Raw genomic sequence first — 251,509 nt, forward strand, 5'->3', positions numbered from 1 at the left:
AGGAGGCCCATTCAGTCCCTCGAGCCTGCTACACAGGAACAGGAGGAGGTCCATTCAGCCCCTCGAGTCTGTTACACAGGAACAGGAGGAGGCCCATTCAGCCCCTCGAGTCTGTTACACAGGAACAGGAGGAGGCCCATTCAGCCCCTTGAGCCTGTTACACAGGAACAAGAGAAGGCCCATTCAGCCCCTCGAGCCTGTTACACAGGAACAAGAGGAGGCCCATTCAGCCCCTCGAGCCTGTTACATAGGAACAGGAGGAGGCACATTCAGCCCCTCGAGCCTGTTACACAGGAACAGGAGGAGGCCCATTCAGCCTCTTGAGCCTGTTACACAGGAACAGGAGGAGGCCCATTCCGCCCCTCGAGCCTTTTACATAGGAACAGGAGGAGGCCCATTCAGCCCTCTCGAGCCTGTTACACAGGATCAGGAGGAGGCCCATTCAGCCCCTTCGAGCCTGTTACATAGGAACAGGAGGAGTCCCAATCAGCCCCTCGATCCTGTTACACAGGAACAGGAGGATGCCCATTTAGCCCCTCGAGCCTGTTACACAGGAACAGGCGTAGGCCCATTCAGCCCCTCGAGCCTGTTACACAGGAACAGGAGGAGGCCCATTCAGCCCCTCGTGCCTGTTACACAGGAACAGGAGGAGGCCCATTCAGCCCCTCGCGACTGTTACTTAGGAACAGGAGGAGGCCCATTCAGCCCCACGAGCCTGTTTCACAGGAACAGGAGGAGCCCATTCAGCCCCTCGAACCTGTTACATAGGAACAGAAAGAGGCGCAATCAGCCCCTCGAGCCTGTTACACAGGAACAGGAGGAGGCCCATTCAGCCCCTCGAGTCCATTACACAGGAACAGGAGGAGGCCCATTCAGCCCCTTCGAGCCTGTTACACAGGAACAGGAGGAGGCCCATTCAGCCCCTCGAGCCTGTTACACAGGAACAGGAGGAGGCCCATTCAGCCCCCTCGAGCCTGTTACACAGCAACAGGAGGAGGACCATTCAGCCCCTCGAGCCTGTTACACAGGATAAGGAGGAGGCCCATTCAGCCCCTCGAGCCTTTTACAGAGGAACAAGAGGAGGCCCATTCAGCCTCTCGAGCCTGTTATACAGGAACAGGAGGATGCCCATTCCGCCCCTCGAGCCTGTTACATAGGAACAGGAGGAGGCCCATTCAGCACCCTCGAGCCTGTTACCCTGGAACAGGAGGAGGTCCATTCAGCCGCCTCGAGCCTGTTACACAGGATCAGGAGGAGGCCCATTCAGCCCCTCGAGCCTGTTACACAGGAACAGGAGGAGGCCCATTCAACCCCTCGAGCCTGTTACACAGGAACAGGAGGAGGCCCATTCAGCCCCTCGTGCCTGTTACACAGGAACAGGAGAAGGCCTTTACAGCCCCTCGAGCCTGTTTCATAGGAACATGAGGAGGCCCATTCAGCCCCTCGAGACTGTTACATAGCAACAGGAGGAGGCCCATTCAGCCCATCGAGTCTATTACACAGGAACAGTAGGAGGCCCATTCAGCCCCACGAGCCTGCTACACAGGAACAGGAGTAGACCCATTCAGCCCCTCGAACCTGTTACATAGGAACAGGAAGAGGCGCAATCAGCCCCTCGAGCCTGTTACACACGAACAGGAGGGGGCCCATTCAGCCCCTCGAGCCTGTTACACAGGAACAGGAGGAGGCCCGTTCAGCCCCTCGAGCCTGTTACACAGGAACAAGAGGAGGTCCATTCAGCCCCTCGAGCCTGTTACACAGGAACAGGAGGAGGCCCATTTATCCCCTCGATCCTGTTACACAGGAACAGGAGGAGACCCATTCAGCCCCTCGAACCTGTTACACTGGAACAGGAGGCGGCCCATTCAGCCCCTCGAGCGTGTTACACAGGAACAGGAGTAGGCACATTCAGCCGCTCGAGCCTGTTAAACAGAAACAGGAGGAGGCTCATTAAGCCCACTTGAGCCTGTTACACAGGAACAGGAGGAGGCCCATTCAGCCCCTTGAGCCTTTGACACAGGAACAGGAGGATTCACATTCAGTCCATCGAGCCTGTTACACAGGAACAGGAGGAGGCCCATTCAGTCTCTCGAGCCTATTACACAGGAACAGGAGGAGGCCCATTCAGCCTTCGAGCCTGTTACACAGCAACAGGAGGAAGCCCATTCAGCCCCTCGAGCCTGTTACCCAGGAACAGGAGGAGGCCCATTCAGTACTGAGGGAGAGTTGCACTGTCGGAGGGGCAGTACTGAGCGAGCGCTGCACTGTTAGAGGGGCAGTAGTGAGTGATCGCCGCACTGTCGGAGGGGCAGTACTGAGGGAGCGCTGCACTGTTGAGGGGCAGTAATAAGGGAGTGCTGCTCTGTCGGAGGGGCAATTCTGAGGGAGCGCGGCACTTTCGGAGGGGCAATACTGAGGGAGCGCCGCACTGTCGGAGGCGAAGTACTGAGGGCGCACCGAACTGTCGGAGGGGCAGTACTGAGGGAGTGCCGCACTGTTGGAGGGGTAGAACGATGGAGCGCCACACTGTGGGAGGGGCAGTACTGAGGGAGCGCCGCACTGTCGGAGGGGCTGTACTGAGTGAGCGCCGCACTGTTGCAGGGTCGGTACTGAGGGAGCGCTGCACTGTCGGAGGGGCAGTACAGAGGGAGCGCCGCACTGTCGGAAGGCCAGTACCAAGGGAGCGCCGAACTGTGAGAGGGGCAGTACTGAGGGAGCGCCGGAATGTCGTAGGGGCAGCACTGAGGGAGCACTGCACTGTCAGAGGGGCGGTATTGAGGAGCACTACACTGTTGGTGGGTCAGTACTGAGAGCGCGCTGCAGTGTCGGAGGGGCGGTACTGAGGGAGCGCTGCACTGTCAGAGGGGCAGTACTGAGGGAGTGCCAACTATCGGAGGGGCAGTACTGAGGGAGCGCCGCACTGTCGGAGGAGCAGTACTGAAGTAGCGCCACACTGTCTGAGGGCAGTACTGATGGAGCGCTGCACTGTCGGAGGGGCAGTACTGAGGGAGCGCCGCACTGTCGGAGGGGCAGTACTGAGGGAGCACCGCACTGTCGGAGGGGTAGTACTGAGGGAGCACCGCACTGTCGGACGGGCAGTACTGAGGGAGCGCTGCACTGTCTGAGGGCAGTACTGAGGGAGCGCTGCACTGTCGGAGAGTCAGTACTGAGGGAGCAGCGCACCATTGGAGGGGCAGTACTGAGAGAGTGCCGCACTGTCAGAGGTGCCGTCTTTCAGATGAGACATTAAACCGAGGCCCCGTCTGCCCTCTCCGGTGGGCGTAGAAGATCTCAGGGCCACTGTTTTGAAGAAGAGCAGGAGGAGTTCTCCCGGGTGTCCTGGGTACAATATGTGTCCCTCAACCTGCATCACTCAAAAGTCTCTGAGCCCACAACCTTCTGATACAGAGGAGAGAGAGGGAGAGAGAGAGAGAGAGAAAGAGGGAGTGGGAGAGAGAGAGGGAGAGGGAGAGAGAGTGGGAGTGAAAGAGAGAGAGAGGGAGAGAGAGAAAGAGGGAGTGGCAGAGAGAAAGGGAGAGAGAGAGTGAAAGAGAGAGAGAGAGAGAGAGAGCTATACCCACTGAGCCCCGGTGGAAACTCCATGGCAACGGCAGCCCAGCTTTGAGCAGAAATATCTTCAGAGTGTCCGGACACAAAGGGTTAACAGTTTGCTTACAGGGCCGGACAAAGTGATGTTTTCTCACTGGTTCACAGCTTCCTGATTTAACTCACTGTGACACATCAACACTTCAAGTTGAATACACACAGGGTGCAGCACAGGAAGAGGTCATTCGGCCCAAGCAGTGAGTGTCGGCAACATCAAGAACAGACTGTCTGACCGTTTATCCCATCGCCATCTGTGGGATCTTGCTGTGTGCAATTTGGTTGCTGCGTTTCCTACATTACAACAGTGACTACACTGTAAGAAGTCCTTCATTGGCTGTGAGGCGCTTTGGGACGTCCTGAGGTGGTGAAAGGGGCTGGAGAAATGCAAGTATTCCTTTGTTTTTCTTTCTTGAAGCCTTGTAACTCACTGCAGAGCACCTATCATCCCACAGTGAGTCAAATTAGTCCGTGAAGACATTGTCTCAAAGCAGTTTTCACCTCTCGAGAGCTGTCGGGCAAGAGGTGAGGTCTCATTAACTCCTTTCTCTTTCAGACCTTGAGAGTGAGAAGTTGATGAAATATCTGGGAGCGGACAATGATCAGGAAATCTTACTTCCTCCTGTCAATTCTCCAAGGTAATATCATCGTCAGCTCGGACATATTTGTGTTTAATAGTCTTTGTGAAAGATAATTGTTATTGAGTGATGATTGGGGGCCAAATTCAGCAGTGACCCAGTGTCCTAACTCGCACCAAGTCCCGTTCACAGATCAACCCTGAGCTCGCTGATCTACATTGGCCCCCGGTCCGGCAACGGACCAAATTTAAAATCCTCATCCTCCTCTTCAAATCACTCCACGGGCTCACCCCCTGCCTCCCTATCTCTGTAACCTCCTCCAGCCCCCTACAACTCTCCCTATCTCTGTAACCTCCTCCAGCCCCTACAACCCTCCCTATCTCTGTAACCTCCTCCAGCCCCCTACAACTCTCCCTATCTCAGTAACCTCCTCCAGCCCCTACAACCCTCCCTATCTCTGTAACCTCCTCCAGCCCCTACACCCCTCCCTATCTCAGTAACCTCCTCCAGCCCCCTACAACACTCCCTATCTCTGTAACCTCCTCCAGCCCCAACAACCCTCCCTATCTCTGTAACCTTCTCCAGCCCCCTACAACCCTCCCTATCTCTGTAACCTTCTCCAGCCCCTACAACCCTCCCTATCTCTGTAACCTCCTCCAGCCCCCTACAACTCTCCCTATCTCAGTAACCTCCTCCAGCCCCTACAACCCTCCCTATCTCTGTAACCTCCTCCAGCCCCTACAACCCTCCCTATCTCTGTAACCTTCTCCAGCCCCTACAACCCTCCCTATCTCTGTAACCTCCTCCAGCCCCCTACAACTCTCCCTATCTCAGTAACCTCCTCCAGCCCCTACAACCCTCCCTATCTCTGTAACCTCCTCCAGCCCCTACAACTCTCCCTATCTCTGTAACCTCCTCCACACCCTACAACCCTCCCTATCTCTGTAACCTCCTCCAGCCCCTACAACCCTCCCTATCTCTGTAACCTCCTCCAGCCCCTACAACCCTCCCTATCTCTGTAACCTCCTCCAGCCCCTACAACCCTCCCTATCTCTGTAACCTCCTCCAGCCCCCTACAACCCTTCATATCTCTGTAACCTCCTCCAGCCCCTACAACCCTCCCTATCTCTGTAACCTCCTCCAGCCCCTACAACCCTCTCTATCTCTGTAACCTCCTCCAGCCCCCTACAACCCTCCCTATCTCTGTAACCTCCTCCAGCCCCTACAACCCTCCCTATCTCTGTAACCTCCTCCAGCCCCTACAACCCTCCCTATCCCTGTAACCTCCTCCAGCCCCCTACAACCCTCCCTATCTCTGTAACCTCCCCCAGCCCCTACAACCCTCCCTATCTCTGTAACCACCTCCAGCCCCATAGCCCTCCCTATCTCTGTAACCACCTCCAGCCCCTACAACCCTCCCTATCTCTGTAACCTCCTCAAGCCCCTACAACCCTCCCTATCTCTGTAACCTCCTCCAGCCCCTACAACCCTCCCTATCTCTGTAACCTCCTCCAGCCCCTACAACCCTCCCTATCTCTGTAACCTCCTCCAGCCCTGCAAGCCTCCGAGATCTCTGCGTTCCACCCATTCTGGCCTCTTGTGCCTCCCCGATTTCCATCGCTCCACCAATGGCGGCCGTGCTTTCAGCCGTCTAGACCCTAATCTCAGGAATTCCATCCCTAAAACTCGGGGATGGACAAGAGGCCAGAATTGGAGGAATACAGAGATCCATATTTTAGTGACAAGTCGCCATGATGACAACACAGCAGCACTTAGAATAGACAGGCAGTTCAGTCCTCACACTTACTGTCCATTCTCAGAATGATAGCAACCATGGTAAGGGTGTGAGATATGGTAAAGATAACAAGCAAACAAGAAAGGAAGTGTATAAAGGTGTCATATATACAGTTTCACTGTTTGCCTCTGATCTGCTGTGCAGTTACATTTCATAGCATCATAGAATGATGCAGCACAGAAGGAGGCCATTCTGCCCATCGTGCCTGTGCCGGCTCTTTGGTAGAGCTATCCAATTAATCCCACCCCCTGACTCTTTCCCCACAGCCCTGCTGAAACCATGAATATTTCAGATGGACATGGAACAAGAGGTGTTTGCCACCAACGTTTAGTGTGAGGCCCAGTTTAGTTTTAACAAACACGCAGCAAGACTGCGCGTAAAAGTCATGAACCCAATGCCCTGCCCCTCCAACACATTCAGAGCTCAGGCGAGAGGTGATTCGCTCCTGTGCTTCAAAGAGTTTGCTGGAATAGGGCCAATGCTGAGCTTGGGGACAAGTCAGTCTACAATGGTGTATCGGAATCACCCTACAGCAATATTGTTGGTCCTAAAATAATCCCTTAGACAATGAGGATCCAAAGAGATTCCTTAGACAATGAGAATCCAAAGAGATTCCTTAGACAATGAGGATCCAAAGAGATTCCTTAGACAATGAGGATCTACAGAGATTCCTTAGACAATGTGAATCTAAATTGATTCCTTAGACAATGAGGATCTAAAGTGATTCCTTAGACAATGAGGATCCAAAATTCCCCAAGTAGACTGAATCAGCTTAGCCAATCAGAAGGGCTGTAGAGCAAACATAATTTTCCAATCTTCCCTAGATGCGGCGAGGTGCCTGAGGATTGGAAAGTGGCAAATGTGACACCATTGTTCAAGAAAGGGTGTAAGGACAATCCTAGTAACTACAGGCCGGTCAGTTTAACATCGGTGGTAGGTAAAGTTTTAGAAACAATAATCAAGGAAAAAATTATCGGAATCTTGGAGAGGTTTAAGCTAATTAAAGAGAGCCAACATGGGTTTGTAAAAGGCAGATCGTGTTTGACTAACCTAATTGAATTTTTTGATGAAGTAAAAGGGAGGATTGATGAAGGGAATGCAATGGATGTTGTCTACATGGACTTTAGGAAGGCGTTTGACAAAGTACCACATAGAAGGCTGGTTAACAAAATTGATGCTCATGGAATAGGTGGGTCAGTGGCAGCTTGGATAAGGAATTGGCTTAAGGACAGAAAACAGTGAGTTGTGGTAAATGGCTGTTTTTCAGACTGGAGGATGGTAGACAGTGGTGTTCCCCAAGGGTCAGTGCTGGGGCCACTGCTTTTTTTGATACATATAAATGACCTGGATATTGGAATGGAGCGTAGAATTTCTAAATTTGCTGATGACACCAAACTTGGGGGTGTGGCAAACAGTGAGGATGATACCAATCGACTGCAACAGGACACAGAAAGGCTAGCAGAATGGGCAGACAAGTGGCAGATGGAATTTAATACAGAGAAGTGTGAGGTGATGCATTTTGGCAGAAGGAACAGGGAGAGGCAATATACACTTAATGGCACAGTTTTAAAGAGTGTGCAGGGACAGAGGGACCTGGGAGTTAATGTGCATAGGTCCCTGAAGGTAGCAGGACATATTGAGAGAGTGGTTAGCAAAGCATATGGGATCTTGGGCTTCATAAATAGAGGTATTGAGTACAGAAGTAGAGAAGTTATGCTGAACCTTTATAAAGCGCTGGTTAGGCCACAACTGGAGTATTGCGTCCAGTTCTGGTCACCACACTTTAGGAAGGATGTGAAGGCCCTTGAGAGGGTGCAGAGGAGATTTACCAGAATGGTTCCGGGGATGGGGATCTTAGCTACAAGGACAGGTTGGAGAAGCTGGATTTGTTTTCATTAGAGCAAAGGAGGTTGAGGGGTGATCTGATAGAGGTGTACAAGATTATGACGGGTTTGGATAGGCTAGATGGGGAAAGGCTGTTCCCACTAGTTGATGGTACAAGGACTAGGGGACACAGATTTAAGGTTTTGGGCTAGAGATACAGGGGGGGGACGTGAGGAAAAACTTTTTTACACAGCGAGCGGTGAGGACCTGGAACTCGCTGCCGACGGAAGTGGCGGAAGCGGAGACACTCGATGTTTTCAAGGGGAGACTGGATAGGTACTTGAGGGATATAAACTTGCAGGGCTACGGGGATAGAGCGGGGGAATGGGACTGACTGGATTGTTCTACAGAGAGCCGGCACGGACTCGATGGGCCGAATGGCCTCCTTCTGTGCCATTATGACTCTATGACTCTATGAGTCGGAGATTCGGCCCCTCGAGCCACCCAAGGCAATTCATGAGATCATGGCTGATCTGATCTTGGGCTCACCTCCATTTCCCTGCCCGCTCCCCATAACCCTTCACTCCCTTATTGTTCAAATATCTCTCTATCGCCGCCTTGAATATATTCAATGACCCAGCCTCCACAGCTCTCTGGGGCAGAGAATTCCACAGATTCACCACCCTCTCAGAGAAGAAATTCCTCCTCATCTCCGTCTTAAATGGGCGACCCCGTATTCTGAACCTTTGCCCCCGAGTTCTAGATTCCCCCACCAGGGGAAACATCCTCTCTGCATCTACCCTGTCGAGCCCCCTCAGAATCGTATATGTTTCAATAAGATCACCTCTCATTCTTCCAAACTCCAATGAAAGACTGCACACGGCCATTCAATGAGATCATGTCTGATCTGTGACCTAACTCCATCCGTCCACCTTTGCCCCGTATCCTTCAATAACTTTGGTTAACAGAAATCTATCAATCTCAGATTTAAAATTAACAATTGACCCAGCATTAATTGCTGTTTGTGGAAAAGAGTTCCAAAATACTACCACACTTTCTGATTATTGTTGGAATAAACGGGTCTTTTTCCAAATGGCAGGCAGTGACTAGTGGGTTACCACAGGGATCAGTCCTTGGACCCCAGCTATTCACAATATATATTAATGATCTAGACAAGGGAACTAGATGTAATATCTCCAAATTTGCAGACGACACAAAGCTGGGTGGGCATGTGTGCTGTGAGGAGGATGCCGAGAAACTCCAGGATGATTTGGACAGTTTGGGTGATTGGGCAGAAGCATGGCAGATGCAATATACCGTGGATAAATGTGAGGTTATCCACTTTGGTGGCAAAAACAGGAAGGCAGATTATTATCTGAATGGCAATAGATTGGGAGAAGGGGAAGTGCAGCGAGACCTGGGTGTCCTTGTGCACCAGTCGCTGAAGGTAAGCATGCAGGTGCAGCAGGCGGTTAAGAAGGCAAATGGTATGTTGGCCTTCATAGCGAGAGGGTTTGAGTACAGGAACAAGGATGTCTTGCTGCAGTTGTACAGGGCCTTGGTGAGACCACATCTTGAGTATTGTGTGCAGTTTTGGTCACCTTATCTGAGGAAGGATGTTCTTGCCATGGAAGGAGTTCAGCAAAGATTCACCAGGCTGATACCTGGGATGGCAGGAATGACGTATGAGGAGAGATTGGGACGATTGGGCTTGTACTCGCTGGAGTTTAGAAGAATGAGAGGGGATCTCTTTGAAACTTATAAAATTCTGACAGGACTGGACAGACTAGATGCAGGAAGGATGTTCCTGATGGTCGGGGAGTCCGGAACCAGGGGTCACAGTCTAAGGATAAGGGGTAGGCCATTTAGGACCGAGATGAGGAGGAATTTCTTCACCCAGAGAGTGGTGAACCTGTGGAATTCTCTACCACAGAAGGCAGTGGAGGCCAATTCATTAAATATATTCAAGAAGGAGTTGGATATATTTCTTAAGGCTAAAGGGATCAAGGGATATGGGGAGAAGGCAGGGACAGGGGACTGAACTTGGATGATCAGCCATGATCTCATTGAATGACGGTGCAGGCTCGAGGGGTCGAATGGCCGACTCCTGCTCCTATCTTCTATGTTTCTATGTTTCTATTGCACCTTTTTTACACTGTGAAAGATTGCAAGAAGCATATGGTTTATGTACAATATTAGTTATTAACACAAGGGATTAAAATGCTCAGACGGTTATGTGCAGGTATATCGATATTAAACATCTTACATCTGCCGACAATTCATGTCTCCAAACCGTTACTTCCTGTTGTCGTATTCCTCCCCTTGCATTATGTAAATTCCTGTGACCACATTTATAATGGAAACTTCCTATGTAAACATGTCAGATTGTAATTACACACTCCTACCAGTGGTGGCGCATTACTGTCACCATTTTGCTTCTCAGAGGAAATCTTCTGGCTGTGTTTACGATGTTGTTAAGACACAGGGGCCAGGGGGGAATCCTCCGGCTATGTTTACATTGTTGTTAAGACACAGGGGCCAGGGGGGTATCTTCTGGCTGTGTTTACGATGTTCTTAAGACACAGGGACCAGGGGGGGAATCCTCCGGCTGTGTTTACGACGTTGTTAAGACACATGGACCAGGGGGAATCTTCCGGCTGTGTTTACGATGTTGTTAAGACACAGGGACCAGGGGGAATCTTCCGGCTGTGTTTACAATGTTGTTAAGACACAGGGACCAGGGGGGAATAGTCCAGCTGTGTTTACGATGTTGTAAAGACACAGGGGCCAGGGGGGAATTTTCCGCCTGTGTTTACGATGTTAAGACAGAGCACTGAGGAAATTTTCAATCCCCTTCAACTTGAGGGCAGGTCCAAACCTGTCTGTGAGGCCCTCACGACTTCCCTCATCATTGCGATTCAGTTTACTTCAGCACCCAGGATAAATTGAACCCTACATTGGTAGCTGCTGGGCTTGTTCCAGTATCTGAGACACATTTAACCTCCTCATGGCTGTGGATGGTCTGGCTTGGGCACTTCTGGTGGTTTAGAGTTTCAACCAGACACTCCCTTTTTACCTCTTTATTACCATTCAGTCCCTCGAGTCTGTTACATTGGGAACAGGAGGAGGCCCATTCAGCCCCTTGAGCCTGTTACACTGGAACAGGAGGAGGCCCATTCAGCCCATCGAGCCTGTTACACAGGAACAGGAGGAGGCCCATTCAGCCACTCGAGCCTGTTACACAGGAACAGGAGGAGGCCCATTCGGCCCCTCGAGCCTGTTACACAGGGTCAGCAGGAGGCCAATTCAGCCCCTCGCGCCTGTTACACAGGAACAGGAGGAGGCCCATTCAGCCCCTCGAGCCTGTTACACAGGAACAGGAGGAGGCCCATTCAATCCCTCGAGTCCGATACACAACAACAGGAGGAGGCCCATTCAATCCCTCGAGCCTGTTACACAGGAACAGGAGGAGGCCCATTCCGTCCCTCGAGACTGTTACACAGGAACAGGAGGAGGCCCATTCAGCCCCTCGAGCCTGTTACACAGGAACAGGAGGAGGCCCATTCAGAGCCTCGAGAGTGTTACACAGGAACAGGAGGAGGCCCATTCAGCCCCTTGAGCCTGTTACACAGGAACAGGAGGAGGCCCATTCAGCCCCTCAAGTCTGTTGCACAGGAATAGGAGGCCATTCAGCCCCTCGAGCCTGTTACACAGGAACAGGAGGGGGCCCATTCAGCAACGTCGAGCCTGTTACACAGGAACAGGAGGAGGCTCATTAAGCCCCCTTGAGTCTGTTACACAGGAACAGGAGGAGGCCCATTCAGTCCCCCGAGCCAGTTACACAGGAACAGGAGGAGGCCCATTCAGCCCCTCAAGTCTGTTACACAGGAACAGGAGTAGGCACATTCAGCTGCTCGAGCCTGTTACACAGGAACAGGAGGAGGCCCATTCAGCCCCTCGAGTCCATTACACAGGAACAGGAGGAGGCCCATTCAGCCCCTCGAGCGTTGTAAACATGAACAGGAGGAGGCCCATTCCGCCCCACGAGCCTGTTACAAAGGAACAGGAGGAGGCCCATTCAGCCCCTCGAGCCTGTTACACAGGAACAGGAGGAGGCCCATTCCGCCCCACGAGCCTGTTACACAGGAACAGGAGGAGGCCCATTCAGCCCTTCGAGCCTGTTACACAGGAACAGGAGGAGTCCCATTCAGCCCATCGAGTCTATTGCACAGGAACAGTAGGAGGCCCATTCAGCCCCTCGAGCCTGCTACACTGGAACAGGAGAAGACCCATTCAGCCCCTCGAGTCCATTACACAGGAACAGGAGGAGGCCCATTCAGCCCCTGGAGCCTGTTACACTGGAACAGGAGGCGGCCCATTCAGCCCCTCGAGCCTGTTACACTGGAACAGGAGGAGGCCCATTCAGCACCTCGAGCCTGTTACACAGGAACAGGAGGAGGCCCATTCAGACCCTCGAGCCTGTTACACAAGAACAGGAGGAGGCCCATTCAGCCCCTCGAGCCTGTTACACAGGAACAGGAGGAGGCCCATTCAGCCCCTTGATCCTGTTGCACAGGAACAGGAGGAGGCCCATTCAGCCACCTCGAGCCTGTCATACAGGAACAGGAGGAGGCACATTCAGCCCCTCGAACCTGTTACACAGGAACAGGAGGAGGCTCATTCTGTCCCTCAAGCCTGTTACACAGGAACAGGAGGAGGCACATTCAGCCCCTCAAGCCTGTTACACAGGAACAGGAAGAGCCCATTCAGACCATCGACTCTGTTATACAGGAACAGGAGACGGCCCATTCAGCCCCTCGAGCCTGTTGCACAGGAACAGGAGGAGGCCCATTCAGCCCCCTCGAACCTGTTACACAGGAATAGGAGGATGCCCATTCAGCCCCTCGAGCCTGTTGCACAGGAACAGGAGGAGGCCTTTACAGCCCCTCGAGCCTCTTCCATAGGAACATGAGGAGGCCCATTCAGCCCCTCGAGACTGTTACATAGGAACAGGAGGAGATCAATTCAGCCCATCGAGTCTATTACACAGGAACAGTAGGAGGCCCATTCAGCCCCTCGAGCCTGTTACACAAGAACAGGAGGAGATCCATTCAGCCCCTCGAGCCTGTTACACAGGAACAGGTGGAGGCCCATTCAGCCCCTCGAGCCTGTAACACAGGAACAGGAGGAGGCCCATTCAGCCCCTCGAGCCTGTTACACAGGAACAGGAGGAGGCCCATTCGGCCCCTCGAGCCTCTTACACAGGGTCAGGAGGCGGCCCATTCAGTCCCCCGAGCCTGTTACACAGGAACCGGAGTAGGCATATTCAGCCGCTCGAACCTGTTAAACAGAAACAGGTGGAGGCTCATTCAATCCCTCGAGTCCGATACACAGCAACAGGAGGAGGCCCATTCAATCCCTCGAGTCCGATACACAGCAACAGGAGGAGACCCATTCAGCCCCTCGTGCCTGTTACACAGGAACAGGAGGAGGCCTTTACAGCCCCTCGAGCCTCTTCCATAGGAACATGAGGAGGCCCATTCAGACCCTCGAGCCTGTTACACAGGAACAGGAGGAGGCCCATTCAGCCCTTCGAGCCTGTTACACAGGAACAGGAGGAGTCCCATTCGGCCCCTCGAGCCTGCTACACAGGAACAGGAGAAGACCCATTCAGCCCCTCGAGTCCATTACACAGGAACAGGAGGTGGCCCATTCAGCGCCTCGTGAGTTGTACACATGAACAGGAGGAGGCAATTCAGTCCCTCGAACCTGTTACACAGGAACAGGAGGAGTCCCATTCAGGCCTCGAGCCTGTTACACTGGAACAGGAGGAGGCCCATTCAGCACCTCGAGCCTGTCACACAGGAACAGGAGGAGGCCCATTCAGCCCCTGGAGCCTGTTTCACTGGAACAGGAGGCGGCCCATTCAGCCCCTCGAGCCTGTTACACTGGAATAGGAGGAGGCCCATTCAGCACCTCGAGCCTGTTTCACAGGAACAAGAGGAGGCCCATTCAGTCCCTCGAGCCTGTAACACTGGAACAGGAGGAGTCCCATTCAGACCCTCGAGCCTGTTACACAGGAACAGGAGGAGGCCCATTCAGCCTCTCAAGCCTGTTACACAGGAACAGGAGGAGGCCCATTCAGTCCCTCGAGTCCGTTACATAGCAACAGTAGGTGGCCCATTCAGTCCCTCGTGCCTGTTACACAGGAACAGGAGGAGGCCCATTCCGTCCCTCAACCCTGTTACACAGGAACAGGAGGAGGCCCATTCAGCCCCCTCGAGCCTGTTACACAGGAATAGGAGGAGGCTCATTAAGTCCCCTCGAGCCTGTTGCACAGGAACAGGAGGAGGCCCATTCAGCCCCTTGAGCCTGTTGCACAGGAACAGGAGGAGGCCCATTCAGCCCCTTGAGCCTGTTGCACAGGAACAGGAGGAGGCCCATTCAGTCCCTCGAGCCTCCTACACAGGAACAGGAGGAGGCCCATTCAGACCCTCGATCTTGTTACACAGGAACAGGAGGAGGCCCATTCAGCAGCTCGAGTCTGTTACACAGGAACAGGAGGAGGCCCATTCAGCCCCTCGAGTCTATTACACAGGAACAGGAGGAGGGCCATTCAGCCCCTCGAGACTGTTACAAAGGAACAGGAGGAGGCCCATTCAGCCCCTCGAGCCTGTTACACAGGAACAGGAGGAGGGCCATTCAGCCCCTCGAGTCTATTACACAGGAACAGGAGGAGGCCCATTCAGCCCCTCGAGCATTGTACACATGAACTGGAGGAGGCAATTCAGCCCCTCGAACCTGTTACACAGGAACAGGAGGCGGCCCATTCAGCCCCTCCAGCCTGTTACACAGGAACAGGAGGAGGCCCATTCAGCCCCCTCGAGCCTGTTACACGGGAATAGGAGGAGGCCCATTGAACCCATCGAGCCTGTTACACAGGAACAGGACGGGGCCCATTCAGCCCCTCGAGCCTGTTACACAGGAACAGGAGGAGCCCATTCAGCACCTCGAGCCTGTTACACAGGAATAGGAGGAGGCCCATTCAGCCCCTCGAGCCTGTTACACAGCAACAGGAGGAGGGCCATTCAGCCCCTCAAGCCTGTTACACAGGAGCAGGAGGAGGCCCATTCAGCCCCTCGAGCCTGTTACACAGGAACAGGAGGAGGCCCATTCAGCCCCTTGTGCCTTTGACACAGGAACAGGAGGAGGCACATTCATTCCATCGAGCCTGTTACATAGGAACCGGAGGAGGCCCATTCAGTCTCTCGATCCTATTACACAGGAACAGGAGGAGGCCCATTCAGCCTTCGAACCTGTTACCCAGGAACAGGAGGAGACCCATTCAGTACTGATGGAGAGTTGCACTGTCGGAAGGGCAGTACTGAGCGAGCGCTGCACTGTCAGAGGGGCAGTAGTGAGTGATCGCCGCACTGACGGTGGGGCAGTGCTGAGGGAGCGCTGCACTGTTGGTGGGGCAATTCTGAGGGAGCGCGGCACTTTTGCAGGGTCAGTACTGAGGGAGCGCTGCACTGTTGGAGAGGCAGTACCGAGGGAGCGCCGCTCTGTGGGAGGGGCAGTACTGAGGGAGCACTGCACAGTTGGAGGGGCAGTACTGAGAGTGCGCCGCACTGTCGGAGGGGCTGTACTGAGTGAGCGCCGCACTGTCGGAGGGGCAATTCTGAGGGAGTGCGGCACTGTTGGAGGGTCAGTGCTGAGGGAGCGCTGCACTGTTGGAGGGGCAGTACCGAGGGAGCGCCGCACTGTCGGAGGGCCAGTACCAAGGGAGCGCCGAACTGTGAGAGGGGCAGTACTGAGGGAGCGCCGCAATGTCGTAGCGGCAGCACTGAGGGAGCACTGCACTGTCAGAGGGGCGGTATTGAGGAGCGCTACACTGTTGGTGGGTCAGTACTGAGAGAGCGCTGCAGTGTCGGAGGGGCAGTACTGAGTGAGCGCTGCACTGTCGGAGGGGCAGTACTGAGAGAGCGCTGCACTGTCAGAGGGGCAGTACTGAGGGAGTGCCGCACTTTTGGAGGGGCAGTACTGAGGGAGCGCCGCACTTTCGGAGGAGCAGTACTGAGGGAGCGCCACACTGTCTGAGGGCAGTACTGAGGGAGCGCTGCACTATCGGAGGGGCAGTACTGAGGGAGCACTGCACTGTCGGAGGGGCAGTACTGAGGGAGCACCGCACTGTCGGAGGGGTAGTACTGAGGGCGCACCGCACTGTCGGACGGGCAGTACTGAGCGAGTGCCGCACTGTCTGAGGGCAGTACTGAGGGAGCGCTGCACTGTCGGAGAGTCGGTACTGAGGGAGCAGCGCACTGTCGGAAGGGCAGTACTGAGGGAGCACCGCACTGTCGGAGGGGCAGTACTGAGGGAGTGCCGCACTGTCTGAGGGCAGTACTGAGGGAGCGCTGCAGTGTCGGACGGGCAGTACTGAGGGAGCACCGCACCGTTGGAGGGGCTGTACTGAGAGAGTGCCGCACTGTCAGAGGTGCCGTCTTTCAGATGAGACATTAAACCGAGGCCCCGTCTGCCCTCTCCGGTGGGCGTAGAAGATCTCAGGGCCACTGTTTTGAAGAAGAGCAGGAGGAGTTCTCCCGGGTGTCCTGGGTACAATATTTGTCCCTCAACCTGCATCACTCAAAAGTCTCTGAGCCCACAACCTTCTGATACAGAGGAGAGAGAGAGAGAGGGAGAGAGAGAAGAGGCGTCCGGCAGGGCTGCAATTTGAGTCTGACCCTGTTCAACATATACATAAATGAATTAGCAGACATGCTGGAGCAAAGCGAGTCACCTGGTCTCTGTCTCCTGGATGGAGAAGTGAAATCCCTGTTCTATGCAGACGACCTGGTTCTACTGTCTCCCACAGAACAGGGATTACAGCAACAACTAGACCTATTCGACAAATACTGCCAAAACTGGGCTCTAACAGTAAATCTAAAGAAAACCAACATCATGATTTTTCAAAAAAGGCCCAGGTGTCAGGAAAACAAATACCAGTTTACCCTCAGTGATACCATCATAGGACACACTATGAGCTACACCTACCTTTGTCTAACCATTACAGCATCAGGGAGCTTCAGCATAGCAGTGAATGCACTAAAAGAAAAAGCCCGAAGAGCCCTATATGCAATAAAAAGAAAATTCTACAACATCCAAATCCCAATCAAAATCTGGCTCAAAATATTTGACAGCGTAATCCTGCCCATTGCGCTGTACGGTAGTGAAGTATGGGGCCCGCTCAATCACCATAGCTACACTAAATGGGAAAAACACACAATAGAAGCCCTACATGCAGAATTTTGCCGAAGCATTCTTCGCACCCAAAGGAAAACACCAACAAATGCATGCAGAGCCGAACTAGGCAGATACCCACTGATAATAAACATCCAAAAACGAGCACTAAACTTCCTAAATCACCTCAAAACTAGCTCCCCAGACACCCTTCATTTTAAAGCCTTCCAGACCCAAGAGCTAAACCCAGAAAAGAGTCCCCTGAGTCAGCTGCTACTGAAACTAAGTACTCCTACTCAGCCGGACCCTGACCAGTCCCAGACCAACACAGTGAACCAAATCATTAAACAATGCAAAGAAACCTACCTGGAACATTGGAACAAAATAACCGAAAGCCAAAGCAGATTAGAATGTTACCGGGCCCTAAAAAGAGAATATAAACTGGCAGACTATCTCTCGACCATCAGAGACACAAAACAGAGACAGACCCTCACCAGGTACAGACTAAGCGACCACCAACTGGCAATTGAAAAAGGGAGATACAAGAAATCCTGGCAGCCCAGAGAGAATAGAATATGTGATCAATGTCTGACCGGCGAGGTTGAAACAGAAATGCATTTCCTCCTAAAATGCGAAAAATTCAACACATCAAGAAACATATTATTTAACAAGCTCAGCCAAACAACTCCAGATTTCAAGGATTTGGATGACCTGTCAAAATTAAGATTAGTCCTGGGTGAGGGAGACAGACCATACCTTAGTGCCAAATATGTAACAACATGTCACAACCTGAGGACTGTTTAAAATTAATACTGAATATACCCAATGATGTACAAAGACTGTTTAAATTAATATTGTTTAAAAGTAATATTGTATGTACCCAACAAGGGTCAAAATTGTTTGACACCTACAGAATGTTGGAAAACTGTACTTTTTGTTGTGTAAGCTTTGGCAATATGGTTCTCTGTAAACTTTCATGCCAATAAAGCATTTGAATTGAATTGAATTGAATTGAGAGAGAAAGAGGGAGTGGGAGAGAGAGAGGGAGAGAGAGAGTGAAAGAGAGAGAGAGATTACTTGATTTTCTTAACAAACATAATATCCTCAGAAAAAACCAAATAGGCTTTCTTCCAAAACACCGCACCGCCGACCATATCTATACCCTTCACACCCTCATTGAAAAACATATACACCAAACAAAAAATGGGAAAATATTCGCCTGTTTCATCGACTTCAAGAAAGCCTTTGACTCTATATGGCACGAAGGGCTCTATTATAAACTTCTTCAGTGTGGAATAGGGGGCAAAGTCTATGACCTTATTAAATCAATGTATCTGAAAAACAAATGCGGGGTCAAAATTGGAGACAAACGCACCGATTTCTTCACCCAGAGAAGAGGCGTCCGACAGGGCTGCAATTTGAGCCCGACCCTGTTCAACATATACATAAATGAACTAGCAGACATGCTGGAGCAAAGCGAGTCACCAGGTCTCCATCTCCTTGATGGAGAAGTGAAATCCCTGTTCTATGCGGACGACCTGGTTCTGCTGTCTCCCACAGAACAGGGATTACAGCAACAACTAGACCTACTCGACAAATACTGCCAAAATTGGGCTCTAACAGTAAATCTAAAGAAAACCAACATCATGATTTTTCAAAAAAGGCCCAGATGTCAGGAAAACAAATACCAGTTTACCCTCAGTGATACCACTATAGGACACACTATGAGCTACACCTACCTTGGTCTAACTATTACAGCATCAGGGAGCTTCAGCATAGCAGTGAATGCATTAAAAGAAAAAGCCCGAAGAGCCCTATATGCAATAAAAAGAAAATTCTACAACATCCAAATCCCAATCAAAATCTGGCTCAAAATATTTGACAGCATAATCCTGCCCATTGCACTGTACGGTAGTGAAGTATGGGGCCCGCTAAGTCACCAAAGCTACACTAAATGGGAAAAACACACAATAGAAGCCCTACATGCAGAATTCTGCCGAAGCATCCTTCGCACCCAAAGAAAAACGCCAACAAATGCATGCAGAGCCGAACTAGGCAGATACCCACTGATAATAAACATCCAAAAACGAGCACTAAACTTCCTAAATCACCTCAAATCTAGCTCCCCAGACACCCTTCATTTCAAAGCCTTTCAGACCCAAGAGCTAAACCCAGAAAAGAGTCCCCTGAGTCAGCTGCTACTGAAACTAAGAACTCAGCCGGACCCTGACCAGCCCCAGACCAACACAGCCGTCCAAACACCAATCCGAGTGAACCAAATCATTAAACAATGCAAAGAAACCTACCTGGAACATTGGAACAAAATAATCGAAAGCCAAAGCAGATTAGAATGTTACCGGGCCCTAAAAAGAGAATATAAACTGGCAGACTACCTCACGACCATCAGAGACACAAAACAGAGACAGACCCTCACCAGGTACAGACTAAGCGACCACCAACTGGAAATTGAAAAAGGCAGATACAAGAAATCCTGGCAGCCTAGAGAGAATAGAATATGCGATCAATGTCTGGCCGGCGAGGTTGAAACAGAGATGCATTTCCTCCTAAAATGCGAAAAATTCAACACATCAAGAAACATATTATTCAACAAGTTAAGCCAAACAACCCCAGATTTCAAGGAATTGGATGACCTGTCAAAATTGAGATTAGTCCTGGGAGAAGGAGACAGACCATACCTTGGGGCCAAATATGTAACAACATGTCACAACCTGAGGACTGTTTAAAAGTAAGACTGTTTAAAATTAATATTGAACGTACCAAATGAAGTAGAAAGACTGTTTAAAATTAATATTGTTTAAAAGTAATATTGTATGTACCCAACAAATGTCAAATCGATTGACACCTACAGAATGTTGGAAAACTGTACCTTTTTGCTATGTAAGCTTTGGCAATATGGTTCTCTGTAAACTTTCATGCCAATAAAGCATTTGAATTGGAATTGGAATTGGATAGTGGAGAGAGAGATAGTGGAGAGAGAGATAGTGGAGAGAGAGAGATAGTGCAGAGAGAGATAGTGGAGAGAGAGATAGTGGAGAGAGAGATAATGGAGAGAGAGATAGTGGAGAGAGAGACAAATGTCAAATCGATTGACACCTACAGAATGTTAGAAAACTGTACCTTTTTGCAATGTAAGCTTTGGCAATATGGTTCTCTGTAAACTTTCATGCCAATAAAGCATTTGAATTTGAATTTGAATTTGAATTTGAGAGAGAGCCACACCCACTGAGCCCCGGTGGAAACTCCATGGCAATGGCTGCCCAGCTTTGAGCAGAAATATCTTCAGAGTGTCCGGACACAAAGGGTTAACAGTTTGCTTACAGGGCCGGACTAAGTGATGTTTTCTCACTGGTACACAGCTTCCTGATTTAACTCACAGCGACACATCAACACGTCAAGTTGAATACACACAGGGTGCAACACAGGAAAAGGTCATTCGCCCCAAGCAGTGAGTGTCGGCAACATCAAGAACAGACTGACCGTTTATCCCATCGCCATCTGTGGGATCTTGCTGTGTGCAATTTGGTTGCTGCGTTTCCTACATTACAACAGTGACTACACTGTAAGAAGTCCTTCATTGGCTGTGAAGCGCTTTGGGACGTCCTGAGGTGGTGAAAGGGGCTGGAGAAATGCAAGTATTCCTTTGTTTTTCTTTCTTGAAGCCTTGTAACTCACTGCAGAGCACCTATCATCCCACAGTGAGTCAAATTAGTCCGTGAAGACATTGTCTCAAAGCAGTTTTGATCTCTCGAGAGCTGTCGGGCAAGAGGTGAGGTCTCATTAACTCCTTTCTCTTTCAGACCTTGAGAGTGAGAAGTTGATGAAATATCTGGGAGCGGACAATGATCAGGAAATCTTATTTCCTCCTGTCACTTCTCCAAGGTAATATCATCGTCAGCTCGGACATATTTGTGTTTAATAGTCTTTGCGAAAGATCATTCTTATTGAGCGATAATTGGGGGCCAAATTCAGCAGTGACCCAGTGTCCTAACTCGCACCAAGTCTCGTTCACAGATCAACCCTGCACTCGCTGATCTACATTGGCTCCCGGTCCGGCAACACCCCAAATTTAAAATCCTCATCCTCCTCTTCAAATCACTCCACGGGCTCACCCCCTGCCTCCCTATCTCTGTAACCTCCTCCAGCCCCCTACACCACTCCCTATCTCTGTAACCTCCTCCAGCCCCTACAACCCTCCCTATCTCTGTAACCTCCTCCAGCTCCTACAACCCTCCCTATCTCTGTAACCTCCTCCACCCCCTACAACCCTCCCTATATCTGTAACCTCCTCCAGCCCCTACAACCCTCCCTATCTCTGTAACCTCCTCCAGCCCCTACAACCCTCCCTATCTCTGTAACCTCCTCCAGCTCCCTACAACCCTCCCTATCTCTCTAACCTTCTCCAGCCCCTACAACCCTCCCTATCTCTGTAACCTCCTCCAGCCCCATAGCCCTCCCTATCTCTGTAACCACCTCCAGCCCCTACAACCCTCACTATCTCTGTAACCTCCTCCAGCCCCCTACAACCCTCCCTATCTCTGTAACCTCCTCCAGCCCCTACAACCCTCCCTATCTCTGTAACCTCCTCCAGCCCCTACAACCCTCCCTATCTCTGTAACCTCCTCCAGCCCCTACAACCCTCCCTATCTCTGTAACCTCCTCCAGCCCCCTACAACCCTCCATATCTCTGTAACCTCCTCCAGCCCCATAGCCCTCCCTATCTCTGTAATCACCTCCAGCCCCTACAACCCTCCCTATCTCTGTAACCTCCTCAAGCCCCTACAACCCTCCCTATCTCTGTAACCTCCTCCAGCCCCTACAACACTCCCTATCTCTGTAACCTCCTCCAGCCCCAGAAGCCTCCGAGATCTCTGCGTTCCACCCATTCTGGCCTCTTGTGCCTCCCCGATTTCCATCGCTCCACCAATGGCGGCCGTGCCTTCAGCCGTCCAGTCCCTTAGCTCAGGAATTCCATCCCTAAAACTCAGGGATGAACAAGAGGCCAGAATTGGAGGAATGCAGAGATCCAAATTTTAGTGACAAGTCGCCATGATGACAACACAGCAGCACTTAGAATAGACAGGCAGTTCAGTCCTCACACTTACTGTCCATTCTCAGAATGATAGCAACCATGGTAAGGGTGTGAGATATGGTAAAGGTAACAAGCAAACAAGAAAGGAAGTGTATAAAGGTGTCATATATACAGTTTCACTGTTTGCCTCTGATCTGCTGGGCAGTTACATTTCATAGCATCATAGAATGATGCAGCACAGAAGGAGGCCATTCTGCCCATCGTGCCTGTGCCGGCTCTTTGTTGGAGCTATCCAATTAATCCCACCCCCCGACTCTTTCCCCACAGCCCTGCTGAAACCATGAATATTTCAGATGGACACGGAACAAGAGGTGTTTGCCACCAATGTTTAGTGTGAGGCCCAGTTTAGTTTTAACAAACACGCAGCAAGACTGCGCGTAAAAGTCATGAACCCAATGCCCTGCACCTCCGACACATTCAGAGCTCAGGCGAGAGGTGATTCGCTCCTATGCTTCAAAGAGTCTGCTGGAATAGGGCCAATGCTGAGCTTGGGGACAAGTCAGTCTACAATGGTGTATCGGAATCACCCTACAGCAATATTGCTGGACCTAAAATAATCCCTTAGACAATGAGGATCCAGAGATTCCTTAGACAATGAGGATCCAAAGAGATTCCTTAGACAATGAGAATCCAAAGAGATTCCTTAGACAATGAGAATCTAAAGTGTTTCCTTAGACAATGAGGATCCAAAGAGATCCCATAGACAATGAGAATCTAAAGAGATTACTTAGACAATGAGGATCCAAAGAGATTCCTTAGACAATGAGAATCCAAAGAGATTCCTTAGACAATGAAGATCCAAAATTCCCCAAGTAGACTGAATCAGCTTAGCCAATCAGAAGGGCTGTAGAGCAAACAAGAAGATTCGGCTTGCTAAGGGAATTGTGGGAGGACATAGCGGAAGGGCTTGCCATAATTTTCCAATCTTCCCTAAATGCGGGGGAGGTGCCTGAGGATTGGAAATTGGCAAATGTGATACCATTGTTCAAGAAAGGGTGTAAGGACAATCCTAGTAACTACAGGCCGGTCAGTTTAACATCGGTGGTTGGCAAAGTTTTAGAAACAATAATCAAGGAAAAAATTATCGGACACTTGGAGAGGTTTAAGGTAATTAAAGAGATCCAACATGGGTTTGTAAAAGGCAGATCGTGTTTGACTAATCTAATTGAATTTTTTGATGAAGTAAAAGGGAGGATTGATCAAGGGAATGCAATGGACGTTGTCCACATGGACTTTAGGAAGGCGTTTGACAAAGTACCACATAGAAGGCTGGTTAACAAAATTGAGGCTCATGGAATAGGTGGGTCAGTGGCAGCTTAGATAAGGAATTGGCTTAAGGACAGAAAACAGCGAGTTGTGGTAAATGGCTGCTTTTCAGACTGGAGGATGGTAGACAGTGGTGTTCCCCAAGGGTCAGTGCTGGGGCCACTGCTTTTTTTGATATACATAAATGACCTGGATATTGGAATACAGAGTAGAATTTCTAAATTTGCTGATGACACCAAAGTTGGGGGTGTGGCAAACAGTGAGGATGATACCAATCGACTGCAACAGGACATAGAAAGGCTAGCAGAATGGGCAGACAAGTGGCAGATGGAATTTAATACACAGAAGTGTGAGGTGATGTACTTTGGCAGAAGGAACAGGGAGAGGCAATATACACTTAATGGGACAGTTTTAAAGAGTGTGCAGGGACAGAGGGACCTGGGAGTTAATGTGTATAGGTCCCTGAAGGTGGCAGGACATATTGAGAGAGTGGTTAACAAAACATATAGAAACATAGAAACATAGAAGATAGGAGCAGGAGTAGGCCATTCGGCCCCTCGATCATGGCTGATCATCCAAATTCAGTCCCCTGTCCCTGCTTTCTCTCCATATCCCTTGATCCCTTTAGCCTTAAGAAATATATCCAACTCCTTCTTGAATATATTTAATGAATTGTCCTCAACTGCCTTCTGTGGTAGAGAATTCCACAGATTCACCACTCTCTGGGTGAAGAAATTCCTCCTCATCTCTGTCCTAAATGGCTTACCCCTTATGCTTAGACTGTGACCCCTGGTTCTGGACTCCCCCGCCATCAGGAACATCCTTCCTGCTTCTAGTCTGTCTAGTCCTGTTAGAATTTTATAAGTTTCAATGAGATCCCCTCTCATTCTTCTAAACTCCAGCGAGTACAAGCCAAATCGACCCAATCTCTCCTCATACGTCATTCCTGCCATCCCAGGTATCAGCCTGTTGAATCTTCGCTGCACTCCTTCCATGGCAAGAACATCCTTCCTCAGATAAGGCGACCAAAACTGCACACAATACTCAAGGTGTGGTCTCACCAAGGTCCTGCCAACTGCAGCAAGACATCTTTGTTCCTGTACTCAAACCCTCTCGCTACGAAGGCCAACATACCATTTGCCTTCTTAACCGCCTGCTGCACCTGCATACTTACCTTCAGCGACTGGTGCACAAGGACACCCAGGTCTCGTTGCACTTCCCCTTCTCCAATCTATTGCCATTCAGATAATAATCTGCCTTCTTGTTTTTGACTCCAAAATGGATAACCTCACATTTATCCACATTATATTGCATCTGCCATGCTTCTGCCCAATCACCCAACCTGTCTAAATTATACTGTAGTTTTTCGGCATCCTCCTCACTGCACACACGCCCACCCAGCTTTGTGTCATCTGCAAACTTGGAGATATTACATCTAGTTCCCTCATCCAGATCATTAATATATATTGTGAATAGCTGGGGTCCAAGGACCAATCCCTGCGGTACCCCACTAGTCACTGCCTGCCTCTCGGAAAAAGAGCCGTTTATTCCAACTCTTTGCTTTCTGTCTGCCAACCAGTTCTCTATCCAAGTCAATACCTTGCCCCCAATCCCATGTGCCTTAACTTTACACGCTAATCTCTTATGCGGGACCTTATCAAAAGCCTTTTGAAAGTCCAAATACTCCACATCCACTGGTTCTCCCTTATCTATTTTACCAGTTACATCCTCAAAAAATTCCAGTAGATTAGTCAAGCACGATTTACCTTTTGTAAATCCATGTTGACTTTGTGCGATCCGGTCACTGTTTTCCAAGTGCTCTGCCATTACATCTTTTATAATGGACTCTAGCATTTTCCCCACTACCGATGTCAGGCTTACCGGTCTGTAATTCCCCGTTTTTTCTCTGCCACCTTTTTTGAATAGTGGGGTAACATTAGCTACCCGCCAATCCATAGGTACTGTTCCAGAGTCTATCGAATTTTGGAAGATGACCAGCAATGCATCCACTATTTCTAGGGCCACTTCCTTAAGTACCCTAGGATGTAGATTATCCGGCCCTGGGGATTTATTGGCCTTCAATCCCGTCAATTTCTCTAACAGCATTTCCCTACAAATACTGATTTCTATCAGTTCCTCCCTTTCATTCGACCTTATGTTCCCCAACATCTCTGGGAGATTATTTGTGTCCTCCTTTGTGAAGACAGAACCAAAGTATGTATTTAATTGGTCTGCCATTTCTTTGTTCCCCATTATAAATTCCCCTGATTCTGACTGCAAGGGACCGACACTTGACTTCACCTATCTTTTTCTCTTCACATATCTATAAAAGCTTTTACAGTCAGTTTTTATGTTCCCTGAACACTTACTCTCATAATCTATTTCCCCCTTCTTAATTAATCCCTTTGTCCTCCTTTGTTGAATCCTAAACTGCTCCCAATCCTCAGGTTTACTGCTTTTTCTGGCCAATTTATATGTCCTCTCCTTGGATCTTATGCTATCTCTAATTTCCCTTGTTAGCCATGGTTGAGTCACCTTTTTGTTTTAATTTTATGTGAAACTGGGAAGAACAAATTCTGTAGTTCATCCATGCGATCTTTGAATGTTTGCCATTACCTATTCACCGTCAACCCTTTGAGCGACATTCCCCAATCAATTCTACCCAACTCGCTCCTCAGACCATCGTAGTTTCCTTTATTTAAATTCAGGACCCTAGTCTCTGAGTCAACTACATCACTCTCCATCTTAATGAAGAATTCTGTCATATTAAGATCACTCCGACCCAAGGGGCCTCGCACATCAAGATTGCTAATTAATGCTTTCTCATTACATAATACCCAGTCTAAGATGGCCTGATCTCGAGTTGGTTCCTCGACATATTGGTCCAGGAAACCATCCCGTATACACTGCAGGAATTCCTCCTCCACAGTATTGTTACTAATTTGATTAGCCCAATCTATATGTAGAGTAAAGTCACCCATGATAACTGCTGTGCCCTTATTGCACGCTTCTCTAATTTCCCGTTTAATGCCATCCCCGACCTCCGCATTACTGTTTGGAGGTCTGTATACCACTCCCACTAACGTTTTCTGCCCTTGGTATTTCTCAGTTCTACCCATACAGATTCCACATCATCAGAGCTAATATCCTTCCTTACAATTGTGTTAATCCCCTCTTTAACCAGCAATGCTACCCCACCTCCCTTTCCTTTTTGCCTATCTTTCCTGAATATTGAATACCCCTGGATGTTGAGTTCCCAGCCTTGGCCACCCTGGAGCCATGTTTCTGTAATCCCAATCATATCATATTCATTTACCTCTATTTGCGCAGCTAATTCATCCACTTTATTCCGAATGCTCTTCGCATTAAGACACAAAACCTTCAGGCTTGTCTTTTTAATGCTCTTAGATCTTTTAGAATTATTATTTGCTGTGGCCATGTTTGATTTAAACCCTTGCTTTCTCTGTCTGCCACTTTTGTTTTTCTCCTTCCTGTCTTTTGCTTTTATCCTTGTTTCCCTTTCCTCTGTCTCCCCGCTCGGCTTCCCAACCCCCTGCCATTTTAGTTTAAACCCTCCCCCAGAGCACTAGCAAACACTCCCCCCAGGGCATCGGTCCCGGTCCTGCCCAGGTGCAAACCGTCTGTTTTGTACTGGTCCCACCTCCCCCAGAACCAGTTCCAATGTCCCAGGAATTTGAATCCCTCCCCCTGGCACCATTCCTCTAGCCATGTATTCATCTGAAATATCCTTCTATTTCTACTCTGACGAGCACGTGGCACTGGTAGCAATCCTGAGATTGCTACCTTTGAGGTCATATTTTTTAATTTACCTCCTAACTCCCTATATTCTGCTTTTAGGACCTCATCCCGCTTTTTACCTATATCGTTGGTACCTATATGCACCATGACAACTGGCTGTTCACCCTTCCGTTCCAAAATGTTCTGCAGCCGCTCTCAGACATCCTTGACCCTTGCACCAGGGAGGCAACACACCATCCTGGAGTCTCGTTTGCGGCCGCAGAAACGCCTATCTATTCCCCTTGCAATGGAATCCCCTATCACTATAGCTGTCAGGGTTGCTGTCACGGGGCCGTGTAGATACAGGGCCGTGCTGTCTGGGCAAGGCTGGTTCTGGACCCAAGTGCAGACAGAAGAGGCGAGAAGCAGATATGCAGTCTTAAATAACAGTACTTGACTAGAATCACACAGGTAAACAGTTACAAAACATAGGAGCGCTAGACAAGCAACCACTAAGGCAACCGGCTTGTCAAGGCAAGCTACCACATAGGCAAATGGCTTGTCAAGACCGAGCACCTTGTCAAGACTAATTCCCTTGTCAGGACTGAGCCCAGAGGGAAGAAACCACAGAACTTAAATACAAGCAAAAACAGGTGAAACCAATAAACCAGATGAAAGGCAGTTAAGTAATAAACAGGAGAAACAAGTAACAATGAACAAAGGGAAACAAACAAGTGAAGGTGCCATCTAGAGGTTACTGAAGGAACTGACCGGCACCCTCACAATAGCTCTACCCCTCTTTTTCCTCCCGTCCTGTGCAGCAGAACCACTCCTGGAGCCAGGAAGTTGGCTGCTGCTGCCTTCCCCTGGTAAGCCATCCCCCCCAACAGTACTCAAAGTGGTCTATCTGTTTGAGCGGGGATCTTGGGCTTCATAAATAGAGGTATTGAGTACAAAAGTAGAGAAGTTAGGCTGAACCTTTATAAAGCGCTGGTTGGGCCACAACTGGAGTATTATGTCCAGTTCTGGTCACCAATATAGAATGAACTTGTCCACTCCCGTGCCGAGGATTCCCTTCCATCCGTTGGGTTGATGGAGCCATCTGTTGAGTCAAGAATTGTCTTCACATACAGAAACATTGTGTGCTGAGGAAAAGGCACGAGGACAGGCGGGTGCGATGTCCATGGGCAAGGTGACTATGAGTCTGTCCGACATGTGGGTTCACTATAATGCTCCCCAGTCACAGAACACGGTGTGCAGTGTTTGATATTCATTCTTGGATTGTGTTGCCCAGTCGCTCTTGTCCTTCTGGGTGGTAGAGGTCACAGGGGAGGGCGATGCGGTCAACATAACCTTGGTGAGTTCCTTGTGTGACCTGTAGATGGTCCACACTGCAGACACTGAGCGCCAGTGACAGAGGGGGTGGATATCGAGTCCAGTGGAGCGACAAGCCATCCAGTGCTAAATATTGATATATCTCTCCCCAGCTGTATTGTCAGAGGAGTGGAAAGTCGAGACTCCACGAGAGGTGACAGCACAGGAAGGTTTGTGCGCACAGATTCCATGTCATTACACTTATCCATCGCGTCTGGCAAACCAACCGCGAGGTGGAGTCTGGTTTAATAATGAGGAAGGGAGATCATCGACTATAGCCTTTCACTCCAAGGATCACAATCATGAGTCAACACAGTTTCGCCTTCGGACCCGGCTGTCTGGAGACCTGAGAGATGGAGGCTGTTCCCTGATTATAAACAACATCACACAGCGAGACGCAGGATCTTATTATTTCAGAATAGAATTTCTCAACAGTGATCAGTGGAGTTACTACCCTGTAACACGGCTTCATGTTTCTGGTAAGTGCTGGGTTATAATTACTCAACAATTCACGTTCAACAGTCAATGGGAAATAACTTAACCTGTGGCGGTTACATATTAACACAAAACACAGCTTATTATAACACAGCGTCTGATTATCAATAACCTGGTGATACCGTCCAGTTCAGTCCTAAAGCAACCTCGAATACTCACTTTATTATCAATGATTGAATGTCTTGACTGTGTCCATCATTGTTATCAGGTTATCGACTCCCACCTATCTCTCTAATCGTGTTTAAAAGTCTTACATACAGACAAAAGACAGACTCCCATTTCTCCAGCCCCTTTCACCACCTCAGGACGTCCCAAAGCGCTTCACAGCCAATGAAGGACCTTTTTTGCAGTGTGGTCACTGTTGTAATGTAGGAAAAGCGGCAGCCAATTTGTGCACAGCAAGCTCCCACAAACAGCACTGGGATAATGACCAGATCATCTGGTTTAACACTTCAAAAGTACTTCATTGGCTGTGAAGCACTTCGGGTCGTCCTGAGATCATGAAATGCGCTGTAGGAATGCCAGTCTTTATTTTAAGTGTAGGTTGAGTGATAATTACAAATTGTTTCTGTCCTGCCGTGGAGAGGATTAAATTTAACGTTGGCAGAGATCTCTGAGCGACTGGCGAGCCAGTGTTCCTGGGGCTGTGACCAGGTCCTCCACCCCCAACAAGTATTGTCAATTCATGGGTCTCGCAGAGAAAGTGCATTAAGCTCAGTGACAGACACTCCGCCAACACTGGAAATAGGAAAAAATTTCTTCTTACAGATTCACACAGAGTTACATCGAGTCTACCGCACAGAAAGAGGTCATTCAGCACAACTGGTCCATCCCGGTGTTTATGCCCCACACTAGCCTCCTCCCACCACTCTTCATCTCACCCCATCCACACCAGCCTCCTCCCACCCCTCTTCATCTCACCCCATCCACACCAGCCTCCTCCCACCCCTCTTCATCTCACCCCATCAACACCAGCCTCCTCCCACCCCTCTTCCTCTCACCCCATCAACACCAGCCTCCTCCCACCCCTCTTCATCTCACCCCATCAACACCAGCCTCCTCCCACCCCTCTTCATCTCACCCCATCAACACCAGCCTCCTCCCACCCCTCTTCATCTCACCCCATCCACACCAGCCTCCTCCCACCCCTCTTCATCTCACCCCATCAACACCAGCCTCCTCCCACCCCTCTTCATCTCACCCCATCCACACCAGCCTCCTCCCACCCCTCTTCATCTCACCCCATCAACACCAGCCTCCTCCCACCCCTCCTCATCTCACCCCATCCACACCAGCCTCCTCCCACCCCTCTTCATCTCACCCCATCCACACCAGCCTCCTCCCACCCCTCTTCATCTCACCCCATCAACACCAGCCTCCTCCCACCCCTCTTCATCTCACCCCATCAACACCAGCCTCCTCCCACCCCTCTTCATCTCACCCCATCAACACCAGCCCCCTCCCACCCTTCTTCATCTCACCCCATCAACACCAGCCTCCTCCCACCCCTCTTCATCTCACCCCATCAACACCAGCCCCCTCCCACCACTCTTCATCTCACCCCATCAACACCAGCCTCCTCCCACCCCTCTTCATCTCACCCCATCAACACCAGCCTCCTCCCACCCCTCTTCATCTCACCCCATCAACACCAGTCCCCTCCCACCCTTCTTCATCTCACCCCATCAACACCAGCCTCCTCCCACCCCTCCTCATCTCACCCCATCAACACCAGCCTCCTCCCACCCCTCTTCATCTCACCCCATCAACACCAGCCTCCTCCCACCCCTCTTCATCTCACCTTATCAACACCAGCCTCCTCCCACCCCTCTTCATCGCACCCCATCAACACCAGTCCCCTCCCACCCTTCTTCATCTCACCCCATCAACACCAGCCTCCTCCCACCCCTCTTCATCTCACCCCATCAACACCAGCCTCCTCCCACCCCTCTTCATCTCACCCCATCAACACCAGCCTCCTCCCACCCCTCCTCATCTCACCCCATCAACACCAGCCTCCTCCCACCCCTCTTCATCTCACCCCATCAACAGCAGCCTCCTCCCACCGCTCTGCATCTCACCCCATCAACACCAGCCTCCTCCCACCCATCTTCATCTCACCCCATCAACACCAGCCTCCTCCCACCCCTCTTCATCTCACCCCATCCACACCAGCCTCCTCCCACCCCTCTTCATCTCACCCCATCACCATATCCTTCTATTCCTTTCTCCCTCGTGTGTTTATCCAGCTTCCCCTTAAATGTATCTCTGCTCTTCGCCTCGACCACTCCCTGTGGTAGCGAGTTCCCCATTCTCACCACTCTCTGGGGAAAGAAGTTTCTCCAGAATTCCCTATTGGATTTATCAGTGACTCTCTTATATTGATGGCCCCTAGTTCTGGTCTCCCCCACAAGTGGAAACATCTTCTCTACGTCTACCCTATCGAACCCCTTCATAATCTTAAAGACCTCTATCAGGTCACCCCTCCGCCTTCTGTTTTCTAGAGAAAAGAGCCCCCGCCTGTTCAGTCTTTCCTGATCGTTGTAACCTCTCAGTTCTGGTATTATCCGTGTAAAAGTACTTGTGATGAAATATTCCATTCATCACTGCCTGTGACTGTGGTCGGTTTCAGTTTCATTTCCCTTCCCCCAGTTCCGTTTCCTCACCATTGTATTGTATATTGGAATGTGTTGTGTGTAGGGCTCCGCCCATACCTGGCCCCTATGTAAGCAAGCTCAGTCTGGCCTCATATCCAGTACTGCAGCCCTCCGGATGGAAGATACCTCTCTCCACTACGTGTTACCTTCTAAGTTAATAAAAGCCTTGTTTTGTTTCGCTAACATCGAGTCTCGGAATTATTGAGGCACATCAATTTTATTAACTTATTTTTCAACACAATGGATCAACTCCTGAAACCCGAACGTTTGGATTTGGATCAGCATGCTCCAGACGCATCAGCACGCTTCGGACACTGGTTTATGTGTATGGAATTCTTCCTGGACAATTCCGCAGCCGTCAAAGACGCTACGGACGCTGCGAGTATGAAACTCGGAATTCTGCGGAATTGGGTAAGCCACCGGGTTTACCCCCTCATCCAAGACGCCGACACGTACCTGGCCGCCTGCGACATCTTAAAGGCGCATTACCAGCAGCCTACGAATGAGGTGTATGCTAGGCATCTGCTCGCTACTCGCGCACAGCGACCTGGGGAATCGGTGGAGGAGTTCCTAGGCACCCTGAAAATGCTTGGCAAAGACTGCAAGTGCCGAGATGTAAAAGCCACAGTGTACACTGACGAGCTTGTTCGCGATGCCTTTATCACAGGCCTCAGCTCCACTTACATCCGGCAAAGACTGCTGGAAAAAACGGGATTGGACCTGAAACAGGCTGCGGACACCGCGCGATCCCTGGATGTGGCCCAGAGAAACTCGGACGCCTACTCTACAGCCCGCGCCGTCCACGCCGCCACGTGTGCACCAAGGGCGCCGCCATCTTGGAAGGCATCTTCCCTGCCCGGCAGCCCGACACCGTCGGGGCCCCGCTCTCCCCCCAGAAGCCCTACGACAGCCGCGACGCGTCGGGGACCCAACTGCTACTTCTGCGGGCAGCCAAAGCACACCAGAAACCTGTGCCCGGTGAAAGGCACCACCTGCTTTAAGTGCGGTAAGAAGGGGCACTTCAGGAAGGTGTGCAGAGGGAACCCCGCCGGAAAGCCAACCGCCGGAAAACCCGCCACCGCCGCGTGCGCGCCGTGGGAGCAGCCATCTTGGACGCCATCTTGCCCGACCTCGTGGGGTCCGCCATCTTATGAGCAGACAGCGTGGACGCCATCTTGTCTCGATCAGGGCCCTACAGTGGCATCGGTCACAGTGGACCAGACCAGGCCGCACCCGCTATCCAAATCAATGGTGGACATCGAGGTAAACGGGTGCAGGGTTAAATGTTTAATTGACAGTGGAAGCACGGAGAGTTTTATCCACCCTGAACTGGCACAACAACTCTCCCTAAAGGTGGTCCCTACTCAGGGTACCATCTCTATGGCTGATAAAACCCAGACATCGACCATTCTCGGTTACTGCACGGTACAATTGTCCGTTAACGGAACTGTATATGATAATTTTAAAGTGTTAATCATGAAGAATCTATGTGCGAGCGTGATCTTGGGCCTGGATTTCCAGTGCAACCACCAAAGCATCACGCTCAAGTACGGTGGGTCCCAACCGCCCCTCACAGTGTGCGGTCTGGCTACCCTGAAGGTAAAGCCGCCTTCGCTATTCGCGAACCTTACCCCTAACTGCCGGCCAATAGCGACCAAAAGCAGGAGGTACAGCTGGGAGGACAGGCGGTTTATCGCGACCGAGGTAGACAGGCTCCTGAAAGAGCGCATTATTGAACGCAGCAACAGCCCGTGGCGCGCCCAAGTGGTAGTGGTAAGGGGTAGCGAGAGGAAACGGATGGTGATCGACTATAGCCAAACGATCAACAGGTACACCCAACTAGACGCCTACCCGCTACCCCGCATATCAGAAATGGTGAACCAAATCGCCCAATACCGGGTGTTCTCCACCATCGACCTCAAGTCAGCGTACCACCAGCTCCCTATCAGACCAGAGGACCGCCCGTACACCGCCTTCGAGGCGAACGGACGCCTCTACCAATTCCTCAGAGTTCCCTTTGGGGTGACGAATGGGGTCTCGGTCTTCCAGAGGGAGATGGTCCGCATGGTCGATGACCACCACTTGCAGGCAACCTTCCCCTACCTCGACAACGTCACCATCTGCGGTCACAACCAGCAGGATCACGACTCGAACCTCGAGAGGATCCTGGAAACCGCACAAAAACTCAACCTCACCTACAACGAGGACAAGTGTGTTTTCAACACCATGCGCCTCTGCATACTAGGCAGCGTGGTGGAGAATGGGGAAATCGGACCAGACCCCGACCGATTACGCCCCCTACGGGAGCTGCCCCTGCCCAACACTCCCAAAGCCCTGAAAAGGTGCCTGGGGTTATTTTCTTATTATTCCCAATGGGCCCCCAACTACTCCGACAAAGCCCGCCCCCTCTTGAAAGCATCCTCTTTTCCGCTCTCTGCTGAGGCCCACGCCGCCTTCAAAAGCATTAAGCAGGATATTGAGCGGGCCACGCTACAGGCAGTGGACGAGAACACTCCATTTCAAGTGGAAAGTGATGCGTCTGACTTCGCCTTGGCGGCCACCCTCAACCAGGCGGGGCGGCCCGTAGCTTTCTTCTCGAGGACCCTCCAAGGGCCCGAGATCAGACACTCCTCCGTGGAAAAGGAGGCCCAAGCCAACGTGGAGGCAGTGCGCCACTGGCGCCACTACCTAGCCGGCAAACGCTTCACCCTACTTACCGACCAGCGGTCGGTAGCGTTTATGTTCAATAATAAACAGAGGGGGAAGATTAAAAATGATAAGATTCTTAGGTGGCGGATCGAGCTCTCCACCTTCGAGTATGACATCATTTACCGGCCAGGGGCCCTTAACGAATCCCCTGACGCCCTCTCACGAGGGATGTGTGCCAGCGCCACCGGGGATCGGCTACAGACCCTCCACAACGACGACCTCTGCCACCCAGGGGTCACGCGGCTGTTCCACTTCATAAGGTCCCGTAACTTACCCTACTCGATTGAGGAAGTTCGGTCTCTGACCAGGAACTGCCGCACTTGCGCTGAGTGCAAGCCTCGGTTCTACCGCCCAGATAGAGCCCACTTAATCAAAGCTACACGGCCCTTTGAGCGGCTCAGCTTAGATTTCAAGGGCCCCCTCCTGTCCGTCGACCGCAATGTTTACTTCCTGAACATTGTGGACGAATACTCCCGGTTCCCATTCGCCTTCCCCTGCCCAGACATGACCAGCGCCACGGTCATTAAATGCCTCAACAGCCTGTTCTGCCTGTTCGGTATGCCGAGCTACATCCATACGGATAGGGGGGCGTCCTTCATGAGTGAAGAGCTACGCCAGTACATGCTGTCCAAGGGGATCGCCACGAGCCGTACCACCAGCTACAACCCCCGGGGTAACGGCCAAGTGGAGCGAGAGAACGGGACAGTATGGAAAGCAGTCACTCTAGCTCTAAGGACCAAGGGCCTCCCTATCTCCCGCTGGCAGGAAGTCCTCTCGGATGTGCTCCATTCGATACGGTCGCTATTGTGTACTGCCACTAATGCCACGCCTCATGAACGAATGTTTGTCTTTCCCCGGAAATCCACCTCAGGCGTATCCATGCCGTCATGGCTCTCCACCCCAGGTCCGGTATTCGTGCGAAGGCATGTGAGGGGCCACAAGACGGACCCTCTCGTGGAGCCAGTGTACCTACTCCACGCCAACCCCCAATATGCATAGGTCCGGCACGCCGACGGAAGGGAGGGCACCGTGTCCATAAAAGACGTTGCCCCAGCCGGTAACGACAACAACCACGGCGATAGCAGCGACAACGATCGCAGCAACTCTTACCCACCCACTACTCTTTCATCACCCCCGGAAGAACATCGACCAACGGCACCCCCACCAACTACCCCATCAACAACCCTGGCGGCACCCCCGGCAGAGACCCAGGAGGCTACCGGGGACACCCAGCCGACACCCGCGGCACCGCAACAGCCACGTCGGTCGCAGAGGACTATCAAAACCCCGAACAGACTAAATCTATAGAAGGGGTGAATGTGATGAAATATTCCATTCATCACTGCCTGTGACTGTGGTCGGTTTCAGTTTCATTTCCCTTCCCCCAGTTCCGTTTCCTCACCATTGTATTGTATATTGGAATGTGTTGTGTGTAGGGCTCCGCCCATACCTGGCCCCTATGTAAGCAAGCTCAGTCTGGCCTCATATCCAGTACTGCAGCCCTCCGGATGGAAGATACCTCTCTCCACTACGTGTTACCTTCTAAGTTAATAAAAGCCTTGTTTTGTTTCGCTAACATCGAGTCTCGGAATTATTGAGGCACATCAGTACTTTCTCCTGCGGGACTGTGATTTCTATTTGAACTGATGCCTCACGTTATATTTATCTAAAAGGATCCATTCTCTGTGTGTTAGATTTCACAGATAAACCCAGGATATTCCCTGCTGAAATGATTGCAGGAAAGCATGTGAACGTAAGCTGCACCTTCAACACCACGTGCACTGGAACAGCACCTGTCTTAACCTGGGTCCATCACACTGACGTACCCGGGTCAGTCTCAAACAGTGTACCTCAGCATGGCGTCACTCTGACATATACTTCAGTTCTGTCCCTGATCCCATCACACAAACACCACGGACAAACTCTCACCTGCAGAGTCAGATATCCATCTGTTTCATTGGCGCAGACCCTCGCACTCACTGTGCAATGTAAGTACAGACATCCTTAATTCTACATTACCCGAAAGTGCGGTGCTCCCTCGGTACTGCCCCTCCGACAATGCGGCGCTCCGCCAGTACTGACCCTCCGACAGTGCGGTGCTCCCTCAGTGCCGCCCCTCCGACAGTGCGGCGCTCCCTCTGCACTGCCGCTCCGACAGTGCGGCGCTCCACCAGTACTGACCCTCCGACAGTGCAGCGCTCCCTCAGTACTGAGCCTCCGAAAGTGCGGCGCTCCCTCAGTACTGCCCCTCCGACAGTGCGGCGCTCCCTCAGTACAGACCCTCCGACAGTGCAGCGCTCCCTCAGTACTGCCCCTCCGACAATGCGGCGCTCCGCCAGTACTGACCATCCGACAGTGTGGTGCTCCCTCAGTACTGAGCCTCCGAAAGTGCGGCGCTCCCTCAGTACTGCCCCTCCGAAAGTGCGGCACTCCCTCAGTACTGTTCCTCTGACAGTGCGGCGCTCCCTCAGTACTGACCCTCCGACAGTGCGGCGCTCCCTCTGCACAGCTCCACCGACAGTGCGGCGCTCCCTCAGTATTGCCCCTCCAACAGTGCAGCACTCCCTCAGTACTGTCCCTGCGACAGAGCGGCGCTGCCTCATTACTACAATTCCGACAATGCGGGACTCCCTCAGGACTGCCCCTCCGACAGTGCGGCGCTCCCATTGCACTGCCCCTCCGACAGTGCGGCGCTCCCTCAGTATTGCCCCTCCGACAGTGCGGCACTCCCTTAGTACTGCCCCTCCGAAAGTTCGGCGCTCCCTCAGTACTGACCCTCCGACAGTGCAGCGCTCCCTCATTACCGCCCCTCCGACAGTGCAGCGCTCCCTCAGTACTGCACCTCCGACAATGCAGCGCTCCCTCAGTACAGCCCCTCCGACAGTGCGGCGATCCCTCAGTACTGACCGTCTGACAGTGTGGCGCTCCCTCAGTACTGACCTGCCGACAGTGCGGTGCTCCCTCAGTGCTGCCCCTCTGACAGTGTGGCTCTCCCTCATTTCTGACCATCTGACAGAGCGGCGGCCAATCAGTACTGCCCCTCCGACTGTGCGGCGCTCCCTCAGTACTGCCCCTCCGACAGTTCGGCTCACCCTCTGTACTGCCCCTCCGACAGTGCATTGCTCCCTCAGTACTGCCCCTCCGACAGTGCGGCGCTCCCTCAGTACTGCCCCTCCGACAGTGCAGCGTTCCCTCAGTACTGCCCCTCCCGCAATCCAACAATCCCTCAGCACTGCCCCTCCGACAGTGCAGCGCTCCCTCAGTACTGACCCTCCGACAGTGCGGCACTCCCTCTGTACTGCCCCTCCCACAGTGCGGCACTCCCTCAGTACTGCCCTTCCGACAGTGTGGCGCTCCCTCAGTACTGCCCCTCCGACAGTGCGGCACTCCCTCAGTACTGCCCCTCCGACAGTGCGGCGCTCCCTCAGTTCCGACCCTCCAACATGGCGGCACACACTTAGTACTGCCCCTCCGACAGTGAGGCACTCCCTCAGTACTGCCCCTCCGACAGTGCGGCGCTCCCTCAATACTGCCCCTCGGACAGTGCAGCGCTCCCTCATTACCACCCCTCCGACAGTGCGGCGCTCCTTCAGTACTGCCCCTCCGACAATGCATCGCTCCCTCAGCACTGCCCCTCCAAAAGTGCGGTGCTCCCTCAGTACTGACCGTCTGACAGTATGGTGCTCCCTCAGTACTGCCCGTCCGACAGTGCGGCGCTCCCTCAGTGCTGCCCTTCTAACAGTGTGGCACTCCCTCATTACTGACCATCTGACAGAGCGGCGGCCCATCAGTTCTGCCCCTCCGACTGTGCAGCGCTCCCTCAGTGCTGCCCCTCCAACAGTGCGGCACTCCCTCAGTACTGCCCCTCCGACGGTATGGCATTCCCTCAGTACTGCCCCTCCGACAGTGCGGCACTCCCTCAGTACTGCCCCTCCCACCGTGCGGCACTCCCTCAGTACTGGACCTCCGACAGTGCGACGCTCCCTTAGTACTGCCCCTCCGACAGTGCGGCGCTCCCTCAGTACTGCCCCTCTGACAATGCGGCACTCCCTCAGTACTGACCCTCCCACAATGCGACGCTCCCTCAGTATGTCCCTCCAACAGTGCGGCGCTCCCTCAGTACTGCCCCGCCGACAATGCGACGCTCCTTCAGTATGTCCCTCTGACAGTGCGGCACTCCCTCAGTACTGCTCCTCCGAAAGTGCAGCGCTCCCTCAGTACTGCCCCTCCGACAGTGCGGCGCTCCCTCAGTACAGCCCCTCTGACAGTGCGGCGCTCTCTCAGTACTGTCCCTCCGACAGTGCGGCGCTCCCTCAGTACAGCCCCTCCGACAGTGCGGCGCTCCCTCAGTACAGCCCCTCCGACAGTGTAGCACTCCCTCAGTACTGCCCCTCCGACAGTGCGGCACTCCCTCAGTACTGCACTAAAGTGTCTGCTTGGATTACATGCTTTGTGATGAAGGAACTTGCTTTGAAATCACACCTTTGACATTCTCAGGGTCTCTCAAAGTGCTTCACAGCCAATGTACGTTAACTGATCTTAATTTGTCTTTAGACGCCCCGCGGAATCTCTCCATTACTTCTCGTGATACAATTAAAAATTCATCGATCAATATAAAAGAAGGGAGCTCTACAGCGATACTCTGCTCTGTCGCGAGCTTCCCGGCTTCTAACCTGACCTGGCGACATCATGGTGTCACAATGAACAGAACAAGTTCCAACAACGAGCTGGGGTTGGAGATTCCTCACGGTACACCCAGGGTCGCTGGAGACTATCAGTGTGTGGCAGAGAATGGACAAGGAGCAGTGGAGAGGACCATAACCATCACTGTGGAACGTGAGTCTACAGATACTTCCACACCTCTCTAAATACAAACTGGATGTTGTTTTCTGATACAAGACAGCTGTTTGTTGCATCAGGCAGAACGTCACAAACATTGTAGAATGGTCCCAGGGATGAGGGAATTCAGTGATGTGGAGAGACTGGAGAAGCTGGGATTGTTCTCCGTAGAGCAGAGAAGGTTAAGGTGGAGATTGACCAGAATGGTCCCAGGGATGAGGGAATTCAGTGATGCGGAGAGACTGGAGAAGCTGGGGTTGTTCTCCTTAGAGCAGAGAAGGTTAAGGTGGAGATTGACCAGAATGGTTCCAGGGATGAGGGAATTCAGTGATGTGGAGAGACTGGAGAAGCTGGGATTGTTCTCCTAAGAGCAGAGAAGGTTAAGGTGGAGATTGAGCTGAATGGTTCCAGGGATGAAGGACTTCAGTGATGTGGAGAGACTGGAGAAGCTGGGATTGTTATCCTTAGAGCAGAGAAGGTTAAAGGGAGATTGACCAGAATGGTCCCAGGGATGAGGGACTTCAGTGATGTGGAGAGACTGGAGAAGCTGGGGTTGTTATCTTTAGAGCAGAGAAGGTTAAAGGGAGATTGACCAGAATGGTCCCAGGGATGAGGGACTTCAGTGATGTGGAGAGACTGGAGAAGCTGCGGTTGTTATCCTTAGAGCAGAGAAGGTTAAGGGGAGATTGAGCTGAATGGTCCCATGGATGAGGGACTTCAGTGACGTGGAGAGACTGGAGAAGCTGGAGTTCTCCTTAGAGCAGAGAAGGTTAAGGGGAGATTGACCAGAATGGTCCCAGGGATGAGGGACTTCAGTGATGTGGCAAGACTGGAGAAGCTGGGGTTGTTCTCCTTAGAGCAGAGAAGGTTAAAGGGAGATTGACCAGAATGGTCCCAGGGATGAGGGACTTCAGTGATGTGGCGAGACTGGAGAAGCTGGGGTTGTTCTCCTTAGAGCAGAGAAGGTTAAGAGGAGTTTTACCAGAATGGTCCCAGGGATGAGGGACTTCAGTGATGTGGATAGACTGGAGAAGCTGGGGTTGTTCTCCTTAGAGCAGAGAACGTCAAGAGGAGATTGACCAGAATTGTCCCAGGGATGAGGGACATCAGTGATGTGGCGAGACTGGAGAAGCTGGGGTTGTTCTCCTTAGAGTAGAGAAGGTTAAGAAGAGTTTTACCAGAATGTTCCCAGGGATGAGGGACTTCAGTGATGTGGAGAGACTGGAGAAGCTGGGGTTGTTCTACTTAGAGCAGAGAAGGTTAAGAGGAGATTGACCAGAATGGTTCCAGGGATGAGGGACTTCAGTGATGTGGAGAGACTGGAGAAGCTGGGGTTGTTCTCCTTAGAGCAGAGAAGGTTCAGCGGAGATTGACCAGAATGGACCCAGGGATGAGGGACTTCAGTGATGTGGAGAGAGTGGAGAAGCTGGGGTTGTTCTCCTTAGAGCAGAGAAGATTCAGGGGAGATTGACCAGCATAGTTCCAGTGATGAGGGACTTTAGTGATGCGGATAGACTGGAGAAGCTGGGGTTGTTCTCCTTAGAGCAGAGAAGGTTAAGGGGAGATTGACCAGAATGGTCCCAGGGATGAGGGACTTCAGTGATGTGGAGAGACTGGAGGAGCTGGGGTTGTTCTCCTTAGAGCAGAGAAGGTTAAGGGGAGATTGACCAGAATGGTCCCAGGGATGAGGGACTACAGTGATGTGGAGAGACTGGAGAAGCTGGAGTTGTTCTCCTTAGAGCAGAAAAGGTTAAGGGGAGATTGACCAGAATGGTCCCAGGGATGAGGGACTTCAGTGATGTGGAGAGACTGGAGAAGCTGGGGTTGTTCTCCTTAAAGCAGAGAAGGTTAAGGGGAGATTAAGCAGAATGGTCCCAGGGATGAGGGACTACAGTGATGTGGAGAGACTGGAGAAGCTGGTGTTGTTCTCCTTAGAGCAGAGAAGGTTAAGGGGAGATTGACCAGCATAGTTCCAGGGATGAGGGACTTTAGTGATGTGGATAGACTGGAGAAGTTGGGGTTGTCCTCCTTAGAGCAGAGAAGATTACGGGGAGATTGACAGGAATGGTTCCAGGGATGACGGACTTCAGTGATGTGGAGAGACTGGAGAAGCTGGGGTTGTTCTCCTTAGAGCAGAGAAGGTTAAGTGGAGATTGACCAGAATGGTCCCAGGGATGAGGGACTTCAGTGATGTGGAGAGACTGGATAAGCTGGGGTTATTCTCACTGTCTGCCATCCCAAGATAGTTCAGTTTCACTCCAAACCTTCACTGATTGGCGTTCCTTCAGCATGACACGTTGATGTTCCTGTGAGGTGTGTGGGGGCGGGTAGGGGGCCGGACTTCCTCTTCACCCGGTGTTTCTCCTTCCTGTCCATGTGACCTTACAAACAAAGCACCATACTGACCACCAGACAAAGGAGTCCCTGCTGACCTCCGCCATTCTGCGTCTTCACAAGCACAGAACACATGCTGACCTCCTACTCTTTGAATCCGTCTGTAACCAATTCACGATTCATTCTGAACTCCGATCTCCACACGATAGCAATGGTTTCAGAATCTTACACCACCCACCACCACCTTCTCAAAGGGACAACTAGGCATGGCCTCGCCAGCGACGCTCGCATCCTGATAATGAATGGCCAACAACTAATTAATTCATGGCCGTTTATACAGGTGGCGACTGTAATGAATGGAGAGTAGGATTGCTCGCTGCTGGGATCACACTGAGCATCGCACTGGCTGGATTCGTGATCTTTGTGCGCGTGCGAACGTAAGTGCGAAAGTTTAATTTTATTTTTTATCAAAATCTTTAATCCAATCACCTCTCCTCGAGTCCGCGACTGTTTCCCATCGGGTTCGGCAGCAGACGTCGCTCCCCGTGAGCGATCCCTGCGTCCGCTATGTTCTGGAGTGCGCCTTTCACTGCCCAGTGTCCAGTTGTTGGGATCAGGAACGCGCTGCCTGAAAAGGTGATGGAAGCAGATTCAACAGCCACTTTCAAAAGGGGGGAATTGGATAAATACTTGAAGGGGTAAAATTCACAGGGCTGTGGGGGAAAGAGCGAGGGGGGGAGTGGGGCTAATTGGAGAGCTCGTTCAAAGAGCCAGCACAGGCACGATGGGCCGAATGGACTCCATCTGTGCTGCGTGATTCTATGTATGGGGACAGAAGCGATTTAAAGAGACAGCCCGAATTTGCGGTAACGTTACACGCTGAGATATTATAACCGCAGTGCGATATTCTGCTATTTCAGGAGAAAGGCAGCGACTGAGGGGAGAGTTTCAGAGCCCAGTGACATTGCAATGACCTCCAGTCCACTCTCCACCAAGCACCAGGTACAGGAGCTGTTTGCACTTAGTCTCAAGCCTCAATCACAGCGTGTAGACCACACGTGTTGGAGATTCCCAGTTGGATTGCCCACGAATTTCTGCCTGTGATGTCAGTCATGGCTCAGTGGGTTTACAAATCTCCCTCTCGACTCTGAGTCAGAAGGTCGTGGGTTCCAGTCCCCACTCCAGAGACTTGAGCCCATAATCCAGGCCGACACACCCCAGTATCAGTACTGAGGGAGCGCCGCACTGTCGGAGGGGCAGTACTGAGGGAGCGCCGCACTGTGGGAGGGGCAGTACTGAGGGAGCGCCGCACTGTGGGAGGGGCAGTACTGAGGGAGCGCCGCACTGTCGGAGGGGCAGTACTGAGGGAGCGCCGCACTGTCGGAGGGGCAGTACTGAGGGAGCGCCGCACTGTGGGAGGGGCAGTACTGAGGGAGCGCCGCACTGTGGGAGGGGCAGTACTGAGGGAGCGCCGCACTGTCGGAGGGGCAGTACTGAGGGAGCGCCGCACTGTGGGAGGGGCAGTACTGAGGGAGCGCCGCACTGTCGGAGGGGCAGTACTGAGGGAGCGCCGCACTGTCGGAGGGGCAGTACTGTGGGAGCGCCGCACTGTCGGATGGGCAGTACTGAGGGAGCGGTGCACTGTTGGAGGGGCAGTACTGAGGGAGCGCCGCACTGTCGGAGGGGCAGTGCTGAGGGAGCGCCGCACTGTCGGAGGGGCAGTACTGAGGGAGCGCCGCACTGTCGGAGGGGCAGTAATGAGGGAGCGCCGCACTGTCGGAGGGGCAGTAATGAGGGAGCGCCGTACTGTCAGAGGGGCAGTACTGAGGGAGCGCCGCACTGTCGGAGGGGCAGTACTGAGGGAGCACCGCACTGTGGGAGGGTCAGTACTGAGGGAGCACCGCACTGTCAGAGGGGCAGTACTGAGGGAGCGCCGCACTGTGGGAGGGTCAGTACTGAGGGAGCGCTGCACTGTCAGAGGGGCAGTACTGAGGGAGCGCCGTACTGTCAGAGGGGCAGTACTGAGGGAGCGCCGCACTGTGGGAGGGGCAGTACTGAGGGAGCACTGCACTGTCGGAGAGGCAGTACTGAGGGAGCACTGAACTGTCGGAGGGGCGGTACTGAGGGAGCGCTGCACTGTCGGAGGGGCGGTACTGAGGGAGCGCCACACTGTCGGAGAGGCAGTACTGAGGGAGCGCCGCACTGTCAGAGCGGCAGTTCTGAGGGAGGGCCGCACTGTCAGAGCGGCAGTTCTGAGGGAGCGCCGCACTGTTTGAGGGGCAGTACTGAGGGAGCGCCGCACTGTTGGAGGGGCAGTTCTGAGGAAAGGCTGCACTGTCGGAGGGGCTGTACTGAGGGAGCGCCACACTGTTGGAGGGGCAGTACTGAATGAGTGCTGCACTGTCGGAGGCTCATTACTGATGGAGCACCGCAATGTAGGAGGGTCACTACTGAGGGAGCGCCGCACTGTCGGAGGGTCAGTACTGAGGGAGCGTCGCACTGTCGGAGGGGTACTACTGCGAGAGCGCCGCACTGTCGGAGGGGCAGTTCTGAGGAAGGGCCGCACTGTTGGAGGGGCAGTACTGAGGGAGCGCCGCACTGTCAGAGGGGCAGTACTGAGTGCTGCACTGTCGGAGGGTCAGTACTGAGGGAGCGCCGCACTTAGGGAGGGGCAGTACTGAGGGAGAGCCACACTGTTGGAGGGGCAGTACTGAGGGAGCGCCGCACTGTTTGAGGGGCAGTACTGAGGGAGCACCGCACTGTTGGAGGGGCAGTTCTGAGGAAAGGCTGCACTGTCGGAGGGGCTGTACTGAGGGAGCGCCACACTGTCAGAGGGGCAGTACTGAGAAAGCGCCGCACTGTCGGAGGGGCAGTAATGAGTGCTGCGCTGTCGGAGGGGCAGTACTGAAGGAGTGCTGCACTGTCGGAGGCTCATTACTGATGGAGCACCGCAATGTAGGAGGGTCACTACTGAGGGAGCGCCGCAATGTCGGAGGGTCAGTACCGAGGGAGCGTCGCACTGTCGGAGGGGTACTACTGCGAGAGCGCCGCACTGTCGGAGGGGCAGTTCTGAGGAAGGGCCGCACTGTCGGAGGGGCAGTACTGAGGGAGCGCCGCACTGTCAGAGGGGCAGTACTGAGTGCTGCACTGTCGGAGGGTCAGTACTGAGGGAGCGCCGCACTTTCGGAGCTGCAGTGCTGAGGGAGAGCCACACTGTTGGAGGGGCAGTACTGAGGGAGCGCCGCACTGTCGGATGGGCATTTCTGAGGAAGAGCCGCACTGTTGGAGGGGAAGCACTGAGGGAGCGCCGCATTGTCAGAAGGGCAGTACTGAGGGAGCGCCGCACTGTCGGAGGGGCAGTACTGAGTGCTGCACTGTCGGAGGGGCAGTGCTGAGGGAGCGCAGCACTGTCAGAGGGGCAGTACTGAGGGAGTGCCGCACTGTTGGAGGGACAGTACTGAGGGAGTGCCACACTGTCGGAGGGGCAGTACTGAGGGAGCGCCGCACTTTTGGAGGGACAGTACTGAGCGAACGCCGCACTTTCGGAGGGGCAGTTCTGAGGGAGGGCCGCACTGTCGGAGGGGCAGTACTGAGAGTGCGCCGCACTGTCAGAGGGGCAGTACTGAGGGAGCGCTGCATTCTCGGATGGTCATTAATGAGGGAGCGTCGCACTGTCGGAGGTTCAGTTCTGAGGGATTGCCGTAATGTCGGAGGGTAGGTACTGAGGGAAAGCCACACTGTCGGAGGGGCAGTACTGAGGGAGCGCTGCACTGTCGGAGGGGCAGTACTGAGGGAGCGCCGCACTGTCGGATAGGCAGTACTGAGGGAGCGCCGCACTGTCGGAGGGGCAGTACTGAGGGAGCGCCGCACTGTTTGAGGGGCAGTACTGAGGGAGCACCGCACTGTTGGAGGGGCAGTTCTGAGGAAAGGCTGCACTGTCGGAGGGGCTGTACTGAGGGAGCGCCACACTGTCAGAGGGGCAGTACTGAGAAAGCGCCGCACTGTCGGAGGGGCAGTAATGAGTGCTGCGCTGTCGGAGGGGCAGTACTGAAGGAGTGCTGCACTGTCGGAGGCTCATTACTGATGGAGCACCGCAATGTAGGAGGGTCACTACTGAGGGAGCGCCGCACTGTCGGAGGGTCAGTACCGAGGGAGCGTCGCACTGTCGGAGGGGTACTACTGCGAGAGCGCCGCACTGTCGGAGGGGCAGTTCTGAGGAAGGGCCGCACTGTCGGAGGGGCAGTACTGAGGGAGCGCCGCACTGTCAGAGGGGCAGTACTGAGTGCTGCACTGTCGGAGGGTCAGTACTGAGGGAGCGCCGCACTTTCGGAGCTGCAGTGCTGAGGGAGAGCCACACTGTTGGAGGGGCAGTACTGAGGGAGCACCGCACTGTCGGATGGGCATTTCTGAGGAGGAGCCGCACTGTTGGAGGGGAAGCACTGAGGGAGCGCCGCATTGTCAGAAGGGCAGTACTGAGGGAGCGCCGCACTGTCGGAGGGGCAGTACTGAGTGCTGCACTGTCGGAGGGGCAGTGCTGAGGGAGCGCAGCACTGTCAGAGGGGCAGTACTGAGGGAGTGCCGCACTGTTGGAGGGACAGTACTGAGGGAGTGCCACACTGTCGGAGGGGCAGTACTGAGGGAGCGCCGCACTTTTGGAGGGACAGTACTGAGCGAACGCCGCACTTTCGGAGGGGCAGTACTGAGAGTGCGCCGCACTGTCAGAGGGGCAGTACTGAGGGAGCGCTGCATTCTCGGATGGTCATTAATGAGGGAGCGTCGCACTGTCGGAGGTTCAGTTCTGAGGGATTGCCGTAATGTCGGAGGGTAGGTACTGAGGGAAAGCCACACTGTCGGAGGGGCAGTACTGAGGGAGCGCCGCACTGTCGGAGGGGCAGTACTGAGGGAGCGCCGCACTGTCGGATAGGCAGTACTGAGGGAGCGCCGCACTGTCGGAGGGGCAGTACTGAGGGAGCGCCGCACTGTCGGAGGGGCAGTACTGCACTGTCGGAGGGGCGGTACTGAGTGAGCGCTGCACTGTCGGAGGGGCAGTATTGAGGGAGGGCCGCACTTTTGGAGGGGCAGCACTGAGTGAGTGCCGCACTGTCGGAGGGGCAGTACTGAGGGAGCGCCGCACTGTCGGAGGGGCAGTACTGAGGGAGCGCTGCACTGTCGTAGGGGCAGTACTGAGGGAGCGCCGCACTGTCGGAGGGGCAGTACTGAGGGAGCGCTGCACTTTCGAAGGGGCAGGTCTGAGGGAGCGCCGCACTTTCGGAGGGGCAGGACTGAGGGAGCGCCGCACTGTAGGTTGGGCAGTACTGAGGGAGCGCCGCACTGTCGGAGGGGCAGTACTGAGGGAGCACCACACTGTCGGAGGGACAGCACTGAGGGAGCGTCGCACTGTCGGAGGGGCAGTACTGAGGGAGCACCACACTGTCGGAGGAGCATTACTGAGGGAGCACCGCACTGTCGGAGGGGCAGTATTTCAGATGAGACGTTAAACCTGTAAGGTTGACATAGAAGATCCCATGGCTAATATTGCGAGGAGCAGGGGAAGTTCTCCCCGGAGTCAAGGTCCAATTTTTTTCCCTCAACCAACATCACGAAATATTTCATTGGCTATAAAGCATTTTGGGATGTCCTGAGCTTGTGAATTATGGGACTCAAGTCTCTGGAGCATGGAATCGAACTAACGGCCTTCTGACTCAGAGACGAGCGAGCGAGTGTGAAACCCCCTGAGCCACCACTTACACTGTTGAGTCTGTGCAATCTTTTCACCCTATCAGCCCCGGGAAATGACCTGAGAATGTCTTGTGCCTCCATTTGCTTTGTAGGGTTCGCAGTGCGGGACAGTTGCTGATGCCTGGAATGCAACCAGTGACGCAGCGAGCGAGGCGGAGACACCAGCTCCCCGGGGTCTCTCTGAAGGTCGGGCGGGAGGAGATGCTGGACATGGACAACCCGCCAAGAGCGAGGACCTTCTGTACGCCAGCATCAACTTCTTAAAGCTGCCCAACGGCGACGGGACTGGCGACAAGGACGAGGACACGGAATACGCAGCGATCAGGTTTCAGGCAAACTGAGCCTGAAACGGGGTGAGGGGTGAGTGGTGAGGAGGAGAGGGGTTAGGGGTGAGGGTGTGAGGGGTGAAGAAGTGAGGAGGTGAGGGGTGAGTAGGTGAGGAGTGAGGGGTGATGGGTGAGGAGGGCAGGAGGTGAGGGGTGAGGAGGTAAAGGGTGAGGGGTGAGGAGTTGAAGAGTGAGGGGTGAGGGGTGATGTGGTGAGGGGTGAGGAGGGGAGGCGTGAGGAGGTGAGGGGTGAGGAGTTGAGGAGGGAAGGAGTGAGGAGGTGAGTTTTGAGTTGAGGAGGGGAGGAGTGAGGAGTTGAGGGTTGAAGAATTGAGGGGTGAGGAGGTGATGGGTGAGGGGTGAGGAGTTGAGTGGTGAGGGATGAGGAGATGAGGGTGAGGAGGTGAGGGGTGAGGGATGATGAGGTGAGGAGTGAGGAGGTGAGGAGCGGCAGAGTGAGGAGGTGAGGGGAGAGGAGGTGAGGAGGGGAGGAGTGAGGAGGTGAGGGGGGAGGGTTGAGGTGTGAGGAGTGAGGAGGGGAGGAGTGAGGAGGTGAGGGGTGAGGAGGTGAGGAGGTGAGGGGTTGAGGAGGTGAGGAGGGGCGGAGTGAGTGATGAGGTGAGGAATGAGGAGGGGAGGATGTGAGGAATGAGGCGGGGAGGGCTGGGGTTGGTTTGAGATTCTGGGTAACAACAGACAATCTGCTGGGGGAGATGTTGTGAGGAGGGAAGGGGCGGAAAGGTTTTGCGCTTGGCGTGATTGGGATGAAATGGTTGACCAGGGACAATTTGATGCAGACCCCATTCGGTCCGTCTCCCCCTGTGCTTCCTCGTGTAAACTAGAAATTTTAATATTAAAGTACAATCTAGCAAAGCTTAATGCTGAAAATTAGCAAAAGGGATTTGTATTTGGTGATGTTTCAATGACGCACAAAGCTTTGCGCGTTCCCACAGATTTAGAAAGAGATAAAAGAGAAGCTGTAGGTGTCTCTGAGTCTCTCTTGTTCTTTCTCTCGCTTTTAAAGCAATGAGCGGTGTGTTTGTGCAATAATAAGGCCACTTGTGATGCCCCCCAGCACCTGCGGTCAGCAGACATTCCAAGGCAGTACGTTTTTGCAGAACTGTAGCTTTTAGAGAAAAGCTTAGGGTCATTTAACTCTTGCAATGCCTCAGAATGCCCTCAATAGCCCAGATTCTTACAGTCGCCATCTTATTTCTTATCCTTCTGTGGGAGGTCTACCAATTCAAAATTATTAACGCGTTGACCAAGTACATGCAGTGACTCCACTTCAAAAGTATTTCATTGGCTGTAAAGCGCTTGGAGACATCCGGTGGTCGTGAAAGGCGATGGAGAAATGCAAGTATTTCTTTATTTCAAGCAACAGATCATGATACAGAGAAAAAAAATCACAATACATTGTACAGAAAGCTACAGTTTACCAAATCGTCGATAAATCATGGACTTAAAATTTTCCCCAGCTTTCCCTTTACCCGTAACCATCTTGTGAATAATTCTTGCTGGGTATTATTTCTCCCTCGCCCTCAATTGTCCCGATGCAAATTCTATGTCGCTCTCCACTTCAACTTCAATTTCAATCCCTCTGACAGGTAGCAGTGGGCTTAACTCTATCCTGAGTGTTTCACCTATTAGATGGTCTCTCCATGGAGTATGTGTCAGTGCCCTGGTGATTTAATAAGTTGTCTCACTCTCTTGAGCCACATTAACCATTTTGATGTTGGTGTGTTGTCAGGTGAGTGAGCATGTCTGGGACTCGTTCTTCAGTGCAGATTCTCCATTTCCACATACTAGCTGCCTCACATCTACAGACTCACAATATCATGCCACACGTGACATCCGATACAAGCCATTGTTGGGCTTTCGGGTGATCTTACCAAAAGATCGCGGGGTGTCTGGAGATCTTTGCTCATCTCCCTCTGCATGGTCCGTACATCTCGGGTAGTGGCCAGGCTGTCAAATGCAGTTTTCTTAACAAGATCCTAGGCGAGGACACAAACATCTCCACAAGAAAGCTATCAATTTATAATTCTCGCCGACACTCTCTTGACTCTCCCCAGAATGTGCATTAATACCAGACCGATGTCTTTCGGTGAATTGCGACCAGGTGATTTATTCCAATTCACCGAAGAGAAGGATGTTAGAGAAATTCCCATTTGGTGTGATTTTCCTGTTTCTATCTTCCACCCTAAGTGGGGCCTCCCATTAATTACCCTTCTATCTCATACATGAGCCCTGGAGGAACTTTACTGTCCAATACAATATTACAATACAAAGCCTGTATAAAATGGCGAATGGGTAAGAAGTAAAGCCTGATGGTAAAACCTAATGGCCTAGAAATTCACTGGCGTCCCATTTGGGGCACCAGTCTCGTCAGGGCGCCAGAAGTACTGCCCCAGAAGGAGTCGCGAACGCCCGCCGGAAATTCAGTTTCAGCGCCCCAGAATGAAGCTCAGCGCTACTCGAGGAGCCCCGCATCCCTCTTGGGGCGCTGCAACAGAAAATCGCAGCGCAACGTGCCGCAGCGCCACACACTGCGGCATGGCGTGCTGCGGTACTGCAGGCCTTCCTCCCCTTCTTAAAGGGGAGGGGCCTGCTGCAGCGCGATCGGCAATCGCGAGTGCCGGCAAAAGAGCCTGGCACCGAGGAGAAGTGCCGAGCTCCTGGGACACAGCCGGCACAACGCGGGGGGCGGGGTGCTCAGGAGGCTGGGGACGGCAGCGCGGAGAGGTGCTGGCAGGCGGCCAGCAAAAAAATGGCCGCTCCGCAACTCAGCGCCTCTACCGCCGCAGGTAGGCCCCCCTGAAGCGGTCGCAGATTGTGACCGGCGTTAAAGCAGGGGGCGCTACCAAATTTTGCGATCGGGGCAGTAGTGGGGCGCTGCGCATGCCGATGACATCATCGGTAGCGGCGCAACGCTAACAGCCAGCGCCGCCATTAGTGTCCCGCTAAATTTAGCAGGAGGCATGGCCAGTGGCGTTAAACCCACTAAGTGCCCTCTTTGGGCGCTAACGGGTGGTGCAGCCCACTGAATTTCTAGGCCAATATCCCTTATCGGTGAAGTATCAGCCCAGGCTAGATAATGGGCTATGTGAGAGGCAACAGACCTCTGTGGGACTATAAAAGTTCTCATCGAAAAGCTCACGGCAGAAAAAGGGAGGAAATCAGAGACGGTACTTGTGAAGGTCAGAATGGTGAGATAGCCCAATCAGCTGCAAGTTGCTCTGTATTTTTGAAAGGGAAAAAAAACGTAGAAAGCAACAACTATTGAACACTGAAAGCAGCGCGAAACCAGTGGATGAGAAGCTTCAGTCAACAGAACACAGCAAGGGCTAAAGAGTCACTCGGAAGGAACGCTGGGGTTCAATGAACAGTCTGCGACTATCTTCTTGTTAAATATTACCTCTTTGTACCGGATGTTTAATGTTTCATAAACCTGTGTTACTGATACACAATATACCTGTACCCAGGGTGGTTCGTGCAGTCACGGACAAATTATTATAAAGAGCTTTTGAAAGCTACAGCGGGACTGCTGCTTGTCGGGTTTTAGTCCCGCCTCCTTCGACTTGTGGCCAACCCACGCTAGGTTCCCTTGGTTAACCTTGTTAAGCCCCGCCCAGCGGGTTTAGCCGGCCAATTAAGGGGAAGCCGGTTACAGAGAACGTCAGCGTATGACGTTTCATCTGTCAAAAATTTTAGACAGGTGAATTGTCACCGTTTGACAGCTCTGTGAAGCTGTCAATCACTGACATTCCCTGTTGTTTGATGAGTCCTTGTAGTCAAGACCTCATCAAACCTCTTTTGTCAGCTGAAATCAGATGGTTGTTGCGTCGGAGAATGCAGCGGCCATTCTGTCACCTCTGCCGGCGAGATGCGAGTCTCTCCGCATCCCCAACGGTTGGAGCCTGCAGGAAGAAACAAAGGTAAGTAAACATTTTCTATCCACCTCCTGGGAAGAAGGCACGGAGACGGGATGGGGCGCGATGGGGCGGGATGGGTACCCGCCCCCAGATTCTGCCATTTTCCCAGCAGTCCTGTCTCCAAACCCGCCTCGCCAGGGCTGGCAAAATCCAGCCCATTGTGTCTGTTTATTTTAGAGGATCTTTTAGTTCCCCCAAATAACCCGCTAGATTGTGCCTGTCTCCATCTTATCAGTTCAAAATGATCATAAACCCAAAGAGCAGTATTGTTGGACTGACAGGTTTTATCGATGTTCAATCTTATTTCCCCCAAACTTTTTTTCTTGACAACATCAATCGGCAGGACCACCTAGATTTCGTTCCACCAGATAATTTTAATAAAAAATTGATTTTCCCCTTAAATGCCAGGTAGATTTTCCCTTCTCGAGTGCTTGAACCTACACCTCATATCAATTTATCTTGATCAATTCCAATTTCAGAAACAAGTGATGCCGAGTATTGGTGGTTTTATATTAGGGACTGCAGCGCTTGCAATGGTATTGTCATTTAACTCTTGCAATGGTATTGTCGTTTAACTCTTGCAATGGTATTGTCATTTAACTCTTGCAATGGTATTGTCATTTAACTCTTGCAATGGTATTGTCATTTAACTCTTGCAATGGTATTGTCATTTAACTCTTGCAATGGTATTGTCATTTAACTCTTGCAATGGTATTGTCGTTTAACTCTTGCAATGGTATTGTCATTTAACTCTTGCAATGGTATTGTCATTTAACTCTTGCAATGGTATTGTCATTTAACTCTTGCAATGGTATTGTCATTTAACTCTTGCAATGGTATTGTCGTTTAACTCTTGCAATGGTATTGTCATTTAACTCTTGCAATGGTATTGTCATTTAACTCTTGCAATGGTATTGTCATTTAACTCTTGCAATGGTATTGTCATTTAACTCTTGCAATGGTACTGTCATTTAACTCTTGCAATGCCTAGTCCCTCAACATATCCTGAAAACCACAACAACTTATATTTGTATCGTGCCTTAAACGTAATAAACCATCCCGAGGCGCTTCACAGGAGCGTTATCAAACAAAAAACAAAATTTGACACTGAGGCATAAGACATAAGAAATAGGAGCAGGAGTCGGCCATTCGGCCCCTCGAGCCTGCTCCGCCATTCAATGAGATCATGGCTATTCTGATCTTGGCCTCAACTCCAGTTCCCTGCCCGCTCCCCATACCCCTCGACTCCCTTATCGTTCAAAAATCTGTCTATCTCCACCTTAAATATATTCAATGACTCCGCCTCCACAGCTCTCCGGGGTAGAGAATTCCACAGATTAACGACCCTCTGAGAGAAGAAATTCCTCCTCATCTCCATTTTAACTGGGCGACCCCTTATTCTGAGACTATGCCCCCTAGTTCTAGATTCCCCCACGAGGGGAAACATCCTCTCTGCATCTACCCTGTCGAGCCCCCTCAGAATCTTACATGTTTCAATAAGATCACCTCTCATTCTTCTAAACTCCAATGAGTATCGGCTCAACCTTTCCTCATAAGTGTGGAGATGCCGGAGTTGGACTGGGGTGGACAAATGTAAGAAGTCACACAACACCAGGTTATAGTCCAACAGCTTTATTTGAAATCACAAGCTTTCGGAGCGCTCAATGGCCTCAACCGAGATCTTGGGTTCATGTCACGCTACATGTAACCCCACCCGACGCAGGGTCATCCAGACTCGAGTCGACATTGGCTTGTTCTCTCCACACAGATGCGGCCGGACCTGCTGTGATTTCCAGCCAAAAAAAAAAAATGTTTTTTGTCTGTTTTTTTGTTTTTCATACAGACCCCAGCATCTGCAATATTTTACCCCTTGTGACCCCACCTCATTGTTCTTTGATGTAATGTTTCCCTGACTGACCGGTTTGGACACCATTCACACCTTTGACTGCTGTGATTATCTCTCTGCTGAGGTGTGATTAATGGCAGTTGGAAAGATTACCTGTAAAAATCTGACATGATTCTCTGACTATATAAGCTGTGTCTTTATGCATCTGTCCCCTTCACCTGAAGAAGGAGCAGCGCTCCGAAAGCTTGTGATTTCAAATAAAGCTGTTGGACTATAACCTAGTGTTGTGTGACTTCTTACATTTTTCCTCATAAGACAACCCCTTCATCCCAGGAATCAACCTCGTGAACCTTCTCTGAACTGCCTCCAATGCAATACATCCCTCCTTAAATAAGGAGACCAAAACTGTACGCAGTACTCCAGGTGTGGTCTCACCAACGCCCTGTACAGTTGTAGCAGGACTTCCCTGCTTTTATACAGCATACCCCTTTGCAATAAAGGCCAACATTCCATTTGCATTCCTAATTACTTGCTCTACCTGCATGCTAACTTTTTGTGAATCATGTATGAGAACCACCAGATCCCTCTGTACCGCAGCATTATGTAATATAAGGAGATATTAGGGCAGATGACCAAAAGCTTGGTCAAAAAGTTAGATTTTAAGGAGCGTCTTAAAGGAGGAGAAAGAGGCGGAGAGGTTTAAACACACGAGGGAGAAAGAAATAGAAGGATATGGTGATGGGGTGAGACGAAGAGGGGTGGGCGGAGGCTGGTGTTGATGGGGTGAGACGAAGAGGGGTGGGCGGAGGCTGGTGTGGATGGGGTGAGATGAAAAGGGGTGGGAGGAGGCAGGTGTTGATGGGGTGAGATGAAGAGGGGTGGGCGGAGGCTGGTGTGGATGGGGTGAGATGAAGAGGGGTGGGAGGAGGCTGGTGTTGATGGGGTGAGATGAAGAAGGGTGGGAAGAGGCTGGTGTTGATGGGGTGAGATGAAGAGGGGTGGGAGGAGGCTGGTGTTGATGGGGTGAGATGAAGAGGGGTGGGAGGAGGCTGGTGTTGATGGGGTGAGATGAAGAGGGGTGGGAGGAAGCTGGTGTTGATGGGGTGAGATGAAGAGGGGTGGGAGGAGGCTGGTGTTGAAGGGGTGAGATGAAGAGGGGTGGGAGGAGGCTGGTGTTGATGGGGTGAGATGAAGAGGGGTGGGAGGAGGCTGGTGTTGATGGGGTGAAATGAAGAGGGGTGGGAGGAGGCTGGTGTTGATGGGCTGAGATGAGGAGGGGTGGGAGGACCTGGTGTTGACGGGGTGAGATGAAGAGTGGAGGGAGGAAGCTGGTGTGGAGCATAAACACTGGCATGGAGCTGTGGGGCTGAATGGCCTGGCCCTATTATTTATTTGCTCCTTAATCTATCTAAGTTCCAGAACTTCACTTGATAGTTAAAAGTCCGAGGTGAGCTCGAATGTTCTGATGCTGTGTTTCTCTTCAAAGAGGTGAAGTGGATCCTGTGGAGGCTGGGGCTCGATTCTCTAGAAAAGAGAAGGCTGAGGGGTGACCTGATAGAGGTCTTTCAAATGATGAAAGGGGTTCGCTAGGATAGACATTCCGAGTGCAGTGCGGCTCACTTGCGGAGGGAAGAACAACAATTAAGCGACTCCCTTGCCGCGTTAGACCGTAAGGCTGAATCTAACGATGCATTGTGTTAGCAGACAACCTCCTCCCTGCCCTATCCACAACCAGATGTTTCAAGTGAGCACGGGACACTTCCTAGTGGAGTATGCGGAACAGACTTTATAGATGAGTGGATTAAGCGATGAGCTCAACCTCACACTTTATCTTCAAGTTGTCACTGGGGGTAGGCATGCAGGTGCAGCGGGCGGTTTGGGGGGGTGGATGGTATGTTGACCTTCGTAGCGAAAGAATTTGTGTGCAGTAACAAGGATGTCATGCTGCAGTTGTACAGGGCCTTGGTAAGAGCACACCTTGAGTATTGTGTGCAGTTTTGGACGCCTTATCTGAGGAAGGATATAATTGCCATGGAAGGAGGTCAGCGAAGATTCACCAGGCTGATACCTGGGATGGCAGGAATGACGTATGAGGAGAGGTTGGGTCGATTGGGCTTGTACTCGCTGGAGTTTAGAAGAATGCGAGGGGATCTCATTGAAGCTTAAATAATTCTAACAGGACTAGGCAGACTAGATGCAGGAAGGATGTTCCCGATGGTCGGGGAATCCAGAACCAGGGGTCACAGTCTAAGGATAAGGGGTAAGCCATTTAGGACAGAACTGAGGAGGAGTTTCATCACCCAGAGAGTGGTGAACCTGTGGAATTCTCTACGACAGAAAGCGGTGGAGGCCAGTTCATTAAATATATTCAAGAAGGATTTGGATATATTTCTTAAGGCTAAAGGGATCAAGGGATATGGGGAGAAGGCAGGGACCGGGTACTGAACTTGGATAATCAGCCACGATCGCATTGAAAGGCGGAGCAGGCTAGAGGGGCCGAATGGCCTACTCCTGGCTCCTGTCTTCTATGTTTCTATGTTTCTATGTAACATTCGAGCTGTCTGAAGAGCTGCTGAAAACCAGGCTCCTCGATCCACCATATTCTCCCTGCATCAAAGTCACGTGTCACAGATAAGACTGCATGATGGATCTATTCCCGAATCCTTCACACAGGAACAGGAGGAGGCCATTCAACCCCTCAAGCCTCTTCCGCCATTCAATGATGTTGTATCCGTGTGTTAATAGAGACACGGAAGGCAGGAGTTGGTTTCACAGGTGTTTACTGAACAAAGTCTGGAGGTGAACTAACAGATACAACACAATATACAGGCTTATATAGCCCGAGTGGCCATTACCGGCATTACAGTACACAGGGGGCTCTTAAAGGCACATACACCACAATTCCTCCCCTTTTAGACAACCAGTACATAATATTTTAAGTAATCATTAATTAACATGTTACAAGAACAATAATCTACACATTTGCGGCAGTTAATCAATTATAAGTCAGTCTCTCTGGAGGCTTCCTGACTCGGTCCGGATAACGCCTCGGTGGTGTAGTAGTTTCTGGTGGTGTAGTAGGTTCTTTTGGCAGGGCTGATTCGGCTTGAATGCCAGTGTCGGGTTCATCTGGTTCCAGTATCACCGGATCGGAGGTAGATACTATGGGTATCTCTACTTCATCATTAGGCGTATAGAGTTGTGGGGTAGGTTGTCCCTTTTCGGATGACTCTATGATCTGGTCAGCATGGCGCCTTATTATGCTTTCTCCAATGTCCACGGTATACATCAGCGGTCCTAGTCGTGTGCAAATAGTTCCAGGCTGCCATTTCTCGGTACGGTAGTCCCGGGCCAAAACTTGTTGACCTATCTGGAAGGTTCTAGTTGGCCTTTCATTCATGCCTTGAAATTGCCGGTTCTCCACGTCCCTTCTGGTGTTTGGCTTGACCAAATCCAGCCGGCATCTTAGGCTTCTATTGAAGAACATCATGGCAGGAGTTTGGTTTGTAACCACATGTGTTGCATTCCTGTATGCAAACAAGAAGTTATCTACCTTATGCTGAAGTTTTATGTCTTCATTACCCATGGCCTTTATGGCCTTCTTGAAGGTCTGGACAAACCTTTCAGCCAATCCATTGGTGGCGGGATGGTATGGGGCGGACGTGTAGTGCTTAACCCCATTGTTTTTTAAGAACTTCCTGAATTCTTCGGACACAAATTGAACAGATCAGATCTGTTCAGGCAGCCCATTCCTGGCAAATATGGTCCTTAATACTGTGATGGTTTTTTCCGTGGTGGTGGAGGACATCTTTATTACCTCCGGCCACTTGGAGTGTGCATCAACCGCGATTAAGAACATTGAGCCCATAAATGGACCAGCAAATTCGATGTGTACCCTTTGCCATGGAGATGAGGGCCACTCCCATGGATGTAGAGGGGCTTGTGGTGGGGCGTTTTGGACCTTCTGGCATCCTAGGCAGCTCCTGATCATTTCTTCGATGTCTCCATCGATACCTGGCCACCACACAAACGCTCTGGCTAGGTTCTTCATTTTCACTCCACCCAGATGCCCCTCGTGAAGCTCCTTTTGCACTTTATCCTGGAGTTTGGGTGGAATCACCACTCTGGATCCACACATCAAGGTTCCTCGGCACACTGACAGCTGTTCTCTTCTTTGCGAGAATGCTGGCAACAGTGGTTTGCCATGTGCTGGCCATCCCTTCACCGTTAAATCGTAGACTCGTGAGAGAGTCGGGTCATTTCTCGTTTCCCTTTCAATGGCAGAATTTGTTACTGGTAGACATTCCACTATGGTAGAGTGGAACATCTCCACTGGGTCTACTGTAGGTGCCTCTTCTACCGTTGTCAACGGTAGGCGCGATAAACCGTCAGCATTCCCATGCTGTTTTGATCCTTTGTATTCTATGTCATATTGGTGTGCCCCTAGGAAAAGGGACCACCTCTGTAGCCTTTGCGCTGTCATAATGGGAACACCCTTTTTAGGATTGAATATGGAGACGAGGGGTTGATGGTCAGTCAACAAGGTAAATTTTTGTCCGTGTAGGTAATGGTTGAATTTCGTCACCCCCCACACCAGGCTGAGTGCTTCCCTGTCGATCTGGGCATAGTTACGCTCAGCTGAGTTCAATGAGCGTGACGCAAAAGCTATTGGCCACTCCGAGCCATCAGGGAATCTATGCGATAATACCGCTCCTACGCCGTAAGGGGATGCATCGCACGCCAGTCTGATTGGCAGTGATGGGTTGTAATGAGCCAAAACTTCCTTGGACGTGATCAAGCCTTTGCATTTATGGAAGGCACGTTTACAGTCTTCGCTCCATTTCCAAATTACTCCCGTTTGTAGCAGTTCGTTAAGAGGGTGCAGAACAGTTGACAAGTTCGGTAAAAATTTATGATAGTAATTTATCAATCCCAGGAACGACCTTAATTGTGAGACATTTTCAGGTGCTGGGGCTTTTATGACCGCTTCAATTTTTTCAGGTGACTTACGCAACACTTCCTCGTTAATTATGTGGCCACAATATGATATTTGTTTCTGGAAAAATTTGCACTTGGGGCGATTTGCTCGTAGGCCCCGTTCTCTCAGCCTAGTGAGCACCTGCTCCAAATTGGCAAGGTGCTCGTTGTCGTTTTCTCCTGTTACAAGGATGTCGTCCAAGTAGCATTGAGTCCCCGGAATCCCTTGGAGGACTTGCTCCACAGCTCTTTGCCAGATAGCTAGAGCTGATGCTACTCCAAAAACCAGTCGATTGTACTGGTACAGGCCTTTGTGTGGATTTATCGTGAGATACTTTTTAGAGGCCTCTTCAACCTCCATCTGTAGATATGCTTGTGCCAAGTCAATTTTGGTGAATCGTTTCCCTCCGGATAGTGAGGTGAAAATATCTTCTATCCTTGGAAGAGGATACTGTACCGTGTGAAGGACCAGGTTTACAGTCACCTTGAAGTCCCCACAGATGCGAATTTTTCTCTGTTCTTCAGATTTATCATTATTCATCGTTTTCTTCATGACCGGGACGATGGGTGTTGCCCACTCGCTCCAATCTATGTTGGATAATACGCCTGCCTTTTCCAAATTCTCCAGCTCTGCCTCGACTGCTGGAGGAATTGCGTATGGCACCGGCCTTGCCTTAAAAAACTTGGGAATTGCCGCATCTTCCACTTTTATTGAGGCGGTGGCGCCTTTCAAGGTTCCTAGTTTCTGTTGAAACACTTCAAATCAAATCAAATCAATCAAATCAAATCAACTTTTATTGTCATTGTTAGTGCACAAGTGCAGTACAACGAAATGTAGGCTTGCGGCTCCCGAGAGTGTACAATTTGGATTAGGACACTTAAACATTTCAACATACATTTGTACATATATATTAGCATAAATATGACCATAATAAAGTGCATCGGCAGATGTGCAGGCTTTTGTGTTTATTTGTGGAGTTCAGTAGGATGACAGCCCTGGGAAAGAAGCTGTTCCTAAATCTGGTCGTACGGGTGCAAATGCATCTGTAGCGTCTTCCAGATGGTAGGAGGGCGAACAGACTGTGGCTGGGGTGGGTCGGGTCTTTGATGATGGACCGTGCCCTCCATAGGCAGCGTTTCTGATATATATGTTCTATGGTCGGTAGCCGGGTGCCGGTAATGCGTTGGGCAGTTTTGACTACCCGCTGCAGGGCTTTCCGGTCATGGGAGCTACAGCTGCCGTACCATACCGTGATACAGTTTGTCAGGATGCTCTCTATAGTGCAGCGGTAGAAGTTAGAGAGGATCAGGGGTGACAGATTACATCCCTTCAGCCTCCTCAAGAAATATAGGCGCTGCTGGGCCTTCTTCACCAGAGAGGAGGTGTTGAGGGACCAGGAGAGGTCTTCCGTGATGTGGACTCCGAGGAACTTAAAGCTGGCCACCCTTTCCACCTCCGCCCCATTGATGTGGATGGGGGTGTGACTTCCGCCTTTGGAGTTGGCCAAGATGTCTTTTAATCGTTCAGGTATGACGTCATCATCATTTTTTTTCTTACTGGTCACCGTCAGTGCCTGAATGGAGTGCCAGTCTAAACGTATCTTCCTGATCCATTCACGTCCCAACAGCGGTGGACCACCATCTTGCAGAACGTATAAATACAACTTCTGTATTTCCTTGCCATTGTATACAACAGGCACCCTTATTTTCCCTCTGGTGTATACTTTCTGCCCCGTATATGTTTTCAAGATAATGGATGTGTCTTTCAAAGGTATATGCGGAAATAGCCGCTCGTAATCCCATCGATTTATGATGGTCAGAGCTGATCCTGTATCTAGCTCCATTTTAACTGGGGACCCAGCTATCATGAGGGTAACCCAAATGGTCTGGCAATCTTCTTTGGCAATTACATTATGTAATTTGAGACAGCTTAGTCTCTTGTTTCCGGAGTCGCTATCACTCTTCTGGTCTTCGGAGCTACTGTCCATCATCATTTGTACCTTTCTGTACTTTTCCTTATTGATTTTTTTCCTGTCCGTGGATTTTTTGTGTCCAGATCGGCATACACGTGCAATGTGTCAAATCTTTCCGCATTGCCTGCATGCTTTTTCATTGAACCAGCAGTCCTTCTGGTCATGGGTGGATCTGCCGCAGCAATAACATCTCTCGAAAGCCTGTGTCATTTCATGGGTGCCGAAGTCCTGTGTCTTTTGCTGTATCTCTGCAGCTCCTCTTGCGGCTGCTTCGTATGATACAGCCATACTGAAAGCCTTGTCCAGTGTCAAATCTTTCTCAGAATGTAGCCTTTTCTGTGTTCCTTCACTTAGGAGATCGCAGACGAATTTGTCTCGAAGAGAATCTGCCAGTCCTGCCCCAAATTGGCAGTGCTTTGATAGGTTCCTTAATTCGGTGAGGTAATCAGCGTTACTTTCATTCTTGTACTGATTCCTCTTGAAGAATTTGAATCGTTCAGCTATCAGCAGCGGTGTTGGGTTTAAGAGCTCCTGTAGGGTATCAACAATCTCCTTAAAATTCTTGTCCATCGGTTTGGCTGGAGTGATTAAGTTTCGTAACAGCCCGTATGTCCTTGCGCCCATTAGATTTAGAAGTACTGATGCCTTTTTATCATCCTCTATTTCATTTGCTGTGCAATATACCTCCACTCTTTCCACATATGTGGTCCAATCCTCTATATCATTATCGAAAGCATTAATATTGCCAGCCTTAGGCATCCTGAAAAAAAATGCTTTCTTCCCTGCAGAAAAAAAATGGCACTCCCCGCGCTTTCCCGCCGCTGCTGCTGACAACGCTGTTTTCCACGGTTTTTATTTACAGGTGGAGACTCGTTCCCGCCGGACACTCTGGGACTTTTCCTTCCCTCTGCTTGGTCCGAACGCCGACCTGCTTTGCAGCGCCGGCCGTCTCCCGAGTGCTCCCTCCCCTTCTGTCTCTGTTTGCCTCCGCCTTCGCTGCTCAGCCCCGCTGCAGAGCCAGCCGATGGAGCCCCAGCCCGCCGCCCAGGAAGGATTATTGCAGTACCTGACACCAGCTCGGCTAGCTGGTGAAACAACAGTTTTTTTTTTTTTCTTTCTTGCTTTTCTTCGACTTTCGTCTGAGGAATCGATCTCTTTGAGGTGCTGCCGAATTGCAGGTAAGTCCGTTTCCAATTCGTCGCCACTGTTGTATCCGTGTGTTAATAGAGACACTGAAGGCAGGAGTTGGTTTCACAGGTGTTTACTGAAGAAAGTCTGGAGGTGAACTAACAGATACATGACAATATACTGGCTTATATAGCCCGAGTGGCCATTACCGGCATTACAGTACACAGGGGGCTCTTAAAGGCACATACACCACAATTGAGACCATGGCTGGTCAGTGACCTAACTCTATCTACCCGCCTTTGGCCCATATCCCTTCAAACCACCACCCCAGCCGACAACACAATCCAGACCCTGCCTACACTCTGGGACAAGACAAACCGCCCAACACCCAGTCCATTCCTGCATCTTGTGGGGTTTAAACCCTACAGGGAGAGCAGGTGCAGCTTTCAATGAGTAATAGATTGGCTTGTAAAATGTAAACCATTTTAAAGTCATATTTTATTTCCAATTAAATCTGTCCCAAACTGGGGAGTAGAATTGGTTGAAGCCTAGCACAGGCTGAGGAGCTGGGAGACGCAAGGATTGAATGCTACAACGCCACCACTGGTGGCAGGGTGTAATTACAGCATGACGTTTACATAGGCAGTGTCCATTGGTGATGTGGACACTGGACTTAATGGGAAATTGGACACTGTACAGGTGACGACAGGATGTACGCTGTTCACAGACAGGAAGTGCCTGAGTTTTAATAAGAGACGGATAGAGGAAAGTACTTACATTCCACACACAGTTGTACAATGGTGGACCTGCCCATCCCCAATGGGTTCCTCGCTGTGCAGTAGAACACGCCATCATCCTCTCGTGTTACGTGTCTGAAGTAGATGGACCGAGCACTTGTGTCTAACTGGGTGATCGTGTCTCCGTCGATCCTGAACCAGGTGTAACTCGATGCCGGGGGGACGCTCTTGCTGGAGCAGGTTAACGTGATGTTGCTTCCCTCTCGTATTCCGCCCGTGGCTCCGCTGATGGCCACTGTCGTCTCCTTGGGTGGATCTGGAACAAGAGCAGAGGCGAGTCAGCGGGTAATTCCAACGCTCTCACGGCCGAGGCTCCCGGCTTCCACCCTCAGTATCTTCAGCTCCTCCGGAAACTGCTGCCGCGTGTCCCACTCACCCATCACCCCTCTGCTGATCGCTGACCTTCATTGGCTCACGGTCCAGCAACGCCTTGAATATAAGACTCTCATCCCCATGTCCCAATCTCTCCATGGCCCTCGCCCCTCTCCCTATCGATGTAACCTCCTCCAGCCCCACAACCCTCCCTATCTCTGTAACCTCCTCCAGCCCCCTACAACCCTCCCTATCTCTGTAACCTCCTCCAGCCCCTACAACCCTCCCTATCTCTGTAACCTCCTCCAGCCCCACAACCCTCCCTATCTCTGGAACTTCCTCCAGCCCCTACAACCCTCCCTATCTCTGTAACCTCCTCCAGCCCCACAACCCTCCCTATCTCTGTAACCTCCCCCAGCCACTACAACCCTCCCTATCTCTGTAACCACCTCCAGCCCCTACAACCCTCCCTATCTCTGTAACCTCCTCCAGCCCCTACAACCCTCCCTATCTCTGTAACCTCCTCCAGCCCCGACAACCCTCCCTATCTCTGTAACCTCCTCCAGCCACTACAACCCTCCCTATCTCTGTAACCTCCTCCAGCCCCCTACAACCCTCCCTATCTCTGTAACCTCCTCCAGCCCCACAACCCTCCCTATCTCTGTAACCTCCTCCAGCCCCTACAACCCTCCCTATCTCTGTAACCTCCTCCAGCCCCTACAACCTCCCTATCTCTGTAACCTCCTCCAGCCCCTACAACCCTCCCTATCTCTGTAATCTCCTCCAGCCCCACAACCCTCCCTATCTCTGCAACCTCCTCCAGCCCCACAACCCTCCCTATCTCTGTAAACTCCTCCAGCCCCTACAACCCTCCCTATCTCTGTAACATCCTCCTGCCCCTACAACCCTCCCTATCTCTGTAACCTCCTGCAGCCCCTACAACCCTCCCTATCTCTGTAACCTCCTACAGCCCCTACACCCCTCCCGATCTCTGTCACCTCCTCCAGCCCCCTATAACCCTCCCTATCTCTGTAACCTCCTCCAGCCCCTACAACCCTCCCTATCTCTGTAACCTCCTCCAGCCCCACAACCCTCCCTATCTCTGTAACCTCCTCCAGCCCCACAACCCTCCCTATCTCTGGAACCTCCTCCAGCCCCACAACCCTCCCTATCTCTGTAACCTCCTCCAGCCCCCTACAACCCTCCCTATCTCTGTAACCTCCTCCAGCCCCTACAACCCTCCCTATCTCTGTAACATCCTCCAGCCCCTACAACCCTCCCTATCTCTGTAACCTCCTCCAGCCCCCTACCACCCTCCCTATCTCTGTAACCTCCTCCAGCCCCCTACGATACCTCCCTATCTCTGTATCTTGTCCAGCCCCTACAACACTCCCTATCTCTGTAACATCCTCCAGCCCCTACAACCCTCCCTGTCTCTGTAACCTCCTCCAGCCCCCTGCAACCCGCCCTATCTCTGTAACCTCCTCCAGCCCCCTACAACCCTCCCTATTTCTGTAACCTCCTCCAGCCCCACAACCCTCCCTCTCTCTGTAACATCCTCCAGCCCCCTACAATCCTCCCTATCTCTGTAACCTCCTCCAGCCCCACAACACTCCCAGATTTCTAATTCCTCCAATTCTGGCCTCTTGGGGCAGTACTGCGGGAGTCCTGCACTGTTGGAGGGGCAGTACTGAGGGAGCGCCGCACTGTCGGAGGGGCAGTACTGAGGGAGCGCCGCACTGTCGAAGGAGCAGTACTGAGCGAGCGCCGCACTGTCGGAGGGGCAGTACTGAGGGAGCGCCGCACTGTCGGAGGGGCAATACTAAGGGAACGCCGCACTGTCGGAGGGGCAGTACTGAGGGAGCGCCGCACTGTCGGAGGGGCAATACTGAGGGAACGCCACACTGTCGGAGGGGCAGTACTGAGGGAGCGCCGCACTGTCGGAGGGGCAATACTGAGGGAACGCCGCACTGTCGGAGGGGCAATACTGAGGGAACGCCGCACTGTCGGAGGGGCAGTAATGAGGGAGCGCCGCACTGTCGGAGGGGCAATACTGAGGGAACGCCGCAATGTCGGAGGGGCAGTACTGAGGGAGCGCCGCACTGTCGGAGGTGCCGCCTTTTGGATGAGACATTAAAACGAGGCCCCGTCTATCCTCTCAGGTGGAAGTCGAAGATCCCAGGGCCACTATTTTGAAGAAGAGCAGGAGGAGTTCTCCCCGGTGTCCTGGGGACAATATTTGTCCCTCAACCAGCATCACTCAAATGACTCTGAGCCCAGAACCTTCTGATTCAGAGGAGAGAGAGGGAGAGGGAGAGGGAGCGGGAGTGAAAGAGAGGGAGAGAGAGAGAGAGAGAGAGAGAGCTAAACCCACTGAGCCCTGGTGGAAACTCCATGACAACGGCTGCCCAGCTTTGAGCAGAAATATGTTCAGAGTGTCCAGACACAAAGGGTTAACAGTTTGCTTATTGGGCCGGACAAAGTGAGGTTTTCTCACTTGTTGCCCGCTTCCTGATTTAACTCACAGCGACACATCAACCCTTTCTAATTTAATACACACATGGTGCACCACAGGAAGCGGTCATTCGGCCCAAGCAGTGAGTGTCAGCAACATCAAGAACATAAGAACACAAGTGTAGTGTATGTACCCGTCTACCTTTAAGAGAACTATTGTATGTAACCGTCCACCTTTAAGAGAACTATTGTATGTAACCGTCCACCTTTAAGAGAACTATTGTATGTAACCGTCCACCTTTAAGAGAACTATTGTATGTAACCGTCCACCTTTAAGAGAACTACTTTAGGTGTTGCACTACTTTGTTGGCTTCTGTATACTGTAATACCGACGGTGACCACACCGGTATATAAGTGCTGTGTCAGGATTTATTGGGCAGATTCGCCCTGACCTTCGAATAGTAAAGTCCTGTTTTAAGTTACTCTTGTAGTCTGTGTATTAATTTACTGAACAGCCCACAGACTTTACAGTGGCGACGAGTCCGATCGTACCCTGCGGCAACAATACTTCCGAAGCAACTAACGAGCGTCGAAAAGAGGCAACCGCCCTCGTCGTTCTGCTGGGAGAAAACTCGAGGCTGCAGCAATAGAAAGGAGGAAGAATTTAGCGACAAAAACTTCCATCAGCAACAGGCACTGACTGTCCCTTCTGCCACGGTGAGGATTGAGCCGATCAGCAAGAGAAGCAAGGCGGCCACGGTGACTGTGAGTAAGGGAAAGTGAAAAGAATAACCGGAGGAAAAGGGCTGTGCACTCGACCACGGTCGAGGGGGAAAGGAGCCGGACAAAAGTCGGGTCCCGAGGCGCTGAGACTGGGGCAGCGTGGAGCAAGGAAGCCGCGGTACTAATAGGCTGGGGGACGCAACGGCGTCGTGAGACAGCTAGGCTGCGACCGGCGGGAAAAGCCGGGCAGCGACCGAGGCCACGAAGCGCTGCGACCGGGAGCGTAGGCGCGGGAAGAGATAAACTCAGCCGCAGCCGGGGAGGGAAGCACCGGACTGCGAGAGGGCTGGGAGGCGCGATTGGGAGCCGAGCGAGCGGGAGAGGCAGAGCCGACCAAGGGAGACTGCGCGAGAGCCAGTCCAGCGGCTGAAACTGTTCTCCGTCAACGGGGTGTACCCAGCGCTGGTAGAGCCGAGCGAGCGGGAGAGAGACAGAGCCCGAGCAAGGGGAACTGTGCGAGAGCCAGCCCAGCGGCTGAAACTGTTTGCCATCAACGGGGTGTACCCAGCGCCGGTTGCCCTGCCGAGAAAAGGGGAAAGCCCTGAAGCCGACGCGCAGGCTGTGAACCTGGAAGCCAGTGGCCGTCGCCCGTGGGGAAAGAGTACCCCTCCCGCCAGGGAAGAAACGCGGGAAGCCGCCATTAGGCGGGGAAGAAGACAGAAGCGGGAAACCGCCATTGAAGTGGGCGGGGAGAGAAGATAAGCGCGGGAAACCGCCATTTTCGCGGGAAAACCACCATCTTAGAAAAAAAATAATAATAATAATTTAAAGAAATACCTGTGCTGTTCCCAAGGAGAGTGTGAAGATGCCTAAGAGTAGTAATATCAACGGGTTCGATACCGATGTGGAGGATTGGGCCACGTATGTAGAACGCATCGAGATACATTGTAAGGCTAATAAAATAGCAAATGATGAAAAATCTCTAACCTTAACACAATGGGTGCGAAGACATACGGGTTATTGAAGCATTTTCTATCACCAGCTAAACCGGCGGATCAGTCTTTCACGAATATTGTTGCTGTCCTGAAGGATCATTTTAACCCCGCACCACTGATGTTAGTGGAAGGATCAAAATTTTACGCGAGAACGCAACGGAAAGAGGAAAGCAACGCGGAGTACCTGATTGAACTGCGTAGGCTAGCGAAATACTGTCAGTTTAGGGACAATCTGGCAGAGGCACTGAGAGACAAATTCGTGTGCGGAATGTTGAATGAAGAAACACAAAAGCGACTGCTCGAAGAGAACGATCTTACACTTGATAAGGCTGTCCTTATTGCTGCATCGAACGAAGCCGCAGCGAAAGGAACTGCGGAAATGCAGCTAAAGGCAGCGGCACTCAGGGTGCAGCAAATTACTTCGGGTACAACGAAATGCTATCGTTGTGGGAAGACAACACACGACCAGAACCAATGCTGGTTTAAAAACCAGGAATGTAGGAAATGTGGCAAGCTCGGTCACATAGCTAAGGTATGCCGGTCAGGAAAGAAGACCAACAATAATGAGTCACCACAAAAGAGGTACAGAAAGGTACATGAGGTGACTAGGAAGAGTCCGGAGGAACAGAATTCGGACTCACACTCCAACTGCAAGGGACTGGATAGTCTGAGAATTCACAATGTGAGTAATGAAGCTGACCGACAAGCTATCTGGATCACACTACAGATTGCAAAAGTCCAAGTGAAAATGGAAGTGGACACCGGATCGGCGTTGACGGTCATGAATAAGCATGACTATAAAAAGTTATTCAAGCATATTCCCCTACGGGATACGGAACTAGTATTGCAGACATACACGGGGCACAAAGTATACCCCATCGGAAAGATAGAAGTCAAGGTGAGATACAAGGATAAAGATCACCAAAGGATGGACCTGTATGTGTTGCCTGAGGGAGGTCCACCACTTCTGGGACGGGAGTGGATCAGGAAAATAAAGATAGACTGGCATTCACTAAACACCATGACGGTGGATTCCGGAAAGGAAGATGTCAAACCTGAACGGTTGTCCAGAATATTGGACGAAGCTAAAGAGGTATTCCAGCAAGGACTGGGAACACTGCGAGGAATTAAAGCAAAGGTTAAGATTGCAGAACATGCAAGCCCAAAATTTTTCAAAGCCAGATCGGTACCTTACGCGATACGACCTGCTGTGGAGGCAGAACTGGAAGAACTTGAACGATCAGGGGTACTGTCAAAAGTGGACTGGAGTGAGTGGGCCACGCCCATTGTTCCCGTCATGAAGTCTTCACCAAGTAACAAGCCAGGGGGACCGGGGAAGGGCCGCATCTGCGGAGACTTCAAGATCACAGTGAATCCGGTGCTTCACACGGTACAATACCCGCTTCTGCGGATTGAAGATATCTTTGCTTCGTTGGCTGGAGGGAAACACTTCACCAAGATAGACCTGGCACAGGCATACTTACAAATGGAAGTCGAGGAAGAGTCGCGCCAGTACCTCACCATCAACACACACAGAGGCTTGTATCGTTATAATAGACTGGTTTTTGGGGTAGCTTCGGCTCCAGCAATTTGGCAGAGGGCCATGGAGCAGGTATTACAAGGAATTCCAAGCACGCAGTGTAACTTAGACGATATCCTGATTACGGGAGAAGACGAGGAAGAACACCTCACAAATTTGAAACTGGTGCTCACCAGGTTGAGGGAATATGGCCTTCGAGTTAATCGCAAGAAATGTGAGTTCTTCCAAAAACGGATCTCGTACTGCGGTCATGTCATTGACCGAGAGGGGCTGCACAAGTCACCTGACAAGATAGAAGCTGTCGTGAAGGCCCCCGCTCCGGAAAACGTATCACAGTTAAGATCATTCTTGGGGTTGATTAATTATTATCACAAGTTTCTGCCAAATCTATCCACGGTGCTGCATCCGCTGAATGCTCTGTTGCGGAAAGAAATACCATGGAAGTGGAGTGAGGAATGTAAAAAGGCTTTTCGCAGAAGCAAGGAGTTGATTACCTCTGAAGAAGTGTTGGCTCATTTCAACCCAACGTTACCTCTTCGTCTGGCTTGTGATGCTTCCCCTTATGGAATTGGAGCAGTACTTTCACACAAGTTACCAAATGGCTCGGAAAGGCCAGTGGCATTCGCGTCCCGATCATTGACCTCCGCGGAGCGAAATTATGCTCAAATAGATAGGGAGGCCCTCAGCCTTGTGTGGGGCATGAAGAAATTCAATCATTACCTGCAAGGCAAGAAGTTCACATTACTGACAGACCACCAGCCGTTGGTGTCCATATTCAACCCAAACAAGGCCGTTTCCACCATGACAGCACAAAGCTTACAAAGGTGGTCCGTGTTACTTGGGGCACACCAATGTGACATCGAATACAAAAGGTCCAAACAGCATGGAAATGCTGATGGGTTATCGCGCTTGCCATTGCCGATAGTAGAAGAAGCGACTACAGTGGACCCGGTAGAGATGTTCCACTCATCCATAGTGGAGTGTCTACCAGTAACAAATTCGATGATCGAAAACGAAACAAGAAATGACCCGACTCTCTCACGAGTCTATGATTTAACGGTGGAGGGATGGCCAGCACAGGGCGAACCAACGCTGCAAGCATTTTCACAGAGAAAAGAACAGCTGTCAGTGTGTCGAGGAACCCTGATGTGTGGATCTAGAGTGGTGATTCCACCCAAACTTCAACAGAAGGTGTTAAAGGAGCTGCACGAGGGACATCTGGGTGGAGTGAAAATGAAGAACCTAGCAAGAGCGTTTGTGTGGTGGCCAGGCATTGATGGGGACATCGAAGAAATCACTAAGAGCTGTCTAGGATGTCAGAAGGTTCAGAACGCGCCACCACAGGCTCCTCTGCATCCATGGGAGTGGCCCTCATCTCCTTGGCAAAGGGTACACATCGACTTTGCTGGTCCATTTATGGACTCAATGTTTCTAATAGCGGTGGATGCACACTCCAAGTGGCTAGAGATGATAAAGATGACCACCACCACCACGGAAAGAACCATCACAGTGTTAAGGACTATGTTTGCTAGGAATGGCCTGCCGGAACAGATCTGTTCTGATAATGGACCGCAATTTGTGTCCGAAGAATTCAAGAAATTCTTAAAGAGCAATGGGGTTAAGCACTACACGTCAGCCCCATACCATCCCGCCTCCAATGGATTGGCTGAAAGGTTTGTCCAGACCTTCAAGAAGGCCATAAAGGCCATGGGTAATGAAGCCATTAACTTACAACATAAGGTGGATAGCTTCTTGTTGGCGTACAGGAATGCAACACATGCGGTCACAAATCAAACTCCCGCCATGATGTTTTTTAATAGACGACTAAGATGCCGGCTGGATTTGCTTAAGCCAAACGTCAGAAGGGACGTAGAGAACCGGCAATTCCAGGGCATGAATGAAAGGCCCACTAGATCTTTTCAGATAGGTCAACAAGTTTTGGCCCGGGACTACCGTACCGAGAAATGGCAGCCTGGAACTATTGGAAAAAGGCTAGGGCCGTTGATGTATACGGTGGACATTGGGGACAGTATAATAAGGCGCCATGTTGACCAGATCATAGGGTCAGCCACAAATGGCCAACCTACTCCACCACCTTACACGGTTAATGTTGAGACAGAGATACCCAGAACACCTACCTCCGATCTGGTAATACTGGAATCAGATGAACCTGACACTGTCCTTCAAGCCGAATCGACTTTGCCAGAAGCACCTACTACCCCGCCGGGAGTTACGACACCACCGAGGCGTTATCCGGACAGAGTCCGGAAACCTCCAGAGAGACTGAATCTGTGAACTGTCTTGCATAAAGTTGTATATATGTTATAATGTATGTTTAATGGGGAATCAGTATGTTGTAAGCTAAAAAGGGAGGATTGTAGTGTATGTACCCGTCTACCTTTAACAGAACTATTGTATGTAACCGTCCACCTTTAAGAGAACTACTTTAGGTGTTGCACTACTTTGTTGGCTTCTGTATACTGTAATACCGACGGTGACCACACCGGTATATAAGTGCTGTGTCAGGATTTATTGGGCAGATTCGCCCTGACCTTCGAATAGTAAAGTCCTGTTTTAAGTTACTCTTGTAGTCTGTGTATTAATTAACTGAACAACCCACAGACTTTACAATAAGAACATAAGAAGTTGGAGCAGGAGTAGGCCAATCGGCCCCTCGAGCCTGCTCCGCCATTCAATAAGATCATGGCTGATCTGATCCTAACCGCCAATCCACTATCACAGAACCATCTCCTGAATCTAACAGAATTAGACACACGAAATAGGAGCAGGATCAGGCTACACGGCCCCTGGGCCCGCTCCGCTACCCACAGGGCCATGACCGATCCGAACCTAGACTCATGTCCAAATTCCTGCCCGCTCCCCGTAACCCTTTATTCCCTTTACTTCTAGGAAACTGTCTATTTCTGTTTTAAATTTATGTAATGATGTAGCTTCTACAGCTTTTTGGGGCAGCATATTCCATGGACCTACCACCCTCTGAGTGAAGTAGTTCCTCCTCATCTCAGTTTTGAAAGAGCAGCCCCTTATTCTAAGATTATGCCCCCTAGTTCTAGTTTCACCCATCATCGGGAACATCCTCCCCGCATCCACCCGATCCAACCCCTTCACAATCTTATATGTTTCAATAAGATCGCCTCTCATTCTTCTGTACTCCAATGAGTAGAGTCCCAATCTACTCAACCTCTCCTCATATGTCCATCCCCTCATCCCCGGGATTAACCGAGTGAACCTTCTTTGTACTGACTCGAGAGCAAGTATGTCTTTTCTTAAGTATGGACACCAAAACTGTATGCAGTATTCCAGGTGCGGTCTCACCAATACCTTGTACAACTGAAGCAATACCTCCCTATTTTTATATTCTATCCCCCTAACAATGAAAGCCAACATTCCATTGGCCTTCTTAATCACTTGCTGCACCTGCATACTAACCTTTTGAGTTTCGTGCACCAGGACCCCCAGATCCCTTTGTACTTCAGTACTTTCCAGTTTCTTGCCATTAAGATAATAACTTGCTCTACGATTTTTCCTGCCAAAGTGCATAACCTCACACTTTCCAGTATTGTATTCCATCTGCCAAATCTCTGCCCACTTACTTAGCCTGTCTATGTCCCCTTGCAGGTTTTTTATGTCCTCCTCACTCACTACTTTCCCTCCCATCTTAGTATCATCTGCAAACTTTGATATGTTACACTCGGTCCCCTCCTCCAAATCGTTAATATAGATTGTAAAGAGTTGGGGACCCAACACTGACCCCTGCGGAACACCACTAGTTACTGATTGCCAGTCTGAGAATGAACCATTTATCCCAACTCTCTGCCTTCTGTTAGATAGCCAATCCTCTATCCATGCCAGAATATTACCCCCAATCCCGTGATTTTTTATCTTAAGCAATAATCTTTTGTGTGGCACCTTGTCAAATGCCTTTTGGAAGTCTAAATACACTACGTCCACTGGATCCCCTTTATCCACCCTATATGTTACTTCCTCAAAGAACTCCAGCAAATTTGTCAAACATGACTTCCCCTTCATAAAACCATGCTGACTTTGTCCTATTAAATTATGATTATCCAAATGTCCTGTTACTGTCTCCTTAATAATAGACTCCAATATTTTACCTACCACAGATGTTAGGCTAACCGGTCTATCGTTTTCAGCCTTCTGTCTACTGCCCTTTTTAAATAAGGGCGTTACATTAGCAGTTTTCCAGTCTGTCGGGACCTTTGCTGATTCCAGGGAATTTTGGAAAATTATTACCAATGCATCCACAATCCCTACCGCCACTTCCCTCAAGACCCTAGGATGTAAGCCATCAGGTCCAGGTGATTTATTCGCCTTGAGTCCCATTATTTTACCGAGTACCACTTCCTTAGTGATTTTGATCGTGTTTAGCTTCTCCCCGCCTATAGCCCCCTGTTTGTCCAGTGTTGGGATATTCTTAGTGTCTTCTACTGTAAAGACCGATACAAAATATTCATTCAGTGTTTTTGCCATCTCCATGTTTCCCACCATTAATTTCCCAGTCTCATCCTCTAAGGGACCAACATTTACTTTAGCCACCCTTTTTCTTTTTATATAACTATAAAAACTCTTACTATCTGTTTTCATATTTTTTGCTAATTTACTTTCATAATCTATCTTCCCTTTCTTAATCAATCTTTTTGTTACTTTTTGCTGTCTTTTAAAGTTTTCCCAATCCTCTATCCTCCCACTAGATTTGGCTACCTTATATGCCCTTGTTTTTAGTCGAATACTATCCTTAATTTCTTTACTTAGCCATGGATGGCTGTCTTTTCTTTTACACCCTTATCTTCTCAGTGGAATATATATTTTTTGGTAGTTGTAAAATAACTCCTTAAATGTACACCACTGATCATGTATCGTCTTACCCTTTAATCTATTTTCCCAATCCACTCTACTCAATTCCACTCTCATACCTTCATAGTCTCCTTTATTCAAGCTTAGCACGCTTGTTTGAGATCCAACCCTCTCACCCTCTAATTGAATATGGAATTCAACCATGTTATGGTCACTCATTCCAAGGGGATCCTTTACTAGGACATTTTTAATTAATCCTGTCTCGTTACACAGGACCAGATCTAAGATTGCTTGCCCCCTGGTCGGTTCAGTTACATACTGCTCAAGAAACCCATCCCTAATACACTCAATGAACTCATCCTCAAGGCAGCCCTGCCCAATTTGATTTGTCCAATTAATATGATAGTTAAAATCCCCCATAATTATAGATGTTCCCTTATTACAAGCCTCAACTATTTCCTGATTGATACTCCGTCCAACCGAGTTGCAACTGTTCGGAGGCCTATAGACTACGCCCACTAGTGTTTTTTTCCCCTTATTATTCCTTACCTCCAACCAAACTGTTTCATTATCCTGATCTTTTGACCCAATGTCATTTCTCTGTATTACAGCGATTCCTTCCTTTATTAACATAGCCACCCCACCTCCCCTTCCTTCCTGCCTGTCCTTCCTGATCGTTAAATAACCTGGTATGTTTAATTCCCAGGCATTGTCACCCTGCAGCCATGTTTCTGTAATGGCCACAAGATCATACCCATATGTAGTTATTTGTGCCATTAACTCATCTATTTTGTTACGAATGCTACGTGCATTCAGAGAGAGCACTTTCAAATATGTTTTGTGACACTTAGTTCCTGCTTTTGCCCTTTTTATTACTTTACCTTTTACTCCATACCTTCTGTCCCTTCCTGACATGCTCTGGTTTTTAATTTCCCCACTGCTACCTAAGTCTATAACCTTCTCTGTTGTCATTTTTATTATTTGCGCTCTAGGAACCTTCCCCCCACTAGTTAGTTTAAAGACCTCTCTACAGCCCTAGTTATATGATCCGCCAGGACTCTAGTCCCAGCACTGGCCAAGTGAAGCCCGTCCCAACGGAACAGCTCCCTCCTGCCCCAGTACTGGTGCCAGTGTCCCAGGAAGCAAAACCCATTTCTCCCACACCAGTCTTTGAGCCACGCATTTAACTCTCTAATTTTATTTGTCCTAGCCAAATTCGCTCATGGCTCAGGTACCTTAAGGTTCTGTTTTTAATTTGACCCCTAGCTGCTCATACTCCTTTAACAGAACCGGCTTCCTAGTCCTATCTACATCGTTTGTACCAACATGGACCACGACAACTGGATCCACCCCCTCCCACAGGCTGTCTGACCGTTTATCCCATCACCGTCTGTGGGATCTTGCTGTGTGCAATTTGGCTGCCGCGTTTCCTACATTACAACAGTGACTACACTGTAAGAAGTCCTTCATTGGCTGTGAAGCGCTTTGGGGCATCCTGAGGTGGTGAAAGGGGCTGTAGAAATGCAAGTATTCCTTTGTGTTTCTTTCTTGAAGCCTTGTAACTCACTGCAGAGCACCTATCATCCCACAGTGAGTCAAATTAGTCCGTGAAGACATTGTCTCAAAGCAGTTTTCACCTCTCGAGAGCTGTCGGGCAAGAGGTGAGGTCTCATTAACTCCTTTCTCTTTCAGACCTTGAGAGTGAGAAGTTGATGAAATATCTGGGAGCGGACAAGGATCAGGAAATCTTACTTCCTCCTGTCATATCAGGAGAAAGGTAATATCATCGTCCGCTCAGACATATTTGTGGTTAATAGTCTTTGTGAAAGATCATTCTTATTGAGCTATTATTGGGGGCCAAATTCAGCAGTGGCCCAGTGTCCTAACTCGCACCAAGTCCCGTTCACAGATCAACCCTGCGCTCGCTGATCTACATTGGCTTCCGGTCCGGCAACACCCCAAATTTAAAATCCTCATCCTCCTCTTCAAATCAATCCACGGGCTCCCCCCCTGCCTCCCTATCTCTGTAACCTCCTCCAGCCCCCTACAACCCTCCCTATCTGTAACCTCCTCCAGCCCCTACAGCCCTCCCTATCTCTGTAACCTCCTCCAGCCCCCGACAACCCTCCCTATTTCTGTAACCTCCTCCAGCCCCTACAATCCTCCCTATCTCTGTAACCTCTCCAGCCCCTACAACCCTCCCTATCTCTGTAACCTCCTCCAGCCCCTACAATGCTCCCTATCTCTGTAACCTCCTCCAGCCCCCTACAATCCTCCCTATCTCTGTAACCTCCTCCAGCCCCCTACAACCCTCCCTATCTCTGTAACCTCCTACAGCCCTCCCTATCTCTGTAATTTCCCCCAGCCCCTACAACCCTCCCTATCTCTGTAACTTCCTCCAACCCCTACAACCCTCCCTATCTCTGTAACCTCCTCCAGCCCTGTAACCCTCCCTATCTCTGTAACCTCCTCCAGCCCCTACAACCCTCCCTATCTCTGTAACCTCCTCCAGCCCCTACAACCCTCCCTATCTCTGTAACCTCCTCCAGCCCCTGCAACCCTCCCTATCTCTGTAACCTCCTCCAGCCCCTACAACCCTCCCTATCTCTGTAACCTCCTCCAGCCCCTACAACCCTCCCTATCTCTGTAACCTCCTCCAGCCCCTACAACCCTCCCTATCTCTGTAACCTCCTCCAGCCCCTACAACCCTCCCTATCTCTGTAACCTCCTCCAGCCCCTACAACCCTCTCTATCTCTGTAACCTCCTCCAGCCCCTACAACCCTCCCTATCTCTGTAACCTCCTCTAGCCCTGCACCCTCCGAGATCTCTGCGTTCCACCCATTCTGGCCTCTTGTGCCTCCCCGATTTCCATCGCTCCACCAATGGCGGCCGTGCTTTCAGCCGTCTAGACCATAATCTCAGGAATTCCCTCCCTAAAACTCGGGGATGGACAAGAGGCCAGAATTGGAGGAACACAGAGATCCAAATTTTAGTGACAAGTCGCCATGACGACAATACAGCAGCGCTTAGAATAGACAGGCAGTTCAGTCCTCACACTTACTGTCCATTCTCAGGATGATAGCAACCATGGTAAAAGTGCGAGATGTGGTAAAGGTAACAAGCGAACAAGACAGGAAGTGTATAACGGTGTCATATATACAGTTTCACTGTTTGCCTCTGATCTGCTGTGCAGTTACATTTCATAGAATCATAGAATGATACAGCACAGAAGGAGGCCATTCTGCCCATCGTGCCTGTGCCAGCTCTTTGGTCGAGCTATCCAATTAATCGCACTCCCCGACTCTTTCCCCACAGTCCTGCTGAAACCATGAATATTTCAGACGGACACGGAACAAGAGGTGTTTGCCACCAACGTTTAGTGTGAGGCTCAGTTCAGTTTTAACAAACACGCAGCAAGACTGCGCGTAAAAGTCATGAACCCAATGCCCTGCCCCTCCAACACATTCAGAGCTCAGGCGAGAGGTGATTCGCTCCTGTGCTTCAAAAAGTCTGCTGGAATAGGGCCAATGATGAGCTTGGGGACAAGTCAGTCTACAATGGTGTATCGGAATCCCCCTACAGCAATATTGTTGGACATAAAATAATCCCTTAGACAATGAGGATCCAAAGAGATTCCTTAGACAATGAGAATCCAAAGAGATTCCTTAGACAATGAGGATCCAAAGAGATTCCTTAGACAATGAGGATCTACAGAGATTCCTTAGACAATGTGAATCTAAATTGATTCCTTAGACAATGAGGATCTAAAGTGATTCCTTAGACAATGAGGATCCAAAATTCCCCAAGTAGACTGAATCAGCTTAGCCAATCAGAAGGGCTGTAGAGCAAACATAATTTTCCAATCTTCCCTAGATGCGGCGAGGTGCCTGAGGATTGGAAAGTGGCAAATGTGACACCATTGTTCAAGAAAGGGTGTAAGGACAATCCTAGTAACTACAGGCCGGTCAGTTTAACATCGGTGGTAGGTAAAGTTTTAGAAACAATAATCAAGGAAAAAATTATCGGAATCTTGGAGAGGTTTAAGCTAATTAAAGAGAGCCAACATGGGTTTGTAAAAGGCAGATCGTGTTTGACTAACCTAATTGAATTTTTTGATGAAGTAAAAGGGAGGATTGATGAAGGGAATGCAATGGATGTTGTCTACATGGACTTTAGGAAGGCGTTTGACAAAGTACCACATAGAAGGCTGGTTAACAAAATTGATGCTCATGGAATAGGTGGGTCAGTGGCAGCTTGGATAAGGAATTGGCTTAAGGACAGAAAACAGTGAGTTGTGGTAAATGGCTGTTTTTCAGACTGGAGGATGGTAGACAGTGGTGTTCCCCAAGGGTCAGTGCTGGGGCCACTGCTTTTTTTGATACATATAAATGACCTGGATATTGGAATGGAGCGTAGAATTTCTAAATTTGCTGATGACACCAAACTTGGGGGTGTGGCAAACAGTGAGGATGATACCAATCGACTGCAACAGGACACAGAAAGGCTAGCAGAATGGGCAGACAAGTGGCAGATGGAATTTAATACAGAGAAGTGTGAGGTGATGCATTTTGGCAGAAGGAACAGGGAGAGGCAATATACACTTAATGGCACAGTTTTAAAGAGTGTGCAGGGACAGAGGGACCTGGGAGTTAATGTGCATAGGTCCCTGAAGGTGGCAGGACATATTGAGAGAGTGGTTAGCAAAGCATATGGGATCTTGGGCTTCATAAATAGAGGTATTGAGTACAGAAGTAGAGAAGTTATGCTGAACCTTTATAAAGCGCTGGTTAGGCCACAACTGGAGTATTGCGTCCAGTTCTGGTCACCACACTTTAGGAAGGATGTGAAGGCCCTTGAGAGGGTGCAGAGGAGATTTACCAGAATGGTTCCGGGGATGGGGATCTTAGCTACAAGGACAGGTTGGAGAAGCTGGATTTGTTTTCATTAGAGCAAAGGAGGTTGAGGGGTGATCTGATAGAGGTGTACAAGATTATGACGGGTTTGGATAGGCTAGATGGGGAAAGGCTGTTCCCACTAGTTGATGGTACAAGGACTAGGGGACACAGATTTAAGGTTTTGGGCTAGAGATACAGGGGGGGGACGTGAGGAAAAACTTTTTTACACAGCGAGCGGTGAGGACCTGGAACTCGCTGCCGACGGAAGTGGCGGAAGCGGAGACACTCGATGTTTTCAAGGGGAGACTGGATAGACACTTGAGGGAAATAAACTTGCAGGGCTACGGGGATAGAGCGGGGGAATGGGACTGACTGGATTGCTCTACAGAGAGCCGGCACGGACTCGAGGGGCCGAATGGCCTCCTTCTGTGCTGTTATGACTCTATGACTCTATGAGTCGGAGATTCGGCCCCTCGAGCCACCCAAGGCAATTCATGAGATCATGGCTGATCTGATCTTGGGCTCACCTCCATTTCCCTGCCCGCTCCCCATAACCCTTCACTCCCTTATTGTTCAAATATCTCTCTATCGCCGCCTTGAATATATTCAATGACCCAGCCTCCACAGCTCTCTGGGGCAGAGAATTCCACAGATTCACCACCCTCTCAGAGAAGAAATTCCTCCTCATCTCCGTCTTAAATGGGCGACCCCGTATTCTGAACCTTTGCCCCCGAGTTCTAGATTCCCCCACCAGGGGAAACATCCTCTCTGCATCTACCCTGTCGAGCCCCCTCAGAATCGTATATGTTTCAATAAGATCACCTCTCATTCTTCCAAACTCCAATGAAAGACTGCACACGGCCATTCAATGAGATCGTGTCTGATCTGTGACCTCACTCCATCCACCCGCCTTTGCCCCGTATCCTTCAATAACTTTGGTTAACAGAAATCTATCAATCTCAGATTTAAATTAACAATTGATCCAGCATTAATTGCTGTTTGTGGAAGAGAGTTCCAATTCCCATTCTTACATGGCTTCGTATGGCAGCAGACTCGTCCGTCAGAGGACAGCCTGCTCACGGCAACAGGAGGAAGAATGAGAGACCCCTGAAGGGTAAATAAAAACAAAGAAAGAGAGACCCACATCTCTCCAGCGCCTTTAACGACCACCGGATGTCTCAAAGCGCTTCACAGCCTATGTAGCACTTTTTTTTAAGTGTGGTCACTGTTGTAATGTAGGAAACGCAGCAGACAATTTGTGCACAGCAAGCTCCCACAAACAGCAATGTGAGAATGACCCAGATCATCTGTTTTTAGTGATGTTGGTTGAGGGATAAATATTGGCCCCAGGACACCGGGGAGAACTCCCCCTGCTCTTCTTCCAATAATGGCCATGGGATCTTTACATCCAACCGAGGGGGCAGACGGGACCTCGGTTTAACGTCTCATCTGAAAGACAGCAACTCCGACAGTGCGGCACCCCTCAGCGCTGACCCTCGGACAGTGCAGCACTCCCTCAGTACTGCCCCTCCGACAGTGCAGTGCTCCCTCAGTACTGCCCCTCCGACAGTGCCGTGCTCCCTCAGTACTGCCCCTCCGACACTCCCTCAGTACTGCCCCTCCGACAGTGCGGTGCTCCCTCAGTACTGCCCCTCCGACAGTGCGGCGCTCCCTCAGTACTGCCCCTCTGACAGTGCGTCGCTCTCTCAGAACAGCCCCTCCGACAGTGCGGCACTCCCTCAGTACTGCCCCTCCAACAGTGCAGCACTCTCTCAGTACTGCCCCCGACAGTGCGGCGCTCCCTCTGTACTGCCCCTCCGACAGTGCAGCACTCCCTCAGTACTGCTCTCCGACAGTGCAGCACTCCCTCAGTACTGCCCCTCCGACAGTGCAGCACTCTCTCAGTACTGCCCCCGACAGTGCGGCGCTCCCTCAGTACTGCTCGCCGACAGTGCGGCGCTCCCTCAGTACTGCCCCTCTGACAGTATGGCACTCCCTCAGTACTGACCTTCCGACAGTGCGGCGCTCCCTCAGTACAGCCCCTCCGACAGTGCGGCACTCCGTCAGGACTGCCCCTCCGACAGTGCGGCGCTCCCTCAGTACTGACCTTCCGACAGTGCGGCGCTCCCTCAGTACAGCCCCTCCGACAGTGCGGCACTCCGTCAGGACTGCCCCTCCGACAGTGCGGCGCTCCCTCAGTACTGCTCTCCGACAGTGCGGCGCTGCCTCAGTACTGCCCCTCCGACAGTGCGGCGCTCCCTCAGTACTGCCCCTCCGACAGTGCGGCGCTCCCTCAGCGCTGCCCCTCAGACAGTGCAGCACTCCCTCAGTACTGCCCCTCCGACAGTGCGGTGCTCCTTCAGTACTGCCCCTCGGACAGTGCGGCGCTCCCTCAGTACTACTCTCCGACAGTGCGGCGCTCCCTCAGTACTGCCCCTCCGAAAGTACGACACTCCCTCATTACTGCCCCTCCGACAGTGCAGCGCTCCCTCAGTACTGCTCTCTGACAGTGCGGCGCTCCCTCAGTACTGCCCGTTCAACAGTGTGGCGCTCCCTCAGTACTGCCCCTCCGACAGTGCGGCGCTCCCTCAGTACTGCCCCTCCGACAGCACGGCGCTGCCTCAGTACTGCCCCTCCGACAGCGCGGCGCACCCTCAGTACTGCCCCTCCGACAGCGCGGCGCTCCCTCAGTACTGCTTTCCGACAGTGCGGCGCTCCCTCAGTACTGCCCCTCCGACAGTGCAGCGCTGCCTCAGTACTGCTCTCCGACAGTGCGGCGCTCCCTCAGTACTGCCCCTCCGACAGTGCAGCGCTCTCTCAGTACTGCCCCTCCGACAGTACAGTGCTCTCACAGTACTACTCTCCGACAGTGCGGCGCTCCCTCAGTACTGCCACTCCGAAAGTGCGGCGCTCCCTCAGTAGTGCCCCTCCGAAAGTGCGGCGCTCCCTCAGTACTGCCCCTCTGACAGTGCGGCGCTCCCTCAGTACTGCTCATCCGACAGTGCGGCGCTCCCTCAGTACTGCCCCTCTAATATTGCGGCGCTCCCTCAGTACTGCCCCTTCGACAGTGCAGCACTCCCTCAGTACTGCCCCTCTGACAGTGCGGCGCTCCCTCAGTACTGGCCCTCCGACTGTGCGGCGCTCCCTCAGTACTGGCCCTCCGACAGTGCGGCGCTACCTCAGTACTGGCCATCCGACAGTGCGGCACACTCTCAGTACTGCCCCTCCGACAGTGCAGCGCTCCCTAGTACTGCCCCTCCGGCAGTGCGGCGCTCCCTCAGTACTGGCCCTCCGACAGTGCGGCACACTCTCAGTATTGCCCCTCCGACAGTGCTGCGCTCCCTCAGTACTGCCCCGCCGACAGTGCGGCGCTCCCTCAGTACTGCCCCTCCGACAGTGCGGCGCTCCCTCAGTACTGTCCCTCCGACAGTGCAGCACTCTCTCAGTACTGCCCCTCCGGCAGTGCGGCGCTCCCTCAGTACTGCCCCTCCGACAGTGCAGCGCTCCCTCAGTACTGCCCCTCCGACAGTGCAGCGCTCCCTCAGTACTGCTCTCCGACAGTGCAGCGCTCCCTCAGTACTGCCCCTCCGACAGTGCGGTGCTCCCTCAGTACTGCCCCTCCGACAGTGCAGCACTCCCTCGGTACTGCTCTCCGACAGTGCGGTGCTCCCTCAGTACTGCCCCTCCGACAGTGCGGTGCTCCCTCAGTACTGCCCCTCCGACAGTGCGGTGCTCCCTCAGTACTGCTCTCTGACAGTGTGGCGCTCCCTCAGTACTGCCCCTCCGACAGTGCGGCGCTCCCTCAGTACTGCCCCTCCGAAAGTGCGGCACTCCCTCAGTACTGCCCCTCCGACAGTGCGGCGCTCCCTCAGTACTGCCCCTCCGGCAGTGCAGCACTCCCACAGACTCGCTTTTTATGCTCAAGTCTCGGGAGTGGGACTAGAATTCATAGGTGAGAGTGCTGCCCAGTGAGCCACAGCCGATACACAGTAACGTTCAGAGACACTGACAATCACATTAATACAGCCACACCTCCAACTTTATCCTGTATACTTTAGTTGTCCTTGACCTCTGAACCTGGAGAGCCCTCTGACCTCATTCCCACTGGTCATGTCCAGAACTGACTGGGGCTTCGGAAGATGAAGATGTAACGATATCGTGGAACAATAACGAGGCGTGCAGCCAACCCAGTCAGCTCCCTCCACAGACATAGGAACACAGGAACAGGAGGAGGCCATTCAGCCCCTCGAGCCTGTTACACAAGAACAGGAGGAGGCCCATTCAGCCCCTCGAGCCTGTTACACAAGAACAGGAGGAGGCCCATTCAGCCCCCTCGAGCCTGTTACACAGGAACAGGAGGAAGCCCATTCAGCCCCTCGAGCCTGTTACACAGGACCAGGAGGAGGCCCATTCAGACCCTCGAGCCTGTTACACAGGAAACGGCGGAGGCCCATTCAGCCCCTCGAGCCTGTTACACAGGAACAGGAGGAGGCCCATTCAGCCCCTCGAGCCTGTTACACAGGAACAGGAGGAGGCCCATTCAGCCCTTCGAGTCTGTTACACAGGAACAGGAGGGGACAATTCAGCCCCTCGAGTTTGTTACGTCGGAACAGGAGGAGGCCCATTCAGCCCCTCGAGCCTGTTACACAGGAACAGGAGGAGGCCCATTCAGCACTTCGAGCCTGTTACACAGGAACATGAGGAGGCCCATTCAGCCCCTCGAGCCTGTTACACAGGAACAGGAGGAGGCCCATTCAGCCCCTCGAGCCTGTTACACTGGAACAGGAGGAGGCCCATTTAGCCCCTCGAGCCTGTTACACAGGAACAGGAGGAGGCCCATTCAGCCCCTCGCGCCTGTTACACGGGAACAGGAGGAGGCCCATTCAGCCCCTCGAGCCTGTAACACAGGAACTGTAGGAGGCCCATTCAGCCCCTCGAGCCTGTTACACAGGAACAGGAGGAGGCCCATTCAGCCTCTCGAGCCTGTTACACAGGAACAGGAGAGGCCCATTCAGCCCCTCGAGCCTATTACATAGGAACAGGAGTGTTGTGTATGTAATATGTGTGCTACTTTGAACCTATGGACAGGACTGCACTACTTGTAGGGCGTAGTGATACGCAGTACCACTCCTGGCCATAGGGGTATAAATAGTACATAGTAACATAGAGATAGGAACAGGAGTAGGCCATTCGGCCCTTCGAGCCTGCTCCGCCATTCAATGAGATCATGGCTGATCTTCGTCTGAGATCATAGCTGATCTTACCAGTTCAGTACCCCGTCCCCGCCTTTTCTCCGTAACCCTTAATCCCCTTAGCCTTCAGAAATATATCCAATTCTCTCTTGAAAATATTTATTGAATTAGCCTTCACAGCCCTCTGTGGCAGGGAATTCCACAGGCTCACCACTCTTTGAGTGAAGAAATTCTTCCTCATCTCTGTTTTAAATGATTTGCCCGCTATTTTTAGACTGTGGCCCCTGGTTCTGTGCTCCCCGGCCATTGGAAACATTCTCTCTGAATTCAGCCTGTCCAGGCCTGCCATAATTTTATATGTTTCGATGAGATCCCCTCTCAATCTTCTAAACTCCAGTGAGTACAAGCCCAAACTATTTAATCTCTCTTCGTAGGTCATTCCCGCCATTCCAGGTATCAGCCTGGTGAATCGCCGTTGCACTCTTTGCATGGCAAGAACATCCTTCCGCAGATGGGGCGACCAAAACTGTACACAATACTCCAGATGCGGTCTCACCAGCACCTTGTACAGCTGTAGTAAGGTATCCCTATTCCTATACTCGAACCCCCTTGATATGAAGGCCAACATACCATTTGCCTTCTTAATCGCCTGTTGCACCTGCATGCTCTCCTTCAGTGACTGGTGCACAAGAACACCCAGGTCCCTCTGCACTTCCCCATCTCCCAATCTATTGCCATTTAGATAATAATCTACCCTCCTGTTTTTACCCCCAAAGTGGATAACCTCGCATTTATCCACATTATAGTGCATCTGCCACGTATCCGCCCATTCCCCCAACCTGTCCAAATCGCACTGTAGCCTCCTGACATCCTCATCAGAGCCCACCCCTCCTCCTAGTTTGGTGTCGTCAGCGAATTTGGAAATATTGCATCCAATTCCCTGATCCAGATCATTTATATATATTGTGAACAGCTGGGGTCCCAGGACAGATCCTTGCGGCACCCCGCTGGTCACTGCCTGCCACTCCGAAAACGAGCCGTTTATTCCAACTCTCTGTTTTCTATCCGCCAGCCAGTTCTCTATCCACGTTAATACTTTGCCCCCAATCCCATGAGCCTTAATTTTGCATGATAATCTTTTGTGTGGAACCTTATCGAAGGCTTTCTGGAAGTCAAGGTACACCACATCCACTGGCTCTCCCCCATCTATTTTACCAGTTACTTCCTCAAAAAATTCCAGCAGATTAGTCAAACACGATTTACCCTTTGTAAATCCATGTTGACTCTGTCCGATCCTTTCCCCATTTGTCAAGTGCTCCGCTATTTTATCCTTAATAATGGACTCTAGCATTTTGCCCACAACCGATGTAAGGCTTACTGGTCTATAATTCCCTGCTTTCTCTCTACCCCCCTTTTTAAATATTGGGGTAACATTAGCTACCCTCCAATCCACGGGTACTGTTCCCGAGTCAATGGAGTTCCGGAAGATGATCCTTAGAGCATCTGCTATCTCCAGGGCCACCTCCTTAAGTACCCTAGGATGTAGTTTATCAGGCCCCGGGGATTTGTCGGCCTTCAGTCCCCTCAACTTACCCAACACCATATCCCTAGAGATACTAATTTCTGTCAGCTCCTCCCTCTCATTAGTCCCTATGTTTGCCGATATTCCTGGGAGGTTATTTGTGTCCTCCTTTGTGAATACAGAACCAAAGTATGAGTTTAATTGGTCTGCCATTTCCTTATTCTCCATTATATATTCTCCCGAATCGGACTGCAAGGGACCGACTTGGGATTTTACCAGTCTTTTCCTCCTGATATACCGATAAAAGCTTTTGCAGTCTGTCTTTATGTTTGCTGCAAGTTTACTTTCGTATTCTATTTTCCCCTTCCTGATTAATCCCTTTGTCCTCTTTTGCTGTATCCTGTACTGCCCCCAATCTTCCGGTCTGGTGCTTTTTTTTGCCAGTTGATATGCCCTTTTTTTTGATTTTATGCTGTCCCTAATTTCCCTCGTTATCCACGGTTGAGTCACCTTTTTAGGTTTATTTTTATGCCAAACCGGTATAAACATGTTCTGGAATTCTTCCATTCTATCTTTGAATGCTTGCCATTGTCTATCCACTGTCAATCCCCCCAGAAACACCACCCAATCAATCTTACCCAATTCCCGTTTCATACCCTCGTAATTCCCTTTATTTAAGTTCTGGACCTTAGTCTCTGATTCAATTTCCTCACTCTCCATCTCGACTGAGAGCTCGATCATATTATGATCGCTCTGACCCAAGGGGCCTCATACAAGAAGATTGCTGATAAGTCCCTTCTCATTGCACAATACCCAGTCTAAAATGGCCTGATCTCGAGTCGGCTCCTCGACATATTGGTCCAGATAACCGTCCCGAAAACATTCCAGGAATTCCTGCGGGTACTGATCTCCCCTCAGTTCCCGCCTGTGGGCATGAAGTAAAGACCTACGTGCAGTCCCTACCTCCAACCAGTAAAGACGTTTGAGTTATACATTTAAGTCTTTGTGTTAATTGTTCAATACAATACACATACTTAACACTGGCGACGAGTCGGTTCGAACCCTGCGGCAGTTATTTCACGGCGGCTTCGTCCAAAGACAGGACGTTGAAGAGAGGTTTCAATCCTCAACACCCCACTCAAAACTGAAGGGCAGCAGAAATCCTGACAACTCCAGCGACTGGAAGCGACAGGCATTAGGACCCTGAAGCCTCCATAACCTCGTGGGTAAGCCAGAGCCCGGGAGGGAGCGAGCAAGAGCCGCGCGAGCGGGTGAGCCAGAGGCCGGGAGCCGCTTCAAGTGCGAGGCGCAGCGCGGGCCAGCGATCGGGACCAAAGATAAGGGCCGCACTCGGACTGAAAGGCGCGGCGGCTGCAGAAGCTCAAGGTGCGAGAGCCGCGGTGCACAGCACGGGCTATCGATCGCGGCGAAGATAAGGGCCGCACTCGGGGGCTGAAGGGAGACGGCGTCGGGGGACGGGTGAAGACCGCCAAGCGCGGGAAAACCGCCATTTTGTGGGCGGAGGACGACGGCAAGAGCGGGAAGCCGCCATCTTTGATAACAAGTAAAGAAAATAAAATCTGAGAAATTGCAAATGTACAATGCCTAAACACGGGAATATTAGCACCTTTGATAGTGACCTCGAAGATTGGGCCATATATGTTGAAAGAGTAAAAAATTATTGTAAGGCCAATAAAATTCGTGACCAAGATAAAGCTCTAACATTATTAAATTTAATGGGTGCGAAGACATACAGGCAATTGAAACACCTGTTATCACCAGATGAACCGGCGGATAAGACGTTCGATGAGATTGTTACTGTCCTGAAAGATCATCTAAACCCCACGCCGCTGATGCTAGCGGAACGATTAAAATTTTACGACAGAAGGCAGCTACAGCATGAAAGCAATGCTGAATATTTGCTGGAATTGCGTAAATTAGCGAAATATTGCCAGTTTGGAACGGGACTGACAGATGCACTACGAGACAAATTTGTGTGTGGTTTATTTAAACAGGATACACAAAAGCGACTGCTCGAGGAGAATGAGCTGACGCTTGAGAAGGTGGTCACTATGGCAGCAGCACACGAAGCCGCAGCGAGAGGCACGGCAGTAATGCAGCTACGGTCACCGGAGCTCAGTGCAAACAAATTGGGTGTGAGTTCTGGCAAATGTTATCGTTGTGGAAAGACAACGCATGATCAGAACCAGTGTTGCTTTAAAAACCAAGAATGTAGAACTTGTGGTAGGCTTGGACATATAGCTAGAGTATGCAGGTCAGGGAAGAAGACCAGCAACAAGAAGTCACCGCAAGGAAAATACGCAAAGGTACACAAGGTGACCGAACAGGAGTCCGATTCAGACGCTAGCAGTAATGAACTGGCTAGCTTAAGCTGTAATGAACTGGCTAGCTTAAGAGTACTCAACGCTGGTAAGGGTGCAGACCTCCAGACAATTTGGGTCACTCTTCAGATAGAAGGAGTCCAAGTAAAACTGGAATTGGACACTGGATCGGCATTGACGGTCATAAATAAGAAAGATTACGGAAAGTTATTCCAACATATTCCCCTACAGGATACGGGGATTATATTGAAAACATACACGGGGCAAAGAGTGTACCCCATCGGGAAAATAGAGGTTGCAGTGGTCCACAAGGGCGAAGACAGTCAAATAATGGACTTATATGTGATATCTGAAGGAGGTCCTCCACTACTAGGACGGGAGTGGATTAGGAAAATGAATATGGACTGGCATTTCCTACAAACAATAACGAGTGAGAACTCGGTGAATATAGTCGGCCCAGACTCTGGAACGGATGATGGTAAGCCCAACTCAGGTGCAAAAGACAAAGTTTCAGCACAGAATTCCACTGAGCAACAACAACATAGTTTAACTGTGGATTCTGAGTCTGGCAAGTCTACTGATGTGCCCATTTCTGAGGGACACCGGGCTCGAACTCAACTCCATTTCAAACTACAACAGCAATTAGAACAAATGCTTCGCCGTTTTGAGCAAGAGTTGAATGCAACGAAAGAGTTCTTCGATATAGAGTTGGAGAATCTGGAAAGACAACAGAAGCAGCTGATGGAGAAAATGGAGCAGGAGCACACAAAACGTCTGATGTCAGAGGAGTTAACGGTCAGCCAACTCCTGCATATGCTGAAGGACAGGACTCTGAAATGGGAAAAACTTGAACACGAACTTCAATATTCAAACGAAAGGGGTTCGGAGCTCTCAAAGGTTATTGGAAGAGCTGAGGTGGCAACACAGACTGAGATGACTGCAACAGAGCAGCCCTTGGATGCCAAAAGTACGCTGACTCACGTCAACGTAGAACAACAGACCGCTGAAACAGCTGCTCCGGTAGAGGGATTGAATAGTCCGATCAATCAATCTCCAAAAGAAGTTGAAGTAGTAAAATCTCAAATGAGGTCATTAGTAAACGACTTGCTGAAAGCCCAGAAAAAGTTGGATGAAGAGGTACGCATGAAGAAGTCTCTTCAGGAAAGATGTCTGGACTTGGAACAAAAGCTGGCTAACGCCCAGCTGGGTATGGAGGAAATAGAAGACCCTCTCGCTGGCCTAGATCAGGACGACACCGAATATTACTATGTCCTGTCCTGCCCAACTTGTAACTTCGACTCCCACCATACAGAAATCATGGAGGAGCACCGAAAGTCTACGGAACATCGGGAGAAGGTGGCTCTACTACGGAAAAAGGAGGAAGAGAAGGAGGAACTGCGCATGCAGCTGGCAGCTGACAGTGGAGCCCAGAGAGTCTCCAAGAAGCAGAAAAGGAAAAGTCGAAACAGAAGATGATCCATCTGAACCATTATTACCTCTACCAGATCACACACGTGGTCCCTCCGAACGGAGCCAATTCAGTTCGGAAGTTCAAACTGTTAAATCCATGGAAGGACTATTGAATGAGTCACTCCAGCAACGTGAACCGACTACACCACAGAGATTGAATCTGTGAACTGTTTTCCACAGAGACTGAATCTGTGATCTGTTTTGACATGAAGTTATCTATGTATCTATGTTATTCTGTTATGTAAACCTGAAGTTATATATGTATATATGTCATTACGTTATGTTAAATGGGGAGATGACTGTAAAGCTAAGAAGGGAGGAATGTTGTGTATGTAATATGTGTGCTACTTTGAACCTATGGACAGGACTGCACTACTTGTAGGGCGTAGTGATACGCAGTACCACTCCTGGCCATAGGGGTATAAATAGTACTGTGGGTACTGATCTCCCCTCAGTTCCCGCCTGTGGGCATGAAGTAAAGACCTACGTGCAGTCCCTACCTCCAACCAGTAAAGACGTTTGAGTTATACGTTTAAGTCTTTGTGTTAATTGTTCAATACAATACACATACTTAACAAGGAGGAGGCCATTCAGCCCCGCAAGCCTGTTACTCTGGAAAATGAGGAGGCCCATTCAGCCCCTCGAGCCTGTTACAAAGGGACAGGTGGATGCCCATTCCGCTCCTTGAGCCTGTTACAAAGGAACAGGAGGAGGCAAATTCAGCCCCTCAAGCCTGTTACGTAGTATCAGGAGGTGGCCATTCAGCCTCTCGAAACTGTTACATAGTAACAGGAGGAGGCCATTCAGCCCCTCGAGCCTGTTACACAGGAACAGGAGGAGGCCATTCAGCCCCTCGAGCCTGTTACAGAGGTACAGGAGGAGGCACATTCAGCCCTCTCGAGCCTGTTACACAGGAACAGGAGGAGGCCCATTCAGCCCCTCGAGCCTGTTACACAGGAACAGGAGGAGGCCCATTCAGCCTCTCGAGCCTGTTACACAGGAACAGGAGGAGGCCCATTCAGCCCCTCGAGCCTGTTACACAGGAACAGGAGGAGGCCCATTCAGCCCCTCGAGCCTGTTACACAGGAACAGGAGGAGGCCCATTCAGCCCCTCGAGCCTGTTACACAGGAACAGGAGGAGGCCCATTCAGCCCCTCGAGCCTGTTGCACAGGAACAGGAGGAGGCCCATTCAGCCCCTCGAGCCTGTTGCACAGGAACAGGAGGAGGCCCATTCAGCCTCTCGAGCCTGTTACACAGGAACAGGAGGAGGCCCATTCAGCCCCTCAAGCCTGTTACACAGGAACAGGTGGAGGCCCATTCAGCCCCTCGAGCCTGTGACACAGGAACAGGAGGAGGCCCATTCAGCCCCTCGAGCCTGTTACACAGGAACAGGAGGAGGCCCATTCAGCCCCTCGAGTCTGTTATACAGGAACAGGAGGAGGCCCATTCAGCCCCCTCGAGCCTGTTACACCGGAACATGAGGAGGCCCATTGAGCCCCTCGAGCCTGTTACACAGGAACAGGAGGAGCCCCATTCAGCCCCTCGAGCCTGTTACACAGGAACAGGAGGAGGCCCATTCAGCCCTTCGAGCCTGTTACACAGGAACAGGAGGAGGCCCATTCAGCCCCTCGAGCCTGTTGCACCGGAACAGGAGGAGGCCCATTGAGCCCCTCGAGCCTGTTACACAGGAACAGGAGGAGCCCCATTCAGCCCCTCGAGCCTGTTACACAGGAACAGGAGGAGGCCCATTCAGCCCTTCGAGCCTGTTACACAGGAACAGGAGGAGGCCCATTCAGCCCCCTCGAGCCTGTTACACCGGAACATGAGGAGGCCCATTGAGCCCCTCGAGCCTGTTACACAGGAACAGGAGGAGCCCCATTCAGCCCCTCGAGCCTGTTACACAGGAACAGGAGGAGGCCCATTCAGCCCTTCGAGCCTGTTACACAGGAACAGGAGGAGGCCCATTCAGCCCCTCGAGCCTGTTGCACCGGAACAGGAGGAGGCCCATTGAGCCCCTCGAGCCTGTTACACAGGAACAGGAGGAGCCCCATTCAGCCCCTCGAGCCTGTTACACAGGAACAGGAGGAGGCCCATTCAGCCCTTCGAGCCTGTTACACAGGAACAGGAGGAGGCCATTGAGCCCCTCGAGCCTGTTACACAGGAACAGTAGGAGGCACAGTCAGCCCCTCGATTCTGTTACACAGGAACAGGAGGAGGCCCATTCAGCCCCTCGAGCCTGTTACACAGGAACAGGAGGAGGCCATTCAGTCCCTCGAGCCTGTTACACAGGAACAGGAGGAGGACCATTCAGCCCCTCGAGCCTGTTACACAGGAACGGGAGGAGGCCCATTCAGTCCCTCGAGACGGTTACACAGGAACAGGAGGAGGCCCATTGACACCCTCGAGCCTGTTACACAGGAACAGGAGGAGCCCCTTTAGCCCCTCGAGCCTGTTACACAGGAACTGGAGGAGGCCCATTCAGCCCCTCGAGCCTGTTACACAGGAACAGGAGGAGGCCCATTCAGCCTTTTTGGGGGAGAGAGTTCCCGATTTCCACCCCCCTTTGTGTGAAGAAGTGCTTCCTGACATCACCCCTGAACGGCCTGGCTCTAATTGTAAGGTTCTGCCCCCTTGTTCCGGACACCATTGTTAGAGATTACGATTGAGAAATAGGAAAGAAGTAAATTTAACACAACATGATGACACATGCTATATTCCATTTGAGATTATTCCTCCTTCGAACAATAAACAATTATTGACAGATTTCCCTTTATCAACTCAAGGCCAGACTCGGTTCTCTGTTCCGAACACAATCCTCAATCTATCCTGCGGCAGTTGTAGCTCAGTGGGTTCAGCGCTCTCGCTCTCTCACTCTCGCCTCTGAGTCAGACGGTTGTGGGTTCAAGGCCTCACTCCAGAGACCTGAACACATAATCCAGGCCTAGACGCATGGTGCCAGTACTGAGGGAGCGCCGCACTGTCGGAGGGACAGTACTGAGGGAGCGCCGCACTGTCGGAGGGGCAGTACTGAGGGAGCGTCGCACTGTCGGAGGGGCGGTACTGAGGGAGCGCCGCACTGTCGGAGGGGCAGTACTGAGGGAGGGCCGCACTGTCGGAGGGGCGGTACTGAGGGAGCGCCGCACTGTCGGAGGGGCAGTACTGAGGGAGGGCCGCACTGTCGGAAGGCAGTACTGAGGGAGCGCTGCACTGTGGGAGGGGCAGTAGTGAGGGAGCGCTGCACTGTTGGAGGGGCAGTACTGAGGGAGAGCTGCGCTGTTGGAGGGGCAGTACTGAGGGAGCGCTGCACTGTCGGAGGGGCAGTACTGAGGGAGCGCCGCACTGTCGGAGCTGCGGTACTGAGGGAGCGCCGCACTGTCGGAAGGCAGTACTGAGGGAGCTTCGCACTGTCGGAGGGGCGGTACTGAGGGAGCACCGCACTGTCGGAGGGGCGGTACTGAGGGAGCGCCGCACTGTCGGAGGGGCGGTACTGAGGGAGCGGCGCACTGTCGGAGGGTCAGTACTGAGGGAGCGCCGCACTGTCGGAGGGGGGGTACTGAGGGAGAGCCGCACTGTCGGAGCAGCAGTACCGAGGGAGCGCCGCCTTGTCGGAGGGGCAGTACTGAGGGAGCGCTGCACTGTCGGAGGAGCGGTATTGGGGGAGCGCCGCACTGTCGGAGGGGCAGTACTGAGGGAGCGCCGCACTATCGGAGGGGCAGTACTGAGGGAGCGCCGCACTGTCGGAGGGGCAGTACTGAGGGAGCGCTGCACTGTCGGAGGAGCGGTATTGGGGGAGCGCCGCACTGTCGGAGGGGCAGTACTGAGGGAGCGCCGCACTATCGGAGGGGCAGTACTGAGGGAGCGCCGCACTGTTGGAGGGGCAGTACTGAGGGAGTGCCATAATGTCGGAGGGGCAGTACTGAGGGAGCGCCGCACTGCCGGTGGGGCAGCACTGAGGGAGCGCTGCACTGTCGGAGGTGCCGTCTTTTAGATGAGACATTAAACCGAGGCCCCGTCTGTCCTCTCAGGTGGATGTCAAAGATCCCAGGTCCACTATTTCGAAGAAGAGCAGGAGGAGTTCTCCCCGGTGTCCTGGGTACAATATTTTTCCCTCAACCAGCATCACTCAAAAGTCTCTGAAACCACAACTTTCTGACACAGAGGAGAGAGAGGGAGAGAGAGAGGGAGAGGGGCGGCACGGTGGCATAGTGGTTAGCACTGTTGCCTCACAGCGCCAGGGACCCGGGTTCAAATCCGGCCTCGGGTGACTGTCTGTGTGGAGTTTGCACATTCTCCCCATGTTTGCGTGGGTTTCCTCCCACAGTCCAAAGATGTGCGGGTTAGGTTGATTGGCCATGACAAAAATTGGCCCTTAGTGTTAGGGGGGATTAAATACGTGGGGTTACGGGGTTACGGGGATAGGACTTGAGTGGGATGGCTGTCGGTGTAGGGACCGGGTGCTAGGGTTTGGATGATCAGCCATGATCTCGTTGAATGGCGGAGCAGGCTCGAAGGGCCGAATGGCCTACTCCTGCTCCTATCTTCTATGTTTCTATGAAAGAGAGAGAGAGAGAGGGAGAGGGAGAGAGAGAGGGAGTGAAAGAGAGAGAGGGAGAGGGAGAGAGAGAGAGCGAGAGAAAGGGAGAGGGAGGGAGAGAGAGGTCAACCCACTTAGCCCCAGTGGAAACAGCATGGCAACGGCTGCCCAGCTTTGAGCAGAAATATCTTCAGAGTGTCAGGACACAAAGGGTTAACAGTTTGCTTACAGGGCTGGACAAAGTGATGTTTTCTCACTTGTTGCCTGCTTCCTGATTTAACTCACAGCGACACATCAACCCTTTCTATTTGAATACACAGAGGGTGCAGCACAGGAAGAGGTCATTCGCCCCAAGCAGTGAGTGTCGGCAACATCAAGAACAGACTGTCCGACCGTTTATCCCATTGCCGTCTGTGGGATCTTGCTGTGTGCAAATTGGCTGCTGCGTTTCCTACATTACAACAGTGACTACACTGTAAGAAGTCCTTCACTGGCTGTGAAGCTCTTTGGGATGTCCTGAGGTGGTGAAAGGGGCTGGAGAAATGCAAGTATTCCTTTGTTTTTCTTTCTTGAAGCCTTGTAACTCACTGCAGAGCACCTATCATCCCACAGTGAGTCAAATTAGTCCGTGAAGACATTGTCTCAAAGCAGTTTTGATCTCTCGAGAGCTGTCGGGCAAGAGGTGAGGTCTCATTAACTCCTTTCTCTTTCAGACCTTGAGAGCGAGAAGTTGATGAAATATCTGGGAGCGGACAATGATCAGGAAATCTTACTTCCTCCTGTCAATTCTCCAAGGTAATTTCATCGCCAGCTCGGACATATTTGTGATTAATAGTCTTTGCGAAAGATCATTCTTATTGAGCTATGATTGGGGGCCAAATTCAGCAGTGACCCAGTGTCCTAACTCGCACTAAGTCCCGTTCACAGATCAACCCTGCGCTCGCTGATCTACATTGGCCCCCGGTCCGGCAACTCCCCAAATTTAAAATCCTCATCCTCCTCTTCAAATCACTCCACGGGCTCACCCCCCTGCCTCCCTATCTCTGTAACCTCCTCCAGCCCCCTACACCACTCCCTATCTCTGTAACCTCCTCCAGCCCTACAACCCTCCCTATCTCTGTAACCTCCTCCAGCCCCTACAACCCTCCCTATCTCTGTAACCTCCTCCAGCCCCTACAACCCTCCCTATCTCTGTAACCTCCTCCAGCCCCCTACAACCCACCCTATCTCTGTAACCTCCTCCAGCCCCGACAACACTCCCTATCTCTGTAACCTCCTCCAGCCCCCTACAACCCTCCCTATCTCTGTAACCTCATCCAGCCCCCTACAACCCTCCCTATCTCTGTAACCTCCTCCAGCCCCTACAACCCTCCCTATCTCTGTAACCTCCTCCAGCCCCTACAACCCTCCCTATCTCTGTAACCTCCTCCAGCCCCCTACAAACCTCCCTATCTCTGTAACCTCCTCCAGCCCCGACAACACTCCCTATCACTGTAACCTCCTCCAGCCCCCTACAACCCTCCCTGTCTCTGTAAAATTGAGCAGTATGTAACTGAACCAACCAGGGGGCAAGCAACCTTAGATCTGGTCCTGTGTAATGAGACAGGATTAATTAAGAATGTCCTAGTAAAGGATCCCCTTGGAATGAGTGACCATAACATGGTTGAATTCCACATTCAATTAGAGGGTGAGAAGGTTGGATCTCAAACAAGCGTGCTAAGCTTGAATAAAGGAGATTTTGAAGGTATGAGAGCGGAATTGATTAGAGTGGATTGGGAAAATCGATTAAAGGGTAAGACGATACATGATTAGTGGTGTACATTTAAGGAGTTATTTTACAACTTCCAAAAAATATATATTCCACTGAGAAGAAAAGGGTGTAAAAGAAAAGACAGCCATCCGTGGCTAAATAAAGTGATTAAGGATAGTATTCGACTAAAAACAAGGGCATATAAGGTAGCCAAATCTAGTGGGAGGATAGAGGATTGGGAAAACTTTAAAAGACAGCAAAAAGTAACAAAAAGATTGATTAAGAAAGGGAAGATAGATTATAAAAGTAAATTAGCAAAAAATATAAAAACAGATAGTAAGAGTTTTATAGTTATATAAAAAGATAAAGGGTGGCTAAAGTAAAAGTTGGTCCCTTAGAGGATGAGACCGGGAAATTAATGCTGGGAAATATGGAGATGGCGAAAACACAGAATAAATATTTTGTATCAGTCTTTACAGTAGAAGACACTAAGAATATCCCAACACTGGACAAACAGGGGGCTATAGGGGGGGAGGAGCTAAACACGATCAAAATCACTGAGGAAGTGGTACTCGGTAAAATAATGGGACTCAAGGCGGATAAATCACCTGGACCTGATGGCTTACATCCTAGGGTCTTGAGGGAAGTGGCGGTAGGGATTGTGGATGCATTAGTAATAATTTTCCAAAACTCCCTGGACTCAGCAAAGGTCCCGGCAGACTGGAAAACTGCTAATGTAACGCCCTTATTTAAAAAGGGCAGTAGACAGAAGGCTGGAAACTATAGACTGGTTAGCCTAACATCTGTGGTATGTAAAATATTGGAGTCCATTATTAAGGAGACAGTAACAGGACATTTGGATAACCATAATTTAATAGGACAAAGTCAGCATGGTTTTATGAAGGGGAAGTCATGTTTGACAAATTTGCTGGAGTTCTTTGAGGAAGTAACATATAGGGTGGATAAAGGGGAACCAGTGGGCGTAGTGTATTTAGACTTCCAAAAGGCATTTGACAAGGTGCCACACAAAAGATTATTGCTTAAGATAAAAAATCACGGGATTGGGTTAATATTCTGGCATGGATAGAGGATTGGCTATCTAACAGAAGGCAGAGAGTTGGGATAAATGGTTCATTCTCAGACTGGCAATCAGTAACTAGTGGTGTTCCGCAGGGGTCAGTGCTGGGTCCCCAACTCTTTACAATCTATATTAACGATTTGGAGGAGGGGACCGAGTGTAACATATCAAAGTTTGCAGATGATAGTAAGATGGTAGGGAAAGTAGTGAGTGAGGAGGACATAAAAAACCTGCAAGGGGACATAGACAGGCTAAGTAAGTGGGCAGAGATTTGGCAGATGGAATACAATATTGGAAAGTGTGAGGTTATGTACTTTGGCAGGAAAAATCAGAGAGCAAGTTATTATCTTAATGGCAAGAAACTTGAAAGTACTGAAGTACAAAGGGATCTGGGGGTCCTGGTGCACGAAACTCAAAAGGTTAGTATGCAGGTGCAGCAAGTGATTAAGAAGGCCAATGGAATGTTGGCTTTCATTGCTAGGGGGGTAGAATATAAAAATAGGGAGGTATTGCTTCAGTTGTACAAGGTATTGGTGAGACCGCACCTGGAATACTGCATACAGTTTTGGTGTCCATACTTAAGAAAAGACATACTTGCTCTCGAGTCAGTACAAAGAAGGTTCACTCGGTTAATCCCGGGGATGAGGGGATGGACATATGAGGAGAGTTGTGTAGATTGGGACTCTACTCATTGGAGTTCAGAAGAATGAGAGGCGATCTTATTGAAACATATAAGATTGTGAAGGGGTTGGATCGAGTGGATGCGGGGAGGATGTTCCCGATGATGGGTGAAACTAGAACTAGGGGGCATAGTCTTAGAATAAGGGGCTGCTCTTTCAAAACTGAGATGAGGAGGAACTACTTCACTCAGAGGGTGGTAGGTCCATGGAATATGCTGCCCCAAAAAGCTGTAGAAGCTACATTATTACATAAATTTAAAACAGAAATAGGCAGTTTCCTAGAAGGAAAGGGAATTAAGGGTTACGGGGAGCGGGCAGGAATTTGGACATGAGTCTAGGTTCGGATCGGACATGGCCCTGTGGGTAGCGGAGCGGACCCAGGGGCCTTGTAGCCTGATCCTGCTCCTATTTCGTGTGTCTAATTCTGTTAGATTCAGGAGATGGTTCTGTGATAGTGGATTGGCGGTTAGGATCAGATCAGCCATGATCTTATTGAATGGCGGAGCAGGCTCGAGGGGCCGATTGGCCTACTCCTGCTCCTATTTCTTATGTTCTTATGTTCTTAACCTCCTCCAGCCCTACAACCCTCCCTATCTCAGTAACCTCCTTCAGCCCCTACAACCCTCCCTATCTCTGTAACCTCTTCCAGCCCCTACAACCCTCCCTATCTCTGTAACCTCCTCCAGCCCCTACAACCCCCCCTTATCTCTGTAACCTCCTCCAGCCCCTACAACCCTCCCTATCTCTGTAACCTGCTCCAGCCCCTTACAACCCTCCCTATCTCTGTAACCTCCTGCAGCCCCTACAAACCTCCCTATCTCTGTAACCTCCTCCAGTCCCCGAAAACCCTCCCTATTTCTGTAACATCCTCCAGCCCCTACAACCCCCCCATCTCTGTAACCTCCTCCAGCCCCTACCACCCTCCGTACCTCTGTAACCTCCTCCAGCCCCTACAACCCCCCCTATCTCTGTAACCTCCTCCAGCCCCTACAACCCCACCATCTCTGTAACCTCCTCCAGCTCCTACAACCCTCCCTATCACTGTAACCTCCTCCAGCCCCCTACAACCCTCCCTATCTCTGTAACCTCCTCCAGCCCCTACAACCCTCCCTATCTCTGTAACCTCCTCCAGCCCCTACCACCCTCCCTATCACTGTAACCTCCTCCAGCCCCTACAACCCCCCCTATCTCTGTAACCTCCTCCAGCCCCGACAACCCTCCCTATTTCTGTAACCTCCTCCAGCCCCTACAACCCCCCTATCTCTGTAACCTCCTCCAGCCCCTACAACCCTCCCTATTTCTGTAACCTCCTCCAGCCCCCTACAACCCCCCCATCTCTGTAACCTCCTCCAGCCTGAACAACCCTCCCTATCTCTGCAACCTCCTCCAGCCCCTACAACCACCCCTATCTCCATAACCTCCTCCAGCCCCTACAACCCTCCCTGTCTCTGTAACCTCCTCCAGCCCCTACAACCCTCCCTATCTCTGTAACCTCCTGCAGCCCATACAACCCTCCCTATTTCTGTAACCTCCTCCAGTCCCCGACAACACTCCCTATTTCTGTAACCTCCTCCAGCCCCTACAACCCTCCCTATCTCTGTAACCTCCTCCAGCCCTTACAACCCTCCCTATCTCTGTAACCTCCTCCAGCCCACTACAACACTCCCTATCTCTGTAACCTCCTCCAGCCCCTACAACCCTCCCTATCTCTGTAACCTCCTCCAGCCCACTACAACACTCCCTATCTCTGTAACCTCCTCCAGTCCCCTACAACCCTCCCTATCTCTGTAACCTCCTCCCGCCCCTGCAACCCTCCCTATCTCTGTAACCACCTCCAGCCCCTACAACCCTCCATATCTCTGTAACCTCCTCCAGCTCACTACAACACTCCCTATCTCTGTAACCTCCTCCAGCCTCTACAACCCTCCCTATCTCTGTAACCCCCTCCAGCCCCTACAAACCTCCCTATCTCTGTAACCTCCTCCAGCCCCTACAACTCACCCTATCTCTGTAACCTCCTCCAAGCCCCTACAATCCTCCCTATCTCTGTAACCTCCTGCAGCCCCTAAAACCCTCCCTATCTCTGTAACCTCCTCCAATCCCCGACAAACCTCCCTATTTCTGTAACCTCCTCTAGCCACTACAACCCTCCCTATCTCTGTAACCTTCTCCAGCCCTTACAACCCTCCCTATCTCTGTAACCTCCTCCAGTCCCCTACAACCCTCCCTATCTCTGTAACCTCCTCCAGCCCCTGCAACCCTCCGTATTTCTGTAACCTCCTCCAGCCCCTACAACCCTCCCTATCTCTGTAACCTCCTCCAGCCCACTACAACACTCCCTATCTCTGTAAACGCCTCCAGCCCCTACAACCCTCCCTATCTCTGTAACTTCCTCCAGCCCCTACAACCCTCCCTATCTCTGTAACCCCCTCCAGACCTACAACCCTCCCTATCTCTGGAACCTCCTCCAGCCCCTACAACCCTCCCTATCTCTGTAACCTCCTCCAGCCCCTACCACCTTCCCTATCTCTGTATCCTCCACCAGCCCCTACAACCATCCCTATCTCTGTAACCCCCTCCAGCTCCTACAACCCTCCCTATGTCTGCAACCTCCTCCAGCCCCATACAACCCACCCCACCTCTGTAACCACATCCAGCCCCTACATCCCTCCCTATCTCTGTAACCTCCTCCAGCCCCCTACAACCCTCCCTGTCTCTGTAACCACCTCCAGCCCCTACAACCCTCCCTATCTCTGTAATGTCCTCCAGCCCCCCTACAACACTCCCTATCTCTGTAACCTCCTCCAGCCCCTACATACATCCCAATCTCTGTAACCTCCTCCAGCCCCTTCAACCCTCCCTATCTCTGTAACTTCCTCCAGCCCTTTCAACCCTCCCTATCTCTGTAACCTCCTCCAGCCCCCTCCAACCCTCGCTATTTCTGTAACCTCCTCCAGCCCCTACAACCCTCCCTATCTCTGTAACCTCCTCCAGCCCCTACAACCCTCCCTATCTCTGTAACCTCCTCCAGCCCCTACCACCCTCCCTATCTCTGTATCCTCCACCAGCCCCTACAACCATCCCTATCTCTGTAACCCCCTCCAGCTCCTACAACCCTCCCTATGTCTGCAACCTCCTCCAGCCCCTACAACCCTCCCTATCTCTGTAACCTCCTCCAGCCCCATACAACCCTCCCCACCTCTGTAACCACATCCAGCCCCTACATCCCTCCCTACCTCTGTAACCTCCTCCAGCCCCCTACAACCCTCCCTGTCTCTGTAACCACCTCCAGCCCCTACAACCCTCCCTATCTCTGTAATGTCCTCCAGCCCCCCTACAACACTCCCTATCTCTGTAACCTCCTCCAGCCCCTACATACATCCCAATCTCTGTAACCTCCTCCAGCCCCTTCAACCCTTTCTATCTCTGTAACTTCCTCCAGCCCTTACAACCCTCCCTATCTCTGTAACCTCCTCCAGCCCCCTCCAACCCTCGCTATCTCTGTAACCTCCTCCAGCCCCTACAACCCTCCCTATCTCTGTAACCTCCTCCAGCCCCTACAACCCTCCCTATCTCTACAACCTCCTCCAGCCCCTACCACCCTCCCTATGTCTGTAACCTCCTCTGGCCCCTACACCCCTCCCTATCTCTGTAACCTCCTCCAGCCCCCTCCAACCCTCGCTATCTCTGTAACCACCTCCAGCCCGTACAACCCTTCCTATCTCTGTAACCACCTCCAGCCCCTACAACCCTCCCTATCTCTGTAACCTCCTCCAGCCCCTACCACCCTCCCTATGTCTGTAACCTCCTCCGGCCCCTACAACCATCCCTATCTCTGAAACCTCATCCAGCCCCTACTGTAAAGTCCGCATCTCAATAATACACGGATTTCGGGAGAACAGTTTAACAGGTTCTTTTCTGAACAAGAGGCAGCTTGAAACTGAAACTACAGAAGCCTGCTAGGGCCTTTTATACAGGGGTGGTCACTGCCGGTACTGCAGTCTAAGACCAGTTAGTCCCTTAAAGGTACATACACATCAATTCCTCCCCTTTTAGATAAACAGTACATTGTAATGTATGTACCTTTAAGAGGAACTATGTTTTTGAAGCCCCTGTGTACTGTAGTACCAGTAGTGACCACTCGGGTATATAAGCCTGCATAGCGTCTTGTGTAGTTAGTTCACCTCCAGACTTTGTTCAGTAAACACTTGTTAAATCAACTCCTGCATTCTGTGTCTCCATTAACACACGGATCCAACAGTGGAGACGAGTTAGAAACGAACTTACCTGCAATTCGGCAGCACCTCAAGGAGATCGATTCCTCAGACGAAGGTCGAAGCAAGAAAAAAAAACTGTGGTTTCACCAGCTAAACGGGCTGGTGGCAGGTAGTGCACTGATCCTTCCTGGGCTGCGGTGGGCTGGGGCTCGATCGGGTGTCTCTGCAGTGGGGCCGGACAGCGAGTCGGAAAGCAGAAGCAAAGAGAGACAGAGGGTGGAACACTCAGGAGGCAGCCAGTGCTGCAAAGCAGGTCGGCGTTCGGACCGGGCAGAGGGAGGAGAAAGTCCCAGAGGGTCCGCTCCACGACGGGAACGGTTCTCCAAGTAATGGAGAAACTATTTAAAAGATATATTAAAAAAAAAAATAGAAATACCGCGAAAAGCTGCAGGTCGCAACGGGAACAGCGGAGTACAGAGTTGGCAGCAGCGGCAGCGGCGGGAAAGTGCGGGAGGCGCCATCTTGACTCGGCAGGGAAGAAGGAAAAGTGCGGGAGGCGCCATTTTTGATTTTCAGGATGCCGAAGACTGGCAATATTACTGCTTTTGATAGTGATATGGGGGATTGGACCAAATATGTGGAAAGAGTGGAGGTATATTGCAAGGCGAATGAAGTAGCGGATGATAAAAAGGCATCAGTACTTCTAATTCTGATGGGCGCAAGGACATACGGGCTGTTCCGAAACTTGATCACTCCAGCCAAACCGATGGACAAGAATTTTAAGGAGATTGTTGATACCCTACAGGAGCACTTAAACCCAACACTGCTGCTGATAGCGGAACGATTCAAATTCGTCAGGAGGAATCAGCATAGTGGTTAGCACTGTTGCCTCACAGCGCCAGAAACCCGGGTTCGAACCCGGCCTCGGGCGACTGTCTGTGTGGAGTTTGCACATTCTCCCGTGTTTGCGTGGGTTTTCTCCGGGTGCTCCGGTTTCCTCCCACAGTCCAAAGATGTGCGGGTTAGGTTGATTGGCTATGATAAATTGACCCTTAGTGCTAGGGGGATTAAATACGTGGGGTTACAGGGATAGGGTGGGATATGTGTTGGTGTAGGGGTTACGGGGATCGGGTGGGATATGTGTCGGTGCAGGCTCGATGGGCCGAAATGGCCTCTATCTGCACTGTGGGGTTTCTGTGATTCTGTGATTCTGTGAACGCTGATGACCTCACCGAATTACAAAAGCTGTCAAAGCACTGCCAATTCAGGGCAGGACTGGTAGATTCTCTACGAGACAAATTCGTCTGCAGTCTCCTAAGTGAAGGAACACAGAAAAGACTACTTTCTGAGAAAGATTTGACACTGGACAAGGCTTTCAGTGTGGCTGCATCATACGAAGCAGCAGCAAGAGGAGCTGCAGAGATACAGCAAAAGCCACAGGACTTCAGCACCCATGAAATGACACGGGGTTTCGAGAGATGTTATCGCTGCGGCAGATCCACCCATGACCACAAGGACTGCTGGTTCAAGGACAAAGCATGCAGGCAATGCAGAAAGATGGGACACATTGCACGTGTATGCAGATCTGGAAAAAAATCCGCTGACAGTAAAAAGGCCAATAAGGAAAAGTACAGAAAGGTACAAATGATGACGGACAGTAGCTCCGAAGACCAGAAGAGCGATAGCGACTCCGGAAACAAGAGACTAAGCTGTCTCAAATTACATAATGTAATTGCCAAAGAAGATTACCAGACCATTTGGGTTACCCTCACGATAGTGGGGTCCCCAGTCAAAATGGAGCTAGATACAGGATCAGATCTGACCGTCATAAGTCGACGGGATTACGAGCGGCTATTTCCGCATATACCTTTGAAAGACACATCCATTATCTTGAAGACATATACGGGGCAGAAAGTATACCCCAGAGGGAAAATAAGGGTGCCTGTTGTATACAACGGCAAGGAAATACAGAAGTTGTATTTATATGTTCTGCAAGATGGTGGTCCACCGTTGTTGGGATGTGAATGGATCAGAAAGATACGTTAAGACTGGCACTCCATTCAGGCACTGACGGTGACCAGTAAGAAAAAAAATGATGATGACGTCATACCTGGACGATTAAATGAAATCTTGGCTAACGCCAAAGAAGTGTTTCAACAGGAACTAGGAACCCTGAAAGGCGCCACCGCCTCAATAAAAGTGGAAGATGCGGCAAATCCCAAGTTTTTTAAGGCAAGGCCGGTGCCATACGCAATTCGTCCAGCCGTCGAGGCAGAGCTGGAGAATTTGGAAAAAGCAGGCGTGTTATCCAAGGTAGGTTGGAGCGAGTGGGCAACACCCATCGTTCCGGTCATGAAGAAAACGTTGAATAATGATAAATCTGAAGAACAGAGAAAAATTTGCATCTGTGGGGACTTCAAGGTGACTGTAAACCCGATCCTTCACACGGTACAGTATCCTCTTCCGAGGATAGAAGATATTTGCGCCTCACTATCCGGAGGGAAACGTTTCACCAAAATTGACTTAGAACAGGCATATCTACAGATGGAGGTTGAGGAGGCCTCTAAAAATTATCTCACGATAAACACACAAAGGCCTGTACCAGTACAATCGACTGGTTTTCGGAGTGGCATCAGCTCCGGCTATCTGGCAAAGAGCTATGGAGCAAGTCCTGCAAGGGATTCCGGGGACTCAATGCTAAATAGACGACATCCTTGTAACAGGAGAAAACGACAACGAGCACCTTGCCAACTTGGAGCAGGTGCTCACGAGGCTGAGAGAACGGGGCCTACGAGCAAATCGCCCCAAGTGCGAATTTTTCCAGAAACAAATATCATATTGTGGCCATGTCATTAACGAAGAAGGGTTGCATAAGTCACCTGAAAATAATTGAAGCAGTCGTAAAAGCCCCCGCGCCTGAAAATGTCTCACAATTAAGGTAGTTCCTGGGATTAATAAATTACTATCATAAATTTTTACCGAACTTGTCAACAGTTCTGCACCCTCTTAACACACTGCTACAAACGGGAGTAATTTGGAAATGGAGCGAAGACTGTAAACGTGCCTTCCATAAATGCAAAGGCTTGATCACGTCCAGGGAAGTGTTGGCTCATTACAACCCATCACTGCTAATCAGAATGGCGTGCGATGCATCCCCTTACAGCGTGGGAGCGGTATTATCGCATAGATTCCCTGATGGCTCGGAGCGGCCGATAGCTTTTGCGTCACGCTCATTGAACTCAGCTGAGCGTAACTATGCCCAGATCGACAGGGAGGCACTCAGCCTGGTGTGGGGGGTGAAGATATTCAACCATTACCTACACGGACAAAAATTTACCTTGTTGACTGACCATCAACCCCTCGTCTCCATATTCAACCCTAAAAAGGGCGTTCCCATTATGACAGCACAAAGGCTACAGAGGTGGTCCCTTTTCCTAGGGGCACACCAATATGACATAGAATACAAAGGAACAAAACAGCATGGGAATGCTGACAGGTTATCGCGCCTACCGTTGCCAACGGTAGAAGAGGCGCCTACAGTGGACCCAATGGAGATGTTCCACTCGACCATAGTGGAATGTCTACCGGTGACAAATTCTACCATTGAAAAGGAAACGAGAAACGACCCGACTCTCTCACGAGTCTACGATTTAACGGTGAAGGGATGGCCAGCACATGGCGAACCATTGTTGCCAGCATTCTCGCAAAGAAGAGAACAGCTGTCAGTGTGCTGAGGAACCTTGATGTGTGGATCCAGAATGGTGATTCCACCCAAACTCCAGGATAAAGTGCTAAAGGAGCTTCACGAGCGCCATCTGGGTGGAGTGAAAATGAAGAACTTAGCCAGAGCGTTTGTGTGGTGGCCAGGTATCGATGGAGACATCGAAGAAATGACCAAGAGCTGTCTAGGATGCCAGAAGGTCCAAAGCGCCCCACCACAAGCCCCTCTACATCCATGGGAGTGGCCCTCATCTCCATGGCAAAGGGTACATATCGACTTTGCTGGTCCATTTATGGACACAATGTTCTTAATCGCAGTGGATGCACACTCCAAGTGGCCAGATGTAATAAAGATGTCCTCCACCACCACGGAAAAAAACTTCACAGTATTAAGGACCATATTCGCCAGGAATGGGCTGCCTGAACAGATCTGCACTGATAATGGACCGCAATTTGTATCCGAAGAATTCAGGAAGTTCTTAAAAAACAATGGGGTTAAGCACTACACGTCCGCCCCATACCATCCTGCCACCAATGGATTAGCTGAAAGGTTTGTCCAGACCTTCAAGAAGGCCATAAAGGCCATGGGTAATGAAGACATAAATCTACAACATAAGGTAGATAACTTCTTGTTTGCGTACAGGAATGCAACACATGTGGTTACAAACCAAACCCCGCCATGATGTTTTTCAATAGAAGACTAAGATGCCGGCTGGATTTGGTCAAGCCAAACGTCAGAAGGGACGTAGAGAACCGTAAATTTCAAAGCATGAATGAAAGGCCAACTAGAACCTTCCAGATAGGTCAACCAGTTTTGGCCCGGGACTACTGTACCGAGAAGTGGCAGCCTGGAACAATTTGCACACGACTAGGACCGCTGATGTATACCGTGAACATTGGAGAAAGCATAATAAGGTGCCATGCTGACCAGATCATAGAGTCATCCGAAAAAGGACAACCTAGACCACAACTCTATACGCCTAGTGATGAAGCAGAGATACCCATAGTATCTACCTCCGATCCGGTGATACTGGAACCAGATGAACCCGACACTGGCATTGAAGCCGAATCGACCTTGCCAAAAGAACCTACTACACCACCGAGGCGTTATCCGGACCGAATCAGGAAGCCTCCAGAGAGACTGAATTTGTGATTGATTAACTTCAGCAAATGTGTAGATTATTGTTCTTGTAAAAATGTTATTTAATGATTACTTAAAATGTTATGTACTATTTATCTAAAAAGGGAGGAATTGTAGTGTATGTACCTTTAAGAGGAACTATGCTTTTGAAGCCCCTGTGTACTGTAGTACCAGTAGTGACCACTCGGGTATATAAGCCTGTATAGCGTCTTGTGTCATTAGTTCACCTCCAGACTTTGTTCAATAAACACTTAGTAAATCAACTCCTGCATTCCGTGTCTCCATTAACACACGGACCCAACAACATCCATTGCATTCCCTTCATCAATCCTCCTTTTTACTTCATCAAAAAATTCAATTAGATTAGTCAAACACGATCTGCCTTTTACAAATCCGTGTTGACTCTCCTTAATTAGCTTAAACCTCTCCAAGAATCCGATAATTTTTTCCTTGATTATTGTGTCTAAAACTTTACCCACCACTGATGTTAAACTGACCGGCCTGTAGTTACTAGGATTTTCCTTACACCCTTTCTTGAACAATGGTGTCACATTTGCCAATTTCCAATCCTCAGGCACCACCCCCGCATCTAGGGAAGATTGGAAAATTATGGAAAGCCCTTCCGCTATCTCCTCCCCCAATTCCCTTAGCAAACCAAACCCTCTTGTTTGCTCTACAGCCCTTCTGATTGGCTAAGCTGATTCAGTCAACTTGGGGAATTTTGGATCCTCATTGTCTGAGGAATCTCTTTGGATTCTCATTGTCTAAGGAATCTCTTTGGATTCTCCTTGTCTGAGGAATCTCTTTGGAACCTTATTGTCTGAGGAATATCGTTGGTTCTTCATTGTCTAAGGAATCTCTTTGGATTCTCATTGTCTAAGGAATCTCTTTGGATCCTCATTGTCTAAGGAATCTCTTTGGAACTTCATTGTCTAAGGAATCTCTTTGGATCCTCATTGTCTAAGGAACCTCTTTGGATCTTCATTGTCTAAGGAATCTCTTTGGATCTTCATTGTCTAAGGAATCTCTTTGGATCCTCATTGTCTAAGGAATCTCTTTGGTTCCTCATTGTCTAAGGAATCTCTTTGGATTCTCATTGTCTAAGGAATCTCTTTGGATTCTCATTGTCTAAGGAATCTCTTTTGTTCCTCATTGTTTGAGAAATCTCTTTGGATTCCCATTGTCTAAGGAATCTCTTTGGATCCACATTGTCTAAGGAATCTCTTTGGATCCTCATTGTCTAAGGAATCTCTTTGGATTCTCATTGTCTAAGGGATTATTTTTGGTCCAACAATATTGCTGTAAGGTGATTCTGACACAGCATTGTCGACTGACTTGTCCCCAAGCTCAGCACTGGCCCTATTCCAGCAGACTCTTTGAAGCACAGGAGAGAATCGCCTCTCGCCTGAGCTCTGAATGTGTCGGAGGGGCAGGGCGTTGGGTTCATTACTTTTACAGGCGGTCTCGCTGCATGTTTGTTAAACCTGAACTGGGCCTCACACTAAAAGTCGTTGGCAAACACCTCTTGTTCTTTGTTCGTCTAAAATATTCATGGTTTCAGCAGGGCTATGGGGATAGAGCGGGGGAGTGGGATTAATTGGATAGCTCTCCCAAAGAGCCAGCACTGGCACAATAGGCCAAATGACGTCCTTCTGTGGTGCATCATTCTATGATTCTATGAAATGCAACTGCACAGCAGATCAGAGGCAAACAGAGAAACTGTATATATGACACCTTTATACACTTCCTTTCTTGTTTGCTTGTTATCTTTGCCACATCTTGCACCCTTACCATAGTTGCTATCATCCTAAGAATGGACAGTAAGTGTGAGGGCTGAACTGCCTATAAGAACATAAGGACATAAGAAATTGTAGCAGGAGTAGGCCAATCGGCCCCTCGAGCCTGCTCCACCATTCAATAAGATCATGGCTGATCTGATCCTAACCTCAAATCTTCTATCACTCTCCATCCCACCCAAACCCATGTGATCTCCAGGGAGAGGCGAAAAACCAGATTAAAATAAACAATGGCCAATTTGGGAGAAAAAATGTGGGAAATTACTCTCCGACCCATCTAGGCGATCGAAACTCGTCCAGGAGATCACTCTGTCCCTACATTTTCTACAGTACTTACCTTCTGTAAAGGCGATCTCCACCCCAGCCAGGAACAGGAATAAAACCATCTCCTGAAATCTAACACAGAATTAGAACACAAGAAGTAGGAGCAGAACCAGGCTACAAGGCCCCTGGGCCCACTCCACTACCCACAGGGCCACGACCATTCCGAACATAGACTCATGTCCAATTTCCTACCCGCTCCCCGTAACCCTTAATTCCCTTTACTTCTAGGAAACTATCTATTTCTGTTTTAAATTTATTTAATGATGTAGCTTCCACAGCTTTCTGGGGCAGCAAATTCCACAAACCTACCACCCTCTGAGTGAAGAAGTTTCTCCTCATCTCAGTTTTGAAAGAGCAGCCCCTTATTCTAAGATTATGCACCCTAGTTCTAGTTTCACCCATCATTGGGAACATCCTCCCCGCATCCACCCGATCCAACCCCTTCACAATCTTATATGTTTCAATAAGATCGCCTCTCATTCTTCTGAACTCCAATGAGTAGAGTCCCAATCTACTCAACCTCTCCTCATATGACCACCCCCTCATCCCCGGGATTAACTGAGTGAACCTTCTTTGTACTGACTCGAGAGCAAGTATTTCTTTTCTTAAGTATGGACACCAAAACTGTATGCAGTATTCCAGGTGCGGTCTCACCAATACCTTGTACAACTGCAGCAATACCTCCCTGTTTTTATATTCTATCCCCCTTTCAATAAAAGCCAACATTGGCCTTCTTGATCACTTGCTGCACCTGCACACTAACTTTTTGAGTTTCGTGCACCAGGACCCACAGACCCCTTTGTACTAATGTACTTTCCAGTTTCTTGCCATTAAGATAATAACTTGCTCTATGATTTTTCCTGCCAAAGTGCATAACTTCACACTTTCCAGTATTGTATTCCATCTGCCAAATCTCTGCCCACTTACTTAGCCTGTCTATGTCCCTTTTCTAAGCATTGCTCTTTTGTCCTCATGGCGACTTGCAACTAAAATTTGCATCTCTGTGCTCCTCCAATTCTGGCCTCTTGTCCATCCCCGAGTTGTAGGGAGGGCATTACTGAGCTTATGGTTTAGATGGCTGAAGGCACGGCACCATTGGTGGAGCGATAGAAATCGGGGAGGCACAAGAGGCCTGAATGGGTGGAACACAGATGTCTCGGAGGCTTGCAGGGCTGGAGGAGGTTACAGAGATTGGGAAGGTTGTAGGGGGCTGGAGGAGGTTACAGAGAAAGGGAAGGTTGTAGGGGCTGGAGGAGGTTACAGAGATAGGGAGGGTTGTTGGGGCTGGAGGAGGTTACAGAGATAGGGAGGGTTGTAGGTGCTGGAGGAGGTTACAGAGATAGGGAGGATTGTAGCTATGCAGGAGGTTACAGAGATAGGGAGGGTTGTAGGGGGCTGGAGGAAGTTACAGAGATAGGGAGGGTTGTAGGGGCTGGAGGAGGTTATGGAGATAGGGAGGGTTGTAGGGGCTGGAGGTGGTTACAGAGATAGGGAGGGTTGTAGGGGCTGGAGTAGGTTACAGAGATAGGGAGGGTTGTAAGGGCTGGAGGTGGTTACAGAGATAGGGAGGGTTGTAGGTGTTGGAGGAGGTTACAGAGATAGGGAGATTTGTAGGCGGCTGGAGGAGGTTACAGAGATAGGGAGGGTTGTAGGGGCTGGAGGAGGTTACATAGATAGGGAGAGGGAGGGACAAGGGGATTACAGAGATAAGGAGGGTTGTCGGGCTGCAGGAGGTTACAGAGATAGGGAGATTTGTAGGCGGCTGGAGGAGGTTACTGAGATAGGGAGGGTTGTAGGGACTGGCAGAGGATACAGAGATAGGGAGGGCTGTAGTTGCTGGAGGAGTTTACAGAGATAGGGAGGGTTGTAGGGGCTGGAGGAGGTGACAGAGATAGGGAGGGTTGTAGGTGCTGGAGGAGGTTACAGAGATAGGGAGGGTTGTAGGGCTGCAGGAGTTTACAGAGATAGGAAGGGTTGTAGGTGCTGGAGGAGGTTGCAGTGATAGGGATGGTTGTAGGGGCTGGAGGAGGTAACAGAGATAGGGAGGGTTGTAGGGGCTGGAGGTGGTAACAGAGATAGGGAGGGTTGCAGGGGCCTGGAGGAGGTTACAGCGATATGGAGGGTTGCAGGGGCTGGAGGATGGTACAGAGATAGGGAGGGTTGTAGGGGCTGGAGGAGGTACAGATATAGGGAGAGAGGGGGCTGGAGGAGGTTACAGAGATAGGGAAGGTTGTAGGCGGCTGGAGGAGGTTACAGAGATAGGGAGGGGGTGGGATGAGGAGATTACAGAGACAGTGAGGTTTGTAGGGGCTGCAGGAGGTTACAGAGATAGGGAGGTTTGTAGGTGGCTGGAGGAGGTTACAGAGATAGGGAGGGTTGTAGGGGCTGGAGGAGGTTACAGAGATAGGGAGCGCTATAGTGGCTGGAGGAGTTTACAGAGATAGGGAGGGTTGTTGGAGCTGGAGGAGTTTACAGAAATAGGGAGGGTTGAAGGGGCTGGAGCAGGTAACAGCGATTGGGGGTGTTGTAGGTTCTGGAGGAGTTTACAGAGATAGGGTGGTTTGTAGGGGCTGGAGGAGGTTACAGAGATAGGGATGGTTGGTGGGGGGCTGGAGGACAATACAGAGATAGGGAGGGTTGTAAGGGCTGTAGGAGGTTACAGAGATAGGGAGGGTTGTAGGGGCTGGAGGAGGTTACAGAGATATGGAGTGTGGTAGGGGCTGGAGGGGGTTACTGAGATAGGAAGGGATGAATGGGCTTGAGGAGATTACAGAGATAGATTAGTTTGTAGGAGCTGGAGGAGCTTACAGAGATAGGGAAGGTTGTAGGGGCTGGAGGAGGTTACAGAGATAGGAAGGGTTGTAGAGGCTGGAGGAGGTTATCCAGATAGGGAGTGTTTTAGGGGCTTGAGGAGGTGACAGAGATAGTGAGGGTTGTAGGGCTGGAGGTGTTTACAGGAATAGGGTGGGTTGGAGGTGCTGGAGGAGGTTACAGAGGTAGGGAGGGTTGTAGGTGCTGCAGGAGTTTACAGTGATAGGGAGGGTTATGGGTGCTGGAGGAGGTTATAGGGGTAGGGAGGGTTTTAGGGGGCTTGAGGAGGTTACAGAGATAGGGAGGGTTGTAGGGGCTGGAGGAGGTTACAGAGATAGGGAGGGTTGTAGGGGACTGGAGGAGGTTACAGAGATAGGGAGGGTTGTGGGTGCTGGAGGAGGTTACAGAGATAGGGAGGGTTGTAGGGCTGCAGGAAGTTACAGAGATAGGGAGGGTTGTAAGGGGTTGGAGGACTTTACAGAGATAGGGAGGGTTGTAGGGACTGAAGGAGGTTACAGAGAAAAGGAAGGTTGTAGGGGCTGGAGGAGTTTACAGAGATAGGGAGGGTTGTAGAGGCTGGAGGAGGTTACGGAGATAGGGAGGGTTGTAGGGGCTGGAGGAGATTACAGAGATAGGGAGGGTTGTAGGGGCTGGAGGAGGTTACAGAGATAGGGAGGGTAGGAGAGGCTGGAGGAGGTTACAGAAATAGGGAGGGTTGTAGAGACTGGAGGAGGTTATACAGATAGGGAGTGTTTTAGCGGCTTGAGGAGGTGAAAGAGATAGTGAGGTTTGTAGGGCTGGAGGTTTTTACTGGAATAGAGAGGGTTGGAGGGGCTGGAGGAGGTTACAGAGATAGGGAGGGTTGTATGAGCTGGAGGAGGTTACAGAGATATGGAGGGTTGTAGTGCTGGAGGAGGTTGCAGAGGTAGGGAGGGTTGTAGCGCTGGAGGAGGTTACAGAGATAGGGAGGGTTCTTGGGGCTGGAGGAGGTTACAACGATATGGAGGTTTGTAGGTGCTGGAGGAGGTTACAGTGATTGGAATGGTTGTAGGGGCTGGAGGAGGTTACAGAGATAGGGAGGTCTGTTGGGGCTGGAGGAGTTTACAGAGATAGGGAGGTTTGTAGGGGCTGGAGGAGGTTACCGAGATAGGGAGGGGTGTAGGGGGCTGGAGGAGGTTACAGAGATAGGGAGGGTTGTAGGGGCTGGAGGAGATTACAGAGATAGGGAGGGTTGTAGAGGCTGGAGGAGGTTACGGAGATAGGGAGGGTTGTAGGGGCTGGAGGAGATTACAGAGATAGGGAGGATTGTAGGGCCTGGAGGAGGTTACAGAGATAGGGAGGGTTGTAGGGGCTGGAGGAGGTTACAGAAATAGGGAGGGTTGTAGAGACTGGAGGAGGTTATACAGATAGGGAGTGTTTTAGCGGCTTGAGGAGGTGAAAGAGATAGTGAGGTTTGTAGGGCTGGAGGTTTTTACTGGAATAGAGAGGGTTGGAGGAGCTGGAGGAGGTTACAGAGATAGGGAGGGTTGTATGAGCTGGAGGAGGTTACAGAGATATGGAGGGTTGTAGTGCTGGAGGAGGTTGCAGAGGTAGGGAGGGTTGTAGCGCTGGAGGAGGTTACAGAGATAGGGAGGGTAGTAGGGGCTGGAGGAGGTTACAGAGATAGGGAGGGTTCTTGGGGCTGGAGGAGGTTACAACGATATGGAGGTTTGTAGGTGCTGGAGGAGGTTACAGAGATAAGGAGGGGTGTAGGGGGCTGGAGGAGTTTACAGAGATAGGGAGGTTTGTAGGGGCTGGAGGAGGTTACCGAGATAGGGAGGGGTGTAGGGGGCTGGAGGAGGTTACAGAGATAGGGAGTGTTGTAGGGGCTGTAGGATTTTACAGAGATAGGGAAGTTTGTAGGGGCTGGAGGAGGTTACAGAGATAGGGAGTGTTTTAGGGGCTTAAGGAGATTACAGAGATAGGGAGGGTTGTGGGGCTGGAGGCGGTTACAGAGATAGGGAGGGTTGTAGGGGCTGGAGGAGGTTACAGAGCTAGGGATGGTTGCAGGGGCTGGAGGAGGTTACAGAGATAGGGATGGTTGTAGGGCTGGAGGATGTTACAGATATAGGGAAGGTTTTAGTGGCTGGAGGCAATTACAGAGACTGGGAGGGTTGTAGGGGCTGGTGGAGTTTACAGAGATAGGGAAGGTTGCAGTAGCTGGAGGAGGTTACAGAGATTGGGAGGGTTGTAGGGGGCTGGTGGGGGTTACAGAGATAGGGAGGGTTGTATTTGCTGGAGGAGATTTCAGAGATAATGAGGGTTGTATGGCTGCAGGAGGTTACAGAGATAGGAAGTTTTGTCGGGGCTGGAGGAGGTTGCAGTGATAGGGAGGGTTGTAGGGGCTGGAGGAGGTAACCGAGATAGGGAGGGTTGTCGGGGGCTGGAGGAGGTTACAGAGATAGGGAGGGTTGTAGGGCTGGAGGATGTTACAGAGGTAGGGCGGGTTGTAGGGGCTGGAGGAGGTTACAGAGATAGGGAGGGTTGTAGGAGCTGGAGGAGGTTACAGAGTTAGGGAGGGTTGTAGAGGCTGGAGGAGGTTACCGAGATAGGGAGGGTTGTAGGAGCTGGAGGAAGTTACAGAGATAGGGAAGGTTGTAGTTGCTGAAGGAGCTAACAGAGATACGAAACATTGTACGGGCTGCAGGAGGTTACAGAGATAGAGAGAATTGTATGGGCTGGAGAAGTTTACAGAGATAGCGAGAGTTGTATGGGGCTGGAATAGGATACCGAGATAGGGAGAGTTGTATTTGCTGGAGGAGGTTACAGAGATAACGAGGGTTGTACGGCTGCAGGAGGTTACAGAGATAGGATGGTTTGTAGGGGCTGAAGGAGGTTGCAGTGTTAGGGAGGGTTGTAGGGGCTTGTTCTGCCCTCGCAACGCGCTTCTATGCAGAGCTAGACAGATAGCGAACAACTCGATATCTTCCAATAAAATCACAAGGCTTGACTTTTCTTGTAACGCTTTACTGAACGATTCTAATTGTAAAACTGAAATACAACACAGAAATGGAAGGACACATTAGTATACAGACGCATAATTGATATGTATACACAAATTTAGGTACGCCTGGGCAACACGGTACATCTGGCAACGAATTACATTTAGCAAGCTGGAAGGCATTCTCTTTAAATTAGCCCTGTACATAGTGTATCAAATACGGCTGCTAGTTAACCAGCTAGACAGAGAAAGTTACAACTAAACATTTTCTACAACATGCAGTGTACGCTAATCGTCTATAGCATTCTAAGTACTCACAGACAAACAATTTCCAAAACTGAAGCGTGGGGACAATACAACCGAGGAGCACCGTGGCGCAGGTCTTGTTCCGGCGGCAGCTCCACGAGGAATGAACTCGCAGTGCCGTGGGGAGCGTGGTGACCTCATCACGCTCGGGGTCGTGACGTCGTCGCGTTTGCCGGTAGTTGCGTCGCTGGCCGTTGGGGCCTAGGTCGGGAGCAGGAGCTGGAGGCCAGGCTGGGCCGGTGCTTGCCGCGGGAGCGGAGGATAGCGGCGCTCCCGGCGGCTGATCGATGCGGCCGAAGACGCTGGGCCGGGCTGTGCCGGCAGCCTTTCTGGAGAGCCGAGTCGGGCCGGCAGCCGCCTCACGCACGTACGTCACGTCGTACGTGACGTGACGTCAGCACGCTAAGGCGCGTCTTAAAGGGGCAATGGCCCTAAACGGTGAGTTAAAGGGGCAACGGCCCTAACAGGTAAGTTATACATATTTAAGTAGGTTATGTACATACAGTAAGGTTAAGTTAGAGGGAGAGGCAGCACAGGGCTGGAGGAGGTTACAGAGATAGGGAGGGTTGTAGCGCCCGGAGGACGTTTCAGAGATAGGGAGGGGGTCGGACGAGGAGATTACAGAGATAGGGAGGGTTGCATGGGCTGGAGGAGGTTACAGAGATAGGGAGGGTTGTACGGCTGCAGGAGGTTACAGAGATAGGAAGGTTTGTAGGGCCTGGAGGAGGTTACAGCGACAGGGAGCGTTGTAGGTGCTGCAGGAGGTTACAGAGATAGGGAGGGTTGTAGGGGGCTGGAGGAGCTTACAGAGATAGGGAGGGTTGTAGGTGCTGGAGGAGGTTACAGATATAGGGAGGGTTGTAGGGCTGCAGCACTTTACAGAGATGGGGAGGGTTGTAGGTGCTGGAGGAGGTTACAGAGATAGGGAGGGCTGTAGGGCTGCAGGAGGTTACAGAGATAGGAGGGTTGTAGGGGGCTGGAGGAGGTTAGAGAGATAGGGAGGGTTGTAGGGGCCGGAGGTGGTTACAGAGATAGGAAGGGTTGTAGGTGCTGGAGGAGGTTACAGAGATAGGGAAGGTTGTAGGGACTGAAGGAGGTTACAGAGAAAGGTAAGGTTTTAGGGGCTGGAGGAGGTTACAGAGATAGGGAGGGTTGTAGGGGCTGGAGGAGGTTACAGTGATAGGGAGGGTTGTAGGGGCTGGAGGAGGTTACAGAGATAGGGAGGGTTGTAGAGGCTGGAGGAGGTTATACAGATAGGGAGTGTTTTAGGGGCTTGAGGAGGTGAAAGAGATAGTGAGGTTTGTAGGGCTGTAGGTGTTTACAGGAATAGAGAGGGTTGGAGGGGCTGGAGGAGGTTACAGAGATAGGGAGGGTTGTATGAGCTGGAGGAGGTTACAGAGATAGGGAGGGTTGTCGTGCTGGAGGAGGTTGCAGAGGTAGGGAGGGTTGTAGCGCTGGAGGAGGTTACAGAGATAGGGAGGGTAGTAGGGGCTGGAGGAGGTTACAGAGATAGGGAGGGTTCTTGGGGCTGGAGGAGGTTACAAAGATATGGAGGTTTGTAGGTGCTGGAGGAGGTTACAGTGATAGGAAGGGTTGTAGGGGCTGGAGGAGGTTACCGAGATAGGAGGGGTGTAGGGGGCTGGAGGAGGTTACAGAGATAGGGAGGTTTGTAGGGGCTGGAGGCAGTTAATGAGATAGGTAGGGAGGGGGTTTAATGAGGTTAGAGATAGGTTACAGAGATAGGGAGGGTTTTAGGGGCCGGAGGAGGTTAGAGCTAGGGAGGGTTGGAGGAGCTGGAGGAGGTTACAGAGATAGGGATGGTTGTAGGGCTGGATGATGTTACAGATATAGGGAAGGTTTTAGTGGCTGGAGGCAATTACAGAGACTGGGAGGGTTGTAGGGGCTGGCGGAGTTTACAGAGATAGGGAAGGTTGCAGTAGCTGGAGGAGGTTACAGAGATTGGGAGGGTTGTAGGGGGCTGGTGGGGATTACAGAGATGGGGAGGGCTTTAGGGGGCTGGAGGAGGTTACAGAGATAGGGAGTTTTGTAGGGGCTGGAGGAGGTTACATAGATTGGGAGGGTTGTAGGGGGCTGGTGGGGTTACACAGGTAGGGAGGGCTTTAGGGGGCTGGAGGCTGGAGGAGGTTACAGAGATAGGGAGGGTTGTAGGGCCTGGAGGAGTTTCCAGATTTAGTGAATATTGTAGGGGCTGGAGGAGGTTACAGAGATGGGGAGGGTTGTATTTGCTGGAGGAGGTTTCAGAGATAATGAGGGTTGTATGGCTGCAGGAGGTTACAGAGATAGGAAGTTTTGTCGGTGCTGGAGGAGTTTACAGAGATAGGGAGGTTTGTAGCGCCCGGAGGACGTTTCAGAGATAGGGAGGGGGTCGGACGAGGAGATTACAGAGATAGGGAGGGTTGCATGGGCTGGAGGAGGTTACCGAGATAGGGAGGGTTGTACGGCTGCAGGAGGTTACAGAGATAGGAAGGTTTGTTGGGGCTGGAGGAGGTTAAAGCGACAGGGAGCGTTGTAGGTGCTGCAGGAGGTTACAGAGATAGGGAGGGTTGTAGGGGGCTGGAGGAGCTTACAGAGTTAGGGAGGGTTGTAGGTGCTGGAGGAGGTTACAGATATAGGGAGGGTTGTAGGGCTGCAGGAGGTTACAGAGATAGGGAGGGTTGTAGGTGCTGGAGGAGGTTACAGAGATAGGGAGGGCTGTAGGGCTGCAGGAGGTTACAGAGATAGGAGGGTTGTAGGGGGCTGGAGGAGGTTGGAGAGATAGGGAGGGTTGTAGGGGCCGGAGGTGGTTACAGAGATAGGAAGGGTTGTAGGTGCTGGAGGAGGTTACAGAGATAGGGAGGGTTGTAGGTGCTGGAGGAGGTTACAGAGATAGGGAGGGTTGTAGGGGCTGGAGGAGGTTACAGAGATAGGGAGGGTTGTAGGGGCTGGAGGAGGTTACGGAGATAGGGAGGGTTGTAGTGGCTGGAGGAGGTTACAGAGATAGGGAGGGTTGTAGGGGGCTGGAGGAGGTTACAGAGATAGGGAGGGTTGTAGGGGCTGGAGGAGGTTACGGAGATAGGGAGGGTTGTAGTGGCTGGATGAGGTTACAGAGATAGGGAGGGTTGTAGGGGCTGGTGTAGGTTACAGTGATAGGGAGGGTTGTAGGGGCTGGAGGAGGTTACAGAGTTAGGGAGGGTTGTAGAGGCTGGAGGAGGTTATACAGATAGGGAGTGTTTTAGGGGCTTGAGGAGGTGAAAGAGACAGTGAGGTTTGTAGGGCTGGAGGTGTTTACAGGAATAGAGAGGGTTGGAGGGGCTGGAGGAGGTTACAGAGATACGGAGGGTTGTATGAGCTGGAGGAGGTTGCAGAGGTAGGGAGGGTTGTAGCGCTGGAGGAGGTTACAGAGATAGGGAGGGTAGTAGGGGCTGGAGGAGGTTCAGAGATAGGGAGGTTTCTTGGGGCTGGAGGAGGTTACAAAAATATGGAGGTTTGTAGTTGCTGGAGGAGGTTACAGTGATAGGAAGGGTTGTAGGGGCTGGAGGAGGTTACCGAGATAGGGAGGGGTGTAGGGGGCTGGAGGAGGTTACAGAGATAGGGAGGTTTGTTGGGGCTGGAGGAGTTTACAGAGGTAGGGAGGTTTGTAGGGGCTGGAGGCTGTTAATGAGATAGGTAGGGAGGGGGTTTAATGGGGTTAGAGATAGGGAGGTTTGTAGGGACTGGAGGAGGTTACAGAGATAGGGAGTGTTTTCGGGGCATAAGGAGATTACAGAGATAGGGAGGGTTGTAGGGCTGGAGGCGGTTACAGAGATAGCGAGGGTTGTAGGGGCCGGAGGAGGTTACAGAGCTAGGGAGGGTTGGAGGGGCTGGAGGAGGTTACAGAGATAGGGATGGTTGTAGGGCTGGAGGATGTTACAGATATAGGGAAGGTTTTAGTGGCTGGAGGCAATTACAGAGACTGGGAGGGTTGTCGGGGCTGGCGGAGGTTACAGAGATAGGGAGGGTTGCAGTAGCTGGAGGAGGTTACCGAGATTGGGAGGGTTGTAGGGGGCTGGTGGGGGTTACAGAGATAGGGAGGGCTTTAGGGGGCTGGAGGAGGTTACAGAGATAGGGAGTATTGTAGGGGCTGGAGGAGGTTACATAGATTGGGAGGGTTGTAGGGGGCTGGTGGGGGTTACAGAGGTAGGGAGGGCTTTATGGGGCTGGAGGCTGGAGGAGGTTACAGAGATAGGGAGGGTTGTATGGCCTGGAGGAGGTTCCAGATTTAGTGAATATTGTAGGGGCTGGAGGAGGTTACAGAGATAGGGAGGGCTATAGTGGCTGGAGGAGTTTACAGAGATAGGGAGGGTTGGTGGGGTGCTGGAGGACAATACAGAGATAGGGAGGGTTGTAGGGGCTGGAGGAGGTTACAGAGATAGGGAGTGTTGTAGGGGCTGGAGGAGGTTACAGAGATATGGAGTGTGGTAGGGGCTGGAGGGGGTTACTGAGATAGGGAGGGATGTATGGGTTGGAGGAGTTTACAGAGATAGATAGGTTTGTAGGAGCTGGAGGAGCTTACAGAGATAGGGAAGGTTGTAGCGGCTGGAGGAGGTTACAGAGATAGGAAGGGTTGTAGAGGCTGGAGGAGGTTATACAGACAGGGAGTGTTTTAGGGGCTTGAGGAGGTGACAGAGATAGTGAGGGCTTTAGGGCTGGATGTGTTTACAGGAATAGGGTGGGTTGGAGGGGCTGGAGGAGGTTACAGAGATAGGGAGGGTTGTATGAGCTGGAGGAGGTTACAGAGATAGGGAGGGTTGTAGGGCTGGAAGAGGTTACAGAGGTAGGGAGGGTTGTAGCGCTGGAGGAGGTTACAGAGATAGGGAGAGTAGTAGGGGCTGGAGGAGGTTACAGAGATAGAGAGGGTCCTTGGGGCTGGAGGAGGTTACAGAGATAGGGAGGGTTATGGGGGCTGGAGGAGGTTATAGGGATAGGGAGAGTTGTAGGGGACTGGAGGAGGTTACAGAGATAGGGAGGGTTGTAGGGGCTGGAGGAGGTTACAGAGATAGGGAGGGTTGTAGGGGACTGGAGGAGGTTACAGAGATAGGGAGTGTTGTAGGGGCTGGAGGAGGTTACAGAGATAGGGAGGGTTGTAGGGGACTGGAGGAGGTTACAGAGATAGGGAGGGTTGTAGGTGCTGGAGGAGGTTACAGTGATAGGGAGGGTTATGGGGGCTGGAGGAGGTTATAGGGATAGGGAGGGTTGTAGGGGACTGGAGGAGGTTACAGAGATAGGGAGGGTTGTAGGGGCTGGAGGAGGTTACAGAGATAGGGAGGGTTGTAGGGGACTGGAGGAGGTTACAGAGATAGAGAGGGTTGTAGGTGCTGGAGGAGGTTACAGAGATAGGGAGGGTTGTATTGCTGGAGGAGGTTTCAGAGATAGGAATGTTTGTAGGGGCTGGAGGAGGTTGCAGTGATAGGGAGGGTTGTAGGGGCTGGAGGAGGTTACAGAGATAGGAAGGGTTGTAGGGGCTGGAGGAGGTTACCGAGATAGGGAGGGGTATAGGGCGCTGGAGGAGGTTACAGAGAAAGGGAGGGTTATAGGGGCTGGAGTAGTTTACAGAGATAGAGAGGTTTGTTTGGGCTGCAGTAGGTTACAGAGATAGGGAGTGTTGTAGGGGCTGGAGGAGGTTACAGAGATAGGGAAGGTTGCAGGGGCTGGAGGAGGTTACAGAGATAGGGAGGGTTGTTGGGCTGGAGGCGGTTACTGAGATCGGGATGGTTGTAGGGGCTGGAGGAGGTTACAGAGATATGGATGGTTATAGGGCTGGAGGATGTTACAGAGATAGGGCGGGTTGTAGGGGCTGGAGGAGGTTACAGAGATAGGGAGGGTTGTAGGGGCTGGAGGAGGTTACAGAGATAGGGAGGGTTGTAGGGGCTGGAGGATGTTACAGAGATAGGGCGGGTTGTAGGGGCTGGAGGAGGTTACAGATATAGGGTGGTTTGTAGCGGCTAGAGGAGGTTACAGAGATAGGGAGGGTTGTCGGAGCTGGAGGAAGTTACAGAGGTAGGGAAGGTTGTAGTTGCTGAAGGAGGTTACAAAGATAGGAAACGTTGTACGGGCTGCAGGAGGTTACAGAAATAGCGAGAGTTGTAGGGGCCTGGAGTAGGTTACCGAGATAGGGAGGGTTGTATTTGCTGGAGGAGGTTACAGAGAGAACGAGAGTTGTACGGCTGCAGGAGGTTACAGAGATAGGACGGTTTGTAGGGTGTGATGAAATATTCCATTCATTACTCATCAGTATTTCTCTGCCTGTGACTGGTTGGTTTCAGTTTCATTTCCATTGTATTGTACTGTGTGTAGGGCTCCGCCCATACCTGGCTCCTATGTAAGCTGGCCCAGCCTGCAGCACATCCAGTACGGCAGACCTCTGGATGGAAGATACATTCTCCTCTGTGTGTTACCTTCTAAGTCAATAAAAGCCTTGTTTTGTTTCGCTAACATCGAGTCTCGGATTTATTGAGGCACATCATAGGGGCTGAAGGAGGTTGCAGTGTTAGGGAGGGTTGTAGGGGCTGGAGGAGGTTACAGAGATAGGAAGGGTTGTAGGGGCTGGAGGAGGTTACAGAGATAGGGAGGGTTCTCGGGGCTGGAGGAGGTTACAGAGATAGGGACTGTTCTCTGGGCTTGGTGGAGGTTACAGATATAGGGAGTGTTGTTGGGGCTGGAGGATGTTACACAGATAGGGTGGATTGCAGGGGCTGGAGGAGGTTACCGAGTTAGAGAGGGTTGTCGCGGCTGGAGGAGGTTACAGAGATAGGGTGGGTTGCAGGGGCTAGAGGAGGTTACAGAGATAGGGTGGGCTGTAGGGGCTGGAGGAGGATACAGAGTTAGGGAGGGTTGTAGTGGTTGGAGGATGTTGCAGAGAATGGAAGGGTTGTAGGGGCTGGAGGAGTTTAAAGAGATAGGGAGGGTTGTAGGGGCAGGAGGAGGTTACAGAGATAGGGAGGGTTGTAGGGGTTGGAGCATGTTACAGAGATAGGGAGGGTTGTAGGGGCTGGAGGAGTTTAAAGAGATAGGGAGGGTTGTAGGGGCTGGAGGTGGTTACAGAGATAGGGAGGGTTGTAGGGGCTGGAGGAGGTTGCAGAGATAGGAAGGGTTGTAGGGGCTGGAGGAGGTTACAAAGATCGGGAGGGTTGTCAGGGCTGGAGAAGGTTACAGAGATAGGGAGGTTTGTCGGGTCTGGAGTTGGTTATAGAGATAGGGAGGCCTAGAAATTCAGTTGGGCGCGCCAGCCGTTAGCGCCTTAGGGGGAGTAGATCTCAAGCGCTAGGCGCTTATCGCCCGGGCGCAGTGCGATCTGCGCCTCTCCCCAACTTCAGGACACATTTTGCGCCGGCGCAAAGTCTTAGCGCGCGCCCTGCTGCGCGCGCAGATCATGACGTCATTTAATTGTGCAACGCCCTTTGTGCGCCCCAAACCGGAACTTCACTCGCGCCGGCCCATTGTGTGCCGGGCGTCCCGAGCGACTGTGAAGTGGAATGGTACACAGGCCAGCCGGGCCGGGGGGAGCGCTAATTAAAGGGCACTTACCCAGCAGTATAAAGGCCAGCCATTTTGCAGCATTCACTCTTGTGCAACGGTTTTTTGGACAGAGACCAAGGAGGAGAGTTTACTGCTTTGGACCAACACTTGGACAGGTATTTTTGGCTCAGGCCAGAGCTTACCAATTATCTTTGCCTTCATTCAGAGCTCAGTGTTTGCCAGCATATAATGGGGGCTGCATTGGGTGGCAACGCTGAATTTCAGCCTTATGCCAGAAGGGCTTACAGACGCCGTGAGAGAGTGGCAGCCCTGGCTAGACGCAGAGGGGGCAACAGGCGTCGCCAACTGAGGCCTTACCCACGCAGGGTATACCGCCAGCAGACCTCCTATCTGACCATGTCTGCCGCGATGTGTGTTAGGAGGCTGCGATTCCGAAGGGAGGTGGTTACAGAGATCTGCCGGCTGCTTCAGAGAGATCTGCAGCCACAGCTGATGCGCAGGACGTCTCTGTCGGTGGCAGTGAAGGTGATGGTGGCTCTCAACTTCTATGCCTCCGGCTCCTTCCAATCCGCTACTGGGGACATCGCTAACATCTCCCAGTTCGCCGTGTATTGCTGCATCCGCCAGGTGACCGAAGCCCTTTTCAGAAGGAGACATCAATTCATCTTCTTCCCCATGACCCTGGACAAGCAGCAGCAGCGTGCAGTGGGATTTGCAAGAATAGCGGGCTTCCCCATGGTGCAGGGCGCCATTGACTGCACGCATGTGGCTTTGCGGGCACCTCTTGAGCATGCCGAGGATTACCGCAACCGGAAGGGCTACCATTCCCTCAATGTACAGCTGGTGTGTGACCACAGGCAGCGCATCCTAGCTGTCAATGCCCGCTTTCCAGGCAGCAGCCACGATGCCTTTATCCTGCGACAGACAACTGTGGCTGACATGTTCCAGGCACAGCCTCCCCCAAGAGGATGGCTTATCGGGGACAAAGGCTATCCTTTGTGTACCTGGCTCATGACCCCGCTCCGCGTGCCCACCACCCCTGCTGAAGAGGCATACAATGAGAGCCATCAAGCGACGAGGAACCTCATAGAACAAACAATCGGCGTGCTCAAGCAACGGTTCCGCTGTCTCGACCGCTCCGGGGGAGCCCTCCAGTATTCGCAGGATCGAGTCTCCCAATTCGTCGTCGTTTGCTGCATGCTGCACAACCTGGCTATCCGCAGGACTCAGGCACTGCCACCTCACGTTGGACCACCACCTCAGGAGGAGGAGCAGGAGGAGCATGAGGACGACGAGGATGAGGAGTACCAGCCCAGGAGGGACGCACAAGGTCCAAGGGCCGCCCGTCGTCGGCTTATTGAAAGTCACTTCTAGGCCCCCTGTCAGGGAATGGCTTGTGCCAATGATAGAACATGATTGCAGCCGCTCCGCAAGCCCTCAGCCGGTTAAGGCAACAAACACTTCAAAGATCAAACATGGACAATGTGAATAAATAAAATGCTTTATTGTACAAACTCTGGGCCCTTCCCACATGAAAACCAAAAACAGAGGAAACCCCCAAAAAACACTCAAACACATTACTCGCTCCCACAACCTGGAGAGGATTAACAAAATAGGACAACTAAAATGGCCATCATTCTCGGCCTTCGTCCAAAACAAACATCACATCATCGGCCTTCAAAAAACAAACATCCAATTCTCGGCCTCAAGAAACAAACACAAATGGCCACACATTCGACTATTTGGCCCGCTAGGGCGATGCCTTGGCCATCTTTGGGTGGCCCCTGCCCGCCCTGCTGCTCCGCCTCAAAGTAAGGCCATTGACTGCTGCAAGGCTGGGGGCAGGCTCCTGAGGGGCACATGTCGTGACGGCAGATGCCCTTGGGGGTCGGCCTAGTCGAGGTCTGGGCGTCGAGCGGCCGGCTGGTGATTGCTGCAGCTGTGGCTGGCCAGCATCAGTCGCTGCAGCAGCTCCTGGCAGCTCCACTGGGGGAGTGGCAGTGGCGGCTGGAGGAATGGCGGCAAGCTGGCGGATGGCAGGCGCTCGCTGGTCGCCTGAGACACTGGCACTCGCCCGGGCCAGCACTGCAGCATGCGCACCAATCTGCCGAGGGACAGACCGATGTGCTGCTGCAGCGCGCCGGGTGCCCTGGTGATGCCTGGCTGACACAGCGAGTGTGGCAGCAGTGAGTGCCCGTGTTGACCTGTTCACTGCCCGCAGCAGAGCAGCCAGTGACTGGACGGCACCAATAATCACCTGGCCAGTCGCTGAAAGATCTGCCCGGTATTCCGCCCGACTGGTGGCCTCTAAGGGCCCGAACTCGGCCACACTCCGAGAGAGGGAATCGATGGACTCAGGCAACCGTGCCACTGCCGCCATGAGCTCCGTGTGCCGGCGCTCCGAGTCCGCGGACAAGTCTTCGAGGCGCTCCATCTCCTCGGCGAAGAGCATCTCCTGACTGGAGGACGGACTCTCCCTCTGGGGAGAAGGCCGCCGAGCTGGCCGACCCTTCCTGCGTTGCTGGAGGCCGCTGGGCCCAGCAATTGGACTCCGCTCCGACGCATCCCCCCTCTGGGGAGAAGGCCGCCGAGCTTCCACCCACCTCCCGCCTTTCTGCAGCACGCAGGTCCCAGGAGCTCCCCTCCCCTTCGACACTTCCGCCACGCTGCCCTCCAGGGAAGACGTGTCCCCTACATTGGCCTGGGTGGCCGCGGCTGAGGGTTCCCCTGATGGGCCGCCTTCCTCTTGCTCCTCCTCCTGCTCCTCCTCGGAGGGTCTGTCACTGACAAATTGAGGGACCTCCTCTTGACCATCTGAAAGCAGGAAGGCACAAGAGTAGCTTTAGAGTGAGGAGAGGACGTCAGTGCAGGATGCATGAGTGGTGGCATTCAGTGCATTGGTCGGACAGTGGCAAAGGATGTAGATCTGATGCGCAAGTGGGATGAGAGAGGTGCAAAAGGTGATGTCCTTACCATTGCTTCCCAGAACAGGGTTGGCATCTCCACATACAACGGGCCCAATCACCCGACGACACATGAGGCGCTCCACGCGATGTTGCAGGTCGGTGAGTGGCTGGATGTGGGGTCGTCCTCCCCCGGTCACAGTCCGGCTCCTGCGATTATTCGCCAGCTTGGCCTGCAAGAGAAAGGATGGCCTCTAAGTACAGTGTGTCGCCATGATCTGCTGTGCACTGCCTCCCATGGTGGAATAGCCTGGCCAGTGTGTCGCCATGATCTGCTGTGCACTGCCTCCCATGGTGGAATAGCCTGGCCAGTGTGTCGCCATGATCTGCTGTGCACTGCCTCCCATGGTGGAATAGCCTGGCCAGTGTGTCGCCATGATCTGGTGTGCACTGCCTCCCATGGTGGAATAGCCTGGCCAGTGTGTCACCATGATCTGGTGTGCACTGCCTCCCATGGTGGAATAGCTTGGCCAGTGTGTTCAGTGCAGAATGTGCAATTGATGCTCATGCCTGTGCCCTAGCTGCTGGATGAAGGCTGGCCATTAGAGCTTTCAGGTCCCTTTGCCCATAATGTGAGGTGCACATGCAAGGATGAGGAGGTCACTGGAAAGGGTACTCACCCTGAAAATGCGTGTGAGGTCATTTATCTTTTTGCGGCATTGGGCACCGGTCCTGGGGACGTTGCTGTTGGCTGACAGCTTGCTGGCGACATGCCTCCAGGCTCTCCTGCAGACGCGGACCGTCGCCTTCTTGCCATTGTCCGGGTACAAAACATGGCGCCTCTTCTCCACAGCAGCAAGCAGCATACTCAGATCACGCTCTGAGAAGCGCTGCGCACGTTCACGGGCCTTCTCCATGTCTTCAGGCGCTATTTGGGTCCAGCAGCAGTGTTCAGGCCTAGCTGGAGGGCTCCACTATCCAGGGCGTGGCAGCAGACACAGTCGACCCTTCCCCCTTAAGAGCTGGCCGGCGCCAGGGTGTCTGCTGTCAGTCACGAGATGGCCGCACCTGCGCTGCGCCCAGCCTCGGCACTATCGATCACCACCTCCGGCTTAGCGCCCAAAGAGAGGCGTCCAGCAGCAGTTTTAGCGCTCGCCCGAACTAGTAAGATGAAGCTAATGAATATCGGAGAAGTGGCCTAGATTTGGCGGCGGCCGCTAACTTTAGCGGACGCCCCACTTTAGCGCCCCAAAAGTGGCATCAATGAATTTCTAGGCCGGAGTGTTTTAGGGGCTTGAGGAGGTTACAGAGATAGGGAGGTTTGTAGGGCTGGAGGACGTTACAAGGATATGGAGGCTTAGAGGGGCTGGAGGAGGTTAGAGAAACAGGGAGGGTTGTAGGGGCTGGGATACGTTACAGAGATAAGGAGGGTTGTAGGGGCTGGAGGTGGTTACAGAGATAGGGAGGGTTATAGGGGCTGGAAGAGGTTACAGAGATAGGGAGGTTGTAGGGGCTGGTGGAGTTTACAGAGATAGGCAGGTTTGTAGGTGCTGGAGGAGTTTTCAGAGATAGGGAGGGTTGTAGCGTCCGGAGGAGGTTACAGAGATAGGGAGGGAGTGGGATGAGGAGATTACAGAGATAGGGAGGGGTGCATGGGCTGGAGGAGGTTACAGAGATAGGGAGGGTTGTAGGGGCTGGAGGAGGTTACAGAGATAGGAAAGGTTGTAGGGCAGCAGGAGGTTACAGAGATAGGAAAGGTTGTCGGGGCTGGAGGAGGTTACAGAGATAGGGAGGATTGTACGGCTGCAGGAGGTTACAGACATAGAAAGGTTTGTAGGGCCTGGAGGAGGTTGCAGTGATAGGGAGGGTTGTAGGGGCTGGAGGAGGTTACAGAGATAGGAAGGGTTGTAGGGGCTGGAGGAGGTTACAGAGATAGGAAGGGTTGTAGGGGCCGGAGGAGGTTACAGAGATAGCGACTGTTCTTTGGGCCTGGAGGAGGTTTCAGATATAGGGAGTGTTGTAGGGGCTGGAGGAGGTTACAGAGTTAGGGTGGATTGCAGGGGATGGAGGAGGTTGCCGAGTTAGGGAGGGTTGTAGCGGCTGGAGGAGGTTACAGAGATAGGAAGGGTTGTAGGGCTGCAGGAGGTTACAGAGACAGGAAAGTTTGTCGGGACTGGAGGAGGTTACAGAGATAGTGAGGGTTGTAGGTGCTGGTGGAGGTTACAGAGATAGGGAGGGTTGTAGGGCAGCAGGAGGTTACAGAGATAGGAAAGTTTGTCGGGGCTGGAGGAGGTTACAGAGATAGGCACTGTTCTTTGGGCTTGGAGGAGGTTACAGAGATAGGGCGGTCTGTAGGGGCTGGAGGAGGTTACAGAGATAGGGAGGGTTGTAGGGGCTGGAGGAGGTTACAGAGATAGGAAGTGTTGTAGGGGCTGGAGGAGGTTCCAGATATAGGGAGGGTTGTAGGGGCTGGAGGAGGTTACAGAGATAGGAAGGGTTGTAGTGGCTGGAGGAGGTTACAGAGATAGGGAGGGTTGTAGGGGCCTGGAGGAGGTTACAGAGATAGGGAGGGTTGTCGGGGCTGGAGGAGGTTACAGAGATAGGAAGGGTTGTAGTGGCTGGAGGAGGTTACAGAGATAGGGACGGTTGTAGGGGCCTGGAGGAGGTTACAGAGATAGGGAGGGTTGTCGGGGCTGGAGGAGGTTACAGAGATAGGGAGGGTTTTAGGGGGCTGGAGGAGGTTACAGAGATAGGGAGGGTTGTAGGGTCTGGGGGAGGTTACAGAGATAGGGAGGGTTGTAGGGGGGCTGGAGGAGGTTACAGAGATAGGGAGGGTTGTAGGGGCTGGAGGAGGTTACAGAGATAGGGAGGGTTTTAGGGGCTGGAGAATGGTACAGAGATAGGGAGGGATGTAGGGGGCTGGAGTAAGTTACAGAGATAGGGAGTGTTAAGGGGGCTGGAGGAGGATACAGAGATAGGGAGGGCTGTAGGGGGCTGGAGTAAGTTACAGAGATAGGGAGGGTTGTAGGGGCTGGAGGAGGATACAGAGATAGGGAGGGTTGTAGGGGCTGGAGGAGGTTACAGAGATAGGGAGTGTTAAGGGGGCTGGAGGAGGATACAGAGATAGAGAGAGTTGTAACAGCTGGAGGAGGATACAAAGATAGGGATGGGAAGGTGGGGGGCGGCGAGGAGGCCACGGAGGGATTTGCAACCAAGAAGGAGAATTTTTTTTATATGCAGTCATTATCACACGGCTGTTTGTGGGAGCTTGCTGTGTGAATATTGGCTGCCACGTTTCCGACGTTACAACAGTGAACGCACTTCCAAAGAGGTACCTCGTCGGCTGTGAATCGCTCTGGGATGTCCCGAGCTCGTGACAGGCTTTGGAGAACGGCACGTTCTTTATTTCTTGATGAGATCTCAGTTAGCGAGACGGAGCAGATATGAATTGTTCCCTTTCTCTCTGTGGACGTTCTGCCTCGACTCGCATGGAGACGACATCGTTCTTGTGACCCAGAACGGTCGTACCATTTCCTGAATGTTGTAACACAGAGAGGCGAAGCTTTTCCATTCCCCCTTTTATCAACTAGTGCGGGAGTTGAGGCATCAGCCTTTAGTCTTGATGAGACAACAGCTCCCATTTATACCACGGGTTTAACGTAGTAAAACATCCCGAACTGCTTCACAGGAGCGTAATTCAGACAAAACTTGACACCGAGCCACATCAGGAGATATTGGGATGGGCGACCAAAAGCTGGGTCAAAGAGGTGGGTTTTAAGCAGCGTCTTAAAGGACGAGAGAGTGGCCGGAGAGGTTCAGGGAGGGAATTCCAGAGCTCGGGGCCCAGGCGGCTGAAGGCACGGCCGCCAATGGTGGAGCGATGAAAATCGGGGGATGCTCAAGAGGCCGGAATTGGAGGAGCGCAGAGATCAGCCATCGATCTAATTGAAAGGTGGAGCAACACTGAGGGGCTGAATAGCCCAGATGTTGCTGCTCCTAATGTTACTAGGTAGCCGGTGATGTGTGCGGGGTTAGAAAACACTTTCACAGATTGATAATAAATGTCTTCAGCTAAATGTGGAATGGATAATATGAGATACCACCAGAATAGCAAAGCGATTCTGGTCAATCTGGCTGCTCTCTCGGCTTCTTCCTGTGGGTCGGTGAGAGGGACTGCCTCTTTCCGATGATGGAGAGATATTTGAATTCGCCTGTCCCCCCTGCCCCTCCCTCCCCAGTGAAGCTCCTTCACACAAGAGCTGAAGTTCAGCTCTTGGCAGGACTTTGCACCGATCGAAGTGAATCCAGGTTCCTGCTCGGGGTTCAGTATCACCTTGACCGCGGGGAGGGTCCGCATCTCCCGCCCGCCAGTGAAGATGTCCTCATCGCCCGGAATTCCAAGGTAGGGCACGAATAGAGGGGCGGGAAATCACGCGAGAGTTCTGATGGAGTAAATAAGGAGAAACTGTTTCCAGTGGCAGGAGGGTCGGTAACCAGAGGACACAGATTGAAGATAATCGGTAAAAGAACCAGAGGGGGAGATGAGGAGAATTGTTTTTACGCAGCGAGTTGTTGTGATCTGGAACGCGCTGCCTGAAAGGGCGGTGGAAGCAGATTCAATAGTAACTTTCAAAAGGGGGAATTGGAGAAATACTTGAAGGGGAAAAATTCTCAGGGCTGTGGGGAAAGGGCAGGGGGGAGTGGGGACTAATTGGAGAGCTCGTTCAAAGAGCTGGCACAGGCACGATGGGCCGAATGGCTTCCTTCTGCGCTGTGTGATTCGATGGTTCTATAACTAAAGTTAATTATCAGCAAAACTTGGACTGCGGTGTTGCTATTTTCGACAGCTTAGCCACAGCACTGCCTGTTTCCTGACAGAGGAACTGATCTTTCTGACTGGACTATACTGCTGCACAATGCTAGTCCACTATACTGTCACACAATAAACAGCCCTCTGAGGTAGAGAATTCCAAAGATTCACCGCCATCTGAGAGAAGAAATTCCTCCTCATCTCAGTCCTAAATGGACGACCCCTTATTCTGAGACTGTGACCCCTAGTTCTAGACTCTCCAGCCAGGGGGAAACAGCCCCTCAGCATCGACCCTGTCAATGCCCCTCACAATCTTGTATGTTTCAATGAGATCACCTCTCATTCTTCTAAACTCCAGAGAGTATAGCTCTTATCCGTATGAAAGTGGATGTGGGATATTTAGAGGGTACTTCATATATGGACGATGTGAGATTCAAGGAGAAAGGAATTTCCAACACTTGCTGAGCAAAGTTTTCCATTAATTGTTTCCATTTTCTTTCAGTACTTTCCAAATGATGTCCTTAAGTATCTTCTTCCTGCTCCTGTCTGTCCCGCAGGGTAGGTACCTTAACAATTGCATATTAACAGCAATTATATAAAGCGGCCCTTCTGTAGAGAGACATTTCTAGGCAATTCACAGGGGAGAAGAGGAGGTGAGGGAGAGTGAGGAGAGATTAGTCCCAAAGGGGGTTTTTCAAGGTGGGCAGCAAGGTAGAGATGTTTGGGATGGAGAGAACGAGAGTGGGATTAGACTGGGTGGGATATTAAATGGTACAGGGAGTGAGGGGGAGAGTGGGATTAGACTGGGTGGGATATTAAAGGGTGTGGGGAGTGAGGGGAGGGTGTGATAAGACTGGATGGGATATTAAAGGGTACGGGGAGTGAGGGGGAGAGTGGGATTAGATTGGTTGGGATATTAAATGGTACAGGGAGTGAGGGGGAGAGTGGGATTAGACTGGGTGGGATATTAAAGGGTGTGGGGAGTGAGGGGGAGAGTGGGATTAGACTGGGTGGGATATTAAAGGGTGTGGGGAGTGAGGGGCGAGTGAGATTAGACTGGGTGGGATATTAAAGGGTACGGGGAGTGAGGGGGAGAGTGGGATTAGACAGGGTGGGATATTAAAGGGTGTGGGGAGTGAGGGGGTGAGTGGGATTAGACTGGGTGGGATATTAAAGTTTACGGGGAGTGAGGGGGAGAGTGGGATTAAACTGGGTGGGATATTAAAGGGTGCGGGGAGTGAGGGGAGAGTGAGATTAGACTGGGTGGGATATTAAAGGGTACGGGGAGTGAGGGGGACAGTGGGATTAGACTGGGTGGGATATTAAAGTTTACGGGGAGTGAGGGGGAGAGTGGGATTAGATTGGGTGGGATATTAAAGGGTGTGGGGAGTGAGGGGGAGAGTGGGATTAGACTGGCTGCGATATTAATATGTGTGGGGAGTGAGGGGGAGAGTGGGATTAGACTGGCTGTGATATTAATATGTGTGGGGAGTGAGGGGGAGAGTGGGATTAGACTGGGTGGGATATTAAAGGGTGCGGGGAGTGAGGGGGAGAGTGGGATTAGATTGGTTGGGATATTAAATGGTACAGGGAGTGAGGGGGAGAGTGGGATTAGACTGGGTGGGATATTAAAGGGTGTGGGGAGTGAGGGGGAGAGTGGGATTAGACTGGGTGGGATATTAAAGGGTGTGGGGAGTGAGGGGCGAGTGAGATTAGACTGGGTGGGATATTAAAGGGTACGGGGAGTGAGGGGGAGAGTGGGATTAGACAGGGTGGGATATTAAAGGGTGTGGGGAGTGAGGGGGTGAGTGGGATTAGACTGGGTGGGATATTAAAGTTTACGGGGAGTGAGGGGGAGAGTGGGATTAAACTGGGTGGGATATTAAAGGGTACGGGGAGTGAGGGGGACAGTGGGATTAGATTGGGTGGGATATTAAAGTTTACGGGGAGTGAGGGGGAGAGTGTGATTAGACTGGGTGGGATATTAAAGGGTGCGGGGAGTGAGGGGGAGAGTGGGATTAGACTGGGTGGGATATTAAAGGGTGCGGGGAGTGAGGGGGAGAGTGGGATTAGATGGTGGGATATTAAAGGGTGCGGGGAGTGAGGGGGAGAGTGGGATTAGACGGTGGGATATTAAAGGGTGCGGGGAGTGAGAGGAGAGTGAGAATAGACTGGGTGGGATATTTAAGGGTACAGGGAGTGAGGGGGAGAGTGGGAATAGACTGGGTGGGATATTAAATTTTACGGGGAGTGAGGGGGAGAGTGAGATTAGACTGGGTGGGAAATTAAAATTTAAGGGGAGTGAGGGGGGTGAATGGGATTAGACTGGGTGGGATATTAAAGGGTGTGGAGAGTGAGGGGGAGAGTGAGGTTAGACTGGGTGGGATATTAAAGGTGCGGGGAGTGAGGGGGAGAGTGAGGTTAGACTGGGTGGGATATTAAAGGGTGCGGGGAGTGAGGGGGAGAGTGGGATTAGACTGGGTGGGGTATTAAAGGGTACGGGGAGTGAGGGGGAGAGTGGGATTAGACTGGGTGGGATATTAAAGGGTGCGGGAGTGAGGGGGAGAGTGGGATTAGACTGGGTGGGATATTAACAAGGGTGTGGGGAGTGAGGGGGAGAGTGGGATTAGACTGGGTGGGATATTAAAGGGTGCGGGGAGTGAGGGGGGAGAGTGGGATTAGACTGGGTGGGATATTAAAGGGTGCGGGGAGTGAGGGGGAGAGTGGGATTAGACTGGGTGGGATATTAAAATGGGTGTGGGGAGTGAGGGGGAGAGTGGGATTCAACTGGGTGGGATATTAAAAGTCATGGTGAGTGAGGGGGAGAGTGGGATTAGACTGGGTGGGATATTAAAGTGTGTGGGGAGTGAGGGGGAGAGTGGGATTAGACTGGGTGGGATATTAAATGGTACGGGGAGTGAGGGGTTGAGTGGGATTAGACTGGGTGGGATATTAAAGGGTGCAGGGAGTGAGGTGGAGAGTGAGGTAAGACTGGGTGGGATATTAAAGGGTGCGGGGAGTGAGGGGGAGAGGGGGATTAGACTGGGTGGGGTATTAAAGGGTACGGGGAGTGAGGGGGAGAGTGGGATTAGACTGGGTGGGATATTAAAGGGTGCAGGGAGTGAGGGGGAGAGTGAGGTTAGACTGGGTGGGATATTAAAGGGTGCTGGGAGTGAGGGGGAGAGTGGGATTAGACTGGGTGGGATATTAAAATGGGTGTGGGGAGTGAGGGGGAGAGTGGGATTCAACTGGGTGGGATATTAAAAGTCATGGTGAGTGAGGGGGAGAGTGGGATTAGACTGGGTGGGATATTAAAGTGTGTAGGGAGTGAGGGGGAGAGTGGGATTAGACTGGGTGGGATATTAAATGGTACGGGGAGTGAGGGGTTGAGTGGGATTAGACTGGGTGGGATATTAAATGGTACGGAAAGTGAGGGGGAGAGTGGAATTAGATTGGTGGGATATTAAAGGGTGTGGGGAGTGAGAGGGAGAGTGGGAGTAGACTGGGTGGGATATAAAAGTGTGCGGGGAGTGAGGGGGAGAGTGGGATTAGACTGGGTGGGATATTAAAGTGTGCGGGGAGTGAGGGGGAGAGTGGGATTAGACTGCGTGGGATATTAAAGGGTGCGGGGAGTGAGGGGGAGAGTGGGATTAGACTGGGTGGGATATTAAAGGGTGTGGGGAGTGAGGGGAGAGTGAGATTAGACTGGCTGCGATATTAAAGAGTGTGGGGAGTGAGGGGGAGAGTGGGAATAGACTGGGGGGGATATTAAAGGGTGCGGGGAGTGAGAGGGAGAGTGGGATTAGACGGTGGGATATTAAAGGGTGCGGGGAGTGAGAGTGAGAGTGGGATTAGACAGGGTGGGATATTACAGGGTGTGGGGAGTGAGGGGGTGAGTGGGATTAGACTGGGTGGGATATCAAAGTTTACGGGGAGTGAGGGGGAGAGTGGGATTAGACTGGGTGGGATATTAAAGGGTGTGGGGAGTGAGGGGGAGAGTGGGATTAGACAGGGTGGGATATTAAAGGGTGTGGGGAGTGAGGGGCTGAGCGGGATTAGACTGGGTGGGATATTAAAGTTTACGGGGAGTGAGGGGGAGAATGGGATTAGACTGGGTGGGATATTAAAGGTTGCGGGGAGTGAGGGGAGAGTGAGAATAGACTGGGTGGGATATTGAAGGGTACAGGGAGTGAGGGGGAGAGTGGGAATAGACTGGGTGGGATATTAAAGTTTACGGGGAGTGAGGGGGAGAGTGAGATTAGACTGGGTGGGAAATTAAAGTTTAAGGGGAGTGAGGGGCGTGAATGGGATTAGAGTGGGTGGGATATTAAAGGGTGTGGAGAGTGAGGGGTAGAGTGGGATTAGACTGGGTGGGATATTAAAGGGTGTGGGGAGGAAGGGGGAGAGTGGGATTAGACTGGGTGGGATATTAAAGGGTGCAGGGAGTGAGGGGGAGAGTGAGGTTAGACTGGGTGGGGTACTAAAGGGTACGGGGAGTGAGGGGGAGAGTGGGATTAAACTGGGTGGGATATTAAAGGGTGCGGGGAGTGAGGGGGAGAGTGGGATTAGACTGGGTGGGATATTAACAAGGGTGTGGGGAGTGAGGGGGAGAGTGGGATTAAACTGGGTGGGATATTAAAGGGTGTGGGGAGGAAGGGGGAGAGTGGGATTAGACTGGGTGGGATATTAAAGGGTGCGGGGAGTGAGGGGGAGAGTGAGGTTAGACTGGGTGGGGTAATAAATGGTACGGGGAGTGAGGGGGAGAGTGGGATTAGACTGGGTGGGATATTAAATGGTGCGGGGAGTGAGGGGGAGAGTGGGATTAGACTGGGTGGGATATTAAAATGGGTGTGGGGAGTGAGGGGGAGAGTGGGATTAGACTGGGTGGGGTAATAAATGGTACGGGGAGTGAGGGGGAGAGTGGGATTAGACTGGGTGGGATATTAAATGGTGCGGGGAGTGAGGGGGAGAGTGGGATTAGACTGGGTGTGATATTAAAATGCATGGTGAGTGAGGGGGAGAGTGGCATTAGACTGGGTTGGATATTAAAGTGTGTGGGGAGTGAGGGGGAGAGTGGGATTAGACTGGGTGGGATATTAAATGTTACGGGGAGTAAGGGGGACAGTGGGAATAGACTGTGTGGGATATTAAATGGTACGGAGAGTGAGGGGGTGAGTGGAATTAGATTGGTGGGATATTAAAGGGTGTGAGGAGTGAGAGGGAGAGTGGGATTAGACTGGGTGGGATATAAAAGTGTGCGGGGAGTGGGGGGGAGAGTGGGATTAGACTTTGTGGGATATTAAAGGGTGCGGGGAGTGAGGGGGAGAGTGGGATTAGACTGCGTGGGATATTAAAGTGTGTGCGGAGTGAGGGGGAGAGTGGGATTAGACTGGGTGGGATATTAAAGGGTGCGGGGAGTGAGGGGGAGAGTGGGATTAGACTGGGTGGGATATAAAATGGTGCGGGGAGTGAGGGGGAGAGTGTGATTAGACTGGGTGGGATATTAAAGAATACGGGAAGTGAGGGGGTGTGGGATTTGACTGGGTGGGATATTAAAGGGTGTGGGGAGTGAGGGGGGAGAGTGGGATTAGACTGGGTGGGATATTAATGGTACGGGAATTGAGCAGGAGAGTGGGATTAGAACGGCTGGGATATTAAATGGTACGGGGAGTGAGGGGAAAGTGTAATTAGACTGGCTGGGATGATAAATGGTACGGGGAGTGATGGGGAGAGTGGGATTAGACTGGGTGGGATATTAAAGTGTACGGGGAGTGAGTGGGAGATTTGGATTAGAATGGGTGGAATATTAAAGGGTGCAGGGAGTGAGGGGGAGAGTGGGATTAGACTGGGTGGGATATTAAATGGTAAGGGGAGTGAGGGGGAGAGTGGGATTAGACTGGGTGGGATATTAAATGTTACGGCGAGTGAGGGGGTGAGTGGGATTAGACTGGGTGGGATATTAAAGGATACGGGGAGTAAGGGGGACAGTGGGAATAGACTGTGTGGGATATTAAATGGTACGGAGAGTGAGGGGGAGAGTGGAATTATATTGGTGGGATATTAAAGGGTGTGAGGAGTGAGAGGGAGAGTGGGATTAGACTGGGTGGGATATAAAAGTGTGCGGGGAGTGGGGGGGAGAGTGGGATTAGACTTCGTGGGATATTAAAGGGTGCGGGGAGTGAGGGGGAGAGTGGGATTAGACTGCGTGGGATATTAAAGTGTGTGCGGAGTGAGGGGGAGAGTGGGATTAGACTGGGTGGGATATTAAAGGGTGCGGGGAGTGAGGGGGAGAGTGGGATTAGACTGGGTGGGATATAAAATGTTACGGCGAGTGAGGGGGTGAGTGGGATTAGACTGGGTGGGATATTAAAGGATACGGGGAGTAAGGGGGACAGTGGGAATAGACTGTGTGGGATATTAAATGGTACGGAGAGTGAGGGGGAGAGTGGAATTAGATTGGTGGGATATTAAAGGGTGTGAGGAGTGAGAGGGAGAGTGGGATTAGACTGGGTGGGATATAAAAGTGTGCGGGGAGTGGGGGGGAGAGTGGGATTAGACTTCGTGGGATATTAAAGGGTGCGGGGAGTGAGGGGGAGAGTGGGATTAGACTGCGTGGGATATTAAAGTGTGTGCGGAGTGAGGGGGAGAGTGGGATTAGACTGGGTGGGATATTAAAGGGTGCGGGGAGTGAGGGGGAGAGTGGGATTAGACTGGGTGGGATATAAAATGGTGCGGGGAGTGAGGGGGAGAGTGTGATTAGACTGGGTGGGATATTAAAGAATACGGGAAGTGAGGGGGTGTGGAATTTGACTGGGTGGGATATTAAAGGGTGTGGGGAGTGAGGGGGGAGAGTGGGATTAGACTGGGTGGGATATTAATGGTACGGGAATTGAGCAGGAGAGTGGGATTAGAACGGCTGGGATATTAAATGGTACGGGGAGTGAGGGGAAAGTGTAATTAGACTGGCTGGGATGTTAAATGGTACGGGGAGTGATGGGGAGAGTGGGATTAGACTGGGTGGGATATTAAAGTGTACGGGGAGTGAGTGGGAGATTTGGATTAGAATGGGTGGAATTTTAAAGGGTGCAGGGAGTGAGGGGGAGAGTGAGATAGGACTGGGTGGGATATTAAAGGGTGCGGGCAGTGAGTGGGAGATTTGGATTAGAATGGGTGGAATATTAAAGGGTGCAGGGAGTGAGGGGGAGAGTGGGATTAGACTGGGTGGGATATTAAATGGTAAGGGGAGTGAGGGGCAGAGTGGGATTAGACTGGGTGGAATATTAAAAGGCATGGTGAGTGAGGGGGAGAGTTGCATTAGGCTAGGTTGGATATTTAAGTTTGCGGGGAGTGAGGGGGAGAGTGGGATTAGACTGGGTGGGATATTTAATGGTACGGGAATTGAGCGGGAGAGTGGGATTCGACTGGGTGGGATGTTAAAGAGCATGGGGAGTGAGGGGGAGTGTGGGATTAGACTGGGTGGGAGATTAAAGGGTGTGGGGAGTGAGGGGGAGAGTGGGATTAGACTGGTTGGGATATTAAAGGGTGTGGGCAGTGAGTGGGAGAATTGGATTAGACTGGGTGGGATATTAAAGTGTGTGGTGAGTGAGGGGGAGAGTGGGATTATACTGGGTGGGATATTAAAGAGCATGGGGAGTGAGGGGGAGTGTGGGATTAGACTGGCTGGGATTTTAAATGGTATGGGGAGTGAGCGGGAGAGTGGGATTAGACTGGGTGGGATATTAAATGGTACGGGGAGTGAGGGGGAGAGTGGGATTAGATTGGTGGGATATTAAAGGGTGTGGGGAGTGAGGGCGAGAGTGGGGTTAGACTGGGTGGAATATAAAATGGTGCGGGGAGTGAGGGGGAGAGTGTGATTAGACTGGGTGGGATATTAAAGAGTACGGGGAGTGAGGGGGAGAGTGGGATTAGACTGGGTGGGATATTAAAGGGCATGGTGAGTGATGGCGAGAGTGGGATTAGACTGGGTGGGATATTAAATGGTACGGGAAGTGAGGGGGAGAGTGGGATTAGACTGGGTGGGATAATAAAGGGTGTGGGGAGTGAGGGGGAGAGTGGGATTAGACTGGGTAGGATATTAAAGGGTGTGGGGAGTGAGGGGGAGAGTGGGATTAGACTGGGTGGGATAATAAAGGGTGCGGGGAGTGAGGGGGAGAGTGGGATTAGACTGGATAGGATATTAAAAGGTACGGGGTGTGAGGGGAGAGTGGGATTAGACTGGGTGGGATATTAAATGTTGTGGGGATTGAGGGGGAGAGTGGGATTAGACTGGATAGGATATTAAAAGGTACGGGGTGTGAGGGGAGAGTGGGATTAGACTGGGTGGGATATTAAATGTTGTGGGGATTGAGGGGAGAGTGGGATTAGACTGGGTGGGATATTAAAGGTGTGGGGAGTGAGGGGGAGAGTGGGATTAGACTGGGTGGGATAATAAATCCTGTGGGGAGTGAGGGGAGAGTGGGATTAGACTGGATGGGATATTAAAGGGTGCGGGGAGTGAGGGGGAGGGTGGGATAAGATTGGATGGGATATTAAATGGTGTGGGGATTGAGGGGGAGAATGGGATCAGACTGGCTGGGATAATAAATATCACGGGGAGTGAGGGGGAGAGTGGGATTAGACTGGGTGGGATATTAAAGGGTGTTGGGAGTGAGGGGAGAGTGGGATTAGACTGGGTGGGATATTAAAGGGTGCGGGGAGTGAGGGGGAGAGTGGGATTAGACTGGGTGGGATATTAATGGGTGTGGGGAGTGAGGGGAGAGTGGGATTAGACTGGGTGGGTTATTAAATGGTGTGGGGATTGAGGGGGAGAGTTAGATTAGACTGGGTCAGAAATTAAAAGTTGAGGGGAGTGAGGGGTTGAGTGGGATTAGACTGGGTGGGAGATTAAAAGGAGTGGGGAGTGAGGGGAGAGTGGGATTAGACTGGGTGGGATATTAAATGGTGTTGGGAGTGAGGGGGAGAGTGGGATTAGAATGGGTGGGATATTAAATGGGGTGGGGATTGAGGGAGAGAATGGGATCAGACTGGCTGGGTTAATAAATGGTATGGGGAGTGAGGGGGAGAGTGGGATTAGACTGGGTGGGATATTAAAGGGTGCGGGGAGTGAGGGGGAGTGTGGGATTACACTGGATGGGATAATAAAGTGTGTGAGGAGCGAGGCGGGAGTGTGATTAGACTGGGTGGGATATTAAAGGGTGTGGGAGTGAGGGGGAGAGTGGGATTAGACTTAGTGGGATATGAAAGTGTACGGGGGTGAGGGGTAGAGTGGGATTAGACTAGGTGGGATATTAAAGGGTTTGGGGAGTGAGGGGGAGAGTCGGATTAGAATGGTTGGGATATTAAAGGGTGTGTGGAATGAGGGGGAGAGTGGGATTAGACTGGGTGGGATATTAATGGTACGGGTATTGAGCGGGAGAGAGGGATTAGACTGGGGGGATATTAAAGAGCATGGGGAGTGAGGGGAAGTGTGGGATTAGTCTGGGTGGGATATTAAAGTGTGTGAGGAATGAGGGGGAGAGAGGGATTAGACTGGCTGGGATATTAAATGGTACGGGGAGTGAGGGGAAAGTGGGATTAGACTGGGTGTGCTATGAAAGGGTACGGGGAGTGAGGAGGTAGTGGCATTGGACTGGGTGGGATATTAAAGCATGTGGGGAGTGAGCAGGAGAGTGGGATTCGACTGGGTGGGATATTAAAGGATGCGGGGAGTGAGTGGGAGAATTGGATTGGACTGGGTGGGATATTAAAGGGTGTGGGGAGTGAGGGGGAGAGTGGGATTAGACTGGGTGGGGTATTAAATGGTACGGGGAGTGAGCGGGAGTGTGAGATTAGACTGGCAGGGATATTAAAGGGCATGGGGAGTGAGGGGGAGAAGGGGATTGGACTGCGTGGAATATAAAAGGGTACGGGGAGTGAGGGGGAGAGTGAGATTAGACTGAGTGGGATATTAAAGGGTTTGGGAAGTGAGGTGAGTTTGGCATTATACTGGGTGGGATACAAAAGTGTGTGGATTGAGGGGGAGAATGGGATTAGCCTGGGTGGGATATTAAAGTGTACGGGGAGTGAGGGGGAGAGTGGGATTAGACTGGATGGGATATTAAAGGGTGTGATGTGTGAGGGGCAGAGTGGGATTAGACTGGGTGGAATATTTAAGGGTGCGGGGAGTGAGGGGGAGAGTGGGATTAGACCAGGTGGGGTATTAAAGGGTGTTGGGAGTGAGGGGGAGAGTGGTATTAGACTGGGTGGGATATTAAAGGGTACGGGGAGTGAGGGGGAGAGTGGGATTAGATTCAGTTTAATAGAAGGGTGTGGGGATTGAGGGGGAGAATGGGATCAGACTGGCTGGGATAATAAATGGTACGGGGAGTGAGGGGGAGAGTGGGATTAGACTGGGTGGGATATAAAACGGTGCGGGGAGTGAGGGGTAGAGTGGGATTAGACTGGGTGGGATATTAAAGGGTGCGGGGACTGAGGGGGAGAGTGGGATTAGACTGGGTGGGATAGAAAAGGAGTGGGGATTGAGGGGGAGAATGGGATTAGACTGGGCGTAATATTAAAGGGTACGAGGTATGAGGGGGAGAGTGGGATCAGATTGGGTGGGCTATTAAAAGGTGTGGGGAGTGAGGGGTAGAGTGGGATTAGACTGGGTGGGATATTAAAGGGTGTGGGGAGTGAGGGGAGAGTGGGATTAGACTGGGTGGGATATTAAAGGGTGCGGGGAGTGAGGGGAGAGTGGGATTAGACTGGGTGGGATATTAAAGGGTGTGGGGAATGAGGGGAGAGTGGGATTAGACTGTGTGGGATATTAAATGGTGTAGGGAGTGATGGGGTGAGTGCGATTAGACTGGGTGGCATAAAAGGGTGTGGGGAGAGAGGGGGAGAGTGGGATTAGACTGGGTGGGGTATTAAATGGTGAGGGGAGTGAGGGGGAGTGTGGCATTAGACTGGGTGGGATATTAAAGGATGTGGGGAGTGAGGGGTAGAGTGGAATTAGTCTGGGTGGGATATTAAAGGGTGTGGGGAGTGAGGGGAGAGTGAAATTAGACTGGGTGGGATATTAAAGGGTGTGCAGAGTGAGGGGAGAATGGGAGTAGACTGGGTGGGATATTAAAGTGTGTAGGGAGTGAAGGGGAGAGTGGGATTAGACTGGGTGGGATATTAAAAGGTGTGGGAAATGAGAGGGAGAGTGGGATTAGACTGGGTGGGATAAATGGCTGTGGGGAGTGAGGGGGAGAGTGGGATTAGACTGGGTGGGATATTAAATGGTGTGGGGATTGAGGGGGAGAGTCGGATTAGACTGGTTGGGATATTAAAGGGTGTGTGGAATGAGGGGGAGAGTGGGATTAGACTGGTTGGGATATTAATGGTACGGGTATTGAGCGGGAGAGAGGGATTAGACTGGGGGGATATTAAAGAGCATCGGGAGTGAGGGGGAGTGTGGGATTAGTCTGGGTGGGATATTAAAGTGTGTGAGGAATGAGGGGGAGAGAGTGATTAGACTGGCTGGGATATTAAATGGTACGGGGAGTGAGGGGAAAGTGGGATTAGACTGGGTGTGCTATTAAAGGGTACGGGGAGTGAGGAGGTAGTGGCATTGGACTGGGTGGGATATTAAAGCATGTGGGGAGTGAGCAGGAGAGTGGGATTGGACTGGGTGGAATATTAAAGGGTGCGGGCAGTGAGCGGGAGAGTGGGATCAGATTGGGTGGGCTCTTAAAAGGTGTGGGGAGTGAGGGGTAGAGTGGGATTAGACTGGGTGGGATATTAAAGGGTACGGGGAGTGATGGGGAGTGTGGGATTAGACTAGGTGGGACATTAAAGGGTACGGGGAGTGAGGGGTAGAGTGGGATTAGATTGGTGGGATATTAAAGGGTGTGGGGAGTGAGGGGGCGAGTGGGATTAGACTGGGTGGGATATTAAAGGGTGCGGGGAGTGAGGGGGAGAGTGGGATTATATTGGGTGGGATATTAAAGGGTGCGGGGTGTGAGGGGGAGAGTGGGATTAGACTGGGTGGGATATTAAAGGGTGCGGGGAGTGAGGGGGAGAGTGGGATTAGACTGGGTGGGATAGAAAAGATGTGGGGATTGAGGGGGAGAATGGGATTAGACTGGGCGGAATATTAAAGGGTATGAGGAATGAGGGGGAGTGTGGGATTAGACTGGGTGGGATATTCAAGGGTGCGGGCAGTGAGCGGGAGAGTGGGATCAGATTGGGTGGGCAATTAAAAGGTGTGGGGAGTGAGGGGTAGAGTGGGATTAGACTGGGTGGGATATTAAAAGGTGTGGGGAGTGAGGGGAGAGTGGGATTAGACTGTGTGGGATATTAAAGGGTACGGGGAGTGATGGGGAGTGTGGGATTAGACTGGGTGGGACATTAAAGGGTACGGGGAGTGAGGGGTAGAGTGGGATTAGACTGGGTGGGATATTAAAGGGTGTGGGGAGAGAGGGGGAGAGTGGGATTAGACTGGGTGGGATATTAAAGGCTGCGGGGAGTGAGGGGGAGAGTGGGCTTAGACTGGGTGGGATATTAAAGGGTGTGGGGAGTGAGGGGGAGAGTGGGATTAGACTGGGTGGGATATTAAAGGGTACGGGGATTGAGGGGTAGAGTGGGATTAGACTCAATGGGATATTACAGTGTGTGGGGAGTGAGGGGAGAGTGGGATAAGACTGTGTGGGATATTAAAGGGTTTGGGGAGTGAGGGGAGAGTGGGATTAGACTGCGTGGGATATTAAAGGGTGTGGGGAGTGAGGGGAGAGTGGGATAAGACTGTGTGGGATATTAAAGGGTTTGGGGAGTGAGGGGAGAGTGGGATTAGACTGGGTGGGATATTAAAGGGTGTGGGGAGTGAGGGGAGAGTGGGATTAGACTGTGTGGGATATTTAATGGTGTATGGAGTGATGGGGTGAGTGGGATTAGACAGGGTGGAATATTAAAAGCTGTGGGGAGTGAGAGGGAGAGTGGGATTAGACTGGGTGGCATAAAGGGTGTGGGGAGTGAGGGGGAGAGTGGTATTAGACTGGGTGGGATATTAAAAGGTGTGGGGAGTGAGAGGGAGAGTGGGATTAGATTGTCTGGGATAGAAAGGGTGTGGGGATTGAGGGGGAGAATGGGATTAGACTGGGCAGAATATTAAAGGGTACGAGGTATGAGGGGGAGAGTGAGATTAGACTGGGTGGAATATTCAAGGGTGCGGGGAGTGAGGGGGAGAGTGGGATTGGACTGGGTGGGATATTAAAGGGTGTGGGGAGTGAGGGGAGAGTGGAATTAGACTGGGTGGGATATTAAAGGGTGTGGGGAGTGAGAGGGAGAGTGGGATTAGACTGGGTGGGATATTAAAAGGTGTGGGGAGTGAGAGGGAGAGTGGGATTAGACTGGGTGGGATAAAAGGGTGTGGGGAGTGAGGGGGAGAGTGGGATTAGACTGGGTGGGATATTAAATGGTGTGGGGATTGAGGGGGAGAATGGGATCAGACTGGCTGGGATAATAAATGGTATGGGGAGTGAGAGGGAGAGTGGGATTAGACTGGGTGGGATATTAAAGGGTGTGGGGAGTGAGAGGGAGAGTGGGATTAGACTGGGTGGGATATTAAAAGGTGTGGGGAGTGAGAGGGAGAGTGGGATTAGACTGGGTGGGATATTAAAAGGTGTGGGGAGTGAGAGGGAGAGTGGGATTAGACTGGGTGGGATAAAAGGGTGTGGGGAGTGAGGGGGAGAGTGGGATTAGACTGGGTGGGATATTAAATGGTGTGGGGATTGAGGGGGAGAATGGGATCAGACTGGCTGGGATAATAAATGGTATGGGGAGTGAGAGGGAGAGTGGGATTAGACTGGGTGGGATATTAAAGGGTGCGGGGAGTGAGGGGGAGTGTGGGATTACACTGGATGGGATAAAAAAGTGTGTGAGGAGCGAGGCGGGAGTGTGATTAGATTGGGTGCGATATTAAAGGGTTTGGGAGTGAGGGGGAGAGTCGGATTAGACTGGTTGGGATATTAAAGGGTGTGTGGAATGAGGGGGAGAGTGGGATTAGACTGGGTGGGATATTAATGGTACGGGTATTGAGCGGGAGAGAGGGATTAGACTGGGGGGATATTAAAGAGCATCGAGAGTGAGGGGGAGTGTGGGATTAGTCTGGGTGGGATATTAAAGTGTGTGAGGAATGAGGGGGAGAGAGGGATTAGACTGGCTGGGATATTAAATGGTACGGGGAGTGAGGGGAAAGTGGGATTAGACTGGGTGTGCTATTAAAGCGTTCGGGGAGTGAGGAGGTAGTGGCATTGGACTGGGTGGGATATTAAAGCATGTGGGGAGTGAGCAGGAGAGTGGGATTGGACTGGGTGGGATATTAAAGGGTGCGGGCAGTGAGCGGGAGAGTGGGATCAGATTGGGTGGGCTCTTAAAAGGTGTGGGGAGTGAGGGGTAGAGTGGGATTAGACTGGGTGGGATATTAAAGGGTGTGGGGAGTGAGAGGAGAGTGGGATTAGACTGTGTGGGATATTAAAGGGTACGGGGAGTGATGGGGATTGTGGGATTAGACTAGGTGGGACATTAAAGGGTACGGGGAGTGAGGGGTAGAGTGGGATTAGATTGGTGGGATATTAAAGGGTGTGGGGAGTGTGGGGGCGAGTGGGATTAGACTGGGTGGGATATTAAAGGGTGCGGGGAGTGAGGGGGAGGGTGGGATTAGACTGGGTGGGATATTAAAGGGTGCGGGGTGTGAGGGGGAGAGTGGGATTAGACTGGTTGGGATATTAAATGGTGCCGGGAGTGAGGGGGAGATTGGGATTAGGCTGGGTGGGATATTAAAGGGTGCGGAGTGTGAGGGGGAGAGTGGGATTAGACTGGGTGGTATATTAAAGTGTACGGGGAGTGAGGGGGAGAGTGGCATTAGGGTGGGAGGGATATTAAAGGGTGCGGAAAATGAGGGGGAGAGTGGGATTAGAATGGGCGAGATATTAAAGGGTGCGGGGACTGAGGGGGAGAGTGGGATTAGACTGGGTGGGATAGAAAAGGAGTGGGGATTGAGGGGGAGAATGGGATTAGACTGGGCGTAATATTAAAGGGTATGAGGTATGAGGGGAAGAGTGGGATTAGACTGGGTGGGATATTCAAGGGTGCGGGCAATGAGCGGGAGAGTGGGATCAGATTGGGTGGGCTATTAAAAGGTGTGGGGAGTGAGGGGTAGAGTGGGATTAGACAGGGTGGGATACTAAAAGCTGTGAGGAGTGAGAGGGAGAGTGCGATTAGACTGGGTGGCATAAAAGGGTGTGGGGAGTGAGGGGGAGAGTGGTATTAGACTGGGTGGGATATTAAATGGTGAGGGGATTGAGGGGGAGAATGGCATTAGACTGGGTGGGATATTAAATGGTACGGGGAGTGAGGGGGAGTGTGGTATTAGACTGGGTGGGATATTAAAGGGTGTGGGGTGTGAGGGGGAGAGTGGGATTTGACTTGGTTTGAGATTAAAGGATGTGGGGAGTGAGGGGTAGAGTGGGATTAGTCTGGGTGGGATATTAAAGGGTGTGGGGAGTGAGGGGAGAGTGAAATTAGACTGGGTGGGATATTAAAGCGTGTGGGGAGTGAGGGGAGAGTGGGAGAATACTGGGTGGGATATTAAAGTGTGTAGGGAGTGATGGGGAGAGTGGGATTAGACTTGGTGGGATATTAAAAGGTGTGGGAAATGAGAGGGAGAGTGGGATTAGGCTGGGTGGGATAAATGGGTGTGGGGAGTGAGGGGGAGAGTGCGATTAGACTGGATGGGATATTAAATGGTGTGGGGATTGAGGGGGAGAATGGGATCAGACTGGCTGGGATAATAAATGGTACGGGGAGTGAGGGGGAGAGTGGGATTAGACTGGGTGGGATATTAAAGGGTGCGGGGAGTGAGGGGGAGAGTGGGATTAGACTGGGTGGGATATTAAAGGGTGCGGGGAGTGAGGGGGAGAGTGGGATTAGACTGGGTGGGATAGAAAAGCTGTGGGGCTTGAGGGGGAGAATGGGATTAGCCTGGGTGGGATATTAAAGTGTACGGGAGTGAGGGGGAGAGTGGGATTAGACTGGGTGGGATATTAAAGGGTGTGATGTGTGAGGGGCAGAGTGGGATTAGACTGGGTGGAATATTAAAGGATGCAGGGAGTGAGGTTTAGAGTGGGATTAGACCAGGTGGGGTATTAAAGGGTGTTGGGAGTGAGGGGGAGAGTGGTATTAGACTGGGTGGGATATTAAAGGGTGCGGGGAGTGAGGGGGAGAGTGGGATTAGACTGGGTGGGATATTAAAGGGTGCGGGGAGTGAGGGGGAGAGTGGGATTAGACTGGGCGGAATATTAAATGGTATGAGGTATGAGGGGGAGAGTGGGATTAGACTGGGTGCGATATTCAAGGGTGCGGGCAGTGAGCGGGAGAGTGGGATCAGATTGGGTGGGCTATTAAAAGGTGTGGGGAGTGAGGGGTAGAGTGGGATTAGACTGGGTGGGATATTAAAGGGTGTGGGGAGTGGGGAGAGTGGGATTAGACTGTGTGGGATATTAAAGGGTACGGGGAGTGATGGGGAGTGTGGGATTAGACTGGGTGGGACATTAAAGGGTACGGGGAGTGAGGGGTAGAGTGGGATTAGATTGGTGGGATATTAAAGAGTGTGGGGAGTGAGGGGGAGAGTCGGATTAGACTGGGTGGGATATTAAAGGGTGCGGGGAGTGAGGGGGAGAGTGGGATTGGACTGGGTGGGATATTAAAGGGTGTGGGGAGTGAGGGGAGAGTGGAATTAGACTGGGTGGGATATTAAAGGGTGTGGGGAGTGAGAGGGAGAGTGGGATTAGACTGGGTGGGATATTAAAAGGTGTGGGGAGTGAGAGGGAGAGTGGGATTAGACTGGGTGGGATAAAAGGGTGTGGGGAGTGAGGGGGAGAGTGGGATTAGACTGGGTGGGATATTAAATGGTGTGGGGATTGAGGGGGAGAATGGGATCAGACTGGCTGGGATAATAAATGGTATGGGGAGTGAGAGGGAGAGTGGGATTAGACTGGGTGGGATATTAAAGGGTGTGGGGAGTGAGAGGGAGAGTGGGATTAGACTGGGTGGGATATTAAAAGGTGTGGGGAGTGAGAGGGAGAGTGGGATTAGACTGGGTGGGATATTAAAAGGTGTGGGGAGTGAGAGGGAGAGTGGGATTAGACTGGGTGGGATAAAAGGGTGTGGGGAGTGAGGGGGAGAGTGGGATTAGACTGGGTGGGATATTAAATGGTGTGGGGATTGAGGGGGAGAATGGGATCAGACTGGCTGGGATAATAAATGGTATGGGGAGTGAGAGGGAGAGTGGGATTAGACTGGGTGGGATATTAAAGGGTGCGGGGAGTGAGGGGGAGTGTGGGATTACACTGGATGGGATAAAAAAGTGTGTGAGGAGCGAGGCGGGAGTGTGATTAGATTGGGTGCGATATTAAAGGGTTTGGGAGTGAGGGGGAGAGTCGGATTAGACTGGTTGGGATATTAAAGGGTGTGTGGAATGAGGGGGAGAGTGGGATTAGACTGGGTGGGATATTAATGGTACGGGTATTGAGCGGGAGAGAGGGATTAGACTGGGGGGATATTAAAGAGCATCGAGAGTGAGGGGGAGTGTGGGATTAGTCTGGGTGGGATATTAAAGTGTGTGAGGAATGAGGGGGAGAGAGGGATTAGACTGGCTGGGATATTAAATGGTACGGGGAGTGAGGGGAAAGTGGGATTAGACTGGGTGTGCTATTAAAGCGTTCGGGGAGTGAGGAGGTAGTGGCATTGGACTGGGTGGGATATTAAAGCATGTGGGGAGTGAGCAGGAGAGTGGGATTGGACTGGGTGGGATATTAAAGGGTGCGGGCAGTGAGCGGGAGAGTGGGATCAGATTGGGTGGGCTCTTAAAAGGTGTGGGGAGTGAGGGGTAGAGTGGGATTAGACTGGGTGGGATATTAAAGGGTGTGGGGAGTGAGAGGAGAGTGGGATTAGACTGTGTGGGATATTAAAGGGTACGGGGAGTGATGGGGATTGTGGGATTAGACTAGGTGGGACATTAAAGGGTACGGGGAGTGAGGGGTAGAGTGGGATTAGATTGGTGGGATATTAAAGGGTGTGGGGAGTGTGGGGGCGAGTGGGATTAGACTGGGTGGGATATTAAAGGGTGCGGGGAGTGAGGGGGAGGGTGGGATTAGACTGGGTGGGATATTAAAGGGTGCGGGGTGTGAGGGGGAGAGTGGGATTAGACTGGTTGGGATATTAAATGGTGCCGGGAGTGAGGGGGAGATTGGGATTAGGCTGGGTGGGATATTAAAGGGTGCGGAGTGTGAGGGGGAGAGTGGGATTAGACTGGGTGGTATATTAAAGTGTACGGGGAGTGAGGGGGAGAGTGGCATTAGGGTGGGAGGGATATTAAAGGGTGCGGAAAATGAGGGGGAGAGTGGGATTAGAATGGGCGAGATATTAAAGGGTGCGGGGACTGAGGGGGAGAGTGGGATTAGACTGGGTGGGATAGAAAAGGAGTGGGGATTGAGGGGGAGAATGGGATTAGACTGGGCGTAATATTAAAGGGTATGAGGTATGAGGGGAAGAGTGGGATTAGACTGGGTGGGATATTCAAGGGTGCGGGCAATGAGCGGGAGAGTGGGATCAGATTGGGTGGGCTATTAAAAGGTGTGGGGAGTGAGGGGTAGAGTGGGATTAGACAGGGTGGGATACTAAAAGCTGTGAGGAGTGAGAGGGAGAGTGCGATTAGACTGGGTGGCATAAAAGGGTGTGGGGAGTGAGGGGGAGAGTGGTATTAGACTGGGTGGGATATTAAATGGTGAGGGGATTGAGGGGGAGAATGGCATTAGACTGGGTGGGATATTAAATGGTACGGGGAGTGAGGGGGAGTGTGGTATTAGACTGGGTGGGATATTAAAGGGTGTGGGGTGTGAGGGGGAGAGTGGGATTTGACTTGGTTTGAGATTAAAGGATGTGGGGAGTGAGGGGTAGAGTGGGATTAGTCTGGGTGGGATATTAAAGGGTGTGGGGAGTGAGGGGAGAGTGAAATTAGACTGGGTGGGATATTAAAGCGTGTGGGGAGTGAGGGGAGAGTGGGAGAATACTGGGTGGGATATTAAAGTGTGTAGGGAGTGATGGGGAGAGTGGGATTAGACTTGGTGGGATATTAAAAGGTGTGGGAAATGAGAGGGAGAGTGGGATTAGGCTGGGTGGGATAAATGGGTGTGGGGAGTGAGGGGGAGAGTGCGATTAGACTGGATGGGATATTAAATGGTGTGGGGATTGAGGGGGAGAATGGGATCAGACTGGCTGGGATAATAAATGGTACGGGGAGTGAGGGGGAGAGTGGGATTAGACTGGGTGGGATATTAAAGGGTGCGGGGAGTGAGGGGGAGAGTGGGATTAGACTGGGTGGGATATTAAAGGGTGCGGGGAGTGAGGGGGAGAGTGGGATTAGACTGGGTGGGATAGAAAAGCTGTGGGGCTTGAGGGGGAGAATGGGATTAGCCTGGGTGGGATATTAAAGTGTACGGGAGTGAGGGGGAGAGTGGGATTAGACTGGGTGGGATATTAAAGGGTGTGATGTGTGAGGGGCAGAGTGGGATTAGACTGGGTGGAATATTAAAGGATGCAGGGAGTGAGGTTTAGAGTGGGATTAGACCAGGTGGGGTATTAAAGGGTGTTGGGAGTGAGGGGGAGAGTGGTATTAGACTGGGTGGGATATTAAAGGGTGCGGGGAGTGAGGGGGAGAGTGGGATTAGACTGGGTGGGATATTAAAGGGTGCGGGGAGTGAGGGGGAGAGTGGGATTAGACTGGGCGGAATATTAAATGGTATGAGGTATGAGGGGGAGAGTGGGATTAGACTGGGTGCGATATTCAAGGGTGCGGGCAGTGAGCGGGAGAGTGGGATCAGATTGGGTGGGCTATTAAAAGGTGTGGGGAGTGAGGGGTAGAGTGGGATTAGACTGGGTGGGATATTAAAGGGTGTGGGGAGTGGGGAGAGTGGGATTAGACTGTGTGGGATATTAAAGGGTACGGGGAGTGATGGGGAGTGTGGGATTAGACTGGGTGGGACATTAAAGGGTACGGGGAGTGAGGGGTAGAGTGGGATTAGATTGGTGGGATATTAAAGAGTGTGGGGAGTGAGGGGGAGAGTCGGATTAGACTGGGTGGGATATTAAAGGGTGCGGGGAGTGAGGGGGAGAGTGGGATTAGACTGGGTGGGATATTAAAGGGTGTGGGGAGTGAGGGGAGAGTGGGATAAGACTGTGTGGGATATTAAAGTGTTTGGGGAGTGAGGGGAGAGTGGGATTAGACTGGGTGGGATATTAAAGGGTGTGGGGAGTGAGGGGAGAGTGGGATTAGACTTTGTGGGATATTAAATGGTGTATGGAGTGATGGGGTGAGTGGGATTAGACAGGGTGGGATATTAAAAGCTGTGGGGAGTGAGAGGGAGAGTGGGATTAGACTGGATGGCATAAAGGGTGTGGGGAGTGAGGGGGAGAGTGGGATTAGGCTAGGTGGGGTATTAAAGGGTGTTGGGAGTGAGGGGGAGAGTGGTATTAGACTGGGTGGGATATTAAATGGTACGGGGTGTGAGGGGGACAGTGGGATTAGATTGTCTGGGATAGAAAGGGTGTGGGGATTGAGGGGGAGAATGGGATTAGACTGGGCAGAATATTAAAGGGTACGAGGTATGAGGGGGAGAGTGAGATTAGACTGGGTGGGATATTCAAGGGTGCGGGGAGTGAGGGGGAGAGTGGGATTGGACTGGGTGTGATATTAAAGGGTGTGGGGAGTGAGGGGAGAGTGGAATTAGACTGGGTGGGATATTAAAGGGTGTGGGGAGTGAGGGGAGAGTGGGAGTAGACTGGGTGGGATATTAAAAGGTGTGGGGAGTGAGGGGGAGAGTGGGATTAGACTGGGTTGGATATTAAATGGTGTGAGGATTGAGGGGGAGAATGGGATCAGACTGGCTGGGATAATAAATGGTATGGGGAGTGAGGGGGAGAGTGGGATTAGACTTGGTGGGATATTAAAGGGTGCGGGGAGTGAGGGGGAGTTTGGGATTACACTGGATGGGATAATAAAGTGTGTGAGGAGCGAGGCGGGAGTGTGATTAGACTGGGTGGGATATTAAAGGGTGTGGGAGTGAGGGGGAGAGTCGGATTAGACTGGTTGGGATATTAAAGGGTGTGTGGAATGAGGGGGAGAGTGGGATTAGACTGGGTGGGATATTAATGGTACGGGTATTGAGCGGGAGAGAGGGATTAGACTGGGGGGATATCAAAGAGCATGGGGTGTGAGGGGGAGTGTGGGATTAGTCTGGGTGGGATATTAAAGTGTGTGAGGAATGAGGGGGAGAGAGGGATTAGACTGGCTGGGATATTAAATGGTACGGGGAGTGAGGGGAAAGTGGGATTAGACTGGGTGTGCTATTAAAGGGTACGGGGAGTGAGGAGGTTGTGGCATTGGACTGGGTGGGATATTAAAGCATGTGGGGAGTGAGCAGGAGAGTGGGATTGGACTGGGTGGGATATTAAATGGTGCGGGCAGTGAGTGGGAGAATTGGATTAGACTGGGTGGGATATTAAAGGGTGTGGGGAGTGAGGGGGAGAGTGGGATTAGACTGGGTGGGATATTAAATGGTACGGGGAGTGAGCAGGAGTGTGAGATTAGAATGGCAGGGATATTAAAGGGCATGGGGAGTGAGGGGGAGAGGGGGATTGGACTGGGTGGAATATAAAAGGGTACGGGGAGTGAGGGGGAGAGTGAGATTAGACTGAGTGGGATATTAAAGGGTTTGGGAAGTGAGGTGAGTGTGGCATTATACTGGGTGGGATACAAAAGTGTGTGGATTGAGGGGGAGAATGGGATTAGCCTGGGCGGGATATTAAAGTGTACGGGGAGTGAGGGGGAGAGTGGGATTCGACTGGGTGGGATATTAAAGGGTGTGATGTGTGAGGGGCAGAGTGGGATTAGACTGGGTGGAATATTAAAGGATGCAGGGAGTGAGGGGTAGAGTGGGATTAGACCAGGTGGGGTATTAAAGGGTGTTGGGAGTGAGGGGGAGAGTGGTATTAGACTGTGTGGGATATTAAAGGGTATGGGGCGTGAGGGGGAGAGTGGGATTAGATTGAGTTTAATAGAAAGGGTGTGGGGATTGAGGGGGAGAATGGGATCAGACTGGCTGGGATAATAAATGGTACGGGGAGTGAGGGGGAGAGTGGAATTAGACTGGGTGGGATATAAAACGGTGCGGGGAGTGAGGGGGAGAGTGGGATTAGACTGGGTGGGATATTAAAGGGTGCAGGGACTGAGGGGGAGAGTGGGATTAGACTGGGTGGGATAGAAAAGGAGTGGGGATTGAGGGGGAGAATGGGATTAGACTGGGCGTAATATTAAAGGGTACGAGGTATGAGGGGGAGAGTGGGATTAGACTGGGTGGGTTATTCAAGGGTGCGGGCAGTGAGCGGGAGAGTGGGATCTGATTGGGTGGGCTATTAAAAGGTGTGGGGAGTGAGGGGTAGAGTGGGATTAGACTGGGTGGGATATTAAAGGGTGTGGGGAGTGAGGGGGAGAGTGGGATTAGACTGGGTGGGATATTAAAGGGTGTGGGGAGTGAGGGGGAGAGTGGGATTAGACAGGGTGGGATATTAAAAGCTGTGGGGAGTGAGAGGGAGAGTGGGATTAGACTGGGTGGCATAAAGGGTGTGGGGAGTGAGGGGGAGAGTGGGATTAGGCTAGGTGGGGTATTAAAGGGTGTTGGGAGTGAGGGGGAGAGTGGTATTAGACTGGGTGGGATATGAATGGTACGGGGAGTGAGGGGGACAGTGGGATTAGATTGTCTGGGATAGAAAGGGTGTGGGGATTGAGGGGGAGAATGGGATTAGACTGGGCAGAATATTAAAGGGTACGAGGTATGAGGGGGAGAGTGAGATTAGACTGGGTGGGATATTCAAGGGTGCGGGGAGTGAGGGGGAGAGTGGGATTGGACTGGGTGTGATATTAAAGGGTGTGGGGAGTGAGGGGAGAGTGGAATTAGACTGGGTGGGATATTAAAGGGTGTGGGGAGTGAGGGGAGAGTGGGAGTAGACTGGGTGGGATATTAAAATGTGTGGGGAGTGAGAGGGAGAGTGGGATTAGACTGGGTGGGATAAAAGGGTGTGGGGAGTGAGGGGGGGAGTGGGATTAGACTGGGTTGGATATTAAATGGTGTGGGGATTGAGGGGGAGAATGGGATCAGACTGGCTGGGATAATAAATGGTATGGGGAGTGAGGGGGAGAGTGGGATTAGACTGGGTGGGATATTAAAGGGTGCGGGGAGTGAGGGGGTGTTTGGGATTACACTGGATGGGATAATGAAGTGTGTGAGGAGCGAGGCGGGAGTGTGATTAGACTGGGTGGGATATTAAAGGGTGTGGGAGTGAGGGGGAGAGTCGGATTAGACTGGTTGGGATATTAAAGGGTGTGTGGAATGAGGGGGAGAGTGGGATTAGACTGGGTGGGATATTAATGGTACGGGTATTGAGCGGGAGAGAGGGATTAGACTGGGGGGATATCAAAGAGCATGGGGAGTGAGGGGGAGTGTGGGATTAGTCTGGGCGGGATATTAAAGTGTGTGAGGAATGAGGGGGAGAGAGGGATTAGACTGGCTGGGATATTAAATGGTACGGGGAATGAGGGGAAATTGGGATTAGACTGGGTGTGCTATTAAAGGGTACGGGGAGTGAGGAGGTCGTGGCATTGGACTGGGTGGGATATTAAAGCATGTGGGGAGTGAGCAGGAGAGTGGGATTGGACTGGGTGGGATATTAAAGGGTGCGGGCAGTGAGTGGGAGAATTGGATTAGATTGGGTGGGATATTAAAGGGTGTGGGGAGTGAGGGGGAGAGTGGGATTAGACTGGGTGGGATATTAAATGGTACGGGGAGTGAGCGGGAGTGTGAGATTAGACTGGCAGGGATATTAAAGGGCATGGCGAGTGAGGGGGAGAGGGGGATTGGACAGGGTGGAATATAAAAGGGTACGGGGAGTGAGGGGGAGAGTGAGATTAGACTGAGTGGGATATTAAAGGGTTTGGGAAGTGAGGTGAGTGTGGCATTATACTGGGTGGGATACAAAAGTGTGTGGATTGAGGGGGAGAATGGGATTAGCCTGGGTGGGATATTAAAGTGTACGGGGAGTGAGGGGGAGAGTGGGATTCGACTGGGTGGGATATTAAAGGGTGTGATGTGTGAGGGGCAGAGTGGGATTAGACTGGGTGGAATATTAAAGGATGCAGGGAGTGAGGGGTAGAGTGGGATTAGACCAGGTGGGGTATTAAAGGGTGTTGGGAGTGAGGGGGAGAGTGGTATTAGACTGTGTGGGATATTAAAGGGTACGGGGCGTGAGGGGGAGAGTGGGATTAGATTGAGTTTAATAGAAAGGGTGTGGGGATTGAGGGGGAGAATGGGATCAGACTGGCTGGGATAATAAATGGTACGGGGAGTGAGGGGGAGAGTGGAATTAGACTGGGTGGGATATAAAACGGTGCGGGGAGTGAGGGGGAGAGTGGGATTAGACTGGGTGGGATATTAAAGGGTGCGGGGACTGAGGGGGAGAGTGGGATTAGACTGGGTGGGATAGAAAAGGAGTGGGGATTGAGGGGGAGAATGGGATTAGACTGGGCGTAATATTAAAGGGTACGAGGTATGAGGGGGAGAGTGGGATTAGACTGGGTGGGTTATTCAAGGGTGCGGGCAGTGAGCGGGAGATTGGGATCTGATTGGGTGGGCTATTAAAAGGTGTGGGGAGTGAGGGGTAGAGTGGGATTAGACTGGGTGGGATATTAAAGGGTGTGGGGAGTGAGGGGAGAGTGGGATTAGACTGGGTGGGATATTAAATGGTGTAGGGAGTGATGGGGTGAGTGGGATTAGACAGGGTGGGATACTAAAAGCTGTGAGGAGTGAGAGGGAGAGTGCGATTAGACTGGGTGGCATAAAAGGGTGCGGGGAGTGAGGGGGAGAGTGGGATTAGACTGGGTGGGATATTAAATGGTGCGGGGAGTGAGGGGGAGAGTGGGATTAGACTGGGTGGGAGATTAAAGGATGTGGGGAGTGAGGGGTAGAGTGGGATTAGTCTGGGTGGGATATTAAATGGTGTGGGGATTGAGGGGAGAGTGAAATTAGACTGGGTGGGATATTAAAGGGTGTGGGGAGTGAGGGGAGAGTGGGAGTAGACTGGGTGGGATATTAAAGTGTGTAGGGAGTGATGGGGAGAGTGGGATTAGACTGGGTGGGATATTAAAAGGTGTGGGAAATGAGAGGGAGAGTGTGATTAGACTGGGAGGGATAAATGGGTGTGGGGAGTGAGGGGGAGAGTGCGATTAGACTGGGTGGGATATTAAATGGTGTGGGGATTGAGGGGGAGAATGGGATCAGACTGGCTGGGATAATAAATGGTACGGGGAGTGAGGGGGAGAGTGGGATTAGACTGGGTGGGATATTAAAGGGTGCGGGGAGTGAGGGGGAGAGTGGGATTAGACTGGGTGGGATAGAAAAGCTGTGGGGATTGAGGGGGAGAATGGGATTAGACTGGGCGGAATATTAAAGGGTATGAGGTTTGAGGGGGAGAGTGGGATTAGACTGGGTGGGATATTCAAGGGTGCGGGCAGTGAGCGGGAGAGTGGGATCAGATTGGGTGGGCTATTAAAAGGTGTGGGGAGTGAGAGGTAGAGTGGGATTCGACTGGGTGGGATATTAAAGGGTGTGGGGAGTGCGGGGAGAGTGGGATTAGACTGCATGGGAAATTAAAGGGTACGGGGAGTTATGGGGAGTGAGGGATTAGACTGGGTGGGACATTAAAGGGTACGGGGAGTGAGGGGTAGAGTGGGATTAGACTGGGTGGTATATTAAAGCGTGTGGGGAGTGAGGGGGAGAGTGGGATGAGACTGGGTGGGATATTAAAGGGTGCGGGGAGTGAGGGGGAGAGTGGGATTAGACTGGGTGGGATATTAAAGGGTGTGGTGAGTGAGGGGGAGAGTGGGATTAGACTGGGTGGGATATTAAAGGGTACGGGAATTGAGGGGTAGAGTGGGATTAGACTCGATGGGATATTACAGTGTGTGGGGAGTGAGGGGAGAGTGGGATTAGACAGGGTGGGATATTAAAAGCTGTGGGGAGTGAGAGGGAGAGTGGGATTAGACTGGGTGGCATAAAGGGTGTGGGGAGTGAGGTGGAGAGTGGGATTAGACCAGGTGGGGTATTAAAGGGTGTTGGGAGTGAGGGGGAGAGTGGTATTAGACTGGGTGGGATATTAAATGGTACGGGGAGTGAGGGGGACAGTGGGATTAGATTGTCTGGGATAGAAAGGGTGTGGGGATTGAGGGGGAGAATGGGATTAGACTGGGCGGAATATTAAAGGGTACGAGGTATGAGGGGGAGAGTGAGATTAGACTGGGTGGGATAAATGGGTGTGGGGAGTGAGGGGGAGAGTGCGATTAGACTGGGTGGGATATTAAAGGGTGCGGGGAGTGAGGGGGAGAGTGGGATTAGACTGGGTTGGATATTAAAGGGTGCGGGGAGTGAGGGGGAGAGTGGGATTAGACTGGGTTGGATATTAAAGGGTGCGGGGAGTGAGGGGGAGAGTGGGATTAGACTGGGTGGGATAGAAAAGCTGTGGGGATTGAGGGGGAGAATGGGATTAGACTGGGCGGAATATTCAAGGGTATGAGGTTTGAGGGGGAGAGTGGGATTAGACTGGGTGGGATATTCAAGGGTGCGGGCAGTGAGCGGGAGAGTGGGATCAGATTGGGTGGGCTATTAAAAGGTGTGGGGAGTGAGGGGTAGAGTGGGATTAGACTGGGTGGGATATTAAAGGGTGTGGGGAGTGCGGGGAGAGTGGGATTAGACTGTATGGGATATTAAAGGGTACGGGGAGTGATGGGGAGTGAGGGATTAGACTGGGTGGGACATTAAAGGGTACGGGGAGTGAGGGGTAGAGTGGGATTAGACTGGGTGGTATATTAAAGCGTGTGGGGAGTGAGGGGGAGAGTGGGATTAGACTGGGTGGGATATTAAAGGGTGCGGGGAGTGAGGTGTAGAGTGGGATTAGACTCGATGGGATATTACAGTGTGTGGGGAGTGAGGGGAGAGTGGGATAAGACTGTGTGGGATATTAAAGGGTTTGGGGAGTGAGGGGAGGGTGGGATTAAACTGGGTGGGATATTAAAGGGTGTGGGGAGTGAGGGGAGAGTGGGATTAGACTGTGTGGGATATTAAATGGTGTATGGAGTGATGGGGTGAGTGGGATTAGACAGGGTGGGATATTAAAAGCTGTGGGGAGTGAGAGGGAGAGTGGGATTAGACTGTGAGGCATAAAGGGTGTGGGGAGTGAGGTGGAGAGTGGGATTAGACCAGGTGGGGTATTAAAGGGTGTTGGGAGTGAGGGGGAGAGTGGTATTAGACTGGGTGGGATATTAAATGGTACGGGGAGTGAGGGGGACAGTGGGATTAGATTGTCTGGGATAGAAAGGGTGTGGGGATTGAGGGGGAGAATGGGATTAGACTGGGCGGAATATTAAAGGGTGTGGGGAGTGAGGGGAGAGTGGGATTAGACTGGGTGGAATATTAAAGGATGCAGGAAGTGAGGGGTAGAGTGTGATTAGACCAGGTGGGGTATTAAAGGGTGTTGGGAGTGAGGGGGAGAGTGGTATTAGACTGGGTGGGATATTAAAGGGTACGGGGAGTGAGGGGGAGAGTGGGATTAGATTGAGTTTAATAGAAAGGGTGTGGGGATTGAGGGGGAGAATGGGATCAGACTGGCTGGGATAATAAATGGTACGGGGAGTGAGGGGGAGAGTGGGATTAGACTGGGTGGGGTATAAAACGGTGCGGGGAGTGAGGGGGAGCGTGGGATTAGACTGGGTGGGATAGAAAAGGAGTGGGGATTGAGGGGGAGAATGGGATTAGACTGGGCGTAATATTAAAGGGTACGAGGCATGAGGGGGAGAGTGGGATTAGACTGGGTGGGATATTCAAGGGTGCGGGCAGTGAGCGGGAGAGTGGGATCAGATTGGATGGGTTATTAAAAGTGTAGGGAGTGAGGGGTAGAGTGGGATTAGACTGGGTGGGATATTAAAGGGTGTGGGGAGTGAGGGGAGAGTGGGATTAGACTGTGTGGGATATTAAATGGTGTAGGGAGTAATGGGGTGAGTGGGATTAGACAGGGTGGGATATTAAAAGCTGTGAGGAGTGAGAGGGAGAGTGCGATTAGACTGGGTGGCATAAAAGGGTGTGGGGAGTGAGGGGGAGAGTGGGATTAGACTGGATGGGGTATTAAATGGTGAGGGGATTGAGGGGGAGAATGGGATTAGACTGGGTGGGATATTAAATGGTACGGGGAGTGAGGAGGAGAGTGGGATTAGACTGGGTGGGATATTTAAGGGTGTGGGAAGTGAGGGGCAGAGTTGGATTAGACTGGGTGGGATATTAAAGAGTGTGGGGTGTGAGGTGGAGAGTGGGATTAGACTGGGAGGGATATTAAAGGTTGTGGGGATTGAGGGGGAGAATGGGATTAGACTGGGTGGGATATTAAAGGGTGTGGGGAGTGAGGGGGAGAGTGGGATTAGACTGGGTGGGATATTAAATGGGTGGGGTGTGATGGGGAGAGTGGGATTAGACTGGGTGGGATATTAAATGATGCGGGAGTGAGGGGGAAGTGGTATTAGACTGGGTGGGTTATAAAGGGTGTGGGGATTGGGGGGGAGAATGGGATTAGACTGGGAGGGATATTAAAGGGTACGAGGTATGAGGGGAGAGTGGGATTAGACTGGCTGGGATATTAAAGGGTGTGGCTAGAGAGGGGGAGAGTGGGATTAGATTGGATAAGATAATAAAGTGTGTGGGGAGTGAGGGGGAGAGTGGGATTAGACTGGGTGGGATATTAAATGGTGTGGGGAGTGAGGGGCAGAGTTGGATTAGACCGGGTGGGATATTAAAGAGTGTGGGGTGTGAGGGGGAGAGTGGGATTAGACTGGGTGGGATATTAAAAGGTGTGGGGATTGAGGGGGAGAATGGGATTAGACTGGGTGGGATAATAAAGGGTGTGGGGAGTGAGGGGGAAAGTGGGAATAGACAGGGTGGGATATTAAAGGGTGTAGGGAGTTAGGGGAGAGTGGGATTAGATTGGGGGGGTATTAAAGGGTGCGGGGAGTGAGGGGGAGAGTGGGATTAGACTGGGTGGGATATTAAAGGGTGTGGGGAGTGAGGGGAGAGTGGGATTAGACTGGGTGGGATATTAAAGGGTGTAGGGAGTTAGGGGAGAGTGGGATTAGATTGGGGGGGTATTAAAGGGTGCGGGGAGTGAGGGGGAGAGTGGGATTAGACTGGGTGGGATATTAAAGGGTGTAGGGAGTTAGGGGAGTGTGGGATTAGATTGGGGGTGTATTAAGGGGTGCGGGGAGTGAGGGGGAGAGTGGGATTAGACTGGGTGGGATATTAAAGGGTGTAGGGAGTTAGGGGAGAGTGGGATTAGATTGGGGGGTATTAAAGGGTGCGGGGAGTGAGGCGGAGATTGGGATTAGACTGAGTGGATATTAAAGGGTGTGGGGAGTGAGGGGATACTGGGATTAGACCGGGTGTGATATTAAAGAGTGTGGGGAGTGAGGGGGTGAGTGGGATTAGATTGGGTGGGATATTAAATTGTGTGGGGATTGAGGGGGAGAGTGGGTTTAGACTGTGTGGAATATTAAAGGGTGTGGGGAGTGAGGGGGAGAGTGGGATTAGACTTGGTGGGATGTTAAAGGGTACGGGGAGTGAGGGGGAGAGTGGGATAAGATTGGGTGGGATATTAAAGGGCACGGGGAGTGAGGGCGAAAGTGGGATTAGACTGGGTGGGATATTAAATGGTGTGGGGATTGAGGGGGAGAATGGGATTAGATTGGGTGGGATATTAAAGGGTGTGGGGAGTGAGGAGAGAGTGGGATGAGACTGGGTGGGATATTAATGTGTGTGGGTTGTGAGTGGGAGAGTGTGATTAGACTGGGTGGGATATTAAAGGGTGTGGGGAGTGAGGGGGATAGTGGGATTAGACTGGGTGGGATATTAAAGGGTACGGGGAGTGAGGGGGAGAGTGGGATTAGACTGGGTGTGATATTAAATGATGCGGGGCATGAGGGGGAGAGTGGGATTAGACTGGGTGGGATATTAAAGGGGGTGGGGTGTGATGGGGAGAGCGGGATTAGACTGGGTGGGATATTAAATGATGCGGAATTGAGGGGGAAAGTGGGATTAGACTGGGTGGGTTATAATGGGTGTGGGGATTGGGGGGGAGAAAGTGATTAGACTGGGTGGGATATTAAAGGGTGTGGGGTGTGAGGGGTAGAGTGAGATTAGACTGGTTGTGATATTAAAGTGTAATGGAAGTGAGGGGGAGAATGCGATTAGACTGGGTGGAATATTAAAGGGTACGAGGTGTGAGGGGAGAGTGGGATTAGACTGGGTGGGATATTAAAGGGTGTGGGGAGAGAGGAGGAGAGTGGGATTAGACTGGATAAGAAAATAAAGTGTGTGGGGAGTGAGGGGGAGAGTGTGATTAGACTGGGTGGGATATTAAATGGTTCGGGGAGTGAGGGGGACAGTGGAATTAGACTGGGTGGGATATTAAATTGAGTGGGGAGTGAGGGGAGAGTGGGATTAGACTGGGTGGGACATTAAAGAGTGTGGGAGTGAGGGGGGAGTGGGATTAGACTGGGTGGGATATGAAAGAGTATGGGAGTGAGGGGGAGAGTGGGATTAGACTGGGTGGGATGTTAAAAGGTTTGGGGAGTGAGGGGGAGAGTGGGATTAGACGGGGTGGGATATTAAAGGGTGCGGGGAGTGAGGGGGAGAGTGGGATTAGACTGGGTGGGATAGAAAAGGTGTGGGGATTGAGGGGGAGAATGGGTTTAGAACAGACGGAATATTAAAGGGTACGAGGTATGAGGAGGAGAGAGGGATGAGACTGGGTGGGATATTCAAGGGTGCGGGGAGTGATGGGTAGAGTGGGATTAGACTGGGTGGGATATTAAAAGGTGCGGGGAGTGAGGGGACAGTCGGATTAGATTGGGTGGGATATTAAAGGGTTTGGGGAGTGAGGGGAGAGTGGGATTAGACTGGGTGGGATATTAAAGGGTTTGGGGAGTGAGGGGAGAGTGGGAGTAGACTGGGTGGGACATTAAAGAGTGTGGGAGTGAGGGGGAGAGTGGGATTAGACTGGGTGGGATATTAAAGAGTGTGGGAGTGAGGGGCAGAGTGGGATTAGACTGGGTGGGATATTAAAAGCTGTGGGGAGTGAGAGGGAGAGTGGGATTTGTCTGGGTGGCATAAAAGGATGTGGGTTGTGAGGGGGATAGTGGGATTAGACTGGGTGGGATATTAAAGGTTCTGAGGATTGAGGGGGAGAATGGGATTAGACTGGGTGGGACATTAAAGGGTGTGGGGAGTGAGGGGGAAAGTGGGATTAGACTGGGTGGGATATTAAAGGGTGTCGGGAGTGAGGGGAGAGTGGGATGAGACTGGGTGGGATATTAAAGGGCGCGGGGTGTGAGTGGGAAAGTGGGATTAGATTGGCTGGGATCTTAAAGGTTGCGGGGAGTGAGGGGGAGATTGGGATAAGAGTTGGTGGGATATTAAAAGGCACGGGGAGTGAGGCGGAAAGTGGGATTTGACTGGGTGTGATAAAAGGGTGTGGGGATTGAGGGGCGAGTGGAATAAGACTGGGTGGGGTATTAAAAGGTTAGGGGAGTGAGGGGGAAAGTGGGATTAGACTGGATGGGATATTAAAGGTTACGTGGAGTGAGGGAGAGAGTGGGATTAGACTGGTTGGGATATTAAAGGGTGTGGGGAATGAGGGGAAGAGTGGCATTAGGCTGGGTGGGATATTAAAGGGTGCAGGGAGTGAGGGGGAGAGTGGGATTAGACTGGGTAGGATATTAAATGGTGCAGGGAGAGAGGGGGAGAGTGGGATTAGGCTGGGTGGGATATTAAAGTGTACGGGGAGTGAGGGGGAGAGTGGCATTAGGCTGGGTGGGATATTAAAGGGTGCGGGGAGTGAGGGGGAGAGTGGGATTAGGCTGGGTGGGATGTTAAAGGGTACGGGGAGTGAGGGGGAGAGTGGGATTAGGCTGGGTGGGATATTAAAGGGTGCGGGGAGTGAGGGGCAGAGTGGGATTAGGCTGGGTGGGGTGTTAAAGTGTACGGGGAGTGAGGGGGAGACTGGGATTAGACTGGGTGGGATATTAAAGGATGTGGGGAGTGAAGGGGAGAGTGGGATTAGACTGGGTGGGACATTAAAGTGCGTGGGGAGTGAGGGGGAAAGTGGGATTAGAATGGGTGGGATATTAAAAGGTGTTGGGAGTGAGGGGGAGAGTGGCATTAGACTGGGTGGGATATGAAAAGGTGTGGGGAGTGAGGGGGAGAGTGGGATTAGACTGGGTGGGATATTAAAGGGGACGGAGAGTGAGGGGGAGAGTGGGATTAGACTGGGTGGGATATTAAAGGGTGTGGGGAGTGAGGGGGAGAGTGGGATTAGACTGGGTGGGATATTAAAGGGTGGGGGTGTGAGGGGGAGAGTGGGATGAGACTGGTTGGGATATTAAAGGGTGTGGGGAATGAGGGGAAGAGTGGCATTAGGCTGGGTGGGATATTAAAGGGTGCAGGGAGTGAGGGGGAGAGTGGGATTAGACTGGGTGGGATATTAAAGGGTGTGGGGAGTGAGGGGGAGAGTGGAATTAGACTGGGTGGGATATTGAAGGGTGTGGGGACTGAGGGGGAGAGTGGGATTAGGCTGGGTGGGATATTAAAGGGTGCGGGGTGTGAGGGGGAGAGTGTGATTAGACTGGGAGGGATATTAAAGGGTGTGGGGAGTGAGGGGGAGAGTGGGATTAGACAGGGTGGGATATTAAATTGAGTGGGGAGTGAGGGGGAGAGTGGAATTAGACTGGGTGGTATATTAAAGGGTGTGGGGGAGTGAGGGGAGAGTGGGATTAGACTGGGTGGGATATTAAAGAGCATTGGGAGTGAGGGGGAGAGTGGGATTAGGCTGGGTGGGATATTAAAGGGTGTGGGGAGTGAGGGGAGAGTGGGATTAGACTGGGTGGGATATTAAAGGGTGCGGGGAGTGAGGGGGAGAGTGGGATTAGGCTGGGTGGAATATTAAAGGGAGCGGGGAGTGAGGTGGAGAGTGGGATTAGTCTTGATGGGATATTAAAGGGTGTAGGGAGTGAGGGGGAGAGTGGGATTAGACAGGGTGGGATATTAAATTGTGTGGGGAGTGAGGGGGAGAGTGGAATTAGACCTACTGGGATATTAAATTGAGTGGGGAGTGAGGGGAGAGGAGGATTAGACTGGGTGGGATATTAAAGGTTGCGGGGAGTGAGTTCGAGAGTGGGGTTAGACTGGGTGGGATATTAAAGGGTGTGGGGAGTGAGGGGGAGAGTGGGATTAGACTGGGTTGGATATTAATGCATGTGGGGAGTGAGTGGGAGAGTGGGATTAGACTGGGTGGGATATTAAAGGGTGTGGGGAGTGAGGGGGAGAGTGGGAATAGCTGGGTGGTAAAATAAATTGTGCGGGGGAGTGAGGGGGAGAGTGGGATTAGACTCGGTGGGATATTAAAGGGTGCGGGGAGTGAGGGGGAGAGTGGGATTAGACTGGGTAGGATATTAAATGGTGCAGGGAGAGAGGGGGAGAGTGGGATTAGGCTGGGTGGGATATTAAAGTGTACGGGGAGTGAGGGGGAGAGTGGCATTAGGCTGGGTGGGATATTAAAGGGTGCGGGGAGTGAGGGGGGAGAGTGGGATTAGGCTGGGTGGGATGTTAAAGGGTACGGGGAGTGAGGGGGAGAGTGGGATTAGGCTGGGTGGGATGTTAAAGGGTACGGGGAGTGAGGGGGAGAGTGGGATTAGGCTGGGTGGGATATTAAAGTGTACGGGGAGTGAGGGGGGAGACTGGGATTAGACTGGGTGGGATATTAAAGGATGTGGGGGAGTGAAGGGGAGAGTGGGATTAGACTGGGTGGGACATTAAAGTGCGTGGGGAGTGAGGGGGAAAGTGGGATTAGAATGGGTGGGATATTAAAAGGTGTTGGGAGTGAGGGGGAGAGTGGCATTAGACTGGGTGGGATATGAAAAGGTGTGGGGAGTGAGGGGGAGAGTGGGATTAGACTGGGTGGGATATTAAAGGGGACGGAGAGTGAGGGGGAGAGTGGGATTAGACTGGGTGGGATATTAAAGGGTGTGGGGAGTGAGGGGGAGTGTGGGATTAGACTGGGTGGGATATTAAAGGGTGCGGGGAGTGAGGGGGGAGAGTGGGATTAGATTGGGTGGGATATTAAAGGGTGTGGGGAGTGAGGGAGAGAGTGGAATTAGACTGGGTGGGATAATAAAGGGTGTGGGGAATGAGGGGGAGAGTGGGCTTTGGCTGCGTGGAATATTAAAGGGTGTGGGGAGTGAGGGGAGAGTGGGATTAGGACTGGGTGGGATATTAAAGGGTGTAGGGAGTGAGGGGGAGAGTGGGATTAGACTGGGTGGGACATTAAATTGTGTGGGGAGTGAGGGGGAGAGTGGGATTAGACTGGGTGGGATATTAAAGGGTGCGGGGAGTGAGGGGGGTGGGATTGGACTGGGTGGGATATTAAAGGTTGCGGGGAGTGAGGGGGAGAGTGGGGTTAGACTGGGTGGGATATTAAAGGGTGTGGGGAGTGAGGGGGAGAGTGGGATTAGACTGGGTGGGATATTAAAGGGTGCGGGGAGTGAGGGGGAGAGTGGGATTAGACTGGGTGGGATATTAAATGGTGCGGGGAGTGAGGGGGAGAGTGGGATTAGACTGGGTGGGATATTAAAAGGTGCGGGGAGTGAGGGGGAGAGTGGGATTAGGCTGGGTGGGATATTAAAGTGTACGGGGAGTGAGGGGGAGAGTGGGATTACACTGGGTGGGATATTAAAGGGTGTGGGGAGTGAGGGGGAGAGTGGCATTATGCTGGGTGGGATATTAAAGGGTGTCCGGAGTGAGGGGGGAGAGTGGGATTAGGCTGGGTGGGATGTTAAAGGGTACGGGGAGTGAGGGGGAGAGTGGGCTTACACTGGGTGGGATATTAAAGGGTGTGGGGAGTGAGGGGGAGAGTGGGATTAGACTGGGTGAGATATTAAAGGCTGCGGGGATTGAGGGGGAGAGTGGTATTACACTGGGTGGGATATTAAAGGGTGTGGGGAGTGAGGGGGAGAGTGGCATTACGCTGGGTGGGATATTAAAGGGTGTCCGGAGTGAGGGGGGAGAGTGGGATTAGGCTGGGTGGGATGTTAAAGGGTACGGGGAGTGAGGGGGAGAGTGGGATTAGGCTGGGTGCGATATTAAAGGGTGTGGGGAGTGAGGGGGTTAGTGGGATTAGACTGGGTGGGATATTAAATGGTACGGGGAGTGAGGGGGAGAGTGGGCTTACACTGGGTGGGATATTAAAGGGTGTGGGGAGTGAGGGGGAGAGTGGGATTAGGCTGGGTGGGCTGTTAAAGGGTGTGGGGAGTGAGGGGGAGAGTGGGATTAGACTGTGTGGGATATTAAAGGGTGTGGGGAGTGAGGGGGAGAGTGGGATTAGACTGGGTGAGATATTAAAGGTTGTGGGGAGTGAGGGGGATCGTGGGATTAGACTGGGTGGGATATTAAAAGGTTTGGGGAGTGAAGGGGAGTGTGGGATTAGATAGGGTGGGATATTAAAAGGTGCTGGGAATGAGGGAGAGAGTGGCATTAGAATGGGTGAGATATTAAAGGGCGCGGGGAGTGAGGGGGAGAGTGGGATTAGACTGGGTGGGATATTAAAGGTTGCGGGGAGTGAGGGGGAGATTGGGGTTAGACTGGGTGGGATATTAAAGGGTGTGGGGAGTGAGGGGGAGAGTGGGATTAGACTGGGTGGGATATTAAAGGGTGTGGGGAGTGAGTGGGAGAGTGGGATTAGACTGGGTGGGATATTAAAGGGTGTGGGGTGTGAGGGGGAGAGTGGAATTAGACTGGGTGGGATATCAAAGGGTGTAGGGAGTGAGGGGGAGCGTGGGATTAGACTGGGTGTGATATTAAATAGAGTGGGGAGTGAGTGGGAGAGTGGAATTAGACTGGGTGGGATATTAAATTGAGTGGGGAGTGAGGGGGGAGTAGGATTAGACTGGGTGGGATAGTAAAGGGTGCGGGGAGTGAGGGGGAGAGTGGGATTAGACTGGGTGGGATATTAAAGGTTGCGGGGAGTGAGGGGGATAGTGGGGTTAGACTGGGTGGGATATTAAAGGGTGTGGGGAGTGAGGAGGAGATTGGGATTAGACTGGTTGGGATATTAAAGCGTGTGGGGAGTGAGTGGGTGAGTGGGATTAGACTGGGTGGGATATTAAAGGGTGTGGGGAGCGAGGGGGAGAGTGGGATTAGACTGGGTGGGATATTAAAGGGTGCGGGGAGTGAGTGGGAGAGTGGGATTAGGCTGGGTGGGATGTTAAAGGGTACGGGGAGTGAGGGGGAGAGTGGGATTAGGCTGGGTGGGATATTAAAGGGTGCGGGGAGTGAGGGGCAGAGTGGGATTAGGCTGGGTGGGGTGTTAAAGGGTACGGGGAGAGAGGGGGAGAGTGGGATTAGATTGGGTGGGATATTAAAGGATGTGGGGAGTGAAGGGGAGAGTGGGATTAGACTGGGTGGGACATTAAAGTGCGTGGGGAGTGAGGGGGAAAGTGTGATTAGAATGGGTGGGATATTAAAAGGTGTTGGGAGTGAGGGGGAGAGTGGCATGAGACTGGGTGGGATATGAAAAGGCGTGGGGAGTGAGGGGGAGAGTGGAATTAGACTGGGTGGGATATTAAAGGGGACGGAGAGTGAGGGGGAGAGTGGGATTAGACTGGGTGGGATATTAAAGGGTGTGGGGAGTGAGGGGGAGAGTGGGATTAGACTGGGTGGGATATTAAAGGGTGTGGGGTGTGAGGGGGAGAGTGGAATTAGACTGGGTGGGATAATAAAGGGTGTGGGGAATGGGGGGAGAGTGGGATTAGACTGGGTGGGATATTAAAGGGTGTAGGGAGTGAGGGGGAGAGTGGGATTAGACAGGGTGGGATATTAAATTGTGTGGGGAGTGAGGGGGAGAGTGGGATTAGACTGGGTGGGATATTAAATTGTGTGGGGAGTGAGGGGGAGAGTGGAATTAGACCTACTGGGATATAAAATTGAGTGGGGAGTGAGGGGAGAGTAGGATTAGACTGGGTGGGATATTAAAGGGTGCGGTGAGTGAGGGGGGTGGGATTGGACTGGGTGGGATATTAAAGGTTGCGGGGAGTGAGGGGGAGAGTGGGGTTAGACTGGGTGGGATATTAAAGGGTGTGGGGAGTGAGGGGGAGAGTGGGATTAGACTGGGTGGGATATTAAAGGGTGCGGGGAGTGAGGGGGAGAGTGGGATTAGACTGGGTGGGATATTCAATGGTGCGGGGAGTGAGGGGGAGAGTGGGATTAGACTGGGTGGGATATTAAAGGGTGTCCGGAGTGAGGGGGGAGAGTGGGATTAGGCTGGGTGGGATGTTAAAGGGTACGGGGAGTGAGGGGGAGAGTGGCATTACGCTGGGTGGGATATTAAAGTGTGTCCGGAGTGAGGGGGGAGAGTGGGATTAGGTTGGGTGGGATGTTAAAGTGTACGGGGAGTGAGGGGGAGAGTGGCATTACGCTGGGTGGGATATTAAAGGGTGTCCGGAGTGAGGGGGAGAGTGGGATTAGGCTGGGTGGGATGTTAAATGGTACGGGGAGTGAGGGGGAGAGTGGGATTAGGCTGGGTGGGATGTTAAAGGGTACGGGGAGTGAGGGGGAGAGTGGGATTAGGCTGGGTGCGATATTAAAGGGTGTGGGGAGTGAGGGGGATAGTGGGATTAGGCTGGGTGGGATGTTAAATGGTACGGGGAGTGAGGGGGAGAGTGGGCTTACACTGGGTGGGATATTAAAGGGTGTGGGGAGTGAGGGGGAGAGTGGGATTAGGCTGGGTGGGCTGTTAAAGGGTATGGGGAGTGAGGGGGATAGTGGGATTAGATTGGGTGGGATATTAAATGGTGTGGGGAGTGAGGGGGAGAGTGGGATTAGACTGTGTGGGATATTAAAGGGTGTGGGGAGTGAGGGGGAGAGTGGGATTAGACTGGGTGAGATATTAAAGGGTGTGGTGAGTGAGGGAGATCGTGGGATTAGACTGGGTGGGATATTAAAGGTTTGGGGAGTGAGGGGGAGTGTGGGATTCGACTGGGTGGGATATTAAAAGGTGCTGGGAATGAGGGAGAGAGTGGGATTAGAATGGGTGAGATATTAAAGGGCGCGGGGAGTGAGGCGGAGAGTGGGATTAGACTGGGTGGGATATTAAAGGTTGCGGGGAGTGAGGGGGAGAGTGGGGTTAGACTGGGTGGGATATTAAAGGGTGTGGGGAGTGAGGGGGAGAGTGGGATTAGACTGGGTGGGATATTAAAGGGTGTGGGGAGTGAGTGGGAGAGTGGGATTAGACTGGGTGGGATATTAAAGGGTGTGGGGTGTGAGGGGGAGAGTGGAATTAGATGGGTGGGATATCAAAGGGTGTAGGGAATGAGGGGGAGCGTGGGATTAGACTGGGTGGGATATTAAATGGAGTGGGGAGTGAGGGGGAGAGTGGAATTAGACTGGGTGGGATATTAAATTGAGTGGGGAGTGAGGGGAGAGTAGGATTAGACTGGGTGGGATATTAAAGGGTGCGGGGAGTGAGGGGGAGAGTGGGATTAGACTGGGTGGGATATTAAAGGTTGCGGGGAGTGAGGGGGATAGTGGGGTTAGACTGGGTGGGATATTAAAGGGTGTGGGGAGTGAGGAGGAGAGTGGGATTAGACTGGTTGGGATATTAAAGCATGTGGGGAGTGAGTGGGTGAGTGGGATTAGACTGGGTGGGATATTAAAGGGTGTGGGGAGCGAGGGGGAGAGTGGGATTAGACTGGGTGGGATATTAAAGGGTGCGGGGAGTGAGTTGAAGAGTGTGATTAGACTGGGTGGGATATTAAAGGGTGCGGGGTGTGAGGGGGAGAGTGGGATTAGACTGGGTGGGATATCAAATGGTGCAGGGTGTGAGGGGGAGAGTGGGATTAGGCTGGGTGGGATATTAAATGGTGCGGGGAGTGAGGGGGAGTGTGGGATCGGGCTGGGTGGGATATTAAATGGAGCGGGGAGTGAGGGGAGAGTGGGATTAGACTGGGTGGGATATTAAAGGGTGCGGGGAGTGAGGGGGAGAGTGGGATTAGACTGGGTGGGATATTAAAGGGTGCGGGGAGTGAGGGGGAGAGTGGGATTAGACTGGGTGGGATATTAAATGGTGCGGGGAGTGAGGGGGAGAGTGGGATTAGGCTGGGTGGGATATTAAAGGGTGCGGGGAGTGAGGGGGAGAGTGGGATTAGAATGGGTGGGATGTTAAAGGGTACGGGGAGTGAGGGGGAGAGTGGGATTAGGTTGGGTGGGATATTAAAGGGTGCGGGGAGTGAGGGGGAGAGTGGGATTAGACTGGGTGGGATATTCAAGGGTGTGGGGAGTGAGGGGGAGTGTGGGATTAGACTGGGTGGGATATTCAAGGGTGTGGGGAGTGAGGGGGAGAGTGGGATTAGACTGGGTGGGATATTAAAGGGAGCGGGGAGTGAGTGGGAGATTGGGATAAGAGTTGGTGGGATATTAAAAGGCACGGGGAGTGAGGCGGAAAGTGGGATTTGACTGGGTGGAATAAAAGGGTGTGGGGAGTGAGGGGGAGAGTGGGATTAGGCTGGGTGGGATATTAAAGGGTACGGGGATTGAGGGACGAGTGGAATTAGACTGGATGGGATATTAAATGGATTGGGGAGTGAGGGGGAAAGTGGGATTAGACCGGATGGGATATTAAAGTTTACGTGGAGTGCGGCAGAGAGTGGGATTAGACTGGGTGGGATATTAAAAGGTGCTGGGAATGAGGGAGAGAGTGGGATTAGAATGGGTGAGATATTAAAGGGCGCGGGGAGTGAGGCGGAGAGTGGGATTAGACTGGGTGGGATATTAAAGGTTGCGGGGAGTGAGGGGGAGAGTGGGGTTAGACTGGGTGGGATATTAAAGGGTGTGGGGAGTGAGGGGGAGAGTGGGATTAGACTGGGTGGGATATTAAAGGGTGTGGGGAGTGAGTGGGAGAGTGGGATTAGACTGGGTGGGATATTAAAGGGTGTGGGGTGTGAGGGGGAGAGTGGAATTAGATGGGTGGGATATCAAAGGGTGTAGGGAATGAGGGGGAGCGTGGGATTAGACTGGGTGGGATATTAAATGGAGTGGGGAGTGAGGGGGAGAGTGGAATTAGACTGGGTGGGATATTAAATTGAGTGGGGAGTGAGGGGAGAGTAGGATTAGACTGGGTGGGATATTAAAGGGTGTGGGGAGTGAGGGGGAGAGTGGGATTAGACTGGGTGGGATATTAAAGGGTGTGGGGAATGAGGGGGAGAGTGGGATTAGACTGGGTGGGATATTAAAAGGTGTGGGGAGTGAGGGGGAGAGTGGAATTAGACTGGGTGGGATATTAAAGGGTGTGGGGAGTGAGGGGGAGAGTGGGATTAGACGGGGTGGGATATTAAATTGAGTGGGGAGTGAGGGGGAGAGTGGAATTAGACTGGGTGGGATATTAAAGGGTGTGGGGAGTGAGGGGAGAGTGGGATTAGACTGGGTGGGATATTAAAGATCATGGGGAGTGAGTGGGAGAGTGGGATTAGGCTGGGTGGGATATTAAAGGGTGTGGGGAGTGAGGGGAGAGTGGGATTAGACTGGTTGGGATATTAAAGGGTGCGGGGAGTGAGGGGGAGAGTGGGATTAGACTGGGTGGGATATTAAAGGGAGCGGGGAGTGAGGTGGAGAGTGGGATTAGTCTGGATGGGTTATTAAGGGATTTAGGGAGTGAGGGGGAGAGTGGGATTAGACTGGGTGGGATATTAAATTGTGTGGGGAGTGAGGGGGAGAGTGGAATTAGACCTAGTGGGATATTAAATTGTGTGGGGAGTGAGGGGAGAGTAGGATTAGACTGGGTGGGATATTAAAGGTTGCGGGGAGTGAGGTCGAGAGTGGGGTTAGACTGGGTGGGATATTAAAGGGTGTGGGGAGTGAGGGGGAGAGTGGGATTAGACTGGGTTGGATATTAATGCATGTGGGGAGTGAGTGGGAGAGTGGGATTAGACTGGGTGGGATATTAAAGTGTGTGGGGGGTGAGGGGGAGAGTGGGATTAGATGGGTGGTAAAATAAATTGTGCGGGGAGTGAGTGGGAGAGTGCGATTAGACTGGGTGGGATATTAAAGGGTGCGGGGAGTGAGGGGGAGAGTGGGATTAGGCTGGGTGGGATATTAAAGGGTGTGGGGAGTGAGGGGAGAGTGGGATTAGACTGGGTGGGATATTAAAGGGAGCGGGGAGTGAGGGGGAGAGTGGGATTAGGCTGGGTGGGATATTAAAGGGTGTGGGGAGTGAGGTCGAGAATGGGTTTAGACTGGGTGGGATATTAAAGGGTGTGGGGAGTGAGGGGGAGAGTGGGATTAGACTGGGTTGGATATTAATGCATGTGGGGAGTGAGTGGGAGAGTGGGATTAGACTGGGTGGGATATTAAAGGGTGTGGGAAGTGAGGGGGAGAGTGGGATTAGCTGGGTGGTAAAATAAATTGTGCGGGGAGTGAGGGGGAGAGTGGGATTAGACTGGGTGGGATATTAAAGGGTGCGGGGAGTGAGGGGGAGAGTGGGATTAGATTGGGTGGGATATTAAATGGTGCAGGGAGAGAGGGGGAGAGTGGGATTAGGCTGGGTGGGATATTAAAGGGTGCGGGGAGTGAGGGGGAGAGTGGGATTAGACTGGGTGGGATATTAAAGGGTGCGGGGAGTGAGGGGGAGAGTGGGATTAGGCTGGGTGGGATGTTAAAGGGTACGGGGAGTGAGGGGGAGAGTGGGCTTAGGCTGGGTGGGATATTAAAGGGTGCGGGGAGTGAGGGGCAGAGTGGGATTAGGCTGGGTGGGGTGTTAAAGGGTACGGGGAGTGAGGGGGAGAGTGGGATTAGACAGGGTGGGATATTAAAGGATGTGGGGAGTGAAGGGAGAGTGGGATTAGACTGGGTGGGACATTAAAGTGCGTGGGGAGTGAGGGGGAAAGTGGGATTAGAATGGGTGGAATATTAAAAGGTGTTGGGAGTGAGGGGGAGAGTGGCATTAGACTGGGTGGGATATGAAAAGGTGTGGGGAGTGAGGGGGAGAGTGGGATTAGACTGGGTGGGATATTAAAGGGGATGGAGAGTGAGGGGGAGAGTGGGATTAGACTGGGTGGGATATTAAAGGGTGTGGGAAGTGAGGGGAAGAGTGGGATTAGACTGGGTGGGATATTAAAGGGTGCGGGGAGTGAGGGGGAGAGTGGGATTAGATTGGATGGGATATAAAAGGGTGTGGGGAGTGAGGGGGAGAGTGGAATTAGACTGGGTGGGATAATAAAGGGTGTGGGGAATGAGGGGGAGAGTGGGATTAGGCTGGGTGGAATATTAAAGGGTGTGGGGAGTGAGGGGAGAGTGGGATTAGACTGGGTGGGATATTAAAGGGTGCAGGGAGTGAGGGGGAGAGTGGGATTAGACTGGGTGGGATATTAAATTGTGTGGGGAGTGAGGGGGAGAGTGGAATTAGACCTAGTGGGATATAAAATTGAGTGGGGAGTGAGGGGAGAGTAGGATTAGACTGGGTGGGATATTAAAGGGTGCGGGGAGTGAGGGGGAGAGTGGGGTTAGACTGGGTGGGGTATTAAAGGGTGTGGGGAGTGAGGGGGAGAGTGGGATTAGACTGGGTGGGATATTAAAGGGTATGGGGAGTGAGGGGAGAGTGGGATTAGACTGGGTGGGATATTAAAGGGTGCGGGGAGTGAGGGGGAGAGTGGGATTAGACTGGGTGGGATATTAAATGGTGCGGGGAGTGAGGGGGAGAGTGGGATTAGGCTGGGTGGGATATTAAAGTGTACGGGGAGTGAGGGGGAGAGTGGCATTACGCTGGGTGGGATATTAAAGCGTGTCCGGAGTGAGGGGGAGAGTGGGATTAGGCTGGGTGGGACGTTAAATGGTACGGGGAGTGAGGGGGAGAGTGGGCTTACACTGGGTGGGATATTAAAGGGTGTGGGGAGTGAGGGGGAGAGTGGGATTAGGCTGGGTGGGCTGTTAAAGGGTATGGGGAGTGAGGGGGATAGTGGGATTAGCCTGGGTGGGATATTAAATGGTGTGGGGAGTGAGGGGGAGAGTGGGATTAGACTGTGTGGGATATTAAAGGGTGTGGGGAGTGAGGGGGAGAGTGGGATTAAACTGGGTGATATATTAAAGGGTGTGGGGAGTGAGGGGGATCGTGGGATTAGACTGGGTGGGATATTAAAAGGTTTGGGGAGTGAGGGGGAGTGTGGGATTCGACTGGGTGGGATATTAAAAGGTGCTGGGAATGAGGGAGAGAGTGGGATTAGAATGGGTGAGATATTAAAGGGCGCGGGGAGTGAGGGGGAGAGTGGGATTAGACTGGGTGGGATATTAAAGGTTGCGGGGAGTGAGGGGGAGAGTGGGGTTAGACTGGGTGGGATATTAAAGGGAGTGGGGAGTGAGGGGGAGAGTGGGATTAGACTGGGTGGGATATTAAAGGGTGTGGGGAGTGAGTGGGAGAGTGGGATTAGACTGGGTGGGATATTAAAGGGTGCGGGGAGTGAGGGGGAGAGTGGAATTAGACTGGGTGGGATATTAAAGAGTGTGGGGAGTGAGAGGGAGAGTGGGATTAGACTGGGTGGGATATTAAAGGGTGTGGGGTGTGAGGGGGAGAGTGGAATTAGACTGGGTGGGATATCAAAGGGTGTAGGGAGTGAGGGGGAGCGTGGGATTAGACTGGGTGGGATATAAAATTGAGTGGGGAGTGAGGGGAGAGTAGGATTAGACTGGGTGGGATATTAAAGGGTGCGGGGAGTGAGGGGGAGAGTGGGATTAGACTGGGTGGGATATTAAAGGTTGCGGGGAGTGAGGGGGATAGTGGGGTTAGACTGGGTGGGATATTAAAAGGTGTGGGGAGTGAGGAGGAGAGTGGGATTAGACTGGTTGGGATATTAAAGCGTGTGGGGAGTGAGTGGGTGAGTGGGATTAGACTGGGTGGGATATTAAAGGGGGTGGGGAGCGAGGGGGAGAGTGGGATTAGACTGGGTGGGATATTAAAGGGAGCGGGGAGTGAGTGGGAGAGTGGGATTAGACTGGGTGGGATATTAAAGGGTGCGGGGTGTGAGGGGGAGAGTGGGATTAGACTGGGTGGGATATCAAATGGTGCAGGGTGTGAGGGGGAGAGTGGGATTAGACTGGGTGGGATATTAAATGGTGCGGGGAGTGAGGGGGAGAGTGGGATCGGGCTGGGTGGGATATTAAAAGGTGCGGGGAGTGAGGGGGAGAGTGGGATTAGACTGGGTGGGATATTAAAGGGTGCGGGAAGTGAGGGGGAGAGTGGGATTAGAATGGGTGGGATATTAAATGGTGCGGGGAGTGAGGGGGAGAGTGGGATTAGGCTGGGTGGGATATTAAAGGGTGTGGGGAGTGAGGGGGAGAGTGGGATTAGGCTGGGTGGGATATTAAAGGGTGTGGGGAGTGAGGGGAGAGTGGGATGAGACTGGGTGGGATATTAAAGGGAGCGGGGAGTGAGTGGGAGAGTGGGATTACACTGGGTGGGATATTAAAGGGAGCGGGTAGTGAGTGGGAGAGTGGGATTAGACTGGGTGGGATATTAAAGGGTGCGGGGTGTGAGAGGGAGAGTGGGATTAGACTGGGTGGGATATCAAATGGTGCGGGGAGTGAGGGGGAGAGTGGGATTAGGCTGGGTGGGATATTAAAGAGTGTGGGGAGTGAGGGGGAGAGTGGGATTAGGCTGGGTGGGATATTAAAGGGTGTGGGGAGTGAGGGGGAGAGTGGGATTAGACTGGGTGGGATATTAAATGGTGCGGGGAGTCAGGGGGAGAGTGGGATTAGACTGGGTGGGATATTAAAGGGTGCGGGAAGTGAGGGGGAGAGTGGGATTAGACTGGATGGGATATTAAAGAGGACGGGGAGTGAGGGGGAGAGCGGGATTAGAATGGGTGGGATATTAAAGGGTGCGGGGAGTGAGGGGGAGAGTGGGATTACACTGGGTGGGATGTTAAAGGGTACGGGGAGTGAGGGGGAGAGTGGGATTAGACTGGGTGGGATATTAAAGGGTACGGGGAGTGAGGGGGAGAGTGGGATTAGGCTGGGTGGGATATTAAAGGGTGCGGGGAGTGAGGGGGAGAGTGGGATTACACTGGGTGGGATGTTAAAGGGTACGGGGAGTGAGGGGGAGAGTGGGATTAGGCTGGGTGGGACGTTAAATGGTACGGGGAGTGAGGGGGAGAGTGGGCATACACTGGGTGGGATATTAAAGGGTGTGGGGAGTGAGGGGGAGAGTGGGATTAGGCTGGGTGGGCTGTTAAAGGGTATGGGGAGTGAGGGGGATAGTGGGATTAGACTGGGTGGGATATTAAATGGTGTGGGGAGTGAGGGGGAGAGTGGGATTAGACTGTGTGGGATATTAAAGGGTGTGGGGAGTGAGGGGGAGAGTGGGATTAAACTGGGTGATATATTAAAGGGTGTGGGGAGTGAGGGGGATCGTGGGATTAGACTGGGTGGGATATTAAAAGGTTTGGGGAGTGAGGGGGAGTGTGGGATTCGACTGGGTGGGCTATTAAAAGGTGCTGGGAATGAGGGAGAGAGTGGGATTAGAATGGGTGAGATATTAAAGGGCGCGGGGATTGAGGGGGAGAGTGGGATTAGACTGGGTGGGATATTAAAGGTTGCTGGGAGTGAGGGGGAGAGTGGGGTTAGACTGGGTGGGATATTAAAGGGTGTGGGGAGTGAGGGGGAGAGTGGGATTAGACTGGGTGGGATATTAAAGGGTGTGGGGAGTGAGTGGGAGAGTGGGATTAGACTGGGTGGGATATTAAAGGGTGCGGGGAGTGAGGGGGAGAGTGGAATTAGACTGGGTGGGATATTAAAGAGTGTGGGTAGTGAGAGGGAGAGTGGGATTAGACTGGGTGGGATATTAAAGGGTGTGGGGTGTGAGGGGGAGAGTGGAATTAGACTGGGTGGGATATCAAAGGGTGTAGGGAGTGAGGGGGAGCGTGGGATTAGACTGGGTGGGATATAAAATTGAGTGGGGAGTGAGGGGAGAGTAGGATTAGACTGGGTGGGATATTAAAGGGTGCGGGGAGTGAGGGGGAGAGTGGGATTAGACTGGGTGGGATATTAAAGGTTGCGGGGAGTGAGGGGGATAGTGGGGTTAGACTGGGTGGGATATTAAAAGGTGTGGGGAGTGAGGAGGAGAGTGGGATTAGACTGGTTGGGATATTAAAGCGTGTGGGGAGTGAGTGGGTGAGTGGGATTAGACTGGGTGGGATATTAAAGGGGGTGGGGAGCGAGGGGGAGAGTGGGATTAGACTGGGTGGGATATTAAAGGGAGCGGGGAGTGAGTGGGAGAGTGGGATTAGACTGGGTGGGATATTAAAGGGTGCGGGGTGTGAGGGGGAGAGTGGGATTAGACTGGGTGGGATATCAAATGGTGCAGGGTGTGAGGGGGAGAGTGGGATTAGACTGGGTGGGATATTAAAAGGTTTGGGGAGTGAGGGGGAGTGTGGGATTCGACTGGGTGGGCTATTAAAAGGTGCTGGGAATGAGGGAGAGAGTGGGATTAGAATGGGTGAGATATTAAAGGGCGCGGGGATTGAGGGGGAGAGTGGGATTAGACTGGGTGGGATATTAAAGGTTGCTGGGAGTGAGGGGGAGAGTGGGGTTAGACTGGGTGGGATATTAAAGGGTGTGGGGAGTGAGGGGGAGAGTGGGATTAGACTGGGTGGGATATTAAAGGGTGTGGGGAGTGAGTGGGAGAGTGGGATTAGACTGGGTGGGATATTAAAGGGTGCGGGGAGTGAGGGGGAGAGTGGAATTAGACTGGGTGGGATATTAAAGAGTGTGGGTAGTGAGAGGGAGAGTGGGATTAGACTGGGTGGGATATTAAAGGGTGTGGGGTGTGAGGGGGAGAGTGGAATTAGACTGGGTGGGATATCAAAGGGTGTAGGGAGTGAGGGGGAGCGTGGGATTAGACTGGGTGGGATATAAAATTGAGTGGGGAGTGAGGGGAGAGTAGGATTAGACTGGGTGGGATATTAAAGGGTGCGGGGAGTGAGGGGGAGAGTGGGATTAGACTGGGTGGGATATTAAAGGTTGCGGGGAGTGAGGGGGATAGTGGGGTTAGACTGGGTGGGATATTAAAAGGTGTGGGGAGTGAGGAGGAGAGTGGGATTAGACTGGTTGGGATATTAAAGCGTGTGGGGAGTGAGTGGGTGAGTGGGATTAGACTGGGTGGGATATTAAAGGGGGTGGGGAGCGAGGGGGAGAGTGGGATTAGACTGGGTGGGATATTAAAGGGAGCGGGGAGTGAGTGGGAGAGTGGGATTAGACTGGGTGGGATATTAAAGGGTGCGGGGTGTGAGGGGGAGAGTGGGATTAGACTGGGTGGGATATCAAATGGTGCAGGGTGTGAGGGGGAGAGTGGGATTAGACTGGGTGGGATATTAAATGGTGCGGGGAGTGAGGGGGAGAGTGGGATCGGGCTGGGTGGGATATTAAAAGGTGCGGGGAGTGAGGGGGAGAGTGGGATTAGACTGGGTGGGATATTAAAGGGTGCGGGAAGTGAGGGGGAGAGTGGGATTAGAATGGGTGGGATATTAAATGGTGCGGGGAGTGAGGGGGAGAGTGGGATTAGGCTGGGTGGGATATTAAAGGGTGTGGGGAGTGAGGGGGAGAGTGGGATTAGGCTGGGTGGGATATTAAAGGGTGTGGGGAGTGAGGGGAGAGTGGGATGAGACTGGGTGGGATATTAAAGGGAGCGGGGAGTGAGTGGGAGAGTGGGATTACACTGGGTGGGATATTAAAGGGAGCGGGGAGTGAGTGGGAGAGTGGGATTAGATTGGGTGGGATATTAAAGGGTGCGGGGTGTGAGAGGGAGAGTGGGATTAGACTGGGTGGGATATCAAATGGTGCGGGGAGTGAGGGGGAGAGTGGGATTAGGCTGGGTGGGATATTAAAGGGTGTGGGGAGTGAGGGGGAGAGTGGGATTAGGCTGGGTGGGATATTAAAGGGTGTGGGGAGTGAGGGGGAGAGTGGGATTAGACTGGGTGGGATATTAAATGGTGCGGGGAGTGAGGGGGAGAGTGGGATTAGACTGGGTGGGATATTAAAGGGTGCGGGAAGTGAGGGGGAGAGTGGGATTAGACTGGATGGGATATTAAAGAGGACGGGGAGTGAGGGGGAGAGCGGGATTAGAATGGGTGGGATATTAAAGGGTGCGGGGAGTGAGGGGGAGAGTGGGATTACACTGGGTGGGATGTTAAAGGGTACGGGGAGTGAGGGGGAGAGTGGGATTAGACTGGGTGGGATATTAAAGGGTACGGGGAGTGAGGGGGAGAGTGGGATTAGGCTGGGTGGGATATTAAAGGGTGCGGGGAGTGAGGGGGAGAGTGGGATTACACTGGGTGGGATGTTAAAGGGTACGGGGAGTGAGGGGGAGAGTGGGATTAGACTGGGTGGGATATTAAATGGTGTGGGGAGTGAGGGGGAGTGTGGGATTAGACTGGGTGGGATATTAAAGGGTGTGGGGAGTGAGGGGGAAAGTGGGATTAGACTGGGTGAGATATTAAAGGGTGTCGGGAGTGAGGGGAGAGTGGGATGAGACTGGGTGGGATATTAAAGGGAGCGGGGAGTGAGTGGGAGAGTGGGATTACACTGGGTGGGATATTAAAGGGAGCGGGGAGTGAGTGGGAGAGTGGGATTAGACAGGGTGGGATATTAAAGGGTGCGGGGTGTGAGGGGGAGAGTGGGATTAGACTGGGTGGGATATCAAATGGTGCAGGGTGTGAGGGGGAGAGTGGGATTAGACTGGGTGGGATATTAAATGGTGCGGGGAGTGAGGGGGAGAGTGGGATCGGGCTGGGTGGGATATTAAAAGGTGCGGGGAGTGAGGGGCAGAGTGGGATTAGACTGGGTGGGATATTAAATGGTGCGGGGAGTGAGGGGGAGAGTGGGATTAGACTGGATGGGATATTAAAGGGTGTGGGGAGTGAGGGGGAGAGTGGGATTAGACTGGGTGGGATATTAAATGGTGCGGGGAGTGAGGGGGAGAGTGGGATTAGACTGGGTGGGATATTAAAGGGTGCGGGAAGTGAGGGGGAGAGTGGGATTAGAATGGGTGGGATGTTAAAGGGTACGGGGAGTGAGGGGGAGAGTGGGATTAGGCTGGGTGGGATATTAAAGTGTGCGGGGAGTGAGGGGGAGAGTGGGATTACGCTGGGTGGGATGTTAAAGGGTACGGGGAGTGAGGGGGAGAGTGGGATTAGACTGGGTGGGATATTAAATGGTGTGGGGAGTGAGGGGGAGTGTGGGATTAGACTGGGTGGGATATTAAAGGGTGTGGGGAGTGAGGGGGAAAGTGGGATTAGACTGGGTGAGATATTAAAGGGTGTCGGGAGTGAGGGGAGAGTGGGATGAGACTGGGTGGGATATTAAAGGGCGCGGGGAGTGAGTGGGAAAGTGGGATTAGAATGGGTGGGATCTTAAAGGTTGCGGGGAGTGAGGGGGAGATTGGGATAAGAGTTGGTGGGATATTAAAAGGCACGGGGAGTGAGGCGGAAAGTGGGATTTGACTGGGTGGAATAAAAGGGTGTGGGGATTGAGGGACGAGTGGAATTAGATTGGGTGGGATATTAAGTGGTTTGGGGAGTGAGGGGGAAAGTGGTATTAGACCGGATGGGATATTAAAGGTTACGTGGAGTGAGGCAGAGAGTGGGATTAGACTGGGTGGGATATTAAAGGGTGTGGGGAATGAGGGGGAGAGTGGGATTAGGCTGGGTGGGATATGAAAGGGAGCGGGGAGTGAGGGGGAGAGTGGGATTAGACTGGGTGGGATATTAAAGGGTGTGGGGAGTGAGGGGGAGAGTGGAATTAGACTGGGTGGGATATTGAAGGGTGTGGGGAGTGAGGGGGAGAGTGGGATTAGACTGGGTGGGATATTAAAGGGTATGGGGAGCGAGGGGAGAGTGGGATTAGACTGGGTGGGATATTAAAGGGTGTGGGGAGTGAGGGGGAGAGTGGGATTAGACGGGGTGGGATATTAAATTGAGTGGGGAGTGAGGGGGAGCGTGGAATTAGACTGGGTGGGATATTAAAGGGTGTGGGGAGTGAGGGGAGAGTGGGATTAGACTGGGTGGGATATTAAAGATCATGGGGAGTGAGTGGGAGAGTGGGATTAGGCTGGGTGGGATATTAAAGGGTGTGGGGAGTGAGGGGAGAGTGGGATTAGACTGGTTGGGATATTAAAGGGTGCGGGGAGTGAGGGGGAGAGTGGGATTAGACTGGGTGGGATATTAAAGGGAGCGGGGAGTGAGGTGGAGAGTGGGATTAGTCTGGATGGGATATTAAGGGGTTTAGGGAGTGAGGGGGAGAGTGGGATTAGACTGGGTTGGATATTAATGCATGTGGGGAGTGAGTGGGAGAGTGGGATTAGACTGGGTGGGATATTAAAGTGTGTGGGGAGTGAGGGGGAGAGTGGGATTAGATGGGTGGTAAAATAAATTGTGCGGGGAGTGAGTGGGAGAGTGGGATTAGACTGGGTGGGATATTAAAGGGTGCGGGGAGTGAGGGGGAGAGTGGGATTAGACTGGGTGGGATATTAAATGGTGCGGGGATTGAGGGGGAGAGTGGGATTAGGCTGGGTGGGATATTAAAGGGAGCGGGGAGTGAGGGGGAGAGTTGGATTAGACTGGGTGGGATATTAAAGTGTACAGGGAGTGAGGGGGAGAGTGGCATTAGGCTGGGTGGGATATTAAAGGCTGCGGGGAGTGAGGGGGAGAGTGGGATTAGGCTGGGTGGGATGTTAAAGGGTACGGGGAGTGAGGGGGAGAGTGGGATTAGGCTGGGTGGGATATTAAAGGGTGCGGGGAGTGAGGGGCAGAGTGGGATTAGGCTGGGTGGGATGTTAAAGGGTACAGGGAGTGAGGGGGAGAGTGGGCTTACACTGGGTGGGATATTAAAGGGTGTGGGGAGTGAGGGGGAGAGTGGGATTAGACTGGGTGGGATGTTAAAGGGTACGGGGAGTGAGGGGGAGAGTGGGATTAGACTGGGTGGGATATTAAATGGTGTGGGGAGTGAGGGGGAGAGTGGGATTAGACTGGGTGGGATATTAAAGGGTGTGGGGAGTGAGGGGGAGAGTGGGATTAGACTGGGTGAGATATTAAAGGGTGTGGGGAGTGAGGGGGAGAGTGGGATTAGACTGGGTGGGATATTAAAGGGTGTGGGGAGTGAGGGGGAGAGTGGGATTAGACTGGGTGAGATATTAAAGGGTGTGGGGAGTGAGGGGGAGAGTGGGATTAGACTGGGTGAGATATTAAAGGGTGTGGGGAGTGAGGGGGAGAGTGGGATTAGACTGGGTGAGATATTAAAGGGTGTGGGGAGTGAGGGGGAGAGTGGGATTAGACTGGGTGGGATATTAAAGGGTGTGGGGAGTGAGGGGGAGAGTGGGATTAGACTGGGTGAGATATTAAAGGGTGTGGGGAGTGAGGGGGAGAGTGGGATTAGACTGGGTGAGATATTAAAGGGTGTGGGGAGTGAGGGGGAGAGCGGGATTAGACTGGGTGAGGTATTAAAGGGTGTGGGGAGTGAGGGGGAGAGTGGGATTAGACTGGGTGAGATATTAAAGGGTACGGGGAGTGAGGGGGAGAGTGGGATTAGACTGGGTGGGATATAAAAAGGTGCTGGGAATGAGGGAGAGAGTGGGATTAGACTGGGTGAGATATTAAAGGGTGTGGGGAGTGAAGGGGAGAGTGGGATCAGACTGGGTGGGATATTAAAGGGTGCGGGGAGTGAGAGGGAGAGTGGGATTAGACTGGGTGGGTTATTAAAGGGTGTGGGGAGTGAGGGGGAGAGTGGGATTAGACTCGGTGGGATATTAAAGGGTGTGGGGAGTGAGGGGGAGAGTGGGATTAGCTGGGTGGGATACTAAAGAGTGTGGGGAGTGAGGGGGAGAGTGGGATTAGACTGGGTGGGATATTAAAGGGTGTAGGGAGTGAGGGGGAGAGTGGGATTAGACTGGGTGGGATATTAAATTGAGTGGGGAGTGAGGGGAGAGTAGGATTAGACTGGGTGGGATATTAAAGGGTGCGGGTGTGAGGGGGAGAGTGGGATTAGACTGTGGGGGATATTAAAGGGTGTGGGGAGTGAGGGGGAGAGTGGGACTAGACTGGGTGGGATATTAAAGGGTGCAGGGTGTGAGGGGGAGAGTGGGATTAGACTGGGTGGGATATTAAAGGGTGTGGGGAGTGAGGGGGAGAGTGGGACTAGACTGGGTGGGATATTAAAAGGTGCGGGGAGTGAGGGGGAGAGTGGGATTAGACTGGGTGGGATATTAAAGGGTACGGGGAGTGAGGGGTATAGTGGGATTAGACTGGGTGGGATATTTAAGGTGCGGGATGTGAGGGGGAGAGTGCGATTAGACCGTGTGGGATATTAAAGAGTGTGGGCTGTGAGGGGGAGAATGGGTTTAGACTGGATGGGATATTAAATGGTGCGGCGATTGAGCAGGAGAGTGGGATTCGACTGGGTGGGATATTAAATGGTACGGGGAGTGAGGGGAGCGTGGGATTAGACTGGGTGGGATATTAAATGGTGCGGGGAGTGAGGGGGAGAGTGGGATTAGACTGGGTGGGATATTAAAGGGTACGGGGAGTGAGGGGGAGAGTGGGATTAGCCTGGGTGGGATATTAAAGGGTACGGGGTGTAAGGGGGAGAGTGTGATTAGACTGGGTGGGATATTAAAGGGTGCGGGGAGTGAGGGGGAGAGTGGGATTAGACGAGGTGGGATATTAAAGGGTGTGGGGAGTGAGGGGGAGATTGGGATTAGACGAGTTGGGATATTAAAGAATGTGGGGAGTGAGGGGGAGAGTGGGATTAGACTGGGTGGGATATTAAAGGATGTGGGGAGTGAAGGGGAGAGTGGGATTAGACTGGGTGGGATATTAAAGTGCGTGGGGAGTGAGGGGGAAAGTGGAATTTGAATGGGTGGGATATTAAATGGTGTTGGGAGTGAGGGGGAGAGTGGCATTAGACTGGGTGGGATATGAAAAGGTGTGGGGAGTGAGGGGGAGAGTGGGATTAGACTGGGTGGGATATTAAAGGGGACAGGGAGTGAGGGGAAGAGTGGGATTAGACTGGGTGGGATATTAAAGGGTGTGGGGAGTGAGGGGGAGAGTTGGATTAGACTGGGTGGGATATTAAAGGGTGCGGGGAGTGAGGGGGAGAGTGGGATTAGGCTGGGTGGGATATTAAAGGGTGCGGGGAGTGAGGGGGAGAGTTGGATTAGACTGGGTGGGATATTAAAGAGTACGGGGTGTGAGGGGGAGAGTGGCATTAGGCTGGGTGGGATATTAAAGGGGGCGGGGAGTGAGGGGGAGAGTGGGATTAGGCTGGGTGGGATGTTAAAGGGTACGGGGAGTGAGGGGGAGAGTGGGATTAGGCTGGGTGGGTTATTAAAAGGTGCGGGGAGTGAGGGGCAGAGTGGGATTGGGCTGGGTGGGATGTTAAAGGGTACGGGGAGTGAGGGGGAGAGTAGGCTTACACTGGGTGGGATATTAAAGGGTGTGGGGAGTGAGGGGGAGAGTGGGATTAGGCTCGGTGGGATGTTAAAGGGTACGGGGAGTGAGGGGGAGAGTGGGATTAGACTGGGTGGGATATTAAAGGGTGTGGTGAGTGAGGGGGAGAGTGGGATTAGACTGGGTGAGGTATTAAAGGGTGTGGGGAGTGAGGGGGAGAGTGGGATTAGACTGGGTGGGATATTAAAGGGTGTAGGGAGTGAGGGGGAGAGTGGGATTAGACTGGGTGGGATATTAAATTGAGTGGGGAGTGAGGGGGAGAATGGAATTAGACTGGGTGGGATATTAAATTGAGTGGGGAGTGAGGGGAGAGTAGGATTAGACTGGATGGGATATTAAAGGGTGCGGGGAGTGAGGGGAGAGTGGGATTAGACTGGGTGGGATATTAAAGGGTGTGGGGTGTGAGGGGGAGAGTGGGATTAGACTGGGTGGGATATTAAAGGGTGTGGGGAGTGATGGGGAGAGTGGGATTAGACTGGGTGGGATATTAAAGGGTGTGGGGAGTGAGGGGGAGAGTGGGATTAGACTGGGTGGGATATTAAAGGGTGCGGGGAGTGAGGGGAAGACCGGGATTAGACTGGGTGGGATATTAAAGTGTACGGGGAGTGAGGGGGAGAGTGGGATTAGACTGGGTGGGATATTAAAGGGTACGGGGAGTGAGGGGGAGAGTGGATTAGCCTGGGTGGGATATTAAAGGGTACGGGGAGTAAGGGGGAGAGTGTGATTAGACTGGGTGGGATATTAAAGGGTGCGGGGAGTGAGGGGGAGAGTGGGATTAGACGAGGTGGGATATTAAAGGGTGTGGGGAGTGAGGGGGGAGATTGGGATTAGACGAGTTGGGATATTATAGAATGTGGGGAGTGAGGGGGGAGAGTGGGATTAGACTGGGTGGGATATTAAAGGATGTGGGGAGTGAAGGGGAGAGTGGGATTAGACTGGGTGGGATATTAAAGTGCGTGGGGAGTGTGGGGCAAAGTGGGATTAGAATGAGTGGGATATTAAAAGGTTTTGGGAGTGAGGGGGAGAGTGGCATTAGACTGGGTGGAAAATGAAAAGGTGTGGGGAGTGAGGGGGAGAGTGGGATTAGACTGGGTGGGATATTAAAGGGTGCGGGGGAGTGAGGGGGAGAGTGGGATTAGATTGGGTGGGATATTAAAGGGTGTGGGGACTGAGGGGGAGAGTGGAATTAGACTGGGTGGGATATTAAAGGGTGTGGAGAAGGAGGGGGAGAGTGGGATTAGACTGGGTGGAATATTAAAGGGTGTGGGGAGTGAGGGAGGGGGAGAGTGGAATTAGACTGGGTGGGATATTGAAAGGTGTGGGGAGTGAGGGGAACAGTGGGATTAGGCTGGGTGGGATATTAAAGGGTGTGGGGAGTGAGGGGAGAGTGGGATTAGACTGGGTGGGATATTAAAGTGTGTAGGGAGTGAGGGGGAGAGTGGGATTAGACTGGGTGGGACATTAAATTGTGTGGGAGTGAGGGGGAGAGTGGAATTAGACCTAATGGATATTAAATTGAGTGGGGAGTGAGGGGAGAGTAGGATTATGCTGGGTGGGATATTAAAGGTTGCGGGGAGTGAGGGGGAGAGTGGGGTTAGACTGGGTGGATATTAAAGGGTGTGGGGAGTGAGGGGAGTGTGGATTAGACTGGGTGGGATATTAAAAGGTGCTGGGAATGAGGGAGAGAGTGGGATTAGACTGGGTGAGATATTAAAGGTTGCGGGGAGTGAGGGGGAGAGTGGGGTTCGACTGGGTGGGATATTAAAGGGTGTGGGGAGTGAGTGGGAGAGTGGGATTAGACTGGGTGGGATATTAAAGGGTGCGGGGCAGTGAAGGGGATAGTGGATTAGACTGGGTGGGATATTAAAGGGTGTGGGGTGTGAGGGGAGAGTGGAATTAGACTGGGTGGGATATTAAATGGTGTGGGGAGTGAGGGGGAGAGTGGGATTAGTCTTGGTGGGATATTAAAGAGAGTGGGGAGTGAGGGGAGAGTGGGATTAGACTGGGTGGGATGTTTAAATTGAGTGGGGAGTGAGGAGGAGAGTGGAATTAGACTGGGTGGGATATTAAATTGAGTGGGGAGTGAGGTGAGATTAGGATTAGACTGGGTGCGATATTAAATGGTGCGGGAGTGAGGGGAGAGTTGGATTAGACTGGCTGGGATATTAAAGGTTGCGGGGAGTAAGGGGGAGAGTGGGGTTAGACTGGGTGGGATATTAAAGAGTGTGGTGGAGTGAGGAGGAGAGTGGGATTAGACTGGTTGGGATATTAAAGCGTGTGGGGAGTTAGTGGGAGAGTGGGATTAGACTGGGTGGGATATTAAAGGGTGCGGGGAGTGAGGGGGAGAGTGGGATTAGACTGGGTGGGATATTAAATGGTACGGGGAGTGAGGGGGAGAGTGGATTAGACTGGGTGAGATATTAAAGGGTGTGGGGTGTGAGGGGGAGAGTGGGATTAGACTGGGTGGGATATTAAAGGGTGCGGGGAGTGAGGGGGAGAGTGGGATTAGACTGGGTGGGATATTAAAGGGTGCGGGGAGTGAGGGGGAGAGTGGGATTAGGCTGGGTGGGATATTAAAGGGTGCGGGGAGTGAGGGGGAGAGTGGGATTAGACTGGGTGGGATATTAGAGGGTGCGGGGAGTGAGGGGGAGAGTGGGATTAGACTGGGTGGGATATTAAAGGGTGCGGGCAGTGAGGGGGAGAGTGGGATTAGACTGGGTGGGATATTAAAGGGTGCGGGCAGTGAGGGGGAGAGTGGGATTAGGCTGGGTGGGATATTAAAGGGTGCGGGGAGTGAGGGGGAGAGTGGGATTAGACTGGGTGGGATATTAAAGGGTGCGGGGAGTGAGGGGGAGAGTGGGATTGGGCTGGGTGGGATATTAAAAGGTGCGGGGAGTGAGGGGAGAGTGGGAATTAGACTGGGTGGGATATTAAATGGTGCGGGGAGTGAGGGGGAGAGTGGGATTAGACTAGGTGGGATATTAAAGGGTGCGGGGAGTGAGGGGGAGAGTGGGATTAGACTGGGTGGGATATTAAAGGGTACGGGGAGTGAGGGGGAGTGTGGGATTAGACTGGGTGGGATATTAAAGGGTGCGGGGGAGTGAGGGGGAGAGTGGGATTAGACTGGGTGGGATATTAAAGGGTGCGGGGAGCGAGGGGGAGAGTGGGATTAGACTGGGTGGGATATTAAAGGGTGCGGGGAGTGAGGGGGAGAGTGGGATTAGACTGGGTGGGATATTAAAGGGTGCGGGGAGCGAGGGGGAGAGTGGGATTAGACTGGGTGGGATATTAAAGGGTGCGGGGAGTGAGGGGGAGAGTGGGATTAGACTGGGTGGGATATTAAATGGTGCGGGGAGTGAGGGGGAGAGTGGGATTAGGCTGGGTGGGATATTAAAGGGTGCGGGGAGTGAGGGGGAGAGTGGGATTAGACTGGGTGGGATGTTAAAGGGTACTGGGAGTGAGGGGGAGAGTGGGATTAGGCTGGGTGGGATATTAAAGGGTGCGGGGAGTGAGGGGGAGAGTGGGATTACGCTGGGTGGGATGTTAAAGGGTACGGGGAGTGAGGGGGAGAGTGGGATTAGGCTGGGTGGGATATTAAAGGGTGCGGGGAGTGAGGGGGAGAGTGGGATTACGCTGGGTGGGATGTTAAAGGGTACGGGGAGGGAGGGGGAGAGTGGGATTAGACTGGGTGGGATATTAAATGGTGTGGGGAGTGAGGGGGAGTGTGGGATTAGACTGGGTGGGATATTAAAAGGTGCTGGGAATGAGGGAGAGAGTGGGATTAGACTGGGTGAGATATTAAAGGGTGTGGGGAGAGAGGGGGAGAGTGGGATCAGACTGGTTGGGATATTAAAGGGTGTGGGGAGTGAGGGGGAGAGTCGGATTAGGCTGGGTGGGATATTAAAGTGAGTGGGGTGTGAGGGGGAGAGTGGAATTAGACTGGGTGGGATATTAAAGGGTGTGGGGAGTGAGGGGGAGAGTGGGATTAGGCTGGGTGGGATATTAAATGGTGTGGGGAGTGAGTGGAGAGTAGGATTTGACTGGGTGGGATATTAAAGGGTGCGAGGAGTGAGGGGGAGAGTGGGATTAGACTGGGTGGGATATTAAAGGTTGCGGGGAGTGGGGGGGAGACTGGGGTTAGACTGGGTGGGATATTAAAGGTTGTGGGGAGTGAGGGGGCGAGTGGGATTAGACTGGGTGGGATATTAAAGCGTGTGGGGAGTGAGTGGGTGAGTGGGATTAGACTGGGTGGGATATTAAAGGGTGTGGGGAGTGAGGGGGAGAGTGGGATAAGACTGGGTGGGATATTAAATGGTGTGGGGAGTGAGGGGGAGAGTGGGATTAGGCTGGGTGGGATATTAAATGATGCGGGGAGTGAGGGGGAGAGTGGGATTAGGCTGGGTGGGATATTAAAGTGTGCGGGGATTGAGGGGGAGAGTGGGATTAGACTGGGTGGGATATTAAATGGTGCGGGGAGTGAGGGGGAGAGTGGGATTAGGCTGGGTGGGATATTAAAGGGTGCGGGGAGTGAGGGGGAGAGGGGGATTAGACTGGGTGGGATATTAAAGGGTACGGGGAGTGAGGGGGAGAGTGGGATAAGCCTGGGTGGGATATTAAAGATTACGGGGAGTGAGGGGGAGAGTGTGATTAGATTGGGTGGGATATTAAAGGGTGCGGGGAGTGAGGGGGAGAGTGGGATTAGACGAGCTGCGATATTAAAGGGTGTGGGGAGTTAGGGGGAGATTGGGATTAGACGAGTTGGGATATTGAAGGGTGTGGGGAGTGAGGGGGAGAGTGGGATTAGGCTGGGTGGGATATTAAAGGATGTGGGGACTGAGGGGAGAGTGGGATGAGACTGGGTGCGATATTAAAGTGCGCGGGGAGTGAGGGGGAAAGTGGGATTAGACTCGGTTGGATATGAAAAAGTGTGGGGAGTGAGGGGGAGAGTGGGATTAGACTGGGTGGGATATTAAAGGGTGCGGGGAGTGAGGGGAGAGTGGGAATAGACTGGGAGGGCTATTAAAGGGTGTGGGGAGTGAGGGGGAGAGTGGAATTAGACTGGGTGGGATATTGAAGGGTGTGGGGAGTGAGGGGGAGAGTGGGATTAGGCTGGGTGGGATATTAAAGGGTGTGGGGAGTGAGGTGAAAGTGGGATTAGACTGGGTGGGATATTAAAGGGTGTAGGGAGTGAGGGGGAGAGTGGGATTAGACTGGGTGGGATATTAAATTGTGTGGGGAGTGAGGGGGAGAGTGGAATTTGACCAAGTGGGATATTAAATTGAGTGGGGAGTGAGGGGCAGAGTGGGATTAGACTGGGTGGGATATTAAAGGGTGCGGGGAGTGAGGGGGAGAGTGGGATTAGACTGGGTGGGATATTAAATTGTGTGGGGAGTGAGGGGGAGAGTGGAATTCGACCTAGTGGGATATTAAATTGAGTGGGGAGTGAGGGGCAGAGTGGGATTAGACTGGGTGGGATATTAAAGGGTGCGGGGAGTGAGGGGGAGCGTGGGATTAGACTGGGTGGGATATCAAATGGTGCGGGGAGTGAGGGGGAGAGTGGGATTAGGCTGGGTGGGATATTAAAGGGTGCGGGGAGTGAGGGGGAGACTGGGAATAGACTTGGTGGGATATTAAAGTGTACGGGGAGTGAGGGGGAGAGTGGCATTATGCTGGGTGGGATATTAAAGGGTGCGGGGAGTGAGGGAGAGTGTGGGATTAGACTGGGTGGGATATTAAATTGAGTGGGGAGTGAGGGGGAGAGTGGCATTAGGCTGGGTGGGATATTAAATTGAGTGGGGAGTGAGGGGAGAGTAGGATTAGACTGGGGGGGATATAAAAGGGTGCGGGGAGTGAGGGGGAGAGTGGGATTAGACTTGTTGGGATATTAAAGCGAGTGGGGAGTGAGTGGGTGAGTGGGAATAGACTGGGTGGGATATTAAAGGGTGCGGGGAGTGAGGGGGAGAGTGGGATTAGATTGGGTGGGATATTAAAGGGTGTGGGGAGTGAGTGGGAGAGTGGGATTAGACTGGGTGGGATATTAAAGGGTGTGGGGAGTGAGTGGGAGAGTGGGATTAGACTGGGTGGGATATTAAAGGGTGTGGGGTGTGAGGGGGAGAGCGGGATTAGACTGGGTGGGATATTAAAGGGTGTAGGGAGTGAGGGGGAGCGTGGGATTAGACTGGGTGGGATATTAAATTGAGTGGGGAGTGAGGGGGAGAGTGGAATTAGACTGGGTGGGATATTAAATTGAGTGGGGAGCGAGGGGAGAGTAGGATTAGACTGGGTGGGATATTAAAGGGTGCGGGGATTGAGGGGGAGAGTGGGATTAGACTGGGTGGGTATTAAATGGTGCGGGGAGTGAGGGGGAGTGTGGGATTAGGCTGGGTGGGATATTAAAGGGTGCGGGGAGTGAGGGGGAGAGTGGGATTAGACTGGGTGGGATATTAAAGGGTACGGGGAGTGAGGGGGAGAGTGGGATTAGCCTGGGTGGGATATTAAAGTTTACGGGGAGTGAGGGGGAGAGTGTGATTAGATTGGGTGGGATATTAAAGGGTGCGGGGAGTGAGGGGGAGAGTGGGATTAGACGAGGTGCGATATTAAAGGGTGTGGGGAGTGAGGGGGAGATTGGGATTAGACGAGTAGGGATATTGAAGGGTGTGGGGAGTGAGGGGGAGAGTGGGATTAGGCTGGGTGGGATATTAAAGGATGTGGGGACTGAGGGGAGAGTGGGATGAGACTGGGTGCGATATTGAAGTGCGCGGGGAGTGAGGGGGAAAGTGGGATCAGACTCGGTTGGATATGAAAAAGTGTGGGGAGTGAGGGGGAGAGTGGGATTAGACTGGGTGTGATATTAAAGGGTGCGGGGAGTGAGGGGAGAGTGGGATTAGACTGGGAGGGATATTAAAGGGTGCGGGGAGTGAGGGGGAGAGTGGAATTAGACTGGGTGGGATATTGAAGGGTGTGGGGAGTGAGGGGAAGAGTGGGATTAGGCTGGGTGGGATATTAAAGGGTGTGGGGAGTGAGGTGAATGTGGGATTAGACTGGGTGGGATATTAAAGGGTGTAGGGAGTGAGGGGGAGAGTGGGATTAGACTGGGTGGGATTTTAAATTGTGTGGGGAGTGAGGGGGAGAGTGGAATTCGACCTAGTGGGATATTAATTTGAGTGGGGAGTGAGGGGAGAGTAGGATTAGACTGGGTGGGATATTAAAGGGTGCGGGGAGTGAGGGGGAGAGTGGGATTAGACTGGGTGGGATATTAAAGGGTGTGGGGAGTGAGGGGGAGAGTGGGATTAGACTGGGTGGGATATTAAATGGTGCGGGGAGTGAGGGGGAGTGTGGGATTAGGCTGGGTGGGATATTAAAGGGTGCAGGGAGTGAGGGGGAGAGTGGGAATAGACTGGGTGGGATATTAAAGTGTACGGGGAGTGAGGAAGAGAGTGGCATTACGCTGGGTGGGATATTAAAGGGTGCGGGGAGTGAGGGGGAGAGTGGGATTAGGCTGGGTGGGATATTAAAGGTTGCGGGGAGTGAGGGGGAGAGTGGGGTTAGACTGGGTGGGATATTAAAGGGTGTGGGGAGTGAGGGAGAGCGTGGGATTAGACTGGGTGGGATATTAAATTGAGTGGGGAGTGAGGGCGAGAGTGGATTTAGGCTGGGTGGGATATTAAATTGAGTGGGGAGTGAGGGGAGAGTAGGATTAGACTGGGTGGGATATTAAAGGTTGCGGGGAGTGAGGGGGAGAGTGGGGTTAGACTGGGTGGGATATTAAAGGGTGCGGGGAGTGAGGGGGAGAGTGGGATTAGGCTGGGTGGGATATTAAAGGGTGCGGGGAGTGAGGGGGAGAGTGGGAATAGACTGGGTGGGATATTAAAGTGTACGGGGAGTGAGGGGGAGAGTGGCATTATGCTGGGTGGGATATTAAAGGGTGCGGGGAGTGAGGGGGAGAGTGGGATTAGGCTGGGTGGGACATTAAAGGTTGCGGGGAGTGAGGGGGTGAGTGGGGTTAGACTGGGTGGGATATTAAAGGGTGTGGGGAGTGAGGGGGAGAGTGGGATTAGACTGGGTGGGATATTAAAGGGTGCGGGGAGTGAGGGAGAGCGTGGGATTAGACTGGGTGGGATATTAAATTGAGTGGGGAGTGAGGGGGAGAGTGGCATTAGGCTGGGTGGGATATTAAATTGAGTGGGGAGTGAGGGGAGAGTAGGATTAGACTGGGGGGGATATTAAAGGGTGCGGGTAGTGAGGGGGAGAGTGGGATTAGACTGGGTGGGATATTAAATGTTGCGGGGAGTGAGGGGGAGAGTGGGGTTAGACTGGGTGGGATATTAAAGGGTGCGGGGAGTGAGGGGGAGAGTGGGATTAGACTGGGTGGGATATTAAAGGGTGCGGGGAGTGAGGGGGAGAGTGGGATTAGACTGGTTGGGATATTAAAGCGAGTGGGGAGTGAGTGGGAGAGTGGGATTAGACTGGGTGGGATATTAAAGGGTGTGGGGAGTGAGTGGGAGAGTGGGATTAGACTGGGTGGGATATTAAAGGGTGTGGGGAGTGAGTGGGAGAGTGGGATTAGACTGAGTGGGATATTAAAGGGTGTGGGGAGTGAGTGGGAGAGTGGGATTAGACTGGGTGGGATATTAAAGGGTGTGGGGTGTGAGGGGGAGAGTGGGATTAGACTGGGTGGGATATTAAAGGGTGTAGGGAGTGAGGGGGAGCGTGGGATTAGACTGGGTGGGATATTAAATTGAGTGGGGAGTGAGGGGGGAGAGTGGAATTAGACTGGGTGGGATATTAAATTGAGTGGGGAGTGAGGGGAGAGTAGGATTAGACTGGGTGGGATATTAAAGGGTACGGGGATTGAGGGGGAGAGTGGGATTAGACTGGGTGGCATATTAAATGGTGCGGGGAGTGAGGGGGACAGTGGGATTAGGCTGGGTGGGATATTAAAGGGTGCGGGGAGTGAGGGGGAGAGTGGGATTAGACTGGGTGGGATATTAAAGGGTACGGGGAGTGAGGGGGAGAGTGGGATTAGCCTGGGTGGGATATTAAAGATTACGGGGAGTGAGGGGGAGAGTGTGATTAGATTGGGTGGGATATTAAAGGGTGCGGGGAGTGAGGGGGAGAGTGGGATTAGACGAGGTGCGATATTAAAGGGTGTGGGGAGTGAGGGGGAGATTGGGATTAGACGAGTTGGGATATTGAAGGGTGTGGGGAGTGAGGGGGAGAGTGGGATTAGGCTGGGTGTGATATTAAAGGATGTGGGGACTGAGGGGAGAGTGGGATGAGACTGGGTGCGATATTAAAGTGCGCGGGGAGTGAGGGGGAAAGTGGGATTAGACTCGGTTGGATATGAAAAAGTGTGGGGAGTGAGGGGGAGAGTGGGATTAGACTGGGTGGGATATTAAAGGGTGCGGGGAGTGAGGGGAGAGTGGGATTAGACTGGGAGGGATATTAAAGGGTGCGGGGAGTGAGGGGGAGAGTGGAATTAGACTGGGTGGGATATTGAAGGGTGTGGGGAGTGAGGGGAAGAGTGGGATTAGGCTGGGTGGGATATTAAAGGGTGTGGGGAGTGAGGTGAAAGTGGGATTAGACTGGGTGGGATATTAAAGGGTGTAGGGAGTGAGGGGGAGAGTGGGATTAGACTGGGTGGGATATTAAATTGTGTGGGGAGTGAGGGGGAGAGTGGAATTCGACCTAGTGGGATATTAATTTGAGTGGGGAGTGAGGGGAGAGTAGGATTAGACTGGGTGGGATATTAAAGGGTGTGGGGAGTGAGGGGCAGAGTGGGATTAGACTGGGTGGGATATTAAAGGGTGCGGGGAGTGAGGGGGAGAGTGGGATTAGACTGGGTGGGATATTAAATGGTGCGGGGAGTGAGGGGGAGTGTGGGATTAGGCTGGGTGGGATATTAAAGGGTGCGGGGAGTGAGGGGGAGAGTGGGAATAGACTGGGTGGGATATTAAAGTGTACGGGGAGTGAGGGAGAGAGTGGCATTACGCTGGGTGGGATATTAAAGGGTGCGGGGAGTGAGGGGGAGAGTGGGATTAGACTGGGTGGGATATTAAAGGGTGCGGGGAGTGAGGGGGAGAGTGGGATTAGGCTGGGTGGGATATTAAAGGTTGCGGGGAGTGAGGGGGAGAGTGGGGTTAGACTGGGTGGGATATTAAAGGGTGTGGGGAGTGAGGGAGAGCGTGGGATTAGACTGGGTGGGATATTAAATTGAGTGGGGAGTGAGGGGGAGAGTGGCATTAGGCTGGGTGGGATATTAAATTGAGTGGGGAGTGAGGGGAGAGTAGGATTAGACTGGGTGGGATATTAAAGGGTGCGGGTAGTGAGGGGGAGAGTGGGATTAGACTGGGTGGGATATTAAAGGTTGCGGGGAGTGAGGGGGAGAGTGGGGTTAGACTGGGTGGGATATTAAAGGGTGCGGGGAGTGAGGGGGAGAGTGGGATTAGACTGGGTGGGATATTAAAGGGTGCGGGGAGTGAGGGGGAGAGTGGGATTAGACTGGTTGGGATATTAAAGCGAGTGGGGAGTGAGTGGGTGAGTGGGATTAGACTGGGTGGGATTTTAAAGGGTGCGGGGAGTGAGGGGCAGAGTGGGATTAGACTGGGTGGGATATTAAAGGGTGTGGGGAGTGAGTGGGAGAGTGGGATTAGACTGGGTGGGATATTAAAGAGTGTGGGGAGTGAGTGGGAGAGTGGGATTATACTGGGTGGGATATTAAAGGGTGTGGGGTGTGAGGGGGATAGTGGGATTAGACTGGGTGGGATATTAAAGGGTGTAGGGAGTGAGGGGGAGCGTGGGATTAGACTGGGTGGGATATTAAATTGAGTGGGGAGTGAGGGGAGAGTAGGATTAGACTGGGTGGGATATTAAAGGGTGCGGGGAGTGAGGGGGAGAGTGGGGTTAGACTGGGTGGGATATTAAAGGGTGTGGGGAGTGAGGAGGAGAGTGGGATTAGACTGGTTGGGATATTAAAGGGTGTGGGGAGTGAATGGAAGAGTGGGATTAGACTGGGTGGGATATTAAAGGGTGCGGGGAGTGAGGGGGAGAGTGGGATTAGACTGGGTGGGATATTAAAGGGTGTGGGGTGTGAGGGGGAGAGTGGAATTCGGCTGGGTGGGATATTAAAGGGTGTGGGGAGTGAGGGGGAGTGGGATTAGACTGGGTGGGATATTGAAGGGTGTGGGGAGAGAGGGGGAGGGTGGGATTAGACTGGGTGGGATATTAAAGGGTGTGGGGAGTGAGGGGGAGAGTGGCATTAGACTGGGTGGGATATTAAAGGGTGTGGGGAGTGAGCGGGAGGGTGGGATTAGACTGGGTGGGATATTAAAGGGTGTGGGGAGTAAGGGGGAGAGTCGGATTAGGCTGGGTGGGATATTAAAGGGTGTGGGGTGTGAGGGGGATAGTGGGATTAGACTGGGTGGGATATTAAAGGGTGTAGGGAGTGAGGGGGAGCGTGGGATTAGACTGGGTGGGATATTAAATTGAGTGGGGAGTGAGGGGAGAGTAGGATTAGACTGGGTGGGATATTAAAGGGTGCGGGGAGTGAGGGGGAGAGTGGGGTTAGACTGGGTGGGATATTAAAGGGTGTGGGGAGTGAGGAGGAGAGTGGGATTAGACTGGTTGGGATATTAAAGGGTGTGGGGAGTGAGTGGAAGAGTGGGATTAGACTGGGTGGGATATTAAAGGGTGCGGGGAGTGAGGGGGAGAGTGGGATTAGACTGGGTGGGATATTAAAGGGTGTGGGGTGTGAGGGGGAGAGTGGAATTCGGCTGGGTGGGATATTAAAGGGTGTGGGGAGTGAGGGGGAGTGGGATTAGACTGGGTGGGATATTGAAGGGTGTGGGGAGAGAGGGGGAGGGTGGGATTAGACTGGGTGGGATATTAAAGGGTGTGGGGAGTGAGGGGGAGAGTGGCATTAGACTGGGTGGGATATTAAAGGGTGTGGGGAGTGAGCGGGAGGGTGGGATTAGACTGGGTGGGATATTAAAGGGTGTGGGGAGTAAGGGGGAGAGTCGGATTAGGCTGGGTGGGATATTAAAGGGTGTGGGGTGTGAGGGGGAGAGTGGAATTAGGCTGGGTGGGATATTAAAGGGTGTGGGGAGTGAGGGGGAGAGTGGGATTAGACTGGGTGGGATATTGAAGGGTGTGGGGAGAGAGGGGGAGGGTGGGATTAGACTGGGTGGGATATTAAAGGGTGTGGGGAGTGAGGGGGAGAGTGGCATTAGACTGGGTGGGATATTAAAGGGTACTGGGAGTGAGGGGGAGAGTGGAATTAGACTGGGTGGGATATTAAAGGGTACGGGGTGTGAGGGGGAGAGTGGGATTAGACTGGGTGGGATATTAAAGGGTATGGGGAGTGAGTTGAGATTGGAATTTGCTGAAACATTCTATGGTTCTCTTCGCCTGCCGATTGCATGAGAGAAGCAAAGGCCAATTAAGAATAAGTATGACTGGTAATTATTGTAATCGGGCAAGCCTTAATTGGCTCAATTAATATCAATGATATTGAAGTTGATTGGGGACTGATTGCACAGTGGCTGGAATGGAGCAGCAGTGCGCCTCCTGCTGGCTCCGTACGCTCACCGCGACCGGCCACCACAATGGCTGCCATCAACCAAGAAGGCGGCCGCGCCGTCGTCGCCGAACGAAGGGGCGCCCATCGACCGCCCGAGTGGTGAATGACCGAGCCCATTGATTTAACAGCCCTCATGATAGGCGACTGTGCTTTCCTCCTTCATCATAACGGAATTGGACGGGAGATTTCTCTGGGAGCTTCCCATTCCAAATCCTCACCATCACCAAGACCGCCCTCTTCCACCTCCGTAACATCGCCCGTCTCCGCCCCTACCTCAGCTTCTCCGCCGCTGAAACCCTCACCGGTGACACTGTCACCTCCAGACTCCGACAATCTCCTGACCGTCGTCCCATCTTCCACCCTACATAAACTCCAGCTCATTTCAAACTCTCACTGCCCCCGTTTCCTGACTCGCACCCAGTCCCGTTCACTCATCACCCCATGTTGCTCGCTGACCTACATTGGCTCCCGGTCCGGCATCGCATCTCATCCTTGTTGTTCAAATCCCTCTTCGCCCCCTCCCTACCTCTGTAAGCTGCTCCAGCCACTACAACCCTCCCTATCTCTGTAACCTACTCCAGCCCCTACAACCCTCCCTATCTCTGTAACCTCCTCCAGCCCCTACAACCCTCCCTATCTCTGTTACCTCCTCCAGCCCCTACAACGCTCCCTATCTCCGTTACCTCCTCCAGCCCCTACAACCCTCCCTATCTATGTAACCTCCTCCAGCCCCCTACCACCCTCCCTATCTCTGTAACCTCCTCCAGCCCCTACAACTCTCCCTATCTCTGTAAGCTCCACCAGCCCCTACAACCCTCCCTATCTCTGTAACCTCCTCCAGCCCCTACAACCCGCCCTATCTCTGTAACCTCCTCCAGCCCCTACAATCCTCCCTGTCTCTGTAACCTCCTCCAGCCCCTACAACATCCCTATCTCTGTAACCTCCTCCAGCCCCTACAACCTTCCCTATCTCTGTAAACTCCTCCAGCCCCTACAAACCTCCCTATCTCTGTAACCTCCTCCAGCCCCTACAACCCTCCCTATCTCTGTAAACTCCTCCAGCCCCTACAACCCTCCCTATCTCTGTAACCTCCTCCAGGCCCTACAACTCTCTCTATCTCGATAACCTCCTCCAGCCCCGACAACCCTCCCTATCTCTGTAACCTCCTCCAGCCCCTACAACCCTCCCTAAGTCTGTAACCGCCTCCAGCCCCCTACAACCCTCCCTATTTCTGTAACCTCCTCCAGCCCTTCAACCCTCTCTATCTCTCTAACCTCCTCCAGCCTTTACAACACTCCCTATCTCTGTAACCGCCTCCAGCCCCTACAACACTCCCTACCTCTGTAAACTCCTCCAGCCCCTACAACCCTCCCTATCTCTCTAACCTCCTCCAGCACCTACAACCCTCCCTATCTCTCTAGCCTCCTCCAGCATCCTACAACCCTCCCTATCTCAGTAACCTCATCCAGTCCCCTACAACTCTCCCTATCTCTGTAACCTCCTCCAGCCCCTACAACTCTCCCTATATCTGTAACCTCCTCCAGCCCCTACAACCCTCCCTATCTCTGTAACCTCATCCAGCCCTACAACACGCCCTATCTCTGTAACCTCCTCCAGCCCCGACAGCCCTCCCTATCTCTGTAACCTCCTCCAGCCCCTACAAACCTCGCTATATCTATAACCTCCTCCAGCCCCTACAACACTCCCTATCTCTTTAACCTCCTCCAGCCCCTACAACTTTCCCTATCTCTGTAAACTCCTCCAGCCCCCACAAACCTCCCTATCTCTGTAACCTCCTCCAGCCCCTACAACCCTCCCTATCTCTGTAACCTCCTCCAGCCCCTACAACACTCCCTATCTCTGTAACCTCCTCCAGCCCCTACAATCCTCCCTATCTCTATAACGTCCTCCAGCCCCTACAACCCTCCCTGTCTCTTTAACCTCCTCCAGCCCCTACAACACTCCCTATCTCTGTAACCTCCTCCAGCCCCTACAACTTTCCCTATCTCTGTAAACTCCTCCAGCCCCTACAAACCTCCCTATCTCTGTAACCTCCTCCAGCCCCTACAACCCTCCCTATCTCTGTTACCTCCTCCAGCCCCTACAACCCTCCCTATCTCTGTAATCTCCTCCAGGCCCTACAACTCTCCCTATCTCGGTAACCGCCTCCAGCCCCCTACAACCCTCCCTATTTCTGTAACCTCCTCCAGCCCTTCAACCCTCTCTATCTCTCTAACCTCCTCCAGCCTTTACAACCCTCCCTATCTCTGTAACCTCCTCCAGCATCTACAACCCGCCCTATCTCTGTAGCCTCCTCCAACCCCCTACAACACTCCCTATCTCTGTAGCCTCCTCCAGCCCCTACAACCCTCCCTATCTCTCTAACCTCCTCCAGCCCCTACAACCCTCCCTATCTCTGTAACCTCATCCAGCCCCCTACAACTCTCCCTATCTCTGTAACCTCCTCCAGCCCCTACAACCCTCCCTATCTCTGTAACCTCCTCCAGCCCCCTACAACCCTCCCTATCTCTCTAACCTCTTCCAGCCCCTACAACCCTACCTAACTCTGTAACCTCCTCCAGCCCCTACAACCCTCCCTATCTCTGTAACCTCATCCAGCCCTACAACACTCCCAATCTCTGTAACCTCCTCCAGTCCTACAGCCCTCCCTATCTCTGTAACCTCCTCCAGCCCTTACAACCCTCCACATCTCTGTAACTTCCTCCAGCCCCTACAACCCTCCCTATCTATGTAACCTCCTCCAGCCCCCTACAACCCTCCCTATCTCTGTAAACTCTTCCAGCCCCTACAACCCTCCCTATCTCTGTAACCTCCTCCAGCCCCTACAACCCTCCCTATCTCTGTAACCTCCTCCAGCCCCTACAACCCTCCAGCCTCTACAACCCTCCCTATCTCTGTAACCTCCTCCAGCCCCTACAACCCTCCCTATCTCTGTAACCTCCTCCAGCCCCTACAACCCTCCCTATCTCTGTAACCTCCTCCAGCCCCTACAACCTTCGCTATCTCTGTAACCTCCTCCAGTCCCTACAACCCTCCCTATCTCTGTAACCTCCTCCAGCCCCTACAACCCTCCCTATCTCTGTAACCTCCTCAAGCCCCTACAACCCTCCCTATCTCTGTAACCTCCTCCAGCCCCTACAACCTTCGCTATCTCTGTAACCTCCTCCAGCCCCCTACAACCCTCCCTATCTATGTAACCTCCTCCAGCCCCTACAACCCTACCTAACTCTGTAAACTCCTCCAGCCCCTACAACCCTCCCTATCTCTTTAACCTCCTCCAGCCCCCTACAACCCTCCCTATCTCTGTAGCCTCATCCAGCCCTACAACCCTCCCCATCTCTGTAACCTCCTCCAGCCCCTACATCCATGGGCAGCATGGTGGCATAGTGGTTAGCACTGTTCCCTCACAGCGCCAGGGACCCGGGTTCTAATCCGGCCTCGGGTGACTGTCTGTGTGGAGTTTGCACATTCTCCCCGTGTTTGCGTGGGTTTCCTCCGGGTGCTCCGGTTTCCTCCCACAGTCCAAAGATGTGCGGGTTAGGTTGATTGGCTGTGATAAATTGACCCTTAGTGTTAGGGGGATCGGGTGGGATATGTGTCGGTGCAGGCTCGATGGGCCGAAATGGCCTCTATCTGCACTGTGGTGTTTCTGTGATTTCTATGAACCCTCCCAGATCTCTGCACGCCTCCAATTCTGGCCTCTTGTCCATCCCCGATTTCCATCGCTCCACCATTGGCGGCCGTGCCTTCAGCCACCTGGGCCCCGAGCTCTGGAATTCCCTCCCTAAACCTCTCCACCTCTCTCTCTCCTCCTTTAAGATGTTCCTTAAAACAGACCTCTTTGACCAAGCTTTTGGTCGCCTGTCCTAATATCTGCTGATGTGGCTCGATGTCAAATCTTTTGTCCGATTTACACTCCTGTGAAGCACCTTGGGACGTTGTACAATGTGAAAGGTGCTGTATAAATGCATGTTGTTGTTGTTATTCTAGATGTCCTTTGCCAGCGACAGGTTGTGACGACCCCCAGCTTCATAACCGGGGCAGAAGGTTCCTGTGTGATCATCCCCTGCACCTTCAGTTATCTCAGTACTTCGCCCTTCAAAGCCGTCATGTGGTTGCAGGGAGATAAGACTGATGGGATCCTCGTGACGAACTCCAGCGGGAACTCAAACCCTCTCTTCCAACATCGCGCTCATTTCCTCGGCAATTGGGAAAATGGCAGGGATTGCACCTTAAAACTAAATAAATTGAAGAAGAGCGATGAGGGAATCTATTACTTTCGAATGGAGCACACTGATAATGTAAAATATGCAGGACCAGATGGAGTCACGATAAATATTTCTGGTAAGTCTCGTATAGATCACACTTGGAGCACCGTGCACAGTTCCGCTCTCTGTATACCTTGGTTAGACCACACTTGGAGCACTGTGCACAGTTCCGGTCTCCGTATACCTTGGTTAGACCACACTTGGAGCACTGTGCACAGTTCTGGTCTCCGTATACCTTGGTTAGACTACACTTGGAGCACTGTGCACAGTTCTGGTCTCCATATCCCTTGGTTAGACCACACTTGGAGACTGTGCACAGTTTTGGTCTCCATATACCTTGGTTAGACCACACTCGGAGCACAGTGCACAGTTCCGGTCTCCGTATACCTTGGTTAGACCACACTTGGAGCACTGTGCACAGTTCCGGTCTCCATATACCTTGGTTAGGCCACACTTGGGGCACTGTGCACAGTTTTGGTCTCCTTATCTGAGGAAGGATATACTTGCCTTACAGGCAGAGACTGTGCCCCCTGGTTCTAGACTCCCCCGCCAGGGGAAACATCCTCCCTGCATCTACCCTGTCAAACTCTGTCAGAATCTTGTATGATTCAATGAGATCACCTCTCATTTTTCTAAACTCTAGAGAATATCGGCCTAGTCTACTCAATCTGTCCGCATAGGACAATCCTGCCATCCCAGGAACCAGTCTGGTGAACCTTCGTTGCTCTCCCTCTATGGCAAGTATATCCTTCCTTAGGTAAGGAGACCAAAACTGTCCACAATACTCCAGGTGTGGTCTCACCAGGGCCCTATATAAATGCAGTAAGACGTCTTTACTCTTATACTCAAATCCTCTTGTAATAAAGGCCAACATATCATTTGCTTTCCTAATTGCTTGCTGTACCTGCATGTGAACTTTCAGTGATTCGTGTACAAGGACACCCAGGTCCCTCTGAACACCAACATTTTCCAATCTCTCACCATTTAAAAAATACTCTGCTTTTCTAGTTTTCCTTCCAAAGTGGATAACTTCACATTTCTCCACATTATATTCCATTTGCCATGTTCTTGCCCACTCACTTAGCCTGTCTATATCCCCTTGAAGCCTCTTTGCATCCTCCTCACAACTTACATTCCCACCCAGCTTTGTATCATCAGCAAACTTGGATATATTACATTTGGTCCCCTCATCCAAATCATTGATGTAGACTGTGAATAGCTGAGGCCCAAGCACTGATCCTTGCGATACCCCACTAGTTACAGCCACCCAACCCCAAAATGACCCGTTTATTCCTACTCCCTGTTTTCTGTCCGTTAACCAATCCTCAGTCCATGCTAGTATATTACCCCCAATCCCATGAGCCCTAATTTTGTTTAATAACCTCTTGTGTGGCACCTTATCGAATGCCTTCTGAAAATCCAAATACACCACATCCACTGGTTCCCCCTGATCTATTCTGCTAGTTACAACCTCAAAAATCTCTAACAGATTTGTCAAACACGATTTCCCTTTCATAAATCCGTGTTGACTGTGCCCAAATCCTATTATTATTTTCTAAGTGCTCTGTTACCACGTCCTTAATAATAGATTCTAGCATATTCCCTGCTACTGATGTCAGGCTAACTGGTCTGTAGTTCCCCATTTTCTCTCTCCCTCCTTTCTTAACTAGTGGGGTTATATTTGCTACCTTCCAATCCACAGGAACTGTTCTAGAATCTATGATATTTTAGTACATGACAACCAATGCATCCACAATCTCTATACCCACCTCTTTCAAAACCCGAGGATGCAGGCCATCAGGTCCAGGGGATTTATCGGCTTTCAGTCCCATTCATTTCTCCAGTACTATCTTTTTACTAATACTAATTTCTTTCAGTTCCTCATTCTCGCTGGCGCCTTGGTTCTCCACTATTTCCAAGAAGTTTTCTGTGTCTTCTTCCGTGAAGACAGACACAAAGGGGTCGAATTTTCATTGACCCGTGGAGTCGGGATTGGAGGCGTGCAAGGGGGTTAAAGTCCCAAATTTGGGGGTCCCGACACCATCCTGCCCCCAACCCTCCTCCATGCCAGTTTCAAAAGAGGCGGGTACCCGCCCCGCACTGGGACCCGCCTCCCCGAGGCGGGAAGGGGATAAGTGACAATTAACTGCCTGTTAACAGGTAGTTAACAGGCAGTTTTTAGCCAAATCCCTATTTTGAAGGTTGAAGTGTGGGATTCCCAACGGCTCCAAACCACGCCAAGTTAGAGGAGGCGGACCATCGGGCTGAAGGGGTCGAGATGTCTGGTGTTCAGGTGAGTGATGGGTGCATGAGTGCAGAGGTAATTGTGTTTGGTGTGTGTAAAGTGTTTAAAGAAGTTTAAATTACCTGTACTTACATTTTCAGCCTTCCTTCCTCTAGGTTTCTGAGTCCCTCATCTCACCGGCACAGAAAGCAGAAAGGCTGCGAACTGTCAAAAGTGACAGCCTTCAGCTTTCTGTGCCGGAGAGATTTCTAACTGAGTCTGTGGAGAAGGACTCATGTTAGAAGTAAGACTGTCAGTGTTTGACAGCTTCAAACAGCTGTGAAACGCTGATATTTCATCTGTCAACACATCTTGACAGATGAAATTTCAGTCTGTGATGTCACCTGTTGCCAGGTGGCCCTTAATTGGCCTGCTGAGCCCGCTGGGTGGGCTCAACAAGGTCAATCAAGGTAAAATCACGTGGATTGGCCGCATCTCCATGGAGGCGGGACTAAAACCCGAAAGTTGTAGTCTCGCCTCCTTCCCAACTTCTGAATGAAAATCCAGCCCAAAATATTTGTTTAGTTTCTCTGCCAATTCCTTATTCCCCATTATAATTTCTCCTGTCTCAGCCTCTAAGGGACCCACATTTAATTTTGCTACTCCCTTCCTTTTTACATACCTATAGGAGCTTTTAGTCTATTTTCTCTTTCCTTATCAATTTCTTGGTCCTCTGTGCTCTGCAGACCAGTTTACTTTTATACTCTAGGCGCCTCACCCAATTTACAAGTGATGACCCAGCTCCCCTGCTCCTGGTGATTGGCGGCTATTCAAGATAAACACGTACAGCTGACGACCACTGCAGTTTTTAAAGTTCTAGGTTAAAATCAGAATGCTGAACAAAATTTCACGTTTTACCTCGCCGACTCACCCAATACTTAGCAGAAATTCCCACTCATTCCAAATTCCCAAATGAAATACTATTTTTAAGTCCACTCCATTTTAATCCCACTCTGTGCAGGCTGCTCTGCGATGATAGGGTGAGATGAAGAGGGGTGGGAGGAGGCTGGTGTTGATGGGTTGAGATGAAAAGGGGTGGGAGGAGGCTGGTGTTGATGGAGTGAGATGAAGAGGGGTGGGAGGAGGCTGGTATTGATGGGATGAGATGAAGAGGGGTGGGCGGAGGCTGGTGTTGATGGGGTGAGATGAAGAGGGGTGGGCGGAGGCTGGTGTTGATGGGGTGAGATGAAGAGGGGAGGGAGGAGGCTGGTGTTGATGGAGTGAGATGAAGAGGGGTGGGAGGAGGCTGGTGTTGATGGGGTGAGATGAAGAGGGGTGGGAGGAGGCTGGTGTCAATGGGGTGAGATGAAGAGGGGTGGGAGGAGGCTGGTGTCAAAGGGGTGAGATGAAGAGGGGTGGGAGGAGGCTGGTGTTGATGGGGTGAGATGAAGAGGGGTGGGAGGAGGCTGGTGTTGATGGGGTGAGATGAAGAGGGGTGGGAGGAGGCTGGTGTTGATGGGGTGAGATGAAGAGGGGTGGCAGGAGGCTGGTGTTGATGGGGTGAGATGAAGAGGGGTGGGAGGAGGCTGGTGTTGATGGGGTGAGATGAAGAGGGGTGTGAGGAGGCTGGTGTTGATGGGGTGAGATGAAGAGGGGTGGGAGCAGGTTGGTGTTGATGGGTTGAGATGAAGAGGGGTGGGAGGAGGCTGGTGTTGATGGAGTGAGATGAAGAGGGGTGGGAGGAGGCTGGTGTTGATGCGGTGAGATGAAGAGGGGTGGGAGGGGGCTGGTGTTGATGGGGTGAGATGAAGAGGGGTGGGAGGAGGCTGGTGTTGACGGGGTGAGATGAAGAGGGGTGGGAGGAGGCTGGTGTTGATGGGGTGAGGTGAAGAGGGGTGGGAGGAGGCTGGTGTTGATGGGGTGAGATGAAGAGGGGTGGGAGGAGGCTGGTGTTGATGGGGTGAGATGAAGAGGGGTGGGAGGAGGCTGGTGTTGACGGGGTGAGATGAAGAGGGGTGGGAGGAGGCTGGTGTTGATGGGGTGAGATGAAGAGGGGTGGGAGGAGGCTGGTGTTGATGGGGTGAGATGAAGAGGGGTGGGAGGAGGCTGGTGTGGATGGGGTGAGATGAAGAGGGGTGGGAGGAGGCTGGTGGTGATGGGGTGAGATGAAGAGGGGTGGGAGGAGGCTGGTGGTGATGGGGTGAGATGAAGAGGGGTGGGAGGAGGCTGGTGTTGACGGGGTGAGATGAAGAGGGGTGGGAGGAGGCTGGTGTTGATGGGGTGAGATGAAGAGGGGTGGGAGGAGGCTGGTGTTGATGGGGTGAGATGAAGAGGGGTGGGAGGAGGCTGGTGGTGATGGGGTGAGATGAAGAGGGGTGGGAGGAGGCTGGTGTTGATGGGGTGAGATGAAGAGGGGTGGGAGGAGGCTGGTGTTGACGGGGTGAGATGAAGAGGGGTGGGAGGAGGCTGGTGTTGATGGGGTGAGATGAAGAGGGGTGGGAGGAGGCTGGTGTTGATGGGGTGAGATGAAGAGGGGTGGGAGGAGGCTGGTGTGGATGGGGTGAGATGAAGAGGGGTGGGAGGAGGCTGGTGTTGATGGGGTGAGATGAAGAGGGGTGGGCGGAGGCTGGTGTTGATGGGGTGAGATGAAGAGGGGCGGGAGGAGGCTGGTGTTGATGGGGTGAGATGAAGAGGGGTGGGCGGAGGCTGGTGTTGATGGGGTGAGATGAAGAGGGGCGGGAGGAGGCTGGTGTTGATGGGGTGAGATGAAGAGGGGGTGGGAGGAGGCTGGTGTTGATGGGGTGAGATGAAGAAGGGTGGGAGGAGGCTGGTGTTGATGGGGTGAGATGAAGAGGGGTGGGAGGAGGCTGGTGTTGATAGGGTGAGATGAAGAGGGGTGGGAGGAGGCTGGGGTGGATGGAGTGAAATGAAGATGGGTGGGAGGAGGCTTGTGTGGATGGGGTGAGATGAAGAGGGGTGGGAGGAGGCTGGTGTTGATGGGCTGAGATGAAGAGGGGTTGGAGGAAGTTGGTGTTGATGGGGTGAGATGAAGACGGGTGGGAGGAGGCTGATGTTGACGGGGTGAGATGAAGAGGGGTGACAGGAGGCTGGTGTTGATGGGATGAGATGAAGAGGGTTGGGAGGAGGCTGATGTTGACGGGGTGAGATGAAGAGGGGTGGGAGGAGGCTGGTGTGGATGTGGTGAGATGAAGAGGGGTGACAGGAGGCTGGTGTTGATGGGATGAGATGAAGAGGCGTGGGAGGAGGCTGGTGTGGATGGGCTGAGATGAAGAGGGGTGGGAGGAGGCTGGTGTTGATGGGGTGAGATGAAGAGGGGTGGGCGGAGGCTGGTGTTGATGGGGTGAGATGAAGAGGGGTGGGAGGAGGCTGGTGTTGATGCGGTGAGATGAAGAGGGGTGGGAGGAGGCTGGTGTTGATGGGGTGAGATGAACAGGGGTGGGAGGAGGCTGGTGTTGATGGGGTGAGATGAAGAGGGGTGGGAGGAGGCTGGTGTTGATGGGGTGAGATGAAGAGGGGTGGGAGGAGGCTGGTGTTGATGGGGGTGAGATGAAGAGGGGTGGGAGGAGGCTGGTGTTGATGGGGTGAGATGAAGAGGGGTGGGAGGAGGTTGGTGTGGATGGAGTGAAATGAAGATGGGTGGGAGGAGGCTGGTGTGGATGGGGTGAGATGAAGAGGGGTGGGAGGAGGCTGGTGTTGATGGGGTGAGATGAAGAGGGGTTGGAGATAGCTGTTGTTGACGGGGTGAGATGAAGAGGGGTGGGAGGAAGCTGATGTTGACGGGGTGAGATGAAGAGGGGTGGGAGGAGGCTGGTGTTGATGGGGTGAGATGAAGAGGGGTGGGAGGAGGCTGTTGTTGATGGGGTGAGATGAAGAGGCGTGGGAGGAGGCTGGTGTTGATGGGGTGAGATGAAGAGGGGTGGGAGGAGGCTGGTGTGGATGTGGTGAGATGAAGAGGGGTGACAGGAGGCTGGTGTTGATGGGATGAGATGAAAAGGGTTGGAAGGAGGCTGGTGTGGATGGGCTGAGATGAAGAGGGGTGGGAGGAGGCTGGTGTTGATGGGGTGAGTTGAAGAGGGGTGGGAGGAGGCTGGTGTTGATGGGGTGAGATGAAGAGGGGCGGGAGGATGCTGGTGTTGATGGGGTGAGATGAAGAGGGGTGGGAGGAGGCTGGTGTTGATGGGCTGAGATGAAGAGGGGCGGGAGGATGCAGGTGTTGATGGGGTGAGATGAAGAAGGGTGGGAGGAGGCTGGTGTTGATGGGGTAAGATGAAGTGGGGTGGGAGGAGGCTGGTGTTGATGGGGTGAGATGAAGAAGTGTGGGAGGAGGCTGGTGTTGATGGGGTGAGATGAAGAGGGGTGGGAGGAGGCTGGTGTTGATGGGGTGAGATGAAAAGGGGTGGGAGGAGGCTGGTGTTGACGGGGTGAGGTGAAGAGGGATGAGAGGAAGCTGGTGTGGATGGGCTGAGATGAAGAGGGGTGGGAGGAGGCTGGTGTTGATGGGGTGAGATGAAGAGGGGTGGGCGGAGGCTGGTGTTGGTGGGGTGAGATGAAGAGGGGTGGGAGGAGGCTGGTTTTGATGGTGTAAAATGAGGAGGGGTGGGAGGAGGCTGGTGTTGATGGGGTGAGATGAAGAGTGGTGGGAGGAGGCTGGTGTTGATGGGGGAGATGAAGAGGGGTGGGAGGAGGCTGGTGTTGACGGGGTGAGATGAAGAGGGGTGGGAGGAGGCTGGTGTTGATGGGGTGAGATGAAGAGGGGTGGGAGGAGGCTGGTGTTGACGGGGTGAGATGAAGAGGGGTGGGAGGAGGCTGGTGTTGACGGGGTGAGATGAAGAGGGGTGGGAGGAGGCTCATGTGGAGCACAAACACCTGGATGGACCAGTTGGGCCGAATGCCCTCTTTCGGTGCAATGGACTCGATGTAACTCCAGGAAGGAGCTGGCTGATTTTTGCTCTATTTACATGCACGGTACATATTAAATAACATTGTGTCTCACTTAACTATTTCTCAAAAGATGTGTCGAGCTTGATAAAGATATCATCGCCTGCCGAGATCAGAGAGGGAATGGAAGTGACATTAAATTGCTCGGTGAAGTTTTTGTGCCCTGGCCTCCTCCGATGGTACGGTGCTGATGGTTTAAACAGGTCCTCTTCATCAGAAACCGCTGGCACTGCCCAAAACGGATGGGTGACCCATGCAACGTCGAAATTTGTCACATCCTACAAACACAATGGGAGGACACTGAGATGCGAACATCTCTCTGTACAAAACGAATCTCACTTCAAAAGCATCACCTTAAATGTGAAGTGTAAGTAATCCAGAGCTCAGCATCAAGCCTGCTTTCGGTGAGGTGTTAGTGATCAGAGCAGGTACCTAACTCGCTTCAGCTTGACCCAATCGCTTCAGCATTCTCCAGCATCTCTGAGAAAGAAGGTCGTGGGTTCGAAAGACCCACTCCAGAGATTCAAGCCCCAAAATCCAGGTCGGCACTCTCAGTGACAGTACTGAGGGAGCGCCGTACTGCCGGAGGGCTGGTACTGAGGGACCGCCGCACTGCCGGAGGGCCGATACTGAGGGACCGCCGCACGGCCGGAGGGCCGGTACTGAGGGACCGCCGCACGGCCGGAGGGCCGGTACTGAGGGACCGCCGCACTGTCGGAGGGCCGGTACTGAGGGACCGCCGCACTGTCAGAGGGGCAGTACTGAGGGAGCGCCGTACTGTCGGAGGGGCAGTACTGAGGGAGCGCTGCACTGTCGGAGGGGCAGTACTGAGGGAGCGCTGCACTGTCGGAGGGGCAGTACTGAGGGAGCGCCATACTGTCGGAGGGGCAGTACTGGGGGAGCGCCGCACTATCGGAGGGGCAGTACTGAGGGAGCGCTGCACTGTCGGAGGGGCAGTACTGAGGGAGCGCTGCACTGTCGGAGGGCCGGTACTGATTGACCGCCGCACTGTCGGAGGGGCAGTACTGAGGGAGCACCGCACTGTCGGAGGGGCAGTACTGAGGGAGCGCCGCACTGTCGGAGGGGCAGTACTGAGAGAGCGCCGCACTGTCGGAGGGGGAGTACTGAGAGAGCGCTGCACTGTCCGCTGGGGAGTACTGAGGGAGCGCCGCACTGTCGGAGGGGCAGTACTGAGTGAGCGCTGCACTGTCGCAGGGGCAGTACTGAGGGAGCGCCGCACTGTTGGTGGGGCAGTACTGAGGGAGCGCCGCACTGTCGGAGGGGCAGTACTGAGGGAGCGCCGCACTGTCGGAGGGGCAGTACTGAGGGAGCGCCGTACTGTCGGTGGGGCAGTACTGAGGGAGTGCCGCACTGTCGGAGGGGCAGTACTGAGGGAGAGCCGCACTGTCGGTGGGGCAGTACTGAAGGAGTGCCGCACTGTCGGAGGGGCAATACTGAGGGAGCGCTGCACTGTCGGAGGGGCAGTACTGATGGAGCGCAGCGCTGTCGGAGGGGCAGTACTGAGGGAGTGCTGCACTATCGGAGGGGCAGTACTGAGGGAGCACCGCACTGTCGGAGGGGCAGTACTGAGGGAGCGCTGCACTGTCAGAGGGGCAGTACTGAGGGAGCGCCGCACTGTCGGAGGGGCAGTACTGAGGGAGCGCTGCACTGTCGGAGGGCCGGTACTGAGGGACCGCCGCACTGTCGGAGGGGCAATACTGAGGGAGCGCCGCACTGTCGGAGGGGCAGTACTGAGGGAGCGCCGCACTGTCGGAGGGGCAGTACTGAGGTAGCGCCGCACTGTTGGAGGGGGAGTACTGAGAGAGCGCTGCACTGTCGGAGGGGCAGTACTGAGGGAGCGCCGCATTATCGGAGGTGCAGTACTGAGGGAGCGCCGCACTGTCGGAGGGGCTGTACTGAGGGAGCGCCGCATTATCGGAGGTGCAGTACTGAGGGAGCACCGCACTGTCGGAGAGGCAGTACTGAGTGTGCGCTGCACTGTCGGTGGGGCAGTACTGAGGGAGAGCCGCACTGTCGGAGGTGCCAGCTTTTGGACGAGACATTAAACCGAGGCTCCGTCTGCTTTCTCAAATGGCCATAAAGAATCCCCGGGCAAAGAGCAGGGGGGTTCTCCCAGGTGTCCTGGCCAATATTTATCCTTCAACCAAAATACACGGGAGCAGCGCAGATTCCCCAGAATGATACCCGGGGCTGAAAGGGTTAAATCACGAGGACAGGTTGGCACAGACTGGGCTTGTGTTCCCTGGAAATTAGAAGATTAAGGGGTGATCTAATCGAGGTGTTTGAGATGATTAAAGGATTCGACAGGGTCGAGAGAGAGAAACTATTTCCTCTGGTGGGGGGAGTCCAGAACAAGGGGGCAGAACCTTAAAATTAGAGCCAGGCCGTTCAGGGGTGATGTCAGGAAGCACTTCTTCACACAAAGGGTGGGGAAATCTGGAACTCTCTCCCCCAAAAAAAGCTGAGGCTGGGGATCAAATGGAAATTTCAATGCTGAGATCGATAGATTTGTGTTGGGTAAGGGTATTAAGGGTTACGGAACCGAGGCGGGTAGATGGAGTGAACATACAGATTAGCCGCGATCTAATTGAATGGCGGAATAGGCTCGAGGGGCTGAATGGGCCTCCTCCTGTTCCTGTGTAACAGGCTCGAGGGGCTGAATGGGCCTCCTCCTGTTCCTGTGTAACAGGCTCGAGGGGCTGAATGGACCTCCTCCTGTTCCTGTGTAACAGGCTCGAGGGGCTGAATGGGCCTCCTCCTGTTCCTGTGTAACAGGCTCGAGGGGCTGAATGGGCCTCCTCCTGTTCCTGTGTAACAGGCTCAAGGGGCTGAATGGGCCTCCTCCTGTTCCTGTGTAACAGGCTCGAGGGGCTGAATGGGCCTCCTCCTGTTCCTGTGTAACAGTCTCGAGGGGCTGAATGGGCCTCCTCCTGTTCCTGTGTAACAGGCTCGAGGGGCTGAATGGGTCTCCTCCTGTTCCTGTGCAACAGGCTCGAGGGGCTGAATGGGTCTCCTCCTGTTCCTGTGTAACAGGCTCGAGGGGCTGAATGGGCCTCCTCCTGTTCCTGTGTAACAGGCTCGAGGGTCTGAATGGGCCTCCTCCTGTTCCAGTGTAGCAGGCTCGAGGGGCGGAATGGGCCTCCTCCTGTTACTGTGTAACAGGCTCGAGGGGCTGAATGGGCCTCCTGTTCCTGTGTAACAGGCCCGAGGGGCTGAATGGGCCTCCTCCTGTTCCTGTGTAACAGGCCAGAGGGACTGAATGGGACTCCTCCTGTTCCTGTGTAACAGGCTCGAGGGGCTGAATGGGCCTCCTCCTGTTCCTGTGTAACAGGCTCGAGGGGCTGAATGGGCCTCCTCCTGTTCCTGTGTAACAGGCTCGAGGGGCTGAATGGGCCTCCTCCTGTTCCTGTGTAACAGGCCAGAGGGACTGAATGGGACTCCTCCTGTTCCTGTGTAACAGGCTCGAGGGGCTGAATGGGCCTCCTCCTGTTCCTGTGTAACAGGCTCGAGAGGGGCTGAATGGGCCTCCTCCTGTTCCTGTGTAACAGGCTCGAGGGGCTGAATGGGCTCCTCCTGTTCCTGTGTAACAGGCTCGAGGGGCTGAATGGGCCTCCTCCTGTTCCTGTGTAACAGGCTCGAGGGGCTGAATGGGTCTCCTCCTGTTCCTGTGTCACTATCTCATCGCTGTTTCTATGACCTTGCACGGACAATTTTGCCTCTATTGGGAACTCATTGTCTACGATGCGCTTTGGGAAGTCTTGAGACCCGATGAGTTTATTCTCCCTGCGCTCTGCGACCTCCGGCTCGTGTTAACGGACTGCATTGATTCTGCTCCTTTTTGTTCACCAGATGCCCCGAAGCAGGTTTACATTGCCTCCTGCCGCAATACGCCAATCCGTGCAGGTGGTACGATGATGTTAAAATGTGGGGTCTCCACCAGTAACCCTCCAGTAACAGGCTACAAATGGCGTACAAGGGATAGCGCTCAGTCCTCTGGATCCAAGACTGGAGAAACACTGAACATCCCATCAGCTTATCAGTATAATCACTACCAGTGTGAAGCGACTAATGCAGTCGGAACAACCTCCTCTGATGAAATCAGCCTGCCAATATTAAGTAAGTATCGGGGCCTCCTTTACCTCCCGCCCTCTGTAAACTTCATTTCATCCAAAACTTTGCTGTCCTAACTCGCACCCAGTCCCGTTCACCCATCAACCACCCTGTCGCTCGCTGACCAACACTGGCTCCCAGTCCGGCAACACCTCGATTTTATAATTCTCATCCTCGTGTTCAAATCCCTCCATGGCCTCCTCGCCCCCCGCTCCCTATCTCTGTAACTTCCTCCAGCCCCCTACAACCCTCCCTATCTCTGTAACCTCCTCCAGCCCCTACAACCCTCCCTATCTCTGTAACCTCCTCCAGCCCCTACAACCCTCCCTATCTCTGTAACCTCCTCCAGCCCCTACAACCATCCCTATCTCTGTAACCCCCTCCAGCCCCTACAACCCTCCCTATCTCTGTAACCCCCTCCAGCCCCTACAACACTCCCTATCTCTGTAACCCCCTCCAGCCACTACAACCCTCCCTATCTCTGTAACCCCCTCCAGCCCCTACAAACCTCCCTATCTCTGTAACCTCCTCCAGCCCCTACAACCCTCCCTATCTCTGTAACCCCCTCCAGCCCCTACAACCCTCCCTATCTCTGTAGCCTCCTCCAGCCCCTACAACCCCCCCTATCTCTGTAACCTCCTCCAGCCCCCTACAACCCTCCCTATCTCTGTAACCTCCTCCAGCCCCTACAACCCTCCCTATCTCTGTAATATCCTCCAGCCCCCTACAACCCTCCCTATCTCTGTAACCTCCTCCAGCCCCTACAACCCTCCCTATCTCTGTAACCTCCTCCAGCCCGCTACAACCCTCCCTATCTCTGTAACCTCCTCCAGCCCCTACAACCCTCCCTATCTCTGTAACCTCCTCCAGCCCCTACAACCCTCCCTATCTCTGTAACCTCCTCCAGCCCCTACAACCCTCCCTATCTCTGTAACCTCCTCCAGCCCCTACAACCCTCCCAGATCTCTGTGCTCCTCCAATTCTGGCCTCTTGTCCATCCCCCCGATTTCCACCGCTCCACCATTGGCGGCCGTGCCTTCAGCCTGGGCCCCGAGCTCTGGAATTCCCTCCCTAAACCTCTCCGCCTCTCTCTCTCCTCCTTTAAGACGCTCCTTAAAAGCGAATAGCCAGATTCTGTGCTGTAAATGCTTTGTAATTATCATTCCTGAGGGGATTTGATCCTGGAACCCAGGAATTCTCCAACCCCTTGCGCTGTCCCATCACTCGCACCAGCTCCGATATCACTTTAACCCTCACCGTTGTCTGGTTGTGCCTTGATTTGCGATGTTCACAGTCCTCACCCCGACCCTGTCTCTTGCAGGTAACCAAAACTGGGGCGTGTGGGCTCCGCTTGCAATGAGGGCCCTGGAAGGATCCTGTGTGACTATTCCTTGCCAATTCAGCTGTCCCAGTGACATTAAGAAAGCTGCCGAAAAGATTGGGATTTGGCTAAAGGACGACCATTATGATGGACCTAAAGTACATCACAGCAAAGAAGGCAGTGATGCTGATTATACAGGACGGGTAGAGTTCCTTGGAAATATGGACAGCGGAAGCTGTACCTTGAAGATAAAGAATTTAACGGGGACAGACAGCGGGAAATATTATTTCCGAATGAAATTGGGCGGAGCAAAATGGTCAACGCAAGTCGGGGTCAAACTGCTGGTATCTGGTGAGTTTGAGAAAGAAATCGGCCTATCTACTTTCTATACTGTGTCAGTGGTGGCTCAGAGGGTTTAGCTCGCTCTCTTGCTCTCTCTCTCTCGCCTCTGAGTCAGGCGGTCATGGGTTTGAGGCCCACGCCAGACACTCGAGCCCCATAATCCAGGCTGACACTCCCTGCTGCCAGTACTGAGGGAGCGCCACACTGTCGGAGGGGCAGTACTGAGGGAGCGCCACACTGTCGGAGGAGCAGTACTGAGGGAGCGCCGCACTGTCGGAGGGGCAGTACTGAGGGAGCGCCGCACTGTCGGAGGGGCAGTACTGAGGGAGCGCCACACTGTCGAAGGGGCAGTACTGAGGGAGTGCCACACTGTCAGAGGGGCAGTACTGAGGGAGCGCCACACTGTCGAAGGGGCAGTACTGAGGGAGCGCCGCACTGTCGGAGGGGCAGTACTGAGGAAGCGCCGCACTGTCGGAGGGGCAGTACTGAGGGAGGGCTGCACTGTCGGAGGGGCAGTACTGAGGAAGCGTCACACTGTCGGAGGTGCCCTACTGATGGAGCGCCGCACTGTCGGAGGGGCAGTACTGAGGAAGCGTCACACTTTCGGAGGGGCAGTAGAGAGGGAGCGCTGCACTGTCGGAGGGGCAGTACTGAGGGAGCGCAGCACTGTCGGAGGGGCAGTACTGAGGGAGCGGTGCACTGTCGGAGGGGCAATACTGAGGGAGTGCCGCACTGTCAGAGGGGTAGTACTGAGGAAGCGTCACACTTTCGGAGGGGCCATCTCTCGAATGAGACGATAAATCAAAGCCCACTCGGCTGGTCATAAAAGATCCAATGGCCACTATTTCGAAGAAGAGTCGGGGAGTTCTCCCCGGTATCCTGGGCAACTAGGGATGGGCAATAAATGCCGGATTGCCAGCGATGCCCAAATCCCAAGAATGAATTGTAAGATTAACAAAACACTTGCCTCTCCTTCTAAGTGAGCGAGATTGAAAACTTTGAAACTTCAGGTCACTTTGAGAGCGAAGATTCCCTTTCTGATCATTTGATAATTAAACATTGCCATCTGCTGGAATTGACAATGAAGAGCGGGACATGGTGAATGGGCTGGATAGAACCGAGACCAATACTGCCCCTCCGACAGTGCGACGCTCCCTCAGTACTGCCCCTCCGACAGTGCGGCGCTCCCTCAGTACTGCCCCTCCGACAGTGCGGCGCTCCCTCAGTACTGCCCCTCTGACAGTGCGGCGCTCCCTCAGTACTGCCCCTCCGACAGTGCAGCGCTCACTCAGTACTGCCCCTCCGACAGTGCGGCGCTCCCTCAGAACTGCCTCTCCGGCAGTGCGGCTCTCCCTCAGTACTGCCCCTCCGACAGTGCAGCGCTCCCTCAGTACTACCCCTCCGACAGTGCAGCGCTCACTCAGTACTGCACCTCCAGCAGTGCGGCCCTCACTCAGTACTGCCCCTCCGACAGTGCAGCGCTCCCTCAGTACTGACCCTCCGACAGTGCGGCGCTCCCTCAGTAAAGACCCTCCGACAGTGCGGCGCTCCCTCAGTACTGCCCCTCCGACAGTTCGGCGCTTCCTCAGTACTGCCCCTCCGACAGTGCGGCACTCCCTCAGTACTGCCCCTCCGAAATTTCGGCTCTCCCTCAGTACTGCCCCTCCGACATTTCGGCTCTCCCTCAGTACTGCCCGTCCGACAGTGCAGCGCTCCCTCAGTACTGCACCTCCGGCATTGCGGCCCTCACTCAGTACTGACCCTCTGACAGTGCGGCGCTCCCTCAGTACTGCACCTCCGACAGTGCGCCCCTCCCTCAGTACTGATCCTCTGACAGTGCTGCGCTCCCTCAGTACTGCGCCACCGACAGTGCGGGGCTCCCTCAGGACAGACCCTCCGATGGTGTGGCGCTCCCTCAGTACCGCCCCTCTGACAGTGCGGCGCTCCCTCACTACTGCCCCTCCGACAGTGCGGCACACCCTCAGTACTGACCCTCCGACAGTGTGGCGCTCCCTCAGTACTGCCCCTCCAAAATTGCGGCGCTCCCTCAGTACTGCCCCTCTGACAGTGCGGCGCTCCCTCAGTACTGCCCCTCCGACAATGCGGCTCTCCCTCACTACTGCCCCTCTGACAGTGCTGCAATACCTCAGTACAGCCCCTCCGACAGTGCGGAGCTCCCTCAGTACTGCCCCTCCGACAGTGCGGCGCTCCCTCAGTACTGACCCGCCGACAGTGCGGCGCTCCCTCAGTACTGTCCCTCCGACAGAGCAGCGCTCCCTCAGTACTGCCCCTCCGACAGTGCGGCGCTCCCTCAGTACTGCCCCTCCGACAGTGCGGCGCTCCCTCAGTACCGCCCCTCCGACAGTGCGGCGCTCCCTCAGTAGAGCCCCTCCGACAGTTCGGCGCTCCCTCACTACTGCCCCTCTGACAGTGCGGCGCTCACTCAGTACTGTGCCTCCGACAGTGCGCGGCTCCCTCAGTACTGACCCTCCGACAGTGTGGCGCTCTCTCAGTACTGCCCCTCCAACAGTGCGGCGCTCCCTCAGAACTGCCCCTCCGGCAGTGCGGTGCTCCCTCAGTGCAGCCCCTCCGACAGTGCGGCGCTCCCTCAGTACTGCCCCTCCGACAGTGCGGCGCTCCCTCAATACTGCCCCTCCGACAGTGCGGCCCTCCCTCAGTACTGCCCCTCCGACAGTGCGGCGCTCCCTCAGTACTGCCCCTCCGACGGTGCGGCACTCCCTCAGTACAGCCCCTCCAAGCGTGCGGTGCTCCCTCAGTACTGCCCCTCCGACAGTGCGGCGCTCCCTCAGTACTCACCCACCGACAGTGCGGCGCTCCCTCAGTACTGCCCCTCTGACAGTGCAGCGCTCCCTCAGTACTGCCCCTCCGACAGTGCGGCGCTCCCTCAGTACTGCCCCTCCGACAGTGCAGCGCTCACTCAGTACTGCGCCTCCGGCAGTGCGGCCCTCACTCAGTACTGACCCTCTGACAGTGCGGCGCTCCCTCAGTAATGCACCTCCGTCAGTGCGGCGCTCCCTCAGTACTGACCCTCCGACAGTGCGGCGCTCCCTCAGTACTGCCCCTCCGACAGTGCGGCGCTCCCTCAGTACTGACCCTCCGACAGTGCGGCGCCCCCTCAGTACTGCCCCTCCGACAGTGCGGCGCTCCCTCAGTACCGCCCCTCCGACAGTACGGCGCTCCCTCAGTACTGCCCCTCCGACAGTGCGGCGCTCCCTCAGTACTGCCCCTCCGACAGTGCAGCGCTCACTCAGTACTGCACCTCCGGCAGTGCGGCCCTCACTCAGTACTGACCCTCTGACAGTGCGGCGCTCCCTCAGTACTGCACCTCCGACAGCGCGCCCCTCCCTCAGTATTGATCCTCCGACAGTGCGGGGCTCCCTCAGGACTGATCCTCCGATGGTGTGGCGCTCCCTCAGTACTGCCCCTCCGACAGTGCGGCACACCCTCAGTCCTGACCCTCCGACAGTGCGGCGCTCCCTCAGTACTGCCCCCCGAGAGTGCGGCGCTCCCTCAGTACTGCCCCTCTGACAGTGCGGCGCTCCCTCAGTACTGCCCCTCCGATAGTGCGGGTCTCCCTCAGTACTGCCCCTCCGACAGTGCGGCGCTCCCTCAGTACTGTCCCTCCAACAGTGCGGCGCTCCCTCAGTTCTGCCCCTCTGACAGTGCGGCACTCCCTCAGTACCGCCCCTCCGACAGTGCGGCGCTCCCTCAGTACTGCCCCTCTGACAGTTCTGGCACTGGGGAGTGTCGGCCTGGATTACCGGGTCTCTGGAGGTGCGGCTGGATCCCACAAAGCTTCAGACGCTTTAATTTGTTGGTCAATTCCACAGAGTATCTGGAGGAACCAGAGATTAAACCACCTTTGGATATCGTGGAGGGGACGAAAGCCACTGTGACCTGTTCTGTGCACAGTTTTTGCCCTGAAGACATCCCTGCTTTGGAGTGGAAAGTCCCTGACTCGAGCATCCTGTCGGAGACGCGGAAAGATTACAGGGATAACATGTGGACATATAGCCGCGACGTGACAGTCACCCCGACGTTCGAGCAACGAGATCGGATGCTAACGTGCAAGGCCCAGTTTGGGCGCAAGCCCATTTCTGCCCAAAGTGAAGTCAAACTGAACGTCAAGTGTAAGTATCTGGGCCAGACGGTTCGCATCCTCGGTGTCATATTTGACCCTGAGATGAGCTTCCGACCACATATCCGCAGCATAACAAAGACCGCCTACTTACACCTCCGTAACCTCGCCCGTCTCCGTCACTGCCTCAGCTCATCCGCTGCTGAAACCCTCATCCATGACTTTGTTACCTCCAGGCTCGACTATTCCAACGCACTCCTGGCCGGCCTCCCACATTCCACCCCAAGTAAACCTGAGGTCATCCAAAACTCTGCTGCCCCGTGTCCGAACTCGCACCAAATCCCGTTCGCCCATCACCGCTGTGCTCGTTGACCTACACTGGCTCCCGGTTAAGCAGCACCTCGATTTTAAATCCCTCCATGGCCTCCTCGTCCCTGCATATCTCTGTAACCTCCTCCTGCCCCTCCACTCCTCCCGATCTCTGCAACCTCCTCCAGTGGCCAACAACCCTCCCTATCTCTGTAACCTCATCCAGCCCCTCCACTCCTCCCTATCTCTGTAACCTTCTCCAGTCGCCTACAGCCCTCCCTATCTCTGTAACCTCCTCCAGCCCACTACAACCATCACTATCTCTGTAACATCCTCCAGCCCCGACAACCCTCCCTATCTCTGTAACCTCATCCAGCCCCCTACAACTCTCCCCATCTCTGTAACCTCCTCCAGCCCCTACAACACTCACTATCTCTGTAACCTCCTCCAGCCCCTACAGCCCTCCCTATCTCTGTAACCTCCTCCAGCCCCTACAAACATCGCCATCTCTGTAACCTCCTCCAGCCCCAACAACACTCCCTATCTCTGTAACCTCCTCCAGCACCTACAACACTCCCTATCTCTGTAACCTCCTCCAGCCCCCTACATCCCTCCCTATCTATGTAACCTCCTCCAGCCCCTAAAACACTCCCTATCTCTGTAACCTTCTACAGCCCCTACAACCCTCCCTACCTCTGTAACCTCCTCCAGCCCCTTCAACCCTCCCTATCTCTGTAACGTCCTCCAGGCCCTACAACCCTCCCTATCTCTGTAACCTCTTCCAGCCCCTACAGCCCACCCTATGTCTGTAAAATCCCCCAGCACCCTACAACCCTCCCTACCTCTGTAACCTCCTCCAGCCCCTACAACCCTTCCTATCTTTGTAATCTCCTCCAGCCCCCTGCAACCCTCCCTATCTCTGTAACCTCCTCCAGCCCCTACAACCCTCCCTATCTCTGTCACCTCCTCCAGGCCCTACAACCCTCCCTATCTCTGTAACCTCCTCCAGCCCCTACAACCCTCCCTATCTCTGTCACCTCCTCCAGGCCCTACAACCCTCCCTATCTCTGTAACCTCCTCCAGCACCTACATCCCTCCCTATCTCTGTAACCTCCTCCGGCCCCTACAACCCTCCCTATCTCTGTAACCTCCTCCAGCCCCCTACAACCCTCACTATCCCTGTAACTTCCTCCAGCCCCTACAGCCCTCCCTATCTCTGTAACCTCCTCCAGCCCACTACAACCCTCCCTATCTCTGTAACATCCTCCAGCCCCTACAACCCTCCCTATCTCTGTAACCTCATCCAGCCCCCTACAACTCTCCCCATCTCTGTAACCTCCTCCAGCCCCTACAACACTCACTATCTCTGTAACCTCCTCCAGCCCCTACAGCCCTCCCTATCCCTGTAACCTCCTCCAGCCCTTACAACCCTCGCCATCTCTGTAACCTCCTCCAGCCCCTACAACACTCCTTATCTCTGTAACCTCCTCCAGCACCTACAACACTCCCTATCTCTGTAACCTCCTCCAGCCCCCTACATCCCTCCCTATCTATGTAACCTCCTCCACCCCCTAAAACACTCCCTATCTCTGTAACCTTCTACAGCCCCTACAACCCTCCCTACCTCTGTAACCTCCTCCAGCCCCTACAACCCTCCCTATCTCTGTAATCTCCTCCAGTCCCCTACAACCCTCCCTATCTCTGTAACCTCCTCCAGCCCCAACAACCATCCCTTTCTCTGTAACCTCCTCCAGCCCCTACAACCCTCCCTATCGCTGAAACCTCCTCCAGTTCCCTACAACCCACCCTATCTCTGTAACCTCCTCCAGCCCCTACAAGCCTCCCTATCTCTGTAACCTCCTCCAGCCCCTTCAAACCTCCCTATCTCTGTAACGTCCTCCAGGCCCTACAACCCTCCCTATCTCTGTAACCTCCTCCAGCCCCTACAGCCCACCCTATGTCTGTAAAATCCCCCAGCACCCTACAACCCTCCCTACCTCTGTAACCTCCTCCAGCCCCGACAACCCTTCCTATCTTTGTAATCTCCTCCAGCCCCCTGCAACCCTCCCTATCTCTGTAACTTCCTCCAGCCCCTACAACCATCCCTTTCTCTGTAACCTCCTCCAGCCCCCTACAACCCTCCCTATCTCTGTCACCTCCTCCAGGCCCTACAACCCTCCCTATCTCTGTAACCTCCTCCAGCACCTACATCCCTCCCTATCTCTGTAACCTCCTCCAGCCCCTACAACCCTCCCTATCGCTGTAACCTCCTCCAGCCCCCTACAACCCTCACTATCTCTGTAACCTCCTCCAGCCCCTACAACCCTCCCTATCTCTGTCACTTCCTCCAGGCCCTAAAACCCTCCCTATCTCTGTAACCTCCTCCAGCCCCCTACAACCCTCACTATCCCTGCAACTTCCTCCAGCCCCTACAGCCCTCCCTATCTCTGTAACCTCCTCCAGCCCCTACAAACCTCCCTATCTCTGTAACCTCCTCCAGGCCCGACAACCCTCTCTACCTCTGTAACCTCCTCCAGCACCTACAACCCTCCCTATCTCTGTAATCTCCTCCAGCCACTACAACCATCCCTTTCTCTGTAACCTCCTCCAGCCCCTACAACCCTCCCTATCGCTGAAACCTCCTCCAGTTCCCTACAACCCACCCTATCTCTGTAACCTCCTCCAGCCCCTACAAGCCTCCCTATCTCTGTAACCTCCTCCAGCCCCTTCAAACCTCCCTATCTCTGTAACGTCCTCCAGGCCCTACAACCCTCCCTATCTCTGTAACCTCCTCCAGCCCCTACAGCCCACCCTATGTCTGTAAAATCCCCCAGCACCCTACAACCCTCCCTACCTCTGTAACCTCCTCCAGCCCCGACAACCCTTCCTATCTTTGTAATCTCCTCCAGCCCCCTGCAACCCTCCCTATCTCTGTAACTTCCTCCAGCCCCTACAACCATCCCTTTCTCTGTAACCTCCTCCAGCCCCCTACAACCCTCCCTATCTCTGTCACCTCCTCCAGGCCCTACAACCCTCCCTATCTCTGTAACCTCCTCCAGCACCTACATCCCTCCCTATCTCTGTAACCTCCTCCAGCCCCTACAACCCTCCCTATCGCTGTAACCTCCTCCAGCCCCCTACAACCCTCACTATCTCTGTAACCTCCTCCAGCCCCTACAACCCTCCCTATCTCTGTCACTTCCTCCAGGCCCTAAAACCCTCCCTATCTCTGTAACCTCCTCCAGCCCCCTACAACCCTCACTATCCCTGCAACTTCCTCCAGCCCCTACAGCCCTCCCTATCTCTGTAAGCTCCTCCAGCCCCTACAAACCTCCCTATCTCTGTAACCTCCTCCAGGCCCGACAACCCTCTCTACCTCTGTAACCTCCTCCAGCACCTACAACCCTCCCTATCTCTGTAATCTCCTCCAGCCACTACAACCCTCCCTATCTCTGTAACCTGCTCCAGCCCCTACAACCCTCCCTATCTCTGTAACACCATCCAGACCCCTACAACCCTCCCTATCTCTGTAACCTCCTCCAGCACCTACATCCCTCCCTATCTCTGTAACCTCCTCCGGCCCCTACAACCCTCCCTATCTCTGTAATCTCCTCCAGCCACTACAACCCTCCCTATCTCTGTAACCTGCTCCAGCCCCTACAACCCTCCCTATCTCTGTAACACCATCCAGACCCCTACAACCCTCCCTATCTCTGTAACCTCCTCCAGCACCTACATCCCTCCCTATCTCTGTAACCTCCTCCGGCCCCTACAGCCCTCCCTATCTCTGTAACCTCCTCCAGCCCCTAAACCCCGCCCTATCTCTGTAAGCTCCTCCAGCCCCTACAAACCTCCCTATCTCTGTAACCTCCTCCAGGCCCGACAACCCTCTCTATCTCTGTAACCTCCTCCAGCCACTACAACCCTCCCTATCTCTGTAACCTGCTCCAGCCCCTACAACCCTCCCTATCTCTGTAATCTCCTCCAGCCACTACAACCCTCCCTATCTCTGTAACCTGCTCCAGCCCCTACAACCCTCCCTATCTCTGTAACCCCCTCCAGCCCCTACAACCCTCCGAGATCTCTGCGCTCCTCCAATTCCGGCCTCTTGCGCATCCCCCGATTTCTTCGCTCCACCATTGGCGGCCGTGCCTTCAGCTGCCTTAGAAAAGAGAAGGCTTAGGGGTGACCTGATAGAGGTCTTTAAAATTATGAAGGGGTTCGATAGGGTACACGTAGAGAAGATGTTTCTACTTGTGGGGAGACCAGAACTAGGGGCCATTAATATAAGATAGTCACTGATAAATCCAATAGGGAATTCAGGAGAAACTTCTTTACCCAGAGAGTTGTGAGAATGGGGAACTCGTTACCACAGGGAGTGGTTGAGGCAATGAGGAAAGATACGTTTAAGGGGAAGCTGGATAAACACATGAGGGAGAAAGGAATAGAAGGATATGGTGATGGGGTGAGATGAAGAGGGGTGGGAGGAGGCTGGTGTTGATGGGGTGAGATGAAGAGGGGTGGGAGGAGGCTGGTGTTGATGGGGTGAGATGAAGAGGGGTGGGAGGAGGCTGGTGTTGATGGGGTGAGATGAAGAGGGGTTGGAGGAGGCTGGTGTTGATGCGGTGAGATGAAGAGGGGTGGGAGGAGGCTGGTGTTGATGGGGTGAGATGAAGAGGGGTGGGAGGAGGCTGGTGTTGATGGGGTGAGATGAAGAGGGGTGGGAGGAGGCTGGTGTTGATGGGGTGAGATGATGAGGGGTGGGAGGAGGCTGGTGTTGATGGGGTGAGATGAAGAAGGGTGGGAGGAGGCTGGTGTTGACGGGGTGAGATGAAGAGGGGTGGGAGGAGGCTGGTGTTGATAGGGTGAGATGAAGAGGGGTGGGAGGAGGCTGATGTTAATGGGGAAGATGAAGAGGGGTGGGAGGAGGCTGGTACTGATGGGGTGAGATGAAGAGGGGTGGGAGGAGGCTGGTGTTGATGGGGTGAGATGGAGAGGGGTGGGAGGAGGCTGGTGTTGATGGGGTGAGATGAAGAGGGGTGGGAGGAGGCTGGTGTTGACGGTGTGAGATGAAGAGGGGTGGGAGGAGGCTGGTGTTGATGGGGAGATGAGGGGTGGGAGGAGGCTGGTGTTGATGGGGTGAGATGAAGAGGGGTGGGAGGAGGCTGGTGTTGATGGGGTGAGATGAAGAGGGGTGGGAGGAGGCTGCTGTTGACGGGGTGAGATGAAGAGGGGTGGGAGGAGGCTGCTGTTGATGGGGTGAGATGAAGAGGTGTGGGAGGAGGCTGGTTTTGAAGGTGTGAGATGAAGAGGGGTGGGAGGAGGCTGGTGTTGATGGGGTGAGATGAAGAGGTGTGGGAGGAGGCTGGTGTTGATGGGGTGAGATGAAGAGGGGTGGGAGGAGGCTGGTGTTGATGGGGTGAGATGAAGAGGTGTGGGAGGAGGCTGGTGTTGATGGGGGAGATGAAGAGGGGTGGGAGGAGGCTGGTGTTGATGGGGTGAGACGAAGAGGGGTGGGAGGAGGCTGGTGTGGGGCATAAACACCGGCACGGAGCAGTGGGGCCGAATGGCCTGTTTCCTGGGTTGTACTTTCTATTTAACTCCTTTGTGCATTTGCAGATCATCCGAGAAACACCAGCATCTCAGTGACAGTAAATGGGATAACAATGGGCCACAGCATGAAAGAGGGGGACTCTGTCACTTTAAGCTGCGATGCCCTCAACAGTAACCCAGCAGTCAGCGATTACACCTGGTACAAGAGTGGACATCAGATCAGCTACAAGTGGGATCAGAAGCTGCGGTTTCAAACAATCTCTTACACAGACTACGGGAATTACTCCTGCATTGCTTCCAACACCATGGGGAGAAGCAGCCCATCCGAGACCCTCTCTGTGAAGGGCCAGTGTAAGTATTTTGTAGGGTGAAGCTCTGTTTGTAGCGGTAAGGACTGGGACCATTGAGGGGACAGGGTCTCTTTAATGCTGCCTTCGTATTGAGGCGAGTGTGTGCCTCAGTCTCTACAACCGGGAGGGTGGGTAAACAAGAGCCCAGAAACATTCGTGCCTGGCAATGACTATCTCCAGCAAGCGAGAGTCTAACCACTGCCCCTTGACACTCAATGGTATTTCCATCGCCGAATCCCCCACCATCAACATCCTGGGGGTTACCATTGACCAGAAACTTTACTGGACCAGCCACATAAATACTGTGGCAACAAGAGCAGGTCAGAGGCTGGGTATTCTGCGTCAAGTGTCTCACCTCCTGACTCCCCAAAGCCTTTCCACCATCTACAAGGCACAAGTAAGGAGTGTGATGGAATACTCTCCACTTGCCTGGATGAGTGCAGCTCCAACAACACTCAAGAAGCTCGACACCATCCAGGACAAAGCAGCCCGCTTGATTGGCACCCCATACACCACCTTAAACATTCACTCCCTCCACCACCGGCGCACCGTGGCTGCAGTGTGGACCATCTACAACATGCACTGCAGCAACTCGCCAAGGCTTCTTCGGCAGCTCCTCCCAAACCCGCTGTGGTGTATGTAACCTGTTCCACCTTAAGAGATGTACTACTTTCTCTGGCTGCTGTATACGTAATACCGGTGGTGACCACCGGTATATAAGCACTGTGTAGTAATATTGTATTTAGTATAGTCCTGACCTCCAATCAGTAAAGACCTGTTGAACTTTAATCTTGTAGTCTGTGTTAGTAATTACAACTAAAACGCACAGACTTAACAGTGGCGACGAGTCCGATTCTTACCCTGCGGCAGTTTATATCCACGGCGGCTTCGTCCACAGAACGGGCGTCGAAGAGAGGCTTCCACCCTCATCACCCTGCTGGAAGACACGTCGCGCGGCAGACATCGAGAAACCAGAGTGCAGAAGACATCCTGAACTCGAAGCCTCCATCAGCGGCTGTCAGCTATCTTCTTTCTACCTCGGTGGTGGGTAAGCCGGGCAGCGACGCGACCAGAAAGTCGGCCGCGTTGGCTGTACAGACGGGGAGGGAAGATGGAGGAATAAGGGCGGTGAGATCGATCGCGACCGGAGATAAGGGCCGGGCCGCATTCGGGCCGAAAGGCGCAGCACGGGGACATCAATCGCGGCTGGTGATAAGGGCCGGGCCACATTCGGGCTAAAAAGGCACAGCGTCTGGGGCAACTGAAGGCGCGAGAGCCGCGGTGAAGCGGAGACAGCGTCGGGGGACGGGTGAAGACCGCCAAGCGTGGGAAAACCGCCATTTTTTAGGCGGAGGACGAAGACAAGAGCGGGAAGCCGCCATCTTGGATAAAAATTAAAATAAATTAAATTGCAACGATGCCTAAACATGGGAACATTAATACCTTTGATAGCGACATTGAAGATTGGGCCATGTATGTAGAACGCATACAAAATTATTGTAAAGCAAATAAAATCCCAGATGAAGAGAAAGCACTAACATTATTAAACTTAATGGGTCCAAAGACATACGGGCAATTGAAACACCTTTTATCACCAGATGAACCAGCGGATAAGACATTCGAGGAGATTGTTACTGTCCTGAAAAATCATCTAAACCCCACGCCGCTGATGCTAGCGGAACGATTTAAATTTTACAGCAGAAGGCAGCTGAAGGATGAAAGCAATGCTGAATATTTAATGGAATTGCGTAAGCTAGCAAAGTACTGTCAGTTTGGAACGAGACTGACAGAGGCGCTACGAGATAAATTTGTGTGTGGTTTATTAAAAGAAGATACACAAAAGCGACTGCTCGAGGAGAATGAGCTGACGCTTGAGAAAGCGGTCACTATGGCAGCAGCACACGAAGCTGCAGCGAGAGGCACGGCAGTAATGTAGCTACGGTCACCGGAACTCAGTACAAATAAATTGGGTTTGAGTACTGTAAAATGTTATCGTTGTGGAAAGACAACGCACGATCAGAACCAGTGTTGGTTTAAAAACCAAGAATGCAGAACATGTGGCAGGCTTGGCCACATAGCTAAAGTATGCCGGTCAGGAAAGAAGACCAGCAACAAAAAGTCACCGCAAGGAAAATACATAAAGGTACACAAGATGACAAAGAACAGTTCGACCGAACAGAAGTCAGATTCAGACGCTAGCAGTAATGAACTGGGTAGCTTAAGAGTACACAACGTTGGTAAGGATGCAGATCTCCAGACAATTTGGGTCACCCTTCAGATAGCAGGAGTCCAAGTAAAGATGGAATTGGACACTGGATCGGCATTGACGGTCATGAATAAGAAAGATTACAAAAGGTTATTCCAACATATTCCCCTACGGGATACGGAGATTATATTGAAAACATACACGGGGCAAAGAGTGTACCCCATCGGAAAGATAGAGGTAAAAGTGGTCCACAAGGGCGAAGAAAGCCAAGTAATGGACTTATATGTGCTACCTGAAGGAGGTCCACCACTACTGGGACGGGAGTGGATTAGGAAAATGAATATGGACTGGCACTCCTTGAAGGCACTAACGGTAGATTCCGGGGAAACAGATGTCAAACCTAAACGATTGTCCAAAATATTGGATGATGCTAAAGAGGTGTTCCAGCAGGGACTGGGAACACTGAGAGGAATTACGGCAAACATCAAGATTGATGAACATGCACACCCAAAATTTTTTAAAGCCAGACCGGTACCCTATGCAATACGACCTACTGTAGAAGCGGAACTGGAAGCACTAGAACGTTCAGGTGTACTGTCTAAGGTAGATTGGAATGAGTGGGCTACGCCCATTGTTCCCGTTATGAAACGTCCTGCGAGCAACAAGCCAGGAGAACCAGGGAAGGTTCACATCTGTGGAGATTCCAAAATCACCGTTAATCCGGTGCTTCACACGGTGCAGTATCCGCTTCCGCGGATTGAGGATATTTTTGCTTCGTTGTCTGGCGGGAAACACTTCACCAAGATAGACCTGGCGCAGGCATACTTGCAGATGGAGGTTGAAGAAGAGTCACGCCAATACCTCACGATCAACACGCATCAAGGTTTGTACCGGTACAATAGGCTGGTTTTTGGAGTGGCATCGGCTCCAGCAATTTGGCAGAGGGCCATGGAGCAGGTATTACAGGGAATTCCAGGCACACAATGTTACCTGGACGATATTCTGATTACAGGTGATGGTGATGAAGAACACCTCGCAAACTTGGAACTGGTGCTCAACAGACTGAAAGAGTATGGACTTAGAGTTAATCGGCAGAAATGTGAGTTCTTCCAGAAGCGGATCTCGTACTGTGGTCATGTCATTGACCGGGAGGGGCTTCATAAGTCTCCTGACAAGATAGAGGCAGTTGTAAAGGCTCCCACTCCGGATAATGTCTCTCAGTTGAGGTCATTTCTAGGATTGATTAACTATTACCATAAATTTCTACCAAATCTATCCACGGTACTGCACCCGCTAAACGCTCTTTTACAGAAGGGGGTACCATGGGAATGGAGCGAAAACTGTAAGAAGGCATTTCGCAAAAGCAAAGAATTGATCACCTCAGAGGAAGTGTTGGCTCACTTCAACCCGACACTGCCTATTCGGTTGGCTTGTGATGCTTCTCCATATGGTATTGGGGCAGTACTCTCACACAAGTTGCCAAATGGCACGGAAAGGCCAGTCGCGTTTGCATCCAGATCATTGACCTCCGCTGAGCGCAGCTATGCGCAGATCGATAGGGAGGCTCTCAGCTTTGTATGGGGAGTGAAGAAGTTTAATCATTACCTGCAGGGCCAAAAATTCACACTTCTGACAGACCATCAGCCGTTGGTATCCATTTTTAACCCTAAGAAGGGTGTTTCAGTGATGACAGCACAGCGTCTCCAGAGATGGTCCCTTTTCCTAGGGGCACATCAATATCAAATAGAATTCAAAGGTACGAAGCAGCATGGCAATGCTGATGGGCTGTCGCGCCTGCCACTACCTGAAGAAGAAGAAACGACGAAAGTTGACCCTGTTGAGTTATTTCATTCGACCATCATCGAGTGTTTACCAGTCACCAATGCAAGTATTGAAAGAGAAACCAGGAACGACCCGACACTGTCCAGAGTCTACGAGGTGACAGTGAAAGGATGGCCAACACGTGGTGATCCTCTGTTACCGGCATTCTCGGCAAGGCGAGACCAGCTGTCCGTCTGCCATGGTACTTTGGACAAGGGCAGCAGGCGCATGGGAACGCCACCACTTCCAAGTCACACACCATCCTAACTTGGAAATATATCGCCGTTCCTTCATCGTCGCTGGGTCAAAATCCTGGAACTCCCTCCCTAACAGCACTGTGGGAGTACTTTCACGACACGGACTGCAGCGGTTCAAGAATGCGGCTCACCACCACCTTCTCAAGGGCAACTAGGGATCGGCAATTAATGCTGGCCTTGCCAGCGACGCCCACATCCCAAGAATTAATATACTGTATGAAGAAATCATCAGTTCCCTTAAAAACAGGCAAGTTCCCCTAAATATCCAACATTGCCCATTGGGCAGCACGTCCTCGCATCTGAGTCACAAGGTCGTGGGTTCGAGCCCCCACTCCAGAGACTGGAGCACAATATTCAGGATCACACTTCCTGGCGCCAGTACTGAGGGAGCGCCGCACTGTCGGAGGGCAGTACTGAGGGAGCGCCGCACTGTCGGAGGGGCAGTACTGAGGGAGCGCCGCACTGTCGGAGGGGCAGTACTGAGGGGGTGCTGCACTGTCGGAGAGATAGTACTGAGGGAGCACCGCACTGTTGGAGGGACAGTACTGAGGGAGCACCGCTCTGTCGGAGGGGCAATACTGAGGGAGCGCCACACAGTCGGAGGGGCAGTACTGAGGGAGTGCTGCACTGTCGGAGGGACAGTACTGAGGGAGCGCCGCACTGTCGGAGGGATAGTACTGAGGGAGCACCGCACTGTCGGAGGGACAGTACTGAGGGAGCACCACACTGTCGGAGGGGCAATACTGAGGGAGCGCCGCACTGTCGGGGGTACAGTACTGAGGGAGCGCCGCACTGTCGGAGGGGCAGTACTGAGGGAGTGCTGCACTGTCGGAGGGACAGTACTGAGGGAGCGCCGCACTGTCGGGGGGACAGTACTGAGGAAGCACTGCACTGTCGGAGGGGCAGTACTGAGGGAGCGCCGCACTGTCGGAGGGGCAGTACTGAGGGAGCTCTGCACTGTTGGAGGGACAGTACTGAGGGAGCGCTGCACTGTCGGAGGGGCAGCACTGAGGGAGCGCTGCACTGTCGGAGGGACAGTACTGAGGGAGCGGCGCACTGTCGGAGGGGCAGTACTGAGGGAGCACTGCACTGTAGGAGGGATAGTACTGAGGGAGCGGCGCACTGTCGGAGGGGCAGTACTAAGGGAGCGCTGTACTGTAGGAGGGATAGTACTGAGGGAGCGGCGCACTGTCGGAGGGGCAGTACTGAGGGAGCGCCGCACTGTCGGAGGGGCAGTACTGAGGGAGCGGCGCACTGTCGGAGGGGCAGTACTAAGGGAGCGCTGCACTGTAGGAGGGATAGTACTGAGGGAGCGCTGCACTGTCGGAGGGGCACTACTGAGGGAGCGCTGCACTGTAGGAGGGATAGTACTGAGGGAGCGCTGCACTGTCGGAGGGGCAGTACTGAGGGAGCGCCGCACTGTCGGAGGGGCAGTACTGACGGAGCGCCGCACTGTCGGAGGGGCTGTACTGAGGGAGCGCCGCACTGTCGGAGGGGCAGTACTGACGGAGCGCCGCAGTGTCGGAGGGGCAGTACTGAGGGAGCGCCGCACTGTCGTAGGGGCAGTACTGAGGGAGCGCCGCACTGTCGGAGGGGCAGTACTGAGGGAGTGCCTCACTGTCGGAGGGGCAGTACTGAGGGAGCGGCGCACTGTCGGAGGGGCAGTACTGAGGGAGCGCCGCACTGTCGGAGGGGCAGTACTGAGGGAGCGGCGCACTGTCGGAGGGGCAGTACTAAGGGAGCGCTGCACTGTAGGAGGGATAGTACTGAGGGAGCGCTGCACTGTCGGAGGAGCAGTACTGAGGGAGCGCTGCACTGTAGGAGGGATAGTACTGAGGGAGCGCTGCACTGTCAGAGGGGCAGTACTGAGGGAGCGCCACACTGCTGGAGGGGCAGTACTGAGGAAGCACCGCACTGTCGGGGGGACAGTACTGAGGGAGCGCCGCACTGTCGGAGGGGCAGTACAGAGGGAGCGCCACACTGTCGGAGGGGCAGTACTGAGGGAGCGCCGCACTGTCGGAGGGGCAGTACTGACGGAGCGCCGCACTGTCGGAGGGGCTGTACTGAGGGAGCGCCGCACTGTCGGAGGGGCAGTGCTGACGGAGCGCCGCAGTGTCAGAGGGGCAGTACTGAGGGAGCGCCGCACTGTCGGAGGGGCAGCACTGAGGGAGCGCCGCACTGTCGGAGGGGCAGTACTGAGGGAGTGCCGCACTGTCGGAGGGGCAGTACTGAGGGAGCGCCGCACTGTCGGAGGGGCAGTACTAAGGGAGCGCTGCACTGTCGGAGGGGCAGTACTGAGGGAGCGCCGCACTGTCGGAGGGGCAGTACTAAGGGAGCGCCGCACTGTCGGGGGGACTGTACTGAGGGAGCGGCGCACTGTCGGAGGAGCAGTACTAAGGGAGCGCTGCACTGTAGGAGGGATAGTACTGATGGAGCGGCGCACTGTCGGAGGGGCAGTACTAAGGGAGCGCTGCACTGTAGGAGGGATAGTACTGAGGGAGCGGCGCACTGTCGGAGGGGCAGTACTAAGGGAGCGCTGCACTGTAGGAGGGATAGTACTGAGGGAGCGGCGCACTGTCAGAAGTGCATTCATTTGGACATAAAACATCCCACGGGAACTATTTCAAAGAAGAGCAGGAGGTCATTCTCACATTGCTGTTTGTGGGAGCTTGCTGTGCACAAATTGGCTGCCGCGTTTCCTACATTACAACAGTGACCACACTTCAAAAAAAGGACTTACATAAGAGCATAAGAAATAGGAGCAGGAGTAGGCCAATCGGCCCCTCGAGCCTGCTCCGCCATTCAATAAGATCATGGCTGATCTGATCCTAACCGCCAATCTACTATCACAGAACCATCTCCTGAATCTAACAGAATTAGACACACGAAATAGGAGCAGGATCAGGCTACACGGCCCCTGGGCCCGCTCCGCTACCCACAGGGCCATGACCGATCCGAACCTAGACTCATGTCCAAATTCCTGCCCGCTCCCCGTAACCCTTAATTCCCTTTACTTCTAGGAAACTGTGTATTTCTGTTTTAAATTTATGTAATGATGTAGCTTCTACAGCTTTTTGGGGCAGCATATTCCATGGACCTACCACCCTCTGAATGAAGTAGTTCCTCCTCATCTCAGTTTTGAAAGAGCAGCCCCTTATTCTAAGACTATGCCCCCTAGTTCTAGTTTCACCCATCATCGGGAACATCCTCCCCGCATCCACCCGATCCAACCCCTTCACAATCTTATATGTTTCAATAAGATCGCCTCTCATTCTTCTGAACTCCAATGAGTAGAGTCCCAATCTACTCAACCTCTCCTCATATGTCCATCCCCTCATCCCCGGGATTAACCGAGTGAACCTTCTTTGTACTGACTCGAGAGCAAGTATGTCCTTTCTTAAGTATGGACACCAAAACTGTATGCAGTATTCCAGGTGCGGTCTCACCAATACCTTGTACAACTGAAGTAATACCTCCCTATTTTTATATTCTATCCCCCTAGCAATGAAAGCCAACATTGCATTGGCCTTCTTAATCACTTGCTGCACCTGCATACTAACCTTTTGAGTTTCGTGCACCAGGACCCCCAGTTCCCTTTGTACTTCAGTATTTTCCAGTTTCTTGCCATTAAGATAATAACTTGCTCTACGATTTTTCCTGCCAAAGTGCAGAACCTCACACTTTGCAGTATTGTATTCCATCTGCCAAATCTCTGCCCACTTACTTAGCTTGTCTATGTCCCCTTGCAGGTTTTTTATGTCCTCCTCACTCACTACTTTCCCTCCCATCTTAGTATCATCTGCAAACTTTAATATGTTACACTCGGTCCCCTCCTCCAAATCGTTAATATAGATTGTAAAGAGTTGGGGACCCAGCACTGACCCCTGCGGAACACCACTAGTTACTGATTGCCAGTCTGAGAATGAATCATTTATCCCAACTCTCTGCCTTCTGTTAGATAGCCAATCCTCTATCCATGCCAGAATATTACCCCAAATCCCGTGATTTTTTATCTTAAGCAATAATCTTTTGTGTGGCACCTTGTCAAATGCCTTTTGGAAGTCCACTGGTTCCCCTTTATCCACCCTATATGTTACTTCCTCAAAGAACTCCAGCAAATTTGTCAAACATGACTTCCCCTTCATAAAACCATGCTGACTTTGTCCTATTAAATTATGATTATCCAAATGTCCTGTTACTGTCTCCTTAATAATGGACTCCAATATTTTACCTACCACAGATGTTAGGCTAACCGGTCTATAGTTTCCAGCCTTCTGTCTACTGCCCTTTTTAAATAAGTGTGTTACATTAGCAGTTTTCCAGTCTGCCGGAACCTTTGCTGAGTCCAGGGAGTTTTGGAAAACTTACCAATGCATCCACAATACCTACCGTCACTTCCCTCCAGACCCTAGAATGTAAGCCATCAGGTCCAGGTGATTTATCCACCTCGAGTCCCATTATTTTACCGAGTACCACTTCCTTAGTGATTTTGATCGTGTTTAGCTCCTCCCCCGCTATAGCCCCCTGTTTGTCCAGTGTTGGGATATTCTTAGTGTCTTCTACTGTAAAGACTGATACAAAATATTCATTCAGTGTTTTTGCCATCTCCATATTTCCCACCATTAATTCACCGTGAGTCGCTTTGGGACGTCCTGAGATGGTGAGAGGAGCTGGAGAAATGCAAGCGGTTCTTGATCCGCTCTGGAAGGTGTTGTGTAAAACCGGGTTTAGAAAAAGAGAATTTATGTTAACATTGGTTAGACCACACTTGGAGCACTGTGCACAGTTCTGGTCTCCATATACCTTGGTTAGACCACACTTGGAGCACTGTGCACAGTTCTGGTCTCCATATACCTTGGTTAGATCACACTTGGAGCACTGTGCACAGTTCTGGTCTCCATATACCTTAGTTAGACCACACTGGGAGCAATGTGCACAGTTCTGGTCTCCATATACATTGGTTAGACCACACTTGGAGCACTGTGCACAGTTCTGGTCTCCATATACCTTGGTTAGACCACACTTGGAGCACTGTGCACAGTTCTGGTCTCCATATACCTTAGTTAGACCACACTGGGAGCACTGTGCACAGTTCTGGTCTCCATATACATTGGTTAGACCACACTTGGAGCACTGTGCACAGTTCTGGTCTCCATATACCTTGGTTAGACCGCACTTGGAGCACTGTGTTCAGTTCTGGTGTCCATATGCCTTGGTTAGACGACACTTGGAGCACTGTGCATGGTTCCGGTCTCCATATACCTTGGTTAGACCACACGTGGAGCATTGTGCACAGTTCTTGTCTCCATATACCTTGGTTAGACCGCACTTGGAGCACTGTGCACAGTTCTGGTCTCTGTATACCTTGGTTAGACCGCACTTGGAGCACTGTGCACAGTTCTGGTCTCATATATACCTTGGTTAGACCACACTTGGAGCACTGTGCACAGTTCTGGTCTCCATATACCTTGATTAGACCACACTTGCAGCACTGTGCACAGTTCTGGTCTCCATATACCTTGGTTAGACCACACTTGGAGCACTGTGCACAGTTCTGGTCTCCATATACCTTGGTTAGACCACACTTGGTGCACTGTGCACAGTTCTGGTCTCCATATACCTTGGTCAGACCGCACTTGGAGCACTGTACACAGTTCTGGTCTCCGTATACCTTGGTTAGACGACACTTGGAGCACTGTACACAGTTCTGGTCTCCATATACCTTGGTTAGACCGCACTTGGAGCACTGTGCACAGTTCTGGTCTCCATATACCTGGGTTAAACCACACTAGGAGCATTGTGCACAGTTCCAGTTTCCGTATACCTTGGTTAGACCACACTTGATGTGACGTGCACAGTTCTAATCTCCATATTATAAAATTTATATGGAGGCACTGGAAAAGGTGGAATAATGATACCAGAACTGAGAGGTTATACCTATCAGGAAAGACTGAATAAGCTGGAGCTCTTTTCTCTAGAAAGGAGAAGGCTGAGGGGTGACCTGATCGAGGGCTTTAAGATTATGAAGGGGTTCGATAGGGTAGACGTAGAGAAGATGCTTCCACTTGTGGGGAAGACCATCAATATAAGATAGTTACTAATAAATCCAATAGGGAATTCAGGAGAAACTTCTTTACCCAGAGAGTGGTGAGAATGGGGAACTCGCTACCACAGGGAGTGGTTGAGGTGAAGAGCAGAGATACATTTAAGGGGAAGCTGGATAAACACACGAGGGAGAAAGGAGTAGAAGGATATGGTGATGGGGTGAGATGAAGATGGGTGGGAGGAGGCAGGTGTTGATGGGGTGAGATGAGGAGGGGTGGGAGGAGGCTGGTGTTGATGGGGTGAGATGAAGAAGGGTGGGAGGGGGCTGGTGTTGACGGGGTGAGATGAAGAGAGGTGGGAGGAGGTTGGTGTTGATGGGGTGAGATGAAGAGGGGTGGGAGGAGGCTGGTGTTGATGGGGCGAGATGAAGAGGGGTAGGAGGAGGCTGGTGTTGATGGGGTGAGATGAAGAAGGGTAGGAGGAGGCTGGTGTTGATGGGGTGAGATGAAGAGGGGTGGGAGGAGGCTGGTGTTGATGGGGTGAGATGAAGAGGGTGGGAGGAGGCTGGTGTTGATGGGGAGAGATGAAGAGGGGTTGGAGTAGTCTGGTGTTGATGGGGTGAGATGAAGATGGTGGGAGGAGGCAGGTGTTGATGGGGTGAGATGAAGAGGGGAGGGATGAGGTTGGTGTGGATGGGGTGAGATGAAGAGGGGTGGGAGGAGGCTGGTGTTGATGGGGTGTGATGAAGAGGGGTGGGAGGAGGCTGGTGTTGATGGGGTGAGATGAAGAGGGGTGGGAGGAGGCTGGTGTTGATGGTGTGAGATGAAGAGGGGTGGGAGGAGGCTGGTGTTGATGGGGTGAGATGAAGAGGGGTGAGAGGAGGCTGGTGTGGAGCATAAACATCGGCACAGAGTGCTGGGGCCAAATGACCTGTTTCTGGGCTGTAGATTCTGTGTAAAATATACATGAAGATAATTAATTCTCTTCCCAAGAATAAATGGACCAAACTTTCTTTCAGATCGACCCAGGGACTTACAGCTTTCTTACAGCTTAAATGGTCAAAAGATGAACTCCCTAACTGAAGTTAAAGAACACGACGAGCTGAATGTAACCTGTGTGAGTGACAGCAGTGATCCACCAGTAACAGCCTACTCCTGGTACAAGATGTCTTACTCTGCGAGTAGAACTACCGATCAGATACTCCTCTTCACTGATATCAATAAACAAGACAGAGGTCAATACTACTGTCAGGCCACGAATGATGTTGGAACAAGGAGGTCAGAGGGCATCAGAATCAACGTTCTGTGTGAGTAGTCCTCAGCATCCCATCCTGAATCTGGAGTAACCATTCATTTGTATCTCTCTGATCTGTTAAACAACTTCTAGAGGTTCTTGGGTTCCAGTCCCAACACTCCCAAAGGTGCAAGTCCCGTAATCCTAGGCCAACGCTTCCTGGAGATAGTGCACAGGGAGTGCCGCAATGTCCGAGGGACAGTACCGAGGGAGCGCCGCACTGTCAGAGGGGCAGTACTGAGGGAGCGCTGCACTGTCGGAGGGGCAGTACTGAGGGAGGGCCGCACTGTCGGAGGGGCAGTGCTGAGGGAGCGCCGCACTGCCGGAGAGCCAGCACTCAGGGAGAGCCACACTGTCGGAGGGGCAGTACTCAGGGAGTGCCGCACTGTCGGAGGGGCAGTGCTGAGGGAGTGCTGCACTGTCGGAGCGGCAGTACTGAGGGAGCGCCGCACTGTCGGAGGGTCAGTACTGAGGGAGTGCCGCACTGTCGGAGGGGCAGTACTGAGGGAGCGCCGCACTGTCGGGGGGGCACTGCTGAGGGAGCGCTGCACTATCGGAGGGGCAGTACTGAGGGAGCGCTGCACTGTCGGAGGGGCAGTACTGAGGGAGGGCTGCACTGTCGGAGGGGCAGTGCTGAGGGAGCGCCACACTGCCGGAGAGCCAGCACTCAGGGAGAGCCACACTGTCGGAGGGGCAGTACTCAGGGAGTGCCGCACTGTCGGAGGGGCAGTGCTGAGGGAGTGCTGCACTGTCGGAGCGGCAGTACTGAGGGAGCGCCGCACTGTCGGAGGGTCAGTACTGAGGGAGTGCCGCACTGTCGGAGGGGCAGTACTGAGGGAGCGCCGCACTGTCGGGGGGGCACTGCTGAGGGAGCGCTGCACTATCGGAGGGGCAGTACTGAGGGAGTGCCGCACTGTCGGAGGGGAAGTACTGAGGGAACACCGCACTGTCGGATGGGCGGTACTGAAGGAGTGTCACACTGTCGGAGGGGCAGTACTGCGGTAGCTTTACTCTGTATCTTAGACATGCTGCACCTGCCCTGGGAGTGTTTGATGGGAAAGTGTAGAGGCAGCTTTACTCTGTATCTAACCCCATGCTGTACCTGGCATGGGAGTGTTTGAAGGGCCAGTGTACAGGGGGCTTTACTCTGTATCTAACCCGTGCTGTACCTGCCCTGGGAGTGTTTGATGGGGTCAGTGTAGAGGGAGCGTTACTCTGTATCTAACCCGTGCTGTACCTGCCCGAGGAGTGTTTGATGGGACAGTGTAGAGGGAGCTTTACTCTGTATCTATCCCGCGCTGGGAGTGTTTGATGGGACATTGTAGAGGGAGCTTTACTCTGTATCTAACCCGTGCTGTACCTGCCCCGGGAGTGTTTGATGGGGACAGTGTAGAGGGAGCTTTACTCTGTATCTAACCCCGTGCTGCTCCTGCCCTGGGAGTGTTTGATGGGACAGTGTAGAGGGAGCTTTACTCTGTATCTAATCCGAGCTGTACCTGCCCTGGGAGTGTTTGATGGGACATTGTAGAGGGAGCTGTGCTCTGTATCTCACCCGTGCTGCACCTACCCTGGGAGTGTTTGATGGGACAGTGTCGAGGGAGCTTTACTCTGTATCTAACCCGTGCTGTACCTGCCCTAGGAGTGTTTGATGGGACAGTGTAGAGGGAGCTTTACTCTGTACCTAAACCCGTGCTATACCGGCCGTGGGAGTGTTTGATGGGACAGTGTAGAGGGAGCTTTACTCTGTATCTAACCCGTGCTATACCGGCCGTGGGAGTGTTTGATGGGACAGTGTAGAGGGAGCTTTACTCTGTATCTAACCCGTGCTATACCTGCCCTGGGAGTGTTTGATGGGACAGTGTAGAGGGAGCTTTACTCTGTATCTAACCCGTGCTGTACCTGCCCTGGGAGAGTTTGATGGGACAGTGTAGAGGGAGCTTTACTCTGTATCTAACCCTGTGCTGTACCTGCCCTGGGAGTGTTTGATGGGACAGTGTAGATGGAGCTTTACTCTGTATCTAACCCGGTGCTGTACCTGCCCTGGGAGTGTTTGATGGGACAGTGTATAGGGAGCTTTACTCTGTATCTAACCCGTGCTGTACCTGCCCTGGGATTGTTTGATGGGACAGTGCGGAGGGAGCTTTACTCTGTATCTAACCCTGTGCTGTACCTGCCCTGGGAGTGTTTGATGGGATAGTGTAGAGGGAGCTTTACTCTGTATCTAACCCGTGCTGTACCTGCCCTGGGAGTGTTTCATGGGACAGTGTAGAGGGAGCTTTACTCTGTATCTAACCCCGTGCTGTACCTGCACTGGGAGTGTTTGATGGGACAGTGTAGAGGAAGCTTTACTCTGTATCTAACCGGTGCTGTACCTGCCCTGGGAGTGTTTGACGGGACAGTGTAGAGGAAGATTTACTCTGCATCCAACCCGTGCTGTACCTGCCCTAGGAGTGTTTGATGGGACAGTGTAGAGGGAGCTTTGCTCTGTACCTAACCCCGTGCTATACCTGCCGCAGGAGTGTTTGATGGGACAGTGCAGAGGGAGCTTTGCTCTGTATCTAACCCGTGCTGCACCTACCCTGGGAGTGTTTGATGGGACAGTGTAGAGGGAGCGTTACTCTGTCTCTAACCCGTGCTGTACCTGCCCAAGGAATGTTTGATGTGGCAGTGCAGAGGGAGCTTTACTCTGTATCTAACCCGTGCTATACCTGTGCTGGAAGTGTTTGATGGGACAGTGTAGAGGGAGATTTACTCTGTATCTAACCCGTGCTATACCTGCCCTGGGAGTGTTAGATGGGACAGTGTAGAGGGAGCTTTACTCTGTACCTAACCCCATGCTATACCTGCCGTGGGAGTGTTTGATGGGACAGTGTAGAGGGAGCTTTGCTCTGTATCTAACCCGTGCTGTACCTGCCCGAGGAGTGTTTGATGGGACAGTATAGAGGGAGCTTTACTCTGTACCTAACCCGTGCTGTACCTGCTCTGGGAGTGTTTGATGGGACAGTGTAGAGGGAGCTTTACTCTGTATCTAACCCTGTGCTGTACCTGCCCTGGGAGTGTTTGATGGGACAGTGTAGAGGGAGCTTTACTCTGTATCTAACCCGTGCTGTAACTGCCCTGGGAGTGTTTGATGGGACAGTGTAGAGGGAGCTTTACTCTGTATCTAACCCCGTGCTGTACCTGCCCTGGGAGTGTTTGATGGGACAGTGTAGAGGGAGCTTTACTCTGTATCTAACCCCGTGCTGTACCTGCCCTGGGAGTGTTTGATGGGACAGTGTAGAGGGAGCTTTACTCTGTATCTAACCCGTGCTGTACCTGTCCTGGGAGTGTTTGATGGGACAGTGTAGAGGGAGCTTTACTCTGTATCTAACCCCGTGCTGTACCTGCTCTGGGAGTGTCTGATGGGACAGTGTAGAGGGAGCTTTACTCTGTATCTAACCCGTGCTGTACCTGCCCTGGGAGTGTTTGATGGGACAGTGTAGAGGGAGCTTTACTCTGTATCTAACCCGTGCTGTACCTGCCTTGGGAGTGTTTGATGGGACAGTGTAGAGGGAGCTTTACTCTGTATCTAACCCGTGCTGTACCTGCTCTGGGAGTGTTTGATGGGACAGTGTAGAGGGAGCTTTACTCTGTATCTAACCCCGTGCTGTACTTGCCCTGGGAGTGTTTGATGGGACAGTGTAGATGGAGCTTTACTCTGTATCTAACCCGTGCTGTATCGGCCCTGGGAGTGTTTGATGGGACAGTGTAGATGGAGCTTTACTCTGTATCTAACCCGTGCTGTATCGGCCCTGGGAGTGTTTGATGGGACAGTGTAGAGGGAGCTTTACTGTGTATCTAACCTGTGCTGTACCTGCCCTGGGAGTGTTTGATGGGACAGTGTAGAGGGAGCTTTACTCTGTATCTAACCCGTGCTGTACCTGCCCTGGGAGTGTTTGATGGGACAGTGTAGAGGGAGCTTTACTCTGTATCTAACCCGTGCTGTATCGGCCCTGGGAGTGTTTGATGCTGGGTGGATAATATCTCAAGTTCCTTTGCCTTATACCCAGCCGCTCGTCAAGCTGAAAAGTTAGGTAATTCTGGCCTTTCCCTGTAAGATGTTTGAGAAAATATTAACAGAAGAAAATATTTCATTGCAGTTCCTCCCACCAACGTGCGAATTGAATTTTGGGGTTCTGCTACAGTTGGTGAATATTTTACATTAAACTGTCGATCCGAATCCAATCCGGCGGCTCAGTCCTTCTCCTGGAAGAAATTCTGCAAAGACACTTCAATACCCCTGTTGGTGCTTTCTTCTCAATATCGATTCCCTGTTTCAAGGGAGGATGCTTCGTGTCAGATTTACTGCACGGCAGAGAATAGCATTGGTGAACAGGAGTCCCAACCCATAACCATGAATGTGCAATGTAAGTATTGACACTGTTATAGATAGTCTACCAAACATATACAATGTGAGATACCCCCTACCCAACCTGTACAGTGTGATATACCCTCTACCCAACCTATAGAGTGTGATATACCCTCTACCCAAATTGTACAGTGTGATATACCCTCTACCCAACCTGTACAGTGTGATATACCCTCTACCCAACCTGTACAGTGTGATATACCCTCTATCCAAACCTGTACAGTGTGATATACCATCTACCCAACCTATACAGTGTGATATACCATCTACCCAACCTATGCAGTGTGATATACCCTCTACCCAACCTATAGATTGTGATATTCCCTCTACCCAACCTAGAGTGTGATATACTCTCTACCCAACCTGTACGGTGTGATATACACTCTGCCCAAACTGTACAGTGTGATATACACTCTACCGAACATATAGATTGTGATATACACTCTACCCAACCTCCCTATCTCTGTAACGTCCTCCAGGCCCTACAACCCTCCCTATCTCTGTAACCTCCTCCAGCCCCTACAGCCCACCCTATGTCTGTAAAATCCCCCAGCACCCTACAACCCTCCCTACCTCTGTAACCTCCTCCAGCCCCGACAACCCTTCCTATCTTTGTAATCTCCTCCAGCCCCCTGCAACCCTCCCTATCTCTGTAACTTCCTCCAGCCCCTACAACCATCCCTTTCTCTGTAACCTCCTCCAGCCCCCTACAACCCTCCCTATCTCTGTCACCTCCTCCAGGCCCTACAACCCTCCCTATCTCTGTAACCTCCTCCAGCACCTACATCCCTCCCTATCTCTGTAACCTCCTCCAGCCCCTACAACCCTCCCTATCGCTGTAACCTCCTCCAGCCCCCTACAACCCTCACTATCTCTGTAACCTCCTCCAGCCCCTACAACCCTCCCTATCTCTGTCACTTCCTCCAGGCCCTAAAACCCTCCCTATCTCTGTAACCTCCTCCAGCCCCCTACAACCCTCACTATCCCTGCAACTTCCTCCAGCCCCTACAGCCCTCCCTATCTCTGTAAGCTCCTCCAGCCCCTACAAACCTCCCTATCTCTGTAACCTCCTCCAGGCCCGACAACCCTCTCTACCTCTGTAACCTCCTCCAGCACCTACAACCCTCCCTATCTCTGTAATCTCCTCCAGCCACTACAACCCTCCCTATCTCTGTAACCTGCTCCAGCCCCTACAACCCTCCCTATCTCTGTAACACCATCCAGACCCCTACAACCCTCCCTATCTCTGTAACCTCCTCCAGCACCTACATCCCTCCCTATCTCTGTAACCTCCTCCGGCCCCTACAACCCTCCCTATCTCTGTAATCTCCTCCAGCCACTACAACCCTCCCTATCTCTGTAACCTGCTCCAGCCCCTACAACCCTCCCTATCTCTGTAACACCATCCAGACCCCTACAACCCTCCCTATCTCTGTAACCTCCTCCAGCACCTACATCCCTCCCTATCTCTGTAACCTCCTCCGGCCCCTACAGCCCTCCCTATCTCTGTAACCTCCTCCAGCCCCTAAACCCCGCCCTATCTCTGTAAGCTCCTCCAGCCCCTACAAACCTCCCTATCTCTGTAACCTCCTCCAGGCCCGACAACCCTCTCTATCTCTGTAACCTCCTCCAGCCACTACAACCCTCCCTATCTCTGTAACCTGCTCCAGCCCCTACAACCCTCCCTATCTCTGTAATCTCCTCCAGCCACTACAACCCTCCCTATCTCTGTAACCTGCTCCAGCCCCTACAACCCTCCCTATCTCTGTAACCCCCTCCAGCCCCTACAACCCTCCGAGATCTCTGCGCTCCTCCAATTCCGGCCTCTTGCGCATCCCCCGATTTCTTCGCTCCACCATTGGCGGCCGTGCCTTCAGCTGCCTTAGAAAAGAGAAGGCTTAGGGGTGACCTGATAGAGGTCTTTAAAATTATGAAGGGGTTCGATAGGGTACACGTAGAGAAGATGTTTCTACTTGTGGGGAGACCAGAACTAGGGGCCATTAATATAAGATAGTCACTGATAAATCCAATAGGGAATTCAGGAGAAACTTCTTTACCCAGAGAGTTGTGAGAATGGGGAACTCGTTACCACAGGGAGTGGTTGAGGCAATGAGGAAAGATACGTTTAAGGGGAAGCTGGATAAACACATGAGGGAGAAAGGAATAGAAGGATATGGTGATGGGGTGAGATGAAGAGGGGTGGGAGGAGGCTGGTGTTGATGGGGTGAGATGAAGAGGGGTGGGAGGAGGCTGGTGTTGATGGGGTGAGATGAAGAGGGGTGGGAGGAGGCTGGTGTTGATGGGGTGAGATGAAGAGGGGTTGGAGGAGGCTGGTGTTGATGCGGTGAGATGAAGAGGGGTGGGAGGAGGCTGGTGTTGATGGGGTGAGATGAAGAGGGGTGGGAGGAGGCTGGTGTTGATGGGGTGAGATGAAGAGGGGTGGGAGGAGGCTGGTGTTGATGGGGTGAGATGATGAGGGGTGGGAGGAGGCTGGTGTTGATGGGGTGAGATGAAGAAGGGTGGGAGGAGGCTGGTGTTGACGGGGTGAGATGAAGAGGGGTGGGAGGAGGCTGGTGTTGATAGGGTGAGATGAAGAGGGGTGGGAGGAGGCTGATGTTAATGGGGAAGATGAAGAGGGGTGGGAGGAGGCTGGTACTGATGGGGTGAGATGAAGAGGGGTGGGAGGAGGCTGGTGTTGATGGGGTGAGATGGAGAGGGGTGGGAGGAGGCTGGTGTTGATGGGGTGAGATGAAGAGGGGTGGGAGGAGGCTGGTGTTGACGGTGTGAGATGAAGAGGGGTGGGAGGAGGCTGGTGTTGATGGGGAGATGAGGGGTGGGAGGAGGCTGGTGTTGATGGGGTGAGATGAAGAGGGGTGGGAGGAGGCTGGTGTTGATGGGGTGAGATGAAGAGGGGTGGGAGGAGGCTGCTGTTGACGGGGTGAGATGAAGAGGGGTGGGAGGAGGCTGCTGTTGATGGGGTGAGATGAAGAGGTGTGGGAGGAGGCTGGTTTTGAAGGTGTGAGATGAAGAGGGGTGGGAGGAGGCTGGTGTTGATGGGGTGAGATGAAGAGGTGTGGGAGGAGGCTGGTGTTGATGGGGTGAGATGAAGAGGGGTGGGAGGAGGCTGGTGTTGATGGGGTGAGATGAAGAGGTGTGGGAGGAGGCTGGTGTTGATGGGGGAGATGAAGAGGGGTGGGAGGAGGCTGGTGTTGATGGGGTGAGACGAAGAGGGGTGGGAGGAGGCTGGTGTGGGGCATAAACACCGGCACGGAGCAGTGGGGCCGAATGGCCTGTTTCCTGGGTTGTACTTTCTATTTAACTCCTTTGTGCATTTGCAGATCATCCGAGAAACACCAGCATCTCAGTGACAGTAAATGGGATAACAATGGGCCACAGCATGAAAGAGGGGGACTCTGTCACTTTAAGCTGCGATGCCCTCAACAGTAACCCAGCAGTCAGCGATTACACCTGGTACAAGAGTGGACATCAGATCAGCTACAAGTGGGATCAGAAGCTGCGGTTTCAAACAATCTCTTACACAGACTACGGGAATTACTCCTGCATTGCTTCCAACACCATGGGGAGAAGCAGCCCATCCGAGACCCTCTCTGTGAAGGGCCAGTGTAAGTATTTTGTAGGGTGAAGCTCTGTTTGTAGCGGTAAGGACTGGGACCATTGAGGGGACAGGGTCTCTTTAATGCTGCCTTCGTATTGAGGCGAGTGTGTGCCTCAGTCTCTACAACCGGGAGGGTGGGTAAACAAGAGCCCAGAAACATTCGTGCCTGGCAATGACTATCTCCAGCAAGCGAGAGTCTAACCACTGCCCCTTGACACTCAATGGTATTTCCATCGCCGAATCCCCCACCATCAACATCCTGGGGGTTACCATTGACCAGAAACTTTACTGGACCAGCCACATAAATACTGTGGCAACAAGAGCAGGTCAGAGGCTGGGTATTCTGCGGCAAGTGTCTCACCTCCTGACTCCCCAAAGCCTTTCCACCATCTACAAGGCACAAGTAAGGAGTGTGATGGAATACTCTCCACTTGCCTGGATGAGTGCAGCTCCAACAACACTCAAGAAGCTCGACACCATCCAGGACAAAGCAGCCCGCTTGATTGGCACCCCATACACCACCTTAAACATTCACTCCCTCCACCACCGGCGCACCGTGGCTGCAGTGTGGACCATCTACAACATGCACTGCAGCAACTCGCCAAGGCTTCTTCGGCAGCTCCTCCCAAACCCGCTGTGGTGTATGTAACCTGTTCCACCTTAAGAGATGTACTACTTTCTCTGGCTGCTGTATACGTAATACCGGTGGTGACCACCGGTATATAAGCACTGTGTAGTAATATTGTATTTAGTATAGTCCTGACCTCCAATCAGTAAAGACCTGTTGAACTTTAATCTTGTAGTCTGTGTTAGTAATTACAACTAAAACGCACAGACTTAACAGTGGCGACGAGTCCGATTCTTACCCTGCGGCAGTTTATATCCACGGCGGCTTCGTCCACAGAACGGGCGTCGAAGAGAGGCTTCCACCCTCATCACCCTGCTGGAAGACACGTCGCGCGGCAGACATCGAGAAACCAGAGTGCAGAAGACATCCTGAACTCGAAGCCTCCATCAGCGGCTGTCAGCTATCTTCTTTCTACCTCGGTGGTGGGTAAGCCGGGCAGCGACGCGACCAGAAAGTCGGCCGCGTTGGCTGTACAGACGGGGAGGGAAGATGGAGGAATAAGGGCGGTGAGATCGATCGCGACCGGAGATAAGGGCCGGGCCGCATTCGGGCCGAAAGGCGCAGCACGGGGACATCAATCGCGGCTGGTGATAAGGGCCGGGCCACATTCGGGCTAAAAAGGCACAGCGTCTGGGGCAACTGAAGGCGCGAGAGCCGCGGTGAAGCGGAGACAGCGTCGGGGGACGGGTGAAGACCGCCAAGCGTGGGAAAACCGCCATTTTTTAGGCGGAGGACGAAGACAAGAGCGGGAAGCCGCCATCTTGGATAAAAATTAAAATAAATTAAATTGCAACGATGCCTAAACATGGGAACATTAATACCTTTGATAGCGACATTGAAGATTGGGCCATGTATGTAGAACGCATACAAAATTATTGTAAAGCAAATAAAATCCCAGATGAAGAGAAAGCACTAACATTATTAAACTTAATGGGTCCAAAGACATACGGGCAATTGAAACACCTTTTATCACCAGATGAACCAGCGGATAAGACATTCGAGGAGATTGTTACTGTCCTGAAAAATCATCTAAACCCCACGCCGCTGATGCTAGCGGAACGATTTAAATTTTACAGCAGAAGGCAGCTGAAGGATGAAAGCAATGCTGAATATTTAATGGAATTGCGTAAGCTAGCAAAGTACTGTCAGTTTGGAACGAGACTGACAGAGGCGCTACGAGATAAATTTGTGTGTGGTTTATTAAAAGAAGATACACAAAAGCGACTGCTCGAGGAGAATGAGCTGACGCTTGAGAAAGCGGTCACTATGGCAGCAGCACACGAAGCTGCAGCGAGAGGCACGGCAGTAATGTAGCTACGGTCACCGGAACTCAGTACAAATAAATTGGGTTTGAGTACTGTAAAATGTTATCGTTGTGGAAAGACAACGCACGATCAGAACCAGTGTTGGTTTAAAAACCAAGAATGCAGAACATGTGGCAGGCTTGGCCACATAGCTAAAGTATGCCGGTCAGGAAAGAAGACCAGCAACAAAAAGTCACCGCAAGGAAAATACATAAAGGTACACAAGATGACAAAGAACAGTTCGACCGAACAGAAGTCAGATTCAGACGCTAGCAGTAATGAACTGGGTAGCTTAAGAGTACACAACGTTGGTAAGGATGCAGATCTCCAGACAATTTGGGTCACCCTTCAGATAGCAGGAGTCCAAGTAAAGATGGAATTGGACACTGGATCGGCATTGACGGTCATGAATAAGAAAGATTACAAAAGGTTATTCCAACATATTCCCCTACGGGATACGGAGATTATATTGAAAACATACACGGGGCAAAGAGTGTACCCCATCGGAAAGATAGAGGTAAAAGTGGTCCACAAGGGCGAAGAAAGCCAAGTAATGGACTTATATGTGCTACCTGAAGGAGGTCCACCACTACTGGGACGGGAGTGGATTAGGAAAATGAATATGGACTGGCACTCCTTGAAGGCACTAACGGTAGATTCCGGGGAAACAGATGTCAAACCTAAACGATTGTCCAAAATATTGGATGATGCTAAAGAGGTGTTCCAGCAGGGACTGGGAACACTGAGAGGAATTACGGCAAACATCAAGATTGATGAACATGCACACCCAAAATTTTTTAAAGCCAGACCGGTACCCTATGCAATACGACCTACTGTAGAAGCGGAACTGGAAGCACTAGAACGTTCAGGTGTACTGTCTAAGGTAGATTGGAATGAGTGGGCTACGCCCATTGTTCCCGTTATGAAACGTCCTGCGAGCAACAAGCCAGGAGAACCAGGGAAGGTTCACATCTGTGGAGATTCCAAAATCACCGTTAATCCGGTGCTTCACACGGTGCAGTATCCGCTTCCGCGGATTGAGGATATTTTTGCTTCGTTGTCTGGCGGGAAACACTTCACCAAGATAGACCTGGCGCAGGCATACTTGCAGATGGAGGTTGAAGAAGAGTCACGCCAATACCTCACGATCAACACGCATCAAGGTTTGTACCGGTACAATAGGCTGGTTTTTGGAGTGGCATCGGCTCCAGCAATTTGGCAGAGGGCCATGGAGCAGGTATTACAGGGAATTCCAGGCACACAATGTTACCTGGACGATATTCTGATTACAGGTGATGGTGATGAAGAACACCTCGCAAACTTGGAACTGGTGCTCAACAGACTGAAAGAGTATGGACTTAGAGTTAATCGGCAGAAATGTGAGTTCTTCCAGAAGCGGATCTCGTACTGTGGTCATGTCATTGACCGGGAGGGGCTTCATAAGTCTCCTGACAAGATAGAGGCAGTTGTAAAGGCTCCCACTCCGGATAATGTCTCTCAGTTGAGGTCATTTCTAGGATTGATTAACTATTACCATAAATTTCTACCAAATCTATCCACGGTACTGCACCCGCTAAACGCTCTTTTACAGAAGGGGGTACCATGGGAATGGAGCGAAAACTGTAAGAAGGCATTTCGCAAAAGCAAAGAATTGATCACCTCAGAGGAAGTGTTGGCTCACTTCAACCCGACACTGCCTATTCGGTTGGCTTGTGATGCTTCTCCATATGGTATTGGGGCAGTACTCTCACACAAGTTGCCAAATGGCACGGAAAGGCCAGTCGCGTTTGCATCCAGATCATTGACCTCCGCTGAGCGCAGCTATGCGCAGATCGATAGGGAGGCTCTCAGCTTTGTATGGGGAGTGAAGAAGTTTAATCATTACCTGCAGGGCCAAAAATTCACACTTCTGACAGACCATCAGCCGTTGGTATCCATTTTTAACCCTAAGAAGGGTGTTTCAGTGATGACAGCACAGCGTCTCCAGAGATGGTCCCTTTTCCTAGGGGCACATCAATATCAAATAGAATTCAAAGGTACGAAGCAGCATGGCAATGCTGATGGGCTGTCGCGCCTGCCACTACCTGAAGAAGAAGAAACGACGAAAGTTGACCCTGTTGAGTTATTTCATTCGACCATCATCGAGTGTTTACCAGTCACCAATGCAAGTATTGAAAGAGAAACCAGGAACGACCCGACACTGTCCAGAGTCTACGAGGTGACAGTGAAAGGATGGCCAACACGTGGTGATCCTCTGTTACCGGCATTCTCGGCAAGGCGAGACCAGCTGTCCGTCTGCCATGGTACTTTGGACAAGGGCAGCAGGCGCATGGGAACGCCACCACTTCCAAGTCACACACCATCCTAACTTGGAAATATATCGCCGTTCCTTCATCGTCGCTGGGTCAAAATCCTGGAACTCCCTCCCTAACAGCACTGTGGGAGTACTTTCACGACACGGACTGCAGCGGTTCAAGAATGCGGCTCACCACCACCTTCTCAAGGGCAACTAGGGATCGGCAATTAATGCTGGCCTTGCCAGCGACGCCCACATCCCAAGAATTAATATACTGTATGAAGAAATCATCAGTTCCCTTAAAAACAGGCAAGTTCCCCTAAATATCCAACATTGCCCATTGGGCAGCACGTCCTCGCATCTGAGTCACAAGGTCGTGGGTTCGAGCCCCCACTCCAGAGACTGGAGCACAATATTCAGGATCACACTTCCTGGCGCCAGTACTGAGGGAGCGCCGCACTGTCGGAGGGCAGTACTGAGGGAGCGCCGCACTGTCGGAGGGGCAGTACTGAGGGAGCGCCGCACTGTCGGAGGGGCAGTACTGAGGGGGTGCTGCACTGTCGGAGAGATAGTACTGAGGGAGCACCGCACTGTTGGAGGGACAGTACTGAGGGAGCACCGCTCTGTCGGAGGGGCAATACTGAGGGAGCGCCACACAGTCGGAGGGGCAGTACTGAGGGAGTGCTGCACTGTCGGAGGGACAGTACTGAGGGAGCGCCGCACTGTCGGAGGGATAGTACTGAGGGAGCACCGCACTGTCGGAGGGACAGTACTGAGGGAGCACCACACTGTCGGAGGGGCAATACTGAGGGAGCGCCGCACTGTCGGGGGTACAGTACTGAGGGAGCGCCGCACTGTCGGAGGGGCAGTACTGAGGGAGTGCTGCACTGTCGGAGGGACAGTACTGAGGGAGCGCCGCACTGTCGGGGGGACAGTACTGAGGAAGCACTGCACTGTCGGAGGGGCAGTACTGAGGGAGCGCCGCACTGTCGGAGGGGCAGTACTGAGGGAGCTCTGCACTGTTGGAGGGACAGTACTGAGGGAGCGCTGCACTGTCGGAGGGGCAGCACTGAGGGAGCGCTGCACTGTCGGAGGGACAGTACTGAGGGAGCGGCGCACTGTCGGAGGGGCAGTACTGAGGGAGCACTGCACTGTAGGAGGGATAGTACTGAGGGAGCGGCGCACTGTCGGAGGGGCAGTACTAAGGGAGCGCTGTACTGTAGGAGGGATAGTACTGAGGGAGCGGCGCACTGTCGGAGGGGCAGTACTGAGGGAGCGCCGCACTGTCGGAGGGGCAGTACTGAGGGAGCGGCGCACTGTCGGAGGGGCAGTACTAAGGGAGCGCTGCACTGTAGGAGGGATAGTACTGAGGGAGCGCTGCACTGTCGGAGGGGCACTACTGAGGGAGCGCTGCACTGTAGGAGGGATAGTACTGAGGGAGCGCTGCACTGTCGGAGGGGCAGTACTGAGGGAGCGCCGCACTGTCGGAGGGGCAGTACTGACGGAGCGCCGCACTGTCGGAGGGGCTGTACTGAGGGAGCGCCGCACTGTCGGAGGGGCAGTACTGACGGAGCGCCGCAGTGTCGGAGGGGCAGTACTGAGGGAGCGCCGCACTGTCGTAGGGGCAGTACTGAGGGAGCGCCGCACTGTCGGAGGGGCAGTACTGAGGGAGTGCCTCACTGTCGGAGGGGCAGTACTGAGGGAGCGGCGCACTGTCGGAGGGGCAGTACTGAGGGAGCGCCGCACTGTCGGAGGGGCAGTACTGAGGGAGCGGCGCACTGTCGGAGGGGCAGTACTAAGGGAGCGCTGCACTGTAGGAGGGATAGTACTGAGGGAGCGCTGCACTGTCGGAGGAGCAGTACTGAGGGAGCGCTGCACTGTAGGAGGGATAGTACTGAGGGAGCGCTGCACTGTCAGAGGGGCAGTACTGAGGGAGCGCCACACTGCTGGAGGGGCAGTACTGAGGAAGCACCGCACTGTCGGGGGGACAGTACTGAGGGAGCGCCGCACTGTCGGAGGGGCAGTACAGAGGGAGCGCCACACTGTCGGAGGGGCAGTACTGAGGGAGCGCCGCACTGTCGGAGGGGCAGTACTGACGGAGCGCCGCACTGTCGGAGGGGCTGTACTGAGGGAGCGCCGCACTGTCGGAGGGGCAGTGCTGACGGAGCGCCGCAGTGTCAGAGGGGCAGTACTGAGGGAGCGCCGCACTGTCGGAGGGGCAGCACTGAGGGAGCGCCGCACTGTCGGAGGGGCAGTACTGAGGGAGTGCCGCACTGTCGGAGGGGCAGTACTGAGGGAGCGCCGCACTGTCGGAGGGGCAGTACTAAGGGAGCGCTGCACTGTCGGAGGGGCAGTACTGAGGGAGCGCCGCACTGTCGGAGGGGCAGTACTAAGGGAGCGCCGCACTGTCGGGGGGACTGTACTGAGGGAGCGGCGCACTGTCGGAGGAGCAGTACTAAGGGAGCGCTGCACTGTAGGAGGGATAGTACTGATGGAGCGGCGCACTGTCGGAGGGGCAGTACTAAGGGAGCGCTGCACTGTAGGAGGGATAGTACTGAGGGAGCGGCGCACTGTCGGAGGGGCAGTACTAAGGGAGCGCTGCACTGTAGGAGGGATAGTACTGAGGGAGCGGCGCACTGTCAGAAGTGCATTCATTTGGACATAAAACATCCCACGGGAACTATTTCAAAGAAGAGCAGGAGGTCATTCTCACATTGCTGTTTGTGGGAGCTTGCTGTGCACAAATTGGCTGCCGCGTTTCCTACATTACAACAGTGACCACACTTCAAAAAAAGGACTTACATAAGAGCATAAGAAATAGGAGCAGGAGTAGGCCAATCGGCCCCTCGAGCCTGCTCCGCCATTCAATAAGATCATGGCTGATCTGATCCTAACCGCCAATCTACTATCACAGAACCATCTCCTGAATCTAACAGAATTAGACACACGAAATAGGAGCAGGATCAGGCTACACGGCCCCTGGGCCCGCTCCGCTACCCACAGGGCCATGACCGATCCGAACCTAGACTCATGTCCAAATTCCTGCCCGCTCCCCGTAACCCTTAATTCCCTTTACTTCTAGGAAACTGTGTATTTCTGTTTTAAATTTATGTAATGATGTAGCTTCTACAGCTTTTTGGGGCAGCATATTCCATGGACCTACCACCCTCTGAATGAAGTAGTTCCTCCTCATCTCAGTTTTGAAAGAGCAGCCCCTTATTCTAAGACTATGCCCCCTAGTTCTAGTTTCACCCATCATCGGGAACATCCTCCCCGCATCCACCCGATCCAACCCCTTCACAATCTTATATGTTTCAATAAGATCGCCTCTCATTCTTCTGAACTCCAATGAGTAGAGTCCCAATCTACTCAACCTCTCCTCATATGTCCATCCCCTCATCCCCGGGATTAACCGAGTGAACCTTCTTTGTACTGACTCGAGAGCAAGTATGTCCTTTCTTAAGTATGGACACCAAAACTGTATGCAGTATTCCAGGTGCGGTCTCACCAATACCTTGTACAACTGAAGTAATACCTCCCTATTTTTATATTCTATCCCCCTAGCAATGAAAGCCAACATTGCATTGGCCTTCTTAATCACTTGCTGCACCTGCATACTAACCTTTTGAGTTTCGTGCACCAGGACCCCCAGTTCCCTTTGTACTTCAGTATTTTCCAGTTTCTTGCCATTAAGATAATAACTTGCTCTACGATTTTTCCTGCCAAAGTGCAGAACCTCACACTTTGCAGTATTGTATTCCATCTGCCAAATCTCTGCCCACTTACTTAGCTTGTCTATGTCCCCTTGCAGGTTTTTTATGTCCTCCTCACTCACTACTTTCCCTCCCATCTTAGTATCATCTGCAAACTTTAATATGTTACACTCGGTCCCCTCCTCCAAATCGTTAATATAGATTGTAAAGAGTTGGGGACCCAGCACTGACCCCTGCGGAACACCACTAGTTACTGATTGCCAGTCTGAGAATGAATCATTTATCCCAACTCTCTGCCTTCTGTTAGATAGCCAATCCTCTATCCATGCCAGAATATTACCCCAAATCCCGTGATTTTTTATCTTAAGCAATAATCTTTTGTGTGGCACCTTGTCAAATGCCTTTTGGAAGTCCACTGGTTCCCCTTTATCCACCCTATATGTTACTTCCTCAAAGAACTCCAGCAAATTTGTCAAACATGACTTCCCCTTCATAAAACCATGCTGACTTTGTCCTATTAAATTATGATTATCCAAATGTCCTGTTACTGTCTCCTTAATAATGGACTCCAATATTTTACCTACCACAGATGTTAGGCTAACCGGTCTATAGTTTCCAGCCTTCTGTCTACTGCCCTTTTTAAATAAGTGTGTTACATTAGCAGTTTTCCAGTCTGCCGGAACCTTTGCTGAGTCCAGGGAGTTTTGGAAAACTTACCAATGCATCCACAATACCTACCGTCACTTCCCTCCAGACCCTAGAATGTAAGCCATCAGGTCCAGGTGATTTATCCACCTCGAGTCCCATTATTTTACCGAGTACCACTTCCTTAGTGATTTTGATCGTGTTTAGCTCCTCCCCCGCTATAGCCC

At 52.5% G+C, this 251,509-nt stretch overlaps 3 protein-coding genes and 1 pseudogene across 3 annotated transcripts; 3 read left to right on the forward strand and 1 right to left on the reverse strand.

Moving 5' to 3' along the window:
* Positions 1–4,201: 4,201 nt before the first annotated feature.
* On the forward strand, positions 4,202–14,833 carry LOC147110142 (uncharacterized; annotated as a pseudogene).
* A 6,022-nt stretch (positions 14,834–20,855) lies between these two features.
* On the forward strand, positions 20,856–47,656 carry LOC147110143 (sialic acid-binding Ig-like lectin 13). Its single transcript, XM_086004068.1, has 7 exons — positions 20,856–20,937; positions 28,639–29,004; positions 36,081–36,374; positions 38,941–39,222; positions 41,900–41,996; positions 42,480–42,561; positions 47,391–47,656. Exons 1-7 carry the CDS (start codon positions 20,898–20,900, stop codon positions 47,637–47,639), a joined length of 1,410 nt encoding a protein of 469 aa, XP_085860194.1. The 5' UTR covers positions 20,856–20,897; the 3' UTR covers positions 47,640–47,656.
* On the reverse strand, positions 42,712–47,379 carry LOC147110144 (uncharacterized). The gene is made up of 8 exons (XM_086004152.1): positions 47,308–47,379; positions 46,161–46,560; positions 45,658–45,820; positions 45,266–45,430; positions 44,515–44,679; positions 43,995–44,159; positions 42,905–43,763; positions 42,712–42,870 (listed from the first exon to the last, which is right to left on the reverse strand). The coding sequence occupies exons 1-8, from the start codon at positions 47,377–47,379 to the stop codon at positions 42,712–42,714; spliced, it is 2,148 nt and encodes a 715-aa protein (XP_085860278.1).
* An 81,978-nt stretch (positions 47,657–129,634) lies between the features above and the next one.
* Positions 129,635–243,423, forward strand: LOC147110145 (B-cell receptor CD22-like). Its single transcript, XM_086004078.1, has 10 exons — positions 129,635–129,686; positions 199,485–199,838; positions 207,019–207,312; positions 210,816–211,082; positions 212,398–212,748; positions 216,591–216,890; positions 222,767–223,051; positions 234,398–234,685; positions 238,812–239,078; positions 242,419–243,423. The coding sequence occupies exons 1-10, from the start codon at positions 129,641–129,643 to the stop codon at positions 242,721–242,723; spliced, it is 2,757 nt and encodes a 918-aa protein (XP_085860204.1). The 5' UTR covers positions 129,635–129,640; the 3' UTR covers positions 242,724–243,423.
* Positions 243,424–251,509: the final 8,086 nt, after the last annotated feature.

Source organism: Somniosus microcephalus, chromosome 12 (genome assembly GCF_052327205.1).
Source record: "Somniosus microcephalus isolate GS21.2 chromosome 12, FLI_Smic_1.0, whole genome shotgun sequence".
NCBI classification, from domain to species: domain Eukaryota; kingdom Metazoa; phylum Chordata; class Chondrichthyes; order Squaliformes; family Somniosidae; genus Somniosus; species Somniosus microcephalus.

What these genes read in the sequence shown, in the direction of transcription:
- LOC147110143 (XM_086004068.1), top strand. Translation starts at nt 20,898, where the DNA reads ATGATCAGGAAATCTTATTTCCTCCTGTCACTTCTCCAAG. An exon ending in AACACGGCTTCATGTTTCTG is followed by an intron (nt 29,005 to 36,080) that starts GTAAGTGCTGGG and finishes TCTGTGTGTTAG; the next exon opens with ATTTCACAGATAAACCCAGG. An exon ending in CATAACCATCACTGTGGAAC is followed by an intron (nt 39,223 to 41,899) that starts GTGAGTCTACAG and finishes CCGTTTATACAG; the next exon opens with GTGGCGACTGTAATGAATGG.
- LOC147110144 (XM_086004152.1), bottom strand. Translation starts at nt 47,379, where the DNA reads ATGGAGGCACAAGACATTCTCAGGTCATTTCCCGGGGCTGATAGGGTG. An exon ending in CTCAGTAGTGACCCTCCTAC is followed by an intron (nt 43,764 to 43,994) that starts ATTGCGGTGCTC and finishes TGCCGCTCTGAC; the next exon opens with AGTGCGGCGCTCCCTCAGTA. An exon ending in TCAGTACTGCCCCTCCGACA is followed by an intron (nt 42,871 to 42,904) that starts GTGCGGCGCTCC and finishes CCCCTCCCACAG; the next exon opens with TGCGGCGCTCCCTCAGTACT.
- LOC147110145 (XM_086004078.1), top strand. Translation starts at nt 129,641, where the DNA reads ATGATGTCCTTAAGTATCTTCTTCCTGCTCCTGTCTGTCCCGCAGG. An exon ending in AGTCAAACTGAACGTCAAGT is followed by an intron (nt 216,891 to 222,766) that starts GTAAGTATCTGG and finishes GTGCATTTGCAG; the next exon opens with ATCATCCGAGAAACACCAGC. An exon ending in CCTCTCTGTGAAGGGCCAGT is followed by an intron (nt 223,052 to 234,397) that starts GTAAGTATTTTG and finishes ACTTTCTTTCAG; the next exon opens with ATCGACCCAGGGACTTACAG.